Below are 236,008 nucleotides of genomic sequence, written 5' to 3' on the forward strand. Positions count from 1 at the left end.
CAGGCTTGACTATACAATTTTGTGCAGCAACGCTAAAGAGAGAGAATAGTTCTGTCAATATGTTAAATTCCATGTGTGAAGCATGAAGCATTTTGCAGAACAGCTCGAACTGTTACACACTAAACACTGATACCAGTGTTAATATAAAGTGAAATTATTTGTGCAGTAATGTCACATAATTTCTCAAGTGGTATAACAGCACTCTACTGTTTATTTATTGGGAAGAGTGTAGCAAGTAATACTAACACTGTGTATTTTGTGCTCAAGTATTGTCTAAACTAAAGGCTGCTGCATTGTAGCATTAATTTTCTTTTAAATAAACTCATATATTCAAGAGTTGTGGATCTTCGTTAATTTTGTCCTTAGGAATGAATGAAATGTAATAAAAAAATTAAGTTTTTGCATCTGAAATAAACGTCATCAGCTTCTTTGTCTTCAGGAATTCACATGTTTGAGTGTACGGTATGGGTGGAAAGAAAGAAAGATCGTGTTTGTCTACCCTGTTCATTTGAATGAGTAAAATGGCATCCAAAGTGCTTCTCTGAGTCAGAGGACAACTTTTCTTGCAGTGTTGTGGGACTCGACCTCCATGCAGGCACTTTTGTCTCCTACTCGGGTCGGGACCATATACAGACATTAAAAGGTTAGTTCACCCAAAAATTAAAATAATGTCATTAATTACTCACTCTCATGTTGTTCCACACCCGTAAGACCTTCATTCATCTTCGGAACACAAATTAAGATATTTTTGATGAAATCCGAGAGGTGTCTGACTCCTCCATAGACAGGAATTTAACCACCACTTTCAAGGTCCAGAAAGGTACTAAAGACATCATTAAAATAGTCCACGTGACTGCAGTGCTTCAACCTTAATTTTATGAAGCGACGAGAATACTTTTTGTGTGCAAAAACAAAACAAAAATAATGATTTTATTCAACAATATCTTCTCTTCTGTGTCATTCAGCTCTAGGATTTCAGGAAAGTCCAGGAAAGTCAGACAGCTCTAGGATTTCATCAAAAAATATCTTAATTTGTGTTCTAAGATGAACAAAGCTGGTGTGAAACTAAATGAGGGTGAGTAATTAATGACAGAATTTTCATTTTTGGGTGAACTAACCCTTTAAAGAAGCCAAACGAGGTTGGGTAATCGCTATCAGGCTGTTGTCTTATGTGATAACTTTGGGGCTGCTGTACATGAGACCATGTCAGTTGTGGCTCAGGAGCAGAGGGTTCCATCCATTGTGCAACCCCCAAAATGAAAAGGGTTATGCGCAGAGGTATCCATACCCTTTCTATGTGGAAAAGACCCCGGATTTTTGTCTTGGGTCCCATGCTGTGGGCATACTGTCATCGAAAAATCACAGAAATCACAGACGCCTCCCTCACTTGTTGGGGATCGGTCCTGGATGGACACCCAGCCCAGGGTAGGGTAGGGATGAGACACAATGACAGCCCCAGGCTCTCAAGTCCTTCTGGGTCAATCTATTCAGTGGGCCACAGGGTTTGTGTGTGTGCGTACTCCACAACCTTGCTGGTCAGGAATTTTTCAGTATGGCGAGGTGGGTATTAACATTCCCATAGTATCAAAGTTATGACACAGCATTGAGTTCCCTCAAAAGAGTACATCTCAGTTTACATAAGTAACCTGGTTCCCAGAGAGGGGAACGAGACGCTGCGTCACTTTGATATACTCAATGCATGCCTGAGCATCTTCCTTCAGACAAATAGAATCTGATGACTTATGGTCTTGATGATGCAATTATGCTATGACTCCTGACCGCGCCATTGGCCAATGAAATTGGCGTGTTTCCACATGTGCTTCAGACACCGGCTCACACAGAAGCATTCCCATAGTAATCATGACGTGGCGTCTCGTTCCCTTCTCAGGAAACCGGGTTACATACATAACCTGACACATTCTGTTACTAGTTAGAGGGTATAAAAAAATATTGAATATTGCAATTGTTAATGTTAACAACATCAGCATTTCATGACTATGTGTATTTAGTGTGTGTTACCTGTAGATTTGATAAATGTAAGAATGTGATTATTGTAATGCAAATAAATTTTAGTATAATGTAATCTCATTATAATGATTACATTATTATAATTATTATTATTATTATTTAAACATTTTAATTATTATTAAATAATTATAAACCCATATTCGCCCAATTCTGAAACAACATTTGGTAAAAAGTTACACTGGTATATTAAACTACTAGTTTGTTAAACTACTTTCATGTTGTTTACAGGATTTAAAATCATACAGTAAGATGTTCCAAATGAGACAATACCTTACTGTCCTTCTTCTGGTTGGAGCTGTGAAGTCACAGGTCAACCCTGGTGAGTAAAATCAGAATAATTAATACAATTTCTAAATCAAATGATGAACAGTTTTTACACGGCTCACACAGAAGCATTCCCATAGTAATCATGACGTGGCGTCTCGTTCCCTTCTCAGGAAACTGGGTTACATACATAACCTGACACATTCTGTTACTAGTTAGAAGGTATAAAAAAATATCGAATATTGCAATTGTTAATGTTAACAACATCAGCATTTCATGACTATGTGTATTTAGTGTGTGTTACCTGTAGATTTCAATTTCTGTAGCCACTCCAAAGTCCAAAGTCTTTTGCTTTTGACTACAGGTGAATTGTCATTGATGAATATCATTTGGACCTTTCTGGATTACAAATCTGCCATCAGAATGATGTTTAATTATTGCAGCTGCTGTGAGAAAAGGCTATAAATGATCCGCCGCTTACAGTATCCTCACATGCCATATAGCCTACTAGCTGGAACTCATTCTTTATGTAAACAGACGTGACGTAATGACGCAAAGACGAACGGCAGCATGCTCAAATTTCCCGTGGAAACCCACCAGTACCACCTGAATTAGAAAACATTATTACAAGCTTATCGTTGTGAATCGGGCTAAGGTAAGGAGACAGTTTTGAACACTGGCTGGTTATGTACTTGCTCAAAAATTAATTTTGGATCATTTTAACCAAAAAAAAAGTTACGGACTGCAGCTTTAATCAAAATTAAAATGAGAACAGAAAATAAAATATTAATATTAAAATATAATAAAAAATAATAACAAACAATATAATAGCATATCAATACTAAAATAACCCTTATATTGTTTACTGTGAAAAACAGTGAACTATTATGTGAAAGGGTCCTGCACTCTATAATTAAAACCTTGTTTCTCAGAATGAAATCTAGGCTATTTTGGACTTTCCCCAGAATGGTGCTGACTGTATCTCTCTCTCTCTCTCTCTCTCTCTCTCTCTCTCTCTCTCTCTCTCTCTCTCTCTCTCTGTTTATTTCTGCTCCTGTATGAGGGTCACTTGCCCCAGCCTCTCATTTTCCCTCAGGATGAGTCGTGAAGACAAGGAGGATTATGTTTTGCTTAGAGGCTAATACTTAGAGGCAGTGATCTTTGAGTTTATGACTGGAGAGAGTGGTGAGTGTCACTTGTGTTTTGTAGGACGTTTCATTTGATTCATTAGATTAGATTATGAGTTTGTTTCATATGCCCAACAAATCAGCCATAATTCCGCGTCTTTACTGGTAATTCTCTTTAATTAATACCAATAATTCTGGACAGTGATTGGAAAAAGTATATCAAGAATTTTTTTTTTTTTTTTTTTTTTTTAATAAACTGTGTTCCATGAGTAAAAATAAATTACAGTATTTTGTAGCCTACAATTGTTAGGTAAATTTCTGTCATCTAAACTTTTCGAATGAATTTAACTTTACTTTAAATTCTTGACAAATGAGAAGAGTTTTGCACACATTGCTGTTTATGATTGTAGAAAACGGTTGTGCTCCGTAAGGAGTAAGATTCTCTTGGTCACCCCTCCACATGACTGTACATACAGTACTGCTCTCCCACAGGCAGCTAACTGGAGCCGTACGCAACATAAATAAACACCACGCACATAGTGGACTTTGTATACCGGGAGAACTTACTGACCTGAGGGCAAACGCACCTACAAGAGCCGTTTCGTTCCTCATCTTGTTGGTTTAATTTTTGACAAGTCTTCTTTTTAAAGTATTATAAATGTAAGAATGTGATTATTGTAATGCAAATAAATTTTAGTATAATGTAATCTCATTATAATGATTACATTATTATAATTATTATTATTATTATTTAAACATTTTAATTATTATTAAATAATTATAAACCCATATTCGCCCAATTCTGAAACAACATTTGGTAAAAAGTTACACTGGTATATTAAACTACTAGTTTGTTAAACTACTTTCATGTTGTTTACAGGATTTAAAATCATACAGTAAGATGTTCCAAATGAGACAATACCTTACTGTCCTTCTTCTGGTTGGAGCTGTGAAGTCACAGGTCAACCCTGGTGAGTAAAATCAGAATAATTAATACAATTTCTAAATCAAATGATGAACAGTTTTTAATTCAATACCATTATACATATATCTATGTAAAGTAATTTTTCTGTCATATGAGCTGTGAATTCATCAATATAATAGCTCGGATTTTCTACAAACTTTTGGAGCACTTGGTTTAGCATCACGTTCACTGCAGTGTACCTTTATTTTTTTAAATAATAATAATAATAATGAGAGTGTAACATTTATTTAGTTATTTTTGTGTTTAGTTTCATTTTCATGGACTTTCAGTTTGTTTCTATTCAGTTTCTTTTTTCCTTTGTTTTAGATTCCCGCCAGTCTTTAGTTACTATTACAGATATGATTCGTTATTCAGTTCAGCTGTGTATCGTTAATTAACCTTATTTGCCTACTTAAGTACTTAAGTTCCTGTGTTTTCAGTGTTCAGTTGTCGGTCTTGTCAATGTTACGTTGTGTTTGCTTGCCTGCCTTTTATATAATAATGGAATATATAAATAAATGGATGCGATAAGATTTCCAGTGGCAAGCAATTTATCTGTTCAAACCAGACTTGACTCGAGACGCGTCAAAATCAAACAAAAATCATAGCCAATCAGAAGAGCATGTGGGCGGGCTCTCTCTGCAAATGCACTGCATTCGCAACACCATTTAAACATGATTAAAAATACATAGTGAGTGACTGAAACAATCTTTTTTATCATAGAATACACTTGTTTGTTCACCTTGAGTTGAGAGTTTGAACATTGTTTTTTCTTTTTATTTATTCTCAAGATCTGAGGTGTATAACCATTGTTGCTTTCAGTATGTCTAAATAGCTCACAAAAAAATGATATTCAAACTCACATTAAATTCTTTTTACATTAAATAAGCCTAAAGCACATATGTTGTTCCAGCCGCAGCAGTGCAGAAATAGAAATTGTTTGTAAAATAGAACGGTGGCGAATCGCCTTTGCGGCTGGTTAGTACAAAAAACAAACGAACAAAAAAAAAACTATGATTAACATGGAAAAGGTACATTTTGTTGCTGGTCATGTCTGGTTAGGCTTAGGGCTGTTGTGGAATTTGCATTGTTATTAAGTCTGTGCATGTTCGTGGACTTCGTCCATTCTTTTAGTATGGTGGATTGTCAACACATTTTGTTTAGATAGCCTGTAATATAATTATTTGGGAATGTTGTTGTTGTTGTATGGTTAGAAGGAATCATGCCATACCCTAGGTTTTATTGAAACACCACCACTGCCTTTGGATATTATTAACCCTCTGGGGTCCGAGGTGTTTTCTGGAGCCTGGTGATGTTTTGACATCTTATATTAATCTTGTATTATATTAATCTTATATTAATTATCATGTGTTACTTCAAATGTTTTCATACGTTCTGACATGAAGTGAGATTTGTCACAAATGCCTGTAGCTAAATAGCGCACAAAGACAAATAGTTCAAAAGGAAACAGGTTTTAATAAACTAATCCACGGATGACAACAGGAGAATCACAACCACATTACACAGACGACACAAAAAAACGGAACTGAGCAAACTGAGGGCTTAAGAACACACGGAGATCGTTAACATAACAGACAACACCTGGATAGCTCAATTAGTGACTATGGTAACAGATAGGCAAAGAGGAACTGACAAAGGGAAAAACAATGAGGACTGAATCAAAACTCAAAAGTAAACTAGACAGTGCATAACCCTGACAAGATTGGAGTAAAAACATTTTCAAATGCAAGCGTAAGTGACCCCAAACTCAGCGTTTGCATAGACCATTTACTGGATTGAGCTGCTCCTCACTATGTTTGTTTAGCACATTATACACATCTACTTTTGAGCAGATATCCACGAACACTGTAACCCTGGTCTAAACATTTTAATATTCATCATATTTTATATGATGATCGTACTGTGTTTTTTATTATAGAGCATAAAAACATCCTAGTGTCGCACATTAGTGGTCAGAATCTTTAGGCACTTCACGATCCGATTCCGATTCTGGGGGTCACGATCCGATTCCAAAACGATTCTTGATCTCCTTTTTTTCTTATTAATTCATTTAACGACTTGAAAATCTTTCTTTTAAATGTATTTAATTACATTATATGTAATTATAAGTACTTTTTAAAGTAATTACAAGTTAAAAATGAAATTAAAACAATTGTATGTTATGAGTTTTAAATATATAAACTAATATAGCTTCAAAACATAAAAGCAAGTAGGCCTACGAAAGAATGAGGGGGGGAAAAAAAACGTTTTACAAGCAATAAACAAAGAGTGCTTTCAGTATTTAAGAGCATCTGAATGTTTTCCATTCAAGAGCTGAATGTTTTCCATTCAAGAGCTGTGAGTGATTTTTCTCTTTCTCAGCTTTACTGGGTAACACTTTAGAATAGTGATCCTTCATTAATGAATAACTACACAGGAACAAATGAGTAATGCATTATTAACACTCTAGCAACTACTATTAACTAACGAGAAACTCTGATTAATGAATTAATAAGTAATAGTGCTCAGTTGAATGTGGTAGTTCACTATTAGCTAATCAGTAACTACCTTTTCTTATACCTCCTAGAGAACTACTAAGAACTACTATATACAGGTTCATAATCAACATGAATGATGCATAATGTATAATTAATTCTAAAGGAAAGGTCATGGTAACCCACTAGTAATGACTGAAGTATTACCAAATACTTAAGAAGGAATTACTAATTATTTGGATCAGTATTCTAAAGTGAAAAACATAATAACTCTCTAGTAACTACTGAAGTCATTGTAAACTTTTGAGGTTTTTGTACATTTTTGTACAGTTTTGCACAGTAATTCCTTCTGATGTATTTGGTAACACTTAAGTAATTACTAGTGGGTTACCATGATCTTCACTTTAGAATACTGATTCAAATAAGTAGTAGTTCCTTTAGAATTATTTAGTAACTCTTGAATTATGACTATCCAATACATTACAAAAACCTCAAAAGTTTACAATGACTTCAGTATTTACTAGAGAGTTATCATGTTTCTCACTTTAGAATACTGATCCAAATTTTTAGTAATTCCTTCTGAATGATTTGGTAATACTTCAGTCATTACTAGTGGGTTACCATGATCTTCACTTTAGAATAAATTATACATTATTCACATTAATTATGAACCTGTATATAGTAGTTCTTAGTAGTTCTCTAGGAGGTATGAAAGAAAAGGTAGTTACTGATTAGCTAATAGTGAACTACCACCTTCAACTGAGCACTTTTACTAATTCATTAATCAGAGTTTCTTGTTAGTTAATAGTAGCTACTAGAGTGTTAATAATGCATTACTCATTAGTTCCTGTGTAGTTATGAAGGATCAGTATTCTAAAGTGTTACCCTTTACTGTTGTTTGATCATTACTGATGACATCATAGACAGCGAGAGATCTAATAAGCTGCATTCACACTAATGCACAGATCTCTTTTGAAATATAAGATTTGTTTTGTCCTGTCTGTTTAATCCCTTAAGATATAACAGACTTTGTTCATTAATTTTTGAGATGCAAGTACATTTAACCACTTACTGGGAGTTGCACACAGCTGCATGCACGAGCACTCTTCACAAAGCGCACATGATCATTTGAAAATGAAAGTAGCCTTCTGTCAGTGAGTTTCATATTCCAAATTACATAAATGATGCCTTTGTAAAGCATTTATAAGGAAAATACCGGCGGCAATATTTCATATTTCAACATGTTTCCATCGATTTCACACATTCTGGCAATAGTTCAACTAGTACAATGTGAAGCTTTATGTAACAATAACACGTTAACTAATGTAATTGAGAATTACTTACCTCCGCAGGATCAATCATATTCTTCTTCTTCTGAGGTAAATTCAAGGCTTATTCCTCACATCTTCCAAACTCTCTGAAAAGCAGAGGAATGATGAAGCTTGATGCATTGTTTATTGTGGTGGTGGGCATTTACAGGTTAGCGTGGCTCACATGGATGAATATCATGTGAGTCACTTGCACTGCACGTGGGTGTGGTCACATTACAGGTAATGAGCAGACACGTAAGAAACTGTACCTCTCGTTGGTTTCATATGGATTACATAAACAGACAATATTTGTTTTTGATATGAATTGCTTGATTTAAAAGTAGATACTTATCTCACATGTCTGTGTAGCAAGTATTTTCTAAGTTACAGTTAATTTCAGACACATTTCAGAATGGACTTCACTAAAGAGAGAGATGGCAAAAGGGGCATCCTGTTTGTTTTCTTTATTTTGTGAAAAGCAAAACTTTTTTTTTAATTGTGAGTGTACACAAATAAAAATAGACACTTAACAGCTTCAAATGATGTACACCACTTATCTGTATGACCAAAATTGACGGAGTATTTTTATTCTCTTTCGCACTGATAAGGAAAAAAGCGAGGTGCTCACACACGGTTTAAAGACTGTTTGAACCTGATTCTTTAGTCAAGTCAAGTCAAGTCACCTTTATTTATATAGCGCTTTTTACAATGTAGATTGTGTCAAAGCAGCTTTACATTGATAACTGGTACATTATTTGGCTGCACAGCAGCTCTTAAAAGAATAGTGTCAATGCAGGCAGATCAAAGCACTGTTGAATATCAAATGTCAAGTCAAATGTCAAGTGTTCCCAACTAAGCAAGCCAAAGGCGACAGCGGCAAGGAACCCAAACTCCATCAGGTGACATCAGGTGGCAGACAAGTGGCAAATAGGTGTTTAAATGGAGAAAAAAACCTTGGGAGAAACCAGGCTTAGTCAGGGGGCCAGTTCTCCTCTGGCCTCTTTACCATTGTGTGCTTTCCTACAACATATCATGACAGAAGATCAGACCCAATTATGTATTTAGCAGCTCAGTTTGCTGCTTTTGCACAGAGTGGCCTGAACCTAATGGACTACACGCTTCAGTTCAGCCGTCTTGCCGTCCGCTCAAGCTATGACGACGAGATCCTCAAAAACTACTACCATCAAGTAGACCTCTCAGACACCCAAGGACTCGACTGGAGGGAGGCGATACTTCAATATCTGGAGAGTGTCTACCCCCGATCAGTACCGCAGCCAGACCCAGAGCACAGCCCACCATCACCCCTCACCATGGAGGTGACGACACCAGAGCCCCCCGCAGATGGAGAGCTTCCACCCGCCCCGAAGACAGAGCCTGTGATGACAGCGCCAACTAACACCCCAGAGCCGAAGTACCAACATGAGTCTGACTAGGGGTGTGAGCTGGCAAGAGTTGTACCAGAGAGAATCTTGGTGGAGCTAGACACTGGAGATGACTGGCTGATCTGTTGGGACTCTGAAGCGCTGCTTCCCACCCTGCCTCACCCTGAATCTCCTGTACCTTAATCGCCTTTGGTCCTGCCCAGCATAGCCTTAGCCCGTTGACCTGTGACCTGAGACCACCTTTGCTCCTTTCTCCCTCAGCTCCACCAGAGGCCGACGTCCTTACGGCTTCACCGGGCTCCCTCATCCCTCTGCTCCACCTCAGTCAGACGTCACCCTGCCTGCACCGCACTCTGTGCGAAGTAATGTGTGTGTTTTGCCTTTGTTTTTGGATTTGTTTTTAGGGCCCGAGCACCGATGGTGTGAGGACCCTATTGGAATTGCTCCGTTTATTATTATTATTCAGATTCTTCTCCAAAATGAATCGCATTTTTGAGGGCCTCAGGGTCTCAGAATTAGGCGTGGCAAAATGGCTCGATAGCGCCACCTACAAAATTTCAACGAAGTGCCCCTAGCGTTACGTTTCACGTACAGGTATGAAATTCAGTACACACATGTAACAGCCCAATCCCAACAAAAAAGTCTCCTGGTATGAAATCTAAAAACCAATGTCAGATATTTTGAATTTTCTTTGCAAAATTTGTGCAGTTTTTGCCATTTCCACAAGTTGTACTTTAACGAACTCCTCCTAGAGTTTTTATCAGATCAACATAATATTTGGTCAGTCTAATCTTAAGGCCTTTGCGACGTTAAATTGCGAAGATCTAGAGTTTTCATTGGAGGGCGTGTCCGTGGCAGCCTGACAAAGTTCGATGTTTCGCCATGAAACAGGAAGTTGTTGTAACTTGGGCATACAATGTCGGATCTGCCCCAAACTTCACATGTTTTATTAGAGTCCTGGCCTGGACACATCTACATGACAATATTCAGTTACAGTCATAGCCCTACCTGCGGGCAACAGGAAATGACATGTTTTACACTGTGATTAACTCCTCATATAGATTTAACCAGAACCACATCATATATGGTCAGTCTAATCTTAAGACCTTAGCAATGATAAATATCAACGATCTTGAGTTTTCGTTGAAGGGCGTGTCCATGGCGGCCTGACAAAGTCTGATGTTTCGCCATGAACGAGCAAGCTATTATAACTCAGGCATACAATGTCCGATCTGCCCCAAACTTCACATGTGTGATAAGAGTCCTGGCCTAAAGACATCTATATGCCAATATTCAGTTAGTCATAGCGCCACCTGCTGGCAACAGGAAATAACATGCTTTACACTGTAATTCACTCCCAGAAACACATTTCAATATGCCACGAAGTACCAAACATACTTGAAACACGTTAAATCATGCAACACTTGGCTAAGTGCTAAAGTATGCGATTAACGCCACAAAACAGGAAGTTGTTGTAACTCAGGCATGCAATGTCTGATCTCCTCCAAAGTTCACATGTTTGATAATAGTCCTGGCCTAAAGACATCTACATGGCAATATTCAGTTATAGTCAAAGCGTCACCTGTTGGCAGCAGGAAGTGTGGTGCTTCCAAATGACTGTGCCATATTTCTCCTCTATTTATACGCTTAAATGAATATCGCCCATCGTTAACAGTTTTCCTAAGGCCACCGGGTGGCGGTGAGCCCGGGTGCGAGGGCCCTTTCATCGCTGCTTGCAGCTTTAATACATGATGGTGTTTGGACAGTCATACCTACAAAACACCATCATGGTAACACACATGACATTAAAATAATGCAGTGAAGTCACACAAAATTGCAATAGTCTTTTCTTCCCTATTGTGACATATATCCGAGTGAAACAGCTTCCATGGGGAATTGACTGGATTGTTATCATTTACTATTGATGTAATGTCATGTGAGTGACAGTTTGTTTTGCCCTCACCCCAGTAAGCATTCCATAAAAAATAAGAATTGTACATTTTGATTTTATGCTGACATTAACAACATATGTAACATAAAACTCTAATGTACATAACTTTTCACTGTAAATTATAAGATAACTTGTACATTTTTTTTATTTCCAAAAACTGTAAATTTAACAGTATTTGAAATGTCCCATTAGATTTATTACAGTGTTTCAGAATTTATTACAGTGTTTAATATCACATATTGTAAGGGAACTAACCATTAACCAATTAACAGGTTTTTGCGTAGCATTTTTACAGTCTTTTACTGTTAAACTTATGGGCGCTTTTGAGCAGACAGCTGAAAACAGGCATGTCATTGACATTAGGGGAGGGAGGAAGCTACTGTATGCTTGGGGTCCAGCGTCTGTTTAAATGCCAAAGCTTACAAATCAAATTTAGAGGGATGTGAAGTATTTATTCACCGGTTGACTGAGTTTTCCAATTTGTATTCCTGTACAGTCAAGTCTATTTATAATTACACTACTCATATACTGCCAGTGTTGTGATATAGAGCATATATAGAACTAAAATGGCAAACTTTTAAAAGAATTTTTCTCCCAGCACCCTATTTTTGGTTACCAGAACATTATAAGAATGTTAGTTTATAGTTACAGAAAAGTAGGAACTAAAGAAAAAAATCTGTGTTTGCTGGCAAATAGTGTGACAAATAATACTGTCTATGAAGTTAGGCTTCCTATGCAGCAACTTTAACATCATATTATTTAATTTTCAGTTTTCTACCTAAAAGATTTTTAAAGAGAGAAATTACTCAAAGCTGAGAAAGCCTTTTAGTTCATGGTGAGCTTGTCCTGGCATGAACATAAAAGTCTCTCTGTTTTCTGCTGAGGCCTCATGGATGGGGTTGAGTGGTATTTTAGGTATTTGCTTATAGGGTGTGGATTCATGCTGCAGAGGTTGTGTCCACCTACATGCACACCCTCCCTGGAGCAGAGCTACAGAGTCCTGCTCCTGCAGCACAATGCCACCTACTGTGTAGTAAATGTTAGTCTGGTGAGGTGGCTTCATGCCCTTAGACAAACAAAAAAAACAAAAAAAAATTGTTATGGGTTTAATCCCCAAAACTTTGCTGACCCAAGAACCCAGGATAATTTTGCCTTTAAGAAAGATCCAGTTTCTGTCAGGGGAGACTGTCTATGATATTACAATACTGTCATAGGCATCACTTGGCCCATTTTAGGAGGACTTAAGCCCCCTAAATTTCCACCCAGCCCCCCTAAAAAAAATCATATGGATAAGTTTTACGGTCTCTTTATGAATTTTTTTGAAGCGTCAAAATGGTATTTTAGTAGACTGTCAAGGACAGGGACAGAATCTCTCAGATTTCATTAAAATATCTTCATTTGTGATTCGAAGATGAACAAAAGTCTTTCGCGTTTGGAATGACATGAGGGTGAATAATTGATGACAGAATTTTTTTTTTTTTTTTTTTGGGTAAACTAACCATTTAGTTTAACTTGAAGTCCTAAATAATAAAACTAAAAAAACTAAATCTAATAATTAAAAAATAATAAAAACTATATACACAAAAAACTGAAACCAATAAAAATGACAAAAATGCACAACAAAATTGCTAAAATTTTAACTAAAATTAAAGTGAAAATATAAAAAATAAAAGTAGCATCTAATTAAAAATATTAACAAAAAGTAGTGTACCAATGCTATAAAATAACACTGAAATGCCTGTGTTGTCAATATGTGTCATTTGACCTTCCTAAATTTCATCCTGTGATAGCTGTATGTAGATACCCACTGGGGATGACTGGAGGCCAGATTCAGGATGAAGATATTTCTGCTTCCAGCCAATGGTCAGAGTCCACCGCGGCTCGATATGGCAGGTACATCCAACACACTGAACACACACTGAAAACTGATCAGAAACACTAATAAGTTATTTTCTCCACCACATCCCTTTATATTCCAGATTGGATTTTGATGATGGAGATGGGGCGTGGTGTCCGGACGCCATGGCTGAACCAGACAGTCTAAAGGAATTTCTGCAGATTGACCTTCGCACTCTCCATTTTGTCACTCTTGTTGGCACGCAGGGACGGCACGCAGATGGAGTGGGCAATGAGTTTGCCCAGCTATATAAGATTAAATACAGCCGGGACGGTACCCGCTGGGTCTCCTGGCGTGACCGGCAAGGTCGACAGGTGAGGTGACAGTGTTATTTTTATCAATTCCATTGAGATTGAGATGTTTTTTGTGATTAGTTGAGAAGCTGAAGGGATACATGTGAATTCATTTTAATTCTGTCATCATTTCCATATCTGTAGCATTCTTCTGTAAAACACAGATATTTAGAAAAATGTTTCAGTTTATTTTGTTCCATAAAATGAAAGTCAGTGGGGTCCAATGTCATTGGGGTCCAATAAGATGGAAGGAAAAATTATATTTCAATGCTTTTGGATTCTCTCACAAAACTTTTGCATTCTCTCGAGAAAGTTTGCATTTGCTCGCAAATCTTTTGCACTTGCTTGCAAAACTTTTTTGATGGAAACAATAAATTATAAAGAAAAATCTTTATTTCAGCGCTTTTGTGACTGAATGCAAAGTTTCTCAAGAGGGCGCAATATTTTTGCAAGAGAACGCAAAGTTTCTCGGGGGAATGCAATATTTTGTGAGCGAATGCAAAGTTTTTTCAATTGAACGCAATACTTTTGTGCAAAAATGCAAAATACAAAAGTGTTGAAATACAATTTTTTCCTCCCATCTCATTTTTTTCCTATATCCATGTCCCATTAGGGGCTCCGTAGGTTTGAAATGACACAAGGGTGAGTAAATGATGACAGAACATTTATTTTTGGGCGAACTATCACTTTAATCCTTAAAGAATGATGTTTATTGTAAAATGTGAAGTGTGATTTCATGGTTTGCGTGTTCTTGTCATTATTTAGATCATCGAAGGGAACAATAACGCCTATGACGTCGTGCTTAAGGACCTGGAGCCTCCTATTATTGCTCGTTTTGTGCGTTTTATGCCTGTGACTGACCCCTCTATGATTGTTTGTATGAGGGTGGAGCTCTACGGCTGTGAATGGCTCGGTAAACTATGTTCTTTCTAAAACAGAAACGGTAACACTTTAGTATAGGGAACACATATAAACTATTAACTATGACTTTTCCCTCAATAAACTCCTAATTTACTGCTTATTAATAGTAAGGTAGTTGTTAAGTTTAGGTATTGGGTAGGATTAAGAATGTAGAATAAGGTCCTGCAGAATAAGGCATTAATATGTGCTTATTAAGTACTATTAAATAGCCAATATTCTAGTAATATGTATGCTAATAAGCAACTAGTTAAAAGACCCTAAAAATGAAGTGTTACCACAGAAACATGTGCAGACACAAATGCAGACTGTGGCATTAACAAACCTCAAAAGGGTGACATAGTTACCTAAAATGTCTGATCGCACCAATGCATAAAGAAAGCTATGAGCATTTCCCCAATAGTCTACCTTTATGATGCTTTTGCATCCTTTTGCAAGCTTGAAAGCTGAAGTCAGCATTAGTTGTGTTTGTATGTAAAGGTGTGACCACTTTATTATTCATACTGGTTTGGTACAAAAAAAAAAAACTATCTGCTGCAGATGGTCTGGTGTCCTACAGTGCCCCTTCTGGCCAACAGATGAACTCCAGAGGCCAAAAAATCTACTTAAATGACACAGTGTATGATGGAGCCATTAGTTACAGGTAAAGGATCACACACACTAAACACTAAAGCAAATATCACCATGTCATCCACACAAATTAAACAAGGTTTTCTTTTTCTCTCAGCATGACAGAAGGCCTTGGACAGCTCACTGATGGAAGCTGGGGTTTAGATGACTTCACTAAAAGTCAGGTGTATGGTGTCTGGCCTGGCTATGACTATGTGGGCTGGACCAATACTAGTTTCCCTGGTGGCTCAGTGGAGATGACATTTGAGTTTGACCGGATCAGAAATTTCACATCAATGAAGGTTCGTCTGACCTTCTGAAATACATCTGCATCTACATATCCCTTGTGAAAAAGTTATTCAGTTTATTGGATGACTTCGAATCTTAAAAGTATATTTTTTACACTTAAATAAATAAAAGGCCACTTAAGTGTACTTAAAGAGGGTACACTTTCATGACTGTTTCTTAAAACAATTAAAGGAATAGTTCACCCAAAAATGAAAATTATCCCATAATTAACTCACTCTCAAGCCATCCTAGGTGTATATGACTTTCTTCTTTCAGCCGAACACAATCAGAGTTATATTAAATAATATCCTGTCTCTTCCCAGCTTTGTAATGGCATTAAATAGTGCCTGAATTTTTGAAGCTCCAAAAAGAGCAACCATCATAAAAGTAATCCATATGACTCCAGTGTGTTAATAAATGCCTTCTAAAGTGAAGTAATGGGTTTTTGTAAGAAAAATATCCATATTTAAAACTTTATAAACTATAATCACTGTCTTCCAGCAATGGTTGTACGTATGATGTAGGCATAGCGTATAAGGTTAGGTGAGAATTGACGAACACGGAAGCACAGAGGATATCAATTTTGATATAAGAGAAGAGGAACTACGTCATACGTCAGGTCAGAGGCCACCCTTCTGCTGGAACTCGACTGTCTTGTGAAGGTGTGTATGGCTATTGCTGGAAGCCAGTAATTATCTCATTCCTCAGCATGTTTGGGTCCCCCGGTCGAGTTTCTGAATGAGTTAGGCACTTAATTTCTCATTCAGGGCTGGAGGGGAAGATGAGCTGGCAGGCTTATGCCTTGCGGGGACGCGACTGGACTTCCACCTTTGGGTGTGACAGTTCATTCTCAGGCTGACGCTGTGCTTGCCTAAGCTGCCACGAGCATTAGGTTTGAATAGACTCCTCCGCCCTGTCCTGAACACTTGGTTGGATGATTGGTTCCTGGGTTTGAAGCTTGGCTGAGTGTTGTGCTCCAATGGGGGACCCAAGCATGCTAAGGAATGCCCGGTTCCAATTTTCCTGGAAGTGCATGAGGAGATATCAAAGGCTCAGACACCTTTCTCTGCCAGAGCATGTTTAGCCAGCACCTCCATCCTCACTACCCTCAATGGTGACAACTGCAAGTCTATCAGGCCAAAGCATTGAAAGATCTGCACGAGGGTAGTCGTGACCCAGTGGTAATGTTCCTGTGTGGGGCTCCCAAGTGCGATGCCTAGTGTCTCTCATTCAACACCTCGGGCCCTATCATACACCTGGCGCAATGCGGCGCCAGGCACAACACAAGTGTTTTTTGCTAGTTTCAGCCCAATGCAGTTATCATTTTCACGTCCTGCGCCACGTTGTTTAAATAGCAAATGCATTTGAGCCCATTTGTGCACCCATGGGCGTGCTATTCTGAAAACAAGGTGTCTTCAGGTGCATTGTTGGCGCATTGCTATTTTGAGGCAACTGAAATAGACTGCGCCATTGACCCACTGAAACCTGGTCAATGGCGCAATATTTTTTTTTGTCATTTAAAGAGCACGTTAGTAATATGCGTCTAAAGGCGGGTGCACAACGCTCGTACACTCTGCTTATTACACACAGGGACACGCAGCAGCACACAAACATGCCAAATGTTTAAAATAAAAGGATTACAATGTAAAAGATTATTATTGTGTGCATAAAGATAAAAATGCTTTGGTGGAATCCAGCTCGCCCCATCAATGGTCTGCTCGCGCACTTTAACCTCTTGCACGAGCAGATCCGTTTCCTCGCTAGAGAAGCGTTCAGTTTTTCCACTCGCAAATTCCACCATGTAAATAGTGAATCCGCCATGGCACGAGTGCAACTGGCTTTTAAAGAGAATGGGAGATGAGACTCTGATTGGTTTATTGCACATTACGGCCAAAACACACCTATTACTCATGCGCGCCGACCATTTTTCCTGTCCTTAAACTAGCAAAAGTGGATTCAGATACGCCCTAAGTGCACTTGCGCCGTGCGCTTTAGACCATGCACTTAGATCGTTAAAATTGGGCCCAATGTATCTTTCCCTCCATCAGGAAATGGAGGTTACATTAGTAACGGAAACATTTTCCTTTAAAGTACATTTTATATATTCATATTTTATTTTTCAGTGGTTAATTATGTTCACCTGTTATTATCTGTATATGACATTAAAGTGTATTAGAATTTTACAATTAATGCTTGTCATACATTCAACAACCACATTTCAATTATGAAACTATGTTAAAGTATATTATATCCGTAATAGGTATTCTTTTAAAAAGTATGTTGAAGTGTTGGCCTACTTCTTTTTCAGAAGGGGTATGTAGGCCTATGTTGTAATAGTATAGTAATAATAATAATAATAATACAATGATAATACAAAAGTATTGTAGTGATACTTTGTGTTATTATTAAATTAAATGGATAACCATCTGTTTCAATAGGTCCACACAAATAACATGTACACATTGGGAGTAAGAATCTTCAGACAGGCCATGTGTTACTTTCGTTCGGATTCAGACTGGGAGCCCAATCCTGTTTTGTTCAAGCCGAAAGCAGACAACATCAGTCCAAGTGCTCGGTTTGTCACAGTTGCCCTTGGCAACCGCAGGGCCAGCGCAATTAGGTGCCATTTTGTATTCAATGACATCTGGATGATGTTCAGTGAAATTGCTTTCCAGTCAGGTAATAGAGGTTTAATCACTCTGCATTTTCTTTCTTTCATCTCTAGTTCTCCTTTTTTTATCTGTTCACTTTTTCACTGTTCATTTTAGCATATTAATAGCCTACTAAAAATAAAGTACTGCTACAGTTTAAAATGCCTTTTACCCAAATCAACTTTTCAGATACAGCGGTGTACAACACCTCTCTTGTTCCTCGTAAACGGAACCAAACCCCAGGTATTTATCCAGGTATAATCAGTATAATTATTTTACATACCATTCATAATTCTTTGTGAATAATTATCTGCTCTTGCATGTTGGCATTTGGTTGTAACATTTGTACAGTACGGTATGAATTTGCAGGCAACAGCACCCCCTGATGTTCATTACTTCAAGCAATGGCCACATAAATTTCACAGTTACACAATGAAAATAAATTTGGGTAACACTTTACAATCACTAATATGCATTAATTCATGCTTAACTAATGCACAGATAATCATGTTTTAATGTATGACTCATGAAGAACTAAACCATTAATTAATGATTACTGCATCAGCAACTAATAAAGATTCTATTTGATTAATAGATTAAGTAATATATGAATTGTTATTAATTAAATGTGTCATAATATATTAATTCCTTAATAACATATTTTATTAACTAATAGTGTAAAGTTAATGTGTTAATTACCACAATGGTTTGAAGCCATGTACTTCAACTTCAAATTGTCTGCTTTAATTAATCATTAGCTAATGATTTGCAAATGTATCATTATGTTATGACTTTACTTGTTGAGGCACATGACTAACTAATAGTTAAGTAATATGTCATTATGATTTTGACATCTACACTAAGCCATGGATTTCAATTTCCAACCATCTACAACCGCGATTCCACTGTACCAGATGAACTGCTGTCATGCCCAGTGTAGACAGCTGTTGCGGCATGACTTGATAATGGTCGCGTCCAGTTTAAACACAGTGCAACATCAATCTGTAGTTCAGATTCTGGTGTGCTGATATTTGTGTGCAGCCCAACTTACCCATCCTTCAAACACATTCTCTGTCATTACACTCACTGCATGTGCAACTGTCAAAACCCATTAATTACATATTACTTAACAATTAGTTAATAGTCATGTGCCTCAACAAGTAGTCATAACATAATGATACATTTTCAAATCATTAGTTAATGAATAATTGAAGCAGACAATTGGAAGTTGAAATACATGGCTTCAAACCATTGTGTCAGTTAACACAATAATTTACACTTTTAGTTAATAAAATATGTTATTAAGGAATTAATACATTATGACACATTTAATTAATAACAATTCATATATTACTTAATCTATTAATCATATAGACTCTTTATTAGTTGCTGATGCAGTAATCATTTATTAATGGTTTAGTTCTTCATGAGTCATACATTAAAACATGATTATCTGTGCATTAGTTAAGCATGAATTAATGCATATTAGTGCACCTGTATTGTATAGCGTTACTTAAATTTTTTATACACTAAAAGATAAAACAGAGTTTTAGCATAATGCTGCAGCTTAATAAAATGTAAAAAATTATGGGGTATGAATATTTTCACTGTATATGAATGGGAGAAATCATAACGTTGACTTTTTATTAGAATCATTGGAATGCTCAATAGTGGCTATAAGGATGTCCTTTTGCACAAAACACTTCACATGGAACATTTGAATCTGTGAAATATAAATATTTTGTATCATCTTTTCCATGCCAAATATTCTGCAGGGGATGATCCCACCCACAAAACTGATGACAGCAACACACGGATCCTAATAGGCTGTTTGGTGGCCATTATCGTCATTCTGTTGGCCATCATAATAATCATACTGTGGCGGCAGGTCTGGCAGAAGATGATTGAGAAGGTAAGATTATCATCTTTGACGTCAACCTCAACTTTATTAACTTGAGCTTTAAGCCTGCTGTATAATATGACTACTGGTAATCTTTTGCAATAGAAAGTTGTATAACATTCACCCTGTCAGCTTGTGCTTTTTAATGTAACATGTATGTAACACTCACAGGCCTCTCGGCGTATGCTGGATGATGAACTGACTGTGCGTCTTTCTGTTCAGAGAGAGGCATTCACCCACCGTCACTCCTCTCTTTCCAGTGATGTTGAATCCAATTCCACATATGAAAGGATTTTCCCCATGGGATCTGACTATCAGGAGCCATCCCAGCTTTTACGGAAACTACCAGAATTCCAGGCTACAGAAAACCTTGGTTAGGGCTGCTCAGTGTAACATTAAAGAGTCTTGAGGTTTTTATATATATATATATATATATATATATATATATATATATATTCATTCTAGCTCATTATGTGTAGCCTATGTAAGTTCAGACAAAAATCTCTTAATTCAAATATGGCTTCTTTCAACATATCACGTGAGGTTTGACATTAAAGACATCATCAGACATCAAACCTTTTACCAAAGCAAGAGTTGTATGGACTAGTTTTATGCTGTTTCATGCATTTTTTTAAATTGTAATAATATTTCACAATAGTACTCTTTTTACTGTATTTTTGATCACATAAATATGAAAATTTAAAAATCTTCGACCCCAAAACATTTGAATGGTAACACGCTATTTTGTATTCCTGAGAAAAGAAATATATATAACCGGTTTGGAATGAGGTTTGGAATGTTATTTACATTCATTCATTCAGTCAGCTGACATGATGAGAGATTTTTTTATTTTTGGGTGAACTATCCCTTTAACCACATAACATACCTACAGTATGTTCATATGGTTGTGTTACAGCAATGATCGATGCCCCTTCCAAACCCTCTACGGCCCACCCTAAAGATGAGGCCCCGCACTATGCAGAGGCAGACATTGTGAGCCAGCAGGAAGCCGCCGGTGCCCACAGTTACCGTGTCACTGTGGTCAACATGCCCTTATCTCCAGGAAGGGATGGAGCTCTGGAGGAGTTTCCAAGGGAGAGACTAATTTTTAAAGAGAAACTTGGAGAGGGACAATTTGGAGAGGTTGGTGAACAGTTCTCTTCACCATAAAGCTATTCTTGGTTAAGTTATTTGTTATATGTGTTCATACCTTCTGCAGGTTCATCTGTGTGAAGCTGAGGGAATGCAGGAATTCATGAAGGACCATTGTGATGACATCAGTGATGAGCCAATGCTCGTAGCAGTCAAGACTCTAAGAGAGGACGCAAACAAAAATGCAAGGTAACACACAGGTGCAGGTGTCCCGCAATCGATGTTACGTGCCTGTTGTTGCTGAGAAGCACTGCTTTTTGCTTTACAGATGCTGTCCAGCCATTTTAGGACTGTTTAAACTTTCCTCAAGGAAATCTACATTTTCAGGAACGACTTCTTGAAAGAGATCAGGATCATCTCACGATTAAGAGACCCAAACATCATTCGCCTGTTGGCAGTGTGCGTTGAGAGTGATCCACTTTGCATGATCACGGAGTACATGGAGAACGGAGACCTCAATCAGTTCCTGTCCCGTCATGAGCTGCAGGATGAAGGAGTTGAGGCTGGTGACTCATCTACCATCAGGTATATCAGACTGAAGTAAAATATAACAAATAATGTTATGTTTATGTAAAATTTTTCTTATTAGTGTTATGTATGTACATAAATCAAGAGAGATCACATTCAGGTAATACACATGTCTCTTTAGCAGTGCATGCCCAAAAACAAAATTTTCTCTCCCCCCTTACATGCAATGCTGTTCCACACATAATACAACTACTCCCCCTAGTGGGCATTTTTACCAATTAACAAGTGAACGCAACGATATGGTTGAATAACTGGATCATCAAAGGTCAGCAGCAAAGACATTGGTTAATAAAGTGAGATTAAATACATAAAGTATGTATTTAACATATTTAATTTTTGCAGGTTTGCGTAATATATAAAAGTTTGCATTTCACTACTTTTATTCATTTTGAGGAATACTGAGTAAATGCATGTGTTTATGCATTATCTTTTCTGTTTAAAAAAAAAAAAAAAAAAAAACAGAAAAATGAATACAATCTAATAATTTACGCAGTCAATTAAACTAGCCAGTATGTGTTATGCATATTAATACTGGTGTAAAGTAAAAATACTATTTAAGTAATACTGTTCCTTTAAAAAATGGAGCGTTATTTGCGTTTATACAAACTGAACAAACCAGAAACCATGATTTTTGATTGGACCAATATAAAAATGCACTTCAAATAAATAACAGGGTCATTTCGCTTTCAGTGCAGACATACGCTCAAGAGTTGTTGATTTGAATTCTGCACTATATTCCATGTCTTCTAAAGCCATATAATAGTTTTGTTTCATGAACAGGTGGAAATTTAGCATAAAATACTGTAAATGTCTTCTTTTTCTCTGTAGCTACAGAATACTGATCAACATGGCCACTCAGATTTCCTCTGGAATGAAGTATCTGTCATCCCTGAATTTTGTTCACCGTGATCTTGCTACACGCAACTGTTTAGTGGGCACAAGTAACATCATCAAGATTGCTGACTTTGGCATGAGCCGAAATCTGTATCGTGGAGATTACTACCGTATACAGGGACGAGCTGTGCTCCCCATCCGCTGGATGTCCTGGGAGAGCATCCTACTGGTAAGCCTGAGAGAGTCAAATATGCAGTGCCCTGAAGAATTAAAATTCTGTCATTAATTACTCACCTTCATGTCATTCCATACCCATAAGACTTTTGTTCATCTTTGGAACATAAATGAAGATCTTTTTAATGAATTTTGGGGCGGTTTCACGGACAAGGTTTAAATTAGGCCAGAATCCAGAATAGTTAATCGTGGCTTAAAAATGGCTAAGAATGGCTTCTCAAACACAGATAAAGTACAGATTACTAACTAAAATAAACAAGATTAATTTAACTTTAACTGTGCTAATCTGAATTAGCATGACAGAAGTTGCCTGTAAAACATGGAATGAACCAAGAACAGCTTAAAATCGCATGGAACTGAGAAGTAAATCCAAGGAAACAATGGCAGCATAAAAAAAAAAAAAGCCATAAGAAAAAAAAAACTTAAGCATGAGAAAGTTATTTTAAAGTAAGCAAAATAAGCTGTATAGCCAATAGTCATGGTCAGAATTATTGGCACCCTTGGCAAATATGTTCAATCAAAGAAGGCTGTGAAAATAAATCTGTATATGGATATATTTCTTACACAAACACATCGTTTCACTTCAGAAGGCCTTTATTAACCCCCCATTATTTAGTATAACTCTGATTGTGTTTGTCTGAAAGAAGAAAGTCATATACAACTTGAGGGTGAGTAAATCATGGGGTAATTTTCATTTTTGGGTGAACTATCCCTTTAAAATAAACAAAAAAACTCACCTTTCAGGTCATCGACAACACCACTGATGAGTAGACAACTGAACAATAATCATGTCTCAACCAGGTTCAATCACTAATGGGGTCCCCTTGAAACATTTCCATTTTCATCTGTACTATTTGCAGCACGTTTCTTTATTTGGTTGCGTTGTAAACTTTTGCAGAGTATTTCTTTATTTGGTTTCGTTGTGATTATTTGCAGCACGTGCTGTCAAACTGATGAAGATGTTTTCTTAATTTTTTTTTTTTTTCAGTTGCAGCATGTTGAGCTCTCTCGGCCATCAAACATTTAGTCTAGGACTAGGCTTAATCTCTGACAGGGAAACTACCCCATAATGAATAATAGTAATCTCCAATGTGTGTTCATGAGAGTACCACGACGCATGTGTGTTGTGTTGACGCTAGAGCAGACGTTGTTGCGTAAACGTGATTAATATTTCGAAGATTAATATTTTGTAAATAAAGTGGTAAATTGTTTTTGTGTGTGTGTGTGTGTGTGTGTGTGCAAACAAAGCGCTCTCGTCGCTTCATAAAATTGAGGTTAAACCACTGGAGTCAGATTATTTTAATGATGTCTTTACTACCTTTCTGGGGCTTGAAAGTGTTAGTTGCATAGGCTGTCAATGGAGGGACAGAAAGCTCTCAGATTTCACTAAAAAGATCTCCATTTGTGCTCCAAAGATGAACAAATGTCTTACAGTTTTGGAACGACGTGGGTGAGTAATTAATGACAGATTTTTCATTACGGTGAACTAACCCTTTAAACTCAAATCTGTTTGATCATCTGTGTTTCTACAGGGTAAGTTCACCATGGCCAGTGATGTGTGGGCATTCGGGGTGACCCTGTGGGAGATTCTAACCCTGTGCAAAGAGCAGCCGTATGCCCAATTTACAGATGAACAGGTGATCGAAAACAAGGGAGAGTTTTTTAGAGACCAAAACAAACAGGTGAGACTTGCAGTGTATTCAATCATAATAACTCTCACCCTTGGCAAGCCAAGTCTTGCAGTATCTGTGCAAATCATTTTCATGTACAACAGGCTGTTTCAACCTTTACAGATCACCCATCAGAGACCTCCAGAATAAAAATAAAAAAAACTCAGTAATCCTTTTTTAATTTAATGAACTGATAACAATATTCCATATACAGGTGCTGGTCATATAATTAGAATATCATCAAAAAGTTGATTTATTTCACTAATTCCATTCAAAAAGTGAAACTTGTATATTATATTCATTCATTACACACAGACTGATATATTTCAAATGTTTATTTGGGAAAATCCCAAATTCAGTATCTCAGAAAATTAGAATATTGTGAAAAGGTTCAATATTGAAGACACCTGGTGCCACACTCTAATCAGCTAATTAACTCAAAACACCTGCAAAGGCCTTTAAATGGTCTCTCAGTCTAGTTCTGTAGGCTACACAATCATGGGGAAGACTGCTGACTTGACAGTTGTCCAAAAGACGACCACTGACACCTTGTACAAGGAGGGCAAGACACAAAAGGTCATTGCAAAAGAGGCTGGCTGTTCACAGAGCTCTGTGTCCAAGCACATTAATAGAGGGGCGAAGGGAAGGAAAAGATGTGGTAGAAAAAAGTGTACAAGCAATAGGGATAACCGCACCCTGGAGAGGATTGTGAAACAAAACCCATTCAAAAATGTGGGGGAGATTCACAAAGAGTGGACTGCAGCTGGAGTCAGTGCTTCAAGAACCACTACGCACAGACGTATGCAAGACATGGGTTTCAGCTGTCGCATTCCTTGTGTCAAGCCACTCTTGAACAACAGACAGCGTCAGAAGCGTCTCGCCTGGGCTAAAGACAAAAAGGACTGGACTGCTGCTGAGTGGTCCAAAATTATGTTCTCTGATGAAAGTAAATTTTGCATTTCCTTTGGAAATCAGGGTCCCAGAGTTTGGAGGAAGAGAAGAGAGGCACACAATCCACGTTGCTTGAGGTCCAGTGTAAAGTTTCCACAGTCAGTGATGGTTTGGGGTGCCATGTCATCTGCTAGTGTTGGTCCACTGTGTTTTCTGAGGTCCAAGGTCAACGCAGCCGTATACCAGGAAGTTTTAGAGCACTTCATGCTTCCTGCTGCTGACCAACTTTATGGAGATGCAGATTTCATTTTCCAACAGGACTTGGCACCTGCACACAGTGCCAAAGCTACCAGTACCTGGTTTAAGGACCATGGTATCCCTGTTCTTAATTGGCCAGCAAACTCGCCTGACCTTAACCCCATAGAAAATCTATGGGGTATTGTGAAGAGGAAGATGCGATATGCCAGACCCAACAATGCAGAAGAGCTGAAGGCCACTATCAGTGCAACCTGGGCTCTTATAACACCTGAGCAGTGCCACAGACTGATCGACTCCATGCCACACCGCATTGCTGCAGTAATTCAGGCAAAAGGAGCCCCAACTAAGTATTGAGTGCTGTACATGCTCATACTTTTCATGTTCATACTTTTCAGTTGGCCAAGATTTCTAAAAATTCTTTCTTTGTATTGGCCTTAAGTAATATTCTAATTTTCTGAGATACTGAATTTGGGATTTTCCTTAGTTGTCAGTTATAATCATCAAAATTAAAAGAAATAAACATTTGAAATATATCAGTCTGTGTGTAATGAATGAATATAATATACAAGTTTCACTTTTTGAATGGAATTAGTGAAATAAATCAACTTTTTGATGATATTCTAATTATATGACCAGCACCTGTATGTAATGCTTAACAAATATATAATTTCCCACGTTTGTAAATATATACAGTATCTCACAGAAGTGAGTACACCCCTCACATTTTTGTAAATATTTTATTATATCTTTTCATGTGACAACACTGAAGAAATGACACTTTGCTACAATGTAAAGTAGTGAGTGTACAGCTTGTGTAACAGTATAAATTTGCTGTCCCCTCAAAATAACTCAACACAGCCATTAATGTCTAAACCGCTGGCCACAAAAGTGAGTACACCCCTAAGTGAAAATGTCCAAATTAAAATATTCACAAAAATGTGAGGAGTATACTCACTTCTGTGAGATACTGTATATAACACAGTTTCTGTTAATTTAATATTATATTTTAATGTTTAATGTTGTTTATTTACTAAATATTTTTATTTGTTTCTTAATCTTATTTTGAATTATTTGTATTAATTTTTTTGTAGTTTATTTTCATTTCTATTATTCTAGTATTGTTTTTAGTATTTTATTATTCATTTTATATTTAAATATACATTTTTAAAAAAATATGTTATATTTAAATATAGGCTAAAATTGGCCCCTGGTTTAAAAATGGTACTGCATGGCAGTAAGCCTATATTTTAAAATTCTGGTAGCCTACTGAATGTACTGAGCCTCACACATGACATGCAAACAAAAATATATATTTTTAGTTAAATTTCTATAATTCACAGTAAGACTATACATACTTATTAATTTGAAGTAATTTGAAGTAATTAGTTCTCTCGTTTTGATTTAACTAAAACAAGAGAACTAATCATTACAATGTGGCCCCGATTTAATAAAACGAGGGAACATTTTGAGCACTATTTATTTAAAACAAGGGAACAAATTAGTAAATTGTGGGAATGAATTGCTAACTCGTAGCCATGATAGCCTACATATATTTTCCCCGCATGTCATGTGTGGGGCTCCTTAAATATCTGTGCGTTTTCCCTCCAATACCTAAAAATAGCTGCCACTGCAAGATGAGTCAGGAAGAATCCATGTAATAACATGGAAAATACAAAAGGTGTCAGTGCTGAGCTTTTTTTTTTTTTTTTTTTTTTGAACCCCTCAGGTCTATTTGCCAAAGCCGTTCTGCTGTCCTGATTCAGTGTACAGCCTCATGCTCAACTGCTGGAAGAGAAATGCCAAAGAAAGGCCCACGTTCCTGGAGATCCACAGAACACTGATGGAACAACATGACTAATTCTATGCTGATGTACAGAGCAAATTTTCCCCCACACATTCAGCCCTCCTAAGTTTTTTTTTTTTTTTTTTTTTAGCTCTTAAGAAATTATTCCAAGAGATGTGAGAGAAGTCCAGCTAAATGTAATAGCAATATCTTTCTTCAGTATATATTTATAAGAAAATCATACATGGACCTATATACATATTAAATCTTAGGCTATATGTTCTGAAAATTAAATGGGAATAATATTTTGTAATTATTTTAAAATGCTATTTTGTGCTTATTTTTTTTCAGTGCTCTCTTTTCTTTTCATATGGTAATGCAGTTTCTGTTTATTTTGCTGTTGTTGTCAATGTTTATTAAATATACATTTGCCGACTTATTGGGTAGGAATGATTCTTCATATGGGAAAAAGAATAATTTTATTTCCTTATGAAATATTTGTGTTTTCTTTTTGTGCTCAGTGTGGGGGTGGATTAGGTCAAGGAAATTACTGATCATCAGCTTTTATTAGATCTGATCCTTTTACCAATATTTAATTGTTTTTGCAACATAAAAATGAATTAATTAATGAATGACTGAATGAAGATCAATTTAACGGGAAAAAAGAGATCTTTTAGAGTAATAGGTGAGTGGACAGCACAGCAATATAACAAGTATTGCTTTGTAGATTGAGCCTTGGACTCGGTTGAGAAACATGTCGCTCAGTATAGATACTGTAACGGACTATCAATGATAAACAAGCTGGTTCACGTGACACGAATTCAGATGCACTTTTATTCGAGGAGAAACGTTTTACCTTTTGACCTTTTGTTAAGAATAACCTGCCCTTGATTTCGCATTTCTATAATTCACAGTAATTATTTTAAGAGTCATGAGCGGTCATACCGCAAACTGGAAAACATCCTCTGTGGTGACGTGCCGTGACGTCATTCTCCGACAATGATGGCGGCCGCTGGAGCTTCAGTCTCAGATATCAGGCAGAGAAGACCTCTGTCTGGAGCTCCTGAAGCCCATTAAACCACTGCTACCAGCGTCCCGCAGTACTTGAAAAAACACCTGAAGGGATAATGAGGAACACTGGGATCGGCTGTTTGAAAATATCGCAATATTTCCCCTGAATATGTGTCTCGCGGAGCAGCGAAAAACAGCCTTTAATCTGAGGGTGATTTTCTGCTCGCGATGATTCACTGGTAATTTTCCAGCAGCGCGAGACTCTCCTCAGACAAAAAATACCCCGAAATATTCATAAAAATGAAATTTACCGAGCACCTATCTGCCCACATCACCCCGGAGTGGAGGAAACAATACATTCAATATGAGGTAAGAGCCGAAGAAAAGCAACGTTGAGCTATTTTGCCTCAGACAGTTCCTTCAGTTCAATGAACCTGTCGAAAATAAGTCACCTGTTATTTTAATGTAATATTTAAACGAAAGACAGGTTTACATCTGGATTTGTGTGATTAATAACTAATATCTAATATTAATAACTAATTAGTCTGTAACTGAAAGCTAACAGCTGGTAGCTTTAAAGCTAATGTGAGTCTGTATGAACAGCATGGATGCAGGTGAATGTGTCCAGATGTTTCGCACTGCTCATGAATCATGATCAGCTTTCATATTTTTAACAATTCTGAACCAATAGGTAAACTAAACAATAGTTTCAAGTTCATCACAACATATGTAACTCAAAAGAATAGGCTACCTGCTAATCCACTCAATTCCAGGATGTAGGGTTGTTAAACGAAAATCTTTGTAAACAGTCAGCTTGGACATCTTTTTTTTTTTTTAGGGTTCAGATCTGGAAATATAACGGTTGTATCCTTAATATTATGATTTATATTACATTAGGAATATTGGGAAAAATTTATATTTCAGATTGTACACTCTGAACAAGTTAATCAAGTTTATAACAATGACCAAAATCTAGCATTGTGTTGGATGAGTTGTACTGAAAACCTAATTGTTTTTCATGTCTACTTAGCTAATGCATAGAACATTTAAGAATGGAAGTGTGCATACATGTTAAAATTGTATTTTTTTTTTTTCCGGGATTGGCCTGCAGTCTTTATCTGTCTTGTTTTTCAGGTCTGTAATTACCTGCAGGAGTCATTCTCTCAAAACAAACATATATGATGGTGATACAGAGCTTCAAAGAGCAATGCTTAGCAGACTACATAATTTCATTATTTCACATGAGAGCATACAAGGCAGTTTTCTTTGTATTTGACAGTGGACTGGGTTAGAGTTGACAGGGCTTAAGTGTACTGCAGCTCCTTCAGGGTTTAATGGCCTACACATAATGAGATTATTGCCTCCCTCTTGGACATTTGCTAATTAATTAGTCATCATCCCTTTTTGAGAGTAGTACACAGCGGATTGTGTTTGTGAGGCAGTGTTTTGGGGGTGTACCTGCTTGAATCAAATATAAATGATGGCAGAAAATCAACAGGTGAAGGATTTGCTTTCTACGTCACACTTAAACTTTAAAAAAAAGACTTTATAATGCTCCCTCACTTGCCTTTATTTTGATCTTGAGGAAAAAAAAATTCTCCATTGTGGCTGGACGCTATGAATGTGTTGATTTGTTATGTTCTGTGACCTTTCTTTTGTCTCACAGTCTTGACAAAGCTGATGTCAGCTTATGTAGAGATATGAGCATTTTCTGCTGATTTTTGTGTTTTATGTGGGCTGTCACATGTTTCCTGACGCTCGGAAAGAGAAGTGAGAAAAGTTGTATTCCAAATCACGCTCTGTGCACTTATACTATTCAGTATGTACTCAACCATTTAGTTTATTAATTTAAAAAGGTTATTTTATCATTTAGCATTGGAGTCTGATAGCCCCTCCACTACATAAAGAAAACTGTGACAGTTGAGTGGATGAATTGTGCACAAGTACGCAAATTAGGACGGACCTAAAGAGTTTTGCTGTTTTAAAAAGCCTGCCGAGGAAAGGCTGCCTCTGAGTTTAAGACCTTTTTCTCAGTCATGTGAATGTGGTGTATGCTGCCGTGTAGAACCGTGCAGGCCTGCTGGTAGAACAAGTAAACATCTCTGATGCTGCTGTCAAGGCCACGTTCCCTCTGAACTTATGTTTTCTTACAGGGTTCTGTTTTTGCAGCTGACTTCCGGCCTGTACTGTATACTGCAGAACTGCATTTTCATGGAATTTGGACATCACTTTTTTTTCTGCAATATTTGAGCAGTTCTATAATTGCTCTGCTCCACTCTGGGTTTTTTGTGTTCTGTTCCCCACTTAGTCATGACAGAAAAGGTGCATCCCAATTTGTGTGCTCAATCACTGTTCTGTGCCATATTTTATTTTTATTCATTTTTTTTTTTTTAGTATAAATAGTAGGGCTACCCCCTAATAGTTGACCAAACATTAGTTAATGAGAAGAGGCTTGAGCAACCAAATTTTAATTGGTCAGTTGGTCACAGAAAAAAAACACAAAAAAAAAAACAAAACTCCACTGGAATTGATGAAGTCATGCAGTCCACGACAGACAGATCCATGTGGTAATTAACACGGTCCATGTGGTAATTATGTGGGACAGAAAATCCAAACTGGGGATAATTTCGAGAGGGTTAAGGATAACCCAAAAAAGTGATCTGCAAACTCTGCAGGCAAATGTTCACCTATCATTTATTGACCTTAAATTTGGCCTGTCATTTGAAACATAGCCTAATGTTAGTCACTTTACATGGCCGCTCACTCTAAAGTTAAAGGGTTAGTTCACCCAAAAATTTAAATTCTGCCATTAATTACTCACCCTCATGTCGTTCCACACTCGTAAGACCTTCGTTCATCTTCGGAACACAAATTAAGATATTTTACTTAAAATCTGATGGCTCAGTGAGGCCTGCATTGCCAGCAAGACAGTTGACACTTTCAATGCCCAGAAAGCTACTAAAAACATATTTTTTCACACAGTTCATGTGACTACAGTGGTTTAACTTTAATGTTATTATGCGGCGAGAATACTTTTTGTGCGCCAAAAAAACATGACTTTATTCAACAATATTTAGTGATGGGCGAGTTCAAAACACTGTTTCATGAAGCTTCGAATCTTTACGAATCTTGTTTCAAATCAGTGGTTCGGAGGATGTATCAAACTGCCAAAGTCACGTGATTTCAGGCTTTGTTACATCAAAGCGTTTCGAAATTTCAGTGGTTCACCACTGGGGGGCATGACTTTGGCAGTTTGATACACGCTCCGAACCACTGATTCGAAACAAAAGATTTGTAAAGTATATTTAAGTAATTAATATCATAAACATGCGACTACTAGTCCTCTAATGGCTTAAAGGTGCAATGTGTGAATTTTAGCAGCATCTAGCGGTGAGTTTGCAAACTGCAACTAACAGCACATACCCCTTGCACCCCTCCCTTTCGGAGAAGCTACAGTGGCCGTCTGGCCGACACAAGACCCCCGGTGAATGAGATAGAAATTGCTCATTCTAAGGTAATAAAAACATAACGGTTCATTATGTAAGGTCTTTATGCACCACTGAAAACATAGTTATGTATATTATATTGCATTTCTGTCAATAGGTCCTCCCAAATTTTACACATTGCACCTTTAAATGAATGACTTCCAGTCGACTAGGAAACTCTTTGGTCGTGAGCAGCTCTAATAAATAGTGTGAGTGTGTTCAGACTGAAAATTCCAAGAAGAAAAATATATTTGGAATATCATGAACACCTGGGCACAATCATGTGATGAGTTAGATTAGAGGAGCTTGATGGGCAGCAGTTGTTTCCCTGTCAGTATCTTGTGATGTAATGATGAGGCATAACAACTAATATAGGGCAAGCAAAATATTGATGTGTTGTTATTGATTTGAGTTCCACAGGCAAAGTTACTGCCTCTATCACTTCTCAGTGTTTCTCCACTGCGTTGTATGACCTTTCACCTAGTGTGACGTATAAAGTAGGGATGCAGCGATATGAAAATTTTGGCCGATACCGATAAAAAATAATTCTTTATATTTGAAAGCCGATAACCGATATATTGGCCGATAAATCTAAATTCTAATTTTTATGTAGTTTTTGAGAGCCTGATTACAAAAACAAAAGTTTTACCATTAAAAGCCATGTCCCAAGCACACAATTATAATGTTCTCATTATAATTTTATGTAGCCTTTATGACAGATTTGCACTGCACATGTTGCACTTAACTGTATGGCCAATATATTGTGCATCCCTAGTATAAAGGCGAGTAAAATACCTTCCTTCCACAATATCATTGTAGTTTTTCATTTTAAATAAAATCTTAATAGTGATTGAAAAGCATACTGCTGAATAAAACAAATTGTTGTTGTAGGACATCCATCTTAAAGTCGGCATGAATATGAATTGGAAGTTGCGATATTCTTTTCTTCCCTATTATGATGTATATCCGAGTGAAACGGCTTCTCAAACAAGAAAAAAATGTAGGGCAGGACTTGATTTTGTCCATGTGGAATTGATTGGATGGTTGTAGTTTGCTTTTGCTGTCATATCATGTGAGTGACAGATTGTCCTACCCTTGTGCCTGTAAACACATCATCAGAGAAGAGAAGAAATGAGCTGCGAGAGGGAGGAAAAGTTACTTATAATTAAAGATTGAGGCCACATGAATAATAATAATAATAATAATAAAAATGATGTATACAGATAAATCAATTACAATAAATGCTGCAATATACTATAAAAAAAATAAGAATTATCAATTCTGATTTCATGGTGACTTTAAAATAGCCTTATACGTTTTCTGGTGATTATGTACGTTATGTTAAGCTGTGGCGAGATTATCATAATTGCTAGTGCTGCACCATTCAAGAAATTTGTGTCAGCCTCAAGCCTCAAACGACTGTTATTTTAACACTGTGATCAGCCAATGTCAGTGTCACTATTTTTTGAGACCCCCATGCCACATTTTTATAAGCCATATGTTGTAGCAAAATGCATCGTGCTGTAAAGCTATGGAAAACAATTTACATTTTGTGAAATATGATGATTTATGTATATATAGAAAACAGTTATGAGTAGTTCTGTTGTCACTGTCAAGGATCATCTTACATGAGTGTTTTTAGCATAACAAAAAAAACAAAAACAAAACCGATATACAAAGTACATTAGAGATTCATCATGTAGTGTAGACAGCTACATTTATTGTAATGGGAGTTTTTGTGAGAAAATTAACTGAGGGCATTCATTGCTCACTTTGGCTGCTTTATTTTGAATATAAAAAAAGTTATATTTGTTATGCTGCTAAGAGCACCAGTAGCCACATTCACACTGTAAAGTTTTCTGACTGACAACCGCATCTAAATGCAGTTGTGAATCCCCTAAATTATAGTTCTGCATTACACAGTGAATCACTCTTGAAATTGCGTTGATAACAATAGCAACGTCACTGTCATAAAACGGCAATAAACTAATTTAAGGGGAAATAATCAACAATTTTGGTTTTGTCATGATTGTGCAGCCCTACTTTGCAGTTTCTTTTTCCTTAAACTATACAGCGATTACTCCTAAAAATAGGCACATTACAATTCATACACATTTATAGTTTTAAAACTAATTTAGTGGATTTGGAGTGCACGTGTGTGTGCAATTTTGTGTGTTGTAATTAAAAAAAAAATCTTTGATCACAGATTTAAAACTAATATTGGCCAGTCAAATGGGGCATCCCTACAGAATTGCTGCAAAGCCCTTTTCGCTTGTAACCAGTACTTTGTCTTTTTTTCTTATTCAAGGACATGTGTTTCTTATAGGGGATGTCCGATTTTTGATTTGGACAAACTTAAAAACAGCCATTTCCTCTATTATTCTTTTAATTTTAGTGCTTCCTCTTCTGTACTCAAGAACTCATGTCTTCTCACTCTGTCTGTATTCTGGTAGAGGTTCCCTTGTCAGTCAGCATGGGCACAGTGCCAGTCACATGCTGCTGTGTAATATGAAAGCCAATTGTCTGACCTCTGGAAATGGTGTTTCATATTCTTCTCTTCTCCACAGGCTTTTAAAGAAATGTTGTACTCCGCCCAGGATCAAGCCCCATCAATCGAAGGTAAATACATACGTGACCTATGTATGTCTGTTTGCATGCGAATGTGCACCCTGGTAATCAGCTCATAAAATTAACAATAAAGTCTGTAATTTCTGAGCAACCTGACCAAAAAATGAAATCACAAAAATAAAAACTGTTTTCAATCAGGTTTCCAGGCTTCCCATCAAACAAATACAAATAGGCCCTGTCCCAAATGGCACCCTAAAGCCCCTAAGCTTGTTTGTGACGTACTGGTAGGGTTGTGCAATTAATCGTAATCGATTTTTCAATTTCAGTTATTGCTTCCAATGATTATGAAAACAAAGTAATCTAGGTACAGATTACCTAGATTTACAGCGATTCCCTTTCGTTCCCCCTAAAAGCCTGAACTTTTCAAACATCCAAATCAACCAAACAAGTGAGTGTTGTAAAATGCAGTCTATTGTTGCTAAACCTAAGGATGTGCTTGAAATAATTAAACCGTGTTATTAAAAGCAAATTAAGCTGCAAAAGAGACACTGTTCCCCAGGCAGCTTTCTGTGTGCGCACCAAGACGGAGCTGAACGCAGATATTCAAAGTATACTGTGGGCTTCGGATAAGCGCCTAAATGGTCAAATAGCCTACACACAAAAAATCAAAGCCCCGTTTTGGCAGGTATTCTCGTAAATACAGTCGGTTTTGTCTTAAATGAACATACACAGTTAAGAAAGAAAATGTGTAACAGTATATTGCATCCGTGCATTCGGTCTTATCATAAACCTGCTGATATCAAACAACAAAAGACAAAGGAAAATCATTAACTAATCTTGACTAAATAAATTAAGTAGCTTTTAATAAGGCTTAATCAATATTTAATTATACAGTAAGAAAATGCAGTATTATTGTGATTATTCAATTTTTGTTGTTGGTGGTTACTTATCTGAATACCACTGTTAGTACATCTACCTGAAAAAATTAAAACTCTTTATTTAATGTATTTGTGACCCAAGACCACAAAACCAGTCATAGGGGTCAATTTTTTGAAATTGAGATTTATACATTATTTGAAAGCTGAATAAATAAGTTAGGATAAGACAGTATTTGGCCAAGATACAACTATTTGAAAATCTGGAATCTGAGGGTGCAAAAAATCAAAATATTGAGAAAATTGCCTTTAAATTTGTCCAAATGATGTCCTTAGCAATGCATATCCACTCACAAAAATACATTTTTGATATATTTATGGTAGGAAATTTACAAAATATCTTCATGGAACATGATCTTTACTTAATATCCTAATGATTTTTGGCATAAAAGAAAAATCGCTAATTTTGACCCATACAATGTATTGTTGGCTATTGCTACAAATATTTTTGTGGTTTTGTGGTCCAGGGTCACATTTTTGTTCTGTTAAATTTATTTGTGTTTTGTTTTGTTATTAGTTTCTTTGTTCTTATTGTATTGCTGTCTGTTTACTTGTTCTGTTTTGAGGACCTTTTAATTTCAGTTAACCTAGTACTAGTTTTTGATGAAGTATTGATAACTGTGAAATTTCACTGATATTTAAAATTACTCATATCGTGAAAAAAGACTTTGATAATATCACCTACAAATAATCATGTATAAAAATAAATAAATAAATAAAAAAAGGTGGTTTTTGCTTTGTCAGGTTAGTTGAACCCCCCGGTTTGATCATATTAGACAGAGTTTCTCTATCTATCAATTTTGCCCAAAGTTGATTTTACCAAACACTCTTTTCAACATCGATAAAAAGTCAGAATCAGTAATCAGTCAAAATCAATGGTAATCATTAAAAGAGGAAGGGCGAAGTTTCACCTCAGGTTTAACAAATTTAAGATGTCATGGTTTTATCAGATAACAGCAGAGCACAGAGCTGAGTTTGCATATCTTTGATTAGCACGTGGTTATAAAGGGAAACACATATTGGTTTAATACTTTAAACTTAATACTTAACACTATAAGGTTCCATATTAACATTAGTTAATACAGTACTATGAACCAACAATGAAAAATACTTTTGCGGTATTATTTAAACTAGATTAATTTATACATAATAATTTTTTAACTTTCAATTTGTACAAATTAATAATGCATTACTAACCAATGTGAATTAACCATGTAATATACTTATAAATAAATAGTATATTTATATTAACAGTAATTAGATTTATTGAATAATTGAATTAATAAATTATATATTAGTAAAAATGGTCAAATATTTTCAAATATTAATGTTAAACTTAAATTAACAAATTTAACCTCATTGTAGAGTTATCAGCAAGTTCTTTTTGCATTTTTTTCCCCCATGTGTATGAAATTTATAACCTGCCAACCGTTACAATCTGAAATTGCTTTGCTTGCGGTTCACTGGTGTTTGTACGAAAACAAACACCTGTTAGTGTCTCTGCTGCTCCGTGCTTTTGTGTTTGACTTCACCCATATGTTTTCAGAAAAAAAAAAAAAAAGCTTTGTTTTTGGTTCAGTTTGTGCAGTTTCAGCTGGTACAGAATGTTCTTTGATGTCATGGTAATTTGCTCTTTCGCTTACATGTCAGAAATTTATCATCTCAGTAATCTGTTTGTGTGTGTATATATATTAAGTACTATATATATATATATATATATATATATATATATATATATATATATATGTGTGTGTTTGTGTATATATATATATATATATATATATATATATATATATATATATATATATACACACACACACATATACACATACACACACATACTTTTAAAGTATATATGCACTGTGATACTAAGAAGATTATGTGCCCTTCAGAATTATTACATTACTTTGGTTCTCTATGGAACTAGGAATATCGAACCTTTGCCCAACTTCTATTAATTATTTATTATGTTGTAAATTGCTTCTGGAGCAAAATCATTAATAGCCCCCAGCTACGTGTACATTAATTCGGATACATTTGAAAACTGTGTTTTCATTTCAAAACGCTCTCCGTCCACACTAGCATTTTCAACCCTTTTCCAAAAGTTTCTTGTCCACACTGAAATGTCAGAAAATGCTAAATTCACCTTACTGTGCATGTGTAAACCCTCATAAAAGCTCACTAAGATGATACAGACGGAACAAGACATGATAAAGTTATCACCTATTCCTTTGGCAGGATCATTTTATTTAGCAAAATATCTCACCATTCACCGATGCATCCTGGTCACACTCACCATTATATGTTTGGTCTAAACGCAACTGCCCGCATGCTTTGCCGAAGGACAGTAAATGCAAGTAAATTTCCTGTCATCTTTGCAGGACTGTGATATGAAGAGTGTGCAGAGTAACATATTTAAGCAACTGTGTGAAAGTGAATAGCACATAACAGACACGAAAGTGGTATAAACATGAATATCTATAGGTACAATATGCGTTGCATGACTAAACATGCATCATTGTTTTCAAATATCTCTGATACAACATGAAAGGCATTTTCAAATTTATCCACTTTGGAGAGCATTTTCAAAAGGCTTCGTTTTTGTTAATAAAAACACTGTCTCGGTGTGGATGGAAGGCCAAACAGAGAGAAAAAGATGCGTTTTCAAACAAAAACGCATTAGTGTGGACAAGGCCTCAATCAAGAAATTGCTATTTCCTCATAAAGTTCCCAAGATCAAGCTAGCTACGGATTCTTACTAGTGCCTTTTGTTCTCTGTAGGTGGCGGATTCAACTTTACTTTAAGGCTTTTCACACTGCGGTTAACCCCGGGTTATCGTTGTTCTAAACACAGCTTTTAACCCAGGGTAAAGAAACGTTTCACACTTGTGATTTAGAAGCGGGGTTAGCACCGCTCTTTACCCAGGGTTTTCAAACCCTGCTCCGTAGCAGGGTTAGCACCGCTTTTGTGAAACGATGCGGTGTTAGAATGTTACAGCTAGACGCTTAGCAACAGACAACCAATCGCATACTCATATTTGCCTGCTTTGGACAGTCACCGAAACACTGTGCATTGTATATAAACAGCAAATTCAGTGTTTGAGAGGGAAAAATGTCAAATGCTGACCGAAAAAGCGACGATTTGAGTGAAGAAGAGACTGTTTCATTCTTACCTTTTATAGTCCGAAATGTCCATTTAGTATAAACTCAATAGTACATTCGGCAATAAAAGGATGCTCAATGCTAGAGCTGTAAACAGGTCGCGTGCTGCGTTTATCCAATCAATGACAATGACACCGCGAATATGCAAATAAGAACATTAACCCAGGGTTTAGGAATGTGCATTGTGAAACGTCAGCTTATGAATACCCAGGATTAATTGTTAACCCCGGATAAATTATGAGCTGTGTGAAACGTGAAGCAAGATAACCCAGGATTCCTTTTACCCAGGGTTTAGAATGACCAAGGGTTAACTATTTCAAGTGTGAAAAGCCCTTTTAAGTATCTGATATTCAACAAAAAAGTGAATATCAGTAAAACTTTCAGTGGCATCACACCATGTCATAGAACCTTCTGTTTCATTACACTTGGCTACCATCAGGCAGTCCATAGTACTTCTCAAACAGCTAAATAATTATGCCTTAGTGTCTTTTTGGTTTGTTCCATTCTGTCGTAATGCTAATAACTGGAAATAACAAACCCTGACCTGAAGTCAGTGTAAGGTTAACTCACTACAGTGAACATGTGAAGCATAGTTGTTCTTGGCAAGGTGTGTAATTTATTTGCTTTGTCAGAATATAAGGTCTAAACATGGGTGATAAGGAAAACCTTTGTCTCTGTTGTAATGTCATGCTATCTATTAGTTCCTGGGGCTCAGCGCAAGGCCCACATCTGATGGAAAACTTATGGAGGACTGTTCTAGCGTTCAGATAAGCAGTGATTTACATCCAAAGGTTACAACACACACAAACACGTGTTCAGATGCTCATTTTTCCCTACAACAGTGCTAAAGCTCCCAGAGAGCCATAAACCTGCATACTGAGTGTTTTTCTAAGCTGTGGGATGATGGTAGTTGTGATTATCTAGAAATAACTATAATCTTGTGTCAAAGTTTGTGGTTTTTCTGGGTGGTGATAAGTGTAGTTAATGGGATTGTTTAAGTAAAGCTATGGTTTTGGAGGGGAAATTGCATGACCAGGGTTTTTCGTTAATAAGATGCTGATTTTTTTTGATGACGGATATCAGAAAGGGCTGATGGTGCAGGTGTTTGAAGTCATAGACCTCTAATTTTAAGTGTTTTGCGTATAGTTACGTCGGTGATTATGATCGTATGTCAGTACTTCAGTGTTCAGAGTGAGATCATGGTCTCTAGATTTCTTAATGGAAATTTCGTCTAGTACGCAGTTCTTTCAGCAGACACCTCTAAAGCTGTGTAATATCTGAGTGCATTTTAGCTAGAGCTGCAACTAACAATTATTTCAAAGGCAACTTTATTTTTAGCACATTGGTTAAAAATGAAACCGTTCCTTCAGGAAACAATGGTGACACATGTAGTTGACAGTATGCTATATTATTTTTATACATTATACATTACATTTACATTTTTACACATTACATTTTACATCTTTACATTTAATCTTTACATTATTATATTGTATGATCCCATTAGTTATTGTTCTCAGAAAAATATCAGTATTTGCATTTCAACTAGAGTTTCAATTAAATATGGTAAAATTTAAGCCAAAATGTTGTACATGTAACATATTTTAACAAAATATTACTGTCAAATTTGTCAACCTTTTCACTGTTGCTCTCCATCTGTGCTTTTTCATAGAAATGCATTTTTCATTACTGTAAAGTTATGTCGTTGAAGAAGGTTCTCCATGCACAGCGTATACACCCAACTAATCAATAGTGACATTAGTTGTCAATGATTTGTATTGTCGATTTTATTGATTAGGTGTGGCAGCCCCAGTTTTAGCTAGTTTTGTTTGAGTTTATTCACAGACCTGGAACGACGAAAGAATTGGCTGACCGATCAGGGATTTTCAGGGAATGGTGCGTAGCAGATGTGGTTATCGGCCAGTAATGTAAAAATTACCATTTGGCTGATATGTCGATCTATTGCTAGTCAAAAGTACAGAAGCATCAAAGTCCAGGAGCTGTTGTGTGTTATAGGTTTAAATAATGACAGAGGGTCTTTCTGCAAGGTCGTGCATCCCCGGAAGGTTTCAGTTCAAAAGTTCTCAAGTGCCGAGACACTCTGTAGTTTATTTTCTCTCCCAGAGCTCCAGCTAAAAGAGAGAGCTGTGTATGTTAATCCCTGCCGAGCTGATATGAAACTGAGCTGTGTGTTTGCATAGCAGGCCAGACACAATGACCCAGCTGAAGGTCTCACTGGGGAGGGTTACCTAAACCAGTACAGAGAGGGACTCCCTGCTGTAGAGCTGGAGTAATCCAGTATTAACACAGGATCAGATCAGATCAAACAGTTTGTCGTGAGAATAACACAGAATCTTCTTAACCCTTTCACTTGAAAGTGTTGAACTCACTGAACCTCATATGGCCATCATAACCCAAAAGATTTCTTACATGTTTACTTGAGGGTTTTATAGTAACTGATAAGTGTCATGTGATAAGTCAACTGCTTGCTCAGATAAATTTTTGAACACTCTGTTGGTGTAGTACTTTGATCAGGGAAGCAGTTCCTTATAAATCTTGTATATGTAATAGAACTTTGCACATCAATGATTCTGGGCAGACTGAAACAAAATGTAGCTAATTTATGAACGAAGCCTAATAGGCTTCTGTCAATCTAACTGTGTTTGTTTTGGAAGTGCAGGATTATAGGCTGTTTTGTGTGTGTAGTGTTTCAAGAATCACAGCTGGGAGTCACATTGTTTTAGTTTTGTCAGATGATGTTTTTCAAACATACAGACCACAGTACTTGAGCTTTGGCAGATGAAATATGAGTAATATTGCGTGTACAGTGAACCGCCTTCTCCCTCCTCACCTCTCATTTTGGATTCCACACTTGTGTAATGGTTTTCTCGTCATTGTCCTCTTTGTTTTAGGAGTTACACTTAAAATCAGAGATGTTCACGTAGTGCTGGGCGGTTTGACCAGAAATCTATATCACTTTTTTTTTAAGATTCTGGTTCACGGTTTCACGGTATGTTTTTTTTTTTTTTTTTTTTTTTTAACTACTAGACCTTTATTTTGGCATATTTTACTGTCAGGAGTACAGGGAATATATTATATAAACATTGTAAGGACAAATAAATTTTTTTTTTTTTTTTTTTTAAATGTAATCAAATCAGTTAACAAAGCTAACAATTTAGTTTAAAATGTAATCAAATTAATTTAATTATTTAATTTAATAATATTAATAAGTAGGCTACATTTTTACTGTGCAATTTGTCATTTCAGTGAAGACCTTTGAGTTTGTGTGCTTTATTATTATTATTATTATTATTGTTATTATTATTATCTCTGTTAATCGAAGTACACTCTATTGTACAAAAGTAATATTACTGTTATTTCAAGTTTGCCGAACTTTTATTTTGATAGGGTCATGAAGACTTTTGACTTCCTATGTATATAAGACAAATGTTGATAGTTTTATCAAATTAAACAGTGAAATGTTCATAAAGTGACTCTAAGAGCAGCTCTGCAGAAGTAGTTCATGAGTGAGACAGCAGACACTGAAATCATCGCGAGCGTCACGTGTGCTTCAGTATGTGTAGTAGTAGACGAAACTGCGGCGCTCATTAGGGCTGGGCGATATGGCTGAAAACTGTATCACGATATCAGTGTTTCATATCGGTCGATATCGATAATTATTGATATTTTTTCTGACCCATTTAAATATATTACATTTAAACATTTTTATTTTAAACTTAACCTTCCTCTGATCATAATCCCCTCAGTTATTAAGACAATGTTGTGCGGTGTTGCAGCTACAGATGTTTTTGGTTGAATACGGCTGTGCTCCAAAGGGTGAGCGCGGCTAAGGTGGTACATCAAGTTCATGGTATTACCAGTCTTGGCGGGGACGACGGTCTTGCATAATTTGCAGACGACATTGGTCTGACTACGGTCAGACTTATAATATCCAAAAAACTGCCATACTGGCGAGCTGACTTTTCCTCTTTTATTTACAATTTCCTTACTCGCTGCGGCACTCATTTTCTGCTTATCAGTTGCCGGTCACTGAAGAGGAATCCAGCAGACCAGCACGAGACAACGATATGGCGCAACCATACATGATACTGTTACATGATTGGCTGTTAGCGTGTCACTCCCTACGTTGCTAGGTTACCAGAGAGCGAGTGCCTTTGTTAATGCAACCAAACTTGCTTCGCAACTCTGTTTTCTTCCGACGAAGAATAAAAAAAATATCGAACGTTTTATCGAACACATTTTTTATTGATATCGATCACGTGTCTATCGCGATACATATCGTTATCGTTTTATCGCCCAGCCCTAGCGCTCATTCATACAGACTTCAGATTTCAATAGCAGCATTTTTTAGCTTTAACATTCACAGACACTGTTCCGTATCGATGTGATTCATTGTACAGCCCTACTTTTAATTTATTCATCCAAAATTGCCAAATTCTGTGATGTTCCGCTTATACAGTAAGTTCTATTTGTGACTGGATTCCGTGATTTCATCCGTGTTTTCTGCGTCACGGAAATCTTATGGCTCTACGTGGTATTTGCAGTATTAAAGAGAGTTCGTTTTGTGAGTTATTTATTGTTGTGTAAAAAAGTTGTTTCCATTAGTGTAAGAAGGGTGTGCAGTTAATAGAAGTCCGCTCTCTATACGCTCTACGTTGTGGTAGTATTCAAAGATGCATTAAATTGTATTCATATCATTAAATTGTGTATAAAAATATTTTATTACTATTGATAAGATTAAACGTTACCCCTCAAACATCATTCATTCATATTTTTGTAATTTTGTCATTTTTTTGTTTTTTCTTGATTACACATCTTGATTTTTCTTTTATTTTGTAATGTTGCAAGTGAATTTTTTTCATTTTGTTCTGAAGATGAAAGTCAAATTGCATTCTGTACACTAAAAAATTGTTTCAACTTAAAGTAAGTGTTTATGGCATGCTGCCTTAAAATTTTAAGATTAGTCAACTTAGTATGTGAAGTTGTATTAAGTGACAACTTGGATATTTGAGTTATTTAATCTGGGAAAGTTATTCTGCCGCTACAGTGTATAAATTCAGAATAGGCAGTTGTTTCTCCCGTTTTAAAAATAATAGGCCTATTACCAAGCATTCATTTCAATCTACAATCTAATAAAGTTTATCAGAAAAATAATACGACTGCACCGGTTTCTGAATATTGCTTGATCAAGTATTGATCTAAATAGTCTATATAATGAAGTACAAAAAAAAGAAGAAAAAAAAAAAAAAGGAATTTTGTGTATACAATTTAATAATATAATAAAGTTTTGTATAAAATGGATGAGGAAAATATAGAGCAATGGGACATAATTGTGCCATTTTACCATTTCTACAGTATAAAGTGAGCAGCGCTTCAAAACAATGGAGCAGTTCACACCACAAGCATTCAGGGTCACTTATGGTAATGATCTTTCAGCACTACATCCTCTAATATTTTTATCTAGAGCCAAACGCGCTTCATTCAAGCTCTTTCTGTTCCATTCGCTTTGCTCTTCTCTCCCGCTATATATAAAGTGCCCAATTAAGAGCTGCAGATGACATGGTTATTTTGATTATTAGATTATTTGTTTTTTTGTTGTTATTGTTGTTTTGTGTAGTTTATTCCTTTTGAGCAAAATATAAAAACAGTCCATACTTTTCTTAAGAGGTAAAGACTGCACCCCCAGTATGTTTTCTCAGCCCCAAGGCCTTCTATGTGCCATACATGTAGGTGTCTAAAATAAAATAAATAATAATAATAGCCTGATAAAACATCTGATCTAACCTTTTTATATTCATATCCAGTACTTTTTTGGGTAAATATTGGTAAAAGTTCTTAGACATCACTGCTTTGGTTGTTTTGATTTCATGATCAGAAGCTGTCCTAGGCTACTTTATTAATATGTAATATAATTATATCTCAAACTAATTAGGAAAAATAAAGTGGGTTGAATCCAAAAAGCTCTAAATGAATGTTAGAATTAAGACGGCATTTGTTATTGAACTCTGAAACCAGAACGAACATTTCTTTTTTTTTTTTTTTTTTTTGCTTTGAACGATCTGAATATGTGTCCGCGACTTACTTGACTTCATGTTCAAGGCTTATGCTAAAGATTGTTGCTATGTGCAAAGATTGAAAAGTTCACTGTACCAGTCTTTTTTCTGGACCCTAAAATTTTGCATACAGGACAAATGAGCGACCATGTGTCCAAAGCCTCGTGTTAACACATAAAGACAGTTACAAGCAGTCCTGTCAGACAAGCTGCTCCACTTCGCCGTGGTCTTCTGATATTTCCTAATGTTTCCTAATTCAATAATAGGCCTATTATTTGTGAAAATAGTAAGCAGTAAACTGCCAGATTTCAATTGTCATATTACTCTCTGCATTTTACAAATATTTGGGATGTGAAAGAAACAATATAATTTGCGATGTACGCAAAATTACGTATGGAAACTACTCAAGGGCAGGTTATTCTTTTAGCAATACAAAAAAAATTATGCGACAATGTGTTGTTTTTTTTTAGGGATGATGTTATTATGCACACCATTTTATCGGTAAAAGGCCAATTGGATGGAAACAGACTGGAGACAGCAAATTTAGCAAACTCTTTTTTTTTTTTTATATTCACTTTGTCAATAACAAATCAGTGCAAAAATTGGATGGAAACTTGGCTAGTGTGAAACTCACAATTTAGGAGGCAGTGCTCCCAGTTTAGGTATTTCAAGCCATGAGTCATTTTCCCAAGTCTGAGAGTCCTGAGATAGTGATTCATTGTTAGTCCGTCTGGACAGTATCAGCCAGACTTACTGTCATTGTGCTCTGTGTTTTGTCCCTCGTAGGGGAATATCAAGCAGTTACGTCTCTATGGTGTCAAAAGTATTTACAGTCAACAGAAACATCACATGCCCTCTAACTGTAAATGTTTGAAGTCATGACCCGTGAACTGTTATGATTATTGTGATTTAAGACTACATTGACTTAATTAACCTTGAGTCTTGGTTCTCAGACTAAGGATCTTGGAAAGACATGACGCAGAATAATTATACAGGGATTCCATAAAGTGATAGGTCACCCAAAAATGAAAATTCTGACATTTACTCACCCTCATATTGTTTCAAACCTGTACAGAGTTCTATCTTCTGCAGAACACAAAAGATGTTCAAAAGTTTAGAGTCAGTAAGTTTTATTTATTTATTTTTAATTAAATGTAATTCTTTTATTTAGCAAGAACACTTTATATTGATCAACAGTGACAGTAAATACATTTTACATTGTTACAAGAAAAAATTAATACATTACAAATAAATGCTGTTCTTTTGAACTTTCTACTAATCAAAGAATCCTGAAAAAATATATCATGGTTTACACAAAAATGTTAAGCAGCCCAACAAAGAAATGTTTCTTGAGCACCATATCAGCATATTAGAATGATATCTGAAGGATCATGTGACACTGAAGACTAAAGGCCAATTCACACTGCTCCAACAGACGCCGACCAATGCGGACAATCACCAGATTACAGTGTCACTTCTCAGACATTCCACGACCTGACATGTTCAAAGCTCAGACAGATGCCGACTGGCCTGTGCAGTGTGATTCATAAAATAAATTTATTCTTGTTGGTGCGAAATAGTATCCCCAATTGCTTACAGCCTCAAAAGGGTGTTATCCAGTGTTCACAACCTGGGTGATGACTTTATTTGAATCATGCTGTTTTTGTCCCTTGTTTCACTTGCAAAAAGGTTCATTTGAATCTCCTCTAAATACTTGAAATGGCTTGAGCCAAACATCTGTCCTTGAGATCTTTTGCACAGAAATTGTGATCTGAACAAGAATAAAATTTCTGTGGGCATTGTAAAAATTGCTACTTTTTAGCAAGTGATGTTTCAGACCCAGAGATCATATTCACAAGGCCCAACATGTGAATCTGATGCACTGCTCTGCAGAAAGAGCCTCACTGCCTGTTTTCTCCTTCTCTCAATTATACGCACAACCTCAGGCCTTGGAGCTTTATGAAAGAACAATGTTTTCCACAGGTTTCTTCTTTCCTTCTGTACAGTATATTTCTTGCTATCTCTTTCCCCACTTTTTCTTTGTTTTTCCTGAATATTTTTTTCCAATTATCTTCTTGCTTTTAGTCACAGATGAAGACACTGTCAAGAGATACTATGCCAAGTTTGAGGAGAAGTTCTTCCAAACATGTGAGAAGGAGCTGGCCAAAATCAACACTTTCTATTCAGGTAACTATGTGGCTTGTTTGATGTAAAGCTCACGGTTGTGTCTGCTCCCTGGTGTTTTTTTTTTTTTTTGGTTTGTTTTTTGTCATTAGTATTTACAGTAACGTGTTACCCATCACACAGAAATGTAACTTTTTGAAAACAGACAATAAAGCTTCTGATCCAAACCCAGGACTATTAAACCAGGTTATTAAGCCATGTTATTTATTTAAAGTAGTGATCTGTGACTCTTGAATCTTGGCCCTCTCACCCCCTTCCCTCATCGGGAAAAAGTAAACTCAGCCTAAAATCAGCCTAGTTTACAGTGTCCTCTTCTATAATACTGCATGTTACCTTTGACAAGAAATGCCACAAGCAAACATCAGAGTTGAGCGTAAGAGTCATCACCAAAATTAAATAAAAAGTAATAAAATGCAAATAATCATTACAAATAATTGCAGCATCACATGGTTTGTGTGTGCATTTCAGTGGAATATGGTGACACAAAACCAACAAAAAAAGCGGCAGCCAGAATAAAATCAGTCATATAACCTATTAGATTTTAAATAAATTGCCCAAACAGCAAACAATCCCAGCAGTAAAGCTTTAGCTTCTTGATTGATGCTGTCATCCAAAGGTAGTCTTAATTGTTGTGGTTGAAATGCTTTAAAGAGCTTTGCTTTCTGCACAAAATTTGTGTTCCCCACAGCGGGTGGAAGGTGTCATAAACTTACTGATAATAAGGCCCACCCATTTAGGGGAATGATATGATCAATATGGTCAATTTTCCTGTCATTTGAAATTAGTCTCTCATTGACTTGCTATGGCTTGGCCCTCTGTAATTTCACAGCTGGACCACCAATCACAGAGCTGAAAGCATTAGGCGGAAAAATCCTAATATGGAGAAAACTGACGTCTACACAAAACAACACAAATTGAATAGGCAGATTTGAAGGTGTTGATTTTATTCTTTGGGATCTGATTAGATCTTGAAAGTGGGATTTACTTACCAGAATGAGGCGGTAGAAGGGTAGGGAGGGAGGAATTGCTGATGTCAACCTAAAATAAATTGTGTAAGACCAGGAGAGTATATTGGTTACTGTTCATTTGTAATTTTGTGTTGACTAAAGTCACATTTCCACCGAAATTATCCAGAAAAATTTGTCCCAGGAACTAGGAACTTTTTTCCCTCAGGCCTATTGCTGTCTGCGTTTCCATCGCAGTCTAAAGTATAATGAAGATTAGGCAAATTAGTACGGTGACGTAGGACTGCACGTGACATTCCAGTTTCCGCTGGATGTTGTCCTCTGCATATACGCTTAATAAAGCCTGAATCTCGTCATAAGTCCATCTGTCGTATTTTTTTTTTTTATTGTTGATTCGAATAGCAAACAACTCTTAGTGCATGCAACAGACTTTTAAAAATTCAATCAATCAGCATGTTCAGTCTCACCCCCAAAAGTTCCTGAACTTTGAAAAACTTCTACCTCGCAGACAGGGACTTTCTGAGGGGGAATTTTTTACCCTGAACTTCATTTAGACCCTGGTCCCTGTGAAACACCCCGTGTACCAACCCAAAGTCCCTAGTTCCTTGAGAAAGTTCCTGCGGTGGAAACGGCTTAATATTTCTCTTGCTGACCATAGTTCCATCTATCCATCCAGCTTCATTACATACTGAGGATGTTTCCTTTCTTTTATGACACAGAGAAGCTTGCCGAAGCACAGCGGCGTTTCGCCACGCTCCAGAATGAGCTGCAGTCGTCTCTGGACGCACAGCGGGAGAGCAGCCGAGCCACGGATCTGCGCCGGCGTCGCACTGTCTTCCACCTGTCGCAGCAGGAGCGCTGCAAACATCGCAATATCAAAGACCTGCAGCTGGCTTTCAGCGAGTTCTACCTCAGCCTTATTTTGCTGCAGAATTACCAGGTCTGAAAACACACAAAACACAGATGTTTTGAAAATGTTCGAGTATTGAATATTATCATATCACTTGATATAATGGACTAGATCAGGGGATCCCAATTCCGCACTCCTCTAATATGCGCAACTTGAGTTTTGTTTGTTTGATGACATTGCAGGGTGTTGCAAATGAACGCATTTTGTTTGAGCATCTATGGTCACTATGTTCTCTTAACGGAGATTCTGAAGCTTGAAACATTAATCACTTAAGCAAACTCGGTAACACATTGGTATAGAGAACACATGTTCACTATTAACTACGACTTTTGCCTCAATAAACTCTTAATTTACTGTTTATTAATAGTTAGTAAGGTAGTTGTTGTAGCGTTTAAGTTTAGGTATGGGGTAGGATTTAGGGATGTAGAATATGGTCATGCAGAATAAGGCATTAATATGTGCTTTATAAGTACTAATAGCCAATATGCAAGTATAACAATACTTAACAGCCAATATGCAAGCAATATAACAGCCAATATGCAAGCTAATAAACAAGTAGTTAAAAGTGAAAATTGTTCCCCTTACTAAAGTGTTACCGCAAACTCACTACATATTGGCACGCGATTAGATGTTTTTTTTTTTTTTTTTCAAATACAAACCATTATTTTATTATATTACAGCATAAAAATACATCAGGTAATGAATGTAATCTAGCTAACATTTATACTTTATTTACGGCTGAAATGTTGCACGTATAAGTAACAAGCAAAGTATTTGTCATATTGTACTTTAAATAACATTAAGACATAATGTCAGAAAGATAGGCTATCAGTTCTGCTGTTGTTCATAAATACCAGTAGTGATGTTGTACAATGAGGATGTTATGTCACTGGAAATAGAGTCATCAGTATCCCAATGTGTAGTGAGCCAGGGTCCTTACCAGTGCCCGAATTCATGTACACGATATACTGATTTACGAGCTCAGGAGCTAGGGAGCAGGTTGAGAAGCACCCATAGGCTGCTTCTCAATTCCAAGAATGCAAAGAACAGACTTCCGTTCTCAAAGAGTCCGGTCTTATCAGGCTACCTTGAAAGAACAAACTCCGAAGGATGCGAGGACCCAGAACACATCTTTGTGAGAGTTGAGATGTGCTCAACTGATCTTGTTACTCAACTGACCGTCCCAGCATATTATAAGTAGTGCCCAGTGCACAATAAATGCAACATAACATAACAAACAAATGTCATTACCTATTGAAACTTTTCTGTCATATTATTATAGGCATTATTTTCTTTGTCATTGATAAGATTCTTTTTAATATGCCAGTAAAAATACTGCAGGCTTTCTTCAGGTCTTTATCACTTTATTAAAAGTAAGCAAAACAAAACGGACAAATGTTTATTTTATAAGCCGTCACATATGCGAGCTTGCAGCGGGAATCTCTTCAGTGAGTTAGCTTACAGGCTTCCGTACATCTTCCAGCCACTTCATCTTCTGGGATTTCTAACAGTTCGATTCTCTCAAGTCTGCATTCGGCGCATACTCAATATCAAGAACACATTTGGGTACTTTCATGCATCCTCTGTACTTGCGTTCTTGAGTATTGGTATTGAACTTTGACGGTTGATGATGATGTACTACGAGAACACAAGGACTCAAGATCGTTTAAGAACGATTTGAGAAATGGCCATACAAACTGTGCAGAGCGGGAAGGCGTGAGGACTGGAATTCGGAACCCCTGGACTAGATGGAATCTTCTGCATATTTATGCACATGATAACTTTATTAACTCATTTGTAGCTTTTTTAGTAATTCCCATATTATTAATATCCAGTTTGTATCATATATATATTTTTTTTATTATTTTCTTTTTTTCATTTCTGAATTTTATTCATGTTTGACTGTTAATTGACTTATAAATCAGTCTCATTTAAAGAAATAATTGTTTCTCCCTGTCAGAATCTAAACTTCACAGGTTTTCGGAAGATTTTAAAGAAACATGACAAGATATTTGAGACGACTCGAGGTGCTGATTGGCGTGAGGCCCATGTTGAAGTGGCTCCTTTTTACACCTGTAAGAAGATCACTCAGCTCATCTCTGAAACCGAGGTACCATGCACTTTACAGTCAAATGTCTCATTCCACTTAAACATAAAACATTTTAAACATAAACTACTTCCTCTCTCTGCTTTAAAGAATTGAATTTTGATTGTCTGATCAAACTAGCACAGTGGTTAGTTATTCTAATAGCATGTTCTCAAATCCCCAGGCCCTTGTTACTGCAGAGCTGGAGGGAGGAGACCGACAGAAAGCTATGAAGAGGCTCCGAGTGCCCCCACTGGGAGCAGCGCAGGTAGGACACATTGTGACCTTCACTAGAACACCTTTTCATTAGTACAGTTAAAAGGACCATGAACCTCTCACCATCCTGTGCTCTTTATCTTAGCCTGCACCAGCATGGACCACTTTTAGAGTAGGACTCTACTGTGGTGTCTTCGTCGCTTTAACAGTCACAGTCATCATCGCAGGTATATAACCTCTAATGATAGTTTGCCTTTAATTACTTTATCAGGTCAAATTTCCCCCACCTCTAAAGTCATGAGGTTTCTTCTCTACTTTGCCACATCAAAGATGTATAACAACAGCAATATAACCCTGAGCTCTAAATCTTTCTCAAGAGTTTAATACTTTTGTTATTTTAACAATCACATCTGTAGGTGTGGTAAAACTGGTTATTGAGGAGAAGAATGAGGAGAGTGATGTGGAGAGGAATGTGTGGCCCCTGGTAAGAATTTATCGGGGTGGTTTCCTGCTCATCGAATTCCTTTTCTTGTTGGGCATCAACACATATGGCTGGAGGCAGGCTGGCGTGAACCATGTCTTAATATTCGAGCTCAACCCCCGCAACAACCTGTCCCACCAACATCTCTTTGAGGTAACTTTGGTATCTGTGATTGAAGTGCTGAGCAATAAAGTGAATGTTATTTTTATGTTTTGTGAATTAAAGACAAATGGAGACGTGATAATATAACATTTTAGAATTACAATATTTATTAGGTCTTTGTACTGTACTTAATTTCTAAAGTAATGAATTTGTACAGCAATAAAGCAGCGATCAATAGATGGTCTTCATTTCGTTAGATGACAATATTCTGATTTTCATGGTGAATCCTGAAACATCTACCCCAGCTCTTATAGATACGATTAACAGAATTGACTTTTTTTTTTCAGGAAATAGAATACATTTCAGTAAATCAGGGACAATGCCCCTGGGTGGTATTCAGAGATATCAGCTCAGTGTTCATTTATGTTTTATCTCTGATCGGGTGTATAAAGGGATCAGATTTGTGTGGTTTGATATCAAAAGCTCATTAAGAAAATTTCCTTTAATAAATGTTAAATTTTCTCAAGAGATTTAAATCCTTGAAATTGGCTTGCCTGTTAGATGCTTTGAGGGCAGACCTCAGCATTTACTCCTATTTGTGGTAACTCGACTTCTTGCCGGTGACTGTTGACTCAGGCTTCCGAGTCTAGGCTTATAAAAGACTCACCACAATGCAGGAATCATTTGATGGACACATTTTAATGTAATTTGACCAACTAGTCGACAAATACAACATCCCAAGGAAAATACAACATCCCTTTGTTTACAAATCAGGATGTATCGGCTGTGGGGAGGCAGCTTTTTCTATACCTAGACAATCAAAAAGATTCTTAAGGATTGTGGTTCTTCAGATACGCAATTTCTGAAAGAGACATGGGAAAGAATAGTTAATGTCACAGACGATCAATGGGAGGAAGCCTGGAAGACTTTGACCCAATGCATATGCTGCTTGGAATACATTGTGACATTACTACAGATAAACATGAAAAGATGCTTTATAAGTTTCTAACATTTTGTGCAAGACAATGTATTCTTTTGAATTGGCTATCTGATAAAGCCCATTCGATAACACTTTGGCAAAGGGTTATACTTGAATATGTATCTTTAGATTACTTGTGCTTCTTATATTAAAGATGTCATATTTTACAGAAGGTGGGATACATTTTTGATATTTATGGGTGTAAATATATCCTTTTTTTTCTTTCCAGAGGATTTGTTTTATGAAGTATAAATATGAAAGTCATATTTAAGTATTTGAACAATCATTGTTTTATCATCTTTTTTTTTTTTTTTTTTTTTTTTCCCCATTGGAGTGGTGAGCTGCAATTTTTTTTTTTTTTTTTTCAATTATTTATTTTATTTATTTATTTTCTTCCCTGTTTGATTAAGTTATGTTTGTAAAGTTTGAAAATCAGTAAACATTTTTTTTTTTTTTTTTTTAAATATTCATTTTTCACTCTGTTTTTGTGCAGATTGCTGGTTTCCTTGGAGTTCTTTGGTGCGTCAGTATTCTATCCTGCCTCTTCGCTAAGGACACAATGATACCTATACAAGTGAACCCTCTAGCTCTCTATGGGTTCTTCTTCTTCTTCCTTATCAACCCTTTCAAAACATGTTACTACAAATCTCGCTTCTGGCTGCTCAAATTACTGGTAAGGGCCTAGAGAATCCCATTTCATATTGCACAACAACATTTTTGTTGTGATTTTCAAGGTCACACGTTTATGAAACACTATTATTCCATTTGTAAAATGTTGATTGAATTGGTCAAATCCTCTTTTATCCTCTATTTTTAACCTTTTTTTGTTCATAGTTTCGAGTGGTCACAGCTCCATTTCACAGAGTGGGGTTTGCAGATTTCTGGCTGGCTGATCAACTCAACTCTCTTGTAGTGGTTCTGATGGATCTGGAGTACATGATCTGCTTCTACAGTATGGAGCTTAACTGGACCAAGTCTGAGGGGGAGCTATGGATTAAAGACGGTATCCAGATGCACATTAATGTCCTCACATATTCCATAATTCTTTTATTGGACAGTTAATGATCACATGGTTATGTGTTTTTGTTTTCAAACCAGGTGGAGGGATTTGTCACTCATATTCATATGGAGTACGAGCTGTAATCCAGTGTTTGCCTGCCTGGTTCCGGTTTGTGCAGTGCCTAAGGCGTTACCGGGACACAAAGCGTGCCCGCCCTCACCTGCTCAATGCTGGCAAATACTCCACTACTTTCTTTGTGGTCATCTTTTCTGCACTTTATAAGACACATAAAAGTAAGCACCTGAGATGTTACATTCTTTACCTGAAATTCTTTGTTTACTCAACATGACTTTTTTTTCCCACTCACAAGTGTGAAAGGCACCCTTTGTCAGGCAATATATAGTTGATATTTTTTAGAGATTGAAAACGGACCACACACCGAACCTTGAGGAACACCATGTGGCTAAACGTGCAGTCCTGTGTTATCTTATGACTGTGATGTTCTTTTATGTGACTGCCTTTCTGTTATCATTAGGTCTTCCGGAAGGTCAGGTCTTCTTTTACCTGCTAATTGCCTGCAAGATCATTAACTCCTGCTACACCTTATTGTGGGACCTGAAGATGGACTGGGGTCTGTTTGACCGTAAAGCAGGGGAAAACACCCTTCTCAGAGAGGAGATAGTATATCCACAAAAAGTAAGAATACACACACACTAGTGTTGTCAAAAGTACAGACCGCGATACCAAGTCGGTACCGAAATTTAACAAAATGTGATGCTTTGAGCGGATTTGTAAATACCTCAGATTGGCAATTGTGTTAATACGCTTATCAGATATGTCTGTGATTGGCTACAATGATCAACGCTTCAAAAACATGTTGTAAATAGACATCAATGACGCTCTTCACCGACCGCTTAGATACGCACAGGAGCGTTTAAAAGCAGGTATCTATCAGTGGACCGGCCCGCTGATAGACGCCTGCTTTTAAACACTCCCGTTTTCAAATTCAAACACTTCCGTGTACTTTCAAACGCTCCCATGCAAAATAGATTTCATCATTGTAGCTAATCACAGACATATCTGATGAGCGTGTGAACACAAAGGCCAATCAGAGTTGTTTACTAATCCACTTAACAGCGCCCAAAGCGTCACATTTTTTAAAATTTCAGTACCGACTTGGTATTGTCGTCAGTACTTTTGACAACTCTAACACACACACTGTTGGCACTTCAGTTATGTGCCGTATTTAAATATTTTTGTGGAGAACAGTCACCTCCACAGCATTTATATTGTGTACAGATTCGTTGTTGTTAATTTGCGTGCTCTCTTAACAGGCTTACTATTACTGTGCCATAATAGAAGACGTAATCTTGCGTTTTGCATGGACCATTCCGCTTTCCCTTGAGGTTGTGACTTCATACCCTTACATTTCTGAGATTTTGGCCACTGTCCTCGCACCGCTAGAGGTCTTCAGGTGAGCATACCTGCATTGACCTCTTTGATGAATGGGTTTTTCATGACATTGCTAAAGTAGCTCAAAAGTAAAGTAACATCCTCATAATCTGTCATCTGTTTCAGGCGCTTTGTCTGGAACTTCTTCCGCCTGGAGAATGAACACCTAAATAACTGCGGTGAGTTCAGAGCGGTGCGGGACATCTCAGTAGCGCCTCTGAATGCAGATGACCAAACGCTTCTTGAGCAGATGATGGACCAGGAGGATGGTGTGAGGAACAGATCGGGAACAGGAAAGAAGAACTGGAAGAGAAGCTACAGCATGTCTTTAAGAAGACCACGCCTCTCCTCCCAGTAAGTGCAACATAAGACCACCAACCACACAGACACAAATCCAGACATAAAATCAATAACAACAAGCTTTGTACAGCAAAAAACGGCTAGCAATAAATAGGACATAAAGAAACATCAGATACATCTAAATAAGCTGAATTTAAATTTAAACATGAAATGATTTTGTCAGATTGGTTTAAATTAGTGGTTGTCATCCTTTTTGACTTCCCTCTTTGTCCACAACAATATTCAAAGGCCTGACATTCCTAGTTTCTGTAAAACACACTTCAGGAGTCCAGATATATTAAAGGTAGGGTAGGCAATTTTTTTCACAAACACATTTTGTTATTCTGGTTGAAACTCTATTACATCCTGATAGCAATCAATGATAGAAGTGGTCTAAATATTAAAAATGTACATGTGCGGTCCAAAATTTATTGTCTGTGGAAGTCTCAGGACCAAGAAACCTGCCCTGATCCTGCAGACATCACACATCATCAGCACATTCCGTAAGGCTGTGCAGAGTTGTGGACAGACAGTCACCGAGCACTGCAAACTAACAGCAGCCAACTTTTACAGTTCCTCCTGAACCAAAACAATGAGCTTATGCTGAGTTCACCCCATGTCGTAACCGTAATTTAGAGATTCTGAGCTTATTTTTAACCGCAGTTGCGAGATGACGCTGCATGTGCTTAAGGCGCGTGTCCACCAGCGTGGAGCAGAGCGAGCATTTTCAATTCATATGGAAGTTGAGCTTCACTCTCACTCGCGAGCCTTAAGAAGCTCAACTTCCATATGAATGAACTGAATATGCGCGCTCCGCGCTAGTGGACACGCACTGTTAGAAACACCCGTATTCTGCTTGTTTCCATTTTCTCTCATACGCCCACCACTCGAACCTTCTATAAAATAATCTGTCATACAGTTCGGAAAGGCTAGAGCGAATTACACGCGCGGACATTCGCGTGGTTCATCATCGCACAGGATATGCGCGGTGAGAGAAACGCGTATGTAGCTTGTGTTCTCGCCTGCCGGTAGGCCTATTTTTCTTACAAATGCTCTACGAAGGCACCATTTATGTTGTTTGGAATGCTGTGGGCTTATTTTATAAATACAAAACTCACTGACAGAAGGCTGCTTTCAATTTCAAATGCCCATGTGCGCTTTGTGAAGAGCGCTCACGCAAGTGGCTGTGTGCAGGTTAAATGTACTTGCATCTCAAAATGCTTTTATGACGCAAAATTAATGTAAACAGTCAGTTAGATTTCTTAAGGGATTAAACGGACAGGACAAAAAACATCTAATATTTCAAAAGAGATCTGTGCATTATTGTGAATGCAGCTTATTCTTCCGCTGTCTATGACGACATCAGTAATAATCAAACAACCATAAAGCTGGGAAAGAGAAAAATTCCTCACAGCTTTTGAATGGAAAACGTTCAGATACTCTTAAATACTGAAAGCACTCTTTGTTCATTGCTTGTAATGTTTTGTTGTTCCTCTTATTATTTATTAGGCTACTTGCTTTTATGTTTTGAAGCTGTTTATAGTCTATATTTAAAAATCTTAACATACAATTATAATTACATAGACTATGTATTAAATTAAAAAAAATTAAGGTTACGAAACTAATTAATTAATAAGAAAAAAAGTGGATCAAGAATCATTTTGGAATCGGATCGTGACTCCCAGAATCGGATCGGATCGTGAGGTGCCTAAAGATTCCCACCCCTATTCATTATAAAAGTGCCCTCAGAGTTTCAAGATTTTATTTAATGACTTTTTTATTAAGTACTTAATTAAGCTACTTCATATATCCTGTTTTTTCTAAAAGTGGAAACCCTGGTTTTTGAAAGGAAAAAAAAAAAACAGTTGTTGAAGGAGTGAAACAAAATAAGAAATACCTTGATTTTTAGTTGTTTTAGCTGTTTTTAATGCTTGTTTCGTCTTATCTTAAATTATTTTAAGTTATCTTGAGTCTCCTTTTCCCTGGTTGGGAACAACTGGTTTAGGTGCTATAACATTGTCTGAGATTCAAGATACCAAGATCAAAAAGATTATCCTTGCTACATCATCCTTAAAATACTAGGTTTTTACATAGACTTCAACACTTTTAGTGGCACTTTCCATGGAGAGGGTGCAAAATAGGTTTTGAAACCACAAAAAAAAGGTCAGCTTAAAGGATTAGTTAACTTTCAAATGAAAATTACCCCAAGCTTTACTCACCCTCAAGCCATCCTAGGTGTATATGACTTTTTTTCTTTCTGATGAACACAATTGGAGAGATATTAATAAATATCCTGACGCATCTGAGGTTTATAATGGCAGTGAACGGGACCAAAGAGTATGAGCTGAAGAAAGTGTCTCCATCCACATCTATCCATCCATCTATAATAATTAATAAAGGCCTTCTGAAGCGAAGCGATGCATTTGTGTAAAAAAAAAAGAAAAAACACGTTTACCAAGTTATGAAGCAAAATATCTAGCTTCCGCCAGACTGGCTTCCGTATTCAACTTAAGAAAAAATGGAACTGGCGTTGTGTGACTCGCATCAGTTAAGCTTTTTCCGTAAGTTGAATAGGGAAGGCGTAGGACGTAGCGTAAGCTTTTTGAACTGCGAGAGTTTTACACTTTCTTCGTAAGTAGAATACGGAAGGCGGTCCGGCGGAAGCTAGATATTTTACTTCATAACTTGTTAAATATGGATTTTTTTTTTTTTTTTTACACAAACGCATCGCTTCGCTTCAGAAGGCCTTTATTAACCCCCCAGAGCTGAGTGGAGTACGTTTATGATGGATGAATGTGGATGGAGGCACTTTCTTGAGCTTCATACTCATTGATCCCGTCCACTGCCATTATAAAGCTCGAATGCATCAGGATATTTATTAATGTATCTCCAATTGTGTTCATCAGAAAGAAAAAAGTCATATACACCTAGGATGGCTTGAGGATGAGCAAAGCTTGGGCTAATTTTCATTTGAAAGTGAACTAATCCTTTAACCTTCAGAAAATTTTGTTCGTCAGTTTAAAACTTAGATTTTTTTTATAAAGTAATAAATATTATTTATTTAAAATTTAAGTGATACAATGAGTAACAGGGTTGCAGTTTTATCCTAAAATAAGGTATCACTCAGTTTGGGTTTGTAGTTATTGATGAATGTATGTTTGCTGTAGTGGAGAAAAATATCGTTTTTCCTATAACAACTTTGAAAATGGGATTGAATTGAGAAAATGATTTGGATTTGTTGACTTGAGTTCATGTAGTAGTTTTGTAAATTAAATTTGAAACATTTTCCAATTGAAACTCTCTGAAGAACATTTTAAAAGGATTTGTGCCTTTATTAAAAAGTAACGGGTAATCAGTGACCCTATTTGGTGAATAAAAATGGCCTTGTAAGCCTCTGAGCACCATCATACAGATGCTCTCACAATGATTTGTTTGATGAAACTCAAGGATCTCTATTCTCTTTTTTTTTTTTTTTTTTTTTTTTTTTTTTCAGGTCGAAGGTCCGAGACACCAAAGTCCTGATAGAGGACACAGATGATGACACCTGACCCCTGCGTCCTCAATGACTTGAGAAAGTGTTTTTAAAGGACCATAGACCTCAGTGAGCCTTGACTCTTCAGAAGCTATTCAATCAATCCATCACAAAGCTGCCTGACTACACCACACACACATATTTCACACAAGACTTCACTGACTCGTACACGCATATGAGCTCACAACAGGAGCGGCCACTTCTTAGTTACTGTACTGTTTTTGATTCCTTCATTGCTGCCTTGATCATTTTTGTGAAGATCCAAAAAGTAGATCTTCAAATGAATTCAAAGGACAGTGTGTATAGATACATCAGTTCACAAACCGCTTGATTGGACTGCAGTCATACAAACCAAACACCTGACTGGACACTTCATCGCAGCAGTTGTGATCAATCAATCGGTTTGGCTACTTTGTTTTTTAAGACTGTTTTTTATGAGGAGGGTATGAAGACACTCATGTAGCACATGGACTGGTTTACCCTCGTTCATGAAAATGGCAATTTCTACTTTTTTTTTTTTTTTTTTTGAATGTACATTTCATTGTTATTTATGTGAAGGAGCGATGCCTTGAACGTTGCTTTAAAGAAAATTTGGTAACACTTTACAATAAGGTTCATTTGTTAACATTAGTTAATGAATTAACTAACATGAACTAATGATGAGCAATACATTTGTAATAAAAATACAGCAGTTCAGTGCTTGTTCATGTTACTTTACAGTCTATTAACTAATGTTAACAAATACAACTCTTGATTTTAATAATGTATTAGTAAATGTTGAAATTAACTTTAACAAAGATTAATAAATGCTGTTGAAGTGCAGTTCATTATTAGTTCATGTTAACTAATGTATTTAACTAATGTTAACTAATGAACCTTGTAAAGTGTTACCGAAAATCTTTTAAATATAGCAAGGATTTACCTTGGACCTTTACCCAGGACCTCTTCATGCTTTTGACCAACCCTCAGGTGGCTCTGAATGAAAAATACCAATTTGACATTTATGGTCATTAAATACTTTGCCAGTGTATGTCGATTTAAACACAAACCACCAATGTAGTTACCTGCTCTTAAAATGCCAAATGACAATTAATGCCTATGTTTGTTTTAAAACATTTTTCTTTCATTTGTCTTAAAGTCAGTCCAGTTTTTTCAAGAGGTGCTGCTTTGTAGACCCAGAAAGAGAAAAACCCCTTTTGCTTTAAATGTGTCAGGCTCAAGTTATGAGCAAGCCAAATATCTAAAGCATTCCTCAAGAACATTTTCTTTTAAAGCAGACTTCCTACCTATGATCCTGAATCTCCATTTTGTTTTTTTGTTTTTTTAAGTGTTAAACACGCATACCTTATTCTGTCGTCACATTCCACTGAAGTAGCATTCCATATCTCTATCTGATTTTTTTTTTTTTTTTTTTTTGGTCAGTGTCTTCCAGAGAACTCCCAGACCACCTGAGGGTTTCAGAGGTTCCAGGGAAAACTGACACCTCTGTTTTCTTTTCAGCTGTATCTTTGATACACGAGCACAAAGATTTTCTGTGTGAATTGTGAGTAAAACTTGTTGCGTAAATCATGATGTGATAAATTAGGCAAGGATGGTTTTCTGAATGATCAATGCCAGATAGTTCTCATATGATGGTTTATAATCCATTCCAATCGCAAACGTGTATTTGTACATCTGAAGACCTAGCTGTCTGTGAACGAAATCATTGCAAGACAGAAGGTACTGCAGCCGCACATTCATGAGATTCAACTACGCTGCAAGACTCAAAAGACTATCACCGGCTACACCTCACATACTATGTCATGTACTACTGTCCCAAGTAAATGCTTGGACCAAAAATAAAAAAAACAAGGTTCCTCTGTTGATGTTTTCTCTTGGTATTTAGATTTATATTGACCAGATTACCTTGTTATAGCTTTTGAGGGCTAGATCAAACTTAGTCTAAAACTGCTCTTCGGTTTCTGAAAGGTGAATCTATATGTGTAATTCTTAAATGGTTAGTTCACCTAAAAATGAAAACTCTGTCTTTTACTCACCCTCATGTCATTCCAAACCCAAATGACTTCTGTTCTTCTTTGATGCTTCAATAAGTTCATACAGAGTTTGTAAAAGAAATCCATATTTAATCCATATTTTCTTAAGAGACACGATTGCTGTATATGAACAGTTTTAATGGAGGCCTTTATTCATATATATATATATATATATATATATATATATATATATACACACACTTATCAAATATGGAACCTCAAACACTTGTTCTCACTTGTCATGCTAGCACATTTGAGCTCCCGCAAAGAACCAATGAGGCTTGTTCTTGTGCGACAAAAATAAATTAAACCTGTTCATCTTAAAATGCGATCATGTCTTTTAATCGCAGTATTTAAAGGGTTAGTTCACCCAAAAATGAAAATTATGTCATTTATTACTCACCCTCAAGTCGTTCTACACCCGTAAGACCTTTGTTCATCTTCAGAACACAAATTGAGATATTTTTGATGAAATCCGATGGCTCAGTGAGGCCTCTATTGCCAGCAATGTCATGAACTTCTCAAGATCCAGAAAGGTACTCAAAACATATTTAAAACAGTTCATGTGAGTACAGTGGTTCTACCTTAATATTATAAAGCGATGAGAATAATTTTTGTGCGCTAAAAAAAAACAAAATAACGACTTTTCAACAATATCTAGTGATGGGCGATGTTCTGAACGCCAAAGTCATGTGATTTCAGCAGTTTGATACGTGATCCGAATCACTGATTCGAAACAAAAGATTCGTAAAGCTTCGAAGCAGTGTTTTGAAATCGGCTATCACTAGATATTGTTAAAGTAATTATTTTGTTTTTATGGAGCACAAAAAGTATTCTCGTTGCTTTATAATATTAAAGGATTAGTCCACTTTCAAATAAAAATTTCCTGATAATTTACTCACCCCCATGTCATCCAAGATGTCCATGTCCTTCTTTCTTCAGTCGAAAAGAAATTAAGGTTTTGGATGAAAACATTCCAGGATTATTCTCCTTAGTGGACTTCAGTTGGCCCCAAACGGTTGGTAAAAATTAGTTTCAGTGCAGCTTCAAAGGGCTTTAAACGATACCAGACGAGGAATAAGGGTCTTATCTAGCGAAACGATCGGTCTTTTTTTTTTTTTTTTTTTTTTTTTTAAAGTAAAAATTATATACGTTTTAACTATAGATGCTCGTCTTGGGCTAAGTTCCAGTTCGTTTTTTTTATGACCTTCCCTCGCTAACTTCCCTCAGTCTCGTTGACTCAGATGTACGTCATTGCTTACGTTGCACGAGTGCCCACTACTGGCGGAACCCTTGCAATGGGCTGAATTGGAACGTCCTAAGCCCTTGATCACTTAGAATCCACTATGGAGTTGATTTATTATTTAATTTTTTCCCCTTAAAAAATTGTTTAATGCAGCATTCTATATGTATGTATGTGTGTTTTAAATATTTTAAAAAATAATTAATATATCATAGAGTTGTTTGTGGTGGCGTAAATTAAATGCGATATGCGGTGACATCACAATCGTGTTGCATTGTGGGTTATGGAGCTGCCTGAAGTGTACATATGAAGTAGACTCGCTCCCTTGGTCAAAATCAAGGGAGCGAGGGTCTGTCCATATAAACTTCCCTCGTCCACTTCACGAAGTGGAACGCACTTCAAAATGGTGGCAGGGATTCCCCCAAGCGGGAAGTGCTTAGGGAAGTTCGCGAGTGCGTGTCTAAAACTGGAGTGGAACGCAGCCTTGAACTAGCTCTCTTCTTCTTCTCTATTAGAATTCTGGCAGTGTAGACGTTGCTAAGTGGATTACTGTCCTCCACAGGTCAAAGTCTGAACTAATTGTTATATACAATATATAACAATTAGTTCAAACTTTGACCTGTGGAGGGCAGTAATACACTTAGCGTCTACACTGCCGGAATTCTAATAGAGAAGAAGAAGAAGAGAGCTAGTTCAAGACGAGCGTCTATGGTTAAAACGTATATAATTTTTTATTTTTTTTAGAAAATGACCGATCATTTCGCTAGATAAGACCCTTATTCCTCGTCTGGTATCGTTTAAAGCCCTTTGAAGCTGCACTGAAACTGTAATTTTGACCTTCAACCGTTTGGGGCCAACTGAAGTTCACTATAAGGAGAATAATCCTGGAATGTTTTCATCAAAAACCTTAATTTCTTTTCGACTAAAGAAAGGAGGACATGGACATCTTGGATGACATGGGGGTGAGTAAATTATCAGGAAATGTTTATTTGAAAGTGGACTAATCCTTTAAGGCAGAACCACTGTATTCACATGAACTGTTTTAAATGTGTCTTTAGTACCTTTCTGGATCTTGAGAGGTTCAGTGATATTGCTGGCAATAGAGGCCTCACTGAGCCATTGGATTTCATCAAAAATATCTTAATTTGTGTTCCGAAGATGAACGAAGGTCTTACGGGTGTAGAACGACATGAGGGTGAGTAATTAATGACATTATTTTCATTTTTGGGTGAACTAACCCTTTAATGAAATTTTGAAATTTATAATGCAAAAAGCAATGCAGCTTGCCAAAATTATTCCTTTATTCCTATCACATTTTAGTAATCTGTCCATGTGTGGTCCATTTGTTCTTTTAACAGTTAAATGATGGTCCTTTCTTCACACTGACACACAAGTGGTTTTAGATGAAGTGGCTGTCTGTCCACTCTACAGAGGCTTGTGTGAATGAAGTCTCAGAGAAAGTCAGCAAACAATGAGATGTTACAGTCCCGATGCTTGTCCAAGAGCCAGCCAGTATCAGCCTCTGTCTCCCACACACAAGCTTTGTGCATTAGGAAAACTTAGAGGTGATTTCAGGTGTCCCGGTCCTCAAAAACTCATTAACATGAGGCAAGTGTTCTGTGATGTAAAGTTGCAGTAACAGTCTTTAATCTGAAATAAGGCAAATAGAGAAAAGGAACTGAAGTCTTTTTTTTTCTTTTCCCCACAAATGAATGTGAAAGCAGAAACTTGAGTGTTCATGTGAGTCACAGCACACTGTTTTGAAGCTGTAAGTAACCTAAAGACACTCCAGGAAGTAATGGACAACAGAGATCTCATTTCCAGAGCAGTGTTCATTTGAGATCCAGGACCATGGAAGCTGGGTTCTCCAGGTAAGACCGCCACAGGTTGGAGAAGCGGGACATAGTGGCCCCGTCTATGACGCGATGATCGGCGGACCAGCTGACATTCATGATGTACGCCTTTACTATCTCATCACGGGAGTTAAACCTAGGCAGAACCTGCAGCAGAGCAGAGAAACAGCTTTTAGTTTAAAGGCACAACCACATTAGCGGAATATTGGTGAAAATTTGCAGGCAAAAAAGGTCTACTGTCAATAATGTAGCGATGTATGAAGCACAGAAGACTCTTTTAAACCAAGCAGTTTTCTGTTTGTCAGCTGGGTGAGGCAGCATGACCAACTTGAACCTGTCACGAACTCTGTGCAAGGAAATATTTCCCCCTCACATGTGGATTTCTATTAAAATCATTGGATATTGGCTGCAAAAATTCTCCAAATAATGGTACATGTGACCATACCTAAATATAAATGAACTCATTAACTGTATTCACGTTGGTTTCACATAGTTCTAATAAACTTTTACACCACTGCAAGAGTATCAGCTAAATGTAAAGTATAATTACATTTTCCTTAAACCTTGGATACATGTGAGTGTACATATGGTATTAATTATTTCAAAAAAGTTTTGAAATATATTTTACAAAAGCACTGAACGTTTTTGGGAAATCGCACCAAATGACATTTTACAACCTGAAATAATCTTGTCATAAAAGTCATAAAAATAACAAATTATCTGATTTTAAGAGACTATTTGACCTTGATATACAGTTGGTTCTGCAGTGGTTCAAGTCACAGCATGTATGAACTCCAATTTTAATGTAATTTTTTTTAATAAATTAATAGATATGACAAAAAAGTGAGTGTCATGTCATTAACTCTGACATTTGCGTATTTTGGGTGCAAAATGTAGGCATGTATGGGTTATTTATTATAATGACAGTCTATAGAACATACAAAAGCAAAGCAGCAAAAATCACTATTATTTACTGTAGAGCCAATGATTCAACATCTCCTTAAATGTACTATTACATTTTTTATTAAAGGGTGAAGAAAACAAGCAGCTCACCTGGATCTTTCCCAAAGCTCCGATGGCCACCTCCGGGGGCAGAATCACTGGCTTGGCATACGTCCCTCCAATCTAAATGAATAAATTACTTTTTTAAATTACTTTATGATGAGAGATCCTATTATCGCTAGATAGCAAATAGAAGCCCAATGAAAGCCTGCTGTTGTTTGAGTGCTAACCCATAAAAGAAGTGCTTAGACTTTCCAGACTCTCATATATAACATCCAAACAGGATGGGATAATGATCACGAGGCCCAATAATCAGGGGCAGCTGCAGTGGAGGCCCAAATAGTGTTCAAGACCAAATACAGTGTGTAACTTATGCATCACTAGTGGCATCAAGCAGAACTGCAATCTTTTCCAGTGGCTTAATGATTAGGGCTGAGCATTGACACGATTTGATTTCACAAGCTTGTGATTGGATTAATTTCCCATTTCAATTCAATTTAATTTGCTACTGATTCATTTGGATATATATCAGGCACAGTATGTCAATTTTTTTCAAGGGAAAAAAACTCTAATGCTGTAAACTGTACAGAGAGCCCTTTCAGTTGGTACATTACTGTAATATTAACACTCCTCATGTCATTTGACCCGAAATTAGTTTCTTTTACATTTTTAAAAATCAGGTGTTCATCTGAGTGGTCTAAGAGCTTGCTCAATCAGTAACAATGCAGACCGCACACATGTATGAAGTGGTTAGATTTTATCACATTTACAATGCAGAATGGTAAATGAATGGCTTTTCTGAGGTAAATGTAATGTCATGTGTTCACAATCTGTTCATTGTTCACAAGCTGTCTTTCTGCGGTTGAAACAGATTACATGAGACATGATACATTTCAGTAAGTTGTTCAGTCTTTCAACATACCTTCTGATGTTCATTTATTTTGTGCTGTAACTAGTAGTAAGAGGAAAAGATGAATGGTTCGCATGCTGCTTGAACTGAAATGCTACAGCGATCTATCATGCCACATTAAAGAGCGTCAAAATGGTATTCTTTGTTTGAATCAAAATCAGAATTTGGAATCCGAGACTTCATATCAATAGTAGCAGCACAAAGCTTATTGCGATTATTGGATGGCATGTACGCTTCAAATAATGATTAGTGAAGTTTTGTTCATGCATCAGATGAAAACAGCATAGACTAAATGATTGATTATTGGGAATTATTTAAGAATCAATATTGGTTCATCGAAATGAGAATCTATTAAAATGGAGGAATCAATACATTCAAACCAGCACTACAAATGATGTCAGTTTGGGACAGGGCTACATGTTTGTCTGAGTTATGGAAGATGAGGATTTTTGGGATACTTGTTTAGACAGTTATTATTGTTGCAATTCCATTTGGGGATGCTAGGGCTGCAGAAAATTCACACTTGACCTATAAAATATTTGCTTTCGATTTTGGAAGTTTGAAGTCAGGTGGACGGCGCCTCACCGAGCCAATGTTGGAGAGGGTGAAAGTTCCTCCAGTGAGATCAGCGGTGCCTAGCTGTCCAGCTGAACCCAGAGCCTGCAGACGGTTGAGCTCCACAGCTATGTCAAAAACACTGAGGGCCTGAACGCTCTTCACATTGGGCACCAGGAGGCCCTGAGGAGTGTCCATCGCCAGGCCGATGTTATGAGATGCCTGAGAGAAGACCAAAAAAAAAATGAAAATGTTATTCATGTGGTGCTGTTTAGGACATTTCAGCAAACCATGAGCCTCAAAATGAAACGTTGTGATATAATTGGAGTGTTTTGGGGTCTGTCTTGCCTTAAATGTGATGTTCTGGCAGCCTTCATCCACAGAGGCATTGAAAACAGGAAACTGCAAGAGCCCAAGTGATGCGGCCTGAACAAAACAGTATAAATACAATCTAGAATAATAATCTGAACCTAATCACCTGGAGTTAATATTCACGTACAGTCGTGGTCAGAATTATTGGCACCCTTGATAAATATGATCAAAGATGACTGTAAAAATAAATCAGCATTGTTTATCCTTTTGATCTTTAATTCATAAAATTAGCAAAAATCTAACCTTTCATTGAAGGAAAAGAATTGAAAGTGGGGGGAAAAAAATCACATTATGAAATAAATGTTTTTCTCTACAACACGTTGGCCACAATTATTGGCACCCTTTTATTCAATACTTTTTGCAACCTCCTTTTGCCAAGATAACAGCTCTGAGTCTTCACCTACAATGCCTGATGAGTTTGGAGAACACCTGACAAGAGATCAGAGACCATTCCTTCATGCAGAATCTCTACAGAGCCTTCAGATTCAGATTACAGAGCCTTCAGATTCCCAGCTCCATGTTGGTGCTTCTTCTCTTCAGTTCACTCCACTCATTTTCTTTAGGGTTCAGGTCAGAGGACTGGGATGGCCATGGCAGAAGCTTCATTTTGTGCTCAGTGACACATTTTTGTGTTGGTTTTGATGTTTGTTTTGGATCATTGTCCTGATGGAAGATGCAACCACGGCCCATTATTGGATTTCTAGCAGAAGCGGTCAGGTTTTGATTTTTTATCTGCTGGTATTTGATAGAACCCATGATACCATGTATCTGAACAAGATATCCAGGACCTCCAGCAGAAAAATAGGTCCACAACATTAAAGATCCAGCAGTATATTTAACCGTGGCCATGGGGTACTTTTTATCCATATGTGCACCAAACCCATCTGGTGGGTTTGCTGCCAAAAAGCTCTTTTTTTAGTTTCATCTGACCATAGAAGCCAGTCCCGTTTGAAGTTCCAGTCTGTGTCTGACAACTGAATATGCCGATTGTTATGAGATTGTTTCTGGATGAGAGCAGAGGATTTTTCTTGAAACACTCCCGAACAACTTGTGGGGATGTAGGTGCTGTTTGATTTTTTTTTTTTTTTAAGCTTCTAAAACTCAAGACTCAACTAATCTCTGCAATTCTCCAGCTGTGATCCTTGGAGAGTCTTTAGCCACTCAAACTTTCCTCCTCACCGAGCATTAGGACGATTTAGACACATGTCCTCTTCCAGGCAGATTTGTAACATCTTTAGTTGATTGGAACTTCTTAATTATTGCCCTGATAGTGGAAATGGGGATTTTCAATGCTCTAGCTATTTTCTTACAGCCACTTTCTATTTTGTGAAGCTCAACAATCTTTTGCTGCACATCAGAACTATATTCTTTGGTTTTACTCATTGTGATGAATGATTAAGGGAATTTGGCCTTTGTGTTTCCTCATGTTTATACTCCTGTGGAACAGGAAGTCATGGCTAGACAATTTCATGTTCATGATCACCCTGGTGTGCTAAAAAAAAAAAAATGTAAATATGAATGTCTACTTCATCTATTTTACTCATAATCTCTACTTCAGAGATATTTTACTCATAAAAAATTCTAGGGGTGCCAATAATTGTGGCCAATGTGTTTTGGAGAAAAACATTTATTTCATAATGTGATTTTTTTTCCCCACTTTTAATTGTTTTCCTTCAATGAAAGGTTAGATTTTTGCTAATTTTATGAATTAAAGATCAAAAGGATAAACAATGCAGATTTATTTTTATAGTCATCTTTAATCATATTTACCAAGGGTGACAATAATTCTGACCATAACTGTAGCAAAATACCATCAGAGAAGTGATTGTACACATTCTGATCAATGAATCTCGATAACTTTCCCCTCCACCATTCATGATTACTGAATATTTTTTTAAATAATTTACAGAAACTGCATAAGTAAAGAGCAATTTGTAAACAATACATTTTAGAGTTAAACTACAAAAATGCATATTTAAATGCAATGTATTATTTTTTATTTTATTTTTTTACTTTTCCATGCCTGTAAAACAATTTGATCTTATAGCGTGATTGCCCTTTAATTTTTAATGTATATAAACAGAAACAGGTGGTAGGTTGCGGTGAAGGTAACAGGAGAGCACCTTGATGAAGAAAGGCATGTAGCTGAGTTTGACACCCCGAGACTTCGCCAGGTCCTTCAGTTCTGAACGTAACCGCACTAGCTGCGTCAGGTCGACCTGGTCACAGTAACCGAAGTGAGGAATTTTCAGAGCAGCAGTCATGGTCTTCACCATGGCCTTCTGGAAACCTGTGTTTATCACCATATACAAGAGATGTAACACATATTCAAGATAGTTAAACATAAACATGAGTCAATGACAAATAAGAGCATCCATGATAAAGAAAAGACAATATCATTTAAAAAGGTTCACACCAAGGACAATAACTGTAACTATAAAGTTCTAATATTCGTTCTAATTCTATGAGAATAGGAAAGTCCACACCACAACTATAATGACACAGAGGAACAATATTGTTGGAATCACTTTTAGAATGACTTTTTTCACAGCCAATTAAAATTCACCCAAAGATCTCAAGCATTTAAATCGGCAGACGACATAACTGCAGTGCGCGCTTATATAAACAATATAAGTATAATCATAGTTATCTTCATCATTCTTGGTGTGAAAGTACATTTTGTATTTATGTAGGTTTCATATAGTGTAGAAAAAACTTTTATACCATTTTCAAGAATTTTTTTATATTGACTCTGAAAATGTCCTGTGGTGTAACCAACAAGTAAAAAGTAATATATTTCCTTACATCAAATATATGTACACATTTTAATCATCATTTTCGAAAAAGTTTTTTAATATATTTTTTTAAGTTAAAACGTTTGTTTACACATATCATGAATTGTTAATTAATAATTATCATTACATTTCTGGGAAGTAGCACCACATGACATTTAAGAAATAATAATAAAAAATAATGGCTAACAACTTAATAAGTTTTTCTTATTTTATTTACAACTTTTTGGTGCCCATTATTATTTTAATTATTATTAAAAATCATTAATTTGCATTTATAATATATTTTTGAATGAGGCAAAAAATTGAGCATCATGTCATTGACCCATTTACAACAACATGAAACACACTCAAACTCACCATTCAGAGGCTCTGTCCTGTCTTTGCCAGAGAAGATGGGTAGTGGGATCGTCGGAGGTGCCATGATGGGCGTCTTCTCTTTGGGTGGGGTATTTGAAGTGGAAATCACGGGTGTTGGGGTTTTCTCAACCTCATAAGGGAGGATGGCTCCTGTCTGCTTGGCTAAGAAACTAATAATGTCCTCTTTTAAAATACGGCCATCTTTTCCTGTCCCGACCACCTCACTTAGTTTAATCTAGTAGAGGACAGATTTAGAGATCAGGAATTACACAGAACTCAATACAACCACAATGATGGGGTGGTTACAGTCTGATGCCATGCAAAATTACATTGTTCTCCATAGCCAGACGGCGTACTGCTGGTGTCGCCTGGGTTTTTTGGTCCTTGATTTCTCGATGTGGTTGCTTATGGGATATTGCTGGAGTCTCTACCACATCTTCCTCTGGGGCGCCCTCTGCAGGACAAACACCATTACAATGATAGAACTGGAAGGACATTTCAAAGTGAATATCAAAAATACGATCCACAGCAGTGACTGACCCAGTGCTTTGTCCGTTTCGATGTCCACAAGAGGTGAACCAACATGTGCGATAGCATCTACGTCATAGTACAGCTTACGGATGACGCCATCATAGCGGCTCGTGATAGTGACGGACGCTTTGTCACTCTGGACCTCACAAATGCTGTCAAACTGGGAGACCCTGTCCCCTTCCTTGACATACCTGCATATAGACAAGTAAAACAACAGCATAAATTTGTTATATTAATATTCACCTTTATTTAATATTCAGTATATGGGTTAATCGGTAAAATTAACTTTATTTTTGCTAATTGCTGATTGCTATACTAAACTTTTTGCACCACTAATGTTTAGGCCGTAACCATGGAAGCTTATTTCCGCCATGGAATGAAAATAAAAAAGGTAATTGCGACTTTTTATCTCACAATTCTGACTTTATTCCTCGCAATTGCAAGTTTACATCTTGCAATTCTGACTTTTTGTCTAAGAATTGTGAGGAAAAATGTTTAAAAAAAATAGTTTTTTCTCGCAATTGCAAGTTTATATCTAACAATTCTGGCTTCATTTCTCACAATTTCAAAACACATTTCTGTACCCGTCTTAACAAACACCTCAGATGATCCTACAGTCTAACAGCAACTTTGGTGGCCCCACTGAAGTAAGTCTTCTATTAGGGACAAAAGTCAAGGTCAGATTAAGATCTATTCCAGCATGTTTACAAGACAAATACATGAACATACCACTCTTTTACTGTCACTTCCATTATGCCCTCTCCAATATCTGAGAGTTTGAACTGCAGCACCTGTCCAGAGGCCACTGAAAGTATAAACAAAAGTATACTGCAAGAGTCCAGTTTATTAAGACAGCAATGACACAAACACAGAAAGGTCAAGGCTTGTAATATGTTGTACAAGCTGATATGCCTGTTTAAACATATATGGACATTTCATCTTTGCGGCACATACCATGGCTGGATCTGAATCCTCTCCAGTGAATTAAACTGAGGGGTGTGGAGATGTGAACAACGGGGGCTGGTCCGAGGGCCTGGAGCCTGGGACACTGCTGGAGGCGATGGGATACAACCTGGGGCTTTGATGTACAAGCAAGACAATCAAAAAAAAAAAAAATTTGCTCAGGATACAAAGGTGAGTTGACTAGTCCTGAAATAAGTTTCCACTTGAACTAAGCTATCTGTGATGAGTGGGTCAATGAAATGCAATAGCATTTCTGCAAGTGCTTTAGCTACTGTAATACACTAAGCAGGTTTTTACACCAGGGATCAGTGAAGATATACAAGGCAAATGTAAAATTGCATGACATTTAATGACATTCATGACCATGGGTCTGTTTTGGTTGAATACTAGTATGCAGTCTTTAAAGTCACAATGAACAAAGTTGCAAGTTTTTTGTTCCCTGCTTCTGTGACATACAGTATATCTGAGCGAAACTCGAACTTCTCGAACAAGAAAAAAATGTAGGACAGGACTTGATTTTGTCCATCAGGAATTGATTGGATCATTACATTGTTGTGGCTTGCTATAGACCTTATTCACAGCAAAGCCATCTTTGATTTTTAACGGGAATGAAAGCGAGGCTGCGAGGGATAGACATACATCTCTTCAGTGGGTTGTTCTATTATTTAATGTGTTCTTGGATTGTTCTGCTTACGAAGCACTACAAAAATTATATTGTAAAGAAATTTCAGTAGACAAACTCCAGACAACATGAGCTATGGGAAATTATAAGTGATCTAGGAGCTTTATACAGCTTTTTACAGCACTGAACACAAGGTAAGTCCAACCCTCACAGCCTCGCTTTCATGCCTGTCACGGCGCTGCTCTGAATAAGGTCTATTGCTGTGATCTCAGCCCTTGCGCCAATAAACACATCATAAGAGAAGTTTTTTGTTTATTTGTTTGTTTGTTTTTTTTGTTTGTTTTTTTATTAAAGATTATGAGGGCACAGGTGACATGAATTAAAATTATACATATATATATATATATATATATATATATGATGTGCATGGATGAACCGATAATAAGAAAATGCTGCAATATTCCATAAAAAAAAAAAAAAATAGAAATGCCTTTTTGATTTCATGGTGACTTTAATGAATATACACTTACTGTAACAGAAGACAGGACTGAACATTTCAGCAATTTATTATATTTTCAAGCTGTGCATGTTCACTAAAAATTTGACTAGGAAACTCCAACACTGTGCGTTATATTCTTTTAATGAAAGCACAATGTTTATAAACTCACCAGCCGTCTCAGTATTCTCAGAGAACTCCGCGCTGGTGTCATCGCCGCCATGATTGCCCAAGACTCTCACAGAGATGATAAACGCAGGAGATCTCACAAATATCCTGAAACTCAAACCGGTTCACTGAGTGTATAACAGCAATAAATTTAGCTTGTAATACATAAACAAGTAAAATGTAATGATATAACCACTTATTATTTTACATAACTGTTTTGTTGTTTTTTTTAATGGAGAAGATAGTAAATCAGGACTTCCTGTAATTGCGAACCCCAAGTGTCGTTATGTTGGTCATCTCTCATCTTTGCAACCTCTTGTTTGTTACGCTTGTTGACGTCATGCTCATGCCTCCCTTGACCAGCCAATGGGTGTTTAGTTTCCTGAAGTATGTAAAAATGATTTCGCTGTATCTTAAAAATATTTGAATGAAAAAAATTCTGTTGTGGTTACCCGTTAACAACTTTACTTTATTAATGTTTAGAATGATAGATGCTGAAAAAACAAATCCTAACAACATTAATCCTTAAAGCTTTAATGTGTAATTTATGTTGTAGAACAAAACGTGAAAGTCTATTCAAATATGTTTACAGACTTTTGTGAAAAAAAAGTATAATTTAGTAGAATACTACAGTACTTATAATGAAATAAAGTGCACTTCTTTTCACTTTTTAAGGGTTAAAAATGTTGTTTTGTTTTTGTTTTGTTTTTTTTGTTTTTGTTTTTTTAAAGGTGTTCTTAAACCCCAAATCCCTGATAACCCACAGTGGGATTTCCAGGTTGTAGGTCAATTCATATCATGTTTGGGAGAAGTATTAAATTATTTGATACTATAAAATCACTTTTTATTTCAGACCTCTTCATACTCTTTGAACTGTCTCAGACATTATTTTTCATTCTCCTCATTTTTGACTACATCATGTTTAAAGCCAATAGAAATTATAATATGAGTTAATCCATATGCTGTCATCTACTCCAGCTGAGGTCAGGTGACCCAGTCTCTGGGATGTCTCGTCACCCATAGTTCAGCAGTCATTCTTCTCATGGTGAGATTAGCACGTCGGCCTTGACCCTGAACTTCTTTTCCACTAGCTTGTTAAGCTGCTGCTTAATTGGCTGATTCAAATGAACAGGTTAAGACGAGAATATATGACGAGGCCTCACTGTGTGCAGGTGAGATGAAGCGCAGCATTGAAGGAGGATATTCTCTCCTGCACTGTGTTTGGTCTGATGCTTCAAGATCTTCACACAGATCACAATAGTGATTTAGAAATTCATTTGACCCATTATTCATTTAATATCACTCATCTGGTGTGTTTTCTGTACATTTTGCCTTAGGGACACATGATAGCTATTAATGTACTGAAACCAAAACCTTCAATTATAAATTTATTTATATGATCTTTTACAATTTTATAGCAACACAACAGCATCTCATCTATCTCTTGTAATTTTTTTTAGTAATTTTTTGACAAACTAAACTAAATTAAAATGAAAAAGCATTATGCAATTTATCTACAGTAATTAAAATGATTATCAAATCATATAAAAATCAGATAAATATTTTGATCATTATGTCATTACAAATCATTTTGCATCACATCTTATTAAAAGAATAATCTAATATGATACATGATGGATTTCATCAAAAATATATTAATTTGTGTTCAGAAGAAGAATGAATGTCTTACGGGTGTGGAACGACATGAGGGTGAGTAATAAATGACAATTTTAAGTTTAATAATCAACATTATTATGTTGACAGAACTCAAATAATGAGTATACAATAAATAACAAAATAATGTTTGCAACATAAAACATTAAATGAAATCAATAAATTAGAATTTATTGTAGTAAAGTAACCAGCTAGTAAGAGCTGTGTGAGTAAATCTCACTCCCCTGGCTTCAAGTAGTGCATAAGCAACTGACGCTAGAGGCTGTAGTCATAGCATTCTTGTTAGCGTGCCCATCTCCCCTGCATGCCGGAGACGCCGGTTCGAATCTCGCTCAGAGCGGGTCAAGTACGACCGGTTACATTTGGTGCCCTGACCCAGATCGGAGTGAGGTTGGGGGGGCTAGCTTGTAAGAGCTGTGCGAGTAAACCTTACTCCCCTAGCCTCAAGAAGCGCGCTGGCAACTGATCCTAGACTGTAATTTTTAGTGTCCTTGTCAGCGCGCCGTCTCCCATGCCGGAGACACCGGTTCGAATCCCGCTCGAAGCAGGTCGAGTAGGAATGGTTACATTTGGTGCCGTGACCCGGATGGCAGTGAGGTTTGGGGGGATGAGTGTAACGGAGTCTCCCATGCCGGAGACCCCGGTTTGAATCCCGCTCAGAGCGGGTCGAGTAGGAGTGGTTACAACAGGTCCCCTGAATTGCTTTTTATAGTAAACAATGCATGGAACAATGGTCAATTATACAGTTTAGCAGTCATTATACAGAAATATTTGATTTTAAAATGCTGTGATTGACCAATCAGTCATAATTACAAATAACATTCTACTTTTATATCTGACACTCTGTACATGTTTAGAAGCATGACATGTCAAGCAGCACTTGTGATATCTTGTTGCTTTTTTTCATTTCATCCAAGTCCTGTGGGGAAGAGCTCCTCCAGTGTTTCTCAAATATCTACAGTGCTGATAAGCTCTCCTGTAACGCTGTGGGTGACCTTGCCTGTTATTAGAAACCCTGTTCCATTTGGACTCTGGCCTCTAAGCATGTCCTCATCTCAGGTTTTACCTTAGCACTGTCTCACAGCCACTGACCCTTGAAGAGAAAGGGACATGCTTAGTGGATGTATGAGACTTGCAGTGGTGAAAATCCCATGCCGCGTTATTGTGGCAGAGATTGATGGAGACAATACGAATGTGTCACAGAGGTCGTATCGCAAACCCAATGAGAGTAAGAATTCAGCAGTGACATTCCCACCTCTATGGGAATTGAGAGTAACCAAAAACCTTTAACAGCACCGGAGCCGGGCGTTTTTGAAGTTGAGCTGTAACCTGAGGCCGTCACTTGAGCCGCTATTACCTTTGTTTCGTAGCAGGTGGAGCTGGGAGGAGTTCTGGAGAAATGCAGCTTATTTCTTCTGTTCTCTGACTCAAAGTATAATCGGCTGCCTCCAATTCATATGGGGGAGAACATAAGGTTGTGATTCTTCATCAGCAATATCCTCTTCCTCCATTTACGGACCTCAATGAAGGCATGTCCCATGTGCCGGCCTGGAGGGGACACTGGCGCTTCAAGCGCAGGCGTCCAGCCATGGTGCCACCAACAGCCTGGATAACCCACATCACAGGTCTATCCATCTATCTGTCTGTCTGTCTGTCTGTCTATTTACTTTAAATCATAAACTATATACTGTACACACTGCCTGTATTTTTACATGGTTAATGCTAAATGTATGCAGTTATGCTAATAGGATAGTATTTCTTTCTACACTGCTTTTAGAAAAAATAGCCTACTCTGTAAAGTGCAGAAAGTTGATTTGTGCTCTGTGATGCACAATGCAACGGGATGTTGGTATTTGTACATCCTGTGGTAGCTGATGTTGGCTGTAGCTGTAGCCTATGTGAGCTGACTCAGTTGAGCCTGATCATATTAAGAGTTTTAGAGTTAAAGCATGTCAGCTGCACGTGCGGCCGCTGATGGTAAGAGGTCAGATGGCTGTACACACACCCCAGGTTTCAGCTCAGTCATTAACTAAAAATCCCTAAAATGCTATCTATCCACATAAATTTAAAAATACAAATAATTATACAGTTATCTAAGAAATAAAAATACTTTCTTCAACAAAGTTGGATGCAAAAATGACGTTACTTCTTATTTCTGTGACTAAATCGTGTAATATGTATTAATCCAAAACATCATGCTCTAAAAGCAGGCACTCCGTCTCGAACCCTGATTGGTCGAAATTAACCCCCGCCTTAACAACGGGCATTTGTGTGGTGGCGTGGCACGTGGTTACTAGGCAATGTCTCTTTAACTTGTATCGTGAAGTTTTCAGCTATGGAAGAACGTGCAAGAAAACTCTAGCACAATATAAGTGCAAAAGATTACGGAAAACTGAAGGACACGAACATATATGAGATTAAACTGATGGAAAATATCAAGTTTTTAACTCACTTCCCGTTCAGAAGAGATTTAGAGGATTTGCCGTCTATACTCGACACAGAAGAGCTTATAGGACACAGAAGTGGGTTATAACAGGACTGTGTTGACGTCGTTAAATATAAATATAACGGATTTATTTTTAAGTAAAGTTACATTTGTTTTCAAAACTACCGGATATTCCAATATAACGTCCCTTTGGCACGAAAAGAAACTCGTGGAAATATTTAAAATCCTGAAGTTTCAGTATTAAAATGGGAGATGACAATGAGCTTCTCGGATCTTCTGAGTTTATCAAAGGTAATAAGATGAAAATAGTTATATCGTTTATATAAACAAAGGTTCAAAGGCAAATATTATTTTTTAATCTGCTAAATCCATAAGTAATGTTTTATAACATCAAAATCCTAGCATACTGTATGTTGTACTTTGTAATAATTTTCATGAATGTTATTAAAAACAATATAGCCTATAATGCTTTACAGATAAGTTGTTCATGTACATTCAGATATGTAGATATGAAAATGCTTTCAATGTGTCTTGCCATTTTGATTACTAATTATGTTACTAATGAAAGTAATTTTAAATTTGTACCTTTTGCTTCCTGTTGTAGTTTATCTTCAGATTGCTAGAATCAATTATACGTGTTTCCAGATGTGGTTTACCGTCATTTACTTTTTTTCTTTCTTTTTTAACTTATTCTGTATTCAGTTGTATTTTCTTTCCCGTCACCCCAGATCGACTGTATTTCGCTACTCTTAGAAGCAAACCCAAGAGCACAGCAAACACACATTTCTTCTGCACAGATGATGAATTTATATATGAAAAGTAAGTCTTTGTACGTTTTTTAACTGACCATGTAAAATTGCCATTTCTGATTGCTCATATTTGCTTGTTTCATTTGACAAGTGTTGACTTTATTGTCCATTTCTGTCTCAAGCTTTTATGCAGATTTTGGGCCCCTCAATCTGGCAATGCTGTACAGATATTGCTGCAAACTGAACAAAAAACTAAAGGTAAGATCATCTTCTTTGAATCGAATGGCTCAGTTTTTGCATCACAGCACTTGTTGTATTCCTAAAGACTTAATCAGAAATTCATATTTTACTTACTGATCAAATACAGGTCTTATGTTTTTTCATTTTTGTATTTGGATTTATTCATAAACATCGAGAAGAGCCTTTTTAGTTAGCACAGAAATTAGTTTGGTTGCCTAAAAGAAATTAGAATGGTTTGCCGAAGCATGATGCAGCGAGACACTTTAAAACCATTTTTCTCTTATTCCAGAAAAAAGTCCAAAATTCCATACATATGAATATATAAGTATATATATAGTGTATGAATCTTAGATAACAGAAACTTGAAGATGTTTTCCTGGAAAACCACAAAGGCTAATCCCCTGCAAATAGGTAGGTTAAGCCCAGCCTGACAAAATAAATGAAAATCACTATTAATAGTTCAGTTTTGTAAAACCTTAATATATGGTCACATCCCTTCACCACCAGCAGCAGCCGCCATGGCCTTAATGTCTATATTAAAAGTAAGTTATTTTATATGTAATAAGTTATTTATACCTTCTTGCAAGACTGTATGAGTCACAAGCAGTTCCTGCAGTGAGCAGTAGAGAGCGCTCTATTACTGTGAGTGACACAACAGAAGTTTCTGGCATGAATGAATGAACTTCAATGACTTTCTTTGTATCTGGACCTGACAGATTAAGGGTTATATGGGTCACGTTCAAGGTGTTTCTGTGCAGTATGTGCTTGTGTGAAGTGGGTACAAAAAAATGGGACATCCATGTAGCACATAAAACGTCTGGATTTTCTGACTAGTATTTTATATGTCAGGCTTTACATGGTTAAATGACAATAAAACTTCAAATGTACCGAATTGGCTTAATGTAATGAGAAATAAATTGTAGGTAAACTAAGCAATTCACTTCATCTTCCTCTGTCTGAGACATTGTTAATGCAGTACCATTCTACACAAAACAGCAAAATCAAAATTAAAATGGCAAGAAATGACTAGAGCCTTAAGTATTAATGGAACAGTTTACCCAAATATGAAAATTCTGTCATCAATTACGCACACTCGTGTCGTTCTAAACCTGAATGAATTTGTTTCTTCCATTTAACGTAAAAGGATATGTAATAGGCAGAATGTTCTACTCTTTTCAATACAGTCAAAATTGTGAGGTGGCTGTCAAGATCCAAAAATTACAAAAAGGCACCATGTAAGTACTACAGCAGTAGCCCATGTGCATATTTTCCAAACATTATTTTTGAGAAACAGAATGAAAGTTAAGTCATTGTTCACCAAACCTCTCCCTCATCGTAGGTTGTAAAATCTCATTTATACTATTTAAATACGTGTATTGGTTACAACAACATTTGGCATCATAAACAACAGACCTGCTCATCTTGTGAAATCCTGCTCGTCATGTGAACGAGAGCTGATAATCAGTTTATAACTGTTTAAAGGATGTCTTTTCTCTGGCTTCAGAGGACTTCAAATATGGCAAGACATATGGACTACTTTTAAAGTGAGCATGAAAAACAGCATGAACGTTCTACCTAACATCTCCTTTTGTGTTGTGCAGAAGAAAGAAAGTCATATACAGGTTTTTGAATGACATGAGGGGGAATAAATGATGAATGAATTTTCATATTTGGATCTAAACATGAATGTGTGTTGTGTATCTCTGCAGTCTTTCACTCTGTCCAGAAAGCGCATCATCCATTACACCAGTTATGACCAACGAAAGAGAGCCAATGCAGCCGTCCTCATCGGTGCTTATGCAGTGAGTCCAGCTCTGTATTTCTGTAACCTTAGAAGATGATAGTTTTTGTTGATATTTTGGGGATAAAATAATTATGAACAGTGAAACAAAGCTCTTGTTTCAGAGATTCTCAGGGAAATTGCTAGTTATGTCTTGCTTCTTTCTTCAGGTAATCTACTTAAAAAGAACTCCAGAGGAAGTGTACCGGGCCCTGATCTCTGGAACCAATGTGTCATACCTGCCCTTTAGGTGAGAAACTGAACACACGCTCTGACACAAGCATGACAATCTGATTTGATCATGTGTGGCTGTGCTAATCACACCTCATTACCATAGTCTTATATATTACTGTATGTACACATCGGTAGACCGTATACAGTTGGAACACTTTTTTCCTTTTTACATTACCACACAAAAAACAGTAATTAAAAACATGTAACTAAAAAAATAAGGATATTTATAAATAGTTCAAATAGTTTATTAAATATTACTACTTCTTTCAGAAAATTCCCCCCAACAACTTTATCCCTTAAAACTCATCTTTGATCACCAAAATTACAAATTTAAACGTTTTTTTCCTGTGGGGAAAAAATTATTAATGCCTTAAAATAGCTTGAATGTAACGCTACACTCATGCCTCATTTAATATATACAGACCTATGAATATGCTAATTAGTCCCGCCTCCACTCACTCGCACGAGCTCAGACGAGATCCACTCGGTCAACTTACTGAGGTAACCGCTGCACAATGGTATAGCTTTTTACAACGTCGGACACATAAAGATTATTAATTAATATGATTAGCGTTTTACTTGACTGTGTTATCAAACAGCTAATAATGTGTTGCTAATGTTACATAAACCATGTTCACAATCATGAGTCATGACAAGTCAAGACAGCTGCCTTCTAACAGTCAGTATCCTTACAAACGCTTTGAACAACTCAGAACGTCAGTGGAGACATAGTTCATCATAACATCGTAACATGCATCATACACCCGCTATATGGCTAAATCTACCCAATTTTTCATATCAACAGAAAAATATACCGGGATAACCTTCTTTTGAGACTCCCTTGCGCGGCCAGTTAATGATATGCTAAAGCCCGCCGGCACGTTGACTTGATTGGTTACAAGGTGGTTTGTGACGTCAGAAACACCAGGTTTGAGTCTTTGGTTTACTGCAGTTTTAAAGAGAAAATACTCAGCAATAGTGTTGACATATGAATTTGCACATGGTTTGTCTTAAAGCATGTTAAAAACACCAGAGTAAAGTAAAGTAACCTAAACAACTAATTTCAAATGTTAAAATGTCTTAAACAATATCATTTTACAAAAAATAAAATAAATAAAATTCAGCTCTTCATTTTATTCCTGTTCTTTATTATATACAACTGATTATAATTCAATAGCAGAACATCCAAGAGTTAAATAGCCCACAGTTCATCAGTAAATCACTGAACAATTAAGATTAAGAGTTCAAATTAGGAATAGTTCCTCTCTAAAACACTGAACAACGGTTTTAAATAACAAAAATATCGAACAATTAAAAACTAGTTCTCTGTACAACTGTAAAAACAAAACAAATAACATTCACTCATTCATTCACATAGCCTACTCATTAATAAACTTACCAGTAGCAAACTGTGACTCTTGAATCTTGGCCCTCTCACTCCCTTCCCTCATCGGGAAAAAGTAAACTCAGCCTAAAATCAGCCTAGTTTACAGTGTCCTCTTCTATAATACTGCATGTTACCTTTGACAAGAAATGTCACAAGCAAACATCAGAGTTGAGCGTAAGAGTCATCAACAAAATTAAACAAAAAGTAAGAAAATGGAAATAATCGTTACAAATAATTGCAGCATCACACAGTCGGTGTGTGCATTTCAGTGAAATATGGTGACAACTGGCCACAAAACCAACAAAATTTAATGTGAGCCTTTTCTCAAATAAAGCTTAAATAACAGATATAAAACAGTGGCTGTGGCAGCCAGAATAAAATCAGTCATGCAACCTATTATTTTTACATAACTTGCCCAAACAGCAAACAATCCCAGAAGTAAATCATACAATTTATTTACAAAAATGTAATCATACATATATATCATATATATATATATATATATATATATATATATATTTAACATGTAATCAACATATTATATAATCTATTTAATGTTATTTTATTTCCATATAGAGATGCTGCTTTTGGGAACTGCACATATGATCTATCCATATTAGACTGTTTACAAGGAATCCGCAAGGTATGTGTATAAAGGGGAGAGTTTGCTTCAATAGCACCATCTGTTTTAATTAATAATTAATAAGGGTAAAGTTTGTGACATTTTGACCCATTTTTTAGACCAAGGCTGGACAGCGTACACGTACAATGCACTTTATCCCCAGAACATAATCTTTTAGTCCAATTATCTGTCTTTTCAATCTGACACTGGAGAAAGAATTGGCACAGGCTCTAATGGACGGATTACATAAAGGACTTGCCACGCAATGTGATAACTGATGAACAGGAAGCACAATACAAAAGACACTTGTGGGTGGAGAATTTTGGGAAAATTTTCTGGCAGTCATAACATGCTGTTGAGAAGCAATGAGATATTATTTAGCTTGGATGGCTGTGATACATGATTTAAGTATATGATGTTGAATAAAACCTTATCAGTTTGTCTTTTTAAGCATCAAGGATTTATTTTAAGATTTATGCATAATGGACACTTTTGAAGACACATTTTCTTTATGTTCCAATAAGTTAGTAAAGACCCAAATGCATGATTCATGTTTTGCCTTTATTTAATGAAAAGTAAATCTTATTCTTAATTAATTTTCTTTTCAGGCCTTGCAGCACGGGTTCTTTGACTTTGAGAATTTTGATGTTGAAGAATATGAACATTATGAGGTATCATCTTCTTTAATATGATTATTTCATTGTCATAGATATAAACTAACTTTATAAGTGTATAGCACTGCTTCATTCTCAGCAGTGGCCCCAAAAAGTTTTTGAGCATTTAAAACTGAATAACTGTAATAAGAATAGCATTCAAAATCAAAATATTAAACCAAGTGGCTTTTATTTTTTTTATTTTTTTATTTTTTTTAAAAAAAGGTATATTTTGCAAGCAAAACATTTAACATTTAAGTATTTAGACACTTTCTGATTGTCACACTGTCAGATCATGTTTATAGTTTGTGATGTACTTCACCTGTGTTTACTCTGATAAAAAAATCTGTGTGAACTTGAAGAAAACTGACTTTACTGATTAAAAGTCATTGCAAAAATTAATTGGTTTGATATTTTGTTATAAAATGTAAACAGTTTAACATGCATTTAAGTGTGCATTTATTTTGGGGACACATATACATAAAAATTATTAATTTACTTCAATTAAGCAGTTATGTATATTGTTGATGGATTCAGAGGTTTTAGTGCATCTTCTCGTCTTTTGCATTACAAGCGTGTGGAAAATGGTGATTTTAATTGGATTGTGCCAGGAAAACTGTTGGCCTTCAGTGGACCTCATCCCAAGAGCAAAATAGAGAACGGTAAGCTGGCACATTAAATTTGCACCTAAAAGCTTGTACATTCTTCCCTAACAAATGTTTAATGGATCAATGTGTTAATGTTAACCCTGTTGGTATTTGTTCTTTATTCAATGGCAGTTGTTTCCCAAAACTCTGTTAAACTTCTACAAGAATAGGAAAACATTCAAAATGGCTTGTCAAACTATTTACAGTCATGACCAAAAGTTTTAGCAGTGACATAAATTTTGTGTTTTGCAACGTTTGCTGCTTTAGTTGTTGTGGTGTTGATTAACATTGTTTCTAGATTATTGACGCATTTTAAATAATTGCATAAAGTGTGAATAAATGTTTTATATATAGCACCTATCCAGTGCTCAAGGATGCTTTACAGTGTGCATGCACTAAGGAAAGTATAACAACAATAGGGAGGACAATGATGACAAACAATAGTAAGTAGGTTAGAGTAACAAGAATTCAGAACAGTAAAATAGCATTACATTGGGCAGCATACAGCAGAATAGAATCACGATGAAATACTGAACAACTTAAGAATGATAACATTCAGAAAATAAGTGAGTTTTGAGTAGTGATTTGAATACAGAGATATTATTAACTCAACAGAGTGATCGGGGGAGAGAATTCTATAGTTTATGTGTAACAACGCTAAATGATCTGCCACCCAAGAAGAGTGACCTTAAGAAGAGTCAGAAGATCTTAGTGAGCGAGTTGGGGTGTAGGGGAGGAGCAGATTACAGAGATAGGGGGGAGTCAAGCCGTGCAAAGATTTAAAAGTGAGCAGGAGAATTTTGTATTGATTACGATAGGCTATTGGAAGCCAGTGAAGATCATACAAAATTGGAGTGATGTGGGCAGAGCGTTTGGTAGCGTAAGTATTCTAGCAGCAGAGTTTTGAATATATTGACGTCTGGAAGTGGAGCTGGCAGGTAAGCCAATGAAAAGGGCATTACAGTAATCAAGACGGGTTGAGACAAATGCATGGATGATATTTTCGGCATCTGATGAAGAACTGATGAAGTAACAGAGCTTTTATCAGTTTGGGTAGATAGAGCAGATGTAAAGATAGTGTATATTTGGATGTCATCAGCATAAAGGGATAATTAAAACCATGATGATGTAAGATCTGACCTAGAGGTAGTATGTAAATTATGAATAATAATGATTCCTGGGGGAAATCTTGCTTCAGGGGGACAGTGGCACCCAAATAATCCATTTGTAATAGGATTGACGGCTCAATCGGATTGAAAAACGTTCATGTAAACACCTTGGTCGATCCGATTGAGCTCAATCTGAATCAAATTCAGAAGTGTCTGGAGCACATGCGCAGTGCAATGTTGGCACGCATTATGCAGTGCGCAAGTTCACGTTCACGTCTTTAGTGTAAAGATGCCAACAGGCAGTGGCGTAGCTGTATTCATAATCATAATACTGGAAATCTTTCCGTTTTAAAACAAGAAGGGGAGCCAATGGATATCACACAAGAAGCAACGTGCAAACTTTGCGCAAGAGTTATGCCGGTTGAAAAGTCTCAACCTCGGTCAGTATTCACTACAGAAATTGCAAGTAAAAAGTGACGGAGCTGTCTGACGCTGCATTAACGGGGCATATTCTCTCAGAGACGAATTTCAACATAATATGCTGATAACGGTATATAACTGTCTTAATTTATTCCATTATTTCTCTTGTGGCCGTACATATAGGCTAGTGAAACAAATGAGAATAATAGTATTTCGTGTTAAACAGGTTGTTTTTTAATCGGAATGTATATAAAACACATATAAAAGGATAATTGAATCAGATTACAATGTTTAGAGTACATGTAAACAGATCTGCAATCGGATTCAATTCATTCGGATTGACGAAAATTGGTGCATGTAAACGTAGCCAGTGAGTGATCTAAAACCCTGTACTGAAATGTAGAATTGTCTGTCAGAGAGATAGAAAGACAACCAAGAAAGAGCAGCACCAGAAATACCCAGATCGGAGAGGCGAGAAATAAGGAAGTCATGGGAGATGGTATCGAAGTCAGAGCTGAGGTCAAGTAGCAGAAGTATAGACAGAGAACCAGAGTCACCAGAAAGTAGCAGATCATTCACTACCTTTCCAAGTGCAGTTTCATTAATATGAAGAGGGTGAAAACCAGATTGAAAAGGATCAAAGAGATTATTTTCCACTAGAAAAGATGCAAGCTGGGAGGCCACAGTACTTTCCAGTAATTTAACAATGAGGGGGAAATTTTGAAATAGGACAGTAATTAGATAGGACTTAGGGATCAAGGTTGGGTTTCTTGAGAACAGGGGTAATGTCGTGGCAAATTTGATGTCTCTGTGTCCCTTCAGTTCTGGTCTCGAAGAAAAACTCAGAGTCGAAGTTCCAGGTCTCAGAAGTATTTAACTTTATTGTCAAGCAACAAAGTGAGATGCCAGCTCCACATCTGAATCTCTCTTAGCTGGGGCACAGTTTTTATACATTTTTCTTATCTCTTAAAACACACCAACATAATATCATTGGCTGGTAATATTCACCCTTACATTTTCCCATATTCTCACTTACAGGTGCTCTCCCCCCACTCATCTTTCCCATGTACTCCCCGACCTTTCTACCATAGTCATTTCACTAATACAACTTCTAGCTACTGTACATCTTTTGACTTAATTTCTCATGGGCCTTCTGCCAATTTGATGGTCAACCCTTTTCCCATGGGCCAAATGAAACATTGTATCAAACCAGTCAATTCACCCAAGAGGCAAGAAGCCTTCATATGACGCACTTAACAATGGTCTTGTTCATTTCACAGCCACCTGTTGTCTGGTGGAAAATTACCAATAAAATATGCTCAGTGGCCAAGTAAACTTGTCTGACCTTTACAGTTACATAGGACAAGAGGCCTCAAAACACTTCTAGCTTTTATAGTAAGCAAACTAATTCTACAATTGTTTTCTATAGGATGGATAAAATACTCCATCAGTAACTGCAGCAGTTTTGAATGGCAGATGGAATGAAGCAGAGGCAAGAGATGCATTGATGAAGTGAGAAATAGGTGCAGAGATGACAGTTTCAAGAGAGAAGTAGGAGCAAGTCGACAGGATGATGAATTGAATCTCAAAATTAACTCAAAAACAGAAGATGGAGTAGTCAGAGAAAAGCAAGTCAGGGACTGACCAGATAGATTTGGCAAATAGCTAAACTTCGTGGCCTCATTAGAGAAACACCAGTGGACAGCATTTGTCTTTTCTAATATGTGTATGAGTAGGAAAATGAACATGCTGAGTCAAATTAAAACATTCAAAAACTGACAGTAATTGATTAGTGTTAGACCAAACAGCATCAACATGAATGTTAATATCAACAGTTCACTGTATTAAGAAAAAAAGTTAGATAAAGCCTTAGGACCAGTGTTGGGGGTAACGAGTTACAAAGTAACGGATTACAGTAACTATATTACTTTTTTGGGTAACGAAGTAAAGTAACGCATTACACTAATAATATTGGTAACTACACTACTTTACTAGACTATAGGAACGCGCTTTCCTGCGTTACCCAAGCCGTGTTTGCCTGTGTGTAAAGTTCTGTCTGTTTAAGTGGTGCGTGCATACATGTGCCTGTATGTGTGCCGTTGCCATAGAGATCGATTTGACGTAGCTGCTGGTGCGAAGGGCAGCGGGAAATGGAAATGGAGATGGAGACGGAGACAGGGGGTTTCGGCCACTGGCGATATTCACATTACTTTCAGTTTATTGCTCGAAAGGACAAAAATATTCGTGTGAAATGCACACTATGCCCAGGCGACAAGTGTCTTTCAACTGCTGCCAACTCGATGAGCAACCTGTCTAAGCATTTGTCAGCCCAGCATGGCAATACAAAACTTGTGGCGAAAGATCCTGCTCACCGGTCATTTGAAGGAGTCACTCATCATCAGCCGACCCCGCCTAAACAAGCTAAGCTTTTCTCAAGTCTTGGAGCGCAGCAGGTAACACAAAACTAAATGAACAGGCTAGTTGCAGGGTTCATTGTAGAAGACATGCTTCCCCTGTCGACCATTGAATCGCCCAGGTTTAGAAAAATACTAGATAAAATACCCGCGACTCGCAAGCCAACGTCCGACAGGAAAACATTTTCACATTACATGGATAAGTGTTATTCCGACATGGAATCGAAGCTTAAAAGAACGTTCGAGTCCCTGGATCATGTGTGTACCACCGCGGACATTTGGTCCGCCAACAACAAAAGTTATTTAGGAATGACGGTGCGCTGGATAGACAGCATTAGTTTTAAACGCGAGAAGGCTGCTCTTGCCTGCAAGAGAGTGAGAGGAAGACACACTTACGATGTCATAGCTAGCGAAATAGAACAGGTTCATTCATCCTTTGGACTATCACATAAAGTAACAGCATGTGTCACTGATAATGGCAGCAATTTTGTAAAAGCCTTTAGAATGTTTGAATCCCATCCTGATGATGGGTCTGACTCTGACGAGCCATCTGATGAGGAGGGAGAGGAGGAGTTCACTTTTACTGATGTTGCCGAAGCACTCTCCACAGAATCAGATGAGACATTTTCACTGCCGCCTCATCTGCGCTGTGCATCACATACACTAAACCTGATCGCAAAAAATGACCTGGAGAAATGGCTGACCAGTAACAATGACTGTAAAGCAGTTTACAGAAGTGCTCTTGCCAAGTGTGCAGCTCTCTGGACAAAAACTAGTCGCTCTACTGTGGCTTCAGACCAGGTTGAGGATGTGCTAAAAAGAAAGCTCATCATACCCACTGCTACACGCTGGAACTCAACTCATGACACCTTGTCTCTCATCACAGAAATCCCAATCAGAGATTTAAACACCATTTTTTCTAGACTGAGTGTAAAGAGCATCACTGAGCGAGAGTATCAGTTCCTGAAGGAATATTGTGCAGTGTTAAGTCCTCTTGCTGTTGCATTAGATATACTACAAGGAGAAGATGATTGCTACTACGGCACCCTCCTGCCAACCTTAGAGATTCTCACGTCAAAGTTGCTTGCGTTGAAGGATGGCCTTTCCCAGATGACAGCTGGCATGCCTGGTGCTGTTGTACAGGTAAACACATATTGAATAATAAAATGAATAGGCCCTACATGAAGAAAAAAAAAAACAATTCACTTCATTTTTATTTGGCAAGTTTTTGCACACGTTTTAAGTAAATTTCACATATGGAATTAAGTAAACTCTACTTAACTAAGTTAAATGTAAAAAGTAACAAAGAAAATAAGTAATTTTAACTTGGCTAGGAAAATGTTGAATATCTATTTAGTTGAAGTTTCCTTTTCAATACATTTCACTCAAACAATATAACATTGAATGAAGAATTTACTTAGTTTTTTTTATTCTTGCCTAACTAACTTTTTCATGTAAATTACATTGTTTTTTTCTGTAGTATTTACTTCACCACAAAATCATTTTTATCAGTGCTGCCTTAAATAATAGCTTGCAGTGTAGGCTATAGGCCTGCAGTTCAATATAGCTGATGTACTGTAGCCCAAATTTATGAGGCTGTAAAAGCTGTTAATTGAACTATATGTTTGTCTAATGTAGCCTACTATTTCATATCACAGGCAATCAAAGACAGATTTGCATCCGTCTTGGACAGCAAGGATGCTCTGATGGCTGCTGCCACAATGCCCAAATTAAAGGTCCGCTGGCTCAAATATGAGAAGAGAAGAGATGCTGTTAAAACCATGCAAATTTCTGAGTGTCGTGCCCGGATTCCTGAAGAGCCACTGATGAGACCAGCAGTTCAGAGCGCTGCCACCTCCAGTCACAATGACTTTTTTGAATTTGAAGAGGAGTTTTCCTACACTGCAGAGACTGAAGTCATGGAGTACTTAAAAATGCCTGGATCTGACTGGGAGGTTCTCTCCAGGTTCCACAGGATTAAGGAAATTGCAAAGCAGTACAACACTCCAATACCGTCAGGTGCACCGGTCGAAAGGCTTTTCAGCCTGGGCAGTAGTGTTCTGACCCCAAGCAGGAACAGGCTGTCAGATAAAAGATTTGAAAGACTTATGCGATACAATTGTTATTTCAAAGAATAGAGAGAAAAATTAATTGAATGGGATAAAGTTTATGAGATAAACTTTTTGTTGCACTTTCTGTTTTCACTGTTGCACTTTTGTTGCACTTTCTGTTTTGTGCATTGTAATAATTGCAGCAAACAATAATTCCTTAATAGGTTCAAGAGTTTGTGACTTGGTATGTTACCGCCTCTGGAAGCCACATCTCCAGGAGGCAGAGGAGAGCGAGCTAAGGGGAAAACGGGGTGAGGGTTTTTGGGATGACGTGAATTTTCTGTTTAATTAATTTCATTTTCTATTTCCTTTTTATGGGCTTAAGTGCATTTTAAATTAAGATTTATTTTTTATAGGATAAAGTGACCTTTATTTTTATATTTTTCATTGACCACTTCTTTTTTTGTTGCTGCCATGAATCTAATAAAAAGCTGGTTTTGTTCTCAGGAGAAGAGTTTTGTTCTCATGTTTACCAAAGCCTGCGTTTTGAAACTTTGGATTTCAAACCATTTTAAAATGACCCCACCATAGCCTTCTTTATCCTGTTGTTTCTGGATTTTATGGTGAGGCATATTTCTTTGTGCAGACGGGGATATTGTTCTTTCATATGGTTCAATATTTATACAATAAACTCTATGCAGAAAGTTTAAGTGATGATAGGGCTATGCTGTTTGTCCATGTATCTACACAGTAAATTAAGAAAAAGGAAAGTAAAGTAATAAGTAGTGAAGTTACTTTTCAAATGCAGTAACTAGTAAAGTAATCTCATTACAATTTACAGAAGTAACTAGTAACTAATTAGTAACTAATTAAATTTTTTAACTACCCCAACACTGTGTAATGAGGGATCGACAGAGTGGAAATCCATTTGCAGCTTTTATTAAGATAATCACCAATGCAGACAGGGGCAAGGGCAAAGACATGAAAAGGGACAGGCAAAGGTCGAGGCAAAGGTCGAGGCAGGCGGCAGACAAACGGAGTCGGGTCACAGGCAGAGATCAGGGCAGGCGGCAAGCAAACACAGTCCAGTACACAAGCAAAGATCAGGGCAGGCGGCAGAGAATCAGATGCTCCCTCCGGTGGTGCGGAGGATGCGGCGCGGGAGCCACATTCGTGACAGAGCCGCCCCCCTGCGAGCGGCTCCAGACGCGAGGAAGCGGACGCCGGAGTCTACCACGTGGTTGAGGGGCCAGTCTCTCCGGATGCGTCCGATGAAACTCTTCTATGAGTGATGGGTCCAGGATATCATCCGCATTGACCCAGGATCGCTCCTCCGGGCCGTACCCCTCCCAGTCGACTAGATACTGTAGTCTCCTACCCCGGCGCCTGGAATTGAGCAGCTCTCGAACCTGATAAGCTTCCTCGCCTTCGATCATCAAGGGTGGGGGGGTTGCGGGCTTCGGCTCCCTCCGACTCTCCTCTCGGACCACCAGAGGGTTTCAGCAACGACACATGGAAAGTGGGAGAAACACGGTAATTAGCAGGTAAATCTAAACGAAATGACACAGGTGTAATTTGCTTGAGAATTTGAAAAGGCCCTACAAACCTGGGACTGAGCTTTCTGCATGGAAGTCTTAGACGCAGGTCCCTTGTTGTGTATTCAGGATTGGGGCGACGATGTCGATTGGCCTGTATCTCTTGCCTTCTTACAGCGCGTTGTAGATGATGATGGGCCAGATCCCAGGTCTCCTCGCTTCGTTGCATCCACTCGGATACTGATGGCAGATTGGATGGTTCCCCGGACCAGGGAAAGAGTGGCGGTTGAAAACCCAGGACGCATTGGAAGGGCGTGACACCAGTGGCAGGTTTCTGTAGGGAATTTTGAGCATATTCGGCCCATAACAGGTAGCGGCTCCACTCCGATTGGTTTTGTTGACAGTATGTGCATAAGAATCTGGTGAGTTCTTGGTTCATGCGTTCGGTTTGTCCATTGGATTCGGGGTGGTACCCTGAGGTGAGGCTGATGTTGATGTTCAATTGTTTGAAGAAAGCTGTCCATACCCGGGATGTGAACTGTGGGCCCCTGTCAGACACAATGTCCTCCGGAAGACCATAGAAGCGAAACACATAGTTGCATAGAATCTCTGCTGTCTCAAACGCGGTGGGTAGCTTGGGAAGTGGTATGAGTCGGCATGACTTGGAAAAGCGGTCAATTACTGTGAGGATAGTGGTGTGACCACAGGATTCAGGGAGGTCAGTGACGAAGTCAATGGCTATATGAGACCAGGGACGTTGAGGAATGGGCAGCGGTTGTAATAGACCCGCTGGGGCTTGGTGTGATGTTTTGGAGGTTTGACAGGCTGTGCAATTGTTGATGAATTGGGTGGTGTCTGCTACCATGGTGTCCCACCAGAACCGGTTTTGTAGTAGGTGTATTGTGGCTGTGATACCTGGATGGCCAGAGCTGGGGAAATTGTGAACTTGGTGTTGCAATTTGTCACGGAGGTGTACGGGTACGAATGTGCGGTTTGGTGGGCAGTCTGGTGGTGGTGCTGTTTGTTCGTTTGTCTGAGTGATTTCGGTCATGACGTCCCACTGAACCGGAGCGAGCAGCAGTTTGACAGGAATAATGTTTTCTTCGTTCTCCGTCCGTTCCACCTTCTCTGTCTGAGAAGATAGTGCGTCTGCCTTGACATTTTTTGAACCGGGTCTATAGGTTACCGTGAACTGGAAACGGGTGAAGAACATGGCCCATCTAGCTTGCCGGGGATTCAAACGTTTAGCAGACCAGAGGTATTCCAGGTTCTTGTGATCCGTGAGCATGGTGAACGGGTGTTGCGCTCCTTCCAGCCAATGGCGCCACTCCTCCAACGCCGCCTTCATTGCCAGTAGCTTCCGATCGCCTACATCGTAGTTGCGCTCTGCTGCCGACAACTTTCTAGAGTAGAATGCACAAGGGAACATTTTTGCTAGATTACCATGGCGCTGTGAGAGTATGGCCCCGATGCCTGTACTGGAGGCGTCAAAGTTACCTGTAGAAGTTGGCGAACCCCAGAAATCGTTGTAGTTCTTTCAGCGTGCGTGGTTGAGGCCACTCAAGCACCGCCCTTACTTTACTGTCGTCTATCGCCACTCCCTCCTGACTGATGACATAGCCCAGAAATGATGTAGAAGTATGATGAAACTCACATTTCTCAGCTTTGGCATACAGTTTGTGTTGAGTCGTTGCAATACAGCCCGGACATGTTGGACGTGTTCCTCGAAGGTATTGGAATAGATGAGGATGTCGTCAATGTAGACTATGACCCAGCGATTGAGCATGTCGTTGATGAGTGATTGAAAGATGGAGGGACTGTTGGATAGCCCAAACGGCATAACAAGGGTCTCATAGTGGCCGGTAGCGGTGGAAAAGGCCGTCTTCCATTCATCTCCCTCTCTGATACGAATCAGATTGTATGCACAATGGAGATCCAGCTTGGTAAAGTACTTGGCTTGCCTTAGCTGCTTTAGGGCTGCGGGGACCAATGGCAGAGGGTAGCGGAATTTAACTAATGTCGTTCAGTCCACGATAGTCTATGCAGGGCCGAAGACTGCCGTCCTTCTTTTTGACGAAGAAGAAACCTGATGCCGCTGGGGATGTAGAAGGTCAGATAAATCCTTTGGCCAACTCTTCCTTGATGAATGCTTTCATAGCTGCTGACTCAGGCTGTGACAGGGGAAATATTCTGCCCTTGGGGGGCATGGTACCAGGTAGAAGATCTATAGCACAGTCACTGGAACGGTGAGGAGGTAATTCAGTTGACTTGCTTTTACTAAAAACAATTGCCAGATCAGCATACTCAGCAGGTATGTCGGGCTCGTCGATGTTGGACTCGTGAACTGAGACGGTTTGAACTGGTATGGGAGTGATCTGTTTCAGACAGTGTTCGTAACAGGTGGCATCCGACTGAACGATCTGGCCCTCCTTCCAGGAAATATGCGGGTTGTGAGTTCTGAGCCACGGGAGACCAAGGATGACTGGATTGTTGGGTGAATGGATAACATAAAATCGAATGCGCTCGTGATGAAGGACTCCCACTTGCAGAGCGAGTTCAGTGGTGATGTGCGCCACTCTTCCTCCTCCAATGGGTCTCCCATCTAGTGCCTCCACTGTCAATGGAGAGTTACAGTCCGTTAGCGTAATATTGTGTTCTCTGATGAATGTATCTGACACGAAATTACCCGCTGCCCCAGAGTCCAAGAGTGCGTGTGTGGATATGCATTGATCATTCACTGTTACTTGAATGGGAATCTTGAGGCAGTTAGAGGAATAATCGGTGGAAAGTGGAGAACTCACTGCTTTCGGGTTAGATGGGTTGGGTCGGATGGGGCAGTTGATCTTGATGTGGCCTGCTTGACCCCAGTATAAGCACAAATGACGTTGTCGTCTCCTTTCTCCTCTGGATGAAGCGGGGTGTACCCGAGCTGCATGGGTTCTGATGAGGGATTGGTCAGAGTGGACAGACGGACAGGGCGCCCTGATCGGAGGAGATTGTCAATGTGAATGGCTAGTTCAATGAATTCGTTAAGCGATCTTCCCTCGTCGCGGTATGCGAGCTCGGCTTGTAGCTCCAGAGATAGCCCCTTATGAAACAGTAGTTTCAGCGTGTCCTTGACCCAGTTCGTTTGAGCGGCGAGGGTTCGAAAGTTTAGAGCGTATTCGGCAGCTGTGGTTTTACCTTGACACAACGACAGCAATTGATCCCCTGCGCTTTTGCCTCCCTCCAGATGTTCGAAGACCTCTTTGAAGCTTTTCAGGAAGGCAGAAAAGGTGGGAAACACGGAACTATCCTCTCTTCATACAGCCGTGGCTCAATCCAGCACTTTACCAGTCAACAGGGAGCATACGAAGGAAATCCGACTGGACTCGGTGGAATAGAGAGATGGCTGCTGGTTGACGAAGAGAGAACATTGGAGAAGAAATCCCTTACATTTTGCGGGGGTACTGTCAAATTTCTCCGCGAGTGTGAGGCGTGGATTTATGGCGGGAGCGGCAGTGAAGGCCTGACTGGCGGGAGCAGCAGGCGGTGGCGTGGCGGCCTCGGCGGCGTTGAATCGAAGACTCTGCAGGGTCTTTACCAGCTCCTCGGTAAGAGAAGTCAATCGATTCAGTTGGTGTTGATGAACCGCGAGCTGGTTGGCCTGGGCGGTCAGCTCGGTGGAGATCTGCATGATTGCTGCTGGATCGCTGTTTGGCGAAGTCTTCTGTAATGAGGGATCGACAGAGTGGAGATCCATTTGCAGCTTTTATTAAGATAATCACCAATGCAGACAGGGGCAAGGGCAAAGACATAAACAGGGACAGGCAAAGGTCGAGGCAGGTGGCAGACAAACAGAGTCGGGTCACAGGCAGAGATCAGGGCAGGCGGCAAGCAAACACAGTCCAGTACACAAGCAAAGATCAGGCCAGGCGGCAGAGAATCACAGGGAATAAACAGTCCAAACGGCAACAGCGAAACAGTCCACAAGAAAACGCTCAGAAATGATCACTGGGGCAAATCAAGACTTCGCGATATGTGTGTGTGTGTGTGTGTGACTTAAATAGTGTGAGTGTGATGAGGTGCAGGTGTGTGCGCAATCAGTCCCAGGAATGAGGGCCTATGGGAAACGTAGTCCGAATGGAAAACAGTCAATATTCAGGTGACGGCTCCCTCGGTGGTGCGGAGGAGGCGGCGCGGGAGCCAATGTATTTGAATTCAAATGTATTGGTGTCGTGAAAATCAAGTTGTGTGAGTCGGAGGTTCTCTCGATAGATGACAACAAGAACACCCCCTTTACCATGCAGTCGTGGTCTGGACAGGTACTTATATTCATCCGGTGAGAGTAGGTTCAACTGCAGCAAAAAAAAAAAAAAGAAAAAAAAAAAAAAATCATCAGTGATAAGAAAAATACCAAGCTTATTTTTATTTTTATTTAACCAGGAAGTCTCATTGAGATTTAAAATCTCTTTTACAAGAGAGACCTGGCCAAGGTAAGTAAGGCAATTTTAAAATACAACTGGTACACATTACAATCACAATATTTAAACATATCTTCTCAACAAAAACAATCACAAGCTTCCAATACCACTCTCTTTATAATGCCTTTAAATTCACCAATAGACACAAATTTTCTTTTTGCAAATTATTCCATGCCCAGGGTGCAAAAAAGCAGTTTTCCCCAGTTCTGTACAAACTCGAGGTATGTTAAAAAGCAAACACTTGGAAGAGCTTAGCTGGTAATTGCCAGAACAAAGACAAAGAAGAGTACAGAGATAAGCTGGAAGTTTACCTAACATTGCTTTATAAATAAAAAACGTTCCAGTGCTGTTTTCTATGTATAACTAATGATGTCTAACCCACCATCTCATATAAAATGCAATGATGAGTATGGGATTTTGCATTTGTAATAAAACGTAGTGAAGCATGGTATACCGAATCAAGGCATAGATAGAAAAGGCCGCATACATGTATAATATATCACCATAATCAAGCACAGTTAGAAAGGTAGCTTCTACAAGTTTCTTTTTGGTCTTGAAAGTAAAATTTGATTTATTTCTAAAAATAAAAGCCAAGCTTTTTTTTATGTTTCCTGATTAGATTAGCAATATGTACATTAAACAAAAGCTTATCATCAATCCAAATGCCCAAGTACTTATAAAAAGGTACTCTTTCAATAACTTTACCATCAGATGTAAAAATACAAAAATTATCAAGTACTTGTGTCTGAGATTTTGAAAAAACCATAAACTTTGTTTTCTGTGAATGTAAAACTAATTTTAAACAAACCAGAGCATCTTCCAGTGACTGAAATGCAATCGGAAGCTCTTTCACCACCTGTGTTATAGATGGAGCAAGTGTATAAATAACAGTATCATCAGCATAAAAGTGTTTTTTGCTTGAATGTCCTTACCCAAATAATTTATATAAATAGAAAACAAAATAGGTCTCAAAATGGAACCCTGGGGGACCCCTTTTGATACATCAAGAAAATCAGATTTGAGATCCTCCACATGAACACACTGAGTCCGATCTACCAAATAATTTCCAAACAATTTCAATGTCCCTGGTCCAAAGCCAGCACTGCTAAGTTTGTTTATCAGTAAATCATGATTTACTGAATCAAACACCTTAGACAGATCCACAAATAAGGCTGCACAGTGCTGTTTTTTATCCAGGGCACCAATAATAATAATAATAATAATAATAATAATAATAATAATATCATTTAGCACTACCGTAGCAGCAGTAATGGTACTATGGCCAGTTCTAAAACCAGATTGAAAAGAGTTTAAAATATTATTATCAAATAAAAACTGTTTTAACTGTGAATTTACCTGAGATTCAAGAATCTTAGTCAAAATTGGAGATGGGACGATAATTGTTCATGTCTGAGGGATCACCGCCTTTAAATAATGGGAGAACATAAGCAGCTTTCCAAATTTTAGGTAAAGAGTTCAATACAAGACTTAGATTAAATATACGAGTAACTGGGTCAGCAATAACATCCGCTGCCACCTTCAAAAGATAAGGGTCTAAGTTATCTGGGCCCACAGATGTTTTATCATCAGTGCCTTTCAATGCTTTAAAAACAAAAACATCCAGATTTCCAGTCACTGGTGTAATCCCAGAATGTAGGATAGTTATATTTGCATTTAAACTGTCAAATACAGACCCAGCATGTATAAAGTGTTTATTTATCTGGCTAGTCATAGTAACTTTATTATTTATTTTACCTAGCCCAACCTGAATATACAGGTGCATCTCAATAAATTAGAATATCATGAAAAAAGTTTTTTTTGTTCTGTAATTTAAAAACTACACTAATTAAAAAAAAAAAAAAATCAGTATCTCAAATTATTAGAATATTTAATTTCAAGTTCTATTAAATTACCATTCTCAGGGTATAAATACTGGGTTTAGGTCAGTAATCCCAACAGCAGTCATGGGGAAGTCTGCTGACATGACAGTTGTCCAGAAGATGATCATCAAGACCCTCTACAATGAGGGTAAGCCACAGAGGGTCATTGCTGAAAGAGCTGGCTGTTCGCAGAGTGCTGTGCCAAAGCATATTCATGGAAAGTTGACTGGAAGGAAAAAGTATGTTAGGAAAGTTGTACAAGTGAAAGGAATGACCGCAGGCTTGAGAAGATTGTCAGGCGAAGCCGATTTAAGAACTTAGGAGAGCTTCAAAAGGAGTGGACTGAAGCTGGAGTCAGTGCATCAAGAGCCACCACACACAGACGTCTTCAGGAAATGGGCTACAACTGTCACATTCCACGTACCAAGCCACTTCTGAACCAAAGACAATGTCAGAAGCATCTTACCTGGGCTAAGGAGAAAAAGAACTGGACTGTTGCTCAGTGGAGCCTAGAGAACCAGCCTAGAGAACCAGTCAGTATCTTTTTCGTCTTCAGGGACTGTTTTGTTTGAAACGATATCAAACCGATATTAAGGTAAGACAATTTATGTCTGACAAATGTTTCAGGAAGTATGTGCATCCATGTCCCATAGAGTTGACATCTGATCACATACATAAATTATAACGTTGTCTTTTATGAGAACAAAGAGCATGTACAGGCAGTTCTTGTGGGATCTGTCTGTTTGTTATTGTGGGTGTGTTTTACTTGTAAAATGATCCACTCTCTTCTGGTCTTTTCCTCGAGAGGAGAAGGACTGGCAGCTGCACCTAATGGTTCGGGTCTTACTCTTGCTGAGGCAGAGTAGAGACTAGATCAAGGGGTTTTCAGCTGGAGCTTGTTGAAATGTTGAAGGGGTGAAATTCCCAGCGACCTTCGATGGCTGACAGGAGAGAGCTGTGTGATTATGATGATGTGTTATGACATCGTTAGATTCAGCAGCAGTGGCTCTTCTTGTTCTAAGCCAAACAAGAGAGCAGGAGATGGCTGATGAGGATGAGGATGAGGATGGTGAGCCTCCTGAATCCTCAAAGCCACCCTGCCCCCGCATATGTACAGCTGTGTGAGATTATGGACGCGCCTCTGGCAGACTGCGGCTGTCATTGGAGCAGGTTAAGAAAGAAACCGCTCATGGACGGTTCGTCGAACGGTTCCTTTTTTGCCATAATTCTCCAGCCACCGTAAGCTTTCCATTCCTTCTTGATCTTCATACTGAGATAGGGAAGGCATGGAAGGACCTGTATTCAGCTCGCATTCATCAACATCAGCAGGTTAATTAGCTGATGTTGATGGAGTGAGTATGGGTACGCTTAGACGCCTCATACTGACGAGAATAGTGCAACTATCTCATGATATAGGTAGGCTCCAACGCTCTGTACGCGGCAGCAGCTCAAGCGGGTGTTGCTTACACACAATGTCTGTTTGTAAGCATATCAGTTAGACCTGCTGAAATTGGCTTGGTTGGTTTCCTTATGTTTTTATTTATAATCAGTTTCCTGGATGCGGACTAAGGGCCCTGAAGTTCCATTAGGTTGGCTGTAACGATATATTATTAGGGTAGTACTGTGTTTGTTCCCTTTTTTGGATGTGTTGGCTTCAGATAATGAAGCTACCGTTCATATGTATTCAGATGTCGGCTTTATCTAAGCCGCACTGTTAGCCACCTTTTGGGTAATTAGCTTTCTCCTCTGGTAAATGCTAGAGATTTGAGATTAGCTTTCACTAACCTCAGATAGATCTATGTTTAGCGTCTGCCTTAAGGGTGCCTGACATTTTGTGCTTGGGTTGAGCTTTGCTCCTCTGAGCTTTACTTAGAAATTTAGTATTCTCAGAGTTTGCCTCCTCCTCAGTTGAGAGTCGTTGGTAGAGGCTGGTGTTTCTTAGCCCCAGGCAGATCTATGCTTATGTGTTGGCTCTATAGGCCCACAGCTATAGCTGGCCTAGGCTAGAACTAGGGTTTAGGTGCTGCTAGTAGCATTTTATGCCCTTTTTATACTACCCCTTATTATGTGAGTGTAGTTTTCCTAGTTCTGGCCTCCTCTTATCAGAGTTGTCAGGCCAAGGCCCATTGTCCCTTCGGTGTAGGTGCAAAATAGATAGCAGCTAAGGTAGCAGACTATTGCTAAGTCTCCCTGGTGCCGTTGTCTCAGGCGGTGTAGGCCCTTTTCACTATGTGAATAGAAACTTAGTTTTGGGAGAGCGGGGCCACAGCAACAATCTAGTGGTACTTTGACTTCAGTGTTTCCCCTGAACCCCTTGAACTATGTTCAAGCCTGAGTGATATGGTTTTAGCTTTTTATAAAGCTCCTGTTCCCTAGGGTTCAGTACAGATTGTATCTGTTTTTGGTGAGAATTTCTGATGTGAAATACCCACCCTGTATTTTCAGGGTTGGATTAATAGTACTCCCTTGTTGTTCAAGGTTATTGTACTTTAATATGTTAGTTCTGGTTCCTGCCCTACACTTTGTGAGTTCAGTAACTCTAATACTGCCACAGGCTAGCACCCGTGTGTTCTGGAGTAGTAGGCGTGACTTTGGCCTCCTTTAGAGTATGGTGGCGTAGTTTGTACTCCCCTTGCTGTAAGGGTAAAAAGTGTTTTTTTTCTGAGTACATTGCCTGTTGGAATGTATAAGCTTAGGTTGAGTTTAATAAGCTAACCTCACTACATAGTTTGGTTTCATATATGGCTCCCTTAGAGCTTGAACACTGCCACAAGCTGACACTTGTGTTGTGTGAAGTAGAAGGCTCCGTTTGGGCCTCCTTCAGAGCACAATAGCTTGTTGTATTAGAAGGCTTGTTGGTAGATGTTTCAGTTAGAGTTTGCTCACTTGGAAACTAGCACTGCCACAGGTTGAAACGCCTGTGTCATTCTGAAGTCGCAGGTCCTGTTTGGACCTCCCTCAGAGCATGATGGCGTAAGTTTGTACTCCTCTTGCTTAAAAAGAGTAAAAAGTGTTTTTACTGAGTACACTGCTTGTGGGTATGTGTGGAAGAAAATTAGCTCAGGTTGAGTTAAACTAGTTAACCTCACTGAATAGTTTGGTTCTAAGGTTTGGCTCCCTTAGAGTTTAGACTGCCACTAGCTGACGCCACGTGTCTTTCTGGAGTTGCAGGCCCTGTTTGGGGCCTCCTTCAGAGCATGATGGCATAAGTTTGTACTCCTCTTGCTTAAAGAGTAAAAAGTGTTTTTACTGAGTACATTGCCTGTTGGATTGTGTGCTCAGGTTGAGCTAAACTAGTCAACCTCACTGGAAAGTTTGGTTCTCAGATTTGGCTCCCTTAGAGCATAGACACTGCCTCTAGCTGACGCCCGTGTCACTCTGAAGTCGCAGGTCCTGGGTGTTCTTTAAGCAGTTTGAGCATGTAGTTTCACATGTTGGCCTTTTGCAAGGCTGCTGTGAGGTATTTCTACACAATGTAGAATTTGCGTCATGTTGCAGGCCCCTTCTGGGGCCTCCATGATTCCGTGCCTACAGTATGGTTTATCTCTTAGGTTGAGCTCTGTACTCCCCTCGTTTGAGGATTGTCCTGCATAGTACTTAGCTCCCTAAGCTGGCCAGTGGTTGAAGGCCTCTCTGAGGCCTCCCTATTAAGGATCAGCCCCCAGGCTGGTAAATGTGCAGCCTCCTCAGTGCAAATAATGGCACGCTGAGTAGATCCTAGGATTGAGCAGAGTGTTACAAATGAGGGGAGTAAGGGTAAAAAGAGCTAAGCTGAGTCCTGCTCTCCGGGATGCCCGTCTCTACGCTCTGGTCTGAGCTGGTTGCTGCCTCTTTGCAGTCACTCTTACTCGATATCTTCTCTGAAAAATGTGATTTGAGACTCTGTGATCAGACAGGTTGTTGGCCAAGACTAGGTTTTTGTAAAAGTAGACCAGGTCGGCCTCAGGGTCCAGTACGAGGAACGAGAACGAGGGAACGAGACTCTGCGTTTCCTAGCCATGCATCGGGGCTGCCTGCTGAACAGTCCCTTCAGACAAAAAGATACTGACTGGTTCTCTAGGCGCTCCTTATATACTTCCGGGTCGCGCTATGACGACGTCATAGGCTGTCGCCGGCCAATAGGATTGTCGTGAATTTATATTTTTTTCAGACACCGGTTCACGTGGAGGCGTTCCCCCATAGTATTTTCGAACTCAGAGTCTCATTCCCTGTTCTCAGGGAACCATGGTTACATTAGTAACCTGAGACGTTCATTTGGAAATCAAGGTCCCAGAGTCTGGAGGAAGAGTGGAGAGGCACAGAAACCATGTTGCTTAAAGTCCAGTTTGAAGTTTCCACAGTCAGTGATGATTTGGGCTGCCATGTCATCTGCTGGTGTTGGTCCACTGTGTTTTCTGAAGTCCACAGTCAACACAGCCATCTACCAGGAAATTTTAGAGCACTTCATGCTTCCTTCTGCTGACAAGCTTTATAGAGATGCTGATTTCATTTTCCAGCAGGATTTGGCACCTGCCCGCACTGCCAAAGGTACCAAAAGCTTGTTCAATGACCATGGTGTTACTGTGCTTGATTGGCCAGCAGACTCGCTATCTATGGGGTATTGTCAAGAGGAAGATGAGAGACACCAGACCCAACAATGCAGATGACCTGAAGGCTTCCATTACACCTGAGCAGTGCCACAGGCTGATTGCCTCCATGCCACACAGCATTGATGCAGCAATTCATGCAAAAGGAGGCCCAACCAAGTATTGAGTGCATAGAAATGAACATACTTTTCAATTAATTTGGAAATGGAAATTAACTTTTCCACGACATTCTAATTTATTGAGATGCACCTGTATTCAGGTACGCTAGAAGCTACATGAGTCCCTGACATGGATTTAATTAATTTCCAAAAATTTGAAGGGTTATTTAATTTCTCTGTAACTGACTTTAAATAAAACTCTGATTTAGACTTCCTAATCATCCATGTGCACTTATTCCTTAGTGTTTTAAATGTAGACCAATCAGCAGGATTGTTTGAAAATCTAGCTTGTGCCCATGATTTATTTCTTAAATGAATTAATTCTGAAAGACTATCTGAAAACCAAGGATTATCCCTACCACTGATCCTGAACTTCTTAATGGGAACATGTTTATTAGAAATGAACTGAAAAATTGATTGAAAATATTCCCATGCCAGTTCAACATCCTGTATTAGAGTTACTCTTCTAAGATCACTATGGTATAAATCATGCAAAAATGCTTGTTCCTCAATTTTTTAAATATCTTTTAAAAATAAAACGGGGTTTTACCTTAGGAATTTTTGTATCCTGAACACAAGCAATTACACAATGATTGGACAGGAAATTGGGTGTTAACGACATCCTGTAGTTAGTGCAGATGCATGGAAGAGCATCAGGCTTAGAATAAAAGGTACTCTTGAAGACGTGTGGTGAGCTGTGTATATCGTGGGCGATATAGAATGCCTTGCTTCTGACGGTATTCATCATAGAATTAAGACATGGGTGGCAGTTCAAGGCCCTTAGCTTAGACTTTAAAAAACCAATATCCATTATGGATTTGAGACAAAAAATGAGGCAGAAAAGAAAAAAGAAAAACTGTTGACCAAGGCATGTTAGTACTGAGCAAGTAGAGCCAATCAGAAGCGAAAACCATGTTAGCCAGACCCCATAGGTCACCATCAAAAACAGCAGCCTAAATGGGAGACAACACACACAGATAGCAAGCAGTAGACAAACAGCGCAATCGAAAGAGAGTGGTAACTCACCCATCAGATGAGGTAGAGAGCTTGCAACAGCCCAATGGCAAACTTACAGACAGCAAGGATTGCTATTGTAATGACGGGTCGGCAGAATGAGGATCCATTTGCAGCTTTATTAAGATAAACACCAAAGCAGACAGGGGCAAAGGCAGAGACATAAACAGGGGCAGGCAATGGTCGAGGCAGGCGGCAGACAAACAGAGTAGAGTCACAGGCGATGGTCGAGGCAGGCGGCAAACAAACACAGTCCAAACAGCAGGCAAGGATCAGGGCAGGCGGCAAACAAACACAGTCCAATAAACAGTCCAACGGCAACAGAAGTACAATCCACAAGAAAACGCTCAGTAGTGATCACTGGGGCAAATCAAGACTTCGCAACGGGTGAGTGTGTGTGTGTGTCTTAAATAGCGTGAGTGTAATGAGGTGCAGGTGTGTGCGCAATCAGTCCCAGGAATGAGGGCCTATGGGAAACGTAGTCCGAATGTAAACCAGTCAATATTCAGGTGACGGCTCCCTCCGGTGGTGCGGAGGAGGAGGCGCGAGAGCCACGTTCGTGACAGAGCCCCCCCCCCCGCGAGCGGCTCCAGACGCGAGGAAGCGGGCGCCGGGGTCTACCACGTGGTCGAGGGGCCGGTCTCTCCGGATGCGTCCGATGAAATTCCACTATGAGTGACGGGTCCAGGATATCATCCGAATTGACCCAGGATCGCTCCTCCGGGCCGTACCCCTCCCAGTCGACTAGGTACTGTAGTCTCCTACCCCGGCGCCTGGAATCGAGCAGTACTCGAACCTGATAGGCCTCCTCGCCTTCGATCATCAAGGGTGGGGGGTTGCGGGCCTCGGCTCCCTCCGCCTCTCCTCTCGGGCCACCAGAGGGTTTCAGCAACGACACATGGAAAGTGGGAGAAACACGGTAATTAGCAGGTAGATTCAAACGAAATGACACAGGAGTAATTTGCTTAGTAATTTGAAAAGGCCCTACAAACCTGGGACTGAGCTTTTTGCATGGAAGTCTCAAACGCAGGTCCCTGGTCGACAGCCAGACCCACTGCCCCACGGTGTATTCGGGATTGGGACGACGACGTCGATTGGCCTGTAGCTCCTGTCGTCTTACAGCTCGTTGGAGGTGATGGTGGGCCAGGTCCCAGGTTTCCTCGCTGCGTTGCATCCACTCGGTTACGGCGGGCAGGTTGGATGGTTCCCCGGACCAGGGGAAGAGTGGAGGCTGGAAACCCAGGACGCATTGGAAGGGCGTGATGCCAGTGGCAGGTTTTTGTAGCGAGTTCTGGGCGTATTCGGCCCACAGCAGATAGCGGCTCCACTCCGACTGGTTCTGCTGACAGTACGTGCGAAGGAACCTGGTGAGTTCTTGGTTCAGGCGTTCAGTTTGTCCATTGGACTCGGGGTGGTACCCGGAGGTGAGGCTGATATTGACATTTAAGTGTTTGAAGAAAGCTGCCCATACCCGGGATGTAAACTGTGGGCCCCTGTCAGATACAATGTCCTCTGGAAGGCCATAGAATCGGAACACGTAGTTGCATAAGATTTCGGCGGTTTCCAATGCGGTGGGTAACTTGGGGAGTGGTATGAGACGGCATGCTTTGGAGAACCGGTCAACTACAGTGAGGATGGTGGTGTGACCACGGGACTCAGGGAGGTCAGTGACAAAGTCCACGGCAATATGGGACCACGGACGTTGGGGAATGGGCAGTGGTTGCAACAGGCCCGCTGGGGCTTGATGAGATGCTTTAGAGGTTTGGCAAGCCGTGCACTGGTTGATGAATTGGGTGGTGTCTAGTAACATGGAGTCCCACCAGAACCGGTTCTGCAGTAGGTGTAGTGTGGCTGTGATACCAGGGTGGCCGGAGCTGGGGAGATCGTGAACGTGGTGTAACACTTTGTCGCGGAGGTGTGCAGGTACGAAGGTGCGATCCGGTGGGCAGTTTGGTGGTGGTGCTGTTAATTCATTCGCTTGGATGATTTCGGTCATGACGTCCCACTGAACCGGAGCGAGTAGCAGTTTGACCGGGATTATGTTTTCTTCGGTCTCTGACCGTTCCCTCTCCTCCGTCTGACGAGATAGAGCGTCTGCCTTGACGTTCTTTGACCCGGGTCTGTAGGTTACCGTGAATTGAAACCGGGTGAAGAACATGGCCCACCTAGCTTGTCGGGGGTTTAGACGTTTAGCAGACCGGAGGTATTCCAGGTTCTTGTGGTCGGTTAGTATGGTGAACGGGTGTTGTGCTCCCTCCAGCCAGTGGCGCCACTCCTCCAGCGCCGCCTTCATCGCCAAGAGCTCCCGATTGCCTACATCGTAATTGCGCTCTGCCGCTGACAATTTCCTGGAGTAGAATGCACAGGGGAACATCTTCGCGGGATTACCATGACGTTGTGAGAGTATGGCCCCAATGCCTGTGTTGGAGGCGTCGACCTCGACTATGAAGGGGAGTTCTGGGTTTGGGTGGCGCAGAATGGGTGCTGTGGTGAATCGTTCCTTTAATTCTTGAAAGGCGTGCACCGCCTCGTGGGACCAGGAAAGGCGTGTGGACTGTCGTTTGGTCATGGATGTTAACGGAGCGGCGATGCCACTGAAGTTCCGTATGAACCGCCTGTAGAAGTTGGTGAACCCCAGAAACCGCTGTAGTTCCTTTAGTGTGCGTGGTTGAGGCCACTCAAGCACCGCCCTCACCTTGTTGTCGTCCATCGCCACTCCCTCTTGACTGACGACGTATCCCAGGAATGAGGTGGAGGTGCAGTGGAATTCACATTTTTCGGCTTTGGCATACAGTTTGTGTTGAATGAGCCGCTGCAGTACGGACCGGACATGTTGGACGTGTTCCTCGAGGGTCTTGGAGTAGATGAGTATGTCGTCAATGTAGACGATGACCCAACGATTGAGCATGTCCCGGAAGACGTCATTGATAAAAGACTGAAAGACAGAGGGACTGTTGGCCAGCCCGAAGGGCATAACGAGGGTCTCATAGTGACCGGTGGTGGTGGAGAAGGCCGTCTTCCATTCATCCCCCTCTCGGATGCGAATCAAATTGTACGCACACCGGAGATCCAGCTTGGTAAAGTACCTGGCCTGTCTCAACTGCTCCAGGGCTGCGGGGACCAATGGCAAAGGATAGCGGAACTTCACGGTGATATCATTCAGACCTCGATAGTCGATGCAGGGCCGAAGACTGCCGTCCTTTTTCTTAACGAAGAAGAAGCCGGACGCCGCCGGGGAGGTAGAAGGTCGAATAAATCCTTTGGCCAGCTCCTCCTCTATGAATGCTTTCATGGCGGCAGACTCAGGCTGTGACAGGGGAAATATTCTGCCCTTGGGGGGTGTCGTACCAGGTAGGAGATCTATGGCACAGTCACTAGAGCGATGAGGTGGTAGTTCGGTGGACCTGCTTTTGCTAAACGCGACTGCTAGATCAGCATACTCAGCAGGTATGTCGGGCTCAGTGGTGTCGGACTCGTGAACGATGACGGTCTGCACAGGTAAGGGAGTGATCCGTTTCAGACAGCGATTGTGACAGGCGGCGTCCCACTGTACGATCTGACCCTCCTTCCAGGAGATTAGCGGGTTGTGGGTTCTGAGCCACGGGAGACCAAGGATGACTGGGTTGCTGGGTAAGTGGATGACGTAGAATTGGATGAGCTCGTGGTGAAGGGCTCCCACCTGTAGGGTCAATTCGGCAGTGATGTGCGCCACTCTTCCACCACCGACGGGTCTCCCATCTAGCGCCTCCACTGTCAATGGAGAGTTACAGTCTGTTAATGTGATGTTGTGTTCGTTGATGAAAGTATCAGACATGAAGTTGCCCGCAGCACCAGAGTCCAGAAGTGCGTGCGTAGTTATGCGTAGATCATTCAGAGTTTTTTGTATGGGAATTTTGAGGCAGTTAGTGGAATAAGCGGTGGGAGGTGGAGAACTCACCGCTTTTGGGTTAGACGGAGTGGGTCGAATGGGGCAGTTGATCTTGATGTGACCAGCTTGGCTGCAGTAGAGGCACAGATGAAGTTGTCGTCTCCTCTCGCGTTCCTCTGGGCGAAGCGGAGTGAATCCGAGCTGCATGGGTTCCGAGGGAGGCGTGGTCTGAGCGGACAGCTGAACAGGGCGTCGAGAGCGGAGAAGATTGTCAATGTGTATAGCGAGGTCGATGAATTCGTTGAGCGATCTTCCCTCGTCGCGGCATGCGAGCTCGGCTTGCAGTTCTAGAGACAGCCCCTTTCGAAACAGCAGTTTCAGCGTGTCCTCCACCCAGTTTGTCTGTGCGGCGAGGGTTCGGAAATTTAAAGCATAATCCGCGGCCGTGGTTTTCCCTTGACTCAGCGACAGCAGTAGATCCCCAGCGCTCTTGCCTCCCTCAGGATGTTCGAACACTTCCTTGAAGCTTCGTAGGAAGGCCGAGAAGGTGGGAAACACAGAACCATCCTCTCGCCATACCGCCGTGGCCCAATCCAGCGCTCGACCGGTCAACAGGGAGCATACAAAGGAGATTCGACTGGATTCAGTGGGATAGAGAGATGGCTGCTGGTTGACAAAGAGAGAACATTGGAGAAGAAATCCCTTACATTTAGCGGGGTTGCCGTCAAACTTCTCTGGGAGTGCGAGGCGTGGATTCACGGCGGGAGCGGTAGTGAAGGCTTGACTGACGGTGGCCGCAGACGGTGGCGTGGCGGCCTCGGTGGCGTTGAATCGAAGGCCCTGCAGAGTTTTCACCAGCTCCTCGGTAAGGGAAGTCAAACGATTCAATTGATGTTGGTGAACCGTGAGCTGGTTGGCTTGGGCAGACAGCTCGGAGGAAATTTGCATGATCGCTGCTGGATCGCTGTATGGCGAAGTCTTCTGTAATGACGGGTCGGCAGAATGAGGATCCATTTGCAGCTTTATTAAGATAAACACCAAAGCAGACAGGGGCAAAGGCAGAGACATAAACAGGGGCAGGCAATGGTCGAGGCAGGCGGCAGACAAACAGAGTAGAGTCACAGGCGATGGTCGAGGCAGGCGGCAAACAAACACAGTCCAAACAGCAGGCAAGGATCAGGGCAGGCGGCAAACAAACACAGTCCAATAAACAGTCCAACGGCAACAGAAGTACAATCCACAAGAAAACGCTCAGTAGTGATCACCGGGGCAAATCAAGACTTCGCAACGGGTGAGTGTGTGTGTGTGTCTTAAATAGCGTGAGTGTAATGAGGTGCAGGTGTGTGCGCAATCAGTCCCAGGAATGAGGGCCTATGGGAAACGTAGTCCGAATGTAAACCAGTCAATATTCAGGTGACGGCTCCCTCCGGTGGTGCGGAGGAGGAGGCGCGAGAGCCACGTTCGTGACAGCTATTATCAACAATCCAGTCAATCCTGAATTTACTTAAGCTGGACAATGACACCATTTTCTTTAAAAGAGCTGCAGTGCAGCCAAAATTATTTACCTGTTATCACTGTAAAGCTGCTTTGACACAATCTGCATTGTAAAAAGCGCTATATAAATAAAGGTGACTTGACTAGTCAGGTGAAATCACTCCATTCTGATTGGATTATAAGAGCAGACTGATTGCTATAAAAGGGGAAGAAGTGCTTCCAATCATTGTGTTCTTGTGACTCTGTGATTCTTAGCAACGGTTACCTCCAAAGAAAGATGTGCAGCCATCATGACTTTGCATCAAAATTGCCTCACCTGCAAGGAAATTGCTGCAAAGAATATTCCAATTGAAAGAACCATTTAAAGGATCATCAAAAACTTCAAGGAGAGAGGTTAAACTGCAGTGAAGAAGGCTTTCAGGACAACCCAGAGTGTCCAGCAAGCACCAGGACATCTCCTCCCGAGGAGTCCGTTATGGAATTGTGTCATCACCAGTGTAAAGCTTGCTCAATATTGGCAGCAGTTGGGTGTGAGTGCATCTGCACGCACAGTGAGGCAAAGACTTTTGGACAAAGGCCTGGTGTCATGTGTCCCGTGTTGTGCCAACAGCTTTTCATCCAAGGTAGTGGCTCTGCCCCAAAACACTGCCCTGAATAAAGAATGGAATCAAAACGTCCTGCAAGAGCAACTTCTCCCAAAAATCCAGGAGTAATTTGGTGATGATCTGTGCATTTTCCAGCATAATGGAGCACCATGACACAAGGCAAGAGTGATAATGAAGTGGCTCGGAGATCATAACATTAAAATTTTGGATACGTAGTCAGGTAAATCCCAGAATTTTAATCCCATAGAGAACCTGTGGTCAATCCTCAAAATGCGAGTGGACAAACAGAAGTCCACAAGTTCTGATAAACTCCAAGCACTAATAAAGCAAGAATAGACCACCATCACCAGAAGCTGATATCCAGCATGCCAGAGTGAATTGCAGAGGTTATGAAGAAGGGTCAACACTGTCAATACTGACTCCTTGCATATATTGAATATTTTTGTCATTAAAACCCTTTAAAACTTAAGAAATGCTTATCTTTGTTTTCCAGTATACCATAGAAACGTCACTGCCAATACTTTTAGTCATGGCTATAATAAGTGGTGATTAAACCCTTTCATCAAATTACTCTAGGGGGCAATAGAGTTAAAATGTCTGTGCAAGTTGTGGTATTAATCAGATTAATTTGCTTGATAACATATCAACTTTAACTAACCTGCAGGCAAGATTGCTCCACAAAGTTAAGAGAAAAAAAATCTTGACTGTAGAAGAAGACCATTTACACTATAGCCTGGCTTTGGTGTCCCTTGTGGCAGCATTGAGAATCTCTTACTGATAGTAACATTAGATTACCTTGCTTCTGAACTATTGACTTTTTTTGCTTTTTCAGGTTATCCTCTACACGCTCCAGAAGCGTACTTTTCCTACTTCCGGCAGCACAATGTGACAGATGTTGTGCGACTGAACAAGAAAATCTATGAAGGGCGGCGCTTCACAGATGCCGGGTTTGAACATCACGACTTGTTCTTCATAGACGGCACCACACCTAGTGATCTCCTCACAAGACGCTTTCTGCATATCTGTGAGAGCGCAAAGGGTGCCGTGGCTGTCCACTGCAAGGGTGAGACACTTTCTAGAGTCTAGATTTGTGATGGAACAGCATCTTGTTTTTGTTGCATCTGGAGTGAGTGTTTTTTTATATATATATATATATATATATATATATATATATATATATATATATATATATATATATATATATATATATATATATATATATATATATATATATATATATATATATATATACACACACTTTTATTTTATACTAAACCACAAAAATACCATAATATGTTTGTAGAGATGTAGGAAACATGAAAGTCCACATACTTGTTTCTCAGAAAAACAATGGTACAGCCAGTTATTCTACTTTGAAATGTGCGTTCCGTGTTGGAATGCCTGTTTTTGTTTTGGTCTGTGTGATCCCGCCCGTTGCCAATTTACCCAATAGCATTGCGACACCCCTGGTTGCCAATTGGCAAAAAGCACAGTGTATTGTAGCCATGGAAGCCAGGAACAAACTTAGGTCAGAGATTGCAGATTCTACCCAACCTAAAAAGCCTCAGCATCCATCGAAAAAGCTCTGTAACTAGAGGAATATTAAAACATGGATAAATCAACACATCAGTTTACAGTGTGAGGCTCTTCTCCTTCCAGTGTAAATTGCATGTCCTCAATCTGGCAACCAGTGCAAATATTACATACTGCACCTTTAATGGAAAGTAACAACATCACTCAGGAACAAAAGGAGACCGCAGGAGAACTGATAACCAAACCACATAAAGGTCTTTGCACACTGAGTCCAAAAATCTTCGTATGCGTTTTTTCGTATTCGTCATCCTAAAAATTTGTCACGCACAGAAGTTCTTGCACACTGAGTCCGGGGCGTATTTATTAATTTGTCGTGAAAAAATATGCAAAGCATACAAAAAGTCTTCAAACAGTGAGGATGATTTTGTTGTCCTCTCTCTTCTTAAAAAGAAAGAGGAAATATTGGGTCCATCCAATCCTGAGATTGCGTAGAGAGAAAGGAGAGTTCCACCTCCTTATCAAGGAGCTGCGGGATTATCCCGAGCGGTTCAAAGTTTGCTTCAGGATGTCAGTGACTCAGTTTGATGCTTTGCTTTTTTTTTTTTTATTTGCGATACACGCGTAAATTTCGTACGAAAATTTCAGTCTCAGTGTGCAAAGACCTTTGCCCGGTTGCATAAAGCACCTTAAGTTTTTCCCTTAAGTATGACACTTAAAGCGTGATTTCCCCTTAACTAAGGGAATGACTTAAGGGTGTTGCATATAATCTCTTAAACTGTTCTCTTAAGTAAGGGAAACCGTTAAGTGTTTCACGACAGCATCCCAGGTTTTGCCGTTATAAAATTCTACTGTTGCCATGGACACGTTATTTGTTAATACATATCGTGGTAATTTTTCACAGAACACAACATAAGATGGATAAGGAAAACAAAAAAGAAAACCAAATATGAAAGAGAAAGACCAGACGAGAAACTCAAATTGATAGTTTACTCAAAATTGAGATTTCTGCCGTCATTCACTCACCCTCATGTCGTTCCAAACCCATAAGACTTTCATTCATATTTGGATAACAAATAAAAATATTTTTAATATTCTCTCATCATTTATGTTCATTTATTGAAAGACATCCATATGATTACGGCTGTGTCGGAAGCTCAAACGTGCGCGCAAGATCCAATGAGGTTTGTTTTTGCGTGTGATGCACGCACGTTTGCGTTTCCGTTGACCATATAACATATGTGCTACATATGTGATTTCATCAATGTTTGTGAATAAACGGATAAAGTAGGCCTACAATTGTTTATCATATAAAGCAGTCGATTGTGTCTCGTTAGAAGACTTGGATTGAACCTGCTCACTCCGTAACACTTAAGGTGAAGTTTTCCGAACCTTATGTTATACTTAGGAAAATGACGGTTAAGGGGCTTTATGCAACACTTACGGTTTTTTAAGGGATTACTTAAGTGAAAAACATATACTTAAGGGAAATTCTTAGGGTTTACTACATTTCACCTAAAGAAACCCTTAAGTAACACTTAAACTTAAGGGTGTTGCAGAAAATAACCGTTAAGGGAAACATAAGGGCGATCTTAAGGGAAAATTACACTTATAGGTGTTTTATGCAACCGGGCACTTATCACTGATGAGAACAGATAAATATCTGATCCAAACTGGGGAATATAAATACACAAGACAATGAGGGGTAAAACAAGTATAATGAGGCAAAGGGGTGTTTTTTTCACTACTGCTCTTGACTACGCCACTCCAATTTTATTTGTGTAGGAAATCCCAGATCACCTGAGGCAGCTATAAAAGCCTGACTCACTGTGGGCTGCGGGGACTGTTTCTACCACACCCTTTGCAAGCAGAACCTGTACTTCGGCTCTGAGGACATGAGACCAAAGTATAAGTCACACCCCTGAAGCTGGGGGGTCTGCAAGCGAATGGCAAAATGAACCCCATTTTATTGTCTCTAAAACCCATTTTGACAGGCCGGAGATGGCTTTGACAGAAAAGCCTGGCTCTGGGTGGCGAGGGGTTGGAGAACTGTAGATGGCAGCCCGCTTCACTGCAGCGGGGGGCTGACACTTGCAGCAGCATGAAGTGGAGGAGGAATGCTCTTATTGTGAAGGTGTTTGATTTTTATTTGATTCGCTGTAACAGCTGAAAGGAGTCTGGGCGCCCAAAGTATTGGTGGGGGGGGGGATTATGGGTGGCAGTACTGGCAGCAAAAACTATGCCTCCCATGCCCAGAACTAAACAGGGGGTTGGGAGGTGAATACATGTCCGTTTTGGTGGCGGTCCGGCCTCTGCTCAGGGATCAGCTCTAGCTTAGGGCGGTGTCCCTGGCACCTGGGAAACTGGTAGCGCTTTACTGGACCGAAGCACTGCTTCACCTCAGGTTCCGTCTTTTGCTGGTACACTGCTGAGTCGACAATGACTTAGGCAGACTTAAAGCAGCAGAGGCGCTCGGTCGCTTCGGCAGAAAGTGGCGTGTCACTTGTTTCTTGTTGACCATACATGCCAGTTACAGACTTTCTGCTTTGTGATTTACCCACCTTGTCTAATCCTGTCCTGTCGTGTGTCTAGCGTGAGATCTGCCCAGTTATACTGCTGCCTGCCAGACTGCTTCTCTGTGTTGCTGAGTCTGTTTGCTGGAGTTTGCGTTTGTCTATCCCTGAGTGTGTACTGTTCTCTGAGCACCTGTGTCCTGAACTCCACCTGGTTGCTGTCAAGCCATTTTGAGTTTCTGTTTCCAGTTCTGTGTCCACCAAGACGCCTGGTGACCGGCAGACTGCCTTGTTTAATGTTTACTGCTGTTCAATATATCTCAGTAACCTCAGTAAGCCTTCACTTTTGGGTCCCTTTTCCCCAAAATACCTTTTGTTGCTTTTGGCTGATTACAAAAGCCAATAGAGAAGTAAAACAGCCAAGTACAACAGCCACTTCTTAAAACAAGAAAACTAAATATAATTCTCTACAAAGGACCCTTACGAAAAAGAAGTTTATTCAAGTGTGCTATTAGTATACTTCTTTTAAACTAAAAATAAGTATACTTTGTCTACTTTTTATATACTTCTCAGAAATATACTTTATGTACTACAAAAATGCAATTTTCTCAGCTTTTTGTTTAAAATGTTTCCTTTTTTTAAAATGAAACTTACCTATATTTAAATGTTGATAAAAAAAAAGTATTCATGAAGCTAGAATAAAATGTTTTTAAAATGGAAAGAGTTAAAGTATAGTTTAAGGTATTTCAAGTATATAAAATAATACCTAAATAGGAACATAGTTGTATACTTAAAGTGCAAAAATAATATATAAAAAGTAAACTATAAGTGTAATGTCATGTTCACTTAAAGAAAACTTACAAGTATACTTGCACTAAACTAGTAGTTTACTGAGAGTATATTTCAAAGTGTACTTTCATATACTAAAAATGTACTACTAGTATTAACTTATAAGTAACTAGTATACTAAGTTCACTTCTAGTACAGATGCAGTACAAATGAGAAACGTAGCTGTGAACTAGTTGTGTACTTAAAGTTTACTACTGTTACATTTATAGTACACTTAAATGTATACTTCATTTGGGCCAATTTAGTCCCAAGCGGTATTAAAATAATACACTTACAAGTAAATAAATGTCATTGTCACTATAAAGCTGCTGGCTTTTGGCCAACACTACGTAGGCCAGAACAAATATGTTCATTTTTATCATTATAATCATCAAAATGATTAAAAAACATTATGACTGTGAGCACTAAAAACATTCTGCTCATAAAGCCATTTAAAAAAAGACCTATCAGAACTTGTTCTTCCAGTGCCCAACCACCACCTGCACGCCAAACAATTCAGGCACTGAAACTATTCTACTCATAGGAAGTGGCATATATAAAAGGCAAATCGCACCTTCTGCGGATACCCACAACAGCTCCCCCTATTGACTTGACTACTCAAGGCACAGGTGGGACTGATTAATAAACTAATAAGCACAGGAAAAAAAAGAACCAAAACGCAATATGAAGCACAGCTCACACAGAAGTCACTAAGCAGCTTTTTGTTGGTCAGGGTGATAAATTTACATGACCAGTTTGAAAATGAGCTGAATCTGTTTTTTCCCCTCACGTGTTACGAAAACAACAAATGAATTCATGCCAAAATACTGAGTTGAATTGGATGGATAGTCTTTGATGAGAAGTGTTTTCTCAAATAGATAGATTTATTATTGTTTTGTTTTCTCCACTAAATTATTTTCCCACTGTCTCTGCACAGCTGGCCTTGGCAGGACAGGCACACTGATAGGCTGCTACTTGATGAAGCATTATCGGTTTACAGCACCTGAGGCCATTGCCTGGATACGAATCTGCAGGCCAGGCTCCATCATTGGACCACAGCAGCACTTTCTCGAACAGTAAGTCTATACAGTCAGTAAGTCTATACAGTCAGTAAGTCAAAGAGTCTATAGACAAATTGAGGCACATAGGGACATAAAACACTTTAGAGGTCCTGTTCAGAAGTGCTTTCTCTGTTTCAAGGAAGCAGCATAGTATGTGGGTGCAAGGTGATCTCCATCACTCAAAGCTAAAGCAGCAGCAGCTGAGGCAAAGCCGACAGCAGGAGAGAAACATGTCCCATCTCATCTCCAGCGTGGACGACATGTCCATTAACAGCACCAATCTGAAGCCAGCAAGTGTGGATGAGGTACTGTAGGAACTGAATCCACCAATCACATCTGAGTGCACAATTCAGTAAAATTGTTGCTGACTCTGTGTTTTGTTATACTACAGAATGAGTTCAGAGAAGAGGACATGATTCCAACGCAAGGAGACAAACTACTAGCCTTAAAGGGCCAACGCCACCCTAGATATACCACCACAGTGCTTAGGTAGACCTTCAATTATACTAAATAAAGGCAATGAGTGTTCTTTCTGCCAGTGAAATCACTTTGGGGTCTAAGCTTCCTTCCTTCCATGGGGACATTTTTGGAGAACATTTCTACATAAATGATTACCTTTTAATAAACTGCTCTGATATTTGTCATTTTTTTGGCAGTGGGATAACCCCGGCTCCGGGCACCATTTCACCTCCCAAGTCTTCCAAAGCTCCTCTCTTCCTCTCCTCCTCTACTGCACCACAGAGACTGACACGAAGCCCTTCTTCCTCCGCTGACAATTTAAAAAGGTACATTGATTTGACTGCACAGCCGGGTGTTTTTCTTTTCTTTTCATTATAGATATCGTTAACCCCCCTTTATGTCCTGAATAGCTTCAGTCCCCGTTTAGCCCATTCCCTCAACAACCTCTATAATGACAACAACTTCAGTGATGATGACAACAGCACACCTCCTTCCTCCTTCGTGCCCTCCCCATCTCCTGCCCTAACCCAGTGTCCCCCTGCACCTCCATCCAGCTTCAGCTTTGGGTACACCTCTGCTGACCCCCGACTTCCTCCCTCCCATGTAAACTTCAATCAAGAGGCCAATGCTAACCTCAACAGCCTCACTGCAGCAAGCACTGTTAGCGCTAGTCGTACAGTCAGGCCTATGAACAGAACTGGCTATAGTCTGTTCTCCGGTGGTCGGCCAAGCCCCCGGAGAGGTCCGTTCCGCACTGGACTAAGCGGGTTTCCAGGACGCTACCTCAGCAGATCCATTCCAGTGAGTGACCGTCTGACAGACTGTGGCCGCCTTCGTCGTCTCTGTGGCCTTTGATTTTCACTCGCTACTTCTGCTAATTTTCCTTCTGCTACTAATTTTCCTTCACTTTAGGTTTTTCCTCATTTTTCTCAAGCCTTACTTCTGCACTACAGTATAATTGTTATCTTTATGTGAGATTTTTATAATCAATGTGATTTTATAATTTAAAGGAAGGGTTAATCTAAAAGTTTGGTAATCAGTTGAGCCCCATTTACACCACCAGTGACTTGTCTTTGTATTCCAAGATGTTCGTTGACATTCCTAGTGCTGTCGCTCTACTGTTATTGGTAGACCAAGTGTCTGGACATATCTTTAAAAAATGCAATTACAAATGGTATATATTGATGGAAAAACTAAGATATCATTCTAATTTGACTAGGAATTATTTTTTGTTGTTGCTGAAGAAGTCAAATTCTGCTGTTAGAGTTGTTATATAAACTACAGCAGTGCAAGTGCATTAAATCATTAACCATATGAAGGATCTATCAAAATACAATTTAAATTTGCTCATTCTGCCCAAAAATTCCTAAACGTCATTCATCAATAATCAGTTGTTTTCTTGTCCCTAATAATTAACATTATGCAGCAGAAATGTCTCAGGTTACGCATGTAACCATGGTTCCCTGACAACAGGGAATGAGACATTGCGTCCTAGAACGCTAATAGGGAACGCCTCCGCGGGAACTGGTGTCTGAACGCTATCAAATCACGGCAATCGTATTGGCCGGCGACAGCCTATGACGTCACTACTAGTGTGACCCGTATGCACATAAGGGGTGCCTAGAGAACAAGTCGACCACTTAGCGTCTGAAGGGACGGTTCAGCAGGCGGCCCCGAGGCATGGCAGGGAGACGCAATGTCTCGTTCCCTGTTCTCAGGGAACCATGGTTACATGCGTAACCTGAGACGTTCCCTTTCGAAAGGGAACTTGCATTGTGTCCTAGAATGCTAATGGGGAACGAAATACCCACGCCACCATGCTGAGGGGAGTGCATGCCAAAGAATGGCTGACAAAAAAAACAGATGGACAATTTCAACAGAAATGTCAAAATCACTCCTCCTATGGGTCTAATAGGCTGTCAGTGACAGCATTCCCTACGGCCAACGCCCAAGCTACAAGCCTCAAAGAGGCCCCTAGAAACATCCAGAGGCCTACCAAGGCCGTTTAAGGGCTTGGAACCAACAACTTCAAACAGAAGGGGTTCCTTTAAGGAGAGCCAAAAGGAGCCCTGGCCAGTCACTTCTCAGGGGAGAATAGTCTACCTCTAACGCCACCAGGGAGGCTGACCTGGTCCTAACTTAGTGACCTAGTCTGATCTACCAAGGGAGTTCTCACTAAAAGAATCTCTTAAACCTTAAGGACCAACTTAGGGAGCAAGGTCCTCTATATGACGACCCACACAAGAGAAGGGAATACTTACAGCCTAAAATACTGATCTACCAGGGAGGTCTCACAAAACTTTCCGAGCAGAACTCAGGAGCGCTGTACTCTGAGGAACGACCCTCAATGCGAGGGGAGTACAATCTAGACTCAACTGTAAGGAACCCCCAATCGGCCCAAAAACGGAATCCGACAGCCTGGGCGAAGGTTAACGCGTGTATGTCTTTTCAGCGCCCCTGTGAAGTTCATTTAATTTCACTCGTTTAATCTGACTCCAATTTCAAATGATTATTAGTCTTAGGTTGTGTTTCCAATTAGAAATTAATCATTGGTTATGTATTAATTTAGATATTTGGTTTTTCTGGGTATCCCATACTTTCAATTATTCGTTCATTACGGACCCATAGCACTTAGAAAAGTCACTTCGGCCGATTGAGTGCCCTTCACGATCACAAACTCGCTAGTTCTGATTCTTAGTCAGAGGGTGCAGAGTTTACTAATGCATTTGAGTCGAACCGCCACATGCTTGTTCATACAAAAACACAGTTTTCTTAGTCACGATACTGCAACTTGCTAAGCCAGTTAGATAAAAATCAAAAAGTCCCATGATGTGCTTACATGCTCCTTTCATGGGCCTTTAGTTTGAATCTATCCTGATGCAGATTTGCGGAAATATGGACTCCAATAATCTACTGGTCATAATGATTTCAGAAGAATCCAGAGTAAATCAAATATAACATTTTATTTGTCAAGTAAAAATGTATCATGCCAATTACATAGTTGGACAATTAGAAGCCAATTCGGAAATAATGAATGCATAACATCAATTGAAATGCACATGCACACAGTGGTGGATTAGTGTTTTAAGACACTTGCCCATCAGTGCGTGGGGGTCTCTGGCTACAGAAGATCCCACATGACTACTTTGCACTTTACCTTATATACTCAGACGAGAACAAAAGGATTGTAAATATTTACTACACCAACACCTGTTTTGGGGGGAGAGGAGTGGGTTTTCACAAAAGGCACCACCCAAAAAGAGGACAGAATTCTCCTTAGTTTTCAATCAAGCGTTGTCCTATGCTATTTCTTTGAGATCTTCTCTCCAGATGAGTTTTATTGCTTTATTGCAGGGCGCTTGATCTCAGTTTTTGTCTAGCAGGAAAATCAAGTCTTACAGTCCTCCCCTGGCCCCTTGGGGCAAATTCAAATCAGTCCTGAGGGGCCACTTTTGGACATTTCCTGCTTCCATATATTGGGTGTTGTTTTCAGAGTGTTCATAGGCTGGCACCTAGCAGCACCAGTCGATGGGTGCAGGAGTCAAATCGTCACCTGAAATAACAACATTAAGGCAGGTTGAACATTAAGATAGAAGTACTATAGAATGCATCTCTGTGACACACAGTCCCTTTTGGTGTGTACTATGCTGACTGGATGCTGTAGCAACTGGACATGACGTCTGTGATCCTTTTGGTCAGGTTTGCTTTCACCTGCACTTGGCTGTGGTGGTATTCTGTCTGTCGAATGACTGGTTGTACCAAGTCTGTTGTGTTGGTCAGCATGAGCAGAACGTGTCAGCAAAGTCTCATTACACTTTACGGAAACATTTGTGTCCGCCCCAGGTTTAATTGATCCTGTGAGAAGTCCTCAGTTACCTTCAAGTAGAAGGTTTGATTTGCCGGGCAGGTCAAATCTCCATGGGTGAACGATTCATTTCGCTGATGATGCTCCATTGCGTGCAGGACACCTGAATTACTTCTGACCGCTCAATACTTGAACACTGATGAATTTGGTGTTATTATAAGATGAGAAAAAGGGTTGTTGGAAAAACACAATAACACAAAATAACACATGATGAACAGGTCAAGAGTGCGAGTGGTAAACAAGGTCTCCTTTTCAGAGTCCTACCTTTAGTGAGCAGGTCTCATTCTAATCACCAGACTCTTCACTATCACTGTGATATGACAGTGGAATTTAGACTTGGTCTGGCTGAGTTAAAAGAATAATAGCAAAGAGTCAAAATAACTAGTATATTTACCAGTGGTATGCATAATTAAATATATCACATACTTAAACATAGAAATACACAATTTCATAATTACAATTATAAAACTGTCTATAATAGTTGTTTTAACTGCAAATCCTTAATGCAAAACTAAGGTTTCAATCAAGTCAATTAGAGAATGGAATTTACAGAAACAGAAATTTAAAATCTCGTTTAGCTTTTACAACCATCATCTGTGCATTTGATGTACAGGCTAAGTAACACTCAAGAATACAGGTCTGGGAATTGAGTAACTGATTTACAGAAATGTCTGCATTTCAGTTCTAAATTTTTTTTTTTTTGCATTTGTCATTAGTCATATTTTGGAAACTAGGGGGCCCTCCTAGTTTGCAACAATGCCAAGGACTGGACATAATAAACATTTTGTCCAAAGAGACCAGTTGCATTACTGAATAGGTCTCTAAATTCTAATTTAGATTTTGAATTTGGAATTTGAATGATCAGAAATTCTATTAATTGATGTGTGACTAAAGCCATGCACATGTCCTGCATATTACAGTGTTTCCATAACACCTCAAAATTGACAAAATTAAAACAGAAAAGAAATGATGGCAATGATTTCCCTTGTCCTATATGTATGAAGGTGAATGATGTATGCTAGATTTGCATTATGTGAATAATTTTAGCCTAGATAGTCTTATGATCTATGCCAGGTAGAGATGTTGTGAGTTTGTAGTGTGTGTGTTCTGTATGTTTGTGTAAAAGATGGGTGGTGTCTATCCTACCATAATTTGTGTTGCATAATTTAGTTCCAGTTCTACACTGGGAGGCCATGTATCTATGAGCGCAATGAGGTTTGTATGACCTCTTGAAGTTTCTACACATCCATCTTCTGCATGACAAGTTGTGTCCTGGCTCAATGCAGGTGGGACCAGACACCCTTGTGGCCCTGAAAATGGCAGCTGTTAGTCCTGAAAGGGAAACAGACAAACAGAAAAAACAGTTGATCTTGAACCTATAATGTTCTTGTGCAAGAGTTCTTGTATTTCTGCATCTACAAATTGTTGTTTGTCTATAGACAGTCTGTATGCCTTCTTTCTAACTGGTACCTCATCATTAGTTATGATGCAGTGTTTTATCTCCTTAGTATGTCCAATGCCTTGTGAACATACAGTGGGCCAGTTGAGTAAAAGGCTTTCCAACTCCTTCCTAAATGGTTGAGTAGTTTCTGCTTTCTGCGCCACCTGTTGAATGGAATGTAGAACTGATTCTGAAGCTGATACAGTTGGAACAGCCAGATAGAAATGGATGGAGGATGTAGAGTCTTGCCTCAGGAATGAAAACACAAGATCGGTCTGGTTATCAGTAGCTGAAAGCCTGTACTGTGCTTTTTTGAAATCAAGCACAACCCCAGCTTTCACCAAAAAATCCATACCAAGGATGACTGGCACAGTCAAATCTCTGTCTCTCAAAATAAATATTGTCAATGGCAAACTTTGACCTTGTATTTCACATTGCCACTGCACTCTTCCTATGGCTTTGTGTCTTTGGCCATTGGCCAGCATAAAAACTTGGCCTTCGATTGGTTCACAAGGCTCACCTTGGCTCAGTTGCTTCCAAAGTGATTCACGCATAAGCGTCAACGTACTTCCAGTATCCACCATTGCAGAATAAAATCTGCTATGAAGTATGATTGGAATGTTGACTATGTTAAATGAAGTTGGCTCATCTTTTGACACAGGCTGCACGACTCTTGTGTTTGCTGGCACATGTTTTGCTTGGGGCTTACGGGCATTGGAGAGGTTCTTCCTTTGCTCATCTGCATTCACTTGACTCCAATATCGCTTTGCTTCATCGAAATCTCACTCAATTTGTGTGCGTATTCTCACAAGCTCACTTACACTGCCAACTGTACCTCGTAACAAACTTGCTAGTCTGGGGTTACAATTTCGAAGAATGGCCTGGACTATATCTTTTTCTGACATCTCCAGTTTCCACCGTAGACACAGTGCAAGGTAGTGAAAAGCAAAGTCTCTTACGCCTTGCTTTCTCTCCAGCAGCTTCCGTGATGCCACATCCTCATAGTCCTCACTAAGGAATGAGCATAGAAAGATCTCCTTGAATTGTCTCCATCCATGCACATTTCTTTTCTCTCGCTTGCCACCAGTCCTTGGCAGTTCCCTTTAACACTGATGTAAGGGCAGCTACTATCTCACAGTCACTCAGTGGGCATACAGCAAAATATTCCTCGCAGCGTTCGATGAAGACAATGGGATCTTCGTCTTGTCCATCTCCAAAGCATGGAAAATCTAACTTAACTGGGGGATTATATGCTGAACTTGAGTTTCCTGGGAAGGTTACTAGGTGTTGTGGTACATCATAAGTTTGATCTTGAGTTTTAGACATTACAGCACTGGATCTGGATGATACAGGAGTAGATGTTAGTGGAACCATAGCTTTCAATTTATTTTCAAGCTGCACATCACGTCTCTTCAGACAGTCTATCACTGATTGACCCAGGTCTTGCATGGCCACTTCTATTTTTTTCTCCACTCGTTCACACTCGCGCCTTATGCGATACAGCATGCGATCTTCCATAGCCTGGCATCTAGTCTGAAACTCATTGTGTGTAACACATTCACCAAGCTTTTCCACACAGTCTTTAACTTGTCCTTCCAGTGTAGTTGCACGCTCAATCAAACTTGCAGTAGCTTCTGGTATTTCTTGAGATGTCTCTTCCACAGGTGGTGGAGGTGGAAGATTGATATCATCGAGGTTCCCTTGCTCACCAGCTTCATGATCTTCATCAGAATCGATGTACAAATCACTGAATGTTGTAATTAATTCTCTAAGAGGTTCTCTGTGGGTAGTGAAAGAATCAGAGGAAAAGTCCACTCTGGGCACGAACCCATCCTCATCCGGAGCAGCATGATTAGCCAACCTATGCTATAATATATATATACACAAAGAAAATTAAAATGAACAAACATACACGTCCCTGTTCGGGCGCCACTCTATAACCGCCGCTCTGTCATACAAAAGCTTTGGCTACACATCTATACTAGGGAGGACTCGCTGTTTGTTCATATTAAACCTCATAAAATGGCTTCCTGCTTTACTATGTGTGTAAAATAAACAACCCACAAAGCAGTTCAAAAATATGCAAAGAGATATGTTCATGTGAATTAATAGTTGAATGTCTCACAAAATAGAGGTGCATTAAATACCACCAAATATAAACACATGTGAACAATAGAGAAACAACAATTCTTATCTGGAAGAAGTTGGTGAGAAGTCCATACAGTCAATGTCCGAATCCCACAGGCAGAAAGTCAGACAGAAATCCAAACGATGAAGGTCTTGCAAAATCACAAAAAAAGTATAATCCACAGTTCGTGTTGAGTCCCCAAAGACAAAAAATATGTATGTAATCCTTGTGAAACGTTGTCCATAAACAGGAATTCACACAGGTTGAGGCATTTACTGCACATTAAAGGCTCCATGCTGCCATTCGAGCAGGCCGAACCATGCGGGACTAGCGTACCATGCTTACCCACTTAGCGGTAGTCACATACCATGAAGCCCCTTTACAATAGACAATATGTGTGCTTAGAAAACATCCACAACAAATACACCATACAAAAAAAAACAAAAAAAAAAAACATGAAAAAAAAACATTACTTATACTGGGTGATAAACTTGATCAACAAGAGTGAATTGTGAGTCAAAATCAGGTAGGCCATTCCTACCTCTCCATAACAGACTGACTCCTTCTCTGACTAAACAGCAATTATTCCTAACTGCATATAACTCACTAGCGCCCCCTTCATGGTGAGGAAGAAGAACTACAGGAAAACCATGATAACAGTTTCTTAAACTGTTACAACAATTGTAGCCCATTTCCTGAAGACGTCTGTGTGCGGTGGCTCTTGATGCACTGACTCCAGCTTCAGTCCACTCCTTTTGAAGCTCTCCTAAGTTCTTAAATCGGCTTCGCCTGCCAATCTTCTCAAGCCTGCGGTCATTCCTTTCACTTGTACACCTTTTCCTACCACACTTTTTCCTTCCAGTCAACTTTCCATGAATATGCTTTGGCACAGCACTCTGCGAATGTCGTGGCAAATTCGATGTCTCTGTGTCCCTTCAGTTCTAGTCAAAGTTCCAGGTCTCAGAAGTATTTAACTTTATTGTCAAGCAATAAAGTGAGATGCCAGCTCCACATCTGAATCTCTCTTAGCTGGGGCACAGTTTTTATACATTTTTCTTATCTCTTAAAACACACCAAAGTAATATCATTGAATGGTAATATTCACCCTTACATTTTCCCACATTCTCACTTACAGGTGCTCTCCCCCCACTCATCTTTCCCATGTACTCGCCGACCTTTCTACCATAGTCATTTCACTAACATGATTGCAGGTGTTGCTTATGTAAGAGACAATTTTCTTAGTAAGGGTGACCAACTTCTAGCTACTGTACATCTTTTGACTTAATTTCTCATGGGCCTTCTGCCAATTTGATGGTCAACCCTTTTCCCATGGGCCAAATGAAACATTGTATCAAACCAGTCAATTCACCCAAGAGGCAAGAAGCCTTCATATGACGCACTTAACAATGGTCTTATTCATTTCACAGCCCCCTGTTGTCTGGTGGAAAATTACCAACAAAATATGCTCAGTGGCCAAGTAAACTTGTCTGACCCTTACAGTTACATAGGCCAAGAGGCCTCAAAACACTTCTAGCTTTTATAGTAAGCAAACTAATTCTACAATTGTTTTCTATAGGATAGATAAAATACTCCATCATATCCCCCCTCTGGGAATATCTTAACTCCCACTTCCATTTCCCTTTACCTAGAGTGCAACCTCACAAGTCAGCCCTCTCATCTTCTGTCTCAGGACCAATAGTGGTCCTCCTTTTCACTACCAAATGGCTGCCTCATGTGACTGCACACCAGAAGAGGTCAGAGTCAAACATCACTGCCTACAGTTTTATTAGGGAAGTGTAAAAGGCTCTGCCTCTCTAACTAAACACTCTAGGAGGTCAACAAAATAAAAAATAAATCAACAATTTGTGTTAAAGCATGTGCGTGGAATGTCTTGGCCTTGCCCATGGTTGTCATGGTTATGTAGAATATATCAGTGATTAAACTCATTATGGTTAATATAAGATTATTAAAGATATTAATTTTGGTGCACTGGTTTTCCCATGGTGTCAGAGGAACTCTCAGGCGCTTCCGGTAGCCTGAAGCGCTATCTGGGCTGTTCCACCATTGCCAGAGGTGCCCTGGTTCTGCCTAGGGCACTATCTGGTGCTGGGGCTGACAGCGGGTTTTTAAACCACCAGTAGAGTCTGCCCAAGCTGCCAAGCACTGATGTGCTCGTCGATCCTTTCTTCTTTTGAGTTCCATGGGACTTTTCAGTCAATTAATAAGTACACATTACAACTTCAAAGTAATAATGAGTAAATGAATGAGTATAGCAATAAATGAAATTTAAGAAAACTCTTCAAATCTGGTTGCATTACCTCGTAACACGGATTATGACCTGCTTCAGACCCTCAGTCGTCCCCTCTCATTCATGTAGTGTAATATAAGTATAATAACTTGAACAAACATAATAATTGTAATGATTCATCACTCAGGCTGGGATCCATTTGCAGGCTTTTATTAAAGGAAAGCGTGGTACAACAGGCAAGGTCGGACAGGGGCAAACAGGAATGGCAAGGGACAGACAGAATCATAGTCAGGGTACAAGCAAATGGTCGGGGCAGGCAGATAACACTCACAGTCCAGATAACAGTCAAAAGGTTCCAAGGGCAGGCAGCAGAGAATCGTTAACAAGAGGCAAACAAGATCGATAACAGGCAGGCAGACAATACAAGAAAACGCTCAGAGATGTACACCGTGGCAATACAAGACTTCGCGACAATGAGAAGTGCAAGAGAGTCCTTTATAGTTCGGGTGATTGGCAACAGCTGAGAGGTGATTGGTCCAAGGTACGGGCTTCTGGGAAATGTAGTGTGTGGTGGGGTGTGTGTGTTAGTATTCGGGAGAGGGCTCCCTCCGATGGTCAGAGGAGGGAATTGCAGAGTTTGTTTCTGTGACAATAATAATAAAAGATAAAAACGAAAATAAAAACAGGAAGGGTGTTTTAAGCCAAAATAATAAACAAAACACCCACTTACTAACTGCCTACTCTAACCATGTTCTAAATTGCTTACTTTGTTTATTCCCCAAAGAAAATCCATGATGTGGCTAACTCCCTTTTTCAGCAAAAACATGATCAAACTTTGTGATAAAAGTAAAAAAGGCACCCCTTCCATCTCTTTATGTAGTCAGTCTTACAAAAACTCATGCAGTTCATCCAGCCCTGGGCCAGTTGGATACACTCCAGTGTTGGTGCATCCGATATCGACTCGAGTTCATCTTACAGATACATTGATCATCTGTTTGGCAGCTGCATTGGCCATCATTGATCTGAGAAAAGGCACAATACAACAGAACAACAAAACAAAAATAGCAATAGCCATTGCTATTATTATTCTCACTTTAGTAAACCATACACCATAATTCAAATATTTTGTCAAACTAGTTTCAAATATGCTTATCTCCTTCATTTTCAGAGATTTCTTCCCTTATTTTTCAGTTTCTTCATTGCCTCGTTGAATGATCCATCAGGAGCTGTGTTATTTGGAACATAAGTACAACAGTTAGCTTCATAATACTTCACAAACACCTCCTTTCTTCTGAGTATAACCAATTTAATGTTTGTCGGTTTTGCCATGTCATTTTGCTTATGGGTCCCCAACTGTTCTCCCAAGGCTCTCAATGCGTCTTCAGTGTGGTTAATAAGCTTCTGTTAATCACAATATTTTTTCATTAATTATACACACAAATATACTCAAATTCTGATTTGACTTCATCTCCGCCCTTAAATTCATTTGGTATTCCCCTTGGTTGACCATTCAAATCCATGTACACACCTTTTCTGACATTGTTTTGGACACAAATGTTGCATTTGGCTAAAAAATAAAAAATATCAATCATTTATCAAAAAAAAAAAAATCATCAAATCATCTGTCAGTGACTTTGATTTTCAATTTCCCCCCTTGCGCAATTGTTAAAAACCATGTGCATCTAAGAGTTGCTGGTGTGATCATGTGTCCTCTTATATCGTTTCTGTCACAAGTGAGGCTCCTGCACTTCCTCCCCCGCACCACCGGAGGGAGCCTTCACCGGAATATTGAGACCATCATTCAGACTACATTTCCCATAGGCCCTCATTCCTGGGACTGATTGCACACACACCTGCACCACATCACACTCACACTATTTAAGCAGCACGCACACACACACACACACACACACACTGCGAAGTCTTGATTTGCCCCGGTGATCATTTCTGAGCGTTTTCTGTGGATTGTTTATACTGTTGCCGATTGGACCGTTTACCTCTTGTGATTCTCTGCTGCCTGCCTTGATTCTTGCCTGTTTACTGGACTGTGTTTGTTTGCCGCCTGCCCTGATCTCTGCCTGCTTCCTGGTACCGTTTGTCTGCCGCCTGCCTCGACCATTGCCTGTCCCCGTTTACGTCTCTGCCTCTGCCCTTACCTGTGTATATACTATTCTTAATAAAAGCTGCAAATGGATCCCCATTCTGTTGACCCATCATTACAGAAGACTTCGCCAACTAGCGATCCAGCAGCTATCATGCAGCTCACCACTGAGCTATCCGCCCAGGCCAACCAGCTCGCGGTTCACCAACATCAGTTGAATCGACTAACTTCACTTACCGAGGAGCTGGTAAAGACTCTACAGGGCCTTCGGTTCAGGCCTCCCGAGGTCGCCGCCTCGCCGCCCGCGGCTCCCGACACCCAGGCCTTCACTCCCGCTCCTGCGGTGAACCCGCGACTCGCCTTCCCAGAGAAGTTTGATGGCAACCCAGCTAAATGTAAGGGATTTCTGCTTCAATGCTCACTCTTTGTTAACCAACAGCCTGCTCTGTATCCCTCCGATTCCAGTCGGATATCCTTCGTTTGCTCGCTGCTGTCTGGTAAAGCGCTGGATTGGGCCACGGCAGTGTGGGGAGAGGATGGCTCCGTGTTTCCCACATTCTCCGCATTTCTTCGAAAGTTCAAAGAGGTTTTCGAACATCCCGCGGGAGGTAAAAGCGCTGGTGATCAACTGCTGTCGCTGTGCCAGGGCAAAACCACCGCTGCTGAGTACGCTCTCACATTCCGAACTCTAGCAGCTCAAACAAACTGGGTCGACGATACATTGAAGTTGCTGTTTCGCAAAGGTCTGTCCCTAGAACTACAAGCCGAGCTAGCCTGCCGCGACGAGGGAAGAACGCTTAGCGAATTCATAGAACTGGCCATCCAAATTGACAATTTACTTCGCTCTCGACGTCCAATCCGAGGGGCCACTTCCCAAACCTTAACCAACCCCACTCCAGAACCCATGCAGCTCGGCTATACTCCGCTACACCCAGAAGAAAGAGAAAGAAGACAACTCCACCTGTGTCTGTACTGCGGCCAAGCCGGTCACATCAAAATCAATTGTCCCATCCGGCCAAGTCCCTCTAATCCGAAAGCGGTGAGTTCCCAGCAATCCACCAACTGTTCAGCTAGCAGTTTCAAAATACCAGTACATGTGACTGTTAACAACCAGCGCATCTCCACTCAGGCGCTCATTGACTCTGGGGCTGCAGGCAACTTTATGTCAAATACTTTCATTCGGGAGCACAACATCACTCTAACTGCTTGTGATTCTCAATTAACAGTGGAGGCGCTAGATGGTCGGCCCATCGGAGAGGGGAAAGTCGCGCACATTACTGCTGAGGTTGTTCTGCAAGTAGGAGTATTACACCATGAACCCATCAGATTTTACGTCATCCACTCACCCAACAACCCAGTCATCCTTGGTCTCCCGTGGCTCAGGACCCACAACCCACATATTTCCTGGAAGGAGGGACAGATTATTCAATGGGATCCATCCTGTCATGAACTTTGTCTGAATCAAGTCACCCCATTACCAGTTCAAGCTGTATCGGTCCACACAGTTAATTCCGACGAGTCCCACATCCCTGTCGAGTATGCTGACCTGGCAATCGCTTTCAGCAAGAGCAAAGCCACAGAGCTACCCCCACATCGATCCAGTGACTGTGCCATTGATCTACTACCAGGTACCACGCCCCCCAAGGGCAGAATATTCCCTTTATCCCAACCTGAATCTGCTGCTATGAAAAAATTCATTGAAGAGGAGCTAGCCAAAGGTTTCATCCGGCCCTCAACGTCACCAGCGGCATCAGGCTTCTTCTTTGTCAAGAAGAAGGACGGTAGCCTCAGACCCTGCATTGACTACCGCGGACTTAATGATATCACCGTTAAATTTCGTTACCCTTTGCCCCTGGTTCCAGCAGCTCTAGAGCAGTTACGGCAGGCTAAATACTTTACCAAGCTGGATCTTCGCTGTGCCTATAATCTGATACGCATCAGAGAGGGGGACGAATGGAAAACTGCCTTTTCCACCGCCACTGGCCACTACGAGACCCTTGTGATGCCGTTCGGCCTGGCCAACAGTCCCTCCGTGTTCCAGTCCTTCATCAACGATGTCTTCCGGGACATGCTCAACCGCTGGGTCGTAGTTTACATAGATGACATCCTCATCTATTCCAGCACGTTTGAGGAACACATCCAACACGTCCGGGCTGTTCTACAACGCCTCATTCAACACCAACTCTACGCCAAGGCCGAGAAATGTGAGTTTCACCGCACATCCACGTCATTCTTGGGGTATGTCATCAGTCACGAGGGAGTGGCTATGGACGACAGCAAGGTGAGAGCAGTTCTAGAATGGCCACGACCACGAACACTGAAAGAACTGCAACGATTCCTGGGGTTTGCTAATTTCTACAGGCGGTTTATAAGGAACTTCAGTGGCATTGCAGCACCTCTAACCTCCATGACCAAACGACAATCCACCCGTCTCACCTGGTCCAATGAGGCGATACAGGCTTTCCAGGAATTAAAGGAACGTTTCACCACTGCTCCCATTCTCCGTCACCCAGATCCAGAGCTCCCCTTCATCATAGAGGTTGACGCATCCAGCACAGGCATCGGGGCCGTACTCTCACAACGTCAAGGAAATCCAGCCAAAATGTTTCCATGTGCATTCTACTCGAGGAAGCTATCAGCAGCAGAACGAAACTACGATGTAGGCAACCGGGAGCTACTAGCCATGAAGGCAGCGTTGGAGGAGTGGCGGCACTGGCTGGAGGGAGCACAGCATCCATTCACCATACTCACCGACCACAAGAACCTTGAATATCTCCGTTCAGCCAAACGCTTAAACCCCAGACAAGCCAGGTGGGCCATGTTCTTCACCAGATTTCAGTTTACCGTGACATATCGACCAGGCTCAAGGAACCTCAAAGCCGACGCGCTGTCTCGCCAAATGGAGGAGGTAGAGAGAACAAAGAGCGAGGAGAACATCATCCCCGACAAACTTCTGGTCGCTCCCGTACAATGGGACATCATGACAGAAATCACCGAACTCAACGCACAGACGGTACCACCCCCGGAATGCCCACCAGATCGCACGTTCGTACCAGAAGCCCTCCGCGACAAGTTACTGCATCAAGTGCATGCTCTTCCCAGTTCTGGTCACCCGGGTATTACTGCCACATTCCATCTGTTACAGAACCGGTTCTGGTGGGAAACCATGCTAGCGGAGACCACTCAATTCGTAAAGAACTGCACAGCCTGTCAAACCTCAAAACCATCCCGTCAAGTACCCTCCGGGTTGTTACAGCCACTGCCCATTCCTCAACGCCCCTGGTCCCACATAGCAATTGACTTCGTCACCGACCTCCCTGTGTCCCGTGGCCACACCACCATTCTTACAGTTGTGGACCGATTCTCCAAAGCCTGTCGACTCATTCCACTACCCAAACTACCATCTGCTTTTGAAACAGCAGAGACCCTCTGCAACTATGTATTCCGTTTCTACGGCTTGCCAGAGGACATTGTATCGGACAGAGGGCCACAGTTCACGTCCCGGGTCTGGGCAGCCTTCTTTAAACACTTGAACGTCAATGTCAGTCTCACATCAGGATACCACCCCGAATCCAATGGCCAAACAGAACGCATGAACCAAGAGCTCACTAGATTCCTACGCACTTACTGCCAACAAAATCAAAATGACTGGAGTCGTTACCTGATGTGGGCGGAATACGCACAAAACTCTCTCCAGAAAACCGCCACCGGCGTGACTCCCTTCAAATGTGTACTTGGCTACCAGCCACCACTTTTCCCTTGGTCCGGCGAACCCACCAATCTACCATCCGTGACAGAGTGGCTGCAACGCAGTGAGGAAACCTGGGACCTCGCCCATCACCATCTGCAGCGCGCTGTGAGAAGGCAGGAGGTACAGGCCAATCGTCACCGGCGTCCCAGTCCAGAGTACACCGTGGGCCAATGGGTCTGGCTATCCACACGAGATCTCCGCCTCCGACTTCCATGCAGAAAGCTCAGTCCCAGGTTTGTAGGGCCTTTTCAAATTATTAAACAAATTACACCCGTGTCATTCCGATTAGACCTACCTGCTAACTACCGTGTTTCTCCCACTTTCCATGTGTCGTTGCTGAAACCCTCTGGTGGTCCGAGGGGGGAGTCGGAGGGAGCCGAGGCCCGCAACCCCCCACCCATGCTGATCGAAGGCGAGGAGGCTTACCAAGTTCGAGAACTACTCGATTCCAGGCGCCGGGGTGGGAGACTTCAGTACCTGGTCGACTGGGAGGGGTACGGCCCGGAGGAGCGATCCTGGGTCGATGTGGATGATATCCTGGACCCCTCACTCACAGAAGAGTTTCACAGGACGCATCCGGAGAGACCGGCCCCTCGACCACGTGGTAGACCCCGGCGTCGTCCGCCTCCTCGCGTCTGGAGCCGCTCGCAGGGGGGGGCTCTGTCACAAGTGAGGCTCCCGCACTTCCTCCCCCGCACCACCGGAGGGAGCCTTCACCGGAATATTGAGACCATCATTCAGACTACATTTCCCATAGGCCCTCATTCCTGGGACTGATTGCACACACACCTGCACCACATCACACTCACACTATTTAAGCAGCACGCACACACACACACACTGCGAAGTCTTGATTTGCCCCGGTGATCATTTCTGAGCGTTTTCTGTGGATTGTTTATACTGTTGCCGATTGGACCGTTTACCTCTTGTGATTCTCTGCTGCCTGCCTTGATTCTTGCCTGTTTACTGGACTGTGTTTGTTTGCCGCCTGCCCTGATCTCTGCCTGCTTCCTGGTACCGTTTGTCTGCCGCCTGCCTCGACCATTGCCTGTCCCCGTTTACGTCTCTGCCTCTGCCCTTACCTGTGTATATACTATTCTTAATAAAAGCTGCAAATGGATCCCCATTCTGTTGACCCATCATTACAGTTTCAGAGTATGCCTCCTAATTACCATCCTAAATATCAAGGTTTGAATACCACCAATTGTAAATTAGTAACAAAATTCTAATGACATGATCTACTGAACATAGGCCATGTGGCATTCCCCATTTGACAGTGTCTAAATGTTTCCAATAATACAGCTGATTGGTATTAGTTGCCATGTAGTTGTGTTAAACACCACAGTCATAAACCCCAAATGTTCCAATTATCTAATAAATCAAATGATCTGCTATGTCTGGGACGTATCGCGGTGTTAAAGAACCGATTTCAATTTCTCAAAGCTAATTTGTCATTCATCTGTTAATTTAATCTTTAGTCATAAGTTTTTTTTTTTTTTTTCCTGTTAGTCATAAGCTGCTCTTTGAATTGACTTTATATATCACCATTATTTTGAATTCATGACCAACAATACAGTATTAACATCATTCAATCCCTGGTAATGACAACCTTTGTAATATCATAAATTTGTAATTTTGAAGTTACTACTTTAGATCTAGCTCATAAATGAACTATGAATCAAGATGGAGTGACCAGTACCATAGCTTTATCATCCACATTTTTCTTGAACACATTATGTCCCCCTTTCCCCAGGTAGAGAGCTCAGTATCATACAGGCTCATCAGCTCTGTCTTAAAAGGCAAGTCTAAAATGTTTCTCTACATTGGACAACTTCATCAATGATCTAATTATGCATTTGCCCTTAGTTAGTTAATTGTTGAGTCAAGCAAACACTCAACCTCCCCTCCTTTTTTCTTTCTTTCTGATTTTTAATGCTTACAGCTGGACTGATGTCTATTGAAAGAAAGCAGATAGAGAGTGTTAGCTTAACAGAATGCAGAGAATTGCTGTTGGACCAGTGAATAATCAAAATACAATTAATATGGCCAATCAATACAATTTTAAAGAGGTCTCTGTAGTGATAATTGGAAATGTATCACCTGTGCCTTCCTAGGAAAGGATGAAGTCCTTCTGCTTAGGTTAGCAATCAGTTGAACTGGTTGGGCTGCTGTTTGAGTGTTTCCCTCCTCATCCGATGCTTTTGCTCTGTCAGTCTGTGATGGCATTCAAGGGCCTGGTGTCATGGTGACAGTGGTTTGACTCTGGATGCTGTTGTCTCTCTGCCTCTCCTCAGTCTGACTTTTGATCAAGCTGCGGAGAAGACCATTTGCATGATAACAGCATGTTTTCTCGGTCATTACCTCGTTGACTCTGTCTTTGTCCATATCAGCCCCTCAGAAGTTTTTACTTCCTCTTTCAGGAGGGATGAGGGCCCATCAACCAGTGCTTCTTCTCCTCTCTGCAGCCATGTCCTTATCTTTCTTGTTCTCACTTGTTGCACAGTCCAGTTGCTTTCAGTTATTATGTCAAGGCAGTCGTCCCAGAAGTCATCTGGGGTCTTCTGGAAATTGAACACTCAGAGAACCGCATTAATCAAATTTATCCTTTATAAATTCTACAAAGTCTCATCTGGTTGATAACAGCAGTTTCCCCATGCTATTTTAATAAAGCAAGTTCTTTTTTGCAGAAAACAGCAAGCATTTTTCTCTTCTTTGCAGAATGCAGAAAATAGCAGCATTTCAGTCTGTCTGAGTAGCCTTATTTTTATTCACATGTATACCATAGTATTTTTATCACTCATTATTTTTTATCCCTATTCTCTCAAACCTTTTAGGGTTAAATCAATGAGTCTCATTGTTGTAAAATCTGTATAAAATGTCTGTTAAAAATGTTTGTTTAGCTTGGTCACTCAATCTTGCTTATTCAACACAATGCACAAGTTATTTTAATTAACACAATCCAAAAGTCTTAGAATCTCTGCAATGGATCAAATTTCAAACTGTCTCCCAGGGATAACAAGATACAAATTTCAGGTGTCTTCATATGACAGGTCAGTAATACAGTTATAAAACCCACATCTAACATATATCTATCTCTCAGATATTTCTATAATCCTTTCTGACAGTTATTTGGATTTCCTCAGGGAACTGCACAAACCAATTATACTAAGGAGAAAACTCCAATGTTTTTGGTGGCCACCAGTTTGTGCAATCCTCCAGATCAATCCCTGTTAGCAGGCCTGCTTATTAATTTAATTCCCTATGGACCGGTCAACTAACATTTATGCAATATTATTATTTTCTTTCAGGGTTATTTCTCATTCATTTTTGTTGGATTTTTCTTGGTAATTGCTCAACTGGCCTACTTTTAATTATAACTAGTTTGGCTTTATTCTTCAATCCCACATATGTACTTGTTTTTCCATTTCTCTTAGTACTTCAGTTGTTTTTGAATACAGTTTTTGAGAGGTTTGTTTATGGCTTCCCATTTACTTTTTTTTTTTTTTTTAAATGCTCGTTTCATCATTGTACCTAAATATTTTAAATGGCAGCCTCTACATACAAAGTGTGGAATTGAATTTGGAATTCGAAACTTAACAATTTTTAACCTGCATTGCTGCCCCTTGTGGGCCTATTGTTATATTATTGAATTAACAGGACCTTCTGCCCCTTTTGTGTCATTTAGCTTCTCCTTTTCGAGTTCTGGGTCCATTCCTAAATTGTCACAGCTCAAGGTCCTTATCCAAAATCAAAAATTTACCCTCACCGAACACCTCCAACTGTTCACAGTCAATCCATCAAGCCGAAGTAAAAAATCAGTGTTGGCTAAACAATTCTAAAACTTAAAAGACTGACATTTTTCGCCTTTTGGACAGCAAGAAAGAAAAAATTTTCACCACTGTTCAAAACCTCCTACACGGCCTGGCAAACCAAACTTTTCCGTCAGCTCAACATACTACCTCTGAGAAGAGACCGCTGCCACATTTGGCAAAACTCAACTCACCAAAACTCAACCAAGCCAACTGAAAAACAGAAAACTCCTGACTTGGAGAGTTCCCAAACATTGTAAATTGAATGAAATTCAGTTTTTGTCATACAGGGCTCATGGAGTTACTCTTTTATGTACTGATTTGATAATTGTTTTCTCTACATCTTTTCCCTAAATTTCCTAACCAGTATACATTAGCTCACAATCATTTACTTAACTCTTTGGTGGTCTTGCATTGTATTTTAACCTTTGATTGTCTGTCTGCTGCTTTCTCTGAAATCCCAAATCCAGTTCTCCTTCACGCCCCTCACGCCCCTCTAACAGTCAAAATACCTGCCTCGTCAAGTATTCATATAAGCATATTAGGTTATGGCATTTTAGTTTTTAAATATATTTAAGGTTCAAATACATTTAGATGTCTACATCAATAGAGATTTACAATTTTATATGATTTTATATGCAGAGAAAGCAAATTAAATGCAAGTAAAATGTCTACTTCTAAGGTTTCAAATAAGTTTTGGAAGAATAAAATGTCAAAATGTGGGTGAAATAATGTTCCATTGTTCCATTGTTCCACTTTTATATGAAACAAAATACTCTGACCTGTACATACTAAAATTTATAAAAGAATAAGTGAGCATACTAAATTTTATTGTATTTTAAATGAGTAAAACATTCTTGCTGATAAATGGGTAAAATCTAAGATAGTGGCAATTTTTAAAATGTAAATTACAAGTAATTAGCATTTGGGGTAAAAGTAATTAGTCTTTAATGTGGCATAAATATATTTTTGTTTTAAATATCCCTGGCAAGATTGTTACACTGAATGACATTTTAGTGTGTCTTCTGTAAATCATGGTAAAAACTAATATTTAATTTTTGCTCAGAAGAAACAAACAAATTAACCCTCTATGGTTTGCATTATGTTTTAACTATAAATTAAACAGGACCCATTCTGATGTATTTAAAAACAACAACAACAATTCAAAGCTGTATTATACTTTTATAATCTAAATTATGACTTTATGTTTCACACCTTTTTAGTTAGCTATGCCTAACCCTACGCTAATCCCAGCTTGCGTCTATTCTTAACTAGTTATCACCACGATGATCAGACAATATTTAGATATTTGGTAAGTCTTTCTTAGGTATTTTAAACAGGCAGTTCCTCTATTTCAGGTCCACTGGTGGGAATAATGTTGTTCAATAATCAAAATGTTGTTCAAAGTCTATGTTGGAATTTGTTCCCCACTTTCTGGTTTAATAAAATAGTCAGAACTAGAAAGGGTGAACTTTTTCTCTCTGTCTTCCTCCCTCTACACACACACACACTTCTCTCCTCTTGCAGCCCCACCTTTACTGCACTCTCAGGTTTTCTCCTCCCTCTGTCAGAGACAGCCCCTCCATTATCTTCACTTTGTTTTTACAGTGCAGGCTCAATCACACACTCTTAAAACAATCACACACCCAGGTTTTCACTCACGCTGCACACATTAAAAATTACTATACAGTTTTGCAAAAAATGGAAAAACAGAGTTTTCTCTATTAACTTTTCCTTACTTGTTTTGACTTATTAAGGGCTGTGTTTCTCTGTCTGGATCACAGCCCTTACAGTCTGGAAAGTGTCCAAATAAAGGACAAAACCAATTTCTGGGAATGTTCTTCGTTCTTTCATCCGTTTTTATACATTAACTTTTACATTTTACATCACATTTATAATTTTGAATTTTAGTGTCCATTAGTGTCCAAGATTAGTGTCTTGTATTTCCATTTCACAAAACCTGCAGGAATATTCACAGCTTTTATGTACACAAAGCAACTTAACACAGCCTGATTTATTTTAAAGCAACATAAGCTATGCTTTCAGCAATTTTATTTCATCTGCATGTTATTTCAAGCTAATACTGCACTATATACAATATTATACATCATGTCCTCTAAAGTCGCTCTCCCTTCTCAAAGCTTTCCCTATTTTAAAACTAACAGTTTTTGTCTATCCGACAGCCAGCCAGGAACCCCCACTCAATGCCAGGTTCTCTTGTTTGCTCTGGCTATCACACGGACAAGCGTGATCACACACTTCAGCGCTTCTTACACATACAGATGAACGCACTTCACATACAGACAAATAACATTTATGTGCCCCACTCAGGCAGACAAAAAACGCACTTCTTGTGTATAAATAAATATTTTATGCCCCACACAGGCAAATTTATGTAAGCCCCACTCAGGCAGACATTTGAGCCCCACACAGGCTGATTTATGCCCTACACAGGCTGATTTATGCCCTACACAGGCAATTTTATGTAAGCCCCACTCAGGCAGACATTTGAGCCCCACAAAGGCTGACAAAAAAACGCACTTCTTGCGTATAAAGACAAACAACACTTAGACATGTGCTACCCCTGGGACCTGGAAGTTACTTCTCTTTTCATTTTAATCAATTCAATCAATTATTTTAAATTTTATTCATTTCAATTTAAATTTTATTCATTTCAATTTAAATTTAGTTAGTTTTGGTGAAGTCTTAGGCAGTCACCATGCAGGCATTAGCTCACAAGGGGCCACACAAAACAAATATAAGCAAAATTGCTTACCTTATTTGTATAGTGCCTTTGTTTTGTGAAGCCTCATGCCAGCACGCCCACCGCAGTTCCACCCCGACCTCTTCCTGGCTCCTAGCTCAGGGCTCGCCAATTATGTCGTGGCAAATTCGATGTCTCTGTGTCCCTTCGGTTCTGGTCTCGAAGAAAAACTCACAGAGTCGAAGTTCCAGGTCTCAGAAGTATTTAACTTTATTGTCAAGCAATAAAGTGAGATGCCAGCTCCACATCTGAATCTCTCTTAGTTTTTATACATTTTTCTTATCTCTTAAAACACACCAAAGTAATATCATTGGATGGTAATATCCACCCTTACATTTTCCCATATTCTCACTTACAGGTGCTCTCCCCCCACTCATCTTTCCCATGTACTCACCGACCTTTCTACCATAGTCATTTCACTAACATGATTGCAGGTGTTGCTTATGTAAGAGACAATTTTCTTAGTAAGGGTGACCAACTTCTAGCTACTGTACATCTTTTGACTTAATTTCTCATGGGCCTTCTGCCAATGAAACATTGTATCAAACCAGTCAATACACCCCAGAGGCAAGAAGCCTTCATATGACGCACTTAACAATGGTCTTGTTCATTTCACAGCCACCTGTTGTCTGGTGGAAAATTACCAACAAAATATGCTCAGTGGCCAAGTAAACTTGTCTGACCTTTACAGTTACATAGGCCAAGAGGCCTCAAAACACTTCTAGCTTTTATAGTAAGCAAACTAATTCTACAATTGTTTTCTATAGGATGGCAATGACCCTCTGTGGCTTACCCTCATTGTAGAGGGTCTTGATGATCGTCTTCTGGACAACTGTCATGTCAGCAGACTTCCCAATGACTGCTGTTGGGATTACTGACCTAAACCCAGTATTTATACCCTGAGAATGGTAATTTAATAGAACTTGAAATGAAATATTCTAATAATTTGAGATACTGATTTTTTGATTTTGATGAGCAGCAAGCTGTAATCATCAAAATGAAAACAAAAAAGTCTGGAAATATTTCACTTTATGTCTAATAAATCTAGAATATATTTAAGGTTTACTTTTTGAATTAAATCACAGAAAAAAAAAAAAAAAACTTTTTCATGATATTCTAATTTATTGAGATGTACCTGTAGTTAACAAGTTTGTGAATATTTTGAATAAAAAAGGAAAAACTAAATAAATAAATACCTGTCATAGTGTGGCTGCATGACGCGTCGCCAAGGAATTAATAGCCATTCTAAAATAATTTTCTAAAATAACGGTCGCCTTAAAAAACTCACGCTGGGGGCTTAGCTATAATACAGAGCCCCTAGAATATAATCCTGGCGCTGGTGTTGTGCTGAATTTCGACTCCCTGCCAAATTATTACCCCCCTCGTTGAAGTCGCTATTTGATTGCCTAATTCTAACCCCACCCCTAATCCTATCCCCTCTCCCACACCTAATCCTAAACCTACTAATACTAGGGGGGTAATAATTTGTCGGGGATAGGAAATTGGCACAACACCGGCTCTGGAATGTCGTGTCTGAAAGCTTTGCTGTCCCTTAGCGCGTTGCCACTGTCTGACATATTGTAGGGCAGGCGATAAATTATTGCATAGCGCTACTTATACAAATAGAAAATCAGAATAATGAGTCATTTTTTTATGTTAAAATCAGACTCGGACGCAACAACCCAAACTTGTAGAATAGAAAATTAAACTGAGTGACAATTATCCGTTTGTGAATTAATCTAAAGAAATGGGAAATAAAAGTTTGAGGCCAACTTTTCATTTGGTTCATTTTGATGGAGTGAATTGAACAAAAAACTGCAAAGCGTTACACGGACGGAGGTGTCTTTCTGTCATTTCTGTACATAGCTTCTATCCTTTATATTGAGGACTGCAATGCAAATAAGCCAATGGCTTTATTGTGTTTTTATCCTCAGCAGTTTTTAAAGTGTATGGGATAGGCTACTTGTTATTTTGTACAGTCTGTAAACTTGTCAAATAAATTTAAATTCAATTCATTCATCGAAGGTCAGCAGCAAAGACATTGGTTAAAAAAGTGAGATTAAATACATAAAGTGTAAAATTTGTGTAATTTAACTTAATTTAATTATTGCAGGTTTGTATAATATTCTGAGTTTGCATTTCACTGTTTTTATTCATTTTGAGGAATACTGAATTTGTTTTTGTGCAAGTGAGATGATTAAATGCATGTTCACATTTAGTCTAGAACTACAATAACCATCACGTTTCCACAGCGCTCACATGACATCTGCACCATTAATTGCGAATTCTTCTACCATGGGGGCAGGAGAGGTGTCAGTCAATAAATGAGAAAACAAAGTAACTTGTGTTACTTATTTGAAAGTGTAACAGATTTTTTTTTTTTTTTTTAAGTTGTATTTAGGAAAGCATTTGGCAGAGAGAGGGGGGCAGGATCGGCAAAGGACCTCGAGACGGGAATCGAACTCTGGTCGCTGTAAATGCATTTGCGCCATATGTCTGTGTGCTAACCACTAGGCTATCAATGCCGACAATAACAGATATGTTTTTGTAAATTTAAAAGTAATGCACTACTTTACTAGTTACTTGAAAAAGTAATCTGATTATGTAACTTGTGTTACTTGTAATGCATTACCCCTAACACTGTTAGCTTGTGTCACCGGAAATTGGCAGGTCTTCATTGAAATGAATAGGATCATGTTGCTATTTGTCACTGGTGGTGTGAACAGGGCAATGCACACCTTCATGTCATTCCAAACATGTATGTTCTTTCTTTCATGGAACGGTAAGAAAAGGTGATGTTAGACATAGTTCACAAAATTTAGGCAAAGATTTTCAGCAAATAACTACTAATATTGGGGTGTTCCTCATATTATATAAAGGTGTGTCACATATACTATTGTTTGGTGAATTTCATGAACAAAATCCAGTTGTTTAAATAGGAATCCAGGTGATCGGGTAACTGGTCATGCAAATTTGCCATATTGACCAATAGAAAGCTGCAAGGTTTAAAAGTGACTTCAGTGTGAGCTGTGCTTCACACATCGCTGCACTATTGACAACAGACAATGGACCTGAAATTTGTTAATGTGACTGCACCATTTTATCTTTTCTTATAACTTATAGTCTTAAATTGAATTTCTTAGTACTAAATACCTTTAGATAATTTTAACTTGACATAAAAGCCAAATTCAAGTGTGCTATTAAAGCCAATACCTTTTCCCTCTGTTTACAAGTTCATCCCATTAAGGCTAAAATACCAGATATTTTTATTGCCTTGATTTCCTGATTAGCATTCAGGAGGAGTCAGAGATCAGTCTGAAGATTGAGGACATTCTGATTTGTCAAATCTCACCGAGAAGTCACATTGTGTGTGATGGGCACAATGTTAATCTGTCCAGTATGAGAATATCATACTTTTTTCCCTGTATTTTGAGCTGATTTTAAAACGCATAGTTTTCATTTGCCCTGCATCTCCTAGCAATGAGGTGCTTGTTTCTGCACGTGTTTGTTGTGTTTGGAAAGTCTGGTAGTGTGTGATCGTCAGTCATTTAGTGTATGATGCATGTTTTTCTCTGTAACCATTTTCAAAGTCTGCAAGTGTATGATGCCTAGTATTTTAAAATCTGTTCACATTTTAATAGTTGTGGAGTGAATTTCAGCCTTTATTATGCTTTCCACATGTCCTTTCATACCAGTTTCTTAATGTCAATCTCTCTTTCCACAGTCCCTTCAGTCTGAATATGCTCAGTACTAAGGCTGTGATTATACACTGATGGCCACAGCTGACCTTCTAACCATGGACGAATCATTCTGTGGATGGACCTCTCATAAAAGCTGATAAAATGTTAAACACACACTGAAGCCCAAGTATTCATTAGTACATTTATACAGTGTTTCAGTTTAGAAAATAATATCTGTAAGTTTGATGTATTCACAAATGTATTTAGTAATTTATTTATTTTTTTCTACATCCAAAATCAAATATATTTGCTGGTAATTGTTTGTGACTAACATTACAGTAGCTCACAATTTTGTAGAAAGTCATAATTGTAATGAAAATCATAGCAGTGTGTCTGTGCATGAGTGCGTAAAAGTATGAATGTGTGTTTGAAGAAATATACATGTATGATCACTGATGTTACTGATTCAATTATGTTTAGTAATATGATTGTACAGAAATCATGATTTTTAAAACATTTTGTACAGATAACTGATAACTAGAAAATACCTTAATAACTGGAATAGCCTATACTATAGACGCATTAAACCTCTGTCATTACACAGATCTCTTCATTTGCAAAGGCTGTGAGGTGGTGATTCTTTGTGCTGTACAATATATATATATATATATATATATATATATATATATATATATATCTTGCTGTGCTGTATCACAACGTGCCTGCAACCCCTTCAGCTGTGACTTATTCACGATACAGCACTAGCCCCCAGTACCTTATTGCTTTTATAAAACAGTTACCACACAATACAAATATTAAAGCCAAAATATGTATCAATGCAACTTTCCTGAATTAAACTTTCACCAAAAGCCTTCCTTCCGCCCGAAAAAATAGTCCCTGACTGTGAACAGCAACAGAAGTTACATTATTACGCCATTAGATGGCGGCAAAGACTGTCTTTATGAGTGTGTCAGTCAGTAGCGAAGACTTTTACATCGAAAAGTCTGAACACGGAACAAGACGCAACTGACAAATGCTTTGACTAGCGCTGTCTGTCACGGGAAAACCCCTTAAATGTTAAAAGGACAGGATAATACATCGGACATTTAAACAGATGTTTTATTATGAACATAGGACTGACCTGAAGGAAAATGCTAAATCTGAATGCAGGTAATAAACACGCTCACTCGATCTCTTTCTCACAATACTCTTCTACATAATACAGTAAGCTTCAATGAACAATAACAATTGAGAACATACAGTTTACGTTGCTAAGTGTGGTTGCTAAGGGTGTTGTGTAGTGATACCAAAGACTATAGAATAACACATGATACACAGAACCGTTGGGTGAAGCGGTCATAGCCGTGTTTTATCGTGAATAAAATACAGCTATTGACCAATCAGAATCAAGGACAGGAACTCTTTCTTTCTCTCTCTCTCTCTCTCTCTCTATATATATATATATAACGGTTATATTGTTATTGGAGGTAAGATATTAAAGTATACCATTTGATTATATGCACAATTTGGAGAATATGAGGAAAATGTGAGCAGGTGTGGCTTGGAGTCTGGCTGGGAAGTGAGCCAAATGGTTTGTTTAAAGAAAATGCAAGTAAAAAGGAACAGGCGGAATGGTAGATCAGTATCTTGGTCAGAAACAGATCGCTCTGGGAATATCTAACATCATTCTGAAACCACGCTGAATTGATGCACAACGAAAGAAAGTTAAAATGTGTGGAGTGAAATGCATCACTTTTTCGCTGTGGATTAATATTCTCAGTGTAATAACAGGTAAGAAGACATAGCTTACACTCAATTTTCAATCAATTTTAACCTTCCACATTTCATAATTTTGACAGTAGACATTTTTTTTCCACAGAAATTCCCGCTTTTGAACTAGAATTAACGCCACAAAAATCAGTAATTCATATTGGTAAGGATTTGGAGCTGATCTGTCGCGTAAATGAATGTCCGGGTAATGTGACCTTTCAGTGGAATGCATTAATGGACAAATATCTCGTTGGAGCTTATAAATATGAGCATACTGTTTCCACCCTGCTGACCAGAACAGTTAATGATATTGGAATCGTGTGTATAGCTCTCTGTGATGGAAAACGAAAAGAGAAAACGTCACAAATACGCGTGTTCTGTAAGTAATGTTTCTCCTGTTCTCCCAATTAGACGTAATTTTGAGTTTATGGATATGGCAAGCTGTTTTAACATTTATAATTAGGCTAACAGTAGGTATACACATTACTAGGATTTATTTATCGACTAACCTACTTCTGTACTAACCTGCTATGCTGCTTGGAACCTAAATATTCCAGTAATCAGGGACATGCACAGACATTTTGGGGGGCAGAGGTTCAAGTGGAAAAAAGGGCACTTCTCATAATCATTTGTAACATTACAATAAGGTCTCATTTGTTAACATTAGTTAATGTATTATCTAACATGAACTAACAATGAGCAATACATTTGTTACAGTATTTATTAATCTTTGTTAATGTCAGTTAATAAAAATACAGTTGTTCAGTGTTTATGTTAGTTCACAGTGCATTAACTAATGTTAACAAATACAACTTTTGATTTTAATAATGTATTAGTAAATGTTGAAATTATTAATAAATGGTGTTGTTATATAAAGTGTTGTTTATTCTTAGTTCATGTGAACTAAAGTAGTTAACTAATGTTAACTAATATGGATGTAACGATATTATCAATATCGTGGTATCGCGATAGCAAAATTGACTGTATGAACGATACGTCTTCCAGGCAAAAATTGTAGTTTTTTTCAGCCTGGTTCCGAAAACAGTTCTGGTGTGATAGGTGGGCGAAGTGCGAGGAGCGTATCCTTTGATAGAGATGTCTCACCTCATGAATATTATAGCAATGAATGCACTGAAAAGCCCTCGCGGCTCGCGCTACTCACATCAGATATCGAGAGAGAGAGAGAGAGGTGCACAAAGGCGAGCTGCATGATAAATCTTTAAAAGATCGCGTTCTCGATTTCACCCACATGATCTAATTCATCAATTACAATGATTCACCCGTGTATATTAAACCTTTGACAAAAAATAAAATCGCGAAATTCAAATCTACGTTCGCGCTGCCGTTGATCTAGACTAGAGAGCAGTTGTCATGTGTAGATATAAACAGCTTCACAAACAGTCTTTTCAAACACAGTATCATTTCTGTTACAAATATTCTAATTATCACAGAAGTATACAAAAGTGTATTATTCAGATACGCCGATAAATCACTTTTTGAAAGCGCTTCTAATGACCACTGTATCGATTGCATTGTTATGCCACTAGGTGGCAACAAATTACTGTTAAAAATGTATTTATCACTGAATCATTCTTTTAGAAACAAGTCAAGTCTTCATTAATCTTACAAAAATAGTCTGTTTCACCTGTCACAATAAGGTTCATTTGTTAACATTAGTTAATGTATTAACATGAACTAACCACGAGCAACACATTTGTTACCGTATTTGTTAATCTTTGTTAGTTAATAAAAATACAGCTCTTTATAGTTTGTTCATTTTACTTCACAGTGCGTTAACTAATGTGAACAAATACAACTCTTGAGAATGTTAGAAAAAATAATAGATGTTACCTTTGTCAAGGTCCATCTGGTGCAATTATTTTATTTTATAAGAGGGAGTTTTAGGTCATTTGACCCATCTCATACTATACCTCAAACCTCTAAACAACATATGATTAGAGGATATGACATGGTTAATTTGTACATCACTGTAATGTTCAATCATTGTTTAAAGGGTTAGTTCACCCAAAAATGAAAATTCTGTCATTAATTACTCACCCTCATGTCGTTCCACACCCGTAAGACCTTCATTCATCTTCAGAACACAAATTAAGATATTTTTGATTAAATCCGATGGCTCAGTGAGGCCTGCATTCACACCAATGACATTTCCTCTCTCAAGATCCATTATATTATAATTTACAATAATGTAAATTACATTATTTTCATTTTTGGGTGAACTAACCCTTTAACACTCATGGAACTTTTTTCCAAGTCTTTATTTCTTTTCTTTTCTTTTTTTTTTTTTAAATATCGCAATAAATATTGTATCGTGGACTTTATATCAAAGTATTATCATATCGTGAGATTTTGATATCGTTACATCCCTATTAACTAATGAAACCTTATTGTAAAGTGTTACCATTATTTATTTTAATTTTTTTTTTTTTTTTTAATTTTAACACAACTCTGACTGGCAATAATGACTGGTTCTTGTTATTAATACCTACCTAGTTCAATTTTGCCAGTATTATTCATTTCAATTATTCATATCATTATTGTTAAGTTTAAGTGCAAATGATTGCATTCCTTACAAGTAGCAGTTTTATTGTTGTTCCAATTGCTGTTGTACTTTTCTTTGTAATGACTAAAGCTGCTTGTCTAAGTAATGATAACAATTTTAGCAGTAACAATTGGAATCGATTAGACTAGGCAGTAGCAAATTAACAGTAACAGTGTGTTTTATTTATGTTTAAAGCTATGATCTAATCAAGGAGTTGAAAGGGGAAAAAAAGTGTCAATTACTTGGATAACTTGGATGTATTGTTTGCAGCACTTCCACAAGATCCTGTACTGCCCGAAATAAAGAGTTTGATAGAAAACCAAACACAGATGCTCAGCTGTAGAGTCCACAACGTTTACCCTTTGGAGTGGTTAAAAATTGAGTGGCTTCGTGGAGATAAGACACTCTTTGTGGATGTACCTGATAACGTAAATTATGATATTGTTCAGAATTATACCTCTGGGTTCAATTACACACCTTCTGTTTTGGATCTGGGCAAGAATATCAGTTGCAAGGCAACAATGAGTTTCACTGAATATGGATTCAAAGAAACTCGTAATTCGAATGCTGAATGTAAGTTGTAGAGTAACACTTTGCTAACCTTAATTAGAGGAATATTCTGGGTTCAGTATACGTTTTTTTTTTTTTTTTTTTTTTTTTTTTTTAATCGAGGTTATGGTGAGGCATTTAAAATGAAAGCGAAAGTGGCCAATTTTTTGAGGATTTAAAAGCTGAAATGTTGATTTTACTTACAAAGCACTTCTGGGAAAAACCTATGTGTTATTTGAACTGTCATTAGGTGAGTTGTAAAATGTTGTAAATAAACAATATATATATATATGCTATATAAATTAAACATATTATTATCATTGTAAAATTGGATATAACTTTACACAGGAAATGTTAGTAAGATGTAAACACATATTATGTATGTCTTGTGTTATACTATTGAAACTGTAATTATTTTAATGTTTAAGGACCCATTCGCTTCTATTGTAAAGGGACGGTCACAGTCATTCATATGCATAGTCTCAGACCGTCATGGACCATAGGCTGAAGGTCTTATGCATAAGGCACACAAAATACAAAACACTTCAAGGGTTTCAGTGTCGTTTTCTGATTGGTTTGACAGGATTTCCAGGAGACATGTGCATGTGTCGTGCTCTTTAACAGTCCACCAGGAAACAAAGCTGTTGTAACCTAAATATTCAGAAGTTATTCGTGTATTCTGCTTATCATTTTAATAGGCCCCGTTTACACTAGTGTGTTTTTGTTTTAAAGCAGTGTTTTAAAATGAAAAAGATCCTCTTCTACACTGCGTTTCCACAGAGTTTCAGAAACGATCTCCGTCTACACTACACGACCAAAACGCATGTCACATGACCGTTCATGCGCGTTTAAGTGTAAACAGTTGCCTCTTGCTCATGTTTGTAGCTGCAATATTAAAAAAATGCAGAGTTTACTGCACAATGGCTGCTAAAAATTACAACAAAGCCAGCAAAGATTGCAGTTCAGTCTCCATGTTATTGTTTACACGGTTGTCAAGGATACGCAGAGTGAACGTGGGCAGCCGAGCCATCAGCCAAGTCTCCATTTTGGTCCGTTTACACTGAAATGCAACTCCGGCATTTTCAAACTTAAAGGATTAGTTCACTTTCCAATTAAAATTTCATGATAATGTACTCAGCCCCATGTCATCCAAGATATTTATGTATTTCTTTCTTCAGTCGAAAAGAAATGAAGGTTTTTGAGGAAAACATTCCAGGATTTTTCTCCATATAGTGGACTTCAAAGGTCTCCAAACGGTTAAAGGTAAAAATTACAGTTTCAGTGCAGCTTCAAAGGGCTTTAAACGACACCAGATGAGGAATAAGGGTCTTATCTAGCGAAACGATAGGCCATTTTCTAAAAATTTTTTAAATGTATGCGCTTTATATAAACAAATGATAGCCTTCAAGTGCCTCCGTCAAAACCGCACTTCCGTATTCTTCAAATGTCCTACACCTTCCCTGTTCAACTTACGGACGAATGCGGCGCCAGTTCCGTTTTTTCTGCAAGTAGAATAGGGAAGGCGTAGGACATACAGCGTAAGCTTTTTGAAGAATACGGAAGTGTGGTTGAAGGCCATCATTTGTTTATATAAAGCGCATACATTTAAAAAAATTTTTAGAAAATGACTGATCGTTTCGCTAGATAAGACCCTTATTCCTCGTCTGGTATCATTTAAAGCCCTTTGAAGCTGCACTGAAACTGTAATTTTTACCTTCAACCGGTTGGAGGCCATTGAAGTCCACTATATGGAGAAAAATCCTGGAATGTTTTCCTCAAAAACCTTCATTTCTGTTCGACTGAAGAAGGAAGGACATGGACATCTTAGATGACATGGGGGTGAGTAAATTATCAGGAAATTTTAATTTAAAAGTGGACTAATCCTTTAAACGGGCTCTGCAGCGTTTTTGAAAGAATCCATTTTCGAGGGTCGAAAATGCCGGAGTAGTGTAAACGACAAGCGTAACTGTAGCAAAAGTTATGCGTTTTAAAATGAAAACGCACTAGTGTAAGCAAGGCCTACAACAGTGCCCCCACTAAATAAATATAGCATTCTACCGGGCGGGCACCTGGAGGAGGCTTCTGCTGCTATGGAGGCAGCTGCACGGAGTAGCATCTGCCTGCACAACCGGAGGCTGCATTTTCAGGACCGCAGTCCTAGGACCGCATTTCTAGGACCCTAGATGTTTAGTGACAACGCCACCTACCGAATTACAGGACCAGTGACCGCATGTTTTTCTGGAAGATGGACGATATTCAGAGTGTGAGTATCAAATATGAATCAATTTTTATTTGTTTAATATTAAAAACAATTGTGATGCATTTAATTGCAAAGTGAAGTGATCGTGAGTTGCTAAATAGTATTGAATGCACTTTATAGCCATCATATATTAGCTTATAATGCTGTAAAACTAATTGTTAGCATATTCGTTTAACAAAACTATAGCACGACTAGCAAGCTTATTGATTATTAATCCTATCCAGTACTATAAACTGTAGCACTTCATTGTAAAATCTTGTCAGTTATGCATTGTTTTTCTATTTTAAGTAAGTTAAAATAATCTTAATGTTTTAAATGTCATGTGCGTGCTCAATGTCAGTCTGCCCAGGTCAGAAAATGCTATATTACTTTATGTTACCACAGCAACTATAGAATTACCACAACAAATTAATTCAAGTACTTTACTATAGTATGGTTTAAAAAAAAAAAACTATTGTATTTACTATAAATTACTTAGTATTTTTTCACATTGGCATGTTTACCCCACAATACATGTTATGAGCATGTCTCTTCATTTTGACATTGTTTTTATGTTGATTGAAGCATTTGACATTTTTAATAGACATAACAGAGAGACCATCATAATAATTGACTGTTAAAATACCACGTGTTAGATTGTGTCATGTACTGTGTACTAAGTGATTTCAGTGCAGGCAATATATGACAAAAGAATAATAAATAAATTGGTCAAGTTCTAGGCTTAGGCCTAATTTATGTCTATTTATTTATATGAAATTAACTTAAAATGTTTTATTTGACCAATTGGTCTCTCTCTTTTTCAAGAAACACATAACAATCCAAGAAGGAAGATCCTTTCCTGGACTAAAGAGATGCACTACATGCTGAAAGGAGTTCCTCTGCCCGTTCTGCAGTTCTGCTTTGTTTCACCCAACAAAGTGGAGCAAAGTGAAATCCCATTTGGAGAGCCATTTCAAACGCGCAGTTCTCTATGAAAGTAACATTTTCAAATGTTCTTTTGGGAAATGCAATGTTATGATTAATTTAAATTGACCTCAATTCCTAGATCTGTGTATATTTCAATGAACATTTTTCTTTTGATAGACCATCATATATGGCCTGGCTTTGCTGCAGAATTTCTCTGCGGGATGCTGAGAAGGCCTTCTTCTCTGGTCCGGATTATCATCACAGGTAAGAGTAGAAAATGTTTTTTTTTACACAGTGTCCAATGTATCATTTTTTTAAGCATTAACAGTATTTCTGTTAACCCAGCAGTGATCATGTTCTCCATTTACTATTTCAGTGAAGTGGAAGAATTTAATAGAGTGAGAGAGAAACAATTGAGAAAAGTGGGGAGAACATCCAATTGGTAGGTAGTGCTGCTGCATACAGATTGTGAATCTGTGCTTTAAATATTCAAAGATCAGGAAAAGTCATGTCAATAACATGTTATTTCTATTCAGATCTCTTGCATCTCTCTCTATTTTTTTTTTCTCAGTTCAGATGGGCTTTATTGACATGAAAGTTTTATTTTCTTGAGAACCTTTGTTCCCACAGCATCAAAATAAAATGTTTCCAAATCTTTGAACAGTATGCAATAACAGTAATATGAACATTAATTGGTATGAAGATTGATATAATTATTTTTGTATCATATATAATGTGTGTGCTCTGTGGTCACTAAGATCTTTTAAATATTGAACATGTTTAACTAAATGTTCCTTATTTCATTCACTCTCTCTCTCTCTCTCTCTCTCTCTTAGGAGTCAGTGAAGACGTTGTCACTGAAGTTCTTTCTGTGTGGTTCACGTCACGAACAAATTTGTTTTTGTGTGTTCAACTGTTGTAATATATTATTTTATAAAATATACACAATCTTAAATATACCCCCAGAGTCATCCTTGTGTCTTCCCTCTGTATTTGAAAATGTGGTTGATCTGACTGAAAAGGCTATACCATGATTCCTTGTTTATTTTACTTGATGACTTATATTATGCTATTTAGCAACCAGGTTTAATTGCAAGAATGAAAGTAGTATCTGGGTATTATAAACCTTTTAAAAACTCTAATTAGTTAGAATTGGGTGGAAATACTGCCTTGGTGGCACTTTTTTCGGTTATCCAATACTAGAGTCCTGGAAATGCGGTCCTGGCACTGCGGTTCTCCGATTCGGTAGGTGGCGCTGTCATAAAAAAACTAGGGTCCTAGGAATGCGGTCCTAGAACTGCGGTCCTGAAAGTGCAGCCTCCGGTATTGCAGACGGATAATATTGGGTGCTGCACGCACTAGAGAGTAGAGAGTTCAGACGGAATGCATTTTTGCTGTTAAAAACATGAGACGTAGGTCAGTGGAATGAAAAAAGAGCAAGGTCTCGAGACGTGTTTTTCAAAAGTTGAGCTTATTTTAACTTGAGCAGTGTTTTAATATGTGTTGTTTGTTGTTTGTGCGAAAAAAAAGGCGTGTCAAATACATGCCAATAAAACGTATTTAACGCATGAAATACGCGTTGACCCAATACGTTATTTGCGCGTATTTTACACAGTTTTTTCATGTGCAAAAAAACACGTATTTAATGCGTGAAATACCTGTTGAATACGCATGAAATATACATTTTATGTGTTGTTGACATGTTAAAATTCACGTTTTTGAACCCTTTAGCCTTCCATAGTAATGCACGTTCTTCTAGCGCGTTCACATAGAAAAACATTGGAAAGGTAGCGCAGTAGAATGGGAAAACCCACTCTGTGTTAACGGCCCCTGACTGTTGACGTGTATTGCACAACGGACGCGTCCTTCTGTATTCGCATTCTCAAATTCAAGGCAACAATCAAAAACTGTTAATCTGTTCACCATACATGCAAAAGTTCACTTCAAGAATGACCAACCTGCTGACGTGATCTTATCATTAACGGTCCTTGCAACCTTGCACATTTGAGTTATTGCAGGCGCATTTCAACATGTTATCATATTGGCAAGGCATATCGACATATTTTTTTTCATATCTGTCGATGCTGATTATTATATTTAAAAGCCTTTATTGGCCGATTCTGATCTTGTGCCGATAATATTGTGCATCCCTGGTTGCTTTATATGTCAGTGAAACTGTGTCTTGGGTGGTCCTTAGCCAATGAAAGCTGTTATTGAGTCCAGAACTTCTCTCGTCAGTCTGAAGGTCTGGCTACGCGAGACTAAAATGATGGAAACAGGAAATGCAGACCCGTACGAATTTCACTGTGTTGCAAAATTCAAGTTTGGTGAACTCTGCCCTGTGGATTCATCCCATGTGAAGACGTATGGCCAATAGAAGACAGATACATTACGTACAAACCTCCTAGTTCAATTAAAGGAATTGTACGTTGCAGTAAAGTGGAAAAGATTACATGTTTTTACATTTTGGATGTACATTGTATTTGTACATTGAATTATTTTAAAAAAAAAAGATGCTGCAGAGTGTGATGTCATATTACGACTATTGCAGTGTCCTTAGACATTTTGCTTCCTCAGATTCTAGCTTGACCACAGCGTTTATTTTTGAGATGTTTATTTATTTGTAAAGAAAAGGAAGGACAAATGGGAATTTGTTTTTTTTTTTTTTTTTTTTTTGTGGTAATCATCATGTCACAAGTAACTCAACTTGTACTGAACCCAGAATATTCAATAATACAAGTTATTACAAGAATTAAACCACTTTTTATTTGTCATCAATGAAAACTCTACATTTCTTTCCAAGATGGTCCAGGGACTATCACAACTTCCAGTAATAATCCCTCAGTAAAGCTTGGTGAACATTTGAAGATAACATGTCATGCAGATGGAAATCCCAAACCAACAATCTTATGGTTTAAAGAGGAGACTGAACCTGCACTTCAGAGCCAGAATGAAGAGCTAATAATAAATAATGCTTCCTGGTCTCAGGCAGGTTGGTACCGCTGTAATGCGAGCAATGCAGTGGGAAGCCTGCAAATGAGGATAAAAGTCACTGTTCTAGGTGGGTATATTAAATCAGGATGAAATTAGCTGTCTTGTCTAACCATTTTAAACCTGTCCATGATCTTTAATCATTTAAATGCAGGTCCTCCAAACATCCCCAAAATCCAGCTAAGCCATAGAGAAGACCCCAAAGAAGGAGAGAACATAACCATATTGTGTTCTTCAGATGATGGGTCAACAGAACTCACTCTGTATAGACAGTCTCAGAGTACTGAGTCAGAAGCTAAGAACAAATCAGCTGTGCTTTTAAAAATCCCATCAGTCAAAATAACAGACGCAGGGATTTATGTTTGTGAAGCAAAAAATGACTTTGGCAGTGAGAGAAGCACAATTAACATTACAGTCGCAGGTGAGTTTATAACATTCATGGAGATTTTGTTTAGTAAATGGGAAGTCACTTTGCACCAGTCTTATTTTAGTATTATTTATACACTATTATAGTTTGTATTATTATTATTATGAATTAGTATATTTTTGTTTAATTTTTTTAAATGTTTTTTGTATTAGTTTTTATTTAAATATTACTATTTATGTTTATTTTAGTTTTACTTCTAGTTCAGTTTTAGTTTTTATATATCTCCAGTTAGTAATTTTAACTTAATTCAACTTAAATTATTTTAGTGCCAAACTTATTTTTCATTTAGTTTAAGTTTTTTTTCTGCTATTTTTTTTTAAATTTATTTCAGATTTATTTCAATTAACATTTTTTTTTTTTTTTTGGTAACACTTTATAAGGTTAAATTTGTTAACATTGGGTAATGCATTAAGTAACATTAACTAGAACTAAGCAATAAGTTACAGTAAGTTATATATTAATCTTTGTTAACTTTAGTTAATAAAAACACTGCTCCTTGTTAGTTCACTGCCAACTTTCGTGGTACCTGCAACATCTATTTAGCTTGTAGTTCTCTGCCATTTTTTTTATTTTTCAACTTTTAAATTTGTTCATTTTAATTTTTAACCAAAAAGTTACATAATAAAAAAGTAAAATATTTATAATACCAATTAGCTATGACTATATACAATTTATGACACTAATCATAACTTCAATAAGAATGGAATCTTTCCGTTACGGTGATGTTTCTCTAATCTGATGATTCTTTACCCTTTAAATCTAGCACAGCACAATGTCATGAAAATGCCAGACCTGCCCGTAGTCATACTGCCCACTGCAGGGTCAGTGTCACTGCTGACTATCGCTGGGCTGCTGATCCGATACTGCAGAAAGAAAGCCAGAGGCAACTCCAGTAACATCATACTCAGCTAAACAGATGAAGAGCACACCAACTAAATGAAGCATTTTTCTGCTGAAAGGAACATTCACCTGGACATTATCTATACTGCAAATATCTCATGGACAGGTGAATACAAAGCTGGACTGTGTTTTCTGTATTTCTTTAGTAATTTTGTGACTACCAGTGTATTTCCTTATAAGATTGATATTTGATATTTGAATCTCTAAATGCAATGTATATAGAGGTCCCCAAAAAGTTTTTACACAAAACTTAAAAATGTCTTAAAGTCACTGCATTAGATACAAAACATCAAACCAATCGGCATCTGCAAACAAATGAAACAAATTTTGAAACCAAATTTTGCAGTAATGCTATATCTCTTTAAAATAAATGTAACTTACACCGGACACGGCAGTCGTCGCACCATGTTGCGAAACAGCGACAGTGACATGATCCCATTCATTTCAATAGAGAGCTGGCGGTTTTCGGTGACACAAGCGACAGTGACTGTTGGCGAAAGGATGTAGGAGTGTCCAATGACACAAGAAAATTGAAATGTTTAACTTTATGCAAATAAAGAGCGACTTTTGGAAGAGACAACCAATAGAAGTGAAGTCAGTGGAGCGCACGCGATCCGTCACAACATCTTGTAGTGGAGCTTGTCGAGGCAAGATGGCGAAGAAGTTATTTTAGCTGTCAGCAACTTTCCTATATTTTATTATATGTCTCTGTGTACATCTAGTGGTTAACTTGCCATGCTGACTCACAGCCTGCATGGTTTTGTTCATCTTTCATATTAAGCATTTTATGTATTTAGTCCGTTTATATTTAGTCTGTATGTTTATTTGTAGCGTCATGAAAACTGATTTGTTGTCTACAACATGGAATTACATGCATGAATGTCATTCACAAACATTACTAGGCAACTAGTAGTGGAAACACCCACTAGTGATCTCACCGCCAGCTACTGGCAATATGAAGCGACAAAGTCGCTAGCAGAGTGAACACAACTTGAGGCTTTCTACACTGGATGTGACAAAATGCCTGTTCTATTTGTTCTTTGTGTCAGAAGTACTGCGAGCACTTGGAGTGCGTCAGAAATGGAATGGGGCATGAGTTTGCTGTTGGGAATTTTTCGTGTCGTGTCGCATCCAGTGTAGACAGCATCACTGATTATAATGGGTTCTATTTGCTTTTGTCACGTCGCGCCATTCTTTTCTGGTGTAGGCATAGTATAATATAATATAAATACATTTGTAATGTGTCCTAAGCATCCAGATACTTTTTTTGGGCCACCGTATGACATTCTGCATTACAGTGTATTATTTACATGAGTAAGTTCTGAGTGATATTAATAAATAACATTTTTCTATCTTTATGTTATGTACAACAAGTATTCATTTTTGAGGTTATTATTGTAAATAATGGTATTAGTCTATTATGTGTTACTATATCCCATTATTCCATATGTATGTGTATTGTGTAAACAAGAGAACTCTGGGAAAAGTTTTCACTCAGAAGCAAAGAATCTCCAGCACAACCCTATTAGTCCATGGGCCCAGGCCACAAGTTTCACTAATTGGTACCACCCAAGGTGGCAAATTCTAGTTTGATTTTTTTTTTTCTGAAGTCCATATCTTTAAATCAGTGGTTCCCAAACCGGTCCTGGAGGACCCCCAGCCCTGCACATTTTGTATGTCTCCCTCATATATCACACCTGATTGAACTCATGTGCTCATTCGTAGAGACACCAGGACCTGAAATGTGTGTTAGAAATAGGGAGATATACAAAATGTGCTGGGCTGGGGGTCCTCCAGGACCGGTTTGGGAACCACTCTAGATGATATTACAACATGATAACCTTTTTAGTGGTAGCTTTGTCACAGAAATCAGCCTTCAATGACACCAACTGTTGAGCCGAAGAATGAAAAAAATCTTTATTTGAACAGAACATGTCATACAAAGAAAAACAAAATAATTCTACCTTGTTCATAAACTTATTTGGTCATTGCAAACTGTTTCTGTTTATTTATTTATCATCATCATCATCGTCGTCGTCATCATATTCAACCAGTTTCATGACATCGGTATGCTCCTCCTCCCTCTGATTGCTACAGGTTTGTAGCTTGCACATTTCTGTGCACTTTAATTTGTTGGCAAGACAGGAACAGTCAGGAAGCTTGCAAGTCCGTGAACACTTAAGCCATAAGCTCCAGAACAGCCATTGGTGGTGGGGGTCCCCGCATCCAATCTAACATCAGCATACCTGTACAAATAAGTGGAAGATATTTCTCATCCATTTCAGTGAGGTGTCCAAATGTCTAGAAATTACCTATACATATTTATGCTATTTTATTATTAGCTATTAGAAAATGTAATTATTGTATTTATTATAAGCATACCTTTGTCATCAGTTGTCCATCCATGTCCTTTTGGTTCAGGTATGTCTGGCTGTCCTTCCAGACAGTGCCTCCAGACAGCTGCCTGGCAATTGGCACGCTGTATATGCAGCTTTAAGCAGTCCCTGCAAGGGGGAAGTAGGCTGGAATCCACTTCACCCCTTTTGGTAAAGAATAGCAGGTAACGTAGATAATCACATACACTAGACAATGGTGCAAATTGATTCCATGATGATCTATAATTCCTCTGATACATCCCAGGATGTTCCCAGGGATTTGAAGGACTCTTGGAATGTCCTGTTTCCTAAACACAAGTTTGGGAGTGGTAAGTTATCAAGGCTGTTTTACTGTCTGTATTACTTACCAGCTTTCCCCACTGCACTACATTGTGTCCCGGGGCAATGTTCTTCCATTGAGTGCTACTTGCTGAACCACGATTGTATCTCTCAGCATTCTTGTTTGATGTTTTCCAGTACACATCAAACACCACATCTATTCGCTTACTGTTTCTTCCTTCATGCAACGTTAGGTTCAGCGCAGAACCAGCAATCTCTCCAAAAGACTTGCCATCACCTTTTAGTTTCTGAACAAGGCTCATTCCATCAATGATGCATGCAGAGTGTTCTCCAATATCTTCAACTGATGATGCTGATTTCTCTAACTCTCTTGCAAGAGCAGCATTATTAGTGTTCCGCAATGAGCCATCTGGATTTGAGAGTGCCCAAGGCAATGGACACCTTTTGTTCTTCTGTGCTTGTTTTACTCTAGCACTTGTCTTGATGCTTGAGAATGTCTTCAGATTCTGTTTTCTCATTTTGTCATGGAACTTGGTTGCAGGTGACTCTTTTTCTAAACGTTCACTTCTGAACGTCTGATATGCCTGCTCTCCAGTCTGGTGAGCTTGCAGCAGATCACTGGCTATGTCTGGTCACACAGCCATTCCTGTGGAGATGCTAATGATATCAGACTGATCTGGACCTAGGGGGTTTACCCAGCTTCTCTCCATAAGTTCTACAAAGGCATTTACATCTGCCATATCCTTCTCTATCCTGGCCTTCTGTAAATCTTGATGACTGAAATACTCTGTAGACTCATTCCCTGTCATGTTCCTGAGTTGCCTCAGATACTGACTTCTGTTTTCTGAAGTGAGATAGTATCTGGTGACTCCTCTAATTTTTAGGCTGAAACCCTTGGTTCCTTGGTTATATGGTAAAAACTGGCCTTACAGTTAAAAATTCTGGAGTTAACCAGCTAAATTCTGGATTTAACCCTTTGAGCGGCACCATTAAAACAATACATTTAGAGTTTATAAAATACACACTGATGTCAAACATCAGTGGAAGCAGTAATAACAATCCATTCAAATATAATTTGCCGACATTTATTCACATCAGACACACATAATGGGCCTAAGTAACTATAAAGTTTACTCTATTATTCTTCCAGTTCACCAGCCACTTGCATATATTTCGGGAGAAACTGATGAATTCACATGCTGTAAATCCGACTGACAGGACTCTGAACTGCAGCGCAAACTAAGATGGCGGCGCCCATCTCGCATTATAGATCAAGATAAAGATCGTTTATAAAGGTTTTTAAACGACAGAACACACTCACTTACACATATTTGAGAATCGGAATATCATATGGTTGATGACATGGTAAGCAAGTTTGCGAATATTTTAAATAAAAAAGGAAAAACAAAATAATAGCGATCCATCTGTCATACAGTGTTATTGTGGCTGTGTTCAGCGCTCGTGACACGCAAGACGCGTCGCCATGGAAACAATAAGGGCAAACGTTCTAAAATAACGGTCGCCTTAAAAAAACTCACTCTGGGGGGTCAGTTAGAATATTTTAAACTCACGCTTGAAAGGGTTAAATATGTGCAAACTGATGTTAATCCGATAAAAATGTCAGTCCAGGTTCATTTCCTGCAATTCCTGATTTCAGAGCAGTCTTAAAATATCTTGCTAGTAGTACAACAGGAAATATCTCCTTTTGTGTTCTGCAGAAGAAACAACATCCCTGCAAACACGTCCAGTTGGGGCCCACATGGGCCTCGCTTGGGCTAGTTGGGCTTCGGCTGGGCATGGGCTCAGAGTGGGCTTTGTTGTTGGGCCCCACATGGGCAGTAGATTGGCTAAAGGGCTCCATTCAAAATTGATTGTGTCAGACATGGATGCTATTTTTAACAATATAGGCTCTGGGCTAGGTCCACTTTTTATACAAATTTTATTAGATTAGCTGCTGTCTGTAACTTTTTTTGTGTTTTAAGATTTACAAAAATTATATAATGAGAATGTACAACATTCATTTTCTTTCCATCCATCCAACAATCCATTTTCCTAACCGTGTTTTTGTCTTACCCCGAATCATTATACATTTATAATAAGTGTTTATATTGGGACTATTTCAGGCCGGTCAAGTAGGAATCGCTGCGGAGGAGCAAAGTCCCTGCGTGACTCGTCATAGACAAACAGGAGAAGTAGCTCCGGCTGCAGTGTTCTTCCGCAAGACGAATTCTGTTTATTAACCGCTAGATCGCCAAATTGCAGACTGCAGCTAAACAGTTGTCTTAAGAACGTTGTACGAGTTTCAAAAGACAAGTTTGCTAACGGTTTCCCCACAAAATGTTCAAACCGTAAGCAGTGCGCACTCTGTGCAGCGCACATCTGGAAAGCTCCACCCCCATCGCCGAGCAAAAGAATCTGCCCAGCAACAACTTTGCCGCCTTTTCAGTAGTACTGTCTGCTGTCCGTTAAGGATCCTCGAGTTCAGCGGTGTCGTGTAAACAAAATAAGGCAGGTAAGAGTATAATAAACTTGGATGATTTTACCGCATGATGTTAACCAAAAGCTTTTTTGGAAAGTATTAGTTACGAGGATAGGAACACTAGCTTTTAGCAAATGTTTGTGCATTAGCAAATGTAGCTTAAACCTGGTTAAAGCGTTGACGACTTAATTTATTAAGTCAGTAGCGTTTGAGCTTGTTTTGAGTGGTTGACTTAAATATATTGTTTAAGTATTTGGTTGTAAACTTCTTAGCAAGGCAGTCGAACAGGTATTAGCAAGCTGTTAAAAAAGCGGTAAAATGCCAATTTCTCCGCTTTTACCAGCTGGTGGAATTTTAATGTTTGCACTTGTTGCATTTACAGTTAAAGCAAAAACACTGATGAAAGTCCATGTGAATGTCAGCAAAGTTTTATCGGCTAGGGTGTCGTGCCAATTAAGTCACATATCCCCGCCAGGATTTGCATCCCCTGGCCGCGGGAGCGCGCGTACACTCAGAAGCGGAGTTTAACTGCTGCACTTCGAATTCACCTTTTAAGGCGAGACACGGCAGGTGAAAACATCGGTTTTTTCATGCAGTGGTCAATTTTGAGATTTTGGGCCAGTTTGCTCCCTTAACATGTAAGCTTTCATGTCAAAATTGTCAACATTACACATTAAGGTGGTTATTTCATTACATTTTGTCAACTTGCGCCTTTAGATTTCTACCGTAAATCACCAAAAGTTAACATTCCAGGGTTTTTCCTGCGTTTATTTTTTTTTAGCGGCCGCCAAAACGAATTTTTGTCCCGTCAAAGCCTGGTTTGATCAGTTATTGTGATCTATGAGTGATGTAGATGACTTCTGTGCTTGTGATAGAGCACATGTTAACTGATTGACAGAGAGAACGAGCAGAGAGCCCCTCCTCCACCCCTCTTTGTCTTCAAAATAAGCACTGTCTTAACTCTCTCATATTTCGCATATTAATCAAAATCAAAAGGTCAGAAGACCCAATCCATGTTGCACGTGGCGCATTCGGACAATTTTGTGGGTGTGAATTGCACTCAAAAAATGTTGACTCTTCTCTGACAAGAGAAGTAGTTATCTTCTATTGCTATTAATAGTTTATTCATTTATTTCAATGTGTTTTAAATATTATACACTTACTGATATTAATTAATTTAATATATATTTTGATTGTAGGTTGTCGGTGTCATTAGAAATGTATGGAATTATGCAATATAAAACTTTAAAGGCTGTTTTCTCAAAATGAGTTTTTTTTCTCACACTCAGAGTCAGATATATCCACTTCAGTAGCACCTACAAGCACCAGCTTTTCCAGTCTTATACTGAACTATATTCTGAAGGCTTTTCCAGAGGGATTTGTTGATATATCATTCCTATCCTGAGTTATAGCTAATTTTACTTGGAAAAAAAAAAAAAAACATGGCAAAAATTGTCAGGCTATTGATAAAACATTGCAATTTTTTTTAAAGGGATCCCCTGGTGTTAAGACTTGTATGGCTTAATATAACATAAATGATGTCTCTTACTGAAATATGTAGTAGAATTTAAAAATTCTGCGTTATTTAAAAAATCCATTATATATTTGGACAATGGGCGGCGCCATTTTGTTTGCGTTCTAGGGCGATGACGTAGAATGGTTGCACTCGGTAATCAAATAGTGATATGTGATATTTCAGGTTTTCTTTTTTAATAAATCTGCAAAAATGTCAACAATTCTGTGTTTTTCTGTCAATATGGGGTGCTGTGTGTACATTGAGGAAAAAAAATGAACTTAAATGATTTTAGCAAATGGCTGCAATATAACAAAGAGTGAAAAATTTAAGGGGGTCTGAATACTTTCCGTACCCACTGTAGCACTTTTCTTTACATAGTTGTCTTTACAGTCCTGGCTGAGAGTTGTGTTGGCACGTATAAAGTAAGTGACCGTTATATTTGTTTCTTGCAGGAGGCTTAAAGAAAAACGCCATGACCTGCCAAATCACCCGTAAAGATGCAGAGAAGGCGGTTTCCAAGTGGCTCATTGGTGCTGGGGGGGGGGGGTTCATTTGAGGTGGAAAGTAGCTAATCCTGTCTATAACAGTGAGGGAACACTAAGCAAAAGTTTTCTTAATAAGAGTTTTCTTAATGTTTTTCTTAATTTTACTTAAATAAAAAGGTAATTAATTGTATTACTTGTCTTGTTGTTATTGTAGCTTGTTTAACCCAAGGTGTTTGGGTCTGTGGGACCCGTTTTAAAGGTTGCTAAAAGAAATAATATGCTATTTATTATTTCTTCTAACACAAACTCATTGGCCTTGGCTCATTTTCGGTGAAGAACATAAAAAATAACTTCTTTTCAATGACTGCACACGGTACACCCCCCCACACACACACACAACTATTATGTATGAGGTGTTCGGGTCTACTGGACCTGAGTGTAATAATTGTAGGTGCTATGAAACTTAACTGTGTCCTCCTCCTAACTGGGCCTGCTGTGTGTGTGTGTGTGTGTACCCAAATGTCTGTGCATCTCTGTGTGTGTCTGTGCGCGTGTATGTGTGCGTGTCTGAGCGTAGGTGTCTGTGTGCGGGAATGTTGTCTTTCTGCACCTGCTATTCCCACACAAAGTTACAAAATTGTTACATTTCAAGCACTTTCACCTATTCTGATTAAGTTCTAAGAAATAATCACTAATAATGATAGTCTTTTCTATTTTTTTTTTTTTTTTTTTTTTTTTTTTGAATTTCCTTGGTTTCTCACAAAAAACTAAAACGATCATAAATGCAATCTCACAGGGGTAAATGACGTATATGAACCATGATGTATATATCATTGGTAATTGAGCTAAAGTAAACATCTGCTAAGTATTTTTTTTACATGAATTGTTATGGCTGTATTGATTTAAAAGCCTAATAATGTGGTGGGTCCACCAGACCCGGTGATATTGGCTGTGTAAAAAAAATATGAACACGGGTTAAAGAACTGTATGGGCTGACTATAAAATAAGTCCCAAAAATGAATTTGTTAGCCCATAATAATAATGGTTATTACCCTTATGGGTAGAATAGCAGGGGCCCATGATCAGCCCACATGGGGCCCAGGTAGTGTGGGCCCCAGATGGGAGAAACCTGGGTTGCCCGTGTGGGTTTTAGCTAGGGCCCATGTGAAGCCCAACTTCAGCCCATCTGGGCTTGCCCACATGGGGCCACCATGGAACCCCTGGACAAAATTAACCAGCCCATATCCAACCCTTATGGGCCCCACATGGGTGTGTTGGCAGGGATGAGTGTGAGTAAATGATGACAGAATGTTCATTTTTGGGAGAACAATTTTCTACTTAACCTCATTTCCTTAGGTTATCTTGCATAATGTTCTTGACATCAAACTGATGATGAACTGTATCAGATATCCATCTGATAGTTGATGATAAACTCTATACTTAGCCAAATACTTTCTAATAAGTCTGCACATAACTGCACATAGGATATTCAGCAAATATCCTAAAACTGCAGAGAACATGCCTGGTTGTGCAGTTTTACATATTTATTGTTTTAGTGTATTGGTCCACTACCAAAAAAAAAAAAAAAAATCTTGGCATAGATTGGTGGAAATTCGTTTCCCTAAACTTTGCGCTGACTTTTACCTTTTCCTCCAAAAACAATGTAACTTGAGTTCATTTGACCTGATAATTATTGCAGGCATTGTTCTTTATATTTATGCTCTTATCAAAGTACACAGTCTCTTCAGTAATGTTCCATTATTCTTCCAACACTACAGGCGTTAAAATAGACTGCTGCAGTAAGTGCCGTCAGGGGTTTTATTGAGTGATTTTACTTGATTACTAAATTATTATTTTGTGGGATTCTAGTTTACTTGAGTGCATTTTAAACTGAACTGATACTTTTACTTAATTACATCACTTTTTACTTTTTACTCATTAAAATTTTATTTTAACTTAAAAGTATTCTTTACATTTTTTGCAGCAGTGTTTCAGGTTTTTTTTAATGGTTGTTAATGGAGTTTAGGCTTCACTTCGCTGAATAAACTGCTTTTGTGAGGAAATAGCTTATCATTTAATGGATCGAGAGCCCATTAGCTAATCTTCAACATGTTTGCTCTTAAAGGGTTAGTTCACCCAAAAATGAAAATTCTGTCATTAATTACTCACCCTCATATCGTTCCACACCCGTAATGGTGCGTTCACACCAGACGCGAATGAAGCGTTAAGCGTGAGTGATTTACATGCTAAGTCAATGCAAAGACGCGAATAGACATCCTGCGGCGCGATTCGCGCGAGTGAGGCGACGCGAATGACGCGATTCGCGCGAATGAGGCGACTCGAATGACGCGATTTGCGCGAATGAGGCGACGCGAATGACGCGATTCGCGCGAATGAGGTGACGCGAATGATGCGATTCGCGTGAATGTGGCGACGCGAAAAGAGCGTTTAGGGCGTTTGACGCGCGTAACGCGTGATTCGCGCGAGTTGAAAAATCTGAACTTTGGCGAAAATTCGCGCCGCGTTAACCAATCAGGAGCTTGCTCAAGTAGTGACGACGTAGCGTGAGGAGGCAGATATCCGAAACAACTACGCGCGACAACTACGTGGCATCTGGTGTGAACGCCCCATAAGACCTTCGTTCATCTTCAGAACACAAATTAAGATATTTTTTGATTAAATCCGATGGCTCAGTGAGGCCTCCATTGCCAGCAAGATAATTAACACTTTCAGATACCCAGAAAGCTACTAAAACAGTATTTAAAACAGTTCATGTGACTACAGTGGTTCAACCTTAATGTTATGAAGTGACAAGAATACTTTTTGTGCGGCAAAAAAAACAAAATAACGACTTTATTCAACATTAGTTATCTAGTGATGGGCAATTTCAAAACACTGCTTCATGGAGCTTCGAAGCTTTACGATTCTTTAGTTTCAAATCAGTGGTTCGGAGCGCGTATCAAACTACCAAAGTCACGTGATTTTAGTAAACAAGGCTTCATCATGTCATAAGAGTTTCGAAATGTCAATGGTTCACCACTGGGGGCATGACTTTGGCAGTTTGATACATGCTCCGAACCACTGATTCGAAACAAAAGATTCATAAAGCTTTGAAGCTTCATGAAGCAGTGTTTTGAAATCGCCCATCACTAGATATTGTTGAATAAAGTCGTTATTTAGTTTTTTTGGTGTACAAAAAGTATTCTCGTCGCTTCATAACACTAAGGTTGAACCACTGAAAGCACATGAACTGTTTTAAATACATCTTTAGTAGCTTTCTGGGCATCTGAAAGTGTTAATTATCTTGCTGGCAATGCAGGCCTCACTAAGCCATTGGATTTTATAAAAAATATCTTAATTTGTGCTCTGAAGATGAACGAAGGTCTTACAGGTGTGGAACGAAATGAGGGTGAGTAATTAATGACAGAATTTTCATTTGTGGGTGAACTAACCCTTTAAAAATAGTTAAATCCAAAACTAAAGTTTAGAGTCTACACTGAAAAAAAAGCTGTTTTATAAGAGAAGACACAGACAATTGCCGACAGGTATGATTCAGTTTATGGCACTTCTCATTCATTTCTATGGTATCCGCAAACAGCGATATATTGTCGCACATCTCTGAACGAAATTCAATAACGTCAAGGCTATAATGTGATTGGTTATCAAAGCACATGTGATCCAAGTTAGCGTTAAGCTTTTTCTAATGGTAGAGCCATGGACCCTCATATCTAACAATAATAAGACCATCTCTGATTGATGCTCCCTGGTTTTCACGGTGCATTGTGGGACTTTTTAGGGAGTGAACATTTCAGTGCACTGGTAGGATTTTGCAATTGAGACCGCCCTTAAAATGGCTGACTCTATTGAATCGTTGGTTCACACAATTGATTCGCTCAAAATGCGGATTCATTCAGAAAACAAAACTGCCGTGTGTTGCTTGCAGACAGCTAAATAGACAATAAATACCACTTTGGAAGGTCTAATAAACTGCCGTGTTCCCCCAGAATGCATGTTCACAGTAATCTACTGTATTATTAAAATACAGCCATCTTACTATAAAATCATGCTATAATTTTTATAGCAATTCATTAGTGGAAATATATCTCCCAGTTGATAAACCCAAAATTCTGAAACTGGACTAACTATATAGAATAGAAAAGAACAAAAGATCCAGTGATCTTTGAAGTTTTTATAACAATGTTTGTCCGTGTTGTTGTCTATGCACTTCATTCTATAATGACTGTATAGAATTAATTAAGTAGGTGTTGACCTCTAACATCCTGAGCTGTTTGAGGAAATCTTTCATGAGCCTTCCTAATGATTCCAATTTTCACCCCTTTTTGACAAGGATACAGACAGGGAGTCTGGCAGGAAAGCAAATTATGTTTTTGTTGAAATATTGTAGGTTTCTCAAGCTTCCACATCATTCCATAACACATCTATCAGCACAAATCCACTAACTTGCTAAAGTAAAGTTCGCACTTTACAATTTTGACCACAATTTTGCTGACGGAGACAAATTTTGGGCAAATGTCTTATTGTAGGCAAAATTCCCCACAACTGTAGTCAACAAAGCTATTAGTCTGAAGGGGAAAAAGTTAGAAGAGTTAGACAATCCAAAGTGGATCACACACAATATATAGAGTATTTTCTAAGTATTTTGAGATATTTTTACATATCATCAGAGACATTGCATGTCAAGTAATAATATCCTGGGTTTCCTTCAAGCCCTAAATTACACTTCCAGGAAAGCACAATGAACAGACTGTTTGTAATCTACTTTATCTGTATCCGAACACATGCTATCAAAAGTGAAAGTTAATTCATCAAACAGTTCAGTTTTCTTTTTAATTTCCAGATTTTTACAGGCTTTTTGTAACATAACGTGTATAGGCAGGCAGACACAGACGAAGACGAAGATGAGTAACTTTCCAATATAAGGTTTAATAACAGAATCCAAACTGGCAGGGATACACACATATAAACTGAAACGAGACCAGACCAAGAACAACAGAAAGGCAGGAACTTAAGTAAGTGTGGATAACGTGGTGATTAACAAGACACAGCTGATAAACATGAACTCATGATGATGACCTTAGAGACTGATGACTGCCAAGAACTAAGGACAAAGGAACACAGGAACCAATGAAAATCCAAAACAAACAGACATGATACACTTTTAAAGGGTGTAAACATTCTTTCACCAAAATAAAAAGGGAATTACCACACTTTTCCTTTCACTTTGAGCCTTTTTTGCCCATGTGAGATAAGACGTTATAATTACAGGATTCTGCTCAGAGGAATTCAGCTTGTTCTCAGGAAACATGGCATGGCAGTTATATTTTGGTTCCATTTTTAGCTCTACCATTGTTTATACTTATGGCATTGTTTTTCCATGTAGCCACTGTCAAATAAATGATTTTACATTGTTGGTTCTGTGTACTTTATATTGATATTCTCTCTCTCTCTCTCTTTGTTTTTACTTTCATAAACAATTTTGGTACTGTGTACCTGATGTCCAATGAAAATCTGGATCCTGAAGCAAAACCAGTGTGCAGTGCGAACATGTAAACCAATATGATACTGACGTTTTATCCATCCATCCATCCATCCATCAGCTTTGTAATTAGATTTACTGATAATAAATCCTATGAATCTTCAAATCTACAGCAGACCATCTACTATTATACTATGTTGGTAAAGGCACAAATTTTATACTGTATTGTTGGAGGCACTAATAGAAAAGTTTCTCTAAACTTTCTTTAAAAATCCATTAGTAATATAAGCACATGAATGTTGTTATTTGGTTTGTTTGCTGGTCTGTTTCTATGGCAGCTTGTTTCCTCCAGGGAACAAAAATGAAAAAAAGATAATTGCAACTTTTTAATTTTACAACTCTTACTTTTTTCCCTCTCAGATTTGCGAGTTTATATCTTGCAATTAATTAGGACTTCATAACTCAATTCTGAGAAAAAAAAATAAAAATCTGCATTGCGAGACAAAGTCATTCTGACTTTATAACTCACGATTGCAAGTTTATATCCTATGGAGCCCCTAAAGGGACATGGTGATGGAAAAAATATAAGATGGCATGAATAATATATTTTAATGCTTTTGCATTCCCTCGCAACACTTGCATTCCCTTGACAAACTTTGCATTCGCTCACAAAACTGTTGTGTTCTTTGCGAGTGAATGCAAAGCTTCTTGGGGGAACGCTAACACACAATTCTGACTTTTTTTCTCCGAATTTTGAGATATAAACTCGCAATTGCAAGTTATAAAGTCCAAATTAAAAGAGATAAAAAGTTAATTACGTTTTTTATTTTTTATTCTGTAAGCTTCCATAGTATCATAAGGACATGCATAAATTCTCAAAAAAAATTAAGTATCTAAGCCTAAATTTATAAATGTAAAAGCATCAAGGCCTGAGAATGTAGAAATGTTACCACTGCAAAATTCCATCAAACTTGGCAAAAGGTTTGCAAGTTGGACAAACTCATGTTTCAGGTGAGATGTGCACTTCCAAGGGTTTAAAATTGCCAGGCATGGCATATGTCTAAAAAGATGACCTAATATCTCATAATTGAGATTGCACCTGTTTCTCAAATGCACTGACTCATCTCTCATATCCTGCTCTTGTGATTAGCATAGCTGGGAAAGCCGAACTGTGAGATCATGATGTTGGAGTAGCGGAGCGGCATTTCCCCGTAGATCTGGGTCAGCTTGTTGAGGCAGTAAGAGCGCTGCAGCATGTGCTCCGCTCTGTGCCACATGCCCACATACCCGCTGCTGGCTTCCTTCTCCAAATTACGCATATCTACGGGCTTCACAAACACCCCAGAGGGGCGCTTCAGCCCGGACACCAGTGAGAGTTGATGTGCCACAGCAAAGTTCATGGCGATGTCGTCACAGTTCTGGGTTTCGTCCACAAGAGTGTGCACTTCACCGGGCTGATCTTGGAACAGCTTCAGAAAGCGCTGATGGAAGAAGGCCGCACCCACTAGGATCATTGAATAGCTAACGGATAGATAAAATGCCATTTATTCATTCGTTTTGCGTTATTGTGATTTTTGTGCTGAACAAAATTGCATTTTATTTCTGCTTTTTTATTCAGTTAACATCAAAAACCCATCTTAAAACACATGAACAAAGTTCTTAGAAATTTGTTCTTTGTATTCTTTCATATTGGTTTTAAATCGTTTTGTAAACATTTATACAATTTTCAAGAGAAGTTTCAATTGAAGGTCTTTTTTTCAAGGTAAAATATATTTCTGAATACATTATTTACTCATAAACATTAAGTTCTTGAGTACTTCTTAATGAATAATTTAACAGATAAGACAAAAATAAGCATGTCACTGATCCATATTTCTGAGTAGAACAACAAATAGGGATTTAAGAGTGTTTCTGCTTGTTTATCTGAGTGACAGCAGCCTGACTCGTGAGCATAGACTGTAAAAAAAAAAAACTTCCTTTCACTGTAAAAAAAAAAAAAAAATGAAGCCAAAATATCCCAGAAATGGCGGTAGACATTGTGAGCCAATTTCATAATTCACTTGTGATCCTTAGCCCATATTCCCGCCCATACAGTTATAGTTTATTGTATTGTTATCATTTTCGTTTGTTTTGTAACATTTTGTAATAATTTTTTCCAACAGCCCAAGCATACATACAGGCTTATAGAATGTTGCATAAATCAAATTTATAAGGGGAAAAAAACTATAAATAATAAATCAGCTCCATAGTGGATTCCAAGTGATCAAGGGTTTAGGATGTTCCATTTAAACCCATTGCAAGTGGTCTGCCAGTAGTGGGCTCTCGTGCATCGTAAGCAACGACGTAGATCCCAATGAACAAGATGAAGGGACGTTAGTGAGGGAAGGGAATAAAAAATTTAATTTAAATGCAGCCTCAAAGCACAGCTGTCAATCATGACGTTACACCCCGTTTTTTTAGCATTAAATAACTAAATAAAACCAAACTTAAAGGGATAGTTCACCCAAAAATGAAAATTCTGTCATCATTTACTCACCCTCAGGTTGTTCCAAACCTGTATAAAATTTCTTTGTTCTGTTGAACACAAAAGAAGATATTTTGAAGAAGTCCGGGGCACCATTGACTGCCATAGTATTTATTTTCCTACTATGGAAGTCAATGGTGCCCCAAAGCAGCCTGGTTACAAACTCTTTTTAAAATATCTTCCTTTGTGTTTAGCAGAAGAAAAATTTATACAGGTTTGGAACAACTTGAGGGCGAGTAAATGATGACAGAATTGTCATTTTTGGGTTAAAAATCTCTTTAATGGAAAACGAACATGAACATATGTCTGCGTGATAAGAACTACCTAAAATGACAGAAACCATCTTTGGAAAAAATGTATTTGAAGTGTAATTGAATTTTTTAGTTTGGCTCGTGTCCCATTCTAATACATGGAGAGGCCGGGGTTTTTTGACATATATTGCAGCCAGCCACCAGGGGACAATGCTTTGCCATGCTGGCAAAAGGAAAGTTTTTTTCAGAGCGAAGAAAGTTACACATTTTTTTCCCCCCTTTGGAATAATGTGCTCCAATGAATCATGCACAATAAGTCCAGAAACATAGGTCAGTTCTTGTTTCATAAAGACTTTTGCATTAACTTGGAAATGCAGCAATTTTCCCAGTCTCACCTGTCACCTCCACCTTTATCTGGATCCTGAAGCTCAAAGCTGCCATAGCTGTACACTCCAGATGCTGTGGTCACATGCTTCCGCGGAACAAATCCCACAATCTGATCCGGGAATTGCTACAACACAAATTGAAATGATAACAAGTTAGAGTATGTGTCCCAGATCAAGATGCAGATCAAGTTTCCTAGAATTGCTTTCAGAAAATATTCTCCACAATAACACAACACTTATGGAAAACATTACCTTCCAGACAGAAAATGCAAAGTTGATATCGGGAACACTGACCAATGTGTCATCGTCTAGCATCAAAACAGCTGCCCAGGTGAAAGAGAGTGTCGGTCAGTGCAATCTCACAGACAAGAGCACATTAAATTTCAGTCGTAATGAATCTAGTAGGATCATGCCTTAAAGGGGCAGTTCACCCAAAAATGATCATCATTTATTCACCAACCATCATGTTGTTTCAAACTTGTATGACTGACTGACTTATGGGAAAACAAGATATTTTGAGAATTTTTCAGTATTGTTATTTTGTCCATTCAATGTAAGTCAACGGTCACAAAAAACGGTTTGGTTACCAACATTCTTCAAAATATCTTATTTTGTGCTCTGCAGAAGGCACAGTCAGGTTTGGAGTGGAAAGTAAATAATGATAAAATTGTATCCCTTTATCCCTATCCCTTCAAAAGAACTTTTTCTTCATTTACTCTAATGTTGTTTTAAGCTTACATTAAATACAAAAATTAAATACGATTGTTCCAAACCTGTATAAAATTTCTTTGTTCTGTTGAACACAAAAGAAGATATTTTGAAGAAGTCTGGGGCACCATTGACTGCCATAGTATTTATTTTCCTACTATGGAAGTCAATGGCGCCCCAAAGCAGCCTGGTTACAAACTCTTTTTAAAATATCTTCCTTTGTGTTTAGCAGAAGAAAGAAATTTATACAGGTTTGGAACAACTTGAGGGTGAGTAAATGATGACAGAATTGTCATTTTTGGGTTAAAAATCCCTTTAATTGAAAAACGAACATGAACATATGTCTGCGTGATAAGAACTACCTAAAATGACAGAAACCATCTTTGGAAAAAATGTATTTGAAGTGTAATTGAATTTTTTATCTATTAATCTTTTATCTATCTATTAATTTAATAAAAACACTACATTAAAATCCAATTGAGCAAGTTTTTAATATTAAAAATATTTTAATAAATAATGTAATACATTATTTTTTTGAATGTTTATAACTTTTTTATTCAGGGTGACACTGTGTCCAGAGAATACAGATTAAAGAAGTCTGGTACATTTGCAGAAATGTTTATTAATCTGCATTGTCCCTGTTAAATAAACAAAATAATAATAATAATAATAATAATAAAAAAAAAATAATGTGTACACTCATGTGTGTTTTAATCTAGATTATAAAATACTTTTTCTTTTTTTATCATGGGCAGTCTTATGTCACTGACCCATGACCCTAAATGGGAAAAAAAAAAAAAAGTCATGGTTGTGTAACATTGTTGGGTCAACTATTTGGCAGGTCACCTCTCCTTCATGTGAGAACCACACACCTACCATCAGTCTTGATCTCAGGGTGCGGCTGCAGTCGATTGCGCATTCTGTTGATGCTCTGCTCTTTGAAGAAGACGGGCACAGGGTGTGGGCCGAGGGCATCCCATAGTTTCCTGGGCGGTGGCTCGCCAGGGTTATTCCACACTATGATGATGCACTGCAGGTGAGGCACAGCCTGATAATGATTGAGGAGTCTGAGGAGTATATCGGTGCGGTTGTACGTTTGCATGATTATAGTAAAAGTGTCCTCTGGGTCTGGGAGGGTAAATGAGGTATTGGATCTATGGCGGAGCTGTCGGAAAAAGCTGCCGTCTTCATTGTTAGGCAATAAAAAGGTGAGAGAGACTCCAGCCAGAAGCAGCAACACAATAGAGCTGATGATGAAGTGCGTCCGCACGCGGCCCAACGATCTGCAGCAACACCAATGAATCCTGATGACAGAAGAAGATAAGAGGTTTAATGAGAAAAGCTTTTATATTGCTGCAAACCTGTATGAGTTTATTTTTTGGTGGAACGCAAAAAGAGACATTTTGTAGAATGTCTAATTTGCTCTTTTCCATAAAACAACAGCATGACAATGCTGGCAAAATTGAGTTACTACTGGAATAGGGTGTCAGATTATGATTGATCATGTGTGTGCATATATTTCTTGAGTAGCAAACCAGCATATTAGAATGATTTCTGAAGGATCATGTGACACTGAAGACTGGAGTAATGATGCTGAAAATTCAGCTTTGCATCACAGGAATAAATTACATTTTAACATATATTAAAACAGAAAAAGGGTACTTTAAATTATAATAATATTTCACAATATTACCCGCTTTACTGTAGGCCTTTTTTTTTTTTTTTTTTTTTAGCCTTGATGAGTATAAGAGGTGGATGGACAAATGGACAAAATGTAATGGACAAAAACATAAAAAAAAATCTTACCCACTCACCCCAAATATACATGTGTTCCATAGAATAAAGAAATAAGTAAAGTCACTTAGTTTTGGAGTGAAGTAAATAAATGAATAGTGAAGTAAAGTAAATAAGTGACATATTTATTTAACTATCCCTTCAAACATGCTTTACACATTTCCACACTGACCATGGCAGTATTTACAGAACTATCAATGCCTGGGCATATTGGTGGAATTTAATAAAGAGGGAAACATTTATATTAAATGTAGATGGCACTGAGAGATAGTACTGATACAGTTTCACTGTTATATCAACTCTATGCAGGTTTTATTCTCAAAAGTTTCAGAGACATTAGCAGTAGCGTTTAAATTTCCTACACATAGGCTAAAGGTCCATATTGAGAAAACACACCAAACAGAATAGTTGCTAACTATATGATCATGTTAATTATAACTTCATGTGTGCCAACAGTTTTACTGAATTATAGTAAAATTATTGTGAGACTGTCTGTTAAATACTCTAAAACAACAGAAAACAGTGTAATTAATGAAAGATACTGCATGCGACGTATTATCACATGCCATGTTACAAATAAACATATCAGACCTGTCATGACAGACAGGAACACGAGTAGATTTGCATCTTGAAATGACACAAAGCAAAAAGTACCTCATTGCATTCCCATTATAAGTCAACACTCCAGAAGGAAGTTTACTTGCTCGCGCATGCGCACTGAGTTTCTTATAGTGAATTGGTATCCGATTCATTTCCGTGAATCGGTTCGTTAGAAAGAACCAAAAAATGATTCAGCGGTTCTTTATGTCACCATATGGTTTCTGTCACGCGTTGGCCACAAAAATTTAAGGGTGAAGATCAGTGTATATATTGCTTTTTATCACTTTACTATTTTTCGACGAGATTTTATTAATATGGGTGTTTATCATAATTCCATGTCTCCCTTTCATTACTATTATTTTTTTTTATTATTATTATCATTATTTATTTTAAATATTATTATTATATTATTACAAATACTCATCAGTTCTCGGCTAATTACGAACCTTTTCTTGGTTCACTGATTTAGCGAGTCGAACATGACCGAATCCGCTGGACCACTGATTCAGTCAAATGAATCATTTTCATTCGGTTCATTAAAAGATTCGACTCAACGGAACGATTTCGTTCACTGCACTAGTTTCTAGTAGAGATAAGTTTGATACTGGTACATACTTTGAGGTAGTTTACATGTTTTATGCTGTGTCCCCTTTTTATAGGCGTCGTCGCAAAGCAACTTTACAGAGACATTAGAGAAACGCTCGCGTTTTTACCTGCAGAGAGCGGTAGTGAGTGAGCTGCATTATTGAAACGGATTTTCTTCACTGATTACACATCGAATCGTTTTGTGTCCATAGGAGAGCACATGAGCTGCAGGCTAAAATATGATGACAATTCCCAGCAGCTGCACTACGCTGTCCTGCCCTACGGTTAAGTTGTCGAATGGACTGAACATTCCCATTCTGGGTTTAGGTGAGAACAAGAGCATTTATGACATCCGAATGCAACAATAAATGAAAAAGAGTGTTTCTACTCTGCTTGTTTATCTGACTGAGCGCGCGCCAGCTGACTCGGGTCATAATTTCGGTTTTCATATGTCAAGTCAAGACAAGTCACCTTTATTTATATAGCGCTTTATACAATACAGATTGTTTCAAAGCAGCCTTACAGTGATAAACAGGAAAATAACGATTCAATGATGCAAACAGAATTTAATTCTGCTGTAAATTCTGCAGCTGTAAAAAGAGAGAGAGAGAGAGAGAGAGAGAGAGAGAGAGAAAGCTATTTTTATGAGATGAAAAATTTAAATTTTGACATAAAAAGTCGAAATTATGACATATTATTATTATTATATTACGGTATATATGACATCCATAATTGTCATAATTATGACAGTCAGAATTTCGACTTTGTTTTGTTGAATTATTTTTCTTTATTCTTTTTATTATAATTATGACTTAGTATGTCATAGTTACGCCTTATTTTGCCAGTTATGACTATTAAGTTTTTCATAATTTAGACTTTATCTCATAATTTAAATTATGTCATGGCATAAACATTCATAATTGACATTCCTACAGTTTTTCCTGGATTTGATGTCCCCATGAAACAATTCTGCATATTTTACATAAAGTGTTAATCAACTTTCATGCCACATGGTTTTCAATGCATAAATGTTCCCTAATTAACACAAAATCATAATGATTAGTAAGAATAATTAAAAAAAAAAAAAAAAAAAACAAACAAAAAAAAAACCTTTTTGAAGGACTTGACAGGCAAATTCCCATGTCCCCAAATCATGTTTTCTCAACTTCACTTTGAAATAAAGGTTACAGATATTTTTCTAAATTATCAATTTTAAGAATTAGCATACACATTTACTTATTCTCTTTGGCATAAAATACAATTTATTATGATACATTTTGATACTCAAACTAAAGTCCACCCTGTTACACTGGTGCTATTTGCCCTAAATCACATGACTTGCTAGAAGTGACATCATTTCTTGGAGGGGAAAGCAACTCCAAGAACAAAGTAAGAATCAGTCATAAACTTTTCTCTCTTTTACTTATTTTTAAAAGATTTATATATTAGCATAAAATAGATGGGGACTTTCGGAGAACATCGGGGGTGCTGGAAGCAATATTTTCAAAAGGGCGGAGTTGATGTTTTTTTTTTTTTTCGGGAATGTTTGTGAGTTTATGTCAAAAATTTATTTTTGTTACTACTTTCAAAAGAAAATGGTTCGCAATATTCTGCAACACTGTGTCTACACCGGAGAATCCTTGGACACATCAAAGCGAGCATTTCAAATCCAGTTGTCCTGGTGTTGGTAGTGCATCCTAAGGGACCTAGATAATGGGTTGGGTGGCACTGGCCCAGAAAACACTGAGAAACACTGCCATAAAACATAACATGCCCACCCTGTTATTTCAATTTATACTGTGCATGAAAATGTTTCTTTATTTTTCAAAAAGAGATTTTATATCCCAGCTAGTAATAGCCTTTTTTTTTTTAGCTGAAAACATCCACCCTGTTACATACTGCATTGTAAATATGTCATGTAACAGGGTGGACAAACGCCATAGAATGTGAAATCTGAAATATTTGGTCAGCATTATGATGTTATACTAGCCTGAGCTTGACCAGTGTGTTTTTATGATAGTAAAGCTGCAAGATTAATCGTTATAAGATTGCATTTTCGTTTCAGTCACCCTCACAATCTTATTCCTAAATGACATTGATTCTCCTGTGTCTATTAAACCTTTGACAAAATCACACTGGAACATTCAAATCTGTGTTCGCGCTGTCGCTGACCCAGAGAAAGAAGTTGTCATGAATAAGTATGAAACAAATTCAAAAACAGTATTTTCAACATCACAGTATGGTTATTTCTGTTACAAATATTCAAAATATCACACAAGTACTGGGATTCAGTTTTAAAAACTGATGTCTACGGTAGCGATCAAAATGGAGCAAATCACCTTTTAAAAGTAACTTGCCGCAAATAATGATTGTATCATTTACATTGTTACACCAGTAGATGGTGATACATTAAAAAATGTAATTGTCAATGAAGCATTCATTCAAGAGATTCATTCAAAAACTGATTCATCCAGTAATGAAACAAGTATTTATGGGTGAGTCATTGAATCATACATTCAAACCAATTTAAAAAAAAAAAAAAAAACATTTTTAAATAAACTGCAGCAATTAACTTTTTGTCAGAACCTCTTAGTAAATTACTTTTAGTTGTTTTTTCAGAATTGTGGGGAAAATCGTGTTCTCTGTTTGAAACAAAAAAAAAATTGTGTTTCTCAATTTATCCAGAATCGGGCAGCTCTTATAGACCGACATTTTCTTACTCATAATTTTAAAAATGTTCTCGACAAAAATGCTCAGTCCAAAATTGTTTTGATAGTGTTTGGTTATATCTCGGTGGCTGTGGACACCAAAATTGGCAACATGTACTCTTTACCAGTAATGATTTGGGTGTATTTTAGCAGTGTAAAATGTCTTTATTTTCACTTCACATAGACAAGTTTTGATTTATTGTCGGCTCTCATTCATCAGGGACATCTCATGATGGAGGGTACAGTCATGAAGCGATGCTTTATGCTCTACAGGAGTGTGGCATAAGACATATAGACACAGCCAAGCGTTATGGCTGTGAAGAGGCTTTGGGGAAAGCTGTGGCTGATAGTGCTGTACCACGAGAGGAGCTCTGGCTCACCACCAAACTATGGCCTGGAGATTACGGCTACCAGAGCGCCAAACAAGCCTGCCGAGCCTCGTGTGCCAGGCTGGGGGTGGATTATTTAGGTAAAACAGTGACATGTTAAGTCAAAACTGTGTCACATGGACCTCAAATGTTAGATTTCTTTGTAAACAGCCATTGACTGTCTTGTAATGGCTTTTGAAACAACTTCTTTTACAGACCTGTATCTGATGCACTGGCCTGACTGCATGGTTCCAGGTCTCTCCAGTCGTGAGGTTCGAGCGGAGACGTGGAGAGCTCTGGAGGAGCTTTATGATGAAGGTTCATGCTCTTTTAGGCACATTCTACTCTTTAGAAATGCAGACATCCCACCCTGCAAAAACCCTTTTTCCTGTAGATGGCACAACACCCCATCCCCCCACCCCCCATTATATTAAAAAAAATTATATTATAGGCTACTATTATATTAATTCACGTAAGCTGCCTAACACAGGTTTGTTCATTCAGTAACATTTGTGCGCCGAAAGTGAAAGTGATGTAGTTGAGTGACGGAAAAAGAGCCGGGTCTCCACAAAATCAGAACGCAAGTGGTCACAAAAGACGCATTTGAATCGCGTGATAATACTAGCTGTAGCGGTAATGCGTCTTGGGTGATCACTTGTGATCGGTTCACTGACAAGTTGGAAACAGGCTTTCTCTCTTGCTCGCTCGATTTCCGGGATATTGCATATAATTTGCAGGAGTCAGGGAGTCGCTATATATGCAGGAGACACCCAGACCTTCCGGGAGAGGTGGTATGTCTTGAACTGACAGTAACTTTGTAGATAATGTCCCCTCTCCCTTGTTTCAGGTTTGTGTCGTTCCATTGGAGTGAGTAACTTTCTCATCCGTCACTTGAACGAGTTGAAGGATCATGGTGGAATTGTGCCTCATGTTAACCAGGTATGACTGAATGAAATGGTCGACACTTTTGACTCGACTCTTAAAATTTAAAAATGAGAACAGCATCAGCTGATGATGATAATAAACTTTGTTTAGAAAGCATGAAGTGCAAAAAAACCGACTGAGATTGTTACAAATAAAATAGGACATCTCAAAAACAACTGTACCTCTAAAAAACATTAAATTTGTTGGGACCTCTTTTAGCTTTATGTATAAAGAATTATGCAGTTTATAATATAATGATTATCTTTATTCTCAATGATAACACCAAACAATATATGTTTATTTTCTTAAGAGCTTTAATACACTCAGTAGCATCTTTCATAAACTTATTAATAAATATTTAAAATATTCTATTTTTTAATGCAATTACTACAAAGCAAAGAGTTAGTCATAAAGAGATTTTTTTTGTCAAAATTAAAATGTACTTGCAGAAAAGAAGGGTAGATATAATTTATAAAGCACTATATATGGGTCATTGACGAGTAAGGTTTTTAAAAGTGTAAAAAAAAAAAAACATAATGGAGATATAATTAATTTTGAAGTTTTAGTAAGTGTTAACAATGAGATTATGGGGTTATTCAATTAACACTATAATCAATTAACACTACTTTTGTCAATTTTTTATGAGATGGACAAAATTTGTCACAAAAAGTCATTCGGTTTAACCAAAATTTTACCGAATGACACTTTTGGTTACAAACAATGCTAACAGGCTAATATCTAGCTAGCTAGCAAAAGGACAATCAAACATTTTATGTTTTGTAAAAAAAAATAAAATATTACAAAATTGTCCATGTTTTATAGCGGTTGTACCGAATGACCTGATGTTTCGGGACATGCATATGAGCAAGTGAAAACATGAATTTTTCAAATAGTTAAGAGTTAGTTAATTTGCTTCATGACCATGTGGTCCTTTGCAGGTGTCTGAATGATGTCACATCCTGTTACATGATATTGACCGCATGACTTGATCCAAAATGTTCCCTTTATATTGGTTACTCCGAATGACATCAATTAAATAAATTTTTCCGGACATTCTTTCTCATAACAAAGCAACGACTTCTACACATAATTTTAATACCATTTTGCACTATGTTGATATATGATGTTATAAAATCATGCCAGAATAAAAAATATATACATTTATTACATTTTAAGATATTATAATCACAAATTGAATGGCTGTATTTGTCTTTGGACGGTTAAACCGAATGACCTTTTGAAAATGACCTTCAAAATCTTTAAAATACCTTTATATGTAGAAAAATATAATTAAAACCTTTTGGATTCAATAAAAGAGATCTAGTTGTACTATCTTACATACTTTGGATGTCATAGCTTTGTTTTTTTATTATTATTAAGGCCTTTTGACAAAAAAATGACCCGTCATGTCATTGACCCATATATATATATTTATATATGCCTACATCATGATGATGATAAACTTTTTTTTATAAAGCATGACATGCTTTATATACAGTCAAACCAAAAATTATTCAGACACTAGATATAATTTATATTTTTTACTAGTGGGTGCAAGACACTATAGTTCGGTTATGTAAATGAGGATAGCAAAATAAAGTAAACTGTGACACATTATACCCAAAAATTCTTCATACAGTGGACTACCAGTAAAATTTATAAAAATTTGGAACCAACAATTATTCAGACACTTTGACCTGACCATGTTTTGCTTAAGTGTTATCTGACATAATTAAGATTATTTTTTTCTGACACAGTTTAACTCTAAAATCTTGTCATATTTTATTAACATTTTTTTTAAACTATAGTGAATAAACTGAGATAATGAATGAAATGTACAATACATTTTGGTTTGACTATATATATATATTTTTTTAAATTTCAAAACTTCCATATACTTCAATAAAGTTTATATAATAAAAAAAAACATTTTTAAACACTTTTTAATTACATAAAACACATAAAATTAAATGATTTAACGCATCATTTTTGGATTTATTGTGGTGAATCATGTCACTGGTTTACTTGCAGGTGGAGTTTCATCCCTTCCAGCAGCCCCTGGAGCTGGTTGAATATTGCCGGAAGGAGGATATCGTTTTTGAAGGCTACTGTCCTTTGGCCAAAGGTCAAGCACTCACTCACCCAGCAATCATGGAGCTCGCCCATAAATACGGCCGCAGCGCGTCACAAATATGCATCCGCTGGAGTATTCAGGTACAGTTTGCTTTTCAGTAGATCCCCAGGTGCAGGGATAGACCACCCACAATGTAGACAGTAAGATTGAGACAACATAGTTTCATAATATTTGTGAAACATCTGTCTGTTACAGTAATGCAATGATCACCTTCCAACTGTGAGTTATGATTGTGATTGTCATGCAAATATAATTCAGAAGCAGCTGCAATAATGTTATTCATTAATTTAGTTCTACATTTTTTTTTTTTTTTTTCAGAATGGAGTTGTCACAATTCCAAAGTCCACCAAACCAGACAGGATCCATGAAAACTGCCAAGTAAGTTTAAATCTGGATCTTAAAGCAGCAATTTTCATGCAAAAGAAGAAAAATAATTATATTAATGTTATACAAGAATGATATTAAACTTTAAAGTTATTAGCTGAAATAAGACATTTAATGCCTTGCAATATGCAATGCATCATAAATTGTTGCACAACTAACAATTAGATTTTTTTCACCATTTACTAACTGACAGATAAAGTAATACTAAAAATGTCTAATAATAACTATTTGTACCAATTAACATAGGCAGGCTACAGTCTACTAAGCTGTGAATTATGTATTATACATTCTCAGTTCTCTTTGAATACTTTTTGCCGGCTTGTACTGTATCATAATTGAAACATCAACAGTTTCTCTTTGAGATCATCCTTTTTAAACCACACTCATAATGTTGTGCTGCGCAGGTGTTTGGGTTCAGGTTGGACGATTCAGACATGGCAGCTCTGAGTTTGTTGCATGATGGGAGACATGTGAGCTGGGACCCAACTCATGTGGAATGACCAAATCTCCAAGAAAACCACCTTTTCAGGTGAGCTTGGAAAACAGTGAGGCTCAATCAGTCTAGTTTGTTTTACAAATAACAGTGACCAAAAATGGTATTATATCTGAAGTAATTACGTAAAGTATGAAGGATGATCTCAAAGACAGTTTCAGTGTTTAGGTTAAAGGGGTTGTTCACCCAAAAGTGAAAATTATGTCATCATTTACCCACCCTCAAGTAACAGATCTCGCCCCCATGGACTACCATAGTATTTATTTTTCCTACTATGGCAGTAAATGGGGGCGAGATCTGTATGGTTATTGACATTCTTCCAAATATCTTCCTTTGTGTTCAGCAGAACAAAGAAATTTATACAGATTTGGAACTACTTGAGGGTGAGTAAATGATGACAGAATTTTCATTTTTGGGTGAACTATCCCTTTAAGTTACAGGTTAGGATTTTTTTTTTTTTTTTTTAATTTACCTGATGTTCATTTTAGCTTCATAATTACTTCACAGGTATTTGGATTCACACTAACAGCAGAAGACATGGACCAAATTAGAGGTTTACACACCAATCAGAAGCTGATTCATCTCACTCATCCAATCTGGAAAGGATAACCTGGCAATCAAAATACAAGAGGTTTGTTTTTAGGACACTGTCAGGTCCTGATCTCAATGTGAAAGGAAAGGTCATTTGTGAAAGTGATGAATTCAACGCAGTCAGTGATTTGAATGCTGCTGCTGTAACATGTGCCTTTTAAAATGACAAAGCAAATGTGGTATTAATTCACGTTGAAGGACTATTATTTGTGCAATTGTCTAAATATTTATAGTAACATCAGTAGAGGGAGTACAGGGTACAGAATTTTTTGCCTCAAATATCTTTTGACATATTAACAGTCATTACCTGTGCCAAATAAATTTATAACCATTATATATATATATATTTATTTATATATATATATATAAATATAAATATAAGAATACTAGTTAGTACACTTCGTATCCTCAAACACTAGACATGGACAAACTTTTTTTTTTCCCTTAATGTAAAACTAGGTGAACAAGCAAGATTTGATGATATTGAAGTCTACTCATTCTCTATTTTAAACTCAAAGATTTATGAAATTGTTAAAAATAAGAATAAAGTGTTGATCTGTGTTTGAGTTTCTTTGAAGTTGCAGTGTTGGGACTGAAAGGAATCTTAAAAATACAAAAAAAAAAAAAAAACAAACAAGCACAGCCAACACACATCTTTATAGCAGTGTTACCAGTATTGTTTATTCCATCCCTCTCATTTAGAATCGTTGTACACAAGTTACATTTTCTCCATATCACAGGTTCTGTTAAATTATTATTTTTATTTTTTTTAAATCTTGTCCTCTAATATCCAGTTTCACCTTCTTTTAAACAAACAAAAAGCAGATTGTATTATACAAAAATGCAAACCAATTTTCACACAGTGAATTCTTTTACAAAGTCATAAAATGGCGTAATAATGGCTACATCCACATTGGAGTAAGATGGTTCTAAACATTCCTTAATGGAGTATAATATATATTTATATATAAAACCTTTCCTTGTTGAAATTGAGCCTGTACCTTAATTTAAGAGATTTTACAAGACAACTTGGAAGTAATCATAAAAAAGCCATTACATTTCCCAAAAAGTTAGGAATAAAACAAACAAAATGACAAAAAAAAGACAGCCATAACAGTGTTATAAGATTCAAAATGAGTTAATTTGCATTTCATTTAAATGAATTCAACAGGTCTGTTCAAAACAGACACAATCCAGGCAGAGAAATGAATATCATCCATTAGGAACAGACCCATTCTCAAAGAAAATCACATTATTCTGCAATTTCTTACTTGAGGAAAAATAACCTCATGCACAAAACTGTAAATGAGCCTTACTGAGTCGTTTCCCATAAGTTGCTATGTGTGGGTGGTTGACATTAATTTGTAAAACAAACAAAAAATATCCACACCGAAGTAATTCGCTCAGTGAGATCACTGATCATTAGAGGGAAAAAAAAAAAAAGTTCTACAGCACCCAAGCAAGTGCTAAATATTAAATACAAGATAGCACATTCCCATACAATCCAAAGATTCAAATAGAAGCAGCATCCTGGCAGTGCAGCACTCGAGAATGCTTACCGTCGTACAGCTTTGGGCACTCTGTGAAAGCCAAACGCAAAAAAATCTCAGCACACCTGCCAAACGCTGGCTAAAGGTTTGCCTGTCGTAGCAGCGGTTAGCAATGCTAAACAGAACGCTCGTCATGCTAGTGCTTGCGCCTAACAAAAACCAAAGACAACCCAATGCTAACCGGTGACAGGAGCGTGTTAGCGAAGCTCCTGAAAATTGTATGGAAAACAGCTGGGAGGAGGAAAATAAGCAGAAATCCTCACGTATGTATAAAAGCCTTGCCATTTAACTATTCTTAGTCACGTTCATACACCTCTATAGATGAGGCGTCAAGATAAGCTGCTCGATTTAAATGCCTCCTGTGCAATTGTTTTTTATTTTCCTTGTATAAATATAAATGGATTTCTCAGAGCATTTATCATATCCTCCTTCCTCAAAATTTGAGGTGGCACATATTGTGAGCAATATCTAGAAATTATAGTACACATATGGGTGAATCTCATGGAACCTGACAAGAACATTACCGGAACATATTTCATCTCAAAATAATAATAATAATAATAATAATAATAATATATAATAACGCATTCAAATCAAGTACAATTCACCATGTATTTTGAATTTAGGGAGGAAGATGTGCTTATTTGTCATGAAAATGTCAATACAAACAAAACAAAACAAAACACTAATAACCCTATACATTCTTTTCTTTATCTAAATTTTTTTTGTGAAATGTGAGCCGGACATGTTCTTATGAGTTTCACTTTGATTATTGGGCTACAAAAAAGGTGAAAAGATCTTGAAGGGCTAGCCAGAGATCAGATTCCCCAGAAAAGAAACAAGCGTCTCAGCTGAGAAATCATAAGCTAACCCTACGCAGCTCATTTCAGATCAGGCAAAGCCTTAACTAGTTTGTGAGATCTTCAACAGCATGAAATAGAAACACTACGAGAATTCAATTTACCGATTTAGCATGGAGAAAGACAACATTCTGGAGAATTTGCTCAGCGAGTGTGATGGACATCACGCGATAAGTTTAAACCTCGATAGTAAGGTTGATGTCATCTCTGCATTGTCGGCACAGCTCGATTTCAATCTCGACGACTGCTTGAAAAGGCTGCGTGTGCTCTTTCATTAACAAGAACATCAAATAATGACCGTGACTACGAGTCATCGTAATTAGAGAAATCAACTATATCACCACGGGTATAGCACAAAAACCACAAAAGATTACACGTTAAGAGGTTGCACCCAAAATTGGAGCTGTATATCATAGTCGGTCTCAAGAGACTAGAACAAAATGTCACACGTGAAGAATGTCATCACTATAGGAAGACTTCAGACTTCAAATAATCTTGTTCTCCTCGTTTTCGGGGCCTCATTTGGAAACAGTCGTTGTGTAAAAATGTTTAAGCCAAAGCAGGTTGATGGAGGGATAAACTTCAATTCATGAGCCTCAATTCATGAAACATTTGAGTAGCATTAAAAATTCTGCTTGTCCCATTGCATAAATTCATAATCGTCTTTGATGATTCCAAACTAATTTTAAGTTGTAAAGAGAAAGAGGAAACACAAAAGACATTAAATAGCTTGTCTATAATGAACATCTGTCTGGATTTTTATTTAAAGGGATAGTTGATCCAAAAATGAAATCAATTTACTCCCCCTTCATGGCTTTCAAAACCTGCATGACTGACTTTACTCTGTGGAACACAAAAGAAGATACTCTGAAGAATGTTTCAACTGTTTTTGTCTATTTATATTTAAAAAAAAAAAAAAAATGTTATACAGGTTTGGAATGGCATGAGGGTGAGTCAATGACAACAGAATTTATTATTGGTTGAACTCTCTCTAATTTCTCACCTAAGCAAATTTCGAAAACATTTACCAGAGTGTCAAAACTGTAATGCAATCGTTCAGCGCTACGGGACCTGGTGTTGTTGAAACTACGCACCCTGGTATATTTCTTTGCAGCAATAGTGGCGAGACCCGAATATGCAAACTCGACCAGGAGAGCCAAATATGCAACTTCACAGAAGTTAGGGAAAACTGATGAAATTATTTCCTAATAGGCTGTAATCTTACAAAGACTGTGGCACTGGGAGAAACAAAAATCACCACAGAGCTCTGAAGAACACAAGGGAAGTGAAGTGTTGCACTTCCTTGACTAAAAAGCACACACTCATGGAAAACATGGAAAAAAGTGCTCATTTTTAAAGACATCTGTTTGCATTCTATAAAACAGAACGCTTTAGACATGTGTCACCACACATTTACAAATTCCTTAACAGTTATATAGCCAAACCATAAATTAAACAAAACCTGACAACTGATATATATATATATATATATATATAATATATATATATAAAAATCTATCTCTCTTCCCCCTTGTGTCATCCAGAGCCCTATCTAACTGCCTTACAGTGATATACTGCCACGGTCGAGCGTCATGTGAGGAGACCCGTGATAACGGTCCATAGAAATGGATTCATAAAAGGTTCTCCATGCTACTTTAAACCTGGTGAGTCAGATCATATTCAAGGCTGCAGAGGATCCAGGGAGTTGAACGTTTCAACAGAGCCCCGACTACACCGTTGCAACTTGCCCCGATGCTAAAAATAGTGCGCTTGATTCTCGTTTTGATTCCACTAGTTTGTGTCGTCCTGTCTGTGCTAGCTTTGGGTTGACTGTTCTTTCTTAATATATTGGGAACACAACAAAGTAAGCATTATTCAGATGCCCTGGTTTCCAGGCGATGAGAAGTCATTAAAACAAAAAGCTCATTCACAGAACAAAAAGAAAGAAAATTTATGTCACGGCAGATACTGCTCATTTTTCTAAATAAAACAACAGAGAAGTTTGTGTCGTGCATGCATGTAGCAGCATGCAGGTGTGTGCGTGTTCGTGTATGTGAATTTGTGTCCCTCATATCAGCTCCGTCTGAATATTAAAAACACATCTTGCAAAAGCTCTTGAAACTGGTTGAATTGGTCAAGAGACAAATTTCAAAGCCCTCCGAGAAGGAATATTGACCTCTGGAGAGGTTGTCGGCGTATATGTGTGTGTGTGAAGGTGTGTGAATACACTCTTAAGAGCAAGAGTGAACGACACCGTTCTTTTGAAGGTCTGAGCTACTCGCCGCTTGGTCAGCGGAGCAGAGGGTGAGAGACGATGTCTTATTGGTCAGCGAGAGCATAGATCCACCCATACTACTGGCTGGCTTCATGCCACTGGATCCATTAGACACCTCACTGATGGACAGAAGAGAAACAGACAAAAGAGAGAATAAGTTTATTTGTGTAAACATTATTTAAACATGCGTACTGGCTAACAGAGCAATAGGAAAACAGACAACAAAAGAGGCTATTTTAGGTCTTTGCTGATGGTAGCCTAAGGGAAAAGACCGGTGAGCCTAACAAGACCAACAAGTACCAATGTCGCCGTGAACTGATGTAGAACCATTAAAGGATTAGAAACACTTAGTTAGATAATAAACTGCTCTTGAAAATACTATAAATATTGGCTTAAGACGGCATAAATCAGGAGTTGGCAAGTTCAATCCTAGAGAGCCGCTGTCCTGCAGAGTTTAGCTGCAACCCTGAAAAAAAAAAAAAAAAAAAAACAACAACTCACCTTCCTATAGCCTTAAGGCATTTCTCAATACCAAGTATGCAAAGTTCAGACTTGGCAAGTTCAACTCAGGAGAACGGACTCCCGAGGACGAGAGGACGCAAGTCCGGTGATTCTAGAAATGGAACAGCAGCGCTCTTGATAGCTCTGGCTACTCCGGTTGTATGTATATTTTACACAACAATTAAAAAAAAAAATGTTATATAACACCACTCTGCCTCTTTTCGTGTTCATTTAAAAAAATCGTAAAAATATAAATAGCCTCACAACCACAAATGTGGTTCAGACAACGCGTTCATTGATTATCTTAACTGCATGTATAGTATTTATAACAAAAAGAAATATAAAACACACCCAGCCTCTTTTCGTTTACATTTAAAAAATATTAAACATTAATATGTGGTTCAGGCAATATGTGCATACTCTGGTTATCTTCACTGTAATAAAATGAAATAAAACATAAAACAAAACCCTGTCTCTTTTTGATAAATGTCAGTTTTAATGATCAATAATAGCCATTATAAAAGTATAAGAAGCTATACAATAAGAAATAAAAGCAAACAATTCAGTGAAACGTACATATACAAAGTCAGCACTCTAGTAGGCAACAACGGTAAAGTTAAATAGAGGGAGTCCTTTAAATAAAAAAGTTATTAAACTTCACTTTGCCCTCAGCCAAAATGATTTGCCAGGGAACAAATTATAGATTCATCAGACCAAAGATTGCCCATTAGATATACACAAGACGAATTATGTCATGTTTAACCACTACAGAGACATCAGAGCCAGTGGCAAACGTCAAAACGACTTGCTGCTTTCAGCTGTGTACATGAGCGCCGAGCGCCCGGTGAAAGCCTGGATCTCACAACTCCGAAAACATCAGATCAAATTTTCAAATAGCCGCCATCTTTATCAATAAACCATACATTTGAGCTTTAAACTTGTACATTCTCACCTGAAAAACCACATTTCATTAAATAATAACTGAAGTAGGCCAATGTTTAAATTACGCGGGTTTTCTCCTTTACTATTGACGCCTGCTGGTTAGTGCGAGATGCATTCTGGGATCCGTTTCACAAGTCCACAAGAACACAAGTACAGACAAGAACACATATTGAGAAACTTCTTTAGTAATCCTGAAAAGCTTGATTAGCTTGTTCAGGTGTGTTTGAATAAGGTTGGAGCTGAACTCCGCAGGACAGTGGCTCTCTAAGACCGAACTTGCTTACCCCTGGCCTAAATAAAAGTCTTACGATCCAAGTAATTTGTGGCCCTTTACATTTTATGTGGTTTAAATGCGGCTCTCTTGGCCTCTGAACTGGAGTACCCCTGATGTAGACGAACTTAAATAAACACTGCAAAAGACGCAAACACAATGGCCATTTCACACCGCAAGCTTGAGCTTTGTGTCAGCTTCAGGTCAGCGTAACTACATTGTCACTGCAGCTGCAGACTCGCAAGAGTATTCAAAGTGGAAGTGTTTGTAGCGTCACAGCAGCGGTTGGTCATTTCTAAACTTTATAGTCTTTGAAAGTTTGTTAACATGGGGAGGTGTACAACATTGGGTAAATGGGTAAATCTTCTATAAACATTTTTGATTCTTCATTTTCTTTTCTGACATATTCCAATTCTTGTTAAAACACACTAGACATGCTTATCCTGTGCATTTTGAGCACTTTTTGTGTGGTGAAATATTTATTTTGTCCATCAAAAGTGTGCTTTCATTTTGAGCGCGAGCAGTGCAGCAAAAATAGATGATGCTGATGCAATGCTCCTGCTTGACACCCGCATGTTGCTCTTGCTCCCGGTGTGAATGCACTTATTTGCCAACATGCACGCAGAAAAAAATATGCGGTTAACGTGCCGCTCAAACTTGCGATGTGAAACGGCCGTAAGTCACACACATCTGTCTACTGCATGCTTGCACAGAAAAATAACAGAAAAGCAGTGCAATGGAATGCAGAAATGCATTGTGTGAACGGCCCCTTAAATAGCTAGTAAACAAAGTTTCCTCACTCACCCCAGTGCTAAAGAGAGCTCCTCCAGCTGGGCTTTATGGTCAGGCTGCCCATTTTCAGTGGCCTTCAGCTTGTACTCATGGGCCACCTGGTTCTCCTTCAATCATGGAAACAGGTTCAGTGAACTCAGAATGTTCTTATGAGAATAAATACTTCTATAAAAAAAAATAACCTCAAAAACATTCTCTCGTAACTGATACCGCAAGTTTCTCGTTTCACTAACAGTGGCTGTTTGACTTACCATGGCAATTTCACGGGTTCTCTTTCCGATCTCTCGCTCTACATGATGAAGCTCCAGGCTGAGCTGTTCACTGGACACAGTGCCACCTGAAGACCACTTCACCCCAGCCGTGGGCTGAGACGCCAGCGCACACGCCTCCCTCTGCAGGAGCATGGAGTTACTGGCAGCCTGAGTGCACATGCAAAATATTAATATTACTAAACATAAGACAAGTTATTAGTTTTAATTCATGAATTAAGACGGACATTTCAAACACACCTCCATCCCGCGTGTCTGCTGACTGATCTGTTGGTTGACTTGCTGGAGCTCAATCTTGAGCTGCTCACGGTCAGGGGCAGACATGGGCAGACTGGCAAAAACATGGGGAAAAAATGAATGCTCAAATGAAATCATACAATCAAACAAAAAACCCAATTATGCATCTTGATTAAGTGTAAGAGGCAAGGGTAAGTACCGCTCGTTGAAGTGTCCCTGAGAGTTGATGCTCTGGTGCTGAGGGTAGGACGATCCACCCCATCCGCTGTGGCTTCCATATGGATAGTCTGCTGAGAGAAAAACAAACTTTACCAAAAACAAAACTACAACTGCTGAACTGGAAAGTCTAAAGAAGCAGTCACATTATCAAAATTTCATCTGCACCGCTCACACAGAAGTCACTTTCAAAGAAAGCTACTTTCTGTTGGATGTCGCAGTGAATCTAGGTGACCAACTTAAACATTAAAGTTGTGAATTCTGTCAGGCAAAATTCCTGTCCATTTGGATTCCTACAAAAATGACTTGACTTCCCCCATGAAAATCGGTAAATATGACCACCTTAGATCAATAGTGTACACAGAAAGTCATCTCGGTTCTTGAACCAAATACACCAAAGAAATTCCTATAATTCAATCTTCAAATACTCTTTAAGTGATACTGAATCAAATTCTGATCTCTAATAATCATTCTTGAAGACTGGAAGAACATAAATCCTGCTAGAGATGTGCATGAGTACCCGAGTACTCGGACAGGAAAACATTGATGGACAATCATAAAATGCCCATCCCTAACTCTTGCTTTATAATTAGGGTTGGGAAATGACAATTGTTTTTGTATTCAAATCAATTCCTTTTTTTTTTTTTTACAAATGGCTTTTTCTGTTAACAGTGCTGGAACTTCTGCACTCTTTCACTAAGGCAGACCATACTAAAATACTTCATTAGTGTTCCATGAACAAATTATGAGCAGTTTTTAAATGAATCCATCAAAACAAATCACAAATGTACTGAAAAATTACTAAGAATGGTAATGGCACCTTTAAGGAACCAGAAAACTTTTCATCCACATCTATGATTATTATAAATATCTCCAATCACCTGTCATAGTCATGTGTTTGGAGCCCGAGGCCTGTGAGGACGCCATGGCCTGTACAGGCCCAGTGGTCTGGTAACCCGTTTTAGAGGTACGTGAAATGGCACCAAAAGGAGACACTGTGGGCAGAGGACCAAAGGGAATGATGGGATCGTCGTCTTTGGCTTCCGCAGAGCGCCGCTGGGTGTCCAGTGGAGGTTCACGCAGAACTTTTCCCTCTGCATTCTGTTGTAGAACAGTACAGGAAGGAAATGACAAATAAAACCTGTTACTTACAGTCTTAGCTGAAGTGTGGAAACACAAAGGGTGAGGTAGATCACTTGCCATCATCTCCACAGCACTACTGACATCTTTTGGTTTAGCATCCTTGGAGCCAATGTATGATCCTATGGTGTCACATGACCAGGGGGAATACTGCCCAGCATAGTCCGGCTCCCGACTTCCAAAGGCTTTAGAGCCATCCTCCAAATACTGCAGACATTTAGAATTCAAAAATTACAAAGAGCAATGTTGAGCATTATATTATGGAAGCTTGTTTCCACCACAGAATAAAAAAGTAAAAAAGTACATTTTGACTTTTTAATCTCACAATTTTTGTTCTCACTACTGCAAGTTTATATCTAGCAGTTCTGTTTTTTTGTTTCCATCATGTAATAAAAAAAATCTGTCTGTGAAACCAGGCCTTTATCTCAAAATTGTCAGATATAAACTCTCAAGTCAGAATTGCAAGGAAAAACATCAGAATTTTGAGTAACTCAGATGTGTTAAAAAAAAACAAAAATCAGAATTGTCCGATAAAAAGTTGCAATTATCAATTGCAGTTGCAATTTTGTTTTTTATACTGTGGTGAAAATAAGCTTCATTGTTATATTCATGATCCATGATAAAACTACAAGGATTGTGGGATCTCCTTCAGGACTCACCTCCTGAGGGTAGTCGTTGGGGAACGGGTGTGTAGGGAGAGTGGGGGAGGCAGCGAAAGGGGGAGGGGAGATGACTTTTCTCTCCTCCAGCTGGACAAGCAGCTCCTTGCGCCTGCGATGCAAGTCATCCAGACTGGGCTGAGAGCGGCTGTATGGGTCCTGCCGGGGGAGAACATATAAATAATGGTCAACAAGATAAATAACTGAACTGACTCGAGGTGCTTAAGGAAATCAGTGCAACTGACTATTAGAAAGCATATGTGACCGGTCATTAGGGTTGTGTCGGTGAGGAAATTTTCCCACTGGTTAATCGAAGTGTGACACCGGTAATACCGATATCACCGGGAGGGGTGTGTTCCCCTTTTTTGCACCTCGCTTTTAAATCACTAATTTGAAATAAAGCGAAAGTAAAATGTGCACGGCTGCACAGGGATTCATAATGGTGCGGAGCGAGCATTTTCAATTAAGTTGAGCTTCCATAGGAATGAACTGAAAACGCTCCGCCCCAATAGACTATGAATGCTGCGGATTTTACTTTTGCTTTCAAATTAGTGCCAATTCAAGGGCGGCAATTGCTTGTATGGTGGGTTATTATTCTTAATGAAAAACACAACAACTAATTCTTTGCAGGTTCCCCATTAGCACTGGGTTTAAATTCAAAATATTGCAAAAATCCAAAAATCTTATGCAATCATCCTGTCAGTCAGCTCCTCACTCTCGTAATAAATGAAATCTACTGCTGCCGATCTATGCTGCGACTCTCGTTCGGCTCATGCTGCATTGAGCAGATGCGTTCAGTTTTTAATTGTAGTGTCCGTTTTCTAACTGAACTAAATTACTTTTATTACTATAAAAAAAAAAAAAAAAATCAAAATGACGGTGGGAGGCGGTGCCGTGGTGGACAAGTGACATAACCGGTAACACAGGCTACACAGACTATCGAAGCAAGCCTACTGGTCATAAAATCAAGTGTGGGCTTGTTCACAATCATGTCAATCTCAAAGCAATCAAAAGTTATGGCATTTGAAACCAAGGTAACCTTTTTATCAAAAGTCCAAAAAAACCTTTCCAAATAAGTGATGTGTTTTACTGAACATAAGAACTAGTACTTACATGTGTAAACGCCACAATAAAAATAAAAAATACTTATTACATAGAATAATCAACAATAATTAAGTTCCTGGTTGATGATTGATCCTGGTTAACAATCTTCCAGCGCGCTTTCGGTTGTGCGCTCCTATTGACGCATGGTAAAGTAAGACCTGTCAATCTGAGTGATCAGTCCAATCCAAGCACGCTCCAGCTGTAAAACAGTGTCTGACTGGTCTTGACACAACTGTCTCTACCCACCATACCCAAGATCAAGTTTCCATTGGTTGAACTTTCAAATGACGTTGGAAAACACTGCATCATGATCGCGACGCGATCGGATCCAGGAAGTCCAATGGGTTTACTAGTCAAGCTGCTTATGTTTTTACATGGGATTTTCTCACAATCTACATATTGTGTTATGTTGTGTGTGGGATAATTTGAATTGAGACCACCTCCTCTAAATAAAGATATGTGATCTACTATGGTTTACTAATGTATCTCAAAGTTCTAAATCAAAACACGGCACAAAACTCTTTAGCGTGTATACTGTTTACATGTGCATTGCCAGTGATTTTTCAGACAAAAACTCTATATTTTGCTCTCTAACTAAAACAAATATGCTTTTTGTATTCTGCTTTGTATAGTTGAGACCTTCTCAACAATATGTCAAGACTATGCATGTATGATGCTTTTACAGATTACATTTTCAAGTAGAGTTATTTTTTCACGCTATGAAAATGGAGCACCTCCAATATTTCTAAAAATTTAAAAGCACCTTTTAAGAGTTGGTCATATTCCTTATATTCACTGTAAAGCCAAGCTTCTAAGCTTTAAAATTACACCTATTTTGTGTTGGTCAAGCAAGAGCATATGAAGTAAAGTGATGTTACCATCACTTTACTTCATATACTCTTGCTTGACCAACACAAAATATTGCAAAACATTGCAGCACCCCCCATTGGCATGGTACCAGGCCGCTTCGGGTTAAAGGGGTTAAATGATAAACCTCACATTTCAGCATAATAAACGATTATGTATGTTATTTAAGGAGTGCACACTGTTGACTAAAAGTAATAGATTTTCCCCCAATATTCAAATATTGAGTAATTATTTAAAATCATCATTTAACTATTTCTACAACCTTATTTGAAACGTTATAGGCATGCATAGCAAGCAAAGAAAACTACTGTTTAGCATACAAAAACCTTAAGAACAACAAAACTCACTCTTATGTGAGACCTCATCTGGCTGTGGTGCGGTCCAGCAGGATAGTAACCGTCCGATGGGTATCTGTCTCTGGATGATGTCTCCTGGGGGTGGTACAGAGAACCTGCAGCTCCTGCTGGAGGCGGAGGCATAGCAGTCGGGGGAACGTCCAAAGGAACCGGGCTCATCCTGACCAAGTCGTCTCTGGGAGGGGCAAACGGAGGTGGGGGTGTGGGATAGTGTCCATGCCTGCGACTGTAATGGGGGGGCGGTGCATAGGTGTGGGCTGAGAAAGGAGGACCAGGGTGGTGGCCCTGATATTGGCTTTCTGGGCCGTAACCTGGGTAGGGCTCTGTGTAAGGTGGCACTGCAGACTCGCCCGGGGGAGGTGGGTTACGGATGTAGCGGGGAGGAACATACTGAGGAGGTTGGTATGGGTAGGGGTTGCCTGAAAGAAAAAACAGGTTATGAGCATTATGACAAATCTAAATGCCTATTCACACCAAGACAAATATTCATTCACAAATTTCGTGCAATAAACATTTTAATTTGAATGAACAGCTGTTAATGCAATTGTTCAGACCAACACAAGCATTTGCATGCCATCAATGTCACAGAGAGGTATTCTAATCTCTTCCATCACACTGCGAAGAATACTGGCCAACCAATAAGATTTGCATTTGGTAACATGAACAGATCCACTGCCGTTACATAAAACTATGACTTGATGGCGCTCACAAACAGACTATTTTGCTGAATTTCTGAGTTAGTATCCTGAAGCAACTCTCTTGTCTCCGTATTCTTGAATTTAGTCATGTTTGACAAACACCACAGTAAATACAAAAAAACTGAACAGCTGTTTGAAAACATGTAAATACTTTGTGACTTTCTTTATTCTCCGTGACAAGCAGGTGTCAGAAATGGAGCACTTTGTGTACCGGGGTATTTCTGCCATTTTTTACGCACTGGTCTGCACAAGGCAAGGCAAGGCAAGGCAAGTTAATTTATATAGCACATTTCATACACAATGGTAATTCAAAGTGCTTTACACAAAAAGGATTTAAAAATAAATCATAAAATAATCACAACAAGTGCACAGACAAATTACATGCGAAATCGTACCAAATTTTCGTGCCGAACATTCGTGTTGGGCCTTAAGAAGAAATTAGATGCATTTCTAGTCACAATAAATTACACAATAAATTGGTACCATTTCAGTTATTAGCCAATATATCATATTCGCCGATGTTGGACATTTAATTGTTCATTGTCATTTCTGCTATTTTTTTTACATTTTTATCACCATCTAATGCTCACTTAAAAGTAAACTGTTAAAAACACTAATTTAATAACCTGTTAAATGTAATCTTTAACAAACCTTTAAATGAATATCAATTATGCATACTATACATTTTAAATGTTGTGATGTTTAAATTTACTTGTAGCATTTACAATTATTGATTGTAGTTATCTTTTCTTTGTTTTTTTTTTGTTTATACAAATAAATACAATTTGCAATTAAAGGGTTAGTTCACCCAAAAATGAAATTTGTGTCATTAAGTACTCACCGTCATGTCGTTCCTCAACCGTAAGACCTTCGTTCATCTTCGGAACACAAATTAAGACACTTTTGATGAAAATGAGGGTATCTGATCCACACATAGGCAGCAACGTCATTGCACCTTTTGATGTTAGTTGAAAACATGGTTAAAACAGTCGGCGTGACTGCAGTGGTTCAACCTTAATGTTATAAAGCGACGAGAATACTTTTTGTGCGCAAAAAACAAAACAATTTGAACCGTTGTCATACGTAGTGAACTCGGTGCAGGCTTCCTTTTTACGTCTGAACGCCAACTCTGTACTGTCCGAAGCGGAACACGTGAGCAGCACGACGCCTGCATGTGATGCTGACACAGGATCCGGCCAATAATGAGCTGGCATTCGGACGTAAACAAGTAAGCCTGCACTGAGTTAACTACGTATGACAACCGTTCAAATTGTTGAATAAAGTCATTATTTTTGTTTTGTTTTTGCGCACAAAAAGTATTCTCGTTGCTTCATAACATTAAGGTTGAACCACTGTAGTCACATGGACTATTTTTACCTTTCTGGACGTCAAAAGGTGCAATGACGTTGCTGCCTATGTGTGGATCAGATACCCTCGGATTTCATCAAAAATATCTTAATTTGTGTTCTGAAGATGAACGAAGGTCTTACAGGTCTTACGACATGAGGGTGAATAATTAATGACAGAAGTTTCATTTTGGGTGAACTAACCCTTTAAGCTGTAAATTAAAAATGGGCCTAATTTCGTCAAACATTTACAGCTATTCATTAAACTCCAAGCTAACACTGTCATCAACTCATCCTGTAAAAAATTATATATATATATATATATATATATATTCCAGTTAATTACACAGTGCAACATGCATCTTCTTCATGTTAACATAAATTAGCCTAGTTTATTTTGATTGGTTGGTTGGCAGTACCCAGAGTTCATCTGTTACGTAACTTCTTAACGATCAATTTTGTGTGAAACTCTAGGTAGCAATACTGGCATTAAAAAGCTTCAAGAATCTTGGGAGCCAATAAATGACAATATTCGTAATCTGTTCAGACAACCATCTATATTAACAAATCTATTCACCTGCTGGGTATGGAGTATCATACTGAGATCCTGAGGCAGGAGGTCTGGCTGGCTCTGGATAGAAGAGCTCGGTCTGCTGTTGCGAATACATCTGTGGTGCACCTCTGTGCACAACTGGCACCTGCTTGGGCATGGGTAAGTGCTCCGCCCTGGAGTGAGGCACAGGGTGGGGTGTCAGTGTCAAGCCAGATTTATCCAAACTGAAGAGAAACAAAAGGCAGAAATGAGTCAGTGATAACTTATGTTGTTCCTTCCTGTTAAAGCCAAACCTATTATAGGGCCTATTATTCAATGATGCAGAAAACATGGACAAAATTGCAGAATCTTTACATAAAAATGGAATTTACTGTACAACGTGGAATGTCACAGAATTTGGCAATTTTGGGATGAATAAAAAAAAAAAAAAAAAAAAAAAAAAAAAATGTACCTCTCAAAATAATGATGATAATAATAAACGGAAAGTTTGAACGACTATGTTGTCGGCATGACCCAAGGAATCTATTAAGACCAGTTTCATTACAAAGGCATGCTGCACCAAATCTAAACTAGTTTCGTGATTTATGGTTAAATTGTTCAGAAGTTATAAAAAAAAAAAAAAACCTTATATCTTGTAACCACTAGGTGGCTCTGTGCCGAAACTGTACAGGTACCATCAGGTCATGGTTGTCAAAACACACCAAATTTGGTCAGAATACGCTAAAGTATTGTGGAGATATAGCCTCATGTCTGTTTTGGTGTGCTCTTTGCCCAATTTGTTTGCACGTTATTCGAGAACCGTTTGACGAATTGACTTGAATTCCATGTTTTTTTTTTTTGTTTTTTGTTTTTTTTGTCTTCATGGCCTTAGGATGATCCAATTTAATTTGTGTGAAAACAAGAAGTCCGGAAGGAGTTCGAAAAAAATAGCAGCGCCTCATAGTAGTGTCTCATAGTAGCCACAGAGCAAACGCAGAGTAGCACCATAACAACTTTCAACACAAATGTATCTAATATGATAAAACAGCGCTGCTTTACCCCACATACGCATGACTGGAAGAAGCGGAAGCAGCAATTGTGGTATAATAAAAGTTCCACTGCTCTCGAAAGGTGTCGCGCTCATCTCCTCATTAGCAATCGCTCCAGCGGCCTCGTTTCTGCTCGCACAGCACTCGGCCCTGCTCTGCTTCATACTACAGTAACGTTAATAATCTTATCCATAAACATGATTTCTGCCTGAGTCCCATCCCAATTCTTTTCCACAAGCTGTAGACGTGAAGACAACAGCTCCCATGATTCCGAGAAATCAAGGTGTCATCAAGCTACACCTTTGTTTTGAACAAGCGACCTCCAGCGGCGAAAATGTACATATTGTGCCTTTAATTTTAATTTGATTACATTTTAAAAGGTTAATTAACTGCCTTCTTATTATGCCTTCATTTGATTGCCCCTGTTTTTGATCATTTTGTATTAAATCAACAAAACGAATTTCAATATACATTTTATAGGGCCCTATTACTGCAAAAAATATATATATAAATTAAGTTGTTAAAGTTTTAAAAAATTCAATTGATTAGACCTGCTTTTTGATTATTAAAATTTATTTAAAAGAAAAATTGAAACAGAGAAAAATGAATTTGCGAAAAATAAATGAATGTGTGTGTATTATATATATATATATACACACACACAGTATCTCACAGAAGTGAGTACACCCCTCACATTTTTGTAAATATTTTATTATATCTTTTTATGTGACAACACTGAAGAAATGACACTTTGCTTCAATGTAAAGTAGTGAGTGTACAGCTTGTATAACAGTGTAAATTTGCTGTCCCCTCAAAATAACTCAACACACAGCCATTAATGTCTAAACCGCTGGCCACAAAAGTGAGTACACCCCTAAGTGAAAATGTCCAAACTGGGCCCAAAGTGTCAATATTTTGTGTGGCCACCATTATTTCCCAGCACTGCCTTAACCCGCTTGGGCATGGAGTTCACCAGAGCTTCACAGGTTGCCACTGGAGTCCTCTTCCACTCCTCCATGACATCATCACGGAGCTGGTGGATGTTAGAGACCTTGCGCTCCTCCACCTTCTGTTTGAGGATGCCCCACAGATGCGCAATAAGGTTTAGGTCTGGAGATTTTTTAACAAGGCAGTGGTCATCTTGGAGGTGTGTTTGGGGTCGTTATCATGTTGGAATACTACCCTGCAGCCCAGTCTCCGAAGGGAGGGGATCATGCTCTGCTTCAGTATGTCACAGTACATGTTGACATACATGAACTGTAGCTCCCCAGTGCCGGCAGCACTCATGCAGCCCCAGACCATGACACTCCCACCACCATGTTTGACTGTAGGCAAGACACACTTGTCTTTGTACTCCTCACCTGGTTGCCGCCACACACGCTTGACACCATCTGAACCAAATAAGTTTATCTTGGTCTCATCAGACCACAGGACATGGTTCCAGTAATCCATGTCCTTAGTCTGCTTGTCTTCAGCAAACTGTTTGCGGGCTTTCTTGTGCATCATCTTTAGAAGAGGCTTCCTTCTGGGACGACAGCCATGCAGACCAATTTGATGCAGTGTGCGGCTTATGGTCTGAGCACTGACAGGCTGACCCCTCACCCCTTCAACCTCTGCAGCAATGCTGGCAGCACTCATACGTCTATTTCTCAAACACAACCTCTGGATATGACGCCGAGCACGTGCACTCAACTTCTTTGGTCGACCATGGCAAGGCCTGTTCTGAGTGCAACCTGTCCTGTTAAACCGCTGTATGGTCTTGGCCACCGTGCTGCAGCTCAGTTTCAGGGTCTTGGAAATCTTCTTATAGCCTACGCCATCTTTATGTAGAGCAACAATTCTTTTTTTCAGATCCTCAGAGAGTTCTTTGCCATGAGGTGCCATGTTGAACTTCCAGTGACCAGTATGAGAGAGTGAGAGCGATAATACCAAATTTAACACACCTGTTCCCCATTCACACCTGAGACCTTGTAACACTAACGAGTCACATGACACCAGGGAGAGAAAATGGCTAATTGGGCCCAATTCGGACATTTTCACTTAGGAGTGTACTCACTTTTGTGGCCAGCGGTTTAGACTTTAATGGGTGTGTGTTGAGTTATTTTGAGGGGACAGCAAATATACACTGTTATACAAGCTGTACACTCACTACTTTACATTGAAGCAAAGTGTCATTTCTTCAGTGTTGTCACATGAAAAGATAATAAAATATTTACAAAAATGTGAGGGGTGTACTCACTTCTGTGAGATACTGTATATATATTATTTCATTATTTTAACCCTTACAAAGCAGAGTTCAGAAAATAAGAAAAGAAAAAAGAAAGGAATCCAGAAAAATTTAAACTAGGAAAAAATGGAATTTGTAAAATAAATAAATAAATAAATAAATAAATTGGATTTGATTTGGGAAAAAATAAAACATTTTGCTGTTGCTGTTTGAGTCAAAAGAATTCAGATACTAAAGTCATGACAGAAAAGCAAAGAACTAGAAGTCAAACAAGGTTGACGAAATCAAGGGCTTACGAATCAGGTGGTGACCCAGGAGCACTAAGGCTAGTGGCATCCATCTTAGGCTTGAGTAAGAGGTCATATGTGGAGGGGTCTGTGCCTCTGGGGATGAGCTGGGGAAGAGGCGTCCCAGGACCAGCTACAATGCCGTTGGTAAGTGTAGAGGCCTTTCGCCCAGGCTCCAGAGGGACCACCTCCTCGGGCAGCAGGCCAGGGGTGCAGGGCACTCGCGCAGCAAGACGTTTGTTCATTTTACGGTACCTGCAACACGAACACCAAATGAGATTATGATTATAATGTAAGTTTTTTTTTTTTTTTTTTTTTTTACCTGACATGCAAGATGTTACAACGGCACTTACTTTTCCAGCTCCTCCTGAGAGTGGGCGAATGTGCAGCTAGCTCCTCTGGGACAGCCTCCTTTTTGCTTCATGTCTCTGCACATGTATGTCTTGTATTTGCTGTGCTGGGGTGGCTGCTGCGTGTCAGCACCCTTCTTGCTGTGGTTCTGGATGAAGTCCACTAGGCCGTGCACCACCGTCTTTACCGCCACCAGCCCCTTCTCTAGCTGCTCCCAGGTAGGAGGAGGAGCATCTGAATAAAGATGAATCAAAGCAAAACTAAATCATAGAACAGAACAAGCACGTCACACAGATGCTTAACAACAAATGCGATGTTAATAATTCATTCTAGGGGTGGGCAGTAAGACTTTAAACTTAAATTACAGGAGGAGTAATTTTATACTTTTTTCACAGTATATATCATTTTTAAATTCAACCTAAAACATGGCAAATATATATATACACTCAGCAAAAAAAGAAATGTCTTCTCACTTTAAACTGCTTTTTTTCCAACAAATTTCTTGCGTAAATATTTGAAGGAACATAAAAAGATTCAACAACTGAACAAATTTCAGACACTTGACGAATGACATTTGGAGTAATGAGTTCCTGATCAAAGGGGCTCAAAAGTAGCAGTGAGTATCTGGTGTGGCACCAGCTGCTTTAAATTCTGCAGTGCATCTCATCCTCATGGACTGCAGCAGATTTCCCAGTTTTTGCTGTGAGATGTTACTCCACTCTTCCACAAAGTTCTCGAACACATCTGGTGGGACAAATGGTCATACGTGGTTTCCCACTGCAAGGGCGATCATCTGTCTTTCCTGTCTCCCTGTAGCATTTACACCTGATATTAACATGCGTTTTGGTCGATCGGATCACGAGTGGATGACGCTAAACACAGGTGTAAACAGGGTCTAAAACGTTTTGAGCTTGTCCACTATGACCACTTCCAGAGGTAGTCGAAAACGCATTCTACTGGATTGGCGACACTTGAACACCAGTGGGAGATCCGCAGAAAAAAGAGAAAAAAAAAAACAGGGGTGGAAAAAGCAATTCTTCCAAATCTTTCTTCTTCAGACTGTTGACTTGGACAAGCCCGATATAGAAAACCCGCCATAGAAAACAGCACCTCTGCAGTGGACGGCATCACAAGCTGCTATCGTGAATGTGCTGTTCCGCTGCTGTGTTCCGGTGAGAAGACGTACAAGAAGCTAAACTTGTGAGGCGGCCATCAAAAGAGCTCACTGCATACAAATCAGCATCACTGAAATTTTTTACATAGTTTTTTTTATTTAAAAGTTCAGATCTATTATTCTCTCTTATTGTTATATTTTTAAATGTTTCAACAGCAACACAGAATTAAACAACTGCTGGTATTTTTCATTGCATGTTTTTCCATTAATAAAATCATGAATATTCATGAAATTTTCTGGTAATAAGAGGTGGGGGGGGCACGACCAAAAAAAGTTTGAACCGCTGGTATAACACAAATATGCTCAGTCCATCATAATGGGTTTGTCTGTCTTTTAACAAACCTGGACTGGGGTCGATGTTAGCGAGCAACTCGAGGTGAGGTCTTAGCCGGTTGAGATTGGCAGGGTCACCCGTCCTCTGCAGTGCGATGGTCAGCTCCTGCACGCTCTGAGCAAATGACGCTGGAGTCTGCAGCTGAAAGACAAAGAGTCATATTCCCTTTATCCATTATTCTGAGACAATACTATTTCAGGCATTTGAAAGGAAGCTGAGCAGCCAGATGGGCGTCATACCTTGTCAATGATGGACTGCATGTGTGATTTATGAGACTGATCTCCATACAGCAGAGAAGACCACTGATCAGGGGCGATGCGGAGCCCTCCCTCCATTGCGATTTGAACGATTTGAGAGTCGTGTTCCCTCCGAAGTGCCTCGTACGTGCGGAACTCCTCTTTCAACTGCATTAGCGATGAATCCTCATCTCTCTTAGTCACCTACGATACACAAGAGACTCAAATGAAAACTCTGAGCTACAGCTATTAATGTTATTGAAAAAAGCTGTTATGTTAATGAAAAAAATTATTTGCACATTAAGAGCAACAGAAACAAACTCAAATCAATAAACTCCCAAGAGATCTCAATTACAAAACAAAAATAAAATAAAACACTACAGACAAACGCGTAAGATGCATGTAAATAGTTTGAGTGAGATCAAGTGCACAATAAAGGACAACTACCTTGAAACAGGAGGCACGGTAGAGGAGCTGAACTACATGCCCAATACTGGTTTTGGAGGCCTGAGGAAATCTCGGTTCAAGTCTCTGGACCACAAAGAGGACCAGAACCTTCCTAGAAAGAGCGGATCCATCTTCCAAGGCCAACAGCACCAGCTTTAGTGCCTCCTCCTGCATGGCTGTTGATAAAAAAGGTCCAACATAAGAAACTAGAACTAGAACAATTAAGTTCAATGACCAATTAAGGCCTGTTCACACCAGGACAATTATTAACTGTGAAAATCTGTTGTAATAAACATTTTAATTTGAATGATTGATTGTTAATACATCTGTTCAGAATGACATGAACAATTTTTTGCAGAGGTGCTTTAATCTCTTTTCCAAAGCTGACCAACCAATGAGATTCATGCTTTTGATCATATTCCCAGATCCAGTGCGGTTACATAATTATATGACTTGATGGTGCTCATGAACTGTCTATTTCGTTAAGAGACAATCGATAGACCCTTTTCACATTTTCAATTGTTTTTTTTGTTTTTTTTTACCTAAATGTAAAAAAAAAAAAAAAAAAAAAAAAATGTAGAACTCTATACTTTGTGTTCCATTACCTTGGCATGGAATTACAGAAAACTAGTTAACGCTGCTTACACACACACAAATATATACACATACAGGAGTTATCAGAAAAGACTTCTCATTTTGGCTGTTGATATGCATGTTTGTTTGCATTGGTTATTTTGTATGTCACATGTAAAATAGTGCCACAATCTCTGTTTGCATTTAAAAAAAAAAAAAAAAAAAAAAAAAAAAAAAAAGTGTCATCCTACCGGGGCCCAGAAACTGGCAACCTCTGGCTCTCACGGCAGCCCACAGGTTGGAGGAGAGCTGCTGGGGGTTTTGGTGCTGCAGAATGAGCTCCGTAACAGTTCTTTCGCCCAACGAGCGGGCCGCCCGCATGGCTCTGACCCGTCCTTCCTCTTCCACCAGCTGACAGTGCACCAGAGTCACCAGCTTCCTCTGCATGGGGCGACTCAGCATGCTCTGAGCAGCATTACTCAACCCCACTCCTAGATAAAACCAAAAAATAAGATTAAAAAAATAATTTGGTCATGCCCATTATACTGGCTTAAAAGTTGGCATGAAATGAAACCAATTGATAGAACCAGATTTCGTTTTCAAAAGTGAAAGAATACATTTTTGGGTTTGGCCGAAATGGTTTCGGAGGGCCGAAATGGTTTCGGAGGGCCGAAATCATTGACCAAAACAGTGACATTTAATTAGCGCTTTTCTGATGGTGCTTTTTGAATGTGTCAGCATTTAAATCTTGCACACAACATGTATAAGCTACAACATGTAAACATGTCATTACTATGTTGAACCAATATTGATTCTTAAATCTCAAGATCGATCTTTTAGCCTATGCTGTTTACTGTTAATGTATGAACAAAACTTGTAGCGTGCCTTGTCATCCAATAATCGCAATAAGCAAAAATTCTGGCAATTTTATGGCAGCAATGTCATTGAACCTCTCAAGCTCCAGAAAGGTATGAAAGACATATTTAAAACAGTTAATGTGAGTACAGTGGTTCTACCTTAATATTATAAAGCGACAAGAATACTTTTTGTGCGAAAAAAAAAAAAAAAAAAAACGACTTTTCAACAATATCTAGTGATGGCCGATTTCAAAACACTGCTTCATGAAGCTTTAGGAATCTTTTGTTTTGAATCAGTGGTTAGGAGCCCCAAAGTCACGTGATTTCAGTAAACGAGGCTTTGTTTGTGCGATCCAAACCACTGATTTGAAACAAAAGATTCGTAAAGCTTCGAAGTAGTGTTTTGAAATCGGCCATCACTAGATATTGTTGAAAAGTCATTATTTTGTTTTATTGGCGCGCAAGAAGTATTCTCATCGCTTTATAATATTAAGGTAGAACCACTGTACTCACATGAACTGTTTTAAATATGTCTTTAGTACCTTTCTGGATCTTGAGAGGTTCAATGTCATTGCTGGCAATAGAGGCCTCACTGAGCCATCGGATTTCATCAAAAATATCTTAATTTGTGTTACGAAGATGGTCTTACGGGTGTAGAATGACATGAGGGTGAATAATAAATGACAATTTTCATTTTTGGGTGAACTAACCCTTTAAATAAACTTTATTTTAGATTTGAATTTTCAACTAAATGAAAATTTTAATTTTGGTGCATCACTACTTTAAAGAGCACATGAGAGCATGTCAGGTACCTCGTGCACTGCTGAGGGGTTTGAGGTAGAGGGCCAGCTCCTCAACGCACTGCCGAGCCTCATCATAATGCTTGGTGTCCTCTGGACACGTAATGAGTGCCACAGGTTGCTGTTTGGGCACCTGAGACAAAAAGACAAATTCAATGAAGCATACAGTGAGAGATCTGAAATACTGTGATTACACTGTTCGGTAAATGTGATTAAAATGCCTCACCTGACCCCCGACCAGCTGTAGCAGGGCCGAGTTGACGGGCAGCTGCTCGATGTCAGTGTTGATGGCCGTCTGATCAAAGGGACAGGCCTTGCGGTGCAGCTTGTTGAGGCACATCTTGCAAACAGTGTGGCCGCAACCCAGACTGATGGGCCGGCGCACCGTCTCCTCGAACGTCTGGGTGCATATGGGGCACAGTAAAAACTCTGTCCATTGTGGAGCTTGTACAGGCATTGTAGCAAGGTTGTTCTACATGTAAACAAGGGTGAGGGGAGTTCTCCTGGGTGTGCGTGTGGGTGTATGTGTGATTGGGTGTGTCATTTAACAAAAAGGAAATAATAGATGGAAAAAAAATGAAAGATTCCACTGGAATCAAAAAATCTTCTGAACACAGGAGTTCTTAAATAAGTTCACACGTCCCGGTTGATCATCACATGGTGTGAAACCTGAAACCTGGAACAAAAGAGATGCCATTGATGATTAATCTTATAAATATGGAATATTAGGAAACAATATTTGATACACTGTCATGATGATACACATTTACCAACACAATTATGCTGCAAAATACAGTAAATGACAGGCTTATTGAAGATTAACCACATCTGGCAGCTGTTGCTACTCAAACAAAGGAGAAAACTAAAAATAAGACAACTTGAAACATTTATTGCTATGTTGATTCCATAACTTGTCATCTATCAGATTAGTGGAAATAAACATCCAAAATACACATTTAAGCATTTATTACATTTTATTCAATTACATTTGTAGACTTTTAAATTACAATACCTATCTTTAAAAGCTGTTTACTCAAAATTAATTTTTTTCTCATGCACCTATAGTCAGAAATATACAATATATAATTTGCCAGATTTATATAACATTTTATTCCTAAAAACATGGTGGAAATGTACTTTTGTCAGTTTGTTGACAGTATTTTCTGACATACGGAGTAATAATGAAATCCAAAATTCCCTCTGTAAAAACATTTAAATATAATAAGAACAAAATGAAATAATTTTGAACCTGGCTTTATCATATGTTCAGATTTGTGTTCTGGAAATGTATGCAAATGAGTGAATAATTACATAACGCCGCATGTTTAAACAACATTTAAAAAAAATTGTAATACAAAAAAGTTATATTAAAGTACTGTGATTAATCGGTTGGGGAAGTATGGTGATATTTATTAGTTAAAATTGTTAAACTATTCATCTGTGGTGTCTTGCCTTAAGTACACAGGCTACCCTCAGCTAACTCGTTTGTCAATAAACTTAACTTCATATAGTTTAAGCAATTTTGAACGTATAAGCATTACATGAACTCGTTTGATAACCACGTATTAAAATTAACCCCATTTACCTGCCATAAATAAGCCAAATTGATAAACAGTTTAATTTTGTGTTCTCCATAGTCCATCTCCATTAGCTATCAAGCTAACACATTACACACTGGCTCCTGTGTCTATCTGGGCTGAATAGGCTAGCAGCAAACACACACTTTTAATTTCTAACCGGGATTGTGGGCATAGATTAAGAGTTAAACAGACTCAAAATTGTGCTTAGATAAGACGGAGACTGAGGATAAAGGCGAAATATACGATATGTTTATGCTAAACCACAAGAGACCCCGCGATTATGTAACACAGCACCCGCTGAACCTGACCAAAACACTCAATTATTACCCATCCCGCAGTCAAAACTGCAGCGGAAACATGACATTGTGGTAAGAATAGATGCAAATACACAATCACGTGGATTACTGTAAACAGCTATTTTTTGTCAACGGAGGCCCGTGTAAACACAGCATTCAGTTTAGCAACCTAAGCTAATAAGCTACTCTAGCTAACGAAATTGCTATTTCAATTTAATACACAACTGAAATCAAATTTACTAGCAAAGACAACGCCAAAAACCACATACTGCACGAGCTAACCACAAATTAAGCCCCCATGCTGACTGAAAAGACGAAAAATAGTTCAAGCAGAAGCCACACAAGGCTAGCCGGGCGGCTAAATGCTGCAAACGTGCTATCAGATTAGCCGTTAGCCAGCCGTGTGCGGTCCACACCCAGAAACCACCACATAATGCACGCAAAATGCGCTATTCTGCATCCCACAGGCGCAAGACAACAAATGCACACTCACTCGCTCATTCTTACTGAGTATCAGCTATCTTCATCTTTTCTTAAGAAAACGCTTGATTATTTCCTCGGTCGCCATATCGCCCGTTATAACGGGTTGCCGAAGTAGTTCGGGAGTTCCTCGCGCTAAACTACCGCCAGAGGCAGCGCTCGAGTTCAACGAGAAAGAGAAGAAACTGGTACGTGCCGGGGCGCCCCCTCCGGTTGAGCAGCGCTCTGCATCGAGCTCATTGTGAAAACACACGAAACTATAAAAGCACATTTTCGCCAGACACACAAAATGAAACCATGCATTGGTAAATCGTAACTATGGCATAAAAACATAAGCATTACATAAAAGTAGTAATTATAAGAAAAGTCACAATTATAACAAACTATTACGACATAAAAGGCATATTTATGAGGAAAAAGTCGGAATTATTTCATAAAAAGATGAACTTATGACAAATGACGAGATGGGCTAGATGAAAAGTCGAAATTCTAACATGGCTACCAAGTCATAATTATGACATAAAAGTGAAATTATGACATAAAAAGTCATTATGAGATGAAAGTTGAAATTATGACAAAGAGTACAAAATGATCACATAAACAGATGAAATTACGGCACACTAAGTCATAATTATAATAAAAGAAAGATGAAATTGCGACATAGCCTACTAAGTCATTTATAAGATGAAAAGTGGAAATTATGACATAAAAACTCGAAATTGTGACATATAGTTCACAATTATGAAATTACAACATGAAAGGTCAAAATAAAATTTTATGTATTATTAGCCTATGTCTTATGTTAACTTTTTATGTCTGAATTATGACTTTGTAATGGCTTTTAAAAAAATAAAAGTCAAAATTTTTACATAAAGAGCCCTAATTAGGACATAAAAATTGGAACTTGACAGACTAAGTCATAATTATGACAAAAACTATATGAGATGACAATAAAAGATTCTGACATAAAAAGTTAAAATTGGCATAAAAATCATATTTGTTTTACTTTTTAATGTCATCATTTTTACTTTTTTATCATATTTATGATTTACCAAAGCATGTATTTTTATCCCCTATGTGGCAGAAATGGGCTTCCATATGAATATGTACAGTAACAAAACATATAATTAAGATTCACTGTGAAATCCACACCAGGTATTGTGAAATTTTTCATTTTTTTATGTTTTTTTTTTTTTTTTTTTTTTTTTTTTTAAATCATCATGGTTTCACTTTCCACACGTTTCCACGTGGGTTCAGTTCAGACGTAACAGGATACAGTTACTGTAACACTGTTAGCATTTTCCTTCTCTCAAATGTCATTAGCTGAGAGAGGAGGAAATATTTTAGCAGAAAAAAAAATACACACTTCAGCTTTAAGTAATATGCACAGCTTCCCCTTTAAGTACGTGATTACATTATAATAAGTTCTAATCTTCTTTAACAAATTGTCTATAATCTTCTGTGATTAAAATATTTAAAATGCTCCACAGAATGCTACTTTTATATTGATAGATTCTTGATTCTTGTTTGTTATGGCATATGGCATATGTTTATATAAATGGGGTAAGAAGGCGAGAATATAGGCATATGCCTTCATAAGTGAATTGTGTGTCTGTGTGTACATAAATAAAGAAATAGATCCTCATGAATATTATGATCATAAAACAATCCTCTAGTATGTATTATTGTTGTTGTTATATTTTTCAACACTGCAAATTCTCAAGGTTCAGTTAGATTATCTTTTTGTACAACTGCAATCAATAGCATCTCTCAAAATACTTGTTCTGTCACACGTGACCTACTGAGAGCACTTTTTAAATACTGTTTCTGTGAATTGTACCAACTTATGCAATGAAATGCTACAGTTGACATCAAAGGAATTAAAGTACGCATTTATTTTCCATTTTTGTCTAATCCGTCTGATTTCTGCGGGGATTAACAGACCAATCATGAATATTGAGCGAGCGCTCATAGGTTAGAGATGGAATCTACCAGCAGCGGATGCGCAGTGATAGGTGCTGGTGACAGCTGAACGAAGAGGAGCATCATGGGAGTAATTCCTCATTTCAATTGGTGACATTTGTTCTTGTTTTTGGCCATTCAAGTATTAAAGGAGAGGCGAGATGATTCTGCATGTTTTGTGATTTATTCAACTGAACCTGTGAACTGTAACAGACTCAGATGGACCATCAGAGAAAGGATTAAGGTAAGATGTTATACAGTATATAATATTATATAATATCATCTAATAATGAAATGACATGTATAATATTAAATACTAATAAATATATTGATTTTTATTATTCTCTATCAAGTTTGTATTACTACAAATAAACAATGTTTCATAAATCTTATTTACCTGTATATTTATCTGTATCATGGTTTACCTAAGCCTATGCAGAAATGTCTTCATTTTAGGTACTAATACATACATTCCGTAGATCTGGCCATGTATAATTGCAATTCATAAAACAGATCACTTATCTATTAAGAACCGATAAATCTGTATCAATGAATTCACTATGCATCCACCGTGATTTTGTCATCTTTAAGAACCTTTTCATGGAATCATTTTAGACTGCTTGATGGGGTTAATCTAATGCAAACTCTTACGTAGTATGGTGTGTGTAAGAAGGATTCTAGAATATTTAATCTACTAACATAGAATCCCCGAAAAGCAGCTCTGCAAAACCTTCTGCTTTATCTTGTTTAAATTTGTGTGTCTGGCATTTTTCTCTTTGAAGTATCCCTTAACTGCAAAATGGAGGAGGACACAGAAGATCTCTCTGGGACACAACCACTAAAGAGTGTAGCAGAGCAAGGTGCAGAGATATCAGATGACCCTCAAAGTGGACCCTCCACTGACCTACTGAAATCCAAAGCATCTTTACCCTCCTGTTCCCCTCCTGCCGGTTCAGCAGTTTCTGCCCTGCAATCTAAAGTCAAAGCAGTGTCCCAGAGAAAGTTAAAGGGGGTGGAGAGAGATGATCTGTTACCAGAGGCTTCCACAGAAGAGTCAGTGAAGAAAACCCAAGACGATGAAGTGCTGTCTCCTTGTCAAACAGAATACTCTGAGCAGAGCAATAAATCAAGCACTGGTGATGAAGAAGTACTGGAACCCAATTCTGGGATGCAAGGAGAAAAGGAAACTTGCGGCAAAAGTGGGAAAGATAGCCCATCTCAAGGTGTGCCAAAAATGTCCCGTGGGCTTTGTGAAGGGTCTAGCCTGGAGAACATTGCAGTTGGTGGTGCTGGTGAACCTCCAACGGACAAGTCAATGACGTCTTCTCCCAGGCACTGGGCTCCTCCCAAGGGCTTTTGGCGAGTGGCACGACCAGAGACGCTACTTCTTAACTCAGAGAGTTCCTCCACACTGGCAACTACAAAAGATGTATCACCCACAATTGAAGAGGGCCCAAAACGGAAGCCAAAACTAAAAACTGTGGGTGCAGTTGTTCACAAGGAGCTGCAAAGGTCTGACAGCTTGGAAAGTGCTTTTCATAGGTGTCTCCAGAAGGAGATTGGAACAGCAGATCCAGTTGGTGGGCTGTGGAAGGCAGACAGTTGGGAGACTGTGTGCTCCAGAGGAGGGTCTTTGTCTATTGCAGAGAAAGTCGAGATGAACAAGACATACCTGAACCAATACCAAGTTGAGGCCATTGAGATCACAACTTCCATGCGTCCAGAGGGACAGTATCAACCACCAAAAGAGCCACACAGAGGTAAGACCTTTGCTCAAAGGGGTAGTTCACCCAAAAATGAAAATTCTGTCATCATTCACTCGCCCTCATTTCGTAACTTTCTTATGTTGAACACAGTATGTCCAGTGCTGTTTGGATTCCAATAAAATATCTTCTTTTAGGTTCCGTTAATTGCCTTGTGCAGTTTTTCTCTGTATTTATGATTTAACCAACATTAGACACCCAAGGGTCACTGAGCCAAAACTCACAGCAGGGAGGTTAGTATGATCTCTCAGAACAGATGTGCCTGCCTGTCACCGTAATTACAGATGTGGGGGAAGGGTTTGGGAGAGAGTGGAGCAGTGGAGATAATAGTGTTTTAATACCGTACGATGTAGAGATAGGCTGAAATCTGCCAGCTTGGTTTTCCGGAGTGTTGTGTAACAGCAGACTGAGCTCTTCTGGCTCAGAAGGCTATACAGGATAATGGTTCAGTGTGTTTGTGCTATTCTTCCACTTGCACGTAGCGCCCTTATGTTGAAAGTGAGAAATGATGTGATATTGAGTCCGGTCTTGTAGCGGATGACCAAAATTATATTTGTTTGCAAAGTAATACTATTGAAATTATATCACATATCAGCTGGGTCTTTGAAACCTGCGTGATGGAGTTCATTATTTTACAGCATTATGTGTTTTTTTAAAACAGATTTACCTGCCTACAAAATAGATGATTGGGACTCAGAAATTATCACAAAGGAGCCTGTGTTTAACTATAGGTAAGATACATTGTCCTCAATCAAACACATCATTGTTCATTTGCACTTAGTTGTGATAGACCTCTGCCAGATCACAAATCCATGTGAAAGACACACATCTTGTCATTTTAAGATTAAGGCATGCACATAACATGCCCATGATCGAGATTATATAAGACAGATTTGTGCTTCTGACATTCTGTATGTTTATTTCTGATTGGTGAAAAGCATGGTGAAAAATAAACTATTTTGACATTCTAATGTTCAATATTGCACACGTACATGGAAATCACAGGTTGTAAACCTTTTGTAGGTTTTGTATGACCCTTGAGACATATCAACATTTGCTCAGGAGAGTGTAAAACTCCTTTTTTGTTTTGTACAGACCTCTGATCTCCACCACTGAAGTAACTCTCAGTCCACGTCATGAACAAGCAAAGCGTCTGTTAGAAAGAGCTCGATTCAAAGCACGTTCTCAAAACCCTAAGAGTGAAACCCCCACCTGTCTTGGTCAAAGAGAAGGCCTGTAAGTCACCTCAAGATGTTTAATTACCTTCTTGTTGTCACATCATTGTTGTCTTTTACAGTCATATATTCATTTTATTACTGTGAACAAATCAAAGCAATCCTTTCTAAAGTCGTGACCCATATCCTGTGATACAAAGAAACATTCATTTAAGCAATTCATTCAGAGTTGTGTTCTTGTGTTATATAATTAAATCTTCTGCATATAACACATATTTTATTAATCCTGTCATATTTGCTTGGAGCTCAAATAAAAGTTCAAAAGCCTTCATTCATGTTAATCTATTTAACTTCAAAATAAATAATGAATTTTCTGTTTGTTTTCATTCAGGTTTAAATGATAATTATGTAACATTATGCAGTGACGTAATAGAGATAATGATACAGATAGTGATTGCAGATGTCCAGGTGTTCTCTAAAAGCTCTTGTATCTGCTTTATAGGGAGCTTTTACCAATCAGTGTGTCCTCTACACTGCACAGTGCTGTTCTTGTCACAGCTCAAGAGGAAGTGACTTCACCTCTTCAGTCACCGGATGTCCGTGGAAGAAACCATGATCGTGGGGTGCGCTCCCGTAGGTATGGCCAGTCGCCCACAAGAGTACGTTTCGAAGACGAGTCAGAAAAGGAGGCTGAGCGACGATACCTGGAGCGGGTGCGTGAACGTGGGCCAGTGGTGGTTGAGAAATCCCACTCCACCCAACAGCTGAAGACAGATCCGGTATACAATATCCCAGAGGAAAGCAGGGGGAAGGCAATAAACTGGGTAAACGTTGGTATCCCTGTGGCCATATTAACCAAAGAGGGAGAGTGTTTGGCTGCCATGGTGCCAAAGGACGAAATGCTCAGGACATGTGAAACCTGTGGAAGCATCTTGGGACCTGCACAGACCAAAGATTGTCCTTCCAAGGCGACACAGAGTATCGTAGACTCTCGGGAGAAGGCAGTCCCTCGGTGGGTCAGCCCTAGCCAATCATGTCGCCGAACCATCCACCCGACCTTCATGGAAAGCTTAACTTTTACTGGAGGTGTCAGCCTGGCAGAAAGTGTAGGGCGGGGAGGTGTAGGAGGTGCAGGTGAGAGCATGTCAGCTTTTGGGAAGCTTCGAAGAAGGAGCAGGAAAGGGGAAAACAGAGTTGAAACCAGTAATGGTCCTTATGCTCGGAGTCAGGATCTATGGGCTCAGAGAAGGAACTCCAAAACCAGGTCAAGTCTGGAGGATAAAACTACTCGCTCTAAAGTTCTAAAGACGTCTGCTCAAGGCTCTACAGAAACCTCACCTGACCATGAGAATAAGGACCTATCTAGCAATGTCAGGGACTCTCCTCCACACCTCCCCATCAAATCAGCTCTAAAATCAGGTTCTAAAAGCCGTCCAACAGGGCAACGGGTGGTCAAGCTAATGCCCTCAGTTCAGTACCGTTTAATTCACCTTGACCACAAGCTGGATGGAGGCTCTCACCATGAAAACATACAACCTGAAGAGCACCTCAGTGTCACCCTCAGTGCCTCCCCTCAGGTTCATCCTGTCACATCTGGACTGACGTCTTGCAACAGACCATCCTCTCTCAGGTATTCCTCATCTATGCTGACAACAGACCTTCAGGGTCTAACAATTTGGGACTCTGCAGGCGACCCGGTCACTGGTAAGTTTACCTGAAATTAGATCTTAAATGATGAAATGTGGCATCCCTCTAGCCTTAAGTATACAACTGAAAATTGCCTGAAAAACAACTAGTGAGATGTAGCCTCTAGATGAACAACAGGTTTACACATAACCTGATTCAGAACTACTCCGATATGGTTTGCTCATTCATTTGTTGTGCATCAGGTCATTTGGTAAGTGAGGGTGTCTGTATGGATCCCAGAAGCACTTGCACAGCTCCTGTTTCCTCAGATTGCCGCCCAGCTTTGAGAGCTGTGGGTATGTCCAAGGCAGAGGACCTGAGGGCAGAACTTCTGAGAGCAGAGCACCGAAAAGCTGAAATACACTGGGATGACAGTTTAGCTGTGTCTAGGTAAGTTACATCATAAGAGATCCCTTACTTACTTATGTAATCTTATCTATGGGCTATAGATAATTGCATATTTTATGTTTACATTGAACACAAAGGCTCCTAAAGAGGTCAAACTCACCTGAAGGAGTTTCCTTACAGTTACCTGTATGCTTTATAAATGGATGGGTTGAAAATAACTGGTTGCTCACTATGTGGTGTGACCACACCCACAATGCAACCTTACCAAATCGCTTCTATTAGAATCAATGAAGTATCCACTGTCTACACTGCAAGTGTGCAACTGCAGTTTTGTTGATTAGTACTTTACATATACATATACATATTGATTAGTACTTTACTTTTATATGTCAGTAGTCGCTTTACTCCCCTGATGTGAGGTGAAACATTAATAGTATTGGTAGTAGTGGTAGCAATGCTCACTCTGTAGATACATTCGCTGTTGTGCACAGCCATCGACCCTAGCAGACATGAAATAAGTTAGTTTAACAGTGAAGATAAACAAATAATTTCACACTTGCAGTTTAGTTTGAAACAGGGAACAGTTTGAATGAAAACTTGGTAATGTGAAAGCTGTCGTGTGGAGGAGGGAGTAGGAGGTGGTCTAAGGATATGTTTACACGACAACAATGAACTAAAAACTGAAAAGTTTTTCCTTTGCGTTTTTCTCGTACAGACAACAATGTTGTTAAAACGATCCCCGTTCACATGGATCCGCGAAAACGACTAAAAACACTGTATTATTTATGCCAGCCCAGTAGTTGGCGATGTCACTTTGTATAAAAAAACCTATAAAGAAACCTACACACCTATAGACTGAACATATAATATGCATATGCATGGCGTCACCGTTTCCACAAATTCACATTTTTATAGTTTACACAGAGATGATAGTGGTATCGTTTTTAAAAACTTGCACAGGTGTTTTCTGTGAATGTGCGAGACTTCCGATTTATTAGCCTCTATAGGCAAATAACGAGAAGAATATCAAAGTGCAGTAAACTGTAAAACCGCTTGTGCTACAAGCCAGTGTTTATAATCAAGACAATACATTAAAATAATATGGTAAGAAATACCAGTTTGCAATATCAAGCAGCATAACGAGCTGTTTTGTACAGCTAAAAATAACTGAAAGCTAATGACACCGGAAGCCAGACACTTTAAAATGACAAATGACTGTACCTGCTACCTGTGCAAGTTTACTGCAACAATGGAGCCGCGAACTTCACATACTTTTGAAAATCCAGCATTTATTTGACCCTGATACGCGCTCGTTGTCACAGTTGTAAACATGACGGCATTCTTCTACTAGGCGGTTTGGTGTCACGGCATTTGTTTCCAAGTGGACCATTAAAGAACGCAACACACACGTCTCCCGGACATCCTGTAGAGTTCAACCAACCAGATGACGACTTCGATACTGCTGAAGTGTTTCCAGATAAGTGTGACGTCTCAGGCTGAGACTACATATAACCTAGTCTCAGCCTCAGACGTCACGCCCACGGACCGTTAGCTGAACGTCTGATGCATACGGTACACTTATAGTTTCAAAGTCGTCATCTGGTTGGTTGAATTATACAGGATGTCCAGGAGACGTGTGTGTCAAGTTCTTTAATGGTCCACCTGGAAACAAATGCTGTGACGCCAATCCCCCTCATGGAAGAAGAACGCCATCATGTTTACAAGCGGTTACCAGGATCAAGTAAACACTGGATTTTCAAAAGTATGTGAAGTTCTTGGCTCCACTGTTGCAGTAAACTTGCACAACACTTTTGAATTAATAATTTAGAGATGCATGCCGGTCTGTTATTGCAGGGACACTGACTTTACGTTTTCACGCCCCTAAACATGACGCGGAACAAAATGAACTGTGATTGGCTGCGTTACATGTCAGTCAAACGTCCACTTGGGTGGTCCTTGGCCAATGAAAGCTGTGATAGAGTCCAGACCTTCTGCCGTCAGTCTGAAGGTCTGGCTACGCGAGACTACGTATAACCCAGTAGATGTGTGATGAGGTGCATTTGTTTCTACTATTAATGAGGCTGACCTGCCACTTACCCAGAACCTAATTTGGGGTGACCATATGTGCCATTTTCCCAGGACGCATCCTGTCCAGGATTTCTAAATTGCCTAAAATGGCTTGAGCCCTTGCCTCTTTAATCATGAAAGTGGTCATATCGATGTGCCCCCGGAACGCGATTTAGGAACGCGATTTATACACGGAGGTCTGTGCAAGCCACTGTTCTTATTGACAGTCTTCATGCAATGCATTAAAATGTTGTCGTATTTGCAATGCTTTGACCGTTCACTGTAGATCCAGCCTTCTCGCAAGCCATGATTGGTCGATTATGCATAATGCACACTATTGGTCAAATTATTTTTCAGTCATTACCTTCTGCAAATATGAAAACAAAACCAAAACTGGGACATTTTATGCAACTTAGAAATCCTGGACAAGACGCGTCCTGGGAAAATGGCACATATGGTCACCCTACCTAATTACATAAAAACTACCAACACTGTGTAACTTACCAAACAAAATGGCCCAACAGGTTGAACCCAGTGTTTGGGTATTTAAAAAAAAAAATTGGGTGTGTTGGCACTTGTAGGCTAGTTTGGTTCTTTTGGTCAAGACCAAAAAAAGGAAATTATACATTCAGTACTGATTCACTTAACATTCACACTGTGACTTTTAAGACCGAACCTAAAGATACAAAAAAAAAAATGAAAAAAAAAGAGGCTTTTATGATGCTTATTTTGGGATGGAACTTACCGAACATCCAAAACAATGCTGTGTGCTGGGCTAAATGCTCTCATTGTATGTGCGTACATACAAAATTTTTACCTGCTGAGAACTTGTGAAGAGCTTATTAAATGTGATCTGCTGCAAGGAGCTGTGGTTCCAATGGCTGCTGAACTATGGGCAACGTAGCTTCTATGACAAGAAAAAACAGATATGCTTGAGCATTCTCTCCTTTTTAGGGTCGCATCTTGTGACATCATGTCCTGTTTGTGGTTCATTTAGATGTCTTTGGTCCATGTTGCATTCATATTTCAGTCGAACTCCACCAGAATTTGTTTAAAAGCGGACCAAGACCCCTGAAAAGGTTGGTCTCGGTCCGTTTGGTGGGCTTGTTTGGTGGGTATCAGGGTTCGGATGGCAGCATTCACACTTATTTAGATGAACCAAAGTAACAGAGCAATCGCACCAAAGTTGGTTTCGAACCAGACCTGCCAAGTGTGAATACACCTTTAGCTTTATGATGATAAATGCATTACTTCACAAGATAAACGTGTAGTACTTTTATACAGCACTCATGAATTTCTTCCACAACTTCTATGTGCAGGAGAACAGGGGAGCGAGAAGGGAGGCCTAAGTTATCCCTCCGTCGCTTTTTCTCAGCCATGGGACTGAACAGTATGGGTAAGCTGGTAAAGGGCAGCCGGTCCAACAGCATGGAGCACCTGTGTTCCCCCACTGCCCGCTACAGTTCTGCCACCCCAAGTCCTACACACAGAGGCCTTGTCCCTCTGAAGAGGACCCCCTCTCTCCAGTCTCTCCACACAGTGAGTTCTCTTCTTTGTTAAAGAGTTAATCCACATACAGTAGCACCCACCCTAGCAATATCATGAGAGATAATTTGGATTGTATCTCTGGCTTTGTTTAATGAAATTGAAAAGCATATCATGTAGTTTGCTGACCATAATACATCTGGAGAATTATGTAACAACACTGTTTGATCAGTCTGGTGGACTGAACGGAACAAACTAGAAGCAACTGCTTTTTATTTACGGAGACAAGTTGACATAAGATGCATGTTTACTGAATTTACTTAAGGGAATTTGATTATGGAAAATATAAATATAGAATACTTAAGGATAATTAACCCTGACAGACGCCAACCAAGGGCAAGAGACACGTTCATTGGGTTTTGTTGGCGTTGGTCGCTGCTTGTTTACAAAGACTGAACATGTTCAGTCGTTGTTTGTTGCATCGTTTGTCAGGTCGTGGTCATGGCAAGTGTAACATAATAGATTATTTATAAAAAATGTATATATTTATATATATTTATGCACCATGCTAGTATTTGTTGTATTCTGATATGATTAAAATACAGTCATTTTGAGAATACTTAAATTCAGCTGTGCCATTGCAGAAATAAAATGTTTTTTAAATATATATAAGTAGAAAAGTTATTTTAAATTGTAAAAAATATTTCACAATTTTACTGTTTTTTTTTTTTTTTTTTTTTTTTTTTTTTTTACTGTTCTTTTTTATCAAATAAATGCAGCATTTGTGAGCATAAGACACTTCTTCTTCTTTTTTTTTTTTTTTTTAAATGCCCAAACTTTTGAACAGTAGAGTATTTTTTTCACTCTGTAATAAAAAGTACTTAATAACACCAAAGAAGTTGTTTGGGTGTATTAACATTTTAAACTATAATGTCCATGTCAGAGTTTGAACATGTCAGTGAAATCCAAATTCATCAAATTAAAAAATAAATAAATAGTTGTGGCTATTTACATGTTTATTCACTAGAAAGACAGTGTTTCAAAGCTTCAGTGTTTTTCTCTGCCATCAGGAGTCTCCTTTGGCTCAGTTACGTAAAGCATCTTCTGTCCAGAGTCTACAGTCCCCGAAAAGGAAGTTTGAACGTTCCACTATATTAGGAGAGATACCACTGCCATTGAGTTTGGCACCAAGGTGTGTGATATTAAATGTGATAAAGTATCTATACATTTTTAGAATTAAAGTCGGCATGAAACGGAAGTTGCAGTAGTCTTTTCTTCCCTATTGTGACATACAGTCAAACCAAAATTTATTCAGACACCTTGAACATTTCATTCATTAATACAGTTTATTCACTATAGTTAAAAAAAAAAAAAAAAAGGTAATAAAATATGACAAGATCTTAGAGTTAAACTGTGTCAGAAAACAATAATTTTAATTATGTCAGATAACACTTAAGCAAAACATGGTCAGGTCAAACTGTCTGAATAATTTCTGGTCCTAAATTTTTATCAATTTTACTGGTAGTCCACTGTATGAAGAATTTTTGGGTATAATATGTCACAGTTTACTTTATTTTGCTCATTTTATCCTACTTTATTTTGCTTATTTTATCCTCACTTATATAAATGAACTAAAGTGTCCTGCACCTACTAGTAAAAATATATAAAAAATATCAAAAAAATTTGAATAATTTTTGGTTTGACTGTATATCCGAGTGAATGGGCAAATGTAACTTGATTTTGGGACTTGATTTTGTTCTACGGGAATTGATTGGGTCGTAGGAAGCTGGCATTGCTAATTAAACAGACACAGATCTGAATACCAGTTTGCTGTCATTGTGGAGGATATTTAGTCCCACACTACGCCAAGACATACACTATATTGCCAAAAGTTTTGGGACGCCTGCCTTTACATGCACATGAACTGTAATGACATCCCATTCTTAATCCATAGGGTTTAATATGAAGTTGCCCCACCCTTTGCAGCTATAGCAGCCTCAACTCTTCTGGGAAGGCTTTCCACAAGGTTTAGGAGTGTGTTTATGGGAATTTTTGACCATTCTTCTAGAAGTGCACTTGATGTTGGACGAGAAGGCCTGACTCGCAGTCTCCGCTCTAATTCATCCCAAAGGTGTTCGGGTTGAGGTCAGGACTCTGTGCAGGCCAGTCAAGTTCCTCCACACCAAACTCGCTCATCCATGTCTTTATGGGCCTTGCTTTGTGCACTGGTGCACAGTCATGTTGGAACAGGAAGGGACCATTTCAAACTGTTCCCACAAAGTTGGGAGCATGAAATTGTCCAAAATGTCTTGGTATGCTGAAGCATTAAGAGTTCCTTTCACTTGAAATAAGGGGCCAAGCCCAACCCCTGAAAAACAACCCCACACCATAATCCTTTACACCACCACATCCAACGCTTTGCATTGCACTTGGTGATGTAAGGCTGGATGGAGCTGCTCGGCCGTGGAAACCCATTCCATGAAGCTTTCTATGCACTGTTCTTGAGCTAATCTGAAGGCCACACGAAGTTTGGAGGTCTGTAGCTATTGACTCTGCAGAAAATTGGCGACTTCTGCGCACTGTGCGCCTCAGCATGCGCTGACCCCGCTCTGTGACTTTATGTGGCCTACCACTTCGTGGCTGAGTTGCTGTTGTTCCCAATTGCTTCCACTTTGTTATGATACCACTAACAGTTGACTGTGGAATATTTAGTAGTGAGGAAATTTCACGAATGGACTTACTGCACAGGTGGCAACCTATCACGGTACCACGCTTGAATTCACTGAGCTCCTGATAGTGACCCATTCTTTCTTGCAGTTTGCATGCCTAGGTGCTTGATTTTATACACCTGGAAGTGATTGGAACACCTGAATTCAATGATTTGGAGAGGTGTCCCAATACTTTTGGCAATATAGTGTACATCATGAAGAGAACAGACGTCGTTTCAATGGTTTGCACGAATTATGATGTGAATGAATCAGTTATTTATAATAAGTACAGCAACATTCTGTAAAAAAAAAAGAAAAAAAGAATTGTCAATTTTGATTTCATGGTGACTTTAAATACATAATTTATGCCACAAATATGCAAACTTTCTGATTCTGCTGTAAAATCATATCGGCTATGCCAAATTTCTGATTGGGCTGTTGATTTCTGTGTTTCAGGGAGCTTCAAAAGGAAGAAAGCATGGAGGAGGCACTAGAGGATTTTCGAGGTCCACTAGGGCGGCTGGTGCAGGCCTTTCCTGATGGGACTTTACTGATAGAGCTTATCAGACCTCCCAACAATGGACCCTTTGGCTTTGTCATCTCTAGGGGTAAAGGAAGACCTGACTCAGGTTAGCCTTAGTTTCCCTACATTTGCCTGCATGACACTGAAAAAAACCTCAAACCCTGTGCAATTTCTAAAATGATTTAAAGCATTTAAAGATCTTTTATCAAAATCACTTATGCTGGTCTTATAGGTATATATGTGGAACGGGTCGGAGACAGTGCCACAGAGAACATCTACACTGGACTCCTGGGTGTTGGAGATGAGATTCTAGAAGTCAATGGAGAAATCATTGCTGGACTGACCCTAGATCAAGTTACACGCCTCATGACCCGTGACAGCAAAGCCACGATCCGGATCCTTCCACGTTCCTGGATCAAGCACTGATGCAGTTGAGAGGCAAAATACAGAGCATGGAGTTATGCAGATAAGATCAAAATAAAGGAAAGTTTACAGAGCACTGATTGAGATGACTTTTACATAGTATTGTTCTCCAGTCATGGGTTAAGAAATCTAAAATGGCTTTTACAATACTTTGTAAACAGAGCAATAAAAAATAAAAACATTTAAAACTTGTATTTTTTTGTTTTGTTTTAAATACCTGCCTCTGGTCTTTTTTAAAGCTGCCGTCCGTAAGTTTTGCCTCTTTGTCGCCATCTCTGTTTGAAACCTGCAATTACAGTTATTTGCGGAATTATCATCTTTACGTGGGTTGTGCATCGGCATGGCTCCTCAGCGCGGATGAGTCTAATGTTTGTTGTCAGTCACGGTGTGGATACTGTACTTCAGAATCACAGATTCTACGTCTTGGAAGTATGACCAAAATAAGAATTTTCACTGGAAAATGTCATCTGAACAAGTAAGTAAAATGTCTGCCACTTTTGTTCTGATCAACTGAGAAAAAAAAGCATTACAATAAATCACGCTGCCAATGGTGATTAAATCTAATGATCGCTTAGCTCATATCATGTCGAACTAGAGCTGCACGATTCTGGATAAAATGAGAATCACGATTTTTTGGTTTCAAATAGAGATCACGATTCTCCCATGATTCTGAATATACAACCAAACAAAATAACATGTAAATTACTAGAGGTTCTGACAAAATATAAATTACTGACTCTAATTGCTGGAAAATGTTTGAATGAATTATTTAAAAAATGGTTTTGAATGAATTCAATGAGTCATTAATAAATACTTGTTTCATTGCTGGATGAATCAGTGTTTTTGAACGAATCTTTTGAATGAACGATTCAATGACAAATACATTTTTTAACAGTCAGTTGTCGCCACCTAGTGGAATTAGATGTAATTGATACAACCGTTATTTGACGTGCCAAGTTCGTTTCAAAAGGTAGTTTGCTCTATTTTGATCGCTATCGTAGACATCGGTGTTTAAATACTAACTTAAACCATGGAGATTTAAATACTAAATCTCAGTACTTCTGTGATAATGTGAATATTTGTAACACAGAAATAGAAATAACTGTGTGATTCAAAACGGCTCTCTCTGGCTCTGACAGCACGAACACAGATTTGAACTTTCCAGTATGATTTTGTCAAAGGTTTAATAGACGAGGGAAAATTGCTGTCATTAATAAATTAGGATCGCGTGGGTGCTTGAATCGAGATTGCGATCTTTTTACGATTAATCGTGCAGCTCTATGTCAAACCATGCAAATTATTATTATTGTTATACTTTGTTCTCAAATTGTTAATGTTAACAACATCAGCAATTGTGTGACTATGTGTATAGATTTCAATCTCTGTAGCCACTCCGCAGTCCGAAGTCTTTTGCTTTTTAATACGGGTGAATCCACCATCAAAATGATAGGCTAAGTTTAATTATTGCAGCTGCTGTGAGAAAAGGCTATAAATGATCTGCCGCCTGCAGCATCCTCCACATGCCATATAGCCTGCTAGCTGGGACTCGTTCTTTATGTAAACAGATGTGATGTAATGACGCAAAGACGAACGGCTGCATGCTCGAATTTCTCGCGGAAACCTACCAGTACCACCTGAATTAGAAAACATTATTACAAGCTTACCGTTGTGAATCAGACTAAGGTATGGAGATTGTTTTTAACGCTGGCTGGTTATGTGCTTGCTCAAAAATTGATTTTGGATCATTTTTAACCAAAAAAAAAAGTTATGGACTGCAGCTTTAATAATTGTAATGATTTTCGTTGTCAATGGATGGATGAATGAATGAATGGGGGGATTGCTACCTTGAAAATGGAAGCAATTTACAATAATAATAGGCTGTCAACACACATGTATGCTGATACAAAATACCACAGTTTCTGTAGATAGCTTTCAACAAATCATCTAGATATTTGTTCATATAATATTTTGTTAAATGGAATATTTAACAATATTTTGTTAAATTTACCCAAAAGTAAAAACACAAAAGAAGATATTTTGAAAAGAAGAAAGGAAGTAACTCTGGTTTGTGACAACATGAGGTGAGTTCAGTAAATGATGACAGAATTTTAATTTCTGAGTGAACTATCTCTTTAAATAAGCTAATTAGTAATTAATTACCTTAAATAACTGAATATGCTACAAGTCCAGCATACTAAACTGTATAGACATGACAAACAGTTTCATTCTTCACACTGAAAATGGAAGTTTAAATGCATTGTGTTGTGGGATACAGTCACGCAGTGTAATCTGTTTTCTGCACATTTTAGCAAACGAAGCATGTCATGTAGGTCTTCCATACATGAAGAAAATCTGAATAATTAAGACAGTATACATATGACTGACATTTTAAGATTAATGTTATTCCAGACAGAAGCATAATATTAAAGATATGTCACTTTCTCCATCTGCTGGTCAGATTTCATAAATGCAACTTTGAACTTTGCCATTGTCATATTATATGGGATCAAGTTGTCAGTTGGGGAAACTGCTATAGTAGACACTAAACTATAAAACAAAACACTTAATGAAACATGTATAAAAGGTAGCCTAATACAAAAACATACAAAAAATTAAAATATGTATTTTTTTTCCGAACAAAAATGATAATTTCTGCATCTTTTTGCACCAGTTGCCCATGTGGATAATCCAGCCCATGAAATACATATTTCTTCAAATAATTTTTATAACATTTTAGCTGGAGGGTTGAAGTTTTGCCTCATAAGAACACAATCTCATTGAATATAAGCACACTTTTTTAAAAAACATCCACTACAATACATTGGGGTGCACTACAATTTTTTTATTTGCTGTGTGGCTTTATTTATTCACTAATTTGCATCTAAGTGTATGCTATTCTTTTACAGTTCTTTCACTCAAATGACTTGCATATAGGGCAGAGCACACTCAAACCTCCCCCGTCAGTCTTCACATTCTCTGACTAGTATCCTATAGTATGGTATGCTTCTGCACATTCAGACACTATGACGGACCTAAGAGCATCTGAAAAGCTTCTGTTTGGGCTGTTACTGTTACAGACATGGCTCGGCTTTATTCATACACTCATTGACCTGGAGCCTGTTCTGCACGAGACATCTCTACTCAAACCCAAAGTAGTCATTGCCATTTTGGCCCGTAACGCTGAACACAGCCTTCCTTATTTTCTGGGATGTATTGAGAGACTGGATTATCCCAAGGACCGGATCTCTATATGGTAACTAATTTTTGTTTCATGTTAGTTACATATATCCTTTCAAATGCATGTTGAACTTTATTTCTATGTAAAATTTTAATAAAGTTTAATAGGAAGACATAATGGATTAGGACGTATAGGAATGTATGCATCATGGTAACACTTGCAATAATAGCATCCCTCATTATTATATTTAAAAAGAATAACAGATCATCACATAGCAATTAAAAAAAAAACTTCATGTATACTCACATTTGAATCTGCATACTGATCTATTTAGCGTTACATTACGAGTTACAGGTTTAATGTCTTATTGCTGAAGGTTACCATAATGTGTTAGTGCTATTATCACACAGTCTAAGATATATAATACATGTGTCAGTGGTTTTGTATTTGACCACATACTGAACTGAGCACAAGGCTTTTAATTACACCTTAGTCTGAAATATCCTGGAAAGCTTGAAAAGTAAATATGACAAGAATCACAGTGAAGTGAAAGAATGCAGATGGGTAAAAGGAGAAAAGAAGGAGAAAGTGCAGGCAGTTTGCACTTCAATAAATAGGAAAAATGTGACCAATAATAATGTCTTCTTATATGATTTATTTTTATATTATTATTAATAATAATGTATTTATTTATTTAAATAATTAATATTATTATTTTAAAACAAATAAAAATAAATAAAAGTACCTATTATTATTAGTAAGGCTGGGTAAAAAATATTGATTTCTCGATTTTAATCGATTCTCATTTTTACGAACCGATATCGATTCTTAAATCCCAAGAATCGATTAGTCTAGTCTGTTTTCAGTTGATGAATGAACAGAGCATGTAGCGCGTCTCCCATCCAATAAATAGCAATAATCTTTGTGCTTTGTTACTTTTAATATGAAGCAAAGTCTCAGATTTCAAATGACGTCCATCTTATTATGAGATTAAAAAAATAAATACCGTTTTGGCGCTGATTAGTATGACGTGACAGACCGCTTTCAACCTCGGAAAGATGTCAATAAAACAGCTTGTAAACAATGTCACGTAACGTCACATTTACCTCAGAAAAACATATTCAGTGACCATAAACTCGTTAGTCAGCTAGAAAAATTAACTCTAGAGAGCAGAATTCTGATAAATATAGCTATGCACCGTTACATATTCATTATAATGTTCTTCAATCAATATTTAATGCATGTTTGAATAAATCAGTTATGACAGCCACGATTTAAATGTTTATATTAAAAAAAAAATTAGTTAGCATTAGCATTAGTTGAGAGATTTTTTCCTCTAGAAAATTTGCCACGTACTGCAACTGATACAGTACATCCAAAATAATCAATATCAAATCAATTCAAATCGAAATCGAATCGAATCACAATCATGTGAATTGAAATCGAATCGAATCGTGAAAATTGTGTCAATACCCAGCCCTAATTATTAGTAGTAATATTATTTTATTAATTAATTTATTAGTTAATTGATTTTTAAAAAAAAAACTTTTTCTTTTTACTTCTGTGCACCCCCTTATAGCCCCTGTAGGTCCCTGTTCAAAAGAAAGGCATTTATTTGAAATGGAAATCTTCTGTAACATAATAAATGTTTTTAATGTGTTTTTTGATCAATTTAATGATCTTTGCTGAATGAAAATATTCATTTATGTTTTTTTTTTAAAAAATCTTACTGACTCCAACCTTTTGAAAATTAGTTTTGTATGACAAGATGATGATGTTAAAAAAATGCTAAATGCTAATTCTGGTCCTAACATGGACTTTCTGTTTATCAGGGCTGCTACCGATCACAATATTGACAACACCACTGCAATGCTGCATGAATGGCTCTCTGGAGTGGAGAGTTTGTATCATTTGGTACAACTGCAGACGATGGAGGAGGAGAAGAGGTGACAACACATGCACATTACATTCTATTAGAACTTACTTACCATAAGTAACATAAAAATTTTAATGTTGTACAAAATTAATATATTTATAAAGAAGGAAACATCTCATGTGTCTGTGTATACTGAAGCATTCAGTTCTCATTCAATAGTTATTATAATTATTTACAGTTATTATATAGATGAGCTGGGTCCTAAGCACTGGACGGAGTCTCGGTTTACCCATGTGATGAAATTGAGGCAGGCTGCGCTCACATCAGCCAGGGCACAGTGGGCAGACTACATTCTGGTGAGATGACATCTCCTATTGTACTGATCTTAGGTCAGCTGCTGGTGTACCTATATGTGTGTTACAACTGTCTGTATTATCATCATATTGTATTTAAAGGGTTAGTTCACCCAAAAATGAAATTTCTGTCATTAAGTACTCACCCTCATGTCGTCCCAAACCTGTAAGATCTTCGTTCATCTTCGGAAAAACAAACTGATATTTTTGATGAAATCACACATAGGCAGCAATGTCATTGCACCTTTCGAGGTCCAGAAAGGAAGTAAAGACATCATTAAAATAGTCCATGTGACTATGGTGGTTCAACCTTAATGTTATGAAGCGACGAGAATACTTTTGGTGCGCAAAAACAAAACAAAAATAACGCCTTTATTCAACAATTTCTCCTCTCCCCTGTCATTTTCCTATGCAGTTGTTGTAGTGAATGCAGTTCAGCGCTTCCGTGTTTACATCCGAACGCCTGCTCAGTATTGATTGAGGAGATATCCAAAATGTACACTGTTTGAGTACCACTACATTAAGGCCTCTAAATTACCAACGTAATCAAAACTTTGCTGAAAAAACTGTTGTATACAATCTACTACATTCTGATTGATAGTTTTTAGCAAGTAAAAAGCCTTTTAGTATACTTGTAAAAATGTCCCCCTTCACGTTATGGTATGTTTGTTTTTGCAGTGATATCTTTGCAGTGAAATGTAAACATAAAAAATATTTTGTTATTAATATTTCAAGGTGAACACTTACTGCTCAGCAATTGATTATCCATACGTAACTTTTTTGTATTGCATTGTATTATATGTTTTGCCCCCAAAATAATAATAATAAAAATCATAAAACAAAACTATAAGCATTTAAATATAAGAGATATTACTGGAAGATATTAAGAAAACATATGTAAGTACTTTCAGAATTTCATCTTACTTTCTAGCCATATAAACTAGACAGACAAACAAACTGCATATTTCTGCTCAGTTTGGGCCTCTGAATGAAATTGAGGTGTTTTTTCCCTCTCAAGTATGAGCTCCATATTCTCACTATATCATATGAGCCACAAAAGCCTGATGTATCAAATATGCTCAAAATATACTCAATAAAAAAACACATATGCCAACTTTCCCCCAGATTTTTGAAAGGGTTGTATGATTGTTTTTGTGATTTGTTCTCTAGTTTGCAGACAGCGATAACCTGCTGACAAACACACAAGTGCTGAATCATCTGATTGCCGAGAATCGGACGCTGGTTGCTCCAATGCTAGAGTCAAGGACACTCTATTCAAACTTTTGGTGTGGTATGACTTCACAGGTACAGGCTACTAAAGGTTTCATTACAATAACTTCCATGCAAATGCTGCACATGTAGGAGAACAGTGTGGTCAACAATCAGGTTCTATGGTCAATTTGCCATAATGCACTAGGGCAGGTTTAGGGGTGACTGTTCATGATTATAGCAGGTTGTGTACATTTAGGATATGGAGATGCATCATTCTGAAAGTTATTGTATAACAGAAACCCAACTGACCCAATTGTTCATGACACCAGAAACGCAAGCTAATGTGAAGAAGTTTTGCATTACGCCCTATTTGAAAGTACTAATTAATATTGAGTAACTTATATTTTCAACACAGTGTTGCCAGTTACATTGTCTATTTTTGCCAAAGCAGAATCAACTGTCCGTGCACCATGCAGGAGTGTATTGTATTATTCATTGATCAGTGTTTTTGAATGAATCATTTGAATGAACAATTCAATGAGTCACTTATCGCCACCTACTGGCCAATCGATGTAACCTGTAGAAAGTGAGGACCAGAACTAAAAATGCAATATGAATACCTGTTAAACAATACACTGCAAGTTACAAAATATTCCAGTGTTTTCGTAAAAGTTAGTTAGAATCAGATATTATTCATTGTTTCTCACTTTTTTTTTTTTTTTCAATGCTCTGATTCTTTTGTGAATCTTGAAAATGTTAAGCATCTCTTCCTTTCTGCAGGGGTATTATAAGCGAACACCACATTATGTACCCATTCGGAACTGGAAGCGTACTGGTTGCCACCCAGTTCCCATGATTCACTCCACAATGCTGATAGACCTGAGGCGCAGTGCTAGTGCAGCTCTGGCCTTTTACCCTGTGCACCATTACTATCTTTGGGCCCTGGATGATATCATGGCTTTTGCATTTTCTGCAAGACAAGCAGGTAACAATTTCATTATACCTGCACTTATGACAATACAGTACTATATTCTACTGTACTTTATTTTAAGTCTGATTAAAGAGGAGCCTATAAGTCATTGAGTCGCAACCTATGCTTGATATTTATTTGACGTTACTGGATGTTACTGGAAGAATGTTTGTTCATAACCTTGAGAACCTTGCCAATGTTCACTAAAGTTCCCTTTTAGTTGGGTCTGACCATTTCTGAAATATGTATGATATGAATATGACTTTTTAGATATTATTATCTTTACAGGTGTGCAGATGTTCTTATGTAACAAAGAGCATTATGGGTACCTGCCACTGCCTTTGAAGACAAAGCAAACTCAGGAGGAGGAGGTGGAGAGCTTCAGCCACACTGTCACCGAGGCTCTTAGTGTGTATCACTAAATCTGCTTAATCACAAAACAATATGAAGATCTGAAAAAGGTCTTTACAGGCATAAACAGCTTTTAAGCTGAGAGTCTTTCTGGTGATGAACAGTGAGGTGAAGTTAAATACAATAGCCTATTAGTACAATATCTTTGAGTGAATAAACTGTGAATCAGAGGTGTGGGCCATCTATTCACCACTATCCCTTCATGTTCTACCTCTAGCTTACACAAACACTTCACTGTATGCTTTTCCATATAGTTTTCACAGGAAAGAGTGAGTTTTCACTCCTATGTGACATCTCTGACACATTCTTTTTACTCTTTTCTGACCCTGTCTCCTTTCATTAGATTAGCTTCATTGTACCTTGTAGGGGTGGGCGATGTGAGCAAAATCTTATATCAAGATATAAGTAATTTTATTTCACAATAACGATATATCACGATAGTTATTTTTCTTTAAATAAAGGCTTTCTAGATACAAACATTTTTGATCCCGTTAAAATTTCATAATTCTCGTCACCAATTTTAATATTACAAAAAACTAATACTAGCCTGAGTAAAAACAACAACAACAACAACAAACAAAAAAACAAACAAGTCTCCAAAAAGAACTTAGTTCAGTACTCACACGCTGTATGAGCAGCGGCTTTATGTGCACACCTTTCAGGTGTGTATACCAAAATGAGTTCTCCATCACTGATTATTGTGCTTCAATGGTTCAAAATCACTTTAAAATGCAAATGATAAGCTTTCGTGACAGTGCAGCATGGCAATGTCACATGAACATAACCGCGTATAGAGATGATAGTCTGAAATCTCTACTGGTTGACAAATTTTTACCAGTTTATCGTGTATGCTGGTCTGTCGCTCACCCCTAGTACTATGAAAACATAGTGTAACTTTCAGAGCTCAAAATTTCATCCCCAATCCAAAACATTTATTGAACTAAACACACTCCAAGAACTAAGCATAAGAGTGAACTTTAAAATCTTGTGCTGTTCCAAGTTTGTGTAGCACCTACAGCTCTGCATATCCTTCTCAAGAATCCCAAAGTTACAACCAAGCTCAAAATGACTGAAATGTATTTATCACAAAATGTGCCTAATTGTTTCAGCCTTATCTACTGATCTTAATATTTTAGCACAGGTTGTTTGTGGTCATATCACAATTCAATACAGTTTTTTTTTTTTTTCCCCAAAGTGGCTGTTATTAAAGGACCTGGCAGATAAAAAACTAATTTCAAACACGCAAACCAGTTTGTGATCAGAGCCAGTGAAAGTGTTAAGCGCTGATACTTGTTTCACATTGGAATGGGAAGGTTCTTAAATGCACAGCAGCAAAAAATTTGTCAGTTAGGTAAACTCACATTGAGCTGTATGTAGCCTACTATATAGCAAATCTCAACTGTGTGATTATTATATTACTGCAAAATATAAACTATATTTATCGCCCAGCGATATATATTTAAAAGTTGGCTAGTACATCCTACTATACCACCTGCATACATACAGTATACTTACCTACAGCAATATACACTATTTATCAAATCTCAGGTGTGTGATTGTTTATATCATCACAAGATGTAAACTGTATTATTGTACAGCTCTCTATATAAAGTTGAATATATATATTATATCCAACTTTATCTGCATACATACAGTACACTCACAAAAAGGGATACAAATGATAGCAAATCTCTGCTGGATCTGCTTAAATTAAATTAATAAAAGAATAAACCATTAATTAACTTAAACACCTTTAAATTATCATTCAAAATGTGTCATCCAATCAGCAAGCAGCAATTTTTATAAATCACTAATTCATTTAATTTCTATGACCTTCTTTCTACCAGAAAATGTTTACTTGTGCTTGAAAGACTAACTAAAGTTTATCTTCCTCAGTCGACTTCAAAATGGAAACTTCGCATTATCTGCACATTGCTTTCAAACTCAAAGACACCATGGCATTCAATCAGGTATAGATACGGACAACTGAAATACTAATGCAGAATATTGCAAAAAGCTGCCTCTACAATCTGTGTCCATGTGCAACACTCATTATAGGAATCAGAATGTAACTGTTAGGGCATTATCTTCTCCTCTTTTTAGGTCTACTTGATTAATCTAAAGCGCCGGGAAGATCGCAGAGATCGTATGCTGCGCTCGTTGGAGGCACTGGGCATAGATGTCACCCTCACCGATGCAGTGGATGGCAAGTATGATATTATAACCCACACTTTTGCACCAGTTACACAATGTCAACGTTCACACTACTGTTTGTACTGTATGTCCTTCATCTCTGCTTCTCTGCAAATTGTATTTTTCTGTTAAACCACATGCCACTGTCAAATACGACATCTTGTTTCTCCTTTCCTAGAACCCTGAATTCTTCTCAGCTAAGGGCTTTAGGAATTGAGATGCTCCCTGGATATAAAGATCCTTACTCTGATCGTGTGCTAACTAAGGGTGAAATTGGGTGCTTCCTTAGTCATTACAGCATCTGGAAAAAGGTATACAGCAAAACATGCCCTACATTAAGCTGATACATTAACATGTGTAATCGGTCCTACTCAACCCGCTCCAAGCGGGATTTAAACCAGCTTCTCCGGCATGGGAGGCAGGTGTGCTAACAAGGATGCTACAGACCACAGTCTCTAGCATCAGTCGCCAGCGCACCTCTTGAGGCCAGGGGAGTGAGGATTACAGTCACAGCTCTTACTAACATGGCTCCGTTACACTCATCCCCCCAAACCTCACTCCCATCCGGGTCACGGCACCAAATGTAACCGATCCTACTCGACCCCTCTCCAAGCGGGATTCGAACTCACTGGGAGGCAGGAGTGATAATAAGTATGCTAAAGACCACAGTCTCTAGCGTCAGTCGCCAGTGTGCCTCTTGAGGCCAGGGGAGTGAGGATTATAGTCACAGCTCTTACTAACATGGCTCCGTTACACTCATTCCCCTAAACCTCACTCCCATCCGGGTCACAGCACGAAATGTAACTGGTCCTACTCAAGCCGCTCTAAGCGGGATTCAAACTCACTGGGAGGCAGGAGTGATAATAAGTACGCTAAGGACCACAGTCTCTAGAATCAGTCACCAGTACGCCTCTTGAGGCCAAGGGAGTGAGGATTATAGTCACAGCTCTTACTAACATGGCTCTGTTACACTCACCCCCCTAAAGCTCACTCCCATCTGGATCACAGTATCAAATGTAACTGGTCCTACTCGACCCCTCTCCAAGCGGGATTCGAACCCACTGGGAGGCAGGAGTGATAATAAGTACGCTAAAGACCACAGTCTCTAGAATCAGTCACCAGTACGCCTCTTGAGGCCAAGGGAGTGAGGATTATAGTCACAGCTCTTACTAACATGGCTCCGTTACACTCATTCCCCTAAACCTCACGCCCATCCGGGTCACAGCACCAAATGTAACCGGTCCTACTCAAGCCGCTCTAAGCGGGATTCAAACTCACTGGGAGGCAGGAGTGATAATAAGTACGCTAAAGACCACAGTCTCTAGCGTCAGTCGCCAGTATGTCTCTTGAGGCCAGGGGAGTGAGGATTATAGTCACAGCTCTTACTAACATGGCTTCCTTACACTCACCCCCCTACACCTCATTCCCATACAGGGACACGGCACCAAATGTAACTGGTCCTACTCGACCCGTTCCGAGCGGGATTCGAACCAGTGTCTCCGGCTTGGGAGGTGGGCACGCTAACAAGGACGTTAAAGACTGCAGTCTCTAGCGTCAGTTGCCAGCACGCCTCTTGAAGCCAGAGGAGTGAGGATTACAGTCACAGCTCTTACTAACATGGCTCTGTTACACTCACCCCCCTAAAGCTCACTCCCATCTGGATCACAGTATCAAATGTAACCGGTCCTACTCGACCCCTCTCCAAGCGGGATTCGAACCCACTGGGAGGCAGGAGTGATAATAAGTACGCTAAAGACCACAGTCTCTAGAATCAGCCACCAGTACGCCTCTTGAGGCCAAGGGAGTGAGGATTATAGTCACAGCTCTTACTAACATGGCTCCGTTACACTCACCCCCCTAAAGCTCACTCCCATCCGGGTCATGGCACCAAATGTAACCGGTCCTACTCAACCCCTCTCCAAGCGGGATTCGAACCCACTGGGAGACAGGAGTCATAATAAGTACGCTAAAGACCACAGTCTCTAGCGTCAGTCGCCAGTACGCCTCTTGTGGCCAGGGGAGTGAGGAATATAGTCACAGCTCTTACTAACATGGCTCCGTTACACTCATCCCCCTAAACCTCATTCCCATCCAGGGACACGGCACCAAATGTAACTGGTCCTACTCCGAGTTGGATTCGAACCAGTGTCTCCAGCTTGGGAGGTGGGCGCACTAACAAGGACGTTAAAGACTGCAGTCTTTAGTGTCAGTCGCCAGCACGCCTCTTGAAGCCAGAGGAGTGAGGATTACAGTCACAGCTCTTGCGAGCTTGCCACCGTTCCACATGGACTCTTGTGTATGATAGTGTTAAATGCAAACTGCATTCTTAAAAATAAAGGTTCTTTATTGCCATTTATGGTTCTATGAAGAACCTTTAACATCCATGAGGGCTTTCCACTGCACAAAAGTTTCCTCAAAGTGGAAAATGAGTCACATTTCATGTGCATGACTTCTTTTTGTTGTGTGTCGCCCTCAGGTGGTGGAGCTCCAGCAACAGCAGGTGCTCGTACTGGAGGATGATGTCAGGTTTGAACCCAACTTCAAGAGCCGCCTTGACACCATCATGGAGGATGTAAAACAATCAGGCCTCCAGTGGGACTTAATGTGAGTTGTGGTTTTATTATGATAACTTCATAGTTCCCTATTCTGCTTTCCATCATCATAGCTTCCTCAAAGTGGTCCTGGTCTTCTTGAGATCCACAAATGAACATTTCATTAACAAAATATATTAAATTTCCATTGATAATTATAAATTTGCACGTGTTCCCTTTCTCTGTTCCATCTTTCCTCTTCTCTTTAAGTTATGTGGGGCGTAAACGATTGCAAATTAAGCATCCAGAGCGCTGGGTGGAGGGAGTGAAGAACCTGGTGAGCCCAGATTACTCTTATTGGACACTAGGCTATGCCCTTTCACTGCAGGGGGCAAAGACACTTCTGGAGGCCCAGCCCCTCAGCAAGATGCTGCCCGTGGATGAGTTTCTGCCCATTATGTTTAACAAGCACCCCAAGTAAGTGTCGGTAGATGTTGATAACTAACATTTCTTAAAAGGATAGTTCACCCAAAAATGAAAATTCTGTCATCATTTACTCACCCTCATGTCGTTCCAAACCAATAACACTTTAGTTCATCTTTGAAACAAGATATTTTTAATAAAACCTGAGATTTCTCTCTCCATTGAAAGTACATTCCACTCAAACATTGATGCTTCAAAAAGTCATAAAGAGATCGCAAAAGTAATCCATATAAATAAAGCGGTTTAATCCATGTCTTCTAAAGAGCTTAATATGATAAGCGCATTTAATTTAGGCTTTTATTTACATATAAACTTTGATCAATGCACATACATAAAGCACATCAAATATGATAAATGGCAGCTCAACCGTACTTGCTTGATATGAGAACAAACCTCATTGCTTCTTGCAGAAGCTCAAAGCGCTTGCAAAGCACACGAAAACAAAGCGTATTGATTCTTGTGCATCAAACATGCAAGTCTGAGCTTCCATTTACCATATTTGATGTGCTTTATGTATGCACATTGATCAATGTTTACATGTAAATAAAAGACTAAATTAAATTTATTCATCATATAAAGCGCAAATCGTATCTCGTGAGAACACATTCGGATTAAACCGCTTGATTCGATATCTTCAATATCAATTTTGGAGGAATGGACTTTCAATGGAAAACAGAAATCTCTTAATTAAAAATATTTTCATTATGGGTTTGGAATGACTTGAGGGTGAGTAAGTGATGACAAAATTTTCATTTTTGTGTGAACCATCCATTTAAGCAGTCGTTGTTGTTGTTTTTATAAACTGAGGGATGTCAAAATGATTGTCTGTGGCAATTGGCAGCATTGTGTCCTGACAAAGGAACATTTAAGCAATAATAATGTAGCAAGTTACACTTAAATGTAATCACTATTATCTGCATTATCATTAAGATATATTTTATGAAATTTATGTAGAGTTGCACTTATAATAATGACTTTTATAAAGGCATTTTAGTGTAAATTTCTTTCTGTGGACTAACTGTAGTGTTCCCTCTGTCTGTAGGGAGGAATACATGTCTCATTTTAAACCGAGAGACTTGAAGGCTTTCTCTGTAGAACCCCTGCTGCTCTTTCCCACACACTACACTGGGGAGTCGGGGTATTTCAGTGACACCGAGACCTCCACCATCTGGAATGATGAGACGGTGGCCACTGACTGGGACCGCCATCACGTCCGTGGAGACCGCAGTCGTGGAGATAAGACCCCCATGCCCATCTCTGAGAGCAGCCCGAGAGATGAACTATGATTAAGCTCTTACAGAATCTGGTTATACTTTATTTCAAAGTGTCCTTGTTACAGTGTAATTATACATTTAAGTACTGAGTAATATTAATTAACAACATTTACTTATTATAGGGTCCAGGTTAGGGTTTGGTTTCATTTAGTGTTAGTTGCATGTAATTATGCATAATTTATAGTTATTACTATTGTAAGTACATGTAACATATGTAATAAGGACACTGTAAAATAAAGTGTTAATCAGAATACTTAAGGAACATGTCAAATGTCAGATTACAGCACAAAGAAAAAAAAAAACATGGATCTCAATAAATAATGGGGATTAAGTGTGAAATTATATATCCGGATTGTGGGAATGATATACTGAGACAGCTAAACATGTGTAACAGTTATAAGCACACTAATGAGATGTGTGAGAAATATTGAACAGGTACAACAAGACCAGATTCAATACAAAATACAGGTAAAAGTGGTGATAAAATAAACGTGAAAATTATTCATAAAAATCTGGATTCTTTAATGAACGTGCTTCTAAAAATGTTTAAGTTTACTCACAATGTGTGTGTTATGACTATGCTCAAAATGGTTTTCTTGACTATGCTAAACTTTAATAATACAGTCACACTTTTTTCACACACACAAATATATACAGTGCCGTTCAAAAGTTTGGGATTGGTATAGATTTTTAATGTTTTTGAAAGAAGCCTCTTATGCTCACCAAGGCTGCTTTTATTTAATTTAAAAAAGTAATATTGTGAAATATTACAATTTAAAGTAACTTTTCTATTTGAATATATTTTAAAACGTACAGTAATTTATTCTTGTGATGGTAAAGCTGAATTTTCAGCATCATTACTCCAGTCTTCAGTGTCACATGATCCTTCAGAAATAATTCTAATATGATGATTTGCTGCTCAAGAAACACTTATTATTACACTGTAAAAAAAAATATTTTCATGATTTGTTAACATTTTTTTATTTTTTATTTTGTCAAATCAACTTCAATAATTAATGTGGTTCAGATAACATAATATTTTGAGTTTCTGTTGGTTAAACCAATCGCCTTCATTGTATTAACTCCAATTTTTAATTTCAGTGAACTCAAAATTTTAAGGCAACCAAGTAACTTACTTTTAAACCAAAAATTCTTTTTTACAGTGTATCAGCAATGTTGAAAACAGTTGTGTACAATTTTTTTTTTCAGGATTCTTTGATGAATAGAAAGTTCAAAAGAACAGCATTTATTTGAAATAGAATCTTTTGTAACATAATATTTTGTATAAATGTCTCTACTGTCACTTTTGGTCAGTTTAATGCATCCTTGCTGAATAAAAGTTTTAATTTATTCAGTTCCTTTTAAAAAAAAATCTTACTGACCCCAAATTTTTGAATTTCTGAAGGATCATGTGACACTGAAGACTGGACTAATGATGCTGAAAATTAAGCTTTGCATCACAGGAATAAATTACATTTTAAAATATTTTTAATATAAAATAACATTTTAATACATTTAAAATATATTTAAAATAGAAAACAGTTAAATTGTAATAATATTTTAGATTTTTTTTTTTTTTTTTTAAATCAAATAAATGC

General features: G+C 38.5%; 11 protein-coding genes and 2 long non-coding RNA genes across 26 annotated transcripts in view; 9 read left to right on the plus strand and 4 right to left on the minus strand.

Annotated features, from left to right (window-relative positions):
* nos1apb (nitric oxide synthase 1 (neuronal) adaptor protein b) overlaps positions 1 to 415 on the plus strand; it is an 18,592-nt gene extending 18,177 nt beyond the window's left edge. The window contains exon 10 of the mRNA XM_051875356.1: positions 1 to 415. This exon is cut by the window's left edge and continues 2,443 nt beyond it. The gene's annotated coding sequence lies outside the window, so the exon portion shown is untranslated.
* A 1,846-nt stretch (positions 416 to 2,261) lies between these two features.
* Positions 2,262 to 28,588, plus strand: ddr2b (discoidin domain receptor tyrosine kinase 2b). Of its 4 annotated transcripts, none has more exons than XM_051864930.1 (17): positions 3,362 to 3,477; positions 4,300 to 4,390; positions 13,312 to 13,414; positions 13,501 to 13,732; positions 14,477 to 14,624; positions 15,170 to 15,272; positions 15,357 to 15,540; positions 17,965 to 18,205; positions 18,367 to 18,432; positions 19,953 to 20,089; positions 20,249 to 20,450; positions 20,994 to 21,220; positions 21,297 to 21,418; positions 21,557 to 21,754; positions 22,586 to 22,820; positions 24,358 to 24,507; positions 27,371 to 28,588. In XM_051864930.1, the coding sequence occupies exons 2-17, from the start codon at positions 4,321 to 4,323 to the stop codon at positions 27,500 to 27,502; spliced, it is 2,550 nt and encodes an 849-aa protein (XP_051720890.1). In that variant the 5' UTR covers positions 3,362 to 3,477; positions 4,300 to 4,320; the 3' UTR covers positions 27,503 to 28,588. The 4 variants fall into 4 exon arrangements, with proteins under 4 accessions (XP_051720898.1, XP_051720890.1, XP_051720917.1 ...); XM_051864957.1 differs by having other exon boundaries at positions 20,300 to 20,450; XM_051864948.1 differs by having other exon boundaries at positions 18,367 to 18,420.
* On the plus strand, positions 28,429 to 60,771 carry xpr1b (xenotropic and polytropic retrovirus receptor 1b). Its single transcript, XM_051864971.1, has 15 exons — positions 28,429 to 28,807; positions 34,491 to 34,542; positions 46,748 to 46,849; positions 48,531 to 48,751; positions 50,682 to 50,831; positions 50,992 to 51,075; positions 51,169 to 51,250; positions 51,440 to 51,657; positions 53,079 to 53,258; positions 53,420 to 53,588; positions 53,684 to 53,878; positions 54,121 to 54,281; positions 54,920 to 55,059; positions 55,164 to 55,391; positions 58,870 to 60,771. Exons 1-15 carry the CDS (start codon positions 28,739 to 28,741, stop codon positions 58,922 to 58,924), a joined length of 2,106 nt encoding a protein of 701 aa, XP_051720931.1. The 5' UTR covers positions 28,429 to 28,738; the 3' UTR covers positions 58,925 to 60,771.
* Positions 60,772 to 63,396: 2,625 nt separating this feature from the next.
* LOC127502598 (lipoamide acyltransferase component of branched-chain alpha-keto acid dehydrogenase complex, mitochondrial-like) lies at positions 63,397 to 73,112 on the minus strand. 2 transcript variants are annotated; one of them, XM_051875620.1, is made up of 11 exons: positions 72,813 to 73,112; positions 71,514 to 71,637; positions 71,289 to 71,364; positions 70,569 to 70,750; positions 70,358 to 70,482; positions 70,029 to 70,263; positions 69,000 to 69,166; positions 66,853 to 66,930; positions 66,535 to 66,726; positions 65,091 to 65,162; positions 63,397 to 64,184 (listed from the first exon to the last, which is right to left on the minus strand). In XM_051875620.1, the coding sequence occupies exons 1-11, from the start codon at positions 72,861 to 72,863 to the stop codon at positions 64,017 to 64,019; spliced, it is 1,470 nt and encodes a 489-aa protein (XP_051731580.1). In that variant the 5' UTR covers positions 72,864 to 73,112; the 3' UTR covers positions 63,397 to 64,016. The 2 variants fall into 2 exon arrangements, with proteins under 2 accessions (XP_051731580.1, XP_051731589.1); XM_051875629.1 differs by lacking the exon at positions 72,813 to 73,112 and adding an exon at positions 71,144 to 71,215.
* Positions 73,113 to 76,741: 3,629 nt separating this feature from the next.
* cdc14aa (cell division cycle 14Aa) lies at positions 76,742 to 141,568 on the plus strand. Its single transcript, XM_051866793.1, has 15 exons — positions 76,742 to 77,219; positions 77,657 to 77,747; positions 77,860 to 77,935; positions 79,627 to 79,719; positions 79,868 to 79,947; positions 81,895 to 81,961; positions 82,549 to 82,611; positions 83,168 to 83,255; positions 109,670 to 109,900; positions 114,646 to 114,784; positions 114,909 to 115,074; positions 115,161 to 115,258; positions 115,426 to 115,554; positions 115,639 to 116,029; positions 141,060 to 141,568. Exons 1-15 carry the CDS (start codon positions 77,174 to 77,176, stop codon positions 141,087 to 141,089), a joined length of 1,788 nt encoding a protein of 595 aa, XP_051722753.1. The 5' UTR covers positions 76,742 to 77,173; the 3' UTR covers positions 141,090 to 141,568.
* Positions 141,569 to 142,542: 974 nt separating this feature from the next.
* Positions 142,543 to 160,726, plus strand: vcam1a (vascular cell adhesion molecule 1a). Of its 4 annotated transcripts, XR_007925738.1 has the most exons (7): positions 142,543 to 142,806; positions 142,895 to 143,164; positions 145,619 to 145,921; positions 151,867 to 152,124; positions 152,209 to 152,475; positions 153,245 to 153,487; positions 160,504 to 160,726. XR_007925738.1 is itself a non-coding variant. In XM_051866851.1 (6 exons), the coding sequence occupies exons 3-6, from the start codon at positions 145,678 to 145,680 to the stop codon at positions 153,391 to 153,393; spliced, it is 918 nt and encodes a 305-aa protein (XP_051722811.1). In that variant the 5' UTR covers positions 142,543 to 142,806; positions 142,895 to 143,164; positions 145,544 to 145,677; the 3' UTR covers positions 153,394 to 154,739. The 4 variants fall into 4 exon arrangements, 3 of the variants coding, with proteins under 3 accessions (XP_051722811.1, XP_051722794.1, XP_051722808.1); XM_051866851.1 differs by lacking the exon at positions 160,504 to 160,726 and having other exon boundaries at positions 145,544 to 145,921; positions 153,245 to 154,739; XM_051866834.1 differs by lacking the exon at positions 160,504 to 160,726 and having other exon boundaries at positions 153,245 to 154,739.
* LOC127498067 (uncharacterized) lies at positions 147,722 to 150,022 on the plus strand. The gene is made up of 5 exons (XR_007925806.1): positions 147,722 to 148,160; positions 148,962 to 149,133; positions 149,241 to 149,327; positions 149,440 to 149,505; positions 149,900 to 150,022. It is a non-coding gene; the product is annotated as an uncharacterized LOC127498067 (long non-coding RNA).
* LOC127498069 (uncharacterized) lies at positions 155,170 to 160,497 on the minus strand. Its single transcript, XR_007925807.1, has 2 exons — positions 155,764 to 160,497; positions 155,170 to 155,627 (listed from the first exon to the last, which is right to left on the minus strand). It is a non-coding gene; the product is annotated as an uncharacterized LOC127498069 (long non-coding RNA).
* A 4,734-nt stretch (positions 160,727 to 165,460) lies between the features above and the next one.
* On the minus strand, positions 165,461 to 172,447 carry extl2 (exostosin-like glycosyltransferase 2). Of its 2 annotated transcripts, none has more exons than XM_051866860.1 (5): positions 172,351 to 172,447; positions 170,779 to 171,206; positions 169,447 to 169,517; positions 169,204 to 169,319; positions 165,461 to 167,554 (listed from the first exon to the last, which is right to left on the minus strand). In XM_051866860.1, the coding sequence occupies exons 1-5, from the start codon at positions 172,353 to 172,355 to the stop codon at positions 167,161 to 167,163; spliced, it is 1,014 nt and encodes a 337-aa protein (XP_051722820.1). In that variant the 5' UTR covers positions 172,356 to 172,447; the 3' UTR covers positions 165,461 to 167,160. The 2 variants fall into 2 exon arrangements, with proteins under 2 accessions (XP_051722820.1, XP_051722812.1); XM_051866852.1 differs by having other exon boundaries at positions 172,288 to 172,385.
* A 409-nt stretch (positions 172,448 to 172,856) lies between these two features.
* On the plus strand, positions 172,857 to 181,044 carry zgc:110366 (uncharacterized protein LOC550476 homolog). Of its 2 annotated transcripts, XM_051866925.1 has the most exons (8): positions 172,859 to 173,208; positions 175,810 to 176,058; positions 176,174 to 176,275; positions 176,805 to 176,896; positions 178,913 to 179,095; positions 179,334 to 179,393; positions 179,804 to 179,928; positions 180,400 to 181,044. In XM_051866925.1, the coding sequence occupies exons 1-7, from the start codon at positions 173,121 to 173,123 to the stop codon at positions 179,897 to 179,899; spliced, it is 870 nt and encodes a 289-aa protein (XP_051722885.1). In that variant the 5' UTR covers positions 172,859 to 173,120; the 3' UTR covers positions 179,900 to 179,928; positions 180,400 to 181,044. The 2 variants fall into 2 exon arrangements, with proteins under 2 accessions (XP_051722877.1, XP_051722885.1); XM_051866917.1 differs by lacking the exon at positions 179,804 to 179,928 and having other exon boundaries at positions 172,857 to 173,208.
* Positions 181,045 to 181,138: 94 nt separating this feature from the next.
* Positions 181,139 to 205,994, minus strand: rc3h1b (ring finger and CCCH-type domains 1b). 5 transcript variants are annotated; one of them, XM_051866770.1, is made up of 19 exons: positions 205,803 to 205,994; positions 203,660 to 204,109; positions 203,446 to 203,566; positions 202,028 to 202,267; positions 201,204 to 201,379; positions 200,760 to 200,960; positions 200,529 to 200,661; positions 199,015 to 199,246; positions 198,671 to 198,916; positions 195,144 to 195,292; positions 192,514 to 192,941; positions 190,196 to 190,357; positions 189,597 to 189,743; positions 189,278 to 189,497; positions 188,380 to 188,470; positions 188,184 to 188,274; positions 187,926 to 188,093; positions 187,687 to 187,781; positions 181,139 to 185,287 (listed from the first exon to the last, which is right to left on the minus strand). In XM_051866770.1, exons 2-19 carry the CDS (start codon positions 203,888 to 203,890, stop codon positions 185,125 to 185,127), a joined length of 3,294 nt encoding a protein of 1,097 aa, XP_051722730.1. In that variant the 5' UTR covers positions 203,891 to 204,109; positions 205,803 to 205,994; the 3' UTR covers positions 181,139 to 185,124. The 5 variants fall into 5 exon arrangements, with proteins under 5 accessions (XP_051722730.1, XP_051722702.1, XP_051722694.1 ...); XM_051866742.1 differs by having other exon boundaries at positions 195,144 to 195,343; positions 205,817 to 205,991; XM_051866734.1 differs by having other exon boundaries at positions 195,144 to 195,343; positions 205,803 to 205,991.
* Positions 205,995 to 211,197: 5,203 nt separating this feature from the next.
* si:ch211-13f8.1 (partitioning defective 6 homolog beta) lies at positions 211,198 to 220,189 on the plus strand. The gene is made up of 5 exons (XM_051866872.1): positions 211,198 to 212,765; positions 216,110 to 216,329; positions 217,346 to 217,467; positions 219,440 to 219,612; positions 219,739 to 220,189. The coding sequence occupies exons 1-5, from the start codon at positions 212,503 to 212,505 to the stop codon at positions 219,930 to 219,932; spliced, it is 972 nt and encodes a 323-aa protein (XP_051722832.1). The 5' UTR covers positions 211,198 to 212,502; the 3' UTR covers positions 219,933 to 220,189.
* Positions 220,190 to 222,685: 2,496 nt separating this feature from the next.
* Positions 222,686 to 234,422, plus strand: colgalt2a (collagen beta(1-O)galactosyltransferase 2a). The gene is made up of 12 exons (XM_051866822.1): positions 222,686 to 223,182; positions 224,940 to 225,053; positions 225,222 to 225,339; positions 226,507 to 226,641; positions 227,329 to 227,533; positions 227,807 to 227,926; positions 229,826 to 229,899; positions 230,033 to 230,139; positions 230,301 to 230,433; positions 232,599 to 232,726; positions 232,924 to 233,130; positions 234,179 to 234,422. The coding sequence occupies exons 1-12, from the start codon at positions 222,953 to 222,955 to the stop codon at positions 234,420 to 234,422; spliced, it is 1,815 nt and encodes a 604-aa protein (XP_051722782.1). The 5' UTR covers positions 222,686 to 222,952.
* Positions 234,423 to 236,008: the final 1,586 nt, after the last annotated feature.

This window comes from Ctenopharyngodon idella, chromosome 2, assembly GCF_019924925.1.
Source record: "Ctenopharyngodon idella isolate HZGC_01 chromosome 2, HZGC01, whole genome shotgun sequence".
In the NCBI taxonomy this organism is placed as follows: domain Eukaryota; kingdom Metazoa; phylum Chordata; class Actinopteri; order Cypriniformes; family Xenocyprididae; genus Ctenopharyngodon; species Ctenopharyngodon idella.

What these genes read in the sequence shown, in the direction of transcription:
- ddr2b (XM_051864938.1), top strand. Translation starts at nt 2,278, where the DNA reads ATGTTCCAAATGAGACAATACCTTACTGTCCTTCTTCTGGTTGGAGCT. An exon ending in ACCGCGGCTCGATATGGCAG is followed by an intron (nt 13,415 to 13,500) that starts GTACATCCAACA and finishes TTTATATTCCAG; the next exon opens with ATTGGATTTTGATGATGGAG. An exon ending in GTGACCGGCAAGGTCGACAG is followed by an intron (nt 13,733 to 14,476) that starts GTGAGGTGACAG and finishes GTCATTATTTAG; the next exon opens with ATCATCGAAGGGAACAATAA.
- xpr1b (XM_051864971.1), top strand. Translation starts at nt 28,739, where the DNA reads ATGAAATTTACCGAGCACCTATCTGCCCACATCACCCCGGAGTGGAGG. An exon ending in CCCCACTGGGAGCAGCGCAG is followed by an intron (nt 51,076 to 51,168) that starts GTAGGACACATT and finishes TCTTTATCTTAG; the next exon opens with CCTGCACCAGCATGGACCAC. An exon ending in GGAGCTATGGATTAAAGACG is followed by an intron (nt 53,589 to 53,683) that starts GTATCCAGATGC and finishes TTTTCAAACCAG; the next exon opens with GTGGAGGGATTTGTCACTCA.
- LOC127502598 (XM_051875620.1), bottom strand. Translation starts at nt 72,863, where the DNA reads ATGGCGGCGATGACACCAGCGCGGAGTTCTCTGAGAATACTGAGACGG. An exon ending in CGAAACGGACAAAGCACTGG is followed by an intron (nt 70,483 to 70,568) that starts GTCAGTCACTGC and finishes TTTGTCCTGCAG; the next exon opens with AGGGCGCCCCAGAGGAAGAT. An exon ending in GTCTGGCTATGGAGAACAAT is followed by an intron (nt 70,264 to 70,357) that starts GTAATTTTGCAT and finishes GTCCTCTACTAG; the next exon opens with ATTAAACTAAGTGAGGTGGT.
- cdc14aa (XM_051866793.1), top strand. Translation starts at nt 77,174, where the DNA reads ATGGGAGATGACAATGAGCTTCTCGGATCTTCTGAGTTTATCAAAG. An exon ending in AAGAATATGAACATTATGAG is followed by an intron (nt 82,612 to 83,167) that starts GTATCATCTTCT and finishes TTGCATTACAAG; the next exon opens with CGTGTGGAAAATGGTGATTT. An exon ending in ACCTCAGCAGATCCATTCCA is followed by an intron (nt 116,030 to 141,059) that starts GTGAGTGACCGT and finishes CTCTTTCCACAG; the next exon opens with TCCCTTCAGTCTGAATATGC.
- vcam1a (XM_051866834.1), top strand. Translation starts at nt 142,746, where the DNA reads ATGTGTGGAGTGAAATGCATCACTTTTTCGCTGTGGATTAATATTCTC. An exon ending in GATAAAAGTCACTGTTCTAG is followed by an intron (nt 152,125 to 152,208) that starts GTGGGTATATTA and finishes ATTTAAATGCAG; the next exon opens with GTCCTCCAAACATCCCCAAA. An exon ending in AATTAACATTACAGTCGCAG is followed by an intron (nt 152,476 to 153,244) that starts GTGAGTTTATAA and finishes CTTTAAATCTAG; the next exon opens with CACAGCACAATGTCATGAAA.
- extl2 (XM_051866852.1), bottom strand. Translation starts at nt 172,355, where the DNA reads ATGAGGTACTTTTTGCTTTGTGTCATTTCAAGATGCAAATCTACTCGT. An exon ending in TTGCATTTTCTGTCTGGAAG is followed by an intron (nt 169,320 to 169,446) that starts GTAATGTTTTCC and finishes TTTGTGTTGTAG; the next exon opens with CAATTCCCGGATCAGATTGT. An exon ending in GATAAAGGTGGAGGTGACAG is followed by an intron (nt 167,555 to 169,203) that starts GTGAGACTGGGA and finishes TCTATCCGTTAG; the next exon opens with CTATTCAATGATCCTAGTGG.
- zgc:110366 (XM_051866917.1), top strand. Translation starts at nt 173,121, where the DNA reads ATGATGACAATTCCCAGCAGCTGCACTACGCTGTCCTGCCCTACGGTT. An exon ending in GGAGGAGCTTTATGATGAAG is followed by an intron (nt 176,276 to 176,804) that starts GTTCATGCTCTT and finishes CCCTTGTTTCAG; the next exon opens with GTTTGTGTCGTTCCATTGGA. An exon ending in GCATCCGCTGGAGTATTCAG is followed by an intron (nt 179,096 to 179,333) that starts GTACAGTTTGCT and finishes TTTTTTTTTCAG; the next exon opens with AATGGAGTTGTCACAATTCC.
- rc3h1b (XM_051866742.1), bottom strand. Translation starts at nt 203,890, where the DNA reads ATGCCTGTACAAGCTCCACAATGGACAGAGTTTTTACTGTGCCCCATA. An exon ending in ACCCCTCAGCAGTGCACGAG is followed by an intron (nt 202,268 to 203,445) that starts GTACCTGACATG and finishes GGTTTTATCTAG; the next exon opens with GAGTGGGGTTGAGTAATGCT. An exon ending in CCTGGGTCACCACCTGATTC is followed by an intron (nt 195,344 to 198,670) that starts GTAAGCCCTTGA and finishes GTTTCTCTTCAG; the next exon opens with TTTGGATAAATCTGGCTTGA.
- si:ch211-13f8.1 (XM_051866872.1), top strand. Translation starts at nt 212,503, where the DNA reads ATGAACAACAGGTTTACACATAACCTGATTCAGAACTACTCCGATATG. An exon ending in GACAGTTTAGCTGTGTCTAG is followed by an intron (nt 212,766 to 216,109) that starts GTAAGTTACATC and finishes TTCTATGTGCAG; the next exon opens with GAGAACAGGGGAGCGAGAAG. An exon ending in TAAAGGAAGACCTGACTCAG is followed by an intron (nt 219,613 to 219,738) that starts GTTAGCCTTAGT and finishes CTGGTCTTATAG; the next exon opens with GTATATATGTGGAACGGGTC.
- colgalt2a (XM_051866822.1), top strand. Translation starts at nt 222,953, where the DNA reads ATGACGGACCTAAGAGCATCTGAAAAGCTTCTGTTTGGGCTGTTACTG. An exon ending in AGTGGGCAGACTACATTCTG is followed by an intron (nt 225,340 to 226,506) that starts GTGAGATGACAT and finishes TTTGTTCTCTAG; the next exon opens with TTTGCAGACAGCGATAACCT. An exon ending in ATGTTTAACAAGCACCCCAA is followed by an intron (nt 233,131 to 234,178) that starts GTAAGTGTCGGT and finishes CTCTGTCTGTAG; the next exon opens with GGAGGAATACATGTCTCATT.